At 50.1% G+C, this 288358-nt stretch overlaps 1 long non-coding RNA gene across 2 annotated transcripts; it reads left to right on the forward strand.

The window, feature by feature from the left end:
• The first annotated feature begins 108490 nt into the window (after window positions 1–108490).
• LOC146797339 (uncharacterized) lies at window positions 108491–222618 on the forward strand. 2 transcript variants are annotated; one of them, XR_014968472.1, is made up of 5 exons: window positions 108491–108564; window positions 159921–160011; window positions 193007–193096; window positions 196351–196470; window positions 215940–222618. It is a non-coding gene; the product is annotated as an uncharacterized LOC146797339 (long non-coding RNA). The 2 variants fall into 2 exon arrangements; XR_014968473.1 differs by lacking the exon at window positions 108491–108564 and adding an exon at window positions 158062–158308.
• The last annotated feature ends 65740 nt before the right edge of the window (window positions 222619–288358 follow it).

The following is a 288358-nucleotide window of genomic DNA, read 5'->3' on the forward strand; positions in this document are numbered from 1 at the left end:
CTGTCATGCGGGGAGGGAGCAAGCCCTTCGTGTGGCCTGTCCAACATGCGTCCCCCCCAGCTGAAGGCGGGGAGAGTCACCCATCTTCTTGGGGACTCTCCTCGTCGAGGCGGAAGAAGCGTGACAGGCCATCTGCGTTGGCGTGGTCTTGGCCCGGTCGGTGCTCCACGGTGAAGTCCATTCCCTGCAGGGAGATGGACCAGCGCAATAGTTTTGGGTTCTCCCCCCGCATCTGCATCAGCCACTGCAGGGGTCTATGGTCGGTTTGTACCCGGAAGTGGGTACCGAAGAGATAGGGCCGGAGCTTCTTGAGGGCCCACACCACTGCGAAGGCCTCCCTCTCGATTGTGCTCCAGCGCTGTTCTCGGGCCAGGAGACGTCGGCTGATGAAGGCCACCGGCTGGTCATGACCCTCGGGGTTCACTTGGGAAAGAACCGCCCCGATGCCGTGGTCGGAGGCGTCTGTCTGTACCACGAATTCCCGACTGTAATCGGGGGCCTGGAGCACAGGGGCGGTGCACAGGGCGGCCTTCAGCCTTTCGAAGGCCGCTTGATAATCGGGGGTCCAGTTAATCCGCTTCGGTTGGTTCTTGGACGTGAGACCCGTGAGGGGCCCCACAATGCTGCCGTAGTCCCTCACGAACCGCCGGTAGTAGCCGGTGAGCCCCAAGAAGGCTCGGACTTCGGTCTGGGTGACGGGGGGCTGCCAGGACTGGATGGCAGCAATTTTAAGTTGCAGGGGGGCCACCAGCCCGCTTCCCACCTGGTGCCCCAGGTAGGTCACGGACCCTTGGCCGATTTGGCATTTGCCGGCCTTAATCGTGAGGCCGGCCCGCTGGAGGGCCTGTAGGACCTCCTGGAGGTGGCGGAGGTGGTCGGACCAGTGGCGGCTGTATACAGCGATATCGTCCAGGTAGGCAGCGCTGAACTCTTCGAGCCCCGCCAAGACCTGGTTCACAAGACGTTGAAATGTAGCGGGGGCGTTCTTCATGCCGAAGGGCATGACCTTGAAGTGGTAGTGTCCATCGGGGGTAGAGAAGGCGGACCGTTCCTGAGCCCGGGGTGTGAGACCGATCTGCCAGTAGCCCGCTGTTAGGTCGAAGATACTGAGGTAGCGGGCGGCCCCCAGCCGGTCGATCAATTCATCCGCTCGGGGGATAGGATGAGCGTCGGTTCGGGTGACAGCGTTCAAGCCCCGGTAGTCGACGCAGAATCTCAGTTCAGGTGTGGTGCCGGGGGCAGCGGCTTTGGGGACCAGTACAACCGGGCTGGCCCAGGGACTGTCCGAGGGCTCGATGACCCCGATCGTGAGTATTTTGGCCACTTCCTCTTGTATGCAGGACCGTACCCGATCTGGTACGCGGTAGGCCCGGTGTCGGATAGGGGGACTGTCCCCGGTGTCCACGTCGTGCAAGCACCAAGGGGTGACCCCGGGAGTGAGGGAGAACAGTGAAGCGAACCGCAGCAGGAGGTCCCGGCAGCCCTGGCGTTGCTCTGGGGTGAGGGCATCGGAGAGCCGGACCCCGTCCACGGAACCGTCTTTCTCCTGAGTCTTCAGGAGATCCGGGAGGGGTTCGGAGTCCTCCTCTGCCCCACTGTCCGTAGCCATCAGGAGGCTGAGTTCGGAGCGCACAAAGTGTGGTTTGAGTCTGTTGGTGTGGAGGACCCGAAGGGGGTTCCGGGGGGTCCCCATGTCGATGAGGTAAGTGACGGGGCTTTTGCGCTCGACCACCTTGAAGGGCCCCGTCCACTTATCTTGCAAGGCACATGGTTCGGTGGGGGACATCACCCACACTTGTTGACCAGGTTCGAACTCGACGGAGGAGGCATTGTGATCATACCACCTCTTCATGTCTTCCTGGCTGGCCTCGAGGTTCGCCTTGGCCATCTCCCTGAAGCGCCGGGTCTGATTGCGTAGGGCCAGGAGGTACTTGAAGACGTCTGGAGGGGTCTTTAGGGGGGCCATCTCCCAACCTTCTTTGACTAGGCTGAGGGGCCCTCGCACAGGGTGCCCGTACAGGAGTTCGAAAGGGCTAAAGCCGAGGGACTTCTGGGGAACTTCTCGGTAGGCGAAGAGGAGGCACGGGAGTAGTACATCCCACTGGCGACGGAGGGGCTCTTCCAATCCCCCAATCATCCCCTTGAGAGTGCGGTTGAATTGCTCCACTAGTCCGTTCCCTTGGGGGTGATAGGGGGTCGTGAATCGGTAGGTGACCCCGCACTGTTGCCAGAGGGACTTCATGTATTTTGAGATGAAGTTCGTGCCTCGGTCGCTGACGACTTCTCGGGGGAAGCCCACCCGGGAGAAGATCCCCATTAGGGCCCGGCCAACCACCGGAGCTGTTACAGTTCGTAGAGGCACCGCCTCGGGGTAGCGGGTGGCGTGATCCACCAGTACCAGGATGAACCTATGTCCTTGTGCCGTGCGGGGGTCCCGGGGCCCCACAATGTCTATTCCTACCCTCTCGAACGGGGTGGTGACCACTGGGAAGGGTTGTAGAGGGGCTTTCAGCTTACGGCCACTCTTCCCGCTGGCCTGGCACGTGGGGCAGGACCGGCAGTGGTTCAGGACGTCGTTCCGCATCTTCGGCCAGAAAAAGTGGGTCACTAGGCGACTGTAAGTTTTGTCTTGGCCCAGGTGTCCAGCCAGGGGGACATCGTGGGCCAGGTTGAGCAGGAAGTCTCTGAAGCGGAGAGGTACCACCAGTACTCGACCGGCCCCTAGCTCTGCGATTCTCTGTTCGCTGTATAGCAGGTCGTTCTCCCAGTAGACCCAGTGAGTTCCGGTGGAGTCCCCTGCGCTCTGGGCGCTGGCTTGTTGGCGGAGTCCCTCGAGGGAGGGGCAGGTCTTTTGCTCCTGGCGGAACTGTTCTTGGGTGGGCCCCCCTTCTTGACGCCACTGAGCCAGGCCGGGGAGGTCCTGGGGTTGCGCGTCCCCTTCGGTCGTTGGTCCCGGGGGGTTGGCCTCGTCGTTGTCTTCTACTGGGGCGACCGGGGGCGGAGGTGCCGGCCATTCCGGTTCTTCTGGTCGGGGGACGGCACGGGCGGCCATGGACCGGGTGGTTACGCAGGCCCAGTCCGGGAGGCCCAGCATCCCCAGGTGCTCTCTTCTCTCGACGGTGGCCCACGGGGAACTCTCAAGGTCATTCCCCAGGAGGCAGTCCACGGGGGCATCATCCCGGACCGTCACTTTCAACAGGCCGGAGACCCCTCCCCATTCGAAGGGGACGCAGGCCATTTGACACAGACTTTCGGAATTGTCGGCTGAGCGGACGGGGCAGAGAATGTTCGGCAGGATCTGCTCGGGTTTCACCAGGTGACAGCGGACGGCCGTCACACTGGCGCCTGTGTCACGTAAGGCCTCGGCCCGATGCCCATTAATGGTCACCCACTGACCGTATTTCCTGGTGTTGGCGGGTAGGGGAGCCCGCGGGACTATGTCTTTTCCCCCTAGGCACGCTAGAACCATGGCAGCCGGTTCCCACTCTTGCTGGGCCGGCTCATACTCTTCCTGTTCCTCTGATAGTCGTTCTTCCCCCAGGGCGGCGGCAGCTACCTGGCGGGGCTTGGGCGTTTGGTTCTGCGGGCAGCTCGGGTCATTGGCGTAATGGCCGACTCGCTGGCATCGGTGGCATGTGACATTGGCTCGGAACCCTGGACGCATCGGGGGGTTTCCCCGGCCGGCCGGCCGGGGCGGGGTGCTGGCCACGGGTGTTGCCGGGAGGGTGTCTCTCCCTCGCCCCTGGCCTCCTCCTCCTCCCCGAGGACGGTGCTGGCCTTGGTTGCTTCGGTTCTGCTCGTGTGGTCCTCTCCGGCCCACTCGGGTGCTTTCCCATCGGTCAGCTTCAGCGGCGAGCTGCCGGGGGTCAGTCAATTTACTGTCGAGGAGGTGCTGCCTGAGCTCGACGAAACAGTTGTTCGCCAGGTGTTCCCATACCATAAGGTTAAAGAGTTGTTCGTAGGTCGTTACATGGCTCCCCTTGATCCAACCCTCGAAGGCTCGGCTGAAATAGTTTACGTACTCCACCCAAGTTGTACCCGGGATCCGGGTGCAATCTCTGAACCTCTGGCGGTACATGTCGGGTGTGAGGCCGTAGCGGGTGAGGAGGGCAGCCCTCATGTGGTCGTAGGACGTCATTTGGTGATCTGGGAGCTGCAACAGGGCATCGCGACCTTCGTTGACGAACCTCCCCCATAGTCCGGCTCCCCAATCACTCCGGTCGATCCGGTGGGAGGTCATGGCGATCTCGTAGGCTTTGAACCACTGCTGTATGTCGTCTTCTCGGACATACTCTCGGACAACATCCTTGGGGATGTGGACTTTTTTCTCGGTTGCCCCTGGGGTGTGCGGTCGCTCAGGCACCCCCGGTTCTTTATTCTGTTTCCGAAGTTCTATTTCCGCCAGTTTGCGCTCGTGTTCGAGTGTTATTTTTTTTTCCTCAAGCTCTCTCTGTCTCTGTTTTTCTTCTCGTTCCTCTCGGAGCCGCAGATGCTCTAGATTTAGTTTCTGCTCGGCTAACTTTAGTTCACCGTCCATCTTGAGTCGTGCCATTTCCAACTCGTGTAATCTGGTCCTTTCTCTTTCCTGGATCTCTTCCTGCGAGAGGCCCGTTCCCCGCTCCTCGGGAGCCGTGGCGTTCCCCTCTGGTGCGACACTGTTTTGGTCGGAGGATCCGGCGATCCCAGTTTCTGCCCACGACTCAAGGGCGCGCTTCAAATCATCTTTGGTACTCAGGCCGGTGGTAGCAATGCCTAGTTCCATGCAGAATTGTTTAAGTTCGCGGTGGCTATATTCTTCCAACTTATCCATTTGGAACTTTTCAGTGGAACCGCTATCTTTGGCTGACATCGTGGTTTTTGTCGTGGGGTGAGCTACTCTCTGTACGATTACGCGTTGATTCGGATCGCGCCGCTGGCCACCAATGTTAGACGGACCGGGAGGGTCGGCCGAGGACAAGGGGAGAGGTCTCCGGGGAGAGCCGTCTCCAGCGATCGTACAGACAAATAACTTCCCCCCACAGACAGATACCACACAAGGAGATGAGTTAGCGTTCTTTATAAGCACTTCTTAAGGTACGATGAAAAGGTACAAGGAGGTCTGGACTCAGGGGTCCCCTCGATTCAAGTCTCTCAAGATGGGAAAAGGGGGGTAGCGGGACAGTCTGATTACCAGTCTGGTAGTTGAGATGGTATGGTGGGTAGCTCACAATCCTCGAGCTTGGTGGTCTAGCTGGTACGGGCCGCGGCAGCGCCAGCAGGTCCCGGTGAAGATGGTCGATACACGGTCCGCGGCAGCGCCAGCAGGTCCCAGTGAAGATGGTCGAGGTACGGTCCGCGGCAGCGCCAGCAGGTCCCGGTGAAGGTGGTCGTTACAACGGGCCGCGGCAGCGCCAGCAGGTCCCGACGAGGATGGATGTTGCAGAAGGCCGCGGCAGCGCCAGCAGGCAGGACGATAGTTCACAAGATAGGGCTACGGCAGCGCCAGTAGTCCGTCAAGGCTGAGTTCTCTCGGTGTCTCTCGACTCCAGGATACAACTGCCTTCCTGCTCCGGAGCTGCCCCAGTTATAGGGCAGGCGCCCTTTGATGTCCGGACCCTCGCACTTGGAGGTCGGAGGGTCCGGGATGAAGGTGTCCAGACACCCAGTGGGAGGGTGGAGCCGGTGCCTGGGGGAGCTGGAGGCGATCGTCACCTGGCGGGGGAGAGTCCTTGGCGCTTCGTTCTCCCATTGACCTGCCAAGTGGTCCGCTCACCTCCTGGGTGGATGGTGGTGCCGGGATGTCGGGGCCGGCCAGGCCCAGGGTTAGGGTCGGGGGGAGGCCACGCGGCCTCGCGGCGCAGGGCCCAAGATGGCGGCTTGACCCGGCCGAGGGAGCCGGTGGTGGCTTGGGCCCGTGATACATGGAGGTCCGAGGGCAGGGGTTCCGTCGGGAGACGGGGTGCGGGTGATTCTCGTGGGTCACGCCTGGCGGGCCGGGGCTTGGGCCCTGTCATGCGGGGAGGGAGCAAGCCCTTCGTGTGGCCTGTCCAACACATATTATCAAAATTGCCCTGGTGGCGCAACCGGCGTGTGTGGCCCGTTGGTATTACAGAAGGGGCCACAAATGCTTGAGTGGCCGGTTCTTTACCACACATTACACCAGCACACCTCATGCCGCTGCTATCTCAAGTATCATATGAATGGCATCAAGGGGCATATGAGTCACATGCATGCCATCAAGGGCCATATGAGCCACATGCATGGCATCAAGGGGCAATATGAGTCACATGCATGGCATCAAGGGGGCATATGCGTCATATGTATGGCATCAAGGGGGATATGCATCACATGGATGGCATTAAGGGGGATATGCATTACATGCATGCCATCAAGGAGCATATGCGTCATATGCATGGCATCAAGGGGGCATATGAATCACATGCATGGCATCAAGGGGCATATGCGTCACATGCATGCCAACAAGAGGCATATGCGTCAAAGGCATGCCATCAAGGGGCATATGCGTCATAGGCATGACATCAAGGGGTATATGCGTCATAGTCATGCCATCAATGGGCATATGCATCATATGCATGCCATCAAGGGGCAATATGAGTCACATGCATGGCATCAAGGGGGATATGCATCTTATGCATGGCATCAACGGTCATATGTGGCAAAAGCATGCCATCAAGGGGCATATGCGTCACATGCATGCCATCCAGAGGCATATGCGTCATAGGCATGCCATCAAGGGGCATATGCATCATAGGCATGCCATCAAGGGGCATATGCGTCACATGCATGACATCAAGGGGCATATGCATAACACGCATGGCATCAAGGGGCATATGCGTCATATGCATGCCATCAAGGGGCATATGTGTCACATGCACGCCATCAAGGGACATATGCATCACATGCATGGCATCAAGGGGCAATATGAGTCATATGAATGCCATCAAGGGGCATATGTGTCACATGCATATCATCAAGGGGCAATATGAGTCACATGCATGGCATCAAGGGGGATATGGATCATATGCATGGCATCAAGAGTCATATGCATCACATGCATGCCATCAAGGGGCATATGCCTCACATGCATGGCATCAAGGGGCATATGTCTCATATACATGCCATCAAGAGGCCATGTGCGTCATATGCATGGCATCAAGGGGCATATGCATCACATGCATATCATCAAGGGGAAATATGAGTCACATGCAAGGCATCAACGGGGATATGCATCATATGCATGGCATCAAGGGTCATATGCGTCACATGCATGCCATCAAGGTGCATATGCATCACATGCAAGGCATCAAGGGGCATATGTGTCATATACATGCCATCAAAAGGCTATATGCGTCATATGCATGGCATCAAGAAGACATATGCGTCACATGCAGGCCATCAAGAGGCATATGCATCATAGGCATGCCATCAAGGGGGAATGCATCACATGCATGAATTCAAGGGGCATATGCATCACATCTATGCCATCAAGGGGCATATGCATCACATGCATGCCATCAAGGGGCATATGCATCACGCGCATGACATCAAGGGGCATATGTGCCACATGCATATCATCAAGGGGAAATATGAGTCACATGCATGGCATCAAGGGGGATATGCATCATATGCATGGCATCAAGGGTCATATGTGTCATAGGCATGCCATCAAGGGCCATATGCGTCACATGCATGGCATCAAGGGGCATATGTGTCATATACATGCCATCAAGAGGCCATATGCGTCATATGCATGGCATCAAAAAGGCATATGCGTCACATGCATGGCATCAAGGGTCATATGTGTCATAGGCATGCCATCAAGGGCCATATGCGTCACATGCATGGCATCAAGGGGCATATGTGTCATATACATGTCATCAAGAGGCCATATGCGTCATATGCATGGTATCAAAAAGGCATATGCGTCACATGCATGGCATCAAGGGGCATATGTGTCATATACATGCCATCAAGAGGCCATATGCATCATATGCATGGCATCAAGAAGACATATGCGTAACATGCATGGCATCAAGAAGGCATATGCATGACATGCATGGCATCAAAGTGCATAAGTGTCACATGCATGCCATCAAGGGGCATATGCATCACGCGCATGCCATCAAGGGGCATATGCATCATATGCGTGCCATCAAGGGGCATAGGCACACATGCATGGCATCAAGGGGCAATATGAATCACATGCATGGCATCAAGGGGGATATGCATCTTATGCATGGCATCAAGGGTCATATGTGTCAAATGCATGCCATCAAGAGGCATATGCATCACATGCATGCCATCAAGAGGCATATGCGTCATAGGCATGCCATCAAGGGGCATTCATCAAAGGCATGCCATCAAGGGGCATATGCATCACATGCATGCCATCAAGGGGCATATGCATCACGTGCTTGACATCAAGGGGCATATGCGGCATATGCATGCCATCAAGGGGGATTTGCATCATATGCATGGCATCAAGAGGCATATGCGTCATAGGCATGCCATCAAGGGGCATATGCGTCACATGCATGGCATCAAGGGGCATATGTGTCATATATATGTCATCAAGAGGCCATAGGCATCAAATGCATGGCATCAAAAAGGCATATGCGTCACATGCATGGCATCAAGGGGCATATGTGTCATATACATGCCATCAAGAGGCCATATGCGTCATATGCATGGCATCAAGAAGGCATATACGTCACATGCATGGCATCAAGAAGGCATATGCATCACATGCATGGCATCAAGAAGGAATATGCATCACATGCATGCCATCAAGGGGCATATGCATCACGCGCATGCCATCAAGGGGCATATGCATCATATGTGTGCCATCAAGGGGCATAGGCACTGATGCATGGCATCATGGGGAAATATGAGTCACATGCATGGCATCAAGGGGGATATGCCTCGTATGCATGGCATCAAGGGGCATATGTGTCACATGCATCCTATCAAGAGGCATATGCGTCATTGGCATGCCATCAAGGGGCAGATGCATCATAGGCATGCCATCAAGGGGCATATGCGTCACATGCATGACATCAAGGGTCATATGCATCACATGATTGCGGTCAAGGGGCATATGTGTCACATGCATGGCATCAAGGGGCATATGTGTCATATATACATGCCATCAAGAGGCCATATGCGTCATATGCATGGCCTCAAGAAGGCATATGCATCACATGCATGCCATCAAGAGGCATATGCGTCATAGGCATGCCATCAAGGGGCATATGCATCAAAGGCATGCCATCAAGGGTCATATGCGTCACATGCATGCCATCAAGGTGCATATGCATCACATGCAAGGCATCAAGGGGCATATGTGTCATATACATGCCATCAAGAGGCTATATGCGTCATATGCATGGCATCACGAAGACATATGCGTCACATGCAGGCCATCAAGAGGCATATGCATCATAGGCATGCCATCAAGGGGGAATGCATCACATGCATGGATTCAAGGGGCATATGCGTCACATCTATGCCATCAAGGGGCATATGCATCACATGCATGCCATCAAGGGGCATATGCATCACGTGCATGACATCAAGGGGCATATGTGCCACAGGCATATCATCAAGGGGAAATATGAGTCACATGCATGGCATGAAGGGGGATATGCATCATAGGTATGCCATCAAGGGCCATATGCGTCGCATGCATGGCATCAAGGGGCATATGTGTAATATACATGTCATCAAGAGGCCATATGCGTCATATGCATGGCATCAAAAAGGCATATGCGTCACATGCATGGCATCAAGGGGCATATGTGTCATATACATGCCATCAAGAGGCCATATGCATCATATGCATGGCATCAAGAAGACATATGCGTAAAATGCATGGCATCAAAGCGCATAAGTGTCACATGCATGCCATCAAGGGGCATATGCATCACGCACATGCCATCAAGGGGCATATGCATCATATGCGTGCCATCAAGGGGCATAGGCACACATGCATGGTGTTAGAAAGGGTAGACGGACCGGGAGGGTCGGCCGGGGTCAGGAGGAGAGGTCTCCGGGGAGAGCCGTCTCCAGCGATCGTACAGACAAGTAACTTCCCCCCCACAGACAGATACCACACACGGATAAGGTTCAGTGTTCTTTATAAGCACTTCTTAAGGTACGGTTGAATGGTACAAGGAGGTCTGGACTCAGGGGTCCCCTCGATTCAAGTCTCTCAAAGCAGGGTAAGGGGTAGCGGGACAGTCTGTCTATCAGTCAGGTAGGTCGGATGAGATGGTGACTAGCTCACAATCCTCGAGCTTGGTGGTTTAGTTGGTACGGGCCGCGGCAGCGCCAGCAGGTCCCGGTTGAGATGGTCGGTACACGGTCCACGGCAGCGCCAGCAGGTCCCGGAAAGATGGTCGATGTACGGTCCGCGGCAGCGCCAGCAGGTCCCGGTGAGGATGGTCGATGCAACGGGCCGCGGCAGCGCCAGCAGGTCCCGACGGAGATGGTCGTTACAACGGGCCGCGGCAGCGCCAGCAGGTCCCGACTAGGATGGATGTTGCAGAAGGCCGCGGCAGCGCCAGCAGGCAGGACGATGGTTCACAAGAGCGGGCTACGGCAGCGCCAGTAGTCCGTCAAGGCTGAGTTCTCTCGGTGTCTCTCGACTCCAGGATACAACTGCCTTCCTGCTCCGGAGCTGCCCCAGTTATAGGGCAGGCGCCCTTTGATGTCCGGACCCTCGCACTTGGAGGTCGGAGGGCCCGGGATGAAGGTGTCCAGACACCCAGCAGGGGGTGGAGCCAGCGCCTGGGGGAGCTGGAGGCGATCGGCACCTGGCGGGGGGAAGAGCTCTTGACACTTCGTTCTCCCATTGCCCTGCCAAGTGATCCGCTCACCTCCTGGGTGGAGGGTGGTGCCGGGATGTCGGGGCCGGCCAGGCCCAGGGTTAGGGTCGGGCCGAGGCCACGCGGCCTCGTGGTGCAGGGCCCAAGATGGCGGCTTGAACCGGCCGGGGAAGCCGGAGGTGGTTCGGTCCCGTGATACATGGATGTCCGGGGGCAGGAGTTCCGTTGGGCGACGGGGTGCGGGTAATTCTTGTGGATAACACCTGGCGGGCCGGGGCTCGGGCCCTGTCATGCGGGGAGGGAGCAAGCCCTTCGTGTGGCCTGTCCAACATGCGTCCCCCCCAGCTGAAGGCGGGGAGAGTCACCCATCTTCTTGGGGACTTTCCCCGTCGAGGCGGAAAAAGCGTGACAGGCCATCTGCGTTGGCGTGGTCTTGGCCCGGTCGATGTTCCACGGTGAAGTCCATTCCCTGCAGGGAGATGGACCAGCGCAGTAGTTTTGGGTTCTCCCCCCGCATCTGCATCAGCCACTGCAGGGGTCGATGGTCGGTTTGTACCCGGAAGTGGGTACCGAAGAGATAGGGCCGGAGCTTTTTGAGGGCCCACACCACTGCGAAGGCCTCCCTCTCGATGGTGCTCCAGCGCTGTTCTCGGGCCAGGAGGCGTCTGCTGATGAAGGCCACCGGCTGGTCATGGCCCTCGGGGTTTAACTGAGAAAGGACGGCTCCGATGCCGTGGTCGGAGGCGTCGGTCTGTACCACGAATTCCCGACTGTAATCGGGGGCCTGGAGCACAGGGGCGGTGCACAGGGCGGCCTTCAGCTTCTCGAAGGCCGCTTGACAATCGGGGGTCCAGTTAATCCGCCTCGGCTGGTTCTTGGACGTGAGACCCGTGAGGGGCCCCACGATGCTGCCGTAGTCTTTCACGAACCGCCGGTAGTAGCCAGTGAGCCCCAAGAAGGCTCGGACCTCGGTCTGGGTGGCGGGGGGCTGCCAGGACTGGATGGCAGCAATCTTAAGTTGTAGCGGGGCCACCAGCCCGCTTCCCACTTGGTGCCCAAGGTAGGTCACAGACCCTTGGCCAATTTGGCACTTGCCGGCCTTAATTGTGAGGCCGGCCCGCTGGAGGGCCTGTAGGACCTCTTGGAGGTGACGGAGGTGGTCGGGCCAGTGGCGGCTGTATACAGCGATATCGTCCAGGTAGGCAGCGCTGAACTCTTCGAGCCCCGCCAAGACCTGGTTCACGAGGCGTTGAAACGTGGCGCGGGCATTCTTCATGCCGAAGGGCATGACCTTGAATTGGTAGTGGCCATCGGGGGTAGAGAAGGCTGACCGTTCCTGAGCCCTGGGTGTGAGGCCGATCTGCTAGTAGCCCGCTGTTAGGTCGAAGATACTAAGGTAGCGGGCGGCCCCCAGCCGGTCGATCAGCTCGTCTGCTCGGGGAATCGGATGAGCGTCGGTCCGGGTGACAGCGTTCAAGCCCCGGTAGTCGACGCAGAATCTCAGTTCAGGTGCGGTGCCGGGGGCAGCGGCTTTGGGAACCAATACAACCGGACTGGCCCAGGGACTGTCCGAGGGCTCGATGACCCCGATTGTGAGCATCTTGGCCACTTCCTCCTGTATGCAGGCCCGTACCCGATCTGGTACGCGGTAGGCCCGGTGTCGGACAGGGGGACTGTCCCCGGTGTCCACGTCGTGCAAACACCAAGGGGTGACCCCGGGGGTGAGGGAGAACAGGGTAGCGAACTGCAGCAGGAGGTTCCGGCAGCCCTGGCGTTGCTCCGAAGTGAGGGCGTCAGAGAGCCGGACCCCGTCCACGGAGCCGTCATTCTCCTGAGTCTTCAGAAGATCCGGGAGGGGTTCGGAGTCTTCCTCTGCCCCACTGTCCGTAGCCATCAGGAGGCTGAGTTCTGAGCGCACAAAGTGTGGTTTGAGTCGGTTGGTGTGGAGGACCCGGAGGGGGTTCCGGGAGGTCCCCAGGTCGATGAGATAAGTGACGGGGCTTTTGCGCTCGACCACTTTGAAGGGCCCCGTCCACTTATCTTGCAAGGCACATGGTTCGGTGGGGGACATCACCCATACTTGTTGTCCAGGCTCGAACTCAACGGAGGAGGCATTGTGATCATACCACCTCTTCATGTCCTCCTGGCTGGCCTCGAGGTTCGCCTTGGCCATCTCTCTGAAGCGCCGGGTCTGGTTGCGTAGGGCCAGGATGTATTTGAAGACGTCTGGAGGGGTCTTTAGGGGGGCCATCTCCCAACCTTCTTTTACGAGGCTGAGGGGCCCTCGCACAGGGTGCCCGTACAGGAGTTCGAAAGGGCTAAAACCGAGGGACTTCTGGGGAACTTCTCGGTAGGCGAAGAGGAGGCACGGGAGTAGTACATCCCACTGGCGACGGAGGGGCTCTTCCAATCCCCCAATCATCCCTTTGAGAGTGCGGTTAAAACGCTCCACTAGTCCGTTCCCTTGGGGGTGATAGGGGGTCGTGAATCTGTAGGTGACCCCGCATTGTTGCCAGAGGGACTTCATGTATTTGGATATAAAGTTCGTGCCTCGGTCGCTGACGACTTCTCGGGGGAAGCCTACCCGGGAGAAGATCCCCATTAGGGCCCGGCCAACCACCGGAGCTGTCACGGTCCGTAGGGGCACCGCCTCGGGGTAGCGGGTGGCATGGTCCACCAGTACTAAGATGAACCTGTGTCCTTGTGCCGTGCGGGGGTCCAGAGGCCCCACAATGTCTATCCCCACCCTCTCGAACGGGGTGGTGACTACAGGGAAGGGTTGCAGAGGGGCTTTCAGCTTCCGGCCACTCTTCCCGCTGGCTTGGCATGTGGGGCAAGATCGGCAGTGGTTCAGGACGTCGTTCCTCATTTTCGGCCAGAAAAAGTGGGTCACTAGGCGGCTGTACGTTTTGTCCTGGCCCAGGTGTCCAGCCAGGGGGACATCGTGGGCCAGGTTGAGCAGAAAGTCTCTGAAGCGGAGAGGTACCACCAGTACTCGACCGGCCCCCAGCTCGGCAATTCTTTGCTCGCTGTATAGCAGGTCGTTATCCCAGTAGACCCAGTGAGTTCCGGTGGAGTCCCCTGCGTTCTGGGCGCTGGCTTGTTGGCGGAGTCCCTCGAGGGAGGGACAGGTCTGTTGTTCCTGGCGGAACTGTTCTTGCGTGGGCCCCCCTTCTTGACGCCACTGAGCCAGGTCAGGGAGGTCCTGGGGTTGCGCGTCCCCTTCGGTCGTCGGGTCGGGGAGGCTGGCCTCGTCGTTGTCTTCTACTGGGGCGACCGGGGGCGGAGGTGCTGGCTATTCTGGTTCTTCTGATCGAGGGACGGCACGGGCGGCCATGGACCGGGTGGTTATGCAAGCCCAGTCCGGGAGGCCCAGCATCCCCAGGTGCTCTCTTCTCTCAACGGTGGCCCACGGGGAACTCTCGAGGTCATTCCCCAGGAGGCAGTCCACGGGGGCATCGTCCCGGACCGTCACCTTCAACAGGCCGGAGACCCCTCCCCATTCGAATGGGACGCAGGCCATTTGACACATACTTTCAGAGTTGTCGGCCGAGCGGACGGGGCAGAGAATGTTCGGCAGGATCTGCTCGGGTTTCACCAGGTGACAGCGGACGGCCGTCACACTGGCGCCTGTGTCGCGCAAGGCCTCGGCTCGCTGTCCATTAATGGTCACCCACTGACCGTATTTCCTGGTGTTAGCGGGTAGGGGAGCCCGCGGGACCATGTCTCTTCCCCCTAAGCACGCCAGGACCATGGCGGCCGGTTCCCACTCTTGCTGGGCCGGCTCATACTCTTCTGGTTCTTCTGATGAACGCTCTTCCCCCAGGGCGGCGGCAGCTACCTGGCGGGGCTTGGGTGTTTGGTTCTGCGGGCAGCTCGGGTCATTGGCGTAGTGGCCGACTCGCTGGCATCGGTGGCACGTGACGTTGGCTCGGACCCCAGGACGCCACGGGGGGTTGCCCCGGCCGGCCGGAGGCGGGGTGCTGGTCACGGGTGTTGCTGGCAAGGCGTCTCTCCCTCGCCCCTGGCCCCCTCCTCCTCCCCGAGGACGGTGCTGGCCTTGGTTGCTTCTGTTCTGTTCGTGTGGCCCCCTCCGGCCCACTCGGGTGCTTTCCCATCGGTCAGCTTCGGCGGCGAGCTGCCGGGGGTCAGTCAGCTTACTGTCGAGGAGGTGCTGCCTGAGCTCGACGAAACAGTTGTTCGACAGGTGCTCCCATACCATAAGGTTAAAGAGTTGTTCGTAGGTGGTGACATGGCTCCCCTTTATCCAACCCTCGAAGGCACGGCTGAAATAGTTCACGTATTCTACCCAAGTTGTACCTGGGATCCGGGTGCAATCTCTGAACCTCTGGCGGTACATCTCGGGTGTGAGGCCGTAGCGGGTGAGGAGGGCAGCCTTCATGTGGTCGTAGGACGACATTTGGTGATCTGGGAGCTGCAGCAGGGCATCGCGACCCTCGTTGATAAACCTCCCCCAGAGTCCGGCTCCCCAATCACTCCGGTCGATCCGGTGGGAGGTCATGGCGATCTCGTAGGCTTTAAACCACTGTTGTATGTCGTCTTCTCGGACATACTCGCGGACAACATCCTTGGGGATGTGGACTTTTTTCTCGATTGGCCCCGGGGTGTGTGGTCGCTCAGGCACCCCCAGTTCTTTATTCTGTTTCCGAAGTTCTATTTCCGCGAGTTGGCGCTCGTGCTCGGGCGTTATTTTTTTCTCCTCCAGCTCTCTCTGTCTCTGCTTCTCTTCTCGTTCATCTCGGAGCCGCATATGCTCGAGGTTGAGTTTCTGTTCAGCTAACTTGAGTTCCCCATCCATCTTGAGTCGTGCCATTTCCAACTCGTGCAATCTGGTTCTTTCTCTTTCTCGGATCTCCTCCTGCGAGAGGCCCGTTCCCCGCTCCTCGGGAGCCGTGGCGTTCCCCTCTGGTGTGATGCTGCTTTGGTCGGAGGGTCCGGCGACCCCAGTTTCTGTCCACGACTCTAGGGCGTGCTTTAGATCATCCTTGGTACTCAGGCCGGTGGTAGCAATGCCAAGTTCTATGCAGAATTGTCTCAGTTCGCGGTGGTTGTATTCTTCTAATTTATCCATTTGGAATTTCTCGATGGAGCTGCTATCTTTGGCTGACATCGTGTTTTTGTCGTGGGGTCAAAAAGGCATATGCGTCACATGCATGGCATCAAGGGGCATATGTGTCATATACATGCCATCAAGAGGCCATATGCATCATATGCATGGCATCAAGAAGACATATGCGTAAAATGCATGGCATCAAAGCGCATAAGTGTCACATGCATGCCATCAAGGGGCATATGCATCACGCACATGCCATCAAGGGGCATATGCATCATATGCGTGCCATCAAGGGGCATAGGCACACATGCATGGTGTTAGAAAGGGTAGACGGACCGGGAGGGTCGGCCGGGGTCAGGAGGAGAGGTCTCCGGGGAGAGCCGTCTCCAGCGATCGTACAGACAAGTAACTTCCACCCCACAGACAGATACCACACACGGATAAGGTTCAGTGTTCTTTATAAGCACTTCTTAAGGTACGGTTGAATGGTACAAGGAGGTCTGGACTCAGGGGTCCCCTCGATTCAAGTCTCTCAAAGCAGGGTAAGGGGTAGCGGGACAGTCTGTCTATCAGTCAGGTAGGTCGGATGAGATGGTGACTAGCTCACAATCCTCGAGCTTGGTGGTTTAGTTGGTACGGGCCGCGGCAGCGCCAGCAGGTCCCGGTTGAGATGGTCGGTACACGGTCCGCGGCAGCGCCAGCAGGTCCCGGAAAGATGGTCGATGTACGGTCCGCGGCAGCGCCAGCAGGTCCCGGTGAGGATGGTCGATGCAACGGGCCGCGGCAGCGCCAGCAGGTCCCGACGGAGATGGTCGTTACAACGGGCCGCGGCAGCGCCAGCAGGTCCCGACTAGGATGGATGTTGCAGAAGGCCGCGGCAGCGCCAGCAGGCAGGACGATGGTTCACAAGAGCGGGCTACGGCAGCGCCAGTAGTCCGTCAAGGCTGAGTTCTCTCGGTGTCTCTCGACTCCAGGATACAACTGCCTTCCTGCTCCGGAGCTGCCCCAGTTATAGGGCAGGCGCCCTTTGATGTCCGGACCCTCGCACTTGGAGGTCGGAGGGCCCGGGATGAAGGTGTCCAGACACCCAGCAGGGGGTGGAGCCAGCGCCTGGGGGAGCTGGAGGCGATCGGCACCTGGCGGGGGGAAGAGCTCTTGACACTTCGTTCTCCCATTGCCCTGTCAATTGATCCGCTCACCTCCTGGGTGGAGGGTGGTGCCGGGATGTCGGGGCCGGCCAGGCCCAGGGTTAGGGTCGGGCCGAGGCCACGCGGCCTCGTGGTGCAGGGCCCAAGATGGCGGCTTGAACCGGCCGGGGAAGCCGGAGGTGGTTCGGTCCCGTGATACATGGATGTCCGGGGGCAGGAGTTCCGTTGGGCGACGGGGTGCGGGTGATTCTTGTGGATAACACCTGGCGGGCCGGGGCTCGGGCCCTGTCATGCGGGGAGGGAGCAAGCCCTTCGTGTGGCCTGTCCAACACATGGCATCAAGGGGCAATATGAGTCACATGCATGGCATCAAGGGGGATATGCATCTTATGCATGGCATCAAGGGTCATATGTGTCAAATGCATGCCATCAAGAGGCATATGCATCACATGCATGCCATCAAGAGGCATATGCGTCATAGGCATGCCATCAAGGGGCATGCATCAAAGGCATGCCATCAAGGGGCATATGCATCACATGCATGCCATCAAGGGGCATATGCATCACGTGCTTGACATCAAGGGGCATATGCGGCATATGCATGCCATCAAGGGGAATTTGCATCATATGCATGGCATCAAGAGGCATATGCGTCATAGGCATGCCATCAAGGGGCATATGCGTCACATGCATGGCATCAAGGGGCATATGTGTCATATATATGTCATCAAGAGGCCATATGCATCAAATGCATGGCATCAAAAAGGCATATGCGTCACATGCATGGCATCAAGGGGCATATGTGTCATATACATGCCATCAAGAGGCCATATGCGTCATATGCATGGCATCAAGAAGGCATATACGTCACATGCATGGCATCAAGAAGGCATATGCATCACATGCATGGCATCAAGAAGGAATATGCATCACATGCATGCCATCAAGGGGCATATGCATCACGCGCATGCCATCAAGGGGCATATGCATCATATGTGTGCCATCAAGGGGCATAGGCACTGATGCATGGCATCATGGGGAAATATGAGTCACATGCATGGCATGAAGGGGGATATGCATCATAGGTATGCCATCAAGGGCCATATGCGTCACATGCATGGCATCAAGGGGCATATGTGTAATATACATGTCATCAAGAGGCCATATGCGTCATATGCATGGCATCAAAAAGGCATATGCGTCACATGCATGGCATCAAGGGGCATATGTGTCATATACATGCCATCAAGAGGCCATATGCGTCATATGCATGGCATCAAGAAGACATATGCGTAAAATGCATGGCATCAAAGTGCATAAGTGTCACATGCATGCCATCAAGGGGCATATGCATCACGCGCATGCCATCAAGGGGCATATGCATCATATGCGTGCCATCAAGGGGCATAGGCGCACATGCATGGCATCAAGGGGCAATATGAGTCACATGCATGGCATCAAGGGGGATATGCATCTTATGCATGGCATCAAGGGTCATATGTGTCAAATGCATGCCATCAAGGGCCATATGCATCATATGCATGCCATCAAGAGGCATATGCATCATAGGCATGCCATCAAGGGGCATATGCATCATAGGCATGCCATCAAGAAGCATATGCTTCACATGCATGAGATCAAGGGGCATATGCATCACACGCATGGCATCAAGGGGCATATGCGTCATATGCATGCCATCAAGGGGCATATGCAACACATGCATGCCATCAAGGGACATATGCGTCACATGCATATCATCTACGGGAAATATGAGTCACATGCATGGCATTGTTGGACAGGCCTCACAGACGGCTTGCTCCCTCCCCGCTCGACAGGGCCCGAACTCCGGCCCACCTGGCATATCCCCACGACAAGCACCTGTACTCCGTCTCCCGACGGACCCTCTGCCCTCGGACCCCTACTCATCACGGGGTCCAGCCCCACCGGCTTCCCCGGCCGGGTCAAGCCGCCATCGGGGGCCCTGCACCACGCGGCCGCATGGCCTCCCCTCGACCCTAACCCCGGGCCTGGCCGGCCCCGACATCCCGGCACCACCATCCACCCAGGAGGTGAGCGGACCACTTGGCAAGTCAATGGGAGAACGAACTGTCAAGGGCTCTCCCCCGCCAGGTGCCGATCGCCCCCAGCTCCCCCAGGCACTGGCTCCACCCCCTGCTGGGTGTCTGGACACCTTCATCCCGGACCCTCCGACCTCCAAGTGCGAGGGTCCGGACATCAAAGGGCACCAGCCCTATAACTGAGGCAGCTCCGGAGCAGGAAGGCAGTTGTATCCTGGAGTCGAGAGACACCGAGTGAACTCAACCTTGACGGTCTACTGGCGCTGCCGTAGCCCGCTCTTGTGAACCATCGTCCTGCCTGCTGGCGCTGCCGCGGCCTTCTGCAACAGTCATCTTCCTGGGACCTGCTGGCGCTGCCGCGGCCCGTTGTAACGACCATCCTCACCGGGACCTGCTGGCGCTGCCGCGGACCGTATATCTCCCGGGGACCTGCTGGCGCTGCCGCGGCCCGTTGTAACGACCATCCTCACCGGGACCTGCTGGCGCTGCCGCGGACCGTATATCTTCCGGGGACCTGCTGGCGCTGCCGCGGCCCGTTGTATCGACCATCCACACCGGGACCTGCTGGCGCTGCCGCGGCCCGTACCACCTAACCACCAAGCTCGAGGATTGTGAGCTCATCATCATCTCATCAGAACTACCTGATTGGTAAATAGACTGCCCCGCTACCCCCTTCCCTACCTTGCGAGACTCTAATCGAGGGGACCCCTGAGTCCAGACCTCCTTGTACCATTCAACCGTACCTTAAATAAGTGCTTATAAAGAACGCTGAACCTTATCCGTGTGTGATATCTGTCTGTGGGGGGGGGAAGTTACTTGTCTGTACGATCGCTGGAGACGGCTCTCCCCGGAGACCTCTCCTCCTGACCCCGGCCGACCCTCCCGGTCCGTCTACCTTTTCTAACATTGGTGGCCAGCGGCGCGATCCGAATCAACGCGTAATCGTACAGAGAGTAGCTCACCCCACGACAAAACACGATGTCGACCAAAGATAGCAGCTCCACCGAGAAGTTCCAAATGGAGAAATTAGAAGAATACAACCACCGCGAACTGAGACAATTTTGCATAGAACTTGGCATTGCTACCACCGGCCTGAGTACCAAGGATGATCTAAAGCGCGCTCTTGAGTCATGGACAGAAACTGGGGTCGCAGGACCCTCCGACCAAAGCAGCGTCACACCAGACCAAAACAGCATCACACCAGAGGGGAACGCCACGGCTCCCGAGGAACGGGGAACGGGCCTCTCGCAGGAGGAGATACGAGAAAGAGACAGAGTCAGATTACACGAATTAGAGATGGCACGACTCAAGATGGATGGGGAACTCAAGTTAGCTGAACAGAAACTCAACCTCGAGCATATGCGGCTTCGAGAGGAACGAGAAGAAAAGCAGAGACAGAGAGAGCTGGAAGAGAAAAAAATAACGCTCGAGCACGAGCGCCGACTGGCGGAAATAGAACTGCGCAAACAGAATAAGGAACTGGGGGTGCCTGAGCGACCACACACCCCGGGCCAATTGAGAAAAAAGTTCACATCCCCAAGGATGTGGTCCGCGAGTATGTCCGAGAAGACGACATACAACAGTGGTTTAAAGCCTATGAGATCGCAATGACCTCCCACCGGATCGACCGGAGTGATTGGGGAGCCGGACTTTGGGGGAGATTTATCAACGAGGGTCGCGATGCCCTACTACAGCTCCCCGATCACCAAATGTCGTCCTACGACCACATGAAGGCTGCCCTCCTCACCCGCTACGGCCTCACGCCCGAGATGTACCGCCAGAGGTTCCGAGACTGCACCCGGATCCCAGGTACAACTTGGGTAGAATACGTGAACTATTTCAGCCGGGCCTTCGAGGGTTGGATCAAGGGAAGTCAGGTCACCACCTACGAACAACTCTTCAACCTTATGGTATGGGAGCACCTGTCAAACAACTGTTTCGTCGAGCTCAGGCAGCACCTACTCGACAGTAAGCTGACTGACCCCCGGCAGCTCGCCGCCGAAGCTGACCGATGGGAAAGCACCCGAGTGGGCCGGAGAGGCCCACACGAGCAGAATCGAAGCAACCAAAGCCAGCACCGTCCTCGGGGTGGAGGAGGAGGCCAGGGGCGAGGGAGAGACGCCTTGCCGGCAACCCCCGTGGCCAGCACCCAGCCTCCGGCCGGCCGGAGCAACCCCCCGTTGCGTCCTGGGTTCCGGGCCAACGTCACGTGCCACCGATGCCAGCGAGTCGGCCACTACGCCAATGACCCGAGCTGCCCGCAGAACCAAACACCCAAGCCCCGCCAGGTAGCTGCCGCTGCCCTCGGGGAAGAGCAATCATCGGAGGGACCCGAAGAGTATGAGCCGGCCCAGCAAGGGTGGGAACCGGCCGCCATGGTCCTGGCATGCTTAGGGGGAAGAGACATGGTTCCGCGGGCTCCCCTACCCGCCAACACCAGAAAATACGGTCAGTGGGTCACCATTAATGGACAGAGAGCCGAGGCCTTGCGTGACACCGGCGCCAGCGTGACGGCCGTCCGCTGTCACCTGGTAAAGCCCGAGCAGATCCTGCCGAACATTCTCTGCCCCGTCCGCTCGGCGGATAACTCTGAGAGCATGTGTAAGATGGCCTGCGTCCCGTTTGAATGGGGAGGGGTCTCCGGCCTACTGAAGGTGACGGTCCGGGACGATGCCCCCGTGGACTGCCTCCTGGGGAATGACCTCGAGAGTTCCCCGTGGGCCACCGTCGAGAAAAGAGAGCACTTGGGGATGCTGGGCCTCCCGGACTGGGCCTGCGTAACCACCCGATCCATGGCCGCCCGTGCCGCCCCCCGATCAGAAGAAACCGAATGGCCAGCACCTCCGCCCCCGGTTGCCCCCGTAGAGGACAACGGCGAGTCCGACCTCCCGGACCCGACTACCGAAGAAGACGCGCAACACCAGGACCTCCCGGATCTGGCTCAGTGGCGGCAAGAAGGGGGGCCCACCCAAGAACAGTTCCGCCAGGAACAAAAGACCTGTCCCTCCCTCGAGGGACTCCGCCAACAAGCCAGCACCCAAAACGCCGGGGACACCACCGGAACCCACTGGGTCTACTGGGATAACGACCTGCTCTACAGCGAGCAAAGAATCGCCGAGCTGGGGGCCGGTCGAGTTCTGGTGGTACCGCTCCGCTTCCGAGACTTTCTGCTCAACCTGGCCCACGACGTCCCCCTGGCTGGACACCTGGGCCAGGACAAAACGTACAGTCGCCTGGTGACCCACTTTTTCTGGCCGAAAATGAGGAATGACGTCCTGAACCACTGCCGATCTTGCCCCACGTGCCAAGCCAGCGGGAAGAGTGGTCGGAAGCTGAAAGCCCCTCTGCAACCCTTCCCTGTGGTCACCACCCCGTTCGAGAGGGTGGGGATAGACATTGTGGGACCTCTGGACCCCCGCACGGCGCAAGGACACAGGTTCATCTTGGTACTAGTGGACCATGCCACCCGCTACCCCGAGGCGGTGCCCCTACGGACAGTGACCGCTCCGGTGGTTGGCCGGGCCCTGATGGGGATCTTCTCCCGGGTAGGCTTTCCCCGAGAAGTCGTCAGCGACCGAGGTACGAATTTCATATCCAAATACATGAAGTCCCTCTGGCAACAATGCGGGGTCACCTACAGATTCACGACCCCCTATCACCCCCAAGGGAACGGACTAGTGGAGCGTTTTAACCGCACTCTCAAAGGGATGATTGGGGGATTGGAAGAGCCTCTCCGTCGCCAGTGGGATGTACTGCTCCCGTGCCTCCTCTTCGCCTACCGAGAAGTTCCCCAGAAGTCCCTCGGTTTTAGCCCCTTTGAACTCCTCTACGGGCACCCTGTGCGAGGGCCCCTCAGCCTAGTCAAGGAAGGTTGGGAGATGGCCCCCCTCACGACCCCTCCAGACGTCTTCAAATACATCCTGGCCTTACGAAACCAGACCCGGCGCTTCAGGGAGATGGCCAAGGCGAACCTCGAGGCCAGCCAGGAGGACATGAAGAGGTGGTATGATCACAATGCCTCCTCCGTTGAATTCGAGCCTGGGCAGCAAGTATGGGTGATGTCCCCCACCGAACCATGTGCCTTGCAGGATAAGTGGACGGGGCCCTTCAAAGTGGTCGAGCGCAAAAGCCCCGTCACTTACCTCATCGACATGGGGTCTTCCCGGAACCCCCTTCGGGTCCTCCACACCAACCGGCTCAAACCACACTTTGTGCGATCCGAACTAAGCCTCTTGATGGCTACAGACAGTGGCACGGAAGAAGACTCCGAGCCCCTCCCGGATCTCCTGAAGACTCAGGAGAAGGACGGCTCCGTGGACGGGGTCCGGCTCTCTGACGCCCTCACTTCGGAGCAACGCCAGGACTGCCGGGACCTCCTGCTGCAGTTCGCTGCCCTGTTCTCCCTCACCCCCGGGGTCACCCCCTGGTGTCTGCACGACGTAGACACCAGGGACAGTCCCCCTGTCCGGCACCGGGCCTACCGCGTACCAGATCGGGTACGGGCCTGCATACAGGAGGAAGTGGCCAAGATGCTCACGATCGGGGTCATCAAGCCCTCGGACAGTCCCTGGGCCAGTCCGGTCGTATTAGTTCCCAAGGCCGCTGCCCTCGGCTCCGTCCCTGAACTGAGATTCTGCGTCGACTACCGGGGCTTGAACGCTGTCACCCGGACCGACGCTCATCCCATCCCCCGAGCAGACGAGCTGATCGACCGGCTGGGTGCCGCCCGCTACCTTAGTATCTTCGACCTAACGGCGGGCTACTGGCAGATCGGCCTCACACCCAGGGCCCAGGAACGGTCAGCCTTCTCTACCCCCGATGGCCACTATCAATTTAAGGTCATGCCCTTTGGCATGAAGAATGCCCCCGCCACGTTCCAACGCCTTGTGAACCAGGTCTTGGCGGGACTTGAAGAATTCAGCGCTGCCTACCTGGACGATATCGCTGTATACAGCCGCCACTGGTCCGACCACCTCCGTCACCTCCAGGAGGTCCTACACGCCCTCCAGCGGGCCGGCCTCACCATTAAGGCCGGCAAGTGCCAGATTGGCCAAGGGTCTGTGACCTACCTTGGGCACCAAGTGGGGAGCGGGCTGGTGGCCCCACTACAACTTAAGATTGCTGCCATCCAGTCCTGGCAGCCCCCCGTTACCCAGACCGAAGTCCGAGCCTTCCTGGGGCTCACCGGCTACTACCGGCGGTTCGTGAAGGACTACGGCAGCATCGTGGGGCCCCTCACGGGTCTCACATCCAAGAACCAACCGAAGCGGGTCAACTGGACTCCTGATTGTCAAGCGGCCTTCGAGGAGCTGAAGGCCGCCCTGTGCACCGCCCCGGTGCTCCAGGCCCCCGATTACAGTCGGGAATTTGTGGTGCAGGCCGACGCCTCCGACCACGGCATCGGAGCCGTCCTCTCTCAGTTGAACCCCGAAGGTCATGACCAGCCGGTGGCCTTCATCAGTCGACGTCTCCTGGCCCGAGAACAGCGTTGGAGCACCATCGAGAGGGAGGCATTTGCAGTAGTGTGGGCCCTCAAAAAGCTCCGACCCTATCTCTTCGGTACCCCCTTCCGGGTACAAACCGACCATCGACCCCTGCAATGGCTGATGCAGATGCGGGGGGAAAACCCAAAACTCTTGCGCTGGTCCATTTCCCTGCAGGGAATGGACTTCACCGTGGAGCACCGACCAGGCCAAGACCACGCCAACGCGGATGGCCTGTCCCGCTTTTTCCGCCTCGACGAAGAGAGTCCCCAAGGAGATGGGTGACTCTCCCCGCCTTCAGCTGGGGGGGACGCATGTTGGACAGGCCTCACAGACGGCTTGCTCCCTCCCCGCTCGACAGGGCCCGAACTCCGGCCCACCTGGCATATCCCCACGACAAGCACCTGTACTCCGTCTCCCGACGGACCCTCTGCCCTCGGACCCCTACTCATCACGGGGTCCAGCCCCACCGGCTTCCCCGGCCGGGTCAAGCCGCCATCGGGGGCCCTGCACCACGCGGCCGCATGGCCTCCCCTCGACCCTAACCCCGGGCCTGGCCGGCCCCGACATCCCGGCACCACCATCCACCCAGGAGGTGAGCGGACCACTTGGCAAGTCAATGGGAGAACGAACTGTCAAGGGCTCTCCCCCGCCAGGTGCCGATCGCCCCCAGCTCCCCCAGGCACTGGCTCCACCCCCTGCTGGGTGTCTGGACACCTTCATCCCGGACCCTCCGACCTCCAAGTGCGAGGGTCCGGACATCAAAGGGCACCAGCCCTATAACTGAGGCAGCTCCGGAGCAGGAAGGCAGTTGTATCCTGGAGTCGAGAGACACCGAGTGAACTCAACCTTGACGGTCTACTGGCGCTGCCGTAGCCCGCTCTTGTGAACCATCGTCCTGCCTGCTGGCGCTGCCGCGGCCTTCTGCAACAGTCATCTTCCTGGGACCTGCTGGCGCTGCCGCGGCCCGTTGTAACGACCCTCCTCACCGGGACCTGCTGGCGCTGCCGCGGACCGTATATCTCCCGGGGACCTGCTGGCGCTGCCGCGGCCCGTTGTAACGACCATCCTCACCGGGACCTGCTGGCGCTGCCGCGGACCGTATATCTTCCGGGGACCTGCTGGCGCTGCCGCGGCCCGTTGTATCGACCATCCACACCGGGACCTGCTGGCGCTGCCGCGGCCCGTACCACCTAACCACCAAGCTCGAGGATTGTGAGCTCATCATCATCTCATCAGAACTACCTGATTGGTAAATAGACTGCCCCGCTACCCCCTTCCCTACCTTGCGAGACTCTAATCGAGGGGACCCCTGAGTCCAGACCTCCTTGTACCATTCAACCGTACCTTAAATAAGTGCTTATAAAGAACGCTGAACCTTATCCGTGTGTGATATCTGTCTGTGGGGGGGGGAAGTTACTTGTCTGTACGATCGCTGGAGACGGCTCTCCCCGGAGACCTCTCCTCCTGACCCCGGCCGACCCTCCCGGTCCGTCTACCTTTTCTAACAGGCATCAAGGGGGATATGCATCATATGCATGGCATCAAGGGTCATATGTGTCATAGGCATGCCATCAAGGGCCATATGTGTCACATGCATGGCATCAAGGGGCATATGTGTCATATACATGCCATCAAGAGGCCATATGCGTCATATGCATGGCATCAAAAAGGCATATGCGTCACATGCATGGCATCAAGGGTCATATGTGTCATAGGCATGCCATCAAGGGCCATATGCATCACATGCATGGCATCAAGGGGCATATGTGTCATATACATGTCATCAAGAGGCCATATGTGTCATATGCATAGCATCAAGAAGGCATATGCATAACATGCATGGCATCAAGAAGGCATATGCATGACATGCATGGCATCAAAGCGCATATGCGTCACATGCATGCCATCAAAGGCATATGCATCACGCGCATGCCATCAAGGGGCGTATGCATCATATGCATGCCATCAAGGGGCATAGGCGCACATGCATGGCATCAAGGGGCAAAATGAGTCACATGCATGGCATCAAGGGGGATATGCATCTTATACATGGCATCAAGGGTCATATGTGTCAAATACATGCCATTAAGGGGCATATGCGTCATATGCATGCCATCAAGGGGCATATGCATCACATGCATGAGATCAAGAGGCATATGCATCACGTGCATGGCATCAAGGGGCATATGCGCCATATGCGTGCCATCAAGGGGCATATGCGTCATATGCATGCCATCAAGGGGCATATGCATCGCATGCATGGCATCAAGTGGCAATATGAGTCATATGCATGCCATCAAGGGGCATATGCGTCACATGCATATTATCAAGGGACAATATGAGTCACATGCATGGCATCAAGGGGGATATGGCTCATATGCATGGCATCAAGGGGAATATGTGGCATAGGTATGGGATCAAGGGGCATATGCATCACATGCATGCCATCAAGGGGCATATGCCTCACATGCATGGCATCAAGGGACATATGTGTCATATAAATGCCATCAAGAGGCCATATGCGTCATATGCATGGCATCACAAAGGCATATGCATCACATGCATGGCATCAAAGGGCATATGTGTCATATACATGCCATCAAGGGGCATATGTGTCATATACATGCCATCAAGAGGCCATATGCGTCATATGCATGGCATCAAGAAGACATATGCGTAACATGCATGGCATCAAAGCGCATAAGTGTCACATGCATGCCATCAAGGGGCATATGCATCACGCGCATGCCATCAAGCGGCATATGCATCATATGCGTGCCATCAAGGGGCATAGGCGCACATGCATGGCATGAAGGGGCAATATGAGTCACATGCATGGCATCAAGGGGGATATGCATCTTATGCATGGCATCAAGGGTTATATGTGTCAAATGCATGCCATCAAGGGGCATATGCATCATATGCATGCCATCAAGAGGCATATGCATCATAGGCATGCCATCAAGGGGCATATACATCATAGGCATGCCATCAAGGGGCATATGCTTCACATGCATGAGATCAAGGGGTATATGCATCACACGCATGGCATCAAGGGGCATATGCGTCATATGCATGCCATCAAGGGGCATATGCAACACATGCATGCCATCAAGGGACATATGCATCCATGCATATCATCTACGGGAAATATGAGTCACATGCATGGCATCAAGGGGGATATGCATCATATGCATGGCATCAAGGGTCATATGTGTCATAGGCATGCCATCAAGGGCCATATTCGTCACATGCATGGCATCAAGGGGCATATGTGTCATATACATGCCATCAAGAGGCCATATGCGTCATATGCATGGCATCAAAAAGGCATATGCGTAACATGCATGGCATCAAGAAGGCATATGCATGACATGCATGGCATCAAAGCGCATATGCGTCACATGCATGCCATCAAGGGGCATATGCATCATGTGCATGCCATCAAGGGGCGTATGCATCATATGCATGCCATCAAGGGGCATAGGCGCACATGCATGGCATCAAGGGGCAAAATGAGTCACATGCATGGCATCAAGGGGGATATGCATCTTATACATGGCATCAAGGGTCATATGTGTCAAATCCATGCCATCAAGGGGCATATGCGTCATATGCATGCCATCAAGAGGCATATGCATCATAGGCATGCCATCAAGGGGCATATGCATCATAGGCATACCATCAAGGGGCATATGCATCACATGCATGAGATCAAGGGGCATATGCATTACACGCATGGCATCAAGGGGCATATGCACCATAAGCGTGCCATCAAGGGGCATATGCGTCATATGCATGCCATCAAGGGGCATATGCATCGCATGCATGGCATCAAGGGGCAATATGAGTCATATGCATGCCATCAAGGGGCATAGGCGTCACATGCATATTAGCAAGGGGCAATATGAGTCACATGCATGGCATCAAGGGGGATATGGCTCATATGCATGGCATCAAGGGGAATATGTGTCATAGGAATGGCATCAAGGGGCATATGCATCACATGCATGCCATCAAGGGGCATATGCCTCACATGCATGGCATCAAGGGGCATATGTGTCATATATACATGTCATCAAGAGGCCATATGCGTCATATGCATGGCCTCAAGAAGGCATATGCATCACATGCATGCCATCAAGAGGCATATGCGTCATAGGCATGCCATCAAGGGGCATATGCATCAAAGGCATGCCATCAAGGGTCATATGCGTCACATGCATGCCATCAAGGTGCATATGCATCACATGCAAGGCATCAAGGGGCATATGTGTCATATACATGCCATCAAGAGGCTATATGCGTCATATGCATGGCATCACGAAGACATATGCGTCACATGCAGGCCATCAAGAGGCATATGCATCATAGGCATGCCATCAAGGGGGAATGCATGGATTCAAGGGGCATATGCGTCACATCTATGCCATCAAGGGGCATATGCATCACATGCATGCCATCAAGGGGCATATGCATCACGTGCATGACATCAAGGGGCATATGTGCCACAGGCATTTCATCAAGGGGAAATATGAGTCACATGCATGGCATGAAGGGGGATATGCATCATAGGTATGCCATCAAGGGCCATATGCATCACATGCATGGCATCAAGGGGCATATGTGTAATATACATGTCATCAAGAGGCCATATGCGTCATATGCATGGCATCAAAAAGGCATATGCGTCACATGCATGGCATCAAGGGGCATATGTGTCATATACATGCCATCAAGAGGCCATATGCGTCATATGCATGGCATCAAGAAGACATATGCGTAAAATGCATGGCATCAAAGCGCATAAGTGTCACATGCATGCCATCAAGGGGCATATGCATCACGCGCATGCCATCAAGGGGCATATGCATCATATGCATGCCATCAAGGGGCATAGGCACACATGCATGGCATCAAGGGGCAATATGAGTCACATGCATGGCATCAAGGGGGATATGCATCTTATGCATGGCATCAAGGGTCATATGTGTCAAATGCATGCCATCAAGAGGCATATGCATCACATGCATGCCATCAAGAGGCATATGCGTCATAGGCATGCCATCAAGGGGCATGCATCAAAGGCAGGCCATCAAGGGGCATATGCATCACATGCATGCCATCAAGGGGCATATGCATCACGTGCTTGACATCAAGGGGCATATGCGGCATATGCATGCCATCAAGGGGGATTTGCATCATATGCATGGCATCAAGAGGCATATGCGTCATAGGCATGCCATCAAGGGGCATATGCGTCACATGCATGGCATCAAGGGGCATATGTGTCATATATATGTCATCAAGAGGCCATATGCATCAAATGCATGGCATCAAAAAGGCATATGCGTCACATGCATGGCATCAAGGGGCATATGTGTCATATACATGCCATCAAGAGGCCATATGCGTCATATGCATGGCATCAAGAAGGCATATATGTCACATGCATGGCATCAAGAAGGCATATGCATCACATGCATGGCATCAAGAAGGAATATGCATCACATGCATGCCATCAAGGGGCATATGCATCACGCGCATGCCATCAAGGGGCATATGCATCATATGTGTGCCATCAAGGGGCATAGGCACACATGCATGGCATCATGGGGCAATATGAGTCACATGCATGGCATCAAGGGGGATATTCCTCGTATGCATGGCATCAAGGGGCATATGTGTCACATGCATCCTATCAAGAGGCATATGCGTCATTGGCATGCCATCAAGGGGCAGATGCATCATAGGCATGCCATCAAGGGGCATATGCGTCACATGCATGACATCAAGGGTCATATGCGTCACATGATTGCCATCAAGGGGCATATGTGTCACATGCATGGCATCAAGGGGCATATGTGTCATATATACATGCCATCAAGAGGCCATATGTGTCATATGCATGGCCTCAAGAAGGCATATGCATCACATGCATCCCATCAAGAGGCATATGCGTCATAGGCATGCCATCAAGGGGCATATGCATCAAAGGCATGCCATCAAGGGTCATATGCGTCACATGCATGCCATCAAGGTGCATATGCATCACATGCAAGGCATCAAGGGGCATATGTGTCATATACATGCCATCAAGAGGCTATATGTGTCATATGCATGGCATCACGAAGACATATGCGTCACATGCAGGCCATCAAGAGGCATATGCATCATAGGCATGCCATCAAGGGGGAATGCATCACATGCATGGATTCAAGGGGCATATGCGTCACATCTATGCCATCAAGGGGCATATGCATCACATGCATGCCATCAAGGGGCATATGCATCACGTGCATGACATCAAGGGGCATATGTGCCACAGGCATATCATCAAGGGGAAATATGAGTCACATGCATGGCATGAAGGGGGATATGCATCATAGGTATGCCATCAAGGGCCATATGCGTCACATGCATGGCATCAAGGGGCATATGTGTAATATACATGTCATCAAGAGGCCATATGCGTCATATGCATGGCATCAAAAAGGCATATGCGTCACATGCATGGCATCAAGGGGCATATGTGTCATATACATGCCATCAAGAGGCCATATGCGTCATATGCATGGCATCAAGAAGACATATGCGTAAAATGCATGGCATCAAAGCGCATAAGTGTCACATGCATGCCATCAAGGGGCATATGCATCACGCGCATGCCATCAAGGGGCATATGCATCATATGCATGCCATCAAGGGGCATAGGCACACATGCATGGCATCAAGGGGCAATATGAGTCACATGCATGGCATCAAGGGGGATATGCATCTTATGCATGGCATCAAGGGTCATATGTGTCAAATGCATGCCATCAAGAGGCATATGCATCACATGCATGCCATCAAGAGGCATATGCGTCATAGGCATGCCATCAAGGGGCATGCATCAAAGGCATGCCATCAAGGGGCATATGCATCACATGCATGCCATCAAGGGGCATATGCATCATGTGCTTGACATCAAGGGGCATATGCGGCATATGCATGCCATCAAGGGGGATTTGCATCATATGCATGGCATCAAGAGGCATATGCGTCATAGGCATGCCATCAAGGGGCATATGCGTCACATGCATGGCATCAAGGGGCATATGTGTCATATATATGTCATCAAGAGGCCATATGCATCAAATGCATGGCATCAAAAAGGCATATGCGTCACATGCATGGCATCAAGGGGCATATGTGTCATATACATGCCATCAAGAGGCCATATGCGTCATATGCATGGCATCAAGAAGGCATATATGTCACATGCATGGCATCAAGAAGGCATATGCATCACATGCATGGCATCAAGAAGGAATATGCATCACATGCATGCCATCAAGGGGCATATGCATCACGCGCATGCCATCAAGGGGCATATGCATCATATGTGTGCCATCAAGGGGCATAGGCACACATGCATGGCATCATGGGGCAATATGAGTCACATGCATGGCATCAAGGGGGATATGCCTCGTATGCATGGCATCAAGGGGCATATGTGTCACATGCATCCTATCAAGAGGCATATGCGTCATTGGCATGCCATCAAGGGGCAGATGCATCATAGGCATGCCATCAAGGGGCATATGCATCACATGCATGCCATCAAGGGGCATATGTGTCACATGCATGGCATCAAGGGGCATATGCGTCACATGCATGCCATCCAGAGGCATATGCGTCATAGGCATGCCATCAAGGGGCATATGCATCATAGGCATGCCATCAAGAAGCATATGCTTCACATGCATGAGATCAAGGGGCATATGCATCACACGCATGGCATCAAGGGGCATATGCGTCATATGCATGCCATCAAGGGGCATATGCAACACATGCATGCCATCAAGGGACATATGCGTCACATGCATATCATCTACGGGAAATATGAGTCACATGCATGGCATCAAGGGGGATATGCATCATATGCATGGCATCAAGGGTCATATGTGTCATAGGCATGCCATCAAGGGCCATATGTGTCACATGCATGGCACCAAGGGGCATATGTGTCATATACATGCCATCAAGAGGCCATATGCGTCATATGCATGGCATCAAAAAGGCATATGCGTCACATGCATGGCATCAAGGGTCATATGTGTCATAGGCATGCCATCAAGGGCCATATGCATCACATGCATGGCATCAAGGGGCATATGTGTCATATACATGTCATCAAGAGGCCATATGTGTCATATGCATAGCATCAAGAAGGCATATGCATAACATGCATGGCATCAAGAAGGCATATGCATGACATGCATGGCATCAAAGCGCATATGCGTCACATGCATGCCATCAAGGGGCATATGCATCACGCGCATGCCATCAAGGGGCGTATGCATCATATGCATGCCATCAAGGGGCATAGGCGCACATGCATGGCATCAAGGGGCAAAATGAGTCACATGCATGGCATCAAGGGGGATATGCATCTTATACATGGCATCAAGGGTCATATGTGTCAAATCCATGCCATTAAGGGGCATATGCGTTGTTAGACCTGGCACCTTGGCGTGAGTCTCCCTTCCTCTTTTTGTCGCAGTGCCTCATGTGTTTTTATGGTGTTGGCCGCTCAGCGCGCTGTGCCACTGCCAACCAGTGTCGCGGTGCGAGTGCTCCCTATGTAAATTGTATATGTTGGTTGGATTCCATGATTGGATTGTTTGGTTTACTATCAGACCCCAGTAAAGTGCGCCAGGGGCGCCAGGGCATGTAAATACGAACACCGCTGGTGGGCTTGCAGCACGGGTTGTGCCACCCACAGAAGCGGCCGGTAAAATACGTCTAAGGTCTGCCATCGCAGAACCTGCGTGCAGTCTGGTACTGACACGCCGACCGACAAGTGCCCACACTTGCCAGTCCCTAAAACCTTCCCTTAGCTGCATGTTAGTCACCCCTCTGGTAGGCCCACGGGCAGGGTGCATTGTACGCCTAAGGTAGGACAAGCCTGGATGCGTGGCATGTCCTAGTAGTGAATTACCGCCATCTTGTTGTTCACTACTGCAAGGCTACCCTGTTCTCATAGGCCAGTATGGGCGGCCTGGATTATTACACCCTATGATCCTAACCGACCCCGGGAACATGGTAGAAGATCGAGTTTAGTATGCCTGAACTCGGAATAATAAGGTACATCTTTTCGCAAGGTTTATTTTAATATTCCGGGTTTGCAAATGCCGCTTTTAGAAAGTCAGCCTTTGCTTGCCTAAACATTTCAGCCGCCTCTGCGTGATGTGTATCTGATGTCTGGCTGGTGTGAGTGACAGGGCTGGGGGAACCCAGATGGGCAGGGCTAGGTAGCCTGGTATGAATAGGACGATCGACAGGTAGATGGGTGGGAGGAGTGCTTCTAGGTTCTGAATAGGACAGTGCTCCGCTACCTCGATGCCGGCTCCACCCCCTGTGGAGCGTCTGATGACTCTGCCCTGCACTCTGAAAGAAGAAGCCTGCATCACGTAAACAAAGTGCTCAGAAACCGGACTGAACTAGGCAAGGGCCCCCCTGGCCTGGGAGAACAAAAGATTTGTGGTATAAATGGAGGAGCCCTGCTCCTAAGAAACTAGATCCGCTTTTGACCAAGAAGAGTCTCTGCCTGAGGAGGAGGCACCGGGAAAGCTGTAGGAGGAAGACTGTCCCTATCCTGGGGGATTGGCCTGCAGTGGTGACCTTGCTGCCAAAGGAGAGAAGAGAAACTGTTGCTGAAGACTTTTACTTTACTTTTACTTTCAAGACTTGTGCTTTTCCAAAACGATCTCCAAGGGCTTGGAACTGAGCTTGCCCCCTGAACTGAGCCCCAGGACCATTGGGCTCTACCTGATCTTCACTCGCCTGCTGCTGGACTGTGGTGTCCTTTCCCTCGCCGGAGCTGTGACCCTCGTGCCCCAGTCCCTCCTTGAGCCGTGACCAGGACTGCTTAGCCGCCCCCGCCTTGGGAAGAGCCTCGCTCGATCGGAGCCGCTCCCCCTACGCTGTGCTGGGCTGCCCCGTCACCTCGCTCGTTGGAGGCTCGCTGTGCACCTTCACCCTCCCGCCAGAATCGGCGTTTGTGAGCATCTCCAAGCCTCGGACGGCCCGGACGCATCTGCGTGCCCGGCTGCCCCGCTTTGTTCACCCGCCACCTGCAACACCCCGCTCTTGTCGTGAGCCTGAAGATCAGACCCCCATCGTGAAGTGTGGGAGCCCCGGACGCCGCCTCGCTCTTCTGTCGAAGAGCCGCTGAAATCCCGCACCCGCCTTTGCGTCAAGAAACAAGGTACTGTACTTACGAACTCGACCGCGAGCTCGCATCGGATCCAGGGTCCGCAACGTTCTTATTTCCCTGTCATCTGCTGTGTGCTCCCTGGGCGCTGCCTCAGCACGAAGTGCGCTGAGGCCTACAGTACCTTGTGCCCGCCTAAAGAACTTTCCGTAAAACCAAGAGAACTTGACCGTATTTCCAAGAATTGTGGCCCCATCAGTTCAACGTTACTGGGCCTTGTATTTAACTCTGCTGAAACTACATAAAAGCGTATTTTTATATACTTCCGGATTGGTGTCCGTTTGTGGTGCATGCAAGGGATTTACTGTATGTGTAATTGCATTTGCTTAACCGTGTACGCCTGAGACTTAGCCTAGACTGCTCGCGCCACGCACCTAGAGGGTGAGCAGGGGTTATTCTGGGGAGTCATCCTTCGCCCTGACAAGAAGTAAAGGGTCCCTGCTTGTTGTGGGTTCACACCTGCGTCAACCAGAGCCCCCTTATTTCTAACATTGGTGGCAGCGGTGAGGATTTACGGATTTGCATTTGTGGTTTGCGTATAGTGAATCACTGATCACCACGTAGTGAGAGCAGACCAGTAACACAGCCACAAGGCTAGCATTTGTTTTTTTTTTGCCAAGAGTCTCCGTTGTTAGAGCCATGCCTGGTTCACTTTCAGCCGGAAGGGCGGCTTCCATAATCTCTGGATTTGAAGACGTAGATTGGGAAGAAGACGCGCTTCTGAATCGTACCAATGAAGACTTGAAAGGTCTTTGCTCCAAGTTCAGGATTGCCCAGACTGGATTGAAAAACAAGACCCAATTTGTGAAGGCGCTGAGGGCCTGGTATGAGTCAAAGGCACCAGAGAATCAGGTGGAAGTGGTTCCACCAGAAAGTGTCCATGAGTTTGGCAGGTGCCTGTCGCCAGAAGAGTTGGCAGACAGGGCCGCAACCCGGGCACACGAGGTGGAAATGGCAAAACTTCATGGGCAGATGGATATGGAAAAACAAAGATTAGCCATGGAAGAAAAGAAACTACAATTAGAGCATGACATGAAGCTGAGGGAGCTGGAGCTGAAAGCAAAAAGTTTGGAGCTTAATCCCTCTGGTGGCAGCACACCGCCAGTACCGGCGGAACCAAGAGTTTATATTCCCAAGGATGTAGTGAAGGAGTTCTTCAGGAATGACGACATCGGGCAGTGGTTCAGAGCCTACGAGGTAGCCATGTCTTCCCACCGGGTCCCTGAGAAAGATTGGGGAGCGGGGTTGTGGGGAAGGTTCCTGAGTGAAGGGCGGGACACACTGTTAGATTTACCTGTTGATGTTCGTAATTCTTATGCCCATATGAAGGAAGCATTGATGGCTAGGTATGGGTTGACCCCTGAGTTATATAGACAGAGGTTCAGGGGTTGCACTAAGATTCCCAATAGTACGTATGTGGAGTATGTGACTTTCTTTTGCAGAGCGCTGGATGGTTGGGTATAGGGTAGTCAGGTAAATGATTATCAAGGGCTTCTTGATTTAATGGCATGGGAGCACTTGTCCAGTAATTGTTTTCCTGAGCTACGCCAGCACCTGATCGATAGTAAGCTGACTAACCCGAGGAAGCTTGCTGAGGAGGCGGACCGCTGGGTCAGTACCAGGGTCCACAAGGGTACCGTGGGAGATTCCGCCAAAGGTGGGCAGGGTCCCCAGCAGAAGAGTGGGGGGGACAGGGGTAAACAGAAGCAGTTCCAAAAAGGGCCCCAAAATAGTCCCCAAGGGAACCAAGGGAAGGGTTCTCAGCCTCCCCCACCCCAGAAACCGACCGGGGCCCCGACAGGTCCTCCTGTTCCAAAGGGGCCCGTAAGATGTTACAGGTGTAACAATTTGGGGCATTTTGCCTCTGATGTAAAGTGTCCCTTGTTTGGTAAACCAGCATCCACTGGTGCTCCACCCCGGCAGGTGACTAGTGTAGCCTTGGGGGAGGAGAGGGATGTCCAAGGTGGGTGGGGTCCCGCAGAGATGTCCCTGGTCTCGCTAGGAGACCGTGACGTGGTCCCTCCAACCCAGCTGCCTGAGAACACTAAGAAGTACAGGCAGTGGGTGACCATAAATGGCCATAGAGTGGAAGCTCTTAGAGATACAGGAGCCAGTGTGACGGCTGTCAGGTGTCACCTGGTGTCTCAGGAGCAGGTGGTCCCCAATGCATTCTATCCCGTTGTTGCCGCTGACAACACAGAGAGACACTGCAAGGTGGCTCAGGTTCCCTTTGAGTGGGGGGGGGTCTCTGGTACTCTTCAGGTAGCTGTGAGGCCCGCCATGCCTGTAGACTGTTTGTTAGGGAACGATTTGGAGAGCTCACCTTGGGCTAAGGTGGAGCGGAGTGCTCACCTGGAGATGTTGGGTATGCCGGATTGGGCGTGTGTCACCACACGGTCCATAGCAGCCAGTAGAGGTACTCAAGAGGTCCTGGAGCCTGAGAGGGAGGCCCAGGAACCGGCCTCAGAGAGAAGGAGCAAGGGGCACGGGAAGCCGGCCCCTGAAGTTCCCACGGTCCAGGAGGAAGCAGACCTTGAGGGGGATGCCCTGGAGCCTACAGGGGAGCAGATAGCTGAACTGGGAGACCTGCCGGAGCTGACCCATTGGCAGCAGGAAGGGGGTCCCACCAGGGAGGACTTTTGCAAGGCACAGAAGGAGTGCCCTTCTCTCGTGGGTATGCGGCAGCAGGCTGCAGACCAGGCCGCAGGTGATCAGTCAGGATCACATTTCGTTTACTGGGAGAACGACCTCCTATATACCGAGCCTAAGGTTGCTGAGCCTGGGTCAGCCCGTGCGCTGGTGGTACCCCAGGACTTCAGAGCCTTCCTACTGGGGCTGGCTCACGATGTGCCATTGGCAGGGCATTTGGGGCAGGACAAGACCTTTGAAAGGCTTGTCACCCACTTTTATTGGCCTCAAATGCGCAGGAGTTCAGATACTCACTGCAGGACATGCCAGACTTGCCAGGCAAGTGGAAAGAGTGGAAGGAAGCAGAAGGCTCCACTCCAACCATTCCCTGTGGTCGGTACCCCATTCCAGCGAGTGGGGATTGACGTTGTAGGGCCACTGGACCCCAGGACAGCGATGGGCAATAGGTTCATCCTGGTCCTGGTGGACCATGCCACCCGGTACCCGGAATCCATTCCTCTAAGGACAGTGACGGCCCCCGTGGTGGGACGGGCACTGATGGGAATTTTCTCCCGAGTGGGATTCCCTCTAGAAGTGGTGTCTGACCGAGGTACCAATTTCATGTCCAAATACATGAAATCTCTTTGGCAAGAGTGTGGGGTAACCTACAAGTTCACCACCCCTTACCACCCCCAAGGAAACGGGTTGGTTGAGAGATTCAACCGAACCCTCAAAGGCATGATAATGGGCCTAGAAGGAGCCATGAGGCGTAAGTGGGACGTCCTCTTACCATGCCTTCTCTTCGCTTATCGTGAGGTGCCACAGAAGTCTCTGGGGTTCAGTCCCTTTGAGCTTCTGTATGGTCACCCAGTCAGAGGACCTCTAAGTTTGGTCAAAGAAGGCTGGGAGCAATCTCCCAGGAAACCTCCCCAGAATGTATATAGTTACATGCTGGCCTTCAGGAATCAGACTAGGCGATTCAGGCAACTTGCTGAGGCAAATCTGGAAGCCAGCCAGGAGGAGATGAAGCGGTGGTACGACCAGAATGCCACTCTGGTAGAGCTTCAGCCTGGACAGAAAGTATGGGTCTTGGCCCCCGTGGAGCCGTGTGCGCTCCAGGATAAGTGGACCGGTCCCTTTGAGGTGGTGGAGCGCAAGAGTCCTGTTACCTACGTGGTGGACCTGAAGTCTCCTAGGAACCCCTTAAGGGTCCTACATGTCAACCGCCTCAAGCCCCACTTGGAGAGGTCCCAAGTGGGCATGCTCTTGGCAACAGATGCTGGAATGGAAGAGGAGACAGAACCTCTTCCTGACCTCCTGTCAGCCAAGGAGCAAGATGGGTCAGTGGATGGTGTCATCCTCTCTTCCACCCTGACCCCTGAGCAACAGAATGATTGTCGCCAGTTGCTGGGACAGTTTTCTGACCTGTTTTCCCTGGTCCCTGGTGTCACTGATTGGTGCGTCCATGATGTGGACACTGGGGATAGCCCACCTGTGCGGCACAAGGCCTACAGGGTGACTGACAGGGTGAGGACATGCATCAAGGAGGAGGTCTCCAAGATGTTTGCACTCGGGGTAATTGAGTCTTCTAGCAGTCCTTGGGCCAGCCCCGTGGTCTTGGTCCCAAAGGCTGCAGCGCCGGGAGCCACACCCGAACTCCGGTTCTGTGTGGACTACAGAGGACTCAATTCGGTCACTAGGACCGACGCACACCCCATCCCCAGAGCTGATGAGCTCATCGATCGGCTAGGGGCTGCCAACTACCTCAGCACGTTTGATCTAACGTCTGGGTATTGGCAGATCGCCTTGACCGAGGGGGCCAAAGAGAGGTCAGCATTTTCCACCCCAGATGGGCACTACCAGTTCCGGGTTATGCCATTTGGGATGAAGAATGCCCCTGCCACCTTCCAGAGATTGGTCAACCAGGTGTTGGCTGGGCTGGATTCGTTCAGTGCAGCCTACCTGGATGACATCGCCGTGTTCAGCTCCACTTGGGAGGAACACTTGCGTCACCTCTGGGAAGTGTTGATGGCGCTGCGCAAGGCAGGCCTCACGATCAAGGCGAGTAAGTGCCAGATCGGGCAGGGTTCCGTGGTGTACTTGGGACACCAAGTTGGGAGTGGCCAGGTGGCACCCCTTCAGCCCAAGATAGAAACCATCCTGAATTGGGAGGCGCCCAAAACCCAGACGGAGGTGAGAGCCTTCCTAGGTCTCACCGGGTACTACAGGAGGTTTGTCAAGGGGTATGGCAACATGGTTGCCCCCTTGACAGCGCTGACTTCGAAGAAGCAGCCCAGGAAAGTGATCTGGACTGACACCTGTCAGAAAGCTTTTGAGGCCTTGAAGACTGCTATGTGCACGGCGCCCGTGCTCTTGGCTCCCAACTTCTCCAAAGAGTTTATCGTTCAGACAGACGCTTCAGAGCATGGTGTGGGGGCTGTTCTTTCACAGATTAATGAGGAGGGCCTAGATCAACCCGTAGCCTTTCTTAGCAGGAGGTTACTTCCACGGGAACAGAGGTGGAGTGCTATTGAGCGTGAGGCATTTGCTGTGGTCTGGGTGCTGAAGAAGCTAAGACCCTACTTGTTTGGGTCTCACTTCCGGGTTCAGACGGACCACAGGCCCCTCAGATGGTTGATGCATATGAGGGGTGAGAATCCAAAGCTGTTGAGGTGGTCCATTTCCCTACAGGGTATGGATTTCACGGTGGAACATCGCCCTGGTACAGATCACGCCAATGCTGACGGTCTGTCCAGATTTTTCCGCCTTAGTGATGAGGAACTCCCTGGGGTAGGGTAGTTCTCCCCACTTTTCAGCTGGAGGGGACACGTGTTAGACCTGGCACCTTGGCGTGAGTCTCCCTTCCTCTTTTTGTCGCTGTGCCTCATGTGTTTTTATGGTGTTGGCCGCTCAGCGCGCTGTGCCACTGCCAACCAGTGTCGCGGTGCGAGTGCTCCCTATGTAAATTGTATATGTTGGTTGGATTCCATGATTGGATTGTTTGGTTTACTATCAGACCCCAGTAAAGTGCGCCAGGGGCGCCAGGGCATGTAAATACGAACACCGCTGGTGGGCTTGCAGCACGGGTTGTGCCACCCACAGAAGCGGCCGGTAAAATACGTCTAAGGTCTGCCATCGCAGAACCTGCGTGCAGTCTGGTACTGACACGCCGACCGACAAGTGCCCACACTTGCCAGTCCCTAAAACCTTCCCTTAGCTGCATGTTAGTCACCCCTCTGGTAGGCCCACGGGCAGGGTGCATTGTACGCCTAAGGTAGGACAAGCCTGGATGCGTGGCATGTCCTAGTAGTGAATTACCGCCATCTTGTTGTTCACTACTGCAAGGCTACCCTGTTCTCATAGGCCAGTATGGGCGGCCTGGATTATTACACCCTATGATCCTAACCGACCCCGGGAACATGGTAGAAGATCGAGTTTAGTATGCCTGAACTCGGAATAATAAGGTACATCTTTTCGCAAGGTTTATTTTAATATTCCGGGTTTGCAAATGCCGCTTTTAGAAAGTCGGCCTTTGCTTGCCTAAACATTTCAGCCGCCTCTGCGTGATGTGTATCTGATGTCTGGCTGGTGTGAGTGACAGGGCTGGGGGAACCCAGATGGGCAGGGCTAGGTAGCCTGGTATGAATAGGACGATCGACAGGTAGATGGGTGGGAGGAGTGCTTCTAGGTTCTGAATAGGACAGTGCTCCGCTACCTCGATGCCGGCTCCACCCCCTGTGGAGCGTCTGATGACTCTGCCCTGCACTCTGAAAGAAGAAGCCTGCATCACGTAAACAAAGTGCTCAGAAACCGGACTGAACTAGGCAAGGGCCCCCCTGGCCTGGGAGAACAAAAGATTTGTGGTATAAATGGAGGAGCCCTGCTCCTAAGAAACTAGATCCGCTTTTGACCAAGAAGAGTCTCTGCCTGAGGAGGAGGCACCGGGAAAGCTGTAGGAGGAAGACTGTCCCTATCCTGGGGGATTGGCCTGCAGTGGTGACCTTGCTGCCAAAGGAGAGAAGAGAAACTGTTGCTGAAGACTTTTACTTTACTTTTACTTTCAAGACTTGTGCTTTTCCAAAACGATCTCCAAGGGCTTGGAACTGAGCTTGCCCCCTGAACTGAGCCCCAGGACCATTGGGCTCTACCTGATCTTCACTCGCCTGCTGCTGGACTGTGGTGTCCTTTCCCTCGCCGGAGCTGTGACCCTCGTGCCCCAGTCCCTCCTTGAGCCGTGACCAGGACTGCTTAGCCGCCCCCGCCTTGGGAAGAGCCTCGCTTGATCGGAGCCGCTCCCCCTACGCTGTGCTGGGCTGCCCCGTCACCTCGCTCGTTGGAGGCTCGCTGTGCACCTTCACCCTCCCGCCGGAATCGGCGTTTGTGAGCATCTCCAAGCCTCGGACGGCCCGGACGCATCTGCGTGCCCGGCTGCCCCGCTTTGTTCACCCGCCACCTGCAACACCCCGCTCTTGTCGTGAGCCTGAAGATCAGACCCCCATCGTGAAGTGTGGGAGCCCCGGACGCCGCCTCGCTCTTCTGTCGAAGAGCCGCTGAAATCCCGCACCCGCCTTTGCGTCAAGAAACAAGGTACTGTACTTACGAACTCGACCGCGAGCTCGCATCGGATCCAGGGTCCGCAACGTTCTTATTTCCCTGTCATCTGCTGTGTGCTCCCTGGGCGCTGCCTCAGCACGAAGTGCGCTGAGGCCTACAGTACCTTGTGCCCGCCTAAAGAACTTTCCGTAAAACCAAGAGAACTTGACCGTATTTCCAAGAATTGTGGCCCCATCAGTTCAACGTTACTGGGCCTTGTATTTAACTCTGCTGAAACTACATAAAAGCGTATTTTTATATACTTCCGGATTGGTGTCCGTTTGTGGTGCATGCAAGGGATTTACTGTATGTGTAATTGCATTTGCTTAACCGTGTACGCCTGAGACTTAGCCTAGACTGCTCGCGCCACGCACCTAGAGGGTGAGCAGGGGTTATTCTGGGGAGTCATCTTTCGCCCTGACAAGAAGTAAAGGGTCCCTGCTTGTTGTGGGTTCACACCTGCGTCAACCAGAGCCCCCTCATTTCTAACATGCGTCATATGCATGCCATCAAGGGGCATATGCATCACATGCATGAGATCAAGAGACATATGCATCACGTGCATGGCATCAAGGGGCATATGCGCCATATGCGTGCCATCAAGGGGCATATGCGTCATATGCATGCCATCAAGGGGCATATGCATCGCATGCATGGCATCAAGTGGCAATATGAGTCATATGCATGCCATCAAGGGGCATATGCGTCACATGCATATTATCAAGGGACAATATGAGTCACATGCATGGCATCAAGGGGGATATGGCTCATATGCATGGCATCAAGGGGAATATGTGGCATAGGTATGGCATCAAGGGGCATATGCATCACATGCATGCCATCAAGGGGCATATGCCTCACATGCATGGCATCAAGGGACATATGTGTCATATAAATGCCATCAAGAGGCCATATGCGTCATATGCATGGCATCACAAAGGCATATGCATCACATGCATGGCATCAAAGGGCATATGTGTCATATACATGCCATCAAGGGGCATATGTGTCATATACATGCCATCAAGAGGCCATATGCGTCATATGCATGGCATCAAGAAGACATATGCGTAACATGCATGGCATCAAAGCGCATAAGTGTCACATGCATGCCATCAAGGGGCATATGCATCACGCGCATGCCATCAAGCGGCATATGCATCATATGCGTGCCATCAAGGGGCATAGGCGCACATGCATGGCATGAAGGGGCAATATGAGTCACATGCATGGCATCAAGGGGGATATGCATCTTATGCATGGCATCAAGGGTCATATGTGTCAAATGCATGCCATCAAGGGGCATATGCATCATATGCATGCCATCAAGAGGCATATGCATCATAGGCATGCCATCAAGGGGCATATACATCATAGGCATGCCATCAAGGGGCATATGCTTCACATGCATGAGATCAAGGGGTATATGCATCACACGCATGGCATCAAGGGGCATATGCGTCATATGCATGCCATCAAGGGGTGTTGGACAGGCCACACAGAGGGCTGGCTCCCCCCCCGCACGACAGGGCCCGAGCTCCGGCCCACCCAGCATACCCCCGTGACAAGCCCCTGTACTCCGTCTCCCGACGGACCCTCTGCCCTCGGACCCCTACTCATCACGGGGTCCAGCCCCACCGGCTTCCCCGGCCAGGTCAAGCCGCCATCTTGGGCCCTGCACCACGCGGCCGCGTGGCCTCACCTCGACCCTAACCCCGGGCCTGGCCGGCCCCGACATCCCGGCACCACCATCCACCCAGGAGGTGAGCGGACCACTTGGCAGGTCAATGGGAGAACGAAGCGTCAAGAGCTCTTCCCCCGCCAGGTGCCGATCGCCTCCAGCAGCCCCCAGGCGCTGGCTCCACCCCCTGCTGGGTGTCTGGACACCTTCATCCCGGACCCTCCGACCTCCAAGTGCGAGGGTCCGGACATCAAAGGGCACCAGCCCTATAACTAAGACAGCTCCGGAGCAGGAAGGTAGTTGTATCCTGGAGTCGAGAGACACCGAGTGAACTCAACCCTGACGGTCTACTGGCGCTGCCGTAGCCCGCTCTTGTGAACCATCGTCCTGCCTGCTGGCGCTGCCGCGGCCTTCTGCAACCTTCATCTTCCTGGGACCTGCTGGCGCTGCCGCGGCCCGTTGTACCGACCATCCTTACCGGGACCTGCTGGCGCTGCCGCGGCCCTCTGCAACCTTCATCTTCCTGGGACCTGCTGGCGCTGCCGCGGCCCGTTGTAACGACCATCCTCCCCGGGACCTGCTGGCGCTGCCGCGGCCCTCTGCAGCCTTCATCTTCCTGGGACCTGCTGGCGCTGCCGCGGCCCGTTGTATCGACCATCCGCACCGGGACCTGCTGGCGCTGCCGCGGCCCATACCACCTAACCACCAAGCTCGAGGATTGTGAGCTCATCACCATCTCATCCGAATTACCTGATTGGTAAATAGACTGTCCCGCTACCCCCTTCCCTACCTTACGAGACTCTAATCGAGGGGACCCCTGAGTCCAGACCTCCTTGTACCCTTTTACCGTACCTTAAATAAGTGTCGATAAAGATCACTGAACCTTATCCGTATGTGATATCTGTCTGTGGGGGGGAAGTTACTTGTCTGTACGATCGCTGGAGACGGCTCTCCCCGGAGACCTCTCCTCCTGACCCCGGCCGACCCTCCCGGTCCGTCTACCTTTTCTAACATTGGTGGCCAGCGGCGCGATCCGAATCAACGCGTAATCGTACAGAGAGAAGCTCACCCCACGACAAAGCACGATGTCGACCAAAGATAGCAACTCCACCGAGAAGTTCCAAATGGAGAAACTAGAGGAGTACAACCACCGCGAACTGAGACAATTTTGCATAGAACTTGGCATTGCTACCACTGGCCTGAGTACCAAGGATGACCTAAAGCACGCCCTTGAGTCGTGGACAGAAACGGGGGTCGCAAGACCCTCCGACCAAAACAGCGTCACACCAGAGGGGAACGCCACGACTCCCGAGGAACGGGGAGCGGGCCGATCACCGGAGGAGATACGAGAAAGAGACAGAGTCAGACTGCACGAATTAGAGATGGCACGACTCAAGATGGATGGGGAGCTCAAGTTAGCTGAACAGAAACTCAACCTCGAGCAGATGCGGATTCGAGAGGAGCGAGAAGAAAAACAGAGACAGAGAGAGCTGGAAGAGAAAAAGATAACGCTCGAGCACGAGCGCCAATTGGCAGAGATAGAACTGCGCAAACAGCATAAGGACTTGGGGGTGCCTGAAAGACCACACACCCCGGGACCAACTGAGAAAAAAGTTCACATCCCCAAGGATGTGGTCCGCGAGTATGTCCGAGAAGACGACATACAACAATGGTTTAAGGCCTATGAGTTCGCAATGACCTCCCACCGGATCGACCGGAGTGATTGGGGAGCCGGACTTTGGGGGAGATTTATCAACGAGGGTCGCGATGCCCTGCTGCAGCTCCCCGATCACCAAATGTCGTCCTACGACCACATGAAGGCTGCCCTCCTCACCCGCTACGGCCTCACGCCCGAGATGTACCGCCAGAGGTTCAGGGATTGCACCCGGATCCCAGGTACCACTTGGGTGGAATACGTGAACTATTTCAGCCGGGCCTTCGAGGGTTGGATCAAGGGAAGTCAGGTCACCACCTACGAACAGCTCTTCAACCTCATGGTATGGGAACACCTGTCAAACAACTGCTTCGTCGAGCTCCGGCAGCATCTACTCGACAGTAAGCTGACTGACCCCCGGCAGCTCGCCGCCGAAGCTGACCGGTGGGAGAGCACCCGAGTGGGCCGGAAAGGGCCACACGACCAGAACAGAAGCAACCAAGGCCAGCACCGTCCTCGGGGAGGAGGAGGAGGCCAGGGGCGGGGGAGAGACGCCTTGCCAGCAACAACCGTGGCCAGCACCCCGCCGCCGACCGGCCGGGGCAACCCCCCGTTGCGGCCTGGGTACCGAGCCAACGTCACGTGCCACAGATGCCAGCGACTAGGCCACTACGCCAACGATCCGAACTGCCCGCTGAACCAAACGCCCAAACCCCGCCAGGTAGCGGCCGCTGCCCTGGGGGAGGAGCAGTCGTTGGAGGGTCCCGAGGAGTGTGAGCCGGACCAGCAAGGGTGGGAACCGGCCGCCATGGTCCTGGCATGCTTAGGGGGAAGAGACATGGTTCCGCGGGCTCCCCTACCCGCCAACACCAGGAAATACGGTCAGTGGGTGACCATTAATGGACAGAGAGCTGAGGCCTTGCGCGACACCGGCGCCAGCGTGACGGCCGTCCGCTGTCACCTGGTGAAGCCCGAGCAGATCTTGCCGAACATTCTCTGCCCCGTCCGCTCGGCAGATAACTCTGAAAGCATGTGCAAGATGGCCTGCGTCCCGTTTGAATGGGGAGGGGTCTCCGGCCTACTGAAAGTGACGGTCCGGGACGATGCCCCCGTGGACTGCCTCCTGGGGAATGACCTCGAGAGTTCCCCGTGGGCCACCGTCGAGAGAAGAGAGCACTTGGGGATGCTGGGCCTCCCGGACTGGGCCTGCATAACCACCCGATCCATGGCCGGCCGGGCCGCCCCCCGATCAGAAGAAACCGAATGGCCGGCACCTCCGCCCCCGGTTGCCCCCGTAGAGGACAACGGCGAGGCCGACCTCCCAGACCCGGCCCCCGAAGAAAACGCGCAACCCCAGGACCTTCCGGATCTGGCTCAGTGGCGGCAAGAAGGGGGGCCCACCCAAGAACAGTTCCGCCAGGAGCAAAAGACCTGTCCCTCCCTCGAGGGGCTTCGCCAACAAGCCAGCACCCAAGCCGCCGGGGACACCCCCGGAACCCACTGGGTCTACTGGGATAACGACCTGCTCTACAGCGAGCAAAGAATCGCCGAGCTGGGGGCCAGTCGAGTTCTGGTGGTACCGCTCCGCTTCCGAGACTTTCTACTCAACCTAGCCCACGATGTCCCCCTGGCTGGGCACCTGGGCCAAGATAAAACGTACAGTCGACTGGTGACCCACTTTTTCTGGCCAAAAATGAGGAATGACGTCCTGAACCACTGCCGATCGTGCCCCACATGCCAAGCAAGCGGGAAGAGTGGCCGGAAGCTTAAGGCTCCTCTACAACCCTTCCCGGTGGTCACCACCCCGTTCGAGAGGGTGGGGATAGACATTGTGGGGCCGCTGGACCCTCGCACGGCACAAGGACACAGGTTCATCTTGGTACTAGTGGACCATGCCACCCGCTATCCCGAGGCGGTGCCCCTACGGACCGTGACCGCTCCAGTGGTTGGCCGGGCCCTGATGGGGATCTTCTCCCGGGTAGGCTTCCCCCGAGAAGTCGTCAGCGACCGAGGTACGAACTTCATATCGAAGTACATGAAGTCCCTCTGGCAACAATGCGGGGTCACATACAGATTCACGACCCCCTATCACCCCCAAGGAAACGGACTAGTGGAGCGGTTCAACCGCACTCTCAAAGGGATGATTGGGGGATTGGAAGAGCCTCTCCGTCGCCAGTGGGATGTACTGCTCCCGTGCCTCCTCTTCGCCTACCGAGAAGTACCCCAGAAGTCCCTCGGCTTTAGCCCCTTTGAACTCCTATACGGACACCCTGTGCGAGGGCCCCTCAGCCTCGTGAAGGAGGGCTGGGAGTTGGCCCCCCTAACGACCCCTCCAGACGTCTTCAAATACCTCCTGGCCCTACGAAACCAGACCCGGCGCTTCAGGGAGATGGCCAAGGCGAACCTCGAGGCCAGTCAGGAGGACATGAAAAGGTGGTATGATCACAATGCCTCCTCCGTTGAGTTCGCTGCCCTGTTCTCACTCACCCCCGGGGTCACCCCTTGGTGTTTGCACGACGTAGACACCGGGGACAGTCCCCCTGTCCGGCACCGGGCCTACCGCGTACCAGATCGGGTACGGACCTGCATACAGGAGGAAGTGGCCAAGATGCTCACGATCGGGGTCATCGAGCCCTCGGACAGTCCCTGGGCCAGTCCGGTTGTATTAGTTCCCAAGGCCGCTGCCCCCGGCACCGCCCCTGAACTGAGATTCTGCGTCGACTACCGGGGCTTGAACGCTGTCACCCGGACCGACGCTCATCCCATCCCCCGAGCAGACGAGCTGATCGACCGGCTGGGGGCCGCCCGCTACCTTAGTATCTTCGACCTGACGGCGGGCTACTGGCAGATCGGCCTCACACCCAGGGCTCAGGAACGGTCAGCCTTCTCCACCCCCGATGGCCACTATCAATTTAAGGTCATGCCCTTTGGCATGAAGAATGCCCCCGCCACCTTCCAACGTCTTGTGAACCAGGTCTTGGCAGGGCTCGAAGAATTCAGCGCTGCCTACCTGGACGATATCGCTGTATACAGCCGCCACTGGTCCGACCACCTCCGTCACCTCCAAGAGGTCCTCCAAGCCCTCCAGCGGGCCGGCCTCACCATTAAAGCCGGCAAGTGCCAAATTGGCCAAGGGTCTGTGACCTACCTGGGGCACCAAGTGGGAAGCGGGCTGGTGGCCCCACTACAACTTAAGATTGCTGCCATCCAGTCCTGGCAGCCCCCCGTCACCCAGACCGAGGTCCGAGCCTTCTTAGGGCTCACCGGCTACTACCGGCGGTTCGTGAAGGACTACGGCAGCATCGTGGGGCCCCTCACGGGACTCACATCCAAGAATCAACCGAAGCGGGTCCACTGGACTCCTGATTGTCAAGCGGCCTTCGAAGAGCTGAAGGCCGCCCTGTGCACCGCCCCGGTGCTCCAGGCCCCCGATTACAGTCGGGAATTTGTAGTACAGACCGACGCCTCCGACCACGGCATCGGGGCCGTCCTCTCTCAGCTGAACCCCGAAGGTCATGACCAGCCGGTGGCCTTCATCAGTCGACGTCTCCTGGCCCGAGAACAGCGTTGGAGCACAATCGAGAGGGAGGCATTTGCAGTAGTGTGGGCCCTCAAAAAGCTCCGGCCCTATCTCTTCGGTACCCACTTCCGGGTACAAACCGACCATCGACCCCTGCAATGGCTGATGCAGATGCGGGGGGAGAACCCAAAACTCTTGCGCTGGTCCATTTCCCTGCAGAGAATGGACTTCACTGTGGAGCACCGGCCAGGCCAAGACCACGCCAACGCGGACGGCCTGTCCCGCTTTTTCCGCCTCGACGAAGAGAGTCCCCAAGGAGATGGGTGACTCTCCCCGCCTTCAGCTGGGGGGGACGCATGTTGGACAGGCCACACAGAGGGCTGGCTCCCCCCCCGCACGACAGGGCCCGAGCTCCGGCCCACCCAGCATACCCCCGTGACAAGCCCCTGTACTCCGTCTCCCGACGGACCCTCTGCCCTCGGACCCCTACTCATCACGGGGTCCAGCCCCACCGGCTTCCCCGGCCAGGTCAAGCCGCCATCTTGGGCCCTGCACCACGCGGCCGCGTGGCCTCACCTCGACCCTAACCCCGGGCCTGGCCGGCCCCGACATCCCGGCACCACCATCCACCCAGGAGGTGAGCGGACCACTTGGCAGGTCAATGGGAGAACGAAGCGTCAAGAGCTCTTCCCCCGCCAGGTGCCGATCGCCTCCAGCAGCCCCCAGGCGCTGGCTCCACCCCCTGCTGGGTGTCTGGACACCTTCATCCCGGACCCTCCGACCTCCAAGTGCGAGGGTCCGGACATCAAAGGGCACCAGCCCTATAACTAAGACAGCTCCGGAGCAGGAAGGTAGTTGTATCCTGGAGTCGAGAGACACCGAGTGAACTCAACCCTGACGGTCTACTGGCGCTGCCGTAGCCCGCTCTTGTGAACCATCGTCCTGCCTGCTGGCGCTGCCGCGGCCTTCTGCAACCTTCATCTTCCTGGGACCTGCTGGCGCTGCCGCGGCCCGTTGTACCGACCATCCTTACCGGGACCTGCTGGCGCTGCCGCGGCCCTCTGCAACCTTCATCTTCCTGGGACCTGCTGGCGCTGCCGCGGCCCGTTGTAACGACCATCCTCCCCGGGACCTGCTGGCGCTGCCGCGGCCCTCTGCAGCCTTCATCTTCCTGGGACCTGCTGGCGCTGCCGCGGCCCGTTGTATCGACCATCCGCACCGGGACCTGCTGGCGCTGCCGCGGCCCATACCACCTAACCACCAAGCTCGAGGATTGTGAGCTCATCACCATCTCATCCGAATTACCTGATTGGTAAATAGACTGTCCCGCTACCCCCTTCCCTACCTTACGAGACTCTAATCGAGGGGACCCCTGAGTCCAGACCTCCTTGTACCCTTTTACCGTACCTTAAATAAGTGTCGATAAAGATCACTGAACCTTATCCGTATGTGATATCTGTCTGTGGGGGGGAAGTTACTTGTCTGTACGATCGCTGGAGACGGCTCTCCCCGGAGACCTCTCCTCCTGACCCCGGCCGACCCTCCCGGTCCGTCTACCTTTTCTAACAAGGGGCATATGCAACACATGCATGCCATCAAGGGACATATGCATCCATGCATATCATCTACGGGAAATATGAGTCACATGCATGGCATCAAGGGGGATATGCATCATATGCATGGCATCAAGGGTCATATGTGTCATAGGCATGCCATCAAGGGCCATATTCGTCACATGCATGGCATCAAGGGGCATATGTGTCATATACATGCCATCAAGAGGCCATATGCGTCATATGCATGGCATCAAAAAGGCATATGCGTAACACGCATGGCATCAAGAAGGCATATGCATGACATGCATGGCATCAAAGCGCATATGCGTCACATGCATGCCATTAAGGGGCATATGCATCATGTGCATGCCATCAAGGGGCGTATGCATCATATGCATGCCATCAAGGGGCATAGGCGCACATGCATGGCATCAAGGGGCAAAATGAGTCACATGCATGGCATCAAGGGGGATATGCATCTTATACATGGCATCAAGGGTCATATGTGTCAAATCCATGCCATCAAGGGGCATATGCGTCATATGCATGCCATCAAGAGGCATATGCATCATAGGCATGCCATCAAGGGGCATATGCATCATAGGCATACCATCAAGGGGCATATGCATCACATGCATGAGATCAAGGGGCATATGCATTACGCGCATGGCATCAAGGGGCATATGCACCATAAGCGTGCCATCAAGGGGCATATGCGTCATCTGCATGCCATCAAGGGGCATATGCATCGCATGCATGGCATCAAGGGGCAATATGAGTCATATGCATGCCATCAAGGGGCATATGCGTCACATGCATATTAGCAAGGGGCAATATGAGTCACATGCATGGCATCAAGGGGGATATGGCTCATATGCATGGCATCAAGGGGAATATGTGTCATAGGCATGGCATCAAGGGGCATATGCATCACATGCATGCCATCAAGGGGCATATGCCTCACATGCATGGCATCAAGGGGCATATGTGTCATATATACATGCCATCAAGAGGCCATATGCGTCATATGCATGGCCTCAAGAAGGCATATGCATCACATGCATGCCATCAAGAGGCATATGCGTCATAGGCATGCCATCAAGGGGCATATGCATCAAAGGCATGCCATCAAGGGTCATATGCGTCACATGCATGCCATCAAGGTGCATATGCATCACATGCAAGGCCTCAAGGGGCATATGTGTCATATACATGCCATCAAGAGGCTATATGCGTCATATGCATGGCATCACGAAGACATATGCGTCACATGCAGGCCATCAAGAGGCATATGCATCATAGGCATGCCATCAAGGGGGAATGCATCACATGCATGGATTCAAGGGGCATATGCGTCACATCTATGCCATCAAGGGGCATATGCATCACATGCATGCCATCAAGGGGCATATGCATCACGTGCATGACATCAAGGGGCATATGTGCCACAGGCATATCATCAAGGGGAAATATGAGTCACATGCATGGCATGAAGGGGGATATGCATCATAGGTATGCCATCAAGGGCCATATGCGTCACATGCATGGCATCAAGGGGCATATGTGTAATATACATGTCATCAAGAGGCCATATGCGTCATATGCATGGCATCAAAAAGGCATATGCGTCACATGCATGGCATCAAGGGGCATATGTGTCATATGCATGCCATTAGAGGCCATATGCGTCATATGCATGGCATCAAGAAGACATATGCGTAAAATGCATGGCATCAAAGCGCATAAGTGTCACATGCATGCCATCAAGGGGCATATGCATCACGCGCATGCCATCAAGGGGCATATGCATCATATGCATGCCATCAAGGGGCATAGGCACACATGCATGGCATCAAGGGGCAATATGAGTCACATGCATGGCATCAAGGGGGATATGCATCTTATGCATGGCATCAAGGGTCATATGTGTCAAATGCATGCCATCAAGAGGCATATGCATCACATGCATGCCATCAAGAGGCATATGCGTCATAGGCATGCCATCAAGGGGCATGCATCAAAGGCATGCCATCAAGGGGCATATGCATCACATGCATGCCATCAAGGGGCATATGCATCACGTGCTTGACATCAAGGGGCATATGCGGCATATGCATGCCATCAAGGGGGATTTGCATCATATGCATGGCATCAAGAGGCATATGCGTCATAGGCATGCCATCAAGGGGCATATGCGTCACATGCATGGCATCAAGGGGCATATGTGTCATATATATGTCATCAAGAGGCCATATGCATCAAATGCATGGCATCAAAAAGGCATATGCGTCACATGCATGGCATCAAGGGGCATATGTGTCATATACATGCCATCAAGAGGCCATATGCGTCATATGCATGGCATCAAGAAGGCATATACGTCACATGCATGGCATCAAGAAGGCATATGCATCACATGCATGGCATCAAGAAGGAATATGCATCACATGCATGCCATCAAGGGGCATATGCATCACGCGCATGCCATCAAGGGGCATATGCATCATATGTGTGCCATCAAGGGGCATAGGCACACATGCATGGTATCATGGGGCAATATGAGTCACATGCATGGCATCAAGGGGGATATGCCTCGTATGCATGGCATCAAGGGGCATATGTGTCACATGCATCCTATCAAGAGGCATATGCGTCATTGGCATGCCATCAAGGGGCAGATGCATCATAGGCATGCCATCAAGGGGCATATGCGTCACATGCATGACATCAAGGGTCATATGCGTCACATGATTGCCATCAAGGGGCATATGTGTCACATGCATGGCATCAAGGGGCATATGTGTCATATATACATGCCATCAAGAGGCCATATGCGTCATATGCATGGCCTCAAGAAGGCATATGCATCACATGCATGCCATCAAGAGGCATATGCGTCATAGGCATGCCATCAAGGGGCATATGCATCAAAGGCATGCCATCAAGGGTCATATGCGTCACATGCATGCCATCAAGGTGCATATGCATCACATGCAAGGCATCAAGGGGCATATGTGTCATATACATGCCATCAAGAGGCTATATGCGTCATATGCATGGCATCACGAAGACATATGCGTCACATGCAGGCCATCAAGAGGCATATGCATCATAGGCATGCCATCAAGGGGGAATGCATCACATGCATGGATTCAAGGGGCATATGCGTCACATCTATGCCATCAAGGGGCATATGCATCACATGCATGCCATCAAGGGGCATATGCATCACGTGCATGACATCAAGGGGCATATGTGCCACAGGCATATCAGCAAGGGGAAATATGAGTCACATGCATGGCATGAAGGGGGATATGCATCATAGGTATGCCATCAAGGGCCATATGCGTCACATGCATGGCATCAAGGGGCATATGTGTAATATACATGTCATCAAGAGGCCATATGCGTCATATGCATGGCATCAAAAAGGCATATGCGTCACATGCATGGCATCAAGGGGCATATGTGTCATATACATGCCATCAAGAGGCCATATGTGTCATATGCATGGCATCAAGAAGACATATGCGTAAAATGCATGGCATCAAAGCGCATAAGTGTCACATGCATGCCATCAAGGGGCATATGCATCACGCGCATGCCATCAAGGGGCATATGCATCATATGCGTGCCATCAAGGGGCATAGGCGCACATGCATGGCATCAAGGGGCAATATGAGTCACATGCATGGCATCAAGGGGGATATGCATCTTATGCATGGCATCAAGGGTCATATGTGTCAAATGCATGCCATCAAGGGGCATATGCATCATATGCATGCCATCAAGAGGCATATGCATCATAGGCATGCCATCAAGGGGCATATGCATCATAGGCATGCCATCAAGAAGCATATGCTTCACATGCATGAGATCAAGGGGCATATGCATCACACGCATGGCATCAAGGGGCATATGCGTCATATGCATGCCATCAAGGGGCATATGCAACACATGCATGCCATCAAGGGACATATGCGTCACATGCATATCATCTACGGGAAATATGAGTCACATGCATGGCATCAAGGGGGATATGCATCATATGCATGGCATCAAGGGTCATATGTGTCATAGGCATGCCATCAAGGGCCATATGTGTCACATGCATGGCATCAAGGGGCATATGTGTCATATACATGCCATCAAGAGGCCATATGCGTCATATGCATGGCATCAAAAAGGCATATGCGTCACATGCATGGCATCAAGGGTCATATGTGTCATAGGCATGCCATCAAGGGCCATATGCATCACATGCATGGCATCAAGGGGCATATGTGTCATATACATGTCATCAAGAGGCCATATGTGTCATATGCATAGCATCAAGAAGGCATATGCATAACATGCATGGCATCAAGAAGGCATATGCATGACATGCATGGCATCAAAGCGCATATGTGTCACATGCATGCCATCAAGGGGCATATGCATCACGCGCATGCCATCAAGGGGCGTATGCATCATATGCATGCCATCAAGGGGCATAGGTGCACATGCATGGCATCAAGGGGCAAAATGAGTCACATGCATGGCATCAAGGGGGATATGCATCTTATACATGGCATCAAGGGTCATATGTGTCAAATCCATGCCATCAAGGGGCATATGCGTCATATGCATGCCATCAAGGGGCATATGCATCACATGCATGAGATCAAGAGGCATATGCATCACGTGCATGGCATCAAGGGGCATATGCGCCATATGCGTGCCATCAAGGGGCATATGCGTCATATGCATGCCATCAAGGGGCATATGCATCGCATGCATGGCATCAAGTGGCAATATGAGTCATATGCATGCCATCAAGGGGCATATGCGTCACATGTATATTATCAAGGGACAATATGAGTCACATGCATGGCATCAAGGGGGATATGGCTCATATGCATGGCATCAAGGGGAATATGTGGCATAGGTATGGCATCAAGGGGCATATGCATCACATGCATGCCATCAAGGGGCATATGCCTCACATGCATGGCATCAAGGGACATATGTGTCATATAAATGCCATCAAGAGGCCATATGCGTCATATGCATGGCATCACAAAGGCATATGCATCACATGCATGGCATCAAAGGGCATATGTGTCATATACATGCCATCAAGGGGCATATGTGTCATATACATGCCATCAAGAGGCCATATGCGTCATATGCATGGCATCAAGAAGACATATGCGTAACATGCATGGCATCAAAGCGCATAAGTGTCACATGCATGCCATCAAGGGGCATATGCATCACGTGCATGCCATCAAGCGGCATATGCATCATATGCGTGCCATCAAGGGGCATAGGCGCACATGCATGGCATGAAGGGGCAATATGAGTCACATGCATGGCATCAAGGGGGATATGCATCTTATGCATGGCATCAAGGGTCATATGTGTCAAATGCATGCCATCAAGGGGCATATGCATCATATGCATGCCATCAAGAGGCATATGCATCATAGGCATGCCATCAAGGGGCATATACATCATAGGCATGCCATCAAGGGGCATATGCTTCACATGCATGAGATCAAGGGGCATATGCATCACACGCATGGCATCAAGGGGCATATGCATCATATGCATGCCATCAAGGGGCATATGCAACACATGCATGCCATCAAGGGACATATGCATCCATGCATATCATCTACGGGAAATATGAGTCACATGCATGGCATCAAGGGGGATATGCATCATATGCATGGCATCAAGGGTCATATGTGTCATAGGCATGCCATCAAGGGCCATATTCATCACATGCATGGCATCAAGGGGCATATGTGTCATATACATGCCATCAAGAGGCCATATGCGTCATATGCATGGCATCAAAAAGGCATATGCGTAACATGCATGGCATCAAGAAGGCATATGCATGACATGCATGGCATCAAAGCGCATATGCGTCACATGCATGCCATCAAGGGGCATATGCATCATGTGCATGCCATCAAGGGGCGTATGCATCATATGCATGCCATCAAGGGGCATAGGCGCACATGCATGGCATCAAGGGGCAAAATGAGTCACATGCATGGCATCAAGGGGGATATGCATCTTATACATGGCATCAAGGGTCATATGTGTCAAATCCATGCCATCAAGGGGCATATGCGTCATATGCATGCCATCAAGAGGCATATGCATCATAGGCATGCCATCAAGGGGCATATGCATCATAGGCATACCATCAAGGGGCATATGCATCACATGCATGAGATCAAGGGGCATATGCATTACGCGCATGGCATCAAGGGGCATATGCACCATAAGCATGCCATCAAGGGGCATATGCGTCATATGCATGCCATCAAGGGGCATATGCATCGCATGCATGGCATCAAGGGGCAATATGAGTCATATGCATGCCATCAAGGGGCATATGCGTCACATGCATATTAGCAAGGGGCAATATGAGTCACATGCATGGCATCAAGGGGGATATGGCTCATATGCATGGCATCAAGGGGAATATGTGTCATAGGCATGGCATCAAGGGGCATATGCATCACATGCATGCCATCAAGGGGCATATGCCTCACATGCATGGCATCAAGGGGCATATGTGTCATATAAATGCCATCAAGAGGCCATATGCGTCATATGCATGGCATCAAGGGGCATATTCGTCACATGCATATCATCAAGCGGAAATATGAGTCACATGCATGGCATCAAGGGAGATATGCATCATATGCATGGCATCAAGGGTCATATGCATCACATGCTTGCCATCAAGGGGCATATGCGTCATGTGCATGGCATCAAGAAGGAATATGCATCACATGCATGCCATCAAGGGGCATATGCATCACGCGCATGCCATCAAGGGGCATATGCATCATATGTGTGCCCTCAAGGGGCATAGGCACACATGCATGGCATCATGGGGCAATATGAGTCACATGCATGGCATCAAGGGGGATATGCCTCGTATGCATGGCATCAAGGGGCATATGCATCACATGCATGCTATCAAGAGGCATATGCGTCATTGGCATGCCATCAGGGGGCAGATGCATCATAGGCATGCCATCAAGGGGCATATGCATCACATGCATGACATCAAGGGTCATATGCGTCACATGCTTGCCATCAAGGGGCATATGCGTCACATGCATGGCATCAAGGGGCATATGTGTCATATATACATGCCATCAAGAGGCCATATGCGTCATATGCATGGCATCAGGAAGGCATATGCATCACATGCATGCCATCAAGAGGCATATGTGTCATAGACATGCCATCAAGGGGCATATGCATCACATGCATGCCATCAAGGGGCATATGCATCACACGCTTGACATCAAGGCTCATATACGGCATATGCATGCCATCAAGGGGGATTTGCATCATATGCATGGCATCAAGGGGCATGTACGTCTTAGGCATGCTATCAAGGGGCATATGCGTCACATGCATGGCATCAAGGGGCATATGTGTCATATACATGTCATCAAGAGGCCATATGCATCATATGCATGGCATCAAAAAGGCATATGCGTCACTTGCATGGCATCAAGGGGCATATGTGTCATATACATGCCATCAAGAGGCCATATGCGTCACATGCATGGCATCAAGAAGGCATATGCGTCACATGCATGGCATCAAGAAGTAATATGCATCACATGCATGGCATCAAAGCGTATATGCGTCACCTGCATGCCATCAAGGGGCATATGCATCACGCGCATGCCATCAAGGGGCATCATATGTGTGCCATCAAGGGGCATAGGCGCACATGCATGGTATCATGGGGCAATATGAGTCACATGCATGGCATCAAGGGGGATATGCATCTTATGCATGGTATCAAGAGGCATATGCGTCACATGCATGCTATCAATAGGCATATGCGTTATTGGCATGCCATCAAGGGTCAGATGCATCATAGGCATGCCATCAAGGAGCATATGCGTCACAGGCATGACATCAAGGGGCATATGAATCATGCGCATGGCATCAAGGGTCATATGCGTCATATTCGTGCCATCAAGGATCAAATGCATCACATGCATGCCATCAAGAGGCAGATTGTTAGAAAGAGTAGACGGACCGGGAGGGTCGGCCGGGGTCAGGGGGAGAGGTCTCCGGGGAGAGCCGTCTCCAGCGATCGTACAGACAAGTAACTTCCCCCCCCACAGACAGATACCACACACGGATAAGGTTCAGTGTTCTTTATAAGCACTTCTTAAGGTACGGTTGAATGGTACAAGGAGGTCTGGACTCAGGGGTCCCCTCGATTCAAGTCTCTCTAAGCAGGGTAAGGGGTAGCGGGACAGTCTGTTTACCAGTCAGGTAGTTCGGATGAGATGATGACTAGCTCACAATCCTCGAGCTTGGTGGTTTAGTTGGTACGGGCCGCGGCAGCGCCAGCAGGTCCCGGTCGAGATGGTCGGTACACGGTCCGCGGCAACGCCAGCAGGTCCCGGAAAGATGGTCGATGTACGGTCCGCGGCAGCGCCAGCAGGTCCCGGTGAGGATGGTCGTTACAACGGGCCGCGGCAGCGCCAGCAGGTCCCGACGAGGATGGATGTTGCAGAAGGCCGCGGCAGCGCCAGCAGGCAGGACGATGGTTCACAAGAGCGGGCTACGGCAGCGCCAGTAGTCCGTCAAGGCTGAGTTCTCTCGGTGTCTCTCGACTCCAGGATACAACTGCCTTCCTGCTCCGGAGTTGCCCCAGTTATAGGGCAGGCGCCCTTTGATGTCCGGACCCTCGCACTTGGAGGTTGGAGGGCCCGGGATGAAGGTGTCCAGACACCCAGCAGGGGGTGGAGCCAGCCCCTGGGGGAGCTGGGGGCGATCGGCACCTGGCGGGGGGAAGAGCTCTTGACACTTCGTTCTCCCATTGACCTGCCAAGTGGTCCGCTCACCCCCTGGGTGGATGGTGGTGCCGGGATGTCGGGGCCGGCCAGGCCCGGGGTTAGGGTCGGGGCGAGGCCACGCGGCCTCGTGGTGCAGGGCCCAAGATGGCGGCTTGCACCGGCCGGGGGAGCCGGTGGGGCTGGGCCCCGTGATGAGTAGAGGTCCGAGGGCAGAAGATCCGTCGGGAGACGGGGTACAGGTGCTTTTCGTGGGTTATGCCTGGTGGGCCGGAGCTCAGGCCCTGTCGTGCGGGGAGGGAGCAAGCCCTTCGTGGGGCCTGTCCAACATGCGTCCCCCCCAGCTGAAGGCGGGGAGAGTCACCCATCTCCTTGGGGACTCTCTTCGTCGAGGCGGAAAAAGCGGGACAGGCCATCCGCGTTGGCGTGGTCTTGGCCTGGTCGGTGCTCCACCGTGAAGTCCATTCCCTGCAGGGAAATGGACCAGCGCAAGAGTTTTGGGTTCTCCCCCCGCATCTGCATCAGCCACTGCAGGGGTCGATGGTCGGTTTGTACCCGGAAGTGGGTACCGAAGAGATAGGGCCGGAGCTTTTTGAGGGCCCACACCACTGCGAAGGCCTCCCTCTCGATGGTGCTCCAGCGCTGTTCTCGGGCCAGGAGACGTCGACTGATGAAGGCCACCGGCTGGTCATGAGCTTCGGGGTTTAACTGAGAAAGGACGGCTCCGATGCCGTGGTCGGAGGCGTCGGTCTGTACCACGAATTCCCGACTGTAATCGGGGGCCTGGAGCACAGGGGCGGTGCACAGGGCGGCCTTCAGCTTCTCGAAGGCCGCTTGACACTCGGGGGTCCAGTTAATCCGCTTCGGTTGGTTCTTGGATGTGAGACCCGTGAGGGGCCCCACGATGCTGCCGTAGTCCTTCACGAACCGCCGGTAGTAGCCGGTGAGCCCCAAGAAGGCTCGGACCTCGGTCTGGGTGACGGGGGGCTGCCAGGACTGGATGGCAGCAATCTTAAGTTGTAGCGGGGCCACCAGCCCGCTTCCCACTTGGTGCCCAAGGTAGGTCACAGACCCTTGGCCAATTTGGCACTTGCCGGCCTTAATTGTGAGGCCGGCCCGCTGGAGGGCCTGTAGGACCTCTTGGAGGTGACGGAGGTGGTCGGGCCAGTGGCGGCTGTATACAGCGATATCGTCCAGGTAGGCAGCGCTGAACTCTTCGAGCCCCGCCAAGACCTGGTTCACGAGGCGTTGAAACGTGGCGGGGGCATTCTTCATGCCGAAGGGCATGACCTTGAATTGGTAGTGGCCATCGGGGGTAGAGAAGGCTGACCGTTCCTGAGCCCTGGGTGTGAGGCCGATCTGCCAGTAGCCCGCTGTTAGGTCGAAGATACTAAGGTAGCGGGCGGCCCCCAGCCGGTCGATCAGCTCGTCTGCTCGGGGGATCGGATGAGCGTCGGTCCGGGTGACAGCGTTCAAGCCCCGGTAGTCGACGCAGAATCTCAGTTCAGGTGCGGTGCCGGGGGCAGCGGCTTTGGGAACCAATACAACCGGACTGGCCCAGGGACTGTCCGAGGGCTCGATGACCCCGATTGTGAGCATCTTGGCCACTTCCTCCTGTATGCAGGCCCGTACCCGATCTGGTACGCGGTAGGCCCGGTGTCGGACAGGGGGACTGTCCCCGGTGTCCACGTCGTGCAAACACCAAGGGGTGACCCCGGGGGTGAGGGAGAACAGGGTAGCGAACTGCAGCAGGAGGTTCCGGCAGCCCTGGCGTTGCTCCGAAGTGAGGGCGTCAGAGAGCCGGACCCCGTCCACGGAGCCGTCATTCTTCTGAGTCTTCAGAAGATCCGGGAGGGGTTCGGAGTCTTCCTCTGCCCCACTGTCCGTAGCCATCAGGAGGCTGAGTTCTGAGCGCACAAAGTGTGGTTTGAGTCGGTTGGTGTGGAGGACCCGAAGGGGGTTCTGGGAGGTCCCCAGGTCGATGAGGTAAGTGACGGGGCTTTTGCGCTCGACCACTTTGAAGGGCCCCGTCCACTTATCTTGCAAGGCACATGGTTCGGTGGGGGACATCACCCATACTTGTTGTCCAGGCTCGAACTCAACGGAGGAGGCATTGTGATCATACCACCTCTTCATGTCCTCCTGGCTGGCCTCGAGGTTCGCTTTGGCCATCTCACTGAAGCGCCGGGTCTGATTGCGTAGGGCCAGGATGTATTTGAAGACGTCTGGAGGGGTCTTTAGGGGGGCCATCTCCCAACCTTCTTTTACTAGGCTGAGGGGCCCTCGCACAGGGTGCCCGTACAGGAGTTCGAAAGGGCTAAAACCGAGGGACTTCTGGGGAACTTCTCGGTAGGCGAAGAGGAGGCACGGGAGTAGTACATCCCACTGGCGACGGAGGGGCTCTTCCAATCCCCCAATCATCCCCTTGAGAGTGCGGTTAAAACGCTCCACTAGTCCGTTCCCTTGGGGGTGATAGGGGGTCGTGAATCTGTAGGTGACCCCGCATTGTTGCCAGAGGGACGTCATGTATTTGGATATAAAGTTCGTGCCTCGGTCGCTGACGACTTCTCGGGGGAAGCCTACCCGGGAGAAGATCCCCATTAGGGCCCGGCCAACCACCGGAGCTGTCACGGTCCGTAGGGGCACCGCCTCGGGGTAGCGGGTGGCATGGTCCACCAGTACTAAGATGAACCTGTGTCCTTGTGCCGTGCGGGGGTCCAGAGGCCCCACAATGTCTATCCCCACCCTCTCGAACGGGGTGGTGACCACAGGGAAGGGTTGCAGAGGGGCTTTCAGCTTCCGACCACTCTTCCCGCTGGCTTGGCATGTGGGGCAAGATCGGCAGTGGTTCAGGACGTCGTTCCTCATTTTCGGCCAGAAAAAGTGAGTCACTAGGCGGCTGTACGTTTTGTCCTGGCCCAGGTGTCCAGCCAGGGGGACATCGTGGGCCAGGTTGAGCAGAAAGTCTCTGAAGCGGAGAGGCACCACCAGTACTCGACCGGCCCCCAGCTCGACGATTCTTTGCTCGCTGTATAGCAGGTCGTTATCCCAGTAGACCCAGTGAGTTCCGGTGGAGTCCCCTGCGTTCTGGGCGCTGGCTTGTTGGCGGAGTCCCTCGAGGGAGGGACAGGTCTTTTGTTCCTGGCGGAACTGTTCTTGGGTGGGCCCCCCTTCTTGACGCCACTGAGCCAGGTCAGGAAGGTCCTGGGGTTGCGCGTCCCCTTCGGTCGTCGGGTCTGGGAGGCTGGCCTCGTCGCTGTCTTCTACTGGGGCGACCGGGGGCGGAGGTGCTGGCCATTCCGGTTCTTCTGATCGGGGGACGGCACGGGCGGCCATGGACCGGGTGGTTATGCAGGCCCAGTCCGGGAGGCCCAGCATCCCCAGGTGCTCTCTTCTCTCAACGGTGGCCCACGGGGAACTCTCGAGGTCATTCCCCAGGAGGCAGTCCACGGGGGCATCGTCCCGGACCGTCACCTTCAACAGGCCGGAGACCCCTCCCCATTCGAATGGGACGCAGGCCATTTGACACATACTCTCAGAGTTGTCTGCTGAGCGGACGGGGCAGAGAATGTTCGGCAGGATCTGCTCGGGCTTCACCAGGTGACAGCGGACGGCCGTCACACTGGCGCCTGTGTCACGCAAGGCCTCGGCTCGCTGTCCATTAATGGTCACCCACTGACCGTATTTCCTGGTGTTAGCGGGTAGGGGAGCCCGCGGGACCATGTCTCTTCCCCCTAAGCACGCCAGGACCATGGCGGCCGGTTCCCACTGTTGCTGGGCCGGCTCATACTCTTCTGGTTCCTCCGATAATCGCTCTTCCCCCAGGGCGGCGGCAGCTACCTGGCGGGGCTTGGGTGTTTGGTTCTGCGGGCAGCTCGGGTCATTGGCGTAGTGGCCGACTCGCTGGCATCGGTGGCACGTGACGTTGGCTCGGAACCCAGGACGCCACGGGGGGTTGCCCCGGCCGGCCGGAGGCGGGGTGCTGGCCACGGGTGTTGCTGGCAAGGCGTCTCTCCCTCGCCCCTGGCCCCTCCTCCTCCCCGAGGACGGTGCTGGCCTTGGTTGCTTCTGTTCTGTTCGTGTGGCCCCCTCCGGCCCACTCGGGTGCTTTCCCATCGGTCAGCTTCGGCGGCGAGCTGCCGGGGGTCAGTCAGCTTACTGTCGAGGAGGTGCTGCCTGAGCTCGACGAAACAGTTGTTCGACAGGTGCTCCCATACCATAAGGTTAAAGAGTTGTTCGTAGGTGGTGACATGGCTCCCCTTGATCCAACCCTCGAAGGCACGGCTGAAATAGTTCACGTATTCTACCCAAGTTGTACCTGGGATCCGGGTGCAATCTCTGAACCTCTGGCGGTACATCTCGGGTGTGAGGCCGTAGCGGGTGAGGAGGGCAGCCTTCATGTGGTCGTAGGACGACATTTGGTGATCTGGGAGCTGCAGTAGGGCATCGCGACCCTCGTTGATAAACCTCCCCCAAAGTCCGGCTCCCCAATCACTCCGGTCGATCCGGTGGGAGGTCATGGCGATCTCGTAGGCTTTAAACCACTGTTGTATGTCGTCTTCTCGGACATACTCGCGGACAACATCCTTGGGGATGTGGACTTTTTTCTCGATTGGCCCCGGGGTGTGTGGTCGCTCAGGCACCCCCAGTTCTTTATTCTGTTTCCGAAGTTCTATCTCCGCTAGTTGGCGCTCGTGCTCGAGCGTTATTTTTTTCTCCTCCAGCTCTCTCTGTCTCTGCTTCTCTTCTCGTTCTTCTCGGAGCCGCATATGCTCGAGGTTGAGTTTCTGTTCAGCTAACTTGAGTTCCCCATCCATCTTGAGTCGTGCCATTTCCAACTCGTGCAATCTGGTTCTTTCTCTTTCTCGGATCTCCTCCTGCGAGAGGCCCGTTCCCCGCTCCTCGGGAGCCGTGGCGTTCCCCTCTGGTGTGATGCTGCTTTGGTCGGAGGGTCCGGCGACCCCAGTTTCTGTCCACGACTCTAGGGCGTGCTTTAGATCATCCTTGGTACTCAGGCCGGTGGTAGCAATGCCAAGTTCTATGCAGAATTGTCTCCGTTCGCGGTGGTTGTATTCTTCTAACTTATCCATTTGGAATTTCTCGGTGGAGCTGCTATCTTTGGCTGACATCGTGTTTTTGTCGTGGGGTGAGCTACTCTCTGTACGATTACGCGTTGATTCGGATCGCGCCGCTGGCCACCAATGTTAGAAAGAGTAGACGGACCGGGAGGGTCGGCCGGGGTCAGGGGGAGAGGTCTCCGGGGAGAGCCGTCTCCAGCGATCGTACAGACAAGTAACTTCCCCCCCCACAGACAGATACCACACACGGATAAGGTTCAGTGTTCTTTATAAGCACTTCTTAAGGTACGGTTGAATGGTACAAGGAGGTCTGGACTCAGGGGTCCCCTCGATTCAAGTCTCTCTAAGCAGGGTAAGGGGTAGCGGGACAGTCTGTTTACCAGTCAGGTAGTTCGGATGAGATGATGACTAGCTCACAATCCTCGAGCTTGGTGGTTTAGTTGGTACGGGCCGCGGCAGCGCCAGCAGGTCCCGGTCGAGATGGTCGGTACACGGTCCGCGGCAACGCCAGCAGGTCCCGGAAAGATGGTCGATGTACGGTCCGCGGCAGCGCCAGCAGGTCCCGGTGAGGATGGTCGTTACAACGGGCTGCGGCAGCGCCAGCAGGTCCCGACGAGGATGGATGTTGCAGAAGGCCGCGGCAGCGCCAGCAGGCAGGACGATGGTTCACAAGAGCGGGCTACGGCAGCGCCAGTAGTCCGTCAAGGCTGAGTTCTCTCGGTGTCTCTCGACTCCAGGATACAACTGCCTTCCTGCTCCGGAGTTGCCCCAGTTATAGGGCAGGCGCCCTTTGATGTCCGGACCCTCGCACTTGGAGGTTGGAGGGCCCGGGATGAAGGTGTCCAGACACCCAGCAGGGGGTGGAGCCAGCCCCTGGGGGAGCTGGGGGCGATCGGCACCTGGCGGGGGGAAGAGCTCTTGACACTTCGTTCTCCCATTGACCTGCCAAGTGGTCCGCTCACCCCCTGGGTGGATGGTGGTGCCGGGATGTCGGGGCCGGCCAGGCCCGGGGTTAGGGTCGGGGCGAGGCCACGCGGCCTCGTGGTGCAGGGCCAAAGATGGCGGCTTGCACCAGCCGGGGGAGCCGGTGGGGCTGGGCCCCGTGATGAGTAGAGGTCCGAGGGCAGAAGATCCGTCGGGAGACGGGGTACAGGTGCTTTTCGTGGGTTATGCCTGGTGGGCCGGAGCTCAGGCCCTGTCGTGCGGGGAGGGAGCAAGCCCTTCGTGGGGCCTGTCCAACATGCGTCCCCCCCAGCTGAAGGCGGGGAAAGTCACCCATCTCCTTGGGGACTCTCTTCGTCGAGGCGGAAAAAGCGGGACAGGCCATCCGCGTTGGCGTGGTCTTGGCCTGGTCGGTGCTCCACCGTGAAGTCCATTCCCTGCAGGGAAATGGACCAGCGCAAGAGTTTTGGGTTCTCCCCCCGCATCTGCATCAGCCACTGCAGGGGTCGATGGTCGGTTTGTACCCGGAAGTGGGTACCGAAGAGATAGGGCCGGAGCTTTTTGAGGGCCCACACCACTGCGAAGGCCTCCCTCTCGATGGTGCTCCAGCGCTGTTCTCGGGCCAGGAGACGTCGACTGATGAAGGCCACCGGCTGGTCATGACCTTCGGGGTTTAACTGAGAAAGGACGGCTCCGATGCCGTGGTCGGAGGCGTCGGTCTGTACCACGAATTCCCGACTGTAATCGGGGGCCTGGAGCACAGGGGCGGTGCACAGGGCGGCCTTCAGCTTCTCGAAGGCCGCTTGACACTCGGGGGTCCAGTTAATCCGCTTCGGTTGGTTCTTGGACGTGAGACCCGTGAGGGGCGCCACGATGCTGCCGTAGTCCTTCACGAACCGCCGGTAGTAGCCGGTGAGCCCCAAGAAGGCTCGGACCTCGGTCTGGGTGACGGGGGGCTGCCAGGACTGGATGGCAGCAATCTTAAGTTGTAGCGGGGCCACCAGCCCGCTTCCCACTTGGTGCCCAAGGTAGGTCACAGACCCTTGGCCAATTTGGCACTTGCCGGCCTTAATTGTGAGGCCGGCCCGCTGGAGGGCCTGTAGGACCTCTTGGAGGTGACGGAGGTGGTCGGGCCAGTGGCGGCTGTATACAGCGATATCGTCCAGGTAGGCAGCGCTGAACTCTTCGAGCCCCGCCAAGACCTGGTTCACGAGGCGTTGAAACGTGGCGGGGGCATTCTTCATGCCGAAGGGCATGACCTTGAATTGGTAGTGGCCATCGGGGGTAGAGAAGGCTGACCGTTCCTGAGCCCTGGGTGTGAGGCCGATCTGCCAGTAGCCCGCTGTTAGGTCGAAGATACTAAGGTAGCGGGCGGCCCCCAGCCGGTCGATCAGCTCGTCTGCTCGGGGGATCGGATGAGCGTCGGTCCGGGTGACAGCGTTCAAGCCCCGGTAGTCGACGCAGAATCTCAGTTCAGGTGCGGTGCCGGGGGCAGCGGCTTTGGGAACCAATACAACCGGACTGGCCCAGGGACTGTCCGAGGGCTCGATGACCCCGATTGTGAGCATCTTGGCCACTTCCTCCTGTATGCAGGCCCGTACCCGATCTGGTACGCGGTAGGCCCGGTGTCGGACAGGGGGACTGTCCCCGGTGTCCACGTCGTGCAAACACCAAGGGGTGACCCCGGGGGTGAGGGAGAACAGGGTAGCGAACTGCAGCAGGAGGTTCCGGCAGCCCTGGCGTTGCTCCGAAGTGAGGGCGTCAGAGAGCCGGACCCCGTCCACGGAGCCGTCATTCTTCTGAGTCTTCAGAAGATCCGGGAGGGGTTCGGAGTCTTCCTCTGCCCCACTGTCCGTAGCCATCAGGAGGCTGAGTTCTGAGCGCACAAAGTGTGGTTTGAGTCGGTTGGTGTGGAGGACCCGAAGGGGGTTCCGGGAGGTCCCCAGGTCGATGAGGGAAGTGACGGGGCTTTTGCGCTCGACCACTTTGAAGGGCCCCGTCCACTTATCTTGCAAGGCACATGGTTCGGTGGGGGACATCACCCATACTTGTTGTCCAGGCTCGAACTCAACGGAGGAGGCATTGTGATCATACCACCTCTTCATGTCCTCCTGGCTGGCCTCGAGGTTCGCTTTGGCCATCTCACTGAAGCGCCGGGTCTGATTGCGTAGGGCCAGGATGTATTTGAAGACGTCTGGAGGGGTCTTTAGGGGGGCCATCTCCCAACCTTCTTTTACTAGGCTGAGGGGCCCTCGCACAGGGTGCCCGTACAGGAGTTCGAAAGGGCTAAAACCGAGGGACTTCTGGGGAACTTCTCGGTAGGCGAAGAGGAGGCACGGGAGTAGTACATCCCACTGGCGACGGAGGGGCTCTTCCAATCCCCCAATCATCCCCTTGAGAGTGCGGTTAAAACGCTCCACTAGTCCGTTCCCTTGGGGGTGATAGGGGGTCGTGAATCTGTAGGTGACCCCGCATTGTTGCCAGAGGGACGTCATGTATTTGGATATAAAGTTCGTGCCTCGGTCGCTGACGACTTCTCGGGGGAAGCCTACCCGGGAGAAGATCCCCATTAGGGCCCGGCCAACCACCGGAGCTGTCACGGTCCGTAGGGGCACCGCCTCGGGGTAGCGGGTGGCATGGTCCACCAGTACTAAGATGAACCTGTGTCCTTGTGCCGTGCGGGGGTCCAGAGGCCCCACAATGTCTATCCCCACCCTCTCGAACGGGGTGGTGACCACAGGGAAGGGTTGCAGAGGGGCTTTCAGCTTCCGACCACTCTTCCCGCTGGCTTGGCATGTGGGGCAAGATCGGCAGTGGTTCAGGACGTCGTTCCTCATTTTCGGCCAGAAAAAGTGAGTCACTAGGCGGCTGTACGTTTTGTCCTGGCCCAGGTGTCCAGCCAGGGGACATCGTGGGCCAGGTTGAGCAGAAAGTCTCTGAAGCGGAGAGGCACCACCAGTACTCGACCGGCCCCCAGCTCGGCGATTCTTTGCTCGCTGTATAGCAGGTCGTTATCCCAGTAGACCCAGTGAGTTCCGGTGGAGTCCCCTGCGTTCTGGGCGCTGGCTTGTTGGCGGAGTCCCTCGAGGGAGGGACAGGTCTTTTGTTCCTGGCGGAACTGTTCTTGGGTGGGCCCCCCTTCTTGACGCCACTGAGCCAGGTCAGGAAGGCCCTGGGGTTGCGCGTCCCCTTCGGTCGTCGGGTCTGGGAGGCTGGCCTCGTCGCTGTCTTCTACTGGGGCGACCGGGGGCGGAGGTGCTGGCCATTCCGGTTCTTCTGATCGGGGGACGGCACGGGCGGCCATGGACCGGGTGGTTATGCAGGCCCAGTCCGGGAGGCCCAGCATCCCCAGGTGCTCTCTTCTCTCAACGGTGGCCCACGGGGAACTCTCGAGGTCATTCCCCAGGAGGCAGTCCACGGGGGCATCGTCCCGGACCGTCACCTTCAACAGGCCGGAGACCCCTCCCCATTCGAATGGGACGCAGGCCATTTGACACATACTCTCAGAGTTGTCTGCTGAGCGGACGGGGCAGAGAATGTTCGGCAGGATCTGCTCGGGCTTCACCAGGTGACAGCGGACGGCCGTCACACTGGCGCCTGTGTCACGCAAGGCCTCGGCTCGCTGTCCATTAATGGTCACCCACTGACCGTATTTCCTGGTGTTAGCGGGTAGGGGAGCCCGCGGGACCATGTCTCTTCCCCCTAAGCACGCCAGGACCATGGCGGCCGGTTCCCACTCTTGCTGGGCCGGCTCATACTCTTCTGGTTCCTCCGATAATCGCTCTTCCCCCAGGGCGGCGGCAGCTACCTGGCGGGGCTTGGGTGTTTGGTTCTGCGGGCAGCTCGGGTCATTGGCGTAGTGGCCGACTCGCTGGCATCGGTGGCACGTGACGTTGGCTCGGAACCCAGGACGCCACGGGGGGTTGCCCCGGCCGGCCGGAGGCGGGGTGCTGGCCACGGGTGTTGCTGGCAAGGCGTCTCTCCCTCGCCCCTGGCCCCCTCCTCCTCCCCGAGGACGGTGCTGGCCTTGGTTGCTTCTGTTCTGTTCGTGTGGCCCCCTCCGGCCCACTCGGGTGCTTTCCCATCGGTCAGCTTCGGCGGCGAGCTGCCGGGGGTCAGTCAGCTTACTGTCGAGGAGGTGCTGCCTGAGCTCGACGAAACAGTTGTTCGACAGGTGCTCCCATACCATAAGGTTAAAGAGTTGTTCGTAGGTGGTGACATGGCTCCCCTTGATCCAACCCTCGAAGGCACGGCTGAAATAGTTCACGTATTCTACCCAAGTTGTACCTGGGATCCGGGTGCAATCTCTGAACCTCTGGCGGTACATCTCGGGTGTGAGGCCATAGCGGGTGAGGAGGGCAGCCTTCATGTGGTCGTAGGACGACATTTGGTGATCTGGGAGCTGCAGTAGGGCATCGCGACCCTCGTTGATAAACCTCCCCCAAAGTCCGGCTCCCCAATCACTCCGGTCGATCCGGTGGGAGGTCATGGCAATCTCGTAGGCTTTAAACCACTGTTGTATGTCGTCTTCTCGGACATACTCGCGGACAACATCCTTGGGGATGTGGACTTTTTTCTCGATTGGCCCCGGGGTGTGTGGTCGCTCAGGCACCCCCAGTTCTTTATTCTGTTTCCGAAGTTCTATCTCCGCTAGTTGGCGCTCGTGCTCGAGCGTTATTTTTTTCTCCTCCAGCTCTCTCTGTCTCTGCTTCTCTTCTCGTTCTTCTCGGAGCCGCATATGCTCGAGGTTGAGTTTCTGTTCAGCTAACTTGAGTTCCCCATCCATCTTGAGTCGTGCCATTTCCAACTCGTGCAATCTGGTTCTTTCTCTTTCTCGGATCTCCTCCTGCGAGAGGCCCGTTCCCCGCTCCTCGGGAGCCGTGGCGTTCCCCTCTGGTGTGATGCTGCTTTGGTCGGAGGGTCCGGCGACCCCAGTTTCTGTCCACGACTCTAGGGCGTGCTTTAGATCATCCTTGGTACTCAGGCCGGTGGTAGCAATGCCAAGTTCTATGCAGAATTGTCTCAGTTCGCGGTGGTTGTATTCTTCTAACTTATCCATTTGGAATTTCTCGGTGGAGCTGCTATCTTTGGCTGACATCGTGTTTTTGTCGTGGGGTGAGCTACTCTCTGTACGATTACGCATTGATTCGGATCGTGCCGCTGGCCACCAATGTTAGAAAGAGTAGACGGACCGGGAGGGTCGGCCGGGGTCAGGGGGAGAGGTCTCCGGGGAGAGCCGTCTCCAGCGATCGTACAGACAAGTAACTTCCCCCCCCACAGACAGATACCACACACGGATAAGGTTCAGTGTTCTTTATAAGCACTTCTTAAGGTACGGTTGAATGGTACAAGGAGGTCTGGACTCAGGGGTCCCCTCGATTCAAGTCTCTCTAAGCAGGGTAAGGGGTAGCGGGACAGTCTGTTTACCAGTCAGGTAGTTCGGATGAGATGATGACTAGCTCACAATCCTCGAGCTTGGTGGTTTAGTTGGTACGGGCTGCGGCAGCGCCAGCAGGTCCCGGTCGAGATGGTCGGTACACGGTCCGCGGCAACGCCAGCAGGTCCCGGAAAGATGGTCGATGTACGGTCCGCGGCAGCGCCAGCAGGTCCCGGTGAGGATGGTCGTTACAACGGGCCGCGGCAGCGCCAGCAGGTCCCGACGAGGATGGATGTTGCAGAAGGCCGCGGCAGCGCCAGCAGGCAGGACGATGGTTCACAAGAGCGGGCTACGGCAGCGCCAGTAGTCCGTCAAGGCTGAGTTCTCTCGGTGTCTCTCGACTCCAGGATACAACTGCCTTCCTGCTCCGGAGTTGCCCCAGTTATAGGGCAGGCGCCCTTTGATGTCCGGACCCTCGCACTTGGAGGTTGGAGGGCCCGGGATGAAGGTGTCCAGACACCCAGCAGGGGGTGGAGCCAGCCCCTGGGGGAGCTGGGGGCGATCGGCACCGGGCGGGGGGAAGAGCTCTTGACACTTCGTTCTCCCATTGACCTGCCAAGTGGTCCGCTCACCCCCTGGGTGGATGGTGGTGCCGGGATGTCGGGGCCGGCCAGGCCCGGGGTTAGGGTCGGGGCGAGGCCACGCGGCCTCGTGGTGCAGGGCCCAAGATGGTGGCTTGCACCGGCCGGGGGAGCCGGTGGGGCTGGGCCCCGTGATGAGTAGAGGTCCGAGGGCAGAAGATCCGTCGGGAGACGGGGTACAGGTGCTTTTCGTGGGTTATGCCTGGTGGGCCGGAGCTCAGGCCCTGTCGTGCGGGGAGGGAGCAAGCCCTTCGTGGGGCCTGTCCAACACAGATGCATCAAATGCATAGCATCAAGGGGCAATATGAGTCATATGCATGCCATCAAGGTGCATATGCATCACATGCATATCATCAAGGGGCAATATGAGTCACATGCATGGCATCAAGGGGATATGGATCATATGCATGTCATCAAGGGCCATATGCGTCACATGCATGTCATCAAGGGGCATATGCCTTACATGCATGGCATCAAGGGGCATATGTGTCATATACATGTCATCAAGCGGCCATATGCGTCACATGCATGGCATCAAGGGGCATATGCATCACATGCATATCATCAAGGGGAAATATGAGTCACATGCATGGCATCAAGGGGGATATGCATCATATGCATGGCATCAAGGGTCATATGCGTCATATGCATGGCATCAAGAAGGAATTTGCATCACATGCATGGCATCAAGGGGGATATGCATCATATGCATGGCATAAAGGGTCATATGCATCACATGCGTGCCATCAAGAGGCGTATGCATCATAGGCATGCCATCAAGGGGCATATGCGTCAAAGGCATGCCATCAAGGGGCATATGCATCACATGCATGCCATCAAGGGCCATATGTATCACTTGCATGACATCAAGGAGCATATGCGGCATATGCATGCCATCCAGGGGGATTTGCAGCATATGCATGGCATCAAGGGTCATATGCGTCATAGGCATGCCATCAAGGGCCATATGCATCACATGCATGGCATCAAGCGGCATATGTGTCATATACATGTCATCAAGAGGCCATATGCATCATATGCATGGCATCAAAAAGGCATATGCGTCATATTCATGGGACCAAGGGGCATATGTGTCATATACATGCCATCAAGAGGCCATATGCATCATATGCATGGCATCAAGAAGGCATATGCGACACATGCATGGCATCAAGAAGGCATAAGCATCACATGCATGGCAACAAAGTGCATATGCGTTATATGCATGCCATCAAGGGGCATATGCGTCATAGGCATGCCATCAAGGGACATATGCGTCATTTGAATGGCATCAAGGGGCATATGCATCACATGGATGGCATTAAGTGGCATATGCATAATATGCATGCGATCAAGGGTCATATGTGTCATAGGCATGCCATCAAGGGCCATATGCGTCACATGCATGCCATCAAGGGGCATATGTGTCATATGCATGCCATCAAGGGGCATATGCATCACATGCATAGCATCAGGGGCAATATGAGTCACATGCATGGCATCAAGGGGCATATGTGTCACATGCATGGCATCAAGAGGCCATATGCGTCATATGCATGGCATCAAGAAGGAATATGCATCACATGCATGGCATCAAGGGGTATATGCATCATATGCATGGCATCAAGGGTCATATGCGTCATAGGCATGCCATCAAGGGGCAGATGCTTCACATGCATGGCATCAAGGGGCATATGTGTCATATACATGCCCTGAAGAGGCCATATGCGTCATATGCATGGCATTAAGAAGGCATATGCGTCACATGCACGGCATCAAGGAGCATATGCGTCATAGGCATGCCATCAAGTGGCATATGCATCATATGCATGGCATCAAGGGGTATATGCATAATATGGATGCGATCAAGGGGCACATGCGTCATAGGCATGTAACACATGCATGGCATCAGACATGGCCATATGCAAATCAGTCTGACCCTGTGCCTCATGGGAACAGTCCAGCCCGAACTGCCAAGCCATGCCTTCCCTGGACCGTAAACAAGCTTCCTAGGACCGGTTTCTGGCATTTCAGCCGTCTTCAGCCAGGCTTGCTTGAATCCAGTGGCAAAGTGAGCAAGGGACTCACGTCTGAGCATACCCTGCCAACTTATGGCGAACAAAGCGGTACAAAAGGGGGTGGTGATGGACGGAGCATCAGAACCAATCAAACGCTCACACCCAGTCAACAGATCTGGGTTTGATCCATCACCGTTCTTTAGCCCACTCTGCCACCCCAGTTCAGACATGGCCATATGCAAATCAGTCTGACCCTGTGCCTCATGGGAACAGTCCAGCCCGAACTGCCAAGCCATGCCTTCCCTGGACCGGAAACAAGCTTCCTAGGACCGGTTTCTGGCATTTCAGCCGTCTTCAGCCAGGCTTGCTTGAATCCAGTGGCAAAGTGAGCAAGGGACTCACGTCTGAGCATACCCTGCCAACTTATGGCGAACAAAGCGGTACAAAAGGGGGTGGTGATGGACGGAGCATCAGAACCAATCAAACGCTCACACCCAGTCAACAGATCTGGGTTTGATCCATCACCGTTCTTTAGCCCACTCTGCCACCCCAGTTCAGACATGGCCATATGCAAATCAGTCTGACCCTGTGCCCTCAAAGCACAGCGCCTATGCCGTGCTCAGTGGCGTCCGTCTGCACGATGAATTCCTTCATTAGCATTTCAATGATTGCACTCTGTGAATGAATTAGGAAAAACTCCAATGAGTCTCAGCATGGAAAACTGTCCTCAATTCAAAACATGTGGCCCCACATATTGTCGGCACAATCAATATCGCACCGGCCGTGGCCCCCTGGAATTCGCGGGGTAGTGCTCTCCTCGCGCTGAGCTTCTGCGTTTTACATCAAGCTCAGAGTTGCCCACTCGTAGGAAGCACTCAGACCGCTGTTGGAGATAACACTCTTTTTATCGATATGGGCAGTGTCCATGCAGATCGACCCTCTGCCTGACGCGTTTTGGATATTATATATTATATATACATATATATTAGACAGTGTAGTTATAGTTCAGCAGCTCTTTCCATTGATATATACAAAAAAGGTATGGATGAAATGCATACCCACCTCAGGGTGACACACTAAAGTATACAAAAGTGATGGATGGAATGCTTGAATTAATCTCAACCACTGGTAATTACATGGGGCCGCATTCCATTGTTATTTTGCACGCAATACCACCTCAATTTGGACCCCGCCTTATGCAAATCAGTCTTGACCCTGCTCCAATGGGAATAGTCCAACCCAAACTTCCAAGCCAGGTCCTCCGTGAACTGGAACATGAGCAACTCAGCCAGGCATAACTTGATTCCAGTAAGAAAGTGTGCACGGGACCCAAATCTGGGCATACCATCCCACTTTGGCTGACATACTAAAGTATACAAAAACGTGGGTGTACCGTTTCCACTGGAGTAGATTCAAGACTATTGTTAACCCAGTGTTTGACCAAGAAGTGACATCATGTACTGATCCCGACCCAGAAGTCATGTCCCCCTTGAACTCCTCCTAAGATCTATGCAAGCAGCGCAGCCCTGCCACGTTTCCCAGACCCATCCGTGATGTGTTGCTCTAGTCCAGGTTTTATATTTGAATTCCGTAACTTACAATCTTGTTTACTCCATTATAACATATACTACAAGTCCCAGAATTCAAAGGAACATGCTTTGGCATAGCCAAAAGTTCTCACCTTTGGAACCTTATAAGTATTTAGGCAGAGCTATTGGCTTTGCCAAAGTCTTTAAGCTATGTTGTCAAGCATTGTGGCTGCTGTGCAGTATGTTGAAAAGCTATAATAATAAAGTGTTATAAGCATTTTTGTTACCATGTATATAACCAAGAAGACATTATGAACTGACCGCACCATTAAACAAACATTGAAAATGCAATAGGTCTCATCCTCGTTTAAGTTAAAGCGATTCTGTTTGTAATTAGGTGGCTTTTTAGCTTTGCTTTTATTAGTGTTTGTCAAACTTTCATGTACATAACATGCCTATGTATGCATATATGTATATGTATGCATGCATTTATATTTGTATTTATAAAGATATGCAGATGTATATATATGTTTATATATGTATGTGTATATATATACACATACATATATATAAATGCATATGCATATACATATGCATATATATATATATATAGATATGTGCATATGTGTGTGCGTAGAGTGAGGTAGAGAGAGGTAGAGCGGTAGAGAGGTAGAGAGGTAGAGGTGTAGAGGTAGAGAGGTAGAGAGTTAGAGAGGTAGAGAGTAGTAGAGAGAGAGGTAGAGAGTAGAAAGTGAGTAGTAGAGAGTAGAGAGTGAGTAGTAGAGAGTAGTAGAGAGAGAGTAGTAGAGAGTAGTAGAGAGTAGAGAGTAGTATAGAGGGAGTAGTAGAGAGTAGAGAGTAGTAGAGAGTGAGTAGTAGAGAGAGTAGTAGAAAGTAGTAGAGTGAGTGGTAGAGAGTAGTAGAGCGAGAGTAGTAGAGAGTGAGTAGTAGAGAGAGAGTAGTAGAGAGTGAGTAGTAGAGAGTAGTAGAGAATGAGTAGTAGAGTGAGTAGTAGAGAGAGAGTAGTAGAGAGTGAGTAGTAGAGAGTAGTAGAGAGTAAGTAATAGAGAGTAGTAGAGAGTGAGTAGTAGAGAGTGAGCAGTAGAGAGTGAGTAGTAGAGAGTACTAGAGAGAGAGTAGTAAAGAGTGAGTAGTAGAGAGTGAGTAGTAGAGAGTAGTAGAGACTGAGTAGTAGAGAGTGAGTAGTAGAGAGTAGTAGAGAGTGAGTAGTAGAGAGTGAGTAGTAGAGAGTAGTAGAGAGTGAGTAGTAGAGAGAGTAGTAGAGAGTAGTAGAGAGAGAGTAGTAGAGAGTAGTAGAGAGTGAGTAGTAGAGAGAGAGTAGTAGAGAGTGAGTATTAGAGAGTGAGTAGTAAAGTGAGTAGTAGAGAGTAGTGGAGTGAGTAGTAGAGAGTGAGTAGTAGAGAGTGAGTAGTAGAGAGTAGTGGAGTGAGTAGTAGAGAGAGAGTAGTAGAGATAGAGTAGTTGAGAGAGTAGTAGAGAGTAGAAAGTAGAAAGTCATAGAGAGTGAGTAGAGTAGAAAGTAGTAGAGAGAGAGTAGTAGAGAGTGAGTAGTAGAGAGTGAGTAGTAGAGAGTGAGTAGTAGAGAGTAGTAGAGAGAGAGTAGTAGAGAGTGAGGAGTAGAGAGTAGTAGAGAGTGAGGAGTAGAGAGTAGTAGAGAGTAGTGAGTAGTAGAGAGTGAGTAGTAGTGAGTGAGTAGTAGAGAGTAGTAGCAAGTAGTAGAGAGTGAGTAGTAGAGAGTGAGTAGTAGAGAGTAGAGCGGTAGAGAGGTAGAGGTGTAGAGGTAGAGAGGTAGAGAGTTAGAGAGGTAGAGAGTAGTAGAGAGAGAGGTAGAGAGTAGAAAGTGAGTAGTAGAGAGTAGAGAGTAGAGAGTGAGTAGTAGAGAGTGAGTAGTAGAGAGTAGTAGAGAGAGAGTAGTAGAGAGTAGTAGAGAGTAGAGAGTATTATAGAGGGAGTAGTAGAGAGTAGAGAGTAGTAGAGAGTGAGTAGTAGAGAGAGTAGTAGAAAGTAGTAGAGTGAGTGGTAGAGAGTAGTAGAGCGAGAGTAGTAGAGAGTGAGTAGTAGAGAGAGAGTAGTAGAGAGTGAGTAGTAGAGAGTAGTAGAGAATGAGTAGTAGAGTGAGTAGTAGAGAGAGAGTAGTAGAGAGTGAGTAGTAGAGAGTAGTAGAGAGTAAGTAATAGAGAGTAGTAGAGAGTGAGTAGTAGAGAGTGAGCAGTAGAGAGTGAGTAGTAGAGAGTACTAGAGAGAGAGTAGTAAAGAGTGAGTAGTAGAGAGTGAGTAGTAGAGAGTAGTAGAGACTGAGTAGTAGAGAGTGAGTAGTAGAGAGTAGTAGAGAGTGAGTAGTAGAGAGTGAGTAGTAGAGAGTAGTAGAGAGTGAGTAGTAGAGAGAGTAGTAGAGAGTAGTAGAGAGAGAGTAGTAGAGAGTAGTAGAGAGTGAGTAGTAGAGAGAGAGTAGTAGAGAGTGAGTATTAGAGAGTGAGTAGTAAAGTGAGTAGTAGAGAGTAGTGGAGTGAGTAGTAGAGAGTGAGTAGTAGAGAGTGAGTAGTAGAGAGTAGTGGAGTGAGTAGTAGAGAGAGAGTAGTAGAGATAGAGTAGTTGAGAGAGTAGTAGAGAGTAGAAAGTAGAAAGTCATAGAGAGTGAGTAGAGTAGAAAGTAGTAGAGAGAGAGTAGTAGAGAGTGAGTAGTAGAGAGTGATTAGTAGAGAGTGAGTAGTAGAGAGTAGTAGAGAGAGAGTAGTAGAGAGTGAGGAGTAGAGAGTAGTAGAGAGTGAGGAGTAGAGAGTAGTGAGTAGTAGAGAGTGAGTAGTAGTGAGTGAGTAGTAGAGAGTAGTAGCGAGTAGTAGAGAGTGAGTAGTAGAGAGTGAGTAGTAGAGAGTAGAGCGGTAGAGAGGTAGAGAGGTAGAGGTGTAGAGGTAGAGAGGTAGAGAGTTAGAGAGGTAGAGAGTAGTAGAGAGAGAGGTAGAGAGTAGAAAGTGAGTAGTAGAGAGTAGAGAGTAGAGAGTGAGTAGTAGAGAGTGAGTAGTAGAGAGTAGTAGAGAGAGAGTAGTAGAGAGTAGTAGAGAGTAGAGAGTAGTATAGAGGGAGTAGTAGAGAGTAGAGAGTAGTAGAGAGTGAGTAGTAGAGAGAGTAGTAGAAAGTAGTAGAGTGAGTGGTAGAGAGTAGTAGAGCGAGAGTAGTAGAGAGTGAGTAGTAGAGAGAGAGTAGTAGAGAGTAGTAGAGAATGAGTAGTAGAGTGAGTAGTAGAGAGAGAGTAGTAGAGAGTGAGTAGTAGAGAGTAGTAGAGAGTAAATAATAGAGAGTAGTAGAGAGTGAGTAGTAGAGAGTGAGAAGTAGAGAGTGAGTAGTAGAGAGTACTAGAGAGAGAGTAATAAAGAGTGAGTAGTAGAGAGTGAGTAGTAGAGAGTAGTAGAGACTGAGTAGTAGAGAGTGAGTAGTAGAGAGTAGTAGAGAGTGAGTAGTAGAGAGAGTAGTAGAGAGTAGTAGAGAGAGAGTAGTAGAGAGTAGTAGAGAGTGAGTAGTAGAGAGAGAGTAGTAGAGAGTGAGTATTAGAGAGTGAGTAGTAAAGTGAGTAGTAGAGAGTAGTGGAGTGAGTAGTAGAGAGTGAGTAGTAGAGAGTGAGTAGTAGAGAGTAGTGGAGTGAGTAGTAGAGAGAGAGTAGTAGAGATAGAGTAGTTGAGAGAGTAGTAGAGAGTGAGTAGTAGAGAGTAGAAAGTAGAAAGTCATAGAGAGTGAGTAAAGTAGAAAGTAGTAGAGAGAGAGTAGTAGAGAGTGAGTAGTAGAGAGTAGTAGAGAGTGAGTAGTAGAGAGTAGTAGAGAGAGAGTAGTAGAGAGTGAGGAGTATAGAGTAGTAGAGAGTGAGGAGTAGAGAGTAGTAGAGAGTAGTGAGTAGTAGAGAGTGAGTAGTAGTGAGTGAGTAGTAGAGAGTAGTAGCGAATAGTAGAGAGTGAGTAGTAGAGAGTGAGTAGTAGAGAGTAGAGAGTAGTAGAGAGTAGAGAGTAGTAGAGAGTGAGTAGTGGAGAGTAGTAGAGAGTAGAGAATAGTAGAGAGTGAGTAGAGAGTGAGTAGTAGAGAGTAGAGAGTAGTAGAGAGTGAATAGTAGTAGAGAGTAGTAGGCTCTGAAGATGAAACCACACCTCTGTCTCCGAGGGACATCTGTGTCACTGCCCCAGGGCAGCAGCTCTAAAAGAGCAGAAGTGAAAGCACAGCGAGGCCAACAAAGGGAGGGGCAGGGCTGCTTAATGGATCGGGGAGGAGATGGGGGGGCTATTCTTTCACTGCGCATAACTGTGCCTTGGCTGGGGTTTACGTCGAATGACGCGGCTCGGGGGTAAACACAAACAAGCCCCACAACAGTACCTTTATGTGCACCAGCGCCATGTACATTTGTAGCCACATCATTGACTGAGTGCATTTGATTGATTGAAGTAGTGAAATGTAACCTACTTCTAAAAGTAACCAAAAGTGTAGGTGCTCTCCAATTCCCATATTACAACCACCTGCCAGTGTTATTATCTGAAAAGTAAAGCGGTGCTGAGTGGTCACTCCTCGGCGACATAAAGTACAAACTACAGTGGTGAAGAGCTGTGTCCGTCACTTTGGCCTTTATCCCCACAGTGCTCTCTCAGATGAGTGTGCAAGTTAATGTGGTCAATTATACTAAACGTTGAATGCAATAAATTAACCATCTGAGCATTAAACTAGTTCTACAAGAAGAAGGATTTGCCTTGTGCGAATAGCTAAGAAACATGACATCAGTACTAGTAGCATTGTAATGAGGTCAAGAGAACCAGCAGCAGATGAGAAGCAGGGTAGGCCAACGGTGAACAGCGAAAGAGCCCCATCTGCACCGGCCTCCAAAAATCCAACAACACTAACTGATGACCACAGAATCCACGGAACCCAGCACAATCCAAAGGTAACAATAGTCTCTATATACAGCAAAGCACAATAACACATCAAGACTAACAATAAGAAAAACTGAGGACCGATAAAAGCAAAACCCAGCACATAACAAGCATTCCAAGCAGTTTATAGCGCAGTGAATTCAAATTATTATACATTAAATGTACACAGAAAGAAAATACACAGTAATCAGGCAAGTAATCATCTGTAGAAACACATTTAAAAGAGCATTAGTAAACAGCAACAAGGCCCGGGTTAAATACACAGCAACAACATCGAAAAGGAGATGCAATAATAACATGTCTGCTTGCCTAACAGATAAATGTTACAAAACTAACTTCTCCGTGCACTGAAAACAATTCCCAAGGACTCATCTATAGTTTGGAGGGGTCTGAAAATCCTTTTGTTTCTGAAAGAAAATTTAAATGCGGAGTAGGAGCACCCGGAAGAATTTCCTCCCCCACATGGATAGTCGCAAAATTCAGCCGATCATTGTACTCCGAATTAAGACTGTCCTCCTGAACTGGGAGGATGTCTAGTTCCCTCCAAACTCTAAATGAAGCCCATTGAGATGTGAGTAGTGCTCAAGCAACTGAGGCCAACAAAGGTAGTGCTCAAGCACAGCGAGGCCAACAAAGGGAGGGGCATGGCTGCTTAATGGATCGGGGAGGAGAGGGGGGGCTATTCTTTCACTGCACACAACTGTGCCTTGGCTGGGGTTTACATCGAATGACACGGCTCAGGAGTAAACACAAACAAGCCCCACAACGGTACCTTTAAGTGCACTAGTGCAATGTACATTTGTAGCCACATCATTGACACGGCAACCAACTCTCGGTCTGGTCAGCAACAGGAAATGCCTCAGAGAGCACAGAACGTTAAATTTAAAAAATGCATACCACACGTTAATAAAATAACCGTTTGTGGGACTGATGTGGAGGGAAGGGGGATAGATGACATTACAGCGTGACAGGAACTGAAAGGAAAAGAGGCAAAATCGCAAGAAGGGGGAAATGGGGCGAGAGATTGGTATTCTGGTAGACGGCAACATTTAAGCAACGTGTCTCTGAGATAGACAGACGGAAGGGGAAACAAATAGTGCTTCCCCAGTAATTAAAGGCAAAAGTGTAACGCCGTGGGTAAAAGATCCAATCCTGGTGGGCATGCCTAAAAGGAGACAGGGTGGCAACAAGGAAGGATTGACATGCCTTCAGTGCAATCATTGCACTGCCTTAGGCATAATTTGTAACGCCAAACGACGCACACGAATGAAAGCTGAAGGCGGAGCAGAGACAAGGCTTCTGTAATCGTATCAATTCCAAGAAGCCTCGTATGACGAGAGCAGCGCATGCGCTGCTTACGTCAGGCCGAGACCTAAAAAGAATGAACATAAGAAATGTCTTCTAGTTTTTTGGTCCTTGCAATGCTGGCAACTTCTTCCTGGCTGTTCTAATGCTTGTTTGTTATAGCTTTTTTTGTCATGGGGGGCTCATAAACGATGGGAGGGTGGAAGTTGGGAAATTGTACCTAAATTACAACACGAGCAGTGGACGGACACTTGGGGAGAATCAACAGATGGCAGATTCAGAGGGTAGACTGAGGTGGTGCTGAGAAATGCTGAGGTGTTGCTCTGGCAATGCTGCGCTGATGCTGAGGTGGTGCTGTGCTGATGCTGAATTGATGCTGCATTGGGGCTGAATTGCTGATGAGGTAAGGCTGCGCTGGTGGTGGTGCACTGATGTGGACTTGGTGCTGTGCTGATGCTCAGATGGTGCTGTGCTGAATTTGAGGTGGTACTGCAAAGATGATGAGTTGGTGCTGCACTGGTGGTGGTGCACTGATGAAGAGGTGGTGCTGTGCTGATGTTGAGTGATACTGAGGTGGTGATGAGTGATGCTGAGGAGGTGGTGAGTGATGCTGAGCCGGTGCTGAGTCATGCTGAGATGGTGGTGCTGCACTTGTGCTTGGGTAGTGCTGAGATGGTGCTGAGCTGAGGTGATGCTGTACTGATGCTGAGGTGGTGCTACGCTGATGCTGAAGTGGTGCTGCGTTGGTGCTGAATTGCTGCTTAGGTGGGCATGTGCTTGTGCTGAGGTGGGGCTGCGCTGGTGGTGGTGCACTGATGTGGAGGTGATGCTGTGCTCATGCTGAGATCATGTTGTGCTGATGCTGATGTGGTGCTGTGGTGATACTCAGGTGGTGCTGTGCTGGTGGTGGTGCACTGATGTGGAGGTGATGCTGTGCTCATGCTGAGATCATGCTGTGCTGATGCTGATGTGGTGCTGTGGTGATACTCAGGTGGTGCTGTGCTGGTGGTGGTGCACTGATGTGGGGGTGGTGCTGTGCTCATGCTGAGATCATGCTGTGCTGATGCTGATGTGGTGCTACTCAGGTGGTGCTGCGCTGATGCTGAGGTGGTGCTGGTGCTGAGGTAGTGCTGTGCTGGTGCTGAGGTAGTGCTATGCTAATGCTGAGTTGGAGCTGCGCTGATGCGCAGTTGGTGCTACACTGGTGGTGGTGCACTGATGAGGAGGTGGTTCTCTGCTGGTGCTGAGATCATGCTGTGCTGATGCTGATGTGGTGATGTGGTGATACTCAGGTGGTGCTGCGCTGATGCTGAGGTGGTGCTGCACTGATGCTGAAGTGGAGCTGCACTGATTCTGCACTGGTGCTAAGGTGGTGCTGAGTGACACTGAGGTGGTGCACTTATGTGGTGCTGTCCTCATGCTGAGCTGGTGCTGTGCTAATGCTGAGGTGGTGCTGTGGTTGAGTTTCACTGATGCTGAGGTGCTACTCTGATGCTGAGGTGGTGCTGCACTGGTGCTGCACTGGTGCTAAGGTTGTGCTGGAAGATACTGAGGTGGTGCTGAGGTGGTGGTGTGCTTGTGGGAAGGTGGTGCGAAGGTAGCACTGAGTGATACTTAGGTGGTGCTGAGTGAAGCTGAGATGGTGCTGAATGATGCTTTGATGGTGAAAAGCTGGTGCTGTGCTGGTGCTCAGGTGGTGCTGAGTGATGCTGAGTTGGTGCTCCGCTGGTGCTGGAGTGATGCGGCATTGGTGCAGAGGTTGTACTGTGCTAATGCTGAGGTGGTGATGCATTGATGCTGAGGTGGAGCTGCACTGATGCTGCACTGGTGCTAAGGTAGTGCTGAGTGACACTGAGGTGGTGCAGAGGTGGTGCTGCACTGGTGCTAAGGTTGTGCTGAAAGATACTGAGGTGGTGCTGAGGTGGTGGTGTGCTTGTGCGAGGGTGGTGCAAAGGTAGTGCTGAGTGATACTTAGGTGGTGCTGAGTGAAGCTGAGATGGTGCTGAGTGATGCTTTGATGGTGCAAAGTTGGTGCTGTGCTGGTGCTTAGGTGGTGCTGAGTTGGTGCTCCACTGGTGCTGCAGTGATGCTGCACTGGTGCAGAGGTGGTACTGTGCTGATACTGAAGTGGTGCTGCGATGGTGCTAAGTTTCTGCTGAGGTGGTGTTGCGCTGGTACAGAGGTGGTGTTGTGCTGATGCTGAAGTGGCACCGAGTGATGCTCAGTAATGCTGTGGTGGAGCTGCACTGATGCTGTACTTAGGTGGTGTTGAACTGCTGCTTAGGTTGTGCTGAGTGATAATGAGGTGGTGGTGTGCTTGTGTGAAGGAGGTGTTCTGGTGGTGCTGAGTAATACAGAGGTGGTGCTGAGTGAGGCGGAGGTGGTGATAAGTGATGCTTTGGTGGTGCTGTGCTGGTCCTCAGGTGGTGCTGAGTGATGGTGAGTTGGTGCTGCGCTGGTGCTGAGGTGATGCTCCACTGGTGCTGAGGTAGTGCTGCGCTAATGCTGAATTGGTGCTGTGTTGATGCTGAGTTGCTGTGCTGGTGCTGTGCTGGTGCTGAGGTGGTGCTGCACTGATGCTGTGGTGGGGCTGCACTGGTGGTGGTGCACTGATGCAGAGGTGGTCATGTGCTGATGCTGAGGTGGTGCTGTGGTGGTGTTAGTGATGCTGAGGAGATGCGCTGTTGTTGAGGTGGTGCTGAGTGAGGCTGTGGTGGCACTGAGTAATGCTGTGCTGGTGCTGACTCATGCTGAGGTGTTGGTGCTGGGCTGGTGCTCAGGTGGTGCTGGAATGATGCTCAGGTGGTGCTGAGTATTGCTGAGTTGGTGCTGTTCTGAGTTGAGGCTGCACTGATGTTAAGGTGGGGCTGCGCTGGTGCCGAGATGGGGCTGTGCTGGTGGTGGTGCACTGATGCAGGGGGGTGCTGTGCTGATGCTGAAATGGTGCTGTGCTGATATCGAGGTTGTGCTGTGCTGTGCTAATGTAGTGCTGTGTTGGCGCTGAGGTGGTTCTATGCTGGTGCTGAGTTGGTGCTGCACTGTTGGTGGTGCACTGATGAGGAGGTGGTGCTGTGCTGATGCGGTGCTGTGGTGGTGCTTAGGTGATGCTAAGGTCATGCTGAGTGGTTCTGAGTCATGCTGGAGGGGTGCAGAGTCATGCTGATGTGGTAGTGCTGCACTTGTGCTCAGGTGGTGCTGAGCTGGTTCTAGGTGTTCATGAGTGATGCTGAGTTGGTGCTGAGCTGAGATGATGCTGCACTGGTGCTGAGGTTGTACTGCGCTAATGTCTAAGTGTTGCTGCGTTGGTACTGACTTGCTACTCAGTTGGTGCTCTGCTGAGGTGGTGCTGTGCTGGTGCTGAGGTGGTGCTGCATTGATGCTGTGGTGGGGCTGCACTGGTGCTGAGCTAATGATGCACCAGTGGTGCACTGATGCTGAGGTTGTGCTGTGGTGTTGTTGAGTGATGCTGTGGTAGTGCTGAGTGATGCTGTGCAGGTGCTCAGGTTCTGGTGAGTAATGGTGAGTTGGTTCTGCACTGGTGCTAAGGAGATGCGACGCTGATGCTGAAGTGGTGCTATGTTGGTGCTGAGTTGCTGCTAAAGTGGTGCTGCACTGATGCTGTGGTGGGACTGCGCTTGTCTTTATTTCGTGGTGCACTGTTGGTGGTGCACTGATGAGGAGGTGGTGCTGTGCTGATGCGGTGCTGTGGTGGTGCTTAGGTGATGCTAAGGTCATGCTGAGTGGTTCTGAGTCATGCTGGAGGGGTGCAGAGTCATGCTGATGTGGTAGTGCTGCACTTGTGCTCAGGTGGTGCTGAGCTGGTTCTAGGTGTTCATGAGTGATGCTGAGTTGGTGCTGTGCTGAGATGATGCTGCACTGGTGCTGAGGTTGTGGTGTACTTGTGCGAGGGTGGTGCAAAGGTAGTGCTGAGTGATACTTAGGTGGTGCTGAGTGAAGCTGAGATGGTGCTGAGTGATGCTTTGATGGTGCAAAGGTGGTGCTGTGCTGGTGTTTAGGTGGTGCTGAGTTGGTGCTGAAGTGGTGCTGCGATGGTGCTAAGTTGCTGCTGAGGTGGTGTTGCGGTGGTACAGAGGTGGTGCTGCGCTGATGCTGAAGTGGCGCCGAGTGATGCTCAGTAATGCTGTGGTGGAGCTGCACTGATGCTGTACTGGTGCTTAGGTGGTGTTGAACTGCTGCTTAGGTTGTGCTGAGTGATAATGAGGTGGTGGTGTGCTTGTGTGAAGGAGGTGTTCTGGTGGTGCTGAGTAATACAGAGGTTGTGCTGAGTGATGCTGAGGTGGTGATAAGTGATGCTTTGGTGGTGCTGTGCCGGTGCTCAGGTGGTGCTGATTGATGGTGAGTTGGTGCTGCGCTGGTGCTGAGGTGATGCTCCATTGGTGCCGAGGTAGTGCTGTGCTAATGCTGAATTGGTGCTGTGTTGGGGCTGAGTTGCTGCGCTGGTGCTGTGCTGGTGCTGAGGTGGTGCTGCACTGATGCTGTGGTGGGGCTGCACTGGTGGTGGTGCACTGATGCAGAGGTGGTCATGTGCTGATGCTGAGGTGGTGCTGTGGTGGTGTTAGTGATGCTGAGGAGATGCGCTGTTGTTGAGGTGGTGCTGAGTGAGGCTGTGGTGGCACTGAGTAATGCTGTGCTGGTGCTGACTCATGCTGAGGTGTTGGTGCTGGGCTGGTGCTCAGGTGGTGCTGGAATGATGCTCAGTGGTGCTGAGTATTGCTGAGTTGGTGCTGTTCTGAGTTGAGGCTGCACTGATGTTAAGGTGGGACTGCTCTGGTGCCGAGATGGGGCTGTGCTGGTGGTGGTGCACTGATGCGGGGTAGTGCTCTGCTGATGCTGAAATGGTGCTGTGCTGATATCAAGGTTGTGCTGTGATGGTGCTAATGTAGTGCTGTGTTGGCGCTGAGGTGGTTCTATGCTGGTGCTTAGTTGGTGCTGCACTGTTGGTGGTGCACTGATGAGGAGGTGGTGCTGTGCTGATGCGGTTCTGTGGTGGTGCTTAGGTGATGCTAAGGTCATGCTGAGAGGTTCTGAGTCCTGCTGGAGGGGTGCAGAGTCATGCTGATGTGTTAGTGCTGCACTTGTGCTCAGGTGGTGCTGAGCTGCTTCTAGGTGTTCATGAGTGATGCTGAGTTGGTGCTGTGCTGAGATGATGCTGCACTGGTGCTGAGGTTGTGCTGCGCTAATGTCTAAGTGGTGCTGCGTTGGTACTGACTTGCTACTCAGTTGGTGCTCTGCTGAGGTGGTGCTGTGCTGGTGCTGAGGTGGTGCTGCATTGATGCTGTGGTGGGGCTGCACTGGTGCTGAGCTAATGATGCACCGGTGGTGCACTGATGCTGAGGTTGTGCTGTGGTGGTGTTGAGTGATGCTGTGGTAGTGCTGAGTGATGCTGTGCAGGTGCTCAGGTTCTGGTGAGTAATGGTGAGTTGGTTCTGCACGGGAGATGCGACGCTGATGCTGAAGTGGTGCAATGTTGGTGCTGAGTTGCTGCTAAAGTGGTGCTGCACTGATGCTGTGGTGGGGCTGCGCTTGTCTTTATTTCGTGCTGCACTGGTGGTGGTGCACTGATGTGGAGGTGGTGCTGTGCTGATGCTGAGGTGGTGCTGTGATGGTGTTGAGTGATGCTGAGGAGATGCTGCACTGGTGCTGAGGTTTTGCTGCATTGGTGCTGCCTTGCTACTGAATTTATGGTGTGCTGGTGCTGAGGTGGTGCTGCACTGATGGTGTGGTAGGGCTGCGCTGGTGCTGAGCTGGTGACGTGCTGGTGGTGGTGCACTGATGCAGAAGGGGTGCTGTGCTGATGCTGAAGTGATGTGGTGGTGTTGAGTGATGCTGAAGAGATGCTGCGCTGGTGCTGAGGTGGTGCTGAGTGATGCTGTGGTGGTGCTGTGCTAGTGCGGAGGGGGTGCTGCGCTGATACTGAAGTGGTGCTATGTTGGTGCTGAGTTGCTGCTAAGGTGGTGCTGCGCTGATGCTGTGGTGGGGCTGCGTTGGTGTTTTTGGTGTTGCATTGGTGGTGGTGCACTGATGGGGAGGTGGTGCTGTGCTGATACTCAGGTGGTGCTGTAATGGTGTTGAGCGATGCTGAAGAGGTGCTGCACTGGTGCTGAGGTTGTGCTGCATTGGTGCTGACTTGCTCCTGAATTGGTGCTGCGCTGGCACTGAGGTGGTGCTGCACTGGTGCTCGGCTGATGCTGAGGTGGTGATGAGCTGATGCTGTGGTGCGGCTGCGCTGGTGCTGATCTGGTGATGTGCTGGTGGTGGTGCACTGATGCAAATGTGATGCTGTGCTGATAATGAGGTGGTGCTGAGGGATGCTGTCCTAGTGCTGAGTGATGCTAAGTCATGCTGAGTTGGTGGTGCTGTGATTGTGATGATGTGCTGACAGGCTGAAGCTCAGGTTTTGCTGAGTCATGCTGAGTTGGTGCTGTGCTGAGATGATGCTGCACTGGTGCTGAGGTTGTGCTGCGCTAATGTCTAAGTGGTGCTGCGTTGGTACTGACTTGCTACTCAGTTGGTGCTCTGCTGAGGTGGTGCTGTGCTGGTGCTGAGGTGGTGCTGCATTGATGCTGTGGTGGGGCTGCACTGGTGCTGAGCTAATGATGCACCGGTGGTGCACTGATGCTGAGGTTGTGCTGTGGTGTTGTTTAGTGATGCTGTGGTAGTGATGAGTGATGCTGTGCAGGTGCTCAGGTTCTGGTGAGTAATGGTGAGTTGGTTCTGCACTGGTGCTAAGGAGATGCGAAGCTGATGCTGAAGTGGTGCAATGTTGGTGCTGAGTTGCTGCTAAAGTGGTGCTGCACTGATGCTGTGGTGGGGCTGCGCTTGTCTTTATTTCGTGGTGCACTGTTGGTGGTGCACTGATTAAGAGGTGGTGCTGTGCTGATGCGGTGCTGTGGTGGTGCTTAGGTGATGCTAAGGTCATGCTGAGTGGTTCTGAGTCATGCTGGAGGGGTGCAGAGTCATGCTGATGTGGTAGTGCTGCACTTGTGCTCAGGTGGTGCTGAGCTGGTTCTAGGTGTTCATGAGTGATGCTGAGTTGGTGCTGAGCTGAGATGATGCTGCACTGGTGCTGAGGTTGTGCTGCGCTAATGTCTAAGTGGTGCTGCGTTGGTACTGACTTGCTACTCAGTTGGTGCTCTGCTGAGGTGGTGCTGTGCTGGTGCTGAGGTGGTGCTGCATTGATGCTGTGGTGGGGCTGCACTGGTGCTGAGCTAATGATGCACCGGTGGTGCACTGATGCTGAGGTTGTGCTGTGGTGTTGTTTAGTGATGCTGTGGTAGTGCTGAGTGATGCTGTGCAGGTGCTCAGGTTCTGGTGAGTAATGGGGAGTTGGTTCTGCACTGGTGCTAAGGAGATGCGAAGCTGATGCTGAAGTGGTGCAATGTTGGTGCTGAGTTACTGCTAAAGTGGTGCTGCACTGATGCTGTGGTGGGGCTGCGCTTGTCTTTATTTCGTGGTGCACTGTTGGTGGTGCACTGATGAGGAGGTGGTGCTGTGCTGATGCGGTGCTGTGGTGGTGCTTAGGTGATGCTAAGGTCATGCTGAGTGGTTCTGAGTCATGCTGGAGGGGTGCAGAGTCATGCTGATGTGGTAGTGCTGCACTTGTGCTCAGGTGGTGCTGAGCTGGTTCTAGGTGTTCATGAGTGATGCTGAGTTGGTGCTGTGCTGAGATGATGCTGCACTGGTGCTGAGGTTGTGGTGTGCTTGTGCGAGGGTGGTGCAAAGGTAGTGCTGAGTGATACTTAGGTGGTGCTGAGTGAAGCTGAGATGGTGCTGAGTGATGCTTTGATGGTGCAAAGGTGGTGCTGTGCTGGTGTTTAGGTGGTGCTGAGTTGGTGCTGAAGTGGTGCTGCGATGGTGCTAAGTTGCTGCTGAGCTGGTGTTGCGCTGGTACAGAGGTGGTGCTGCGCTGATGCTGAAGTGGCGCCGAGTGATGCTCAGTAATGCTGTGGTGGAGCTGCACTGATGCTGTACTGGTGCTTAGGTGGTGTTGAACTGCTGCTTAGGTTGTGCTGAGTGATAATGAGGTGGTGGTGTGCTTGTGTGAAGGAGGTGTTCTGGTGGTGCTGAGTAATACAGAGGTTGTGCTGAGTGATGCTGAGGTGGTGATAAGTGATGCTTTGGTGGTGCTGTGCCGGTGCTCAGGTGGTGCTGATTGATGGTGAGTTGGTGCTGCGCTGGTGCTGAGGTGATGCTCCATTGGTGCCGAGGTAGTGCTGTGCTAATGCTGAATTGGTGCTGTGTTGGGACTGAGTTGCTGCGCTGGTGCTGTGCTGGTGCTGAGGTGGTGCTGCACTGATGCTGTGGTGGGGCTGCACTGGTGTGGTGCACTGATGTAGAGGTGGTCATGTGCTGATGCTGAGGTGGTGCTGTGGTGGTGTTAGTGATGCTGAGGAGATGTGCTGTTGTTTGAGGTGGTGCTGAGTGAGGCTGTGGTGGCACTGAGTAATGCGGTGCTGACTCATGCTGAGGTGTTGGTGCTGGGCTGGTGCTCAGGTGGTGCTGGAATGATGCTCAGTGGTGCTGAGTATTGCTGAGTTGGTGCTGTTCTGAGTTGAGGCTGCACTGATGTTAAGGTGGGACTGCGCTGGTGCCGAGATGGGGCTGTGCTGGTGGTGGTGCACTGATGCGGGGTAGTGCTCTGCTGATGCTGAAATGGTGCTGTGCTGATATCAAGGTTGTGCTGTGATGGTGCTAATGTAGTGCTGTGTTGGCGCTGAGGTGGTTCTATGCTGGTGCTGAGTTGGTGCTGCACTGTTGGTGGTGCACTGATGAGGAGGTGGTGCTGTGCTGATGCGGTGCTGTGGTGGTGCTTAGGTGATGCTAAGGTCATGCTGAGTGGTTCTGAGTCCTGCTGGAGGGGTGCAGAGTCATGCTGATGTGGTAGTGCTGCACTTGTGCTCAGGTGGTGCTGAGCTGCTTCTAGGTGTTCATGAGTGATGCTGAGTTGGTGCTGTGCTGAGATGATACTGCACTGGTGCTGAGGTTGTGCTGCGCTAATGTCTAAGTGGTGCTGCGTTGGTACTGACTTGCTACTCAGTTGGTGCTCTGCTGAGGTGGTGCTGTGCTGGTGCTGAGGTGGTGCTGCATTGATGCTGTGGTGGGGCTGCACTGGTGCTGAGCTAATGATGCACCGGTGGTGCACTGATGCTGAGGTTGTGCTGTGGTGGTGTTGAGTGATGCTGTGGTAGTGCTGAGTGATGCTGTGCAGGTGCTCAGGTTCTGGTGAGTAATGTTGAGTTGGTTCTGCACTGGAGATGCGACGCTGATGCTGAAGTGGTGCAATGTTGGTGCTGAGTTGCTGCTAAAGTGGTGCTGCACTGATGCTGTGGTGGGGCTGCGCTTGCCTTTATTTCGTGCTGCACTGGTGGTGGTGCACTGATGTGGAGGTGGTGCTGTGCTGATGCTGAGGTGGTGCTGTGATGGTGTTGAGTGATGCTGAGGAGATGCTGCACTGGTGCTGAGGTTTTGCTGCATTGGTGCTGCCTTGCTACTGAATTTATGGTGTGCTGGTGCTGAGGTGGTGCTGCACTGATGGTGTGGTAGGGCTGCGCTGGTGCTGAGCTGGTGACGTGCTGGTGGTGGTGCACTGATGCAGAAGGGGTGCTGTGCTGATGCTGAAGTGATGTGGTGGTGTTGAGTGATGCTGAAGAGATGCTGCGCTGGTGCTGAGGTAGTGCTGAGTGATGCTGTGGTGGTGCTGTGCTAGTGCGGAGGGGGTGCTGCGCTGATACTGAAGTGGTGCTATGTTGGTGCTGAGTTGCTGCTAAGGTGGTGCTGCGCTGATGCTGTGGTGGGGCTGCGTTGGTGTTTTTGGTGTTGCATTGGTGGTGGTGCACTGATGGGGAGGTGGTGCTGTGCTGATACTCAGGTGGTGCTGTAATGGTGTTGAGCGATGCTGAAGAGGTGCTGCACTGGTGCTGAGGTTGTGCTGCATTGGTGCTGACTTGCTCCTGAATTGGTGCTGCGCTGGCACTGAGGTGGTGCTGCACTGGTGCTCGGCTGATGCTGAGGTGGTGATGAGCTGATGCTGTGGTGTGGCTGCGCTGGTGCTGATCTGGTGATGTGCTGGTGGTGGTGCACTGATGCAAATGTGATGCTGTGCTGATAATGAGGTGGTGCTGAGGGATGCTGTCCTAGTGCTGAGTGATGCTAAGTCATGCTGAGTTGGTGGTGCTGTGATTGTGATGATGTGCTGACAGGCTGAAGCTCAGGTTTTGCTGAGTCATGCTGAGTTGGTGCTGTGCTGAGATGATGCTGCACTGGTGCTGAGGTTGTGCTGCGCTAATGTCTAAGTGGTGCTGCGTTGGTACTGACTTGCTACTCAGTTGGTGCTCTGCTGAGGTGGTGCTGTGCTGGTGCTGAGGTAGTGCTGCATTGATGCTGTGGTGGGGCTGCACTGGTGCTGAGCTAATGATGCACCGGTGGTGCACTGATGCTGAGGTTGTGCTGTGGTGTTGTTTAGTGATGCTGTGGTAGTGCTGAGTGATGCTGTGCAGGTGCTCAGGTTCTGGTGAGTAATGGTGAGTTGGTTCTGCACTGGTGCTAAGGAGATGCGAAGCTGATGCTGAAGTGGTGCAATGTTGGTGCTGAGTTGCTGCTAAAGTGGTGCTGCACTGATGCTGTGGTGGGGCTGCGCTTGTCTTTATTTCATGGTGCACTGTTGGTGGTGCACTGATGAGGAGGTGGTGCTGTGCTGATGCGGTGCTGTGGTGGTGCTTAGGTGATGCTAAGGTCATGCTGAGTGGTTCTGAGTCATGCTGGAGGGGTGCAGAGTCATGCTGATGTGGTAGTGCTGCACTTGTGCTCAGGTGGTGCTGAGCTGGTTCTAGGTGTTCATGAGTGATGCTGAGTTGGTGCTGAGCTGAGATGATGCTGCACTGGTGCTGAGGTTGTGCTGCGCTAATGTCTAAGTGGTGCTGCGTTGGTACTGACTTGCTACTCAGTTGGTGCTCTGCTGAGGTGGTGCTGTGCTGGTGCTGAGGTGGTGCTGCATTGATGCTGTGGTGGGGCTGCACTGGTGCTGAGCTAATGATGCACCGGTGGTGCACTGATGCTGAGGTTGTGCTGTGGTGGTGTTGAGTGATGCTGTGGTAGTGCTGAGTAATGCTGTGCAGGTGCTCAGGTTCTGGTGAGTAATGTTGAGTTGGTTCTGCACTGGAGATGCGACGCTGATGCTGAAGTGGTGCAATGTTGGTGCTGAGTTGCTGCTAAAGTGGTGCTGCACTGATGCTGTGGTGGGGCTGCGCTTGTCTTTATTTCGTGCTGCACTGGTGGTGGTGCACTGATGTGGAGGTGGTGCTGTGCTGATGCTGAGGTGGTGCTGTGATGGTGTTGAGTGATGCTGAGGAGATGCTGCACTGGTGCTGAGGTTTTGCTGCATTGGTGCTGCCTTGCTACTGAATTTATGGTGTGCTGGTGCTGAGGTGGTGCTGCACTGATGGTGTGGTAGGGCTGCGCTGGTGCTGAGCTGGTGACGTGCTGGTGGTGGTGCACTGATGCAGAAGGGGTGCTGTGCTGATGCTGAAGTGATGTGGTGGTGTTGAGTGATGCTGAAGAGATGCTGCGCTGGTGCTGAGGTAGTGCTGAGTGATGCTGTGGTGGTGCTGTGCTAGTGCGGAGGGGGTGCTGCGCTGATACTGAAGTGGTGCTATGTTGGTGCTGAGTTGCTGCTAAGGTGGTGCTGCGCTGATGCTGTGGTGGGGCTGCGTTGGTGTTTTTGGTGTTGCATTGGTGGTGGTGCACTGATGGGGAGGTGGTGCTGTGCTGATACTCAGGTGGTGCTGTAATGGTGTTGAGCGATGCTGAAGAGGTGCTGCACTGGTGCTGAGGTTGTGCTGCATTGGTGCTGACTTGCTCCTGAATTGGTGCTGCGCTGGCACTGAGGTGGTGCTGCACTGGTGCTCGGCTGATGCTGCGCTGGTGCTGATCTGGTGATGTGCTGGTGGTGGTGCACTGATGCAAATGTGATGCTGTGCTGATAATGAGGTGGTGCTGAGGGATGCTGCCCTAGTGCTGACTGATGCTAAGTCATGCTGAGTTGGTGGTGCTGTGATTGTGATGATGTGCTGACAGGCTGAAGCTCAGGTTTTGCTGAGTCATGCTGAGTTGGTGCTGTGCTGAGATGATGCTGCACTGGTGCTGAGGTTGTGCTGCGCTAATGTCTAAGTGGTGCTGCGTTGGTACTGACTTGCTACTCAGTTGGTGCTCTGCTGAGGTGGTGCTGTGCTGGTGCTGAGGTGGTGCTGCATTGATGCTGTGGTGGGGCTGCACTGGTGCTGAGCTAATGATGCACCGGTGGTGCACTGATGCTGAGGTTGTGCTGTGGTGTTGTTTAGTGATGCTGTGGTAGTGCTGAGTGATGCTGTGCAGGTGCTCAGGTTCTGGTGAGTAATGGTGAGTTGGTTCTGCACTGGTGCTAAGGAGATGCGAAGCTGATGCTGAAGTGGTGCAATGTTGGTGCTGAGTTGCTGCTAAAGTGGTGCTGCACTGATGCTGTGGTGGGGCTGCGCTTGTGTTTTTGGTGTTGCATTGGTGGTGGTGCACTGATGGGGAGGTGGTGCTGTGCTGATACTCAGGTGGTGCTGTAATGGTGTTGAGCGATGCTGAAGAGGTGCTGCACTGGTGCTCAGGTGGTGCTGAGCTGGTTCTAGGTGTTCATGAGTGATGCTGAGTTGGTGCTGAGCTGAGATGATGCTGCACTGGTGCTGAGGTTGTGCTGCGCTAATGTCTAAGTGGTGCTGCGTTGGTACTGACTTGCTACTCAGTTGGTGCTCTGCTGAGGTGGTGCTGTGCTGGTGCTGAGGTGGTGCTGCATTGATGCTGTGGTGGGGCTGCACTGGTGCTGAGCTAATGATGCACCGGTGGTGCACTGATGCTGAGGTTGTGCTGTGGTGGTGTTGAGTGATGCTGTGGTAGTGCTGAGTAATGCTGTGCAGGTGCTCAGGTTCTGGTGAGTAATGTTGAGTTGGTTCTGCACTGGAGATGCGACGCTGATGCTGAAGTGGTGCAATGTTGGTGCTGAGTTGCTGCTAAAGTGGTGCTGCACTGATGCTGTGGTGGGGCTGCGCTTGTCTTTATTTCGTGCTGCACTGGTGGTGGTGCACTGATGTGGAGGTGGTGCTGTGCTGATGCTGAGGTGGTGCTGTGATGGTGTTGAGTGATGCTGAGGAGATGCTGCACTGGTGCTGAGGTTTTGCTGCATTGGTGCTGCCTTGCTACTGAATTTATGGTGTGCTGGTGCTGAGGTGGTGCTGCACTGATGGTGTGGTAGGGCTGCGCTGGTGCTGAGCTGGTGACGTGCTGGTGGTGGTGCACTGATGCAGAAGGGGTGCTGTGCTGATGCTGAAGTGATGTGGTGGTGTTGAGTGATGCTGAAGAGATGCTGCGCTGGTGCTGAGGTAGTGCTGAGTGATGCTGTGGTGGTGCTGTGCTAGTGCGGAGGGGGTGCTGCGCTGATACTGAAGTGGTGCTATGTTGGTGCTGAGTTGCTGCTAAGGTGGTGCTGCGCTGATGCTGTGGTGGGGCTGCGTTGGTGTTTTTGGTGTTGCATTGGTGGTGGTGCACTGATGGGGAGGTGGTGCTGTGCTGATACTCAGGTGGTGCTGTAATGGTGTTGAGCGATGCTGAAGAGGTGCTGCACTGGTGCTGAGGTTGTGCTGCATTGGTGCTGACTTGCTCCTGAATTGGTGCTGCGCTGGCACTGAGGTGGTGCTGCACTGGTGCTCGGCTGATGCTGCGCTGGTGCTGATCTGGTGATGTGCTGGTGGTGGTGCACTGATGCAAATGTGATGCTGTGCTGATAATGAGGTGGTGCTGAGGGATGCTGCCCTAGTGCTGACTGATGCTAAGTCATGCTGAGTTGGTGGTGCTGTGATTGTGATGATGTGCTGACAGGCTGAAGCTCAGGTTTTGCTGAGTCATGCTGAGTTGGTGCTGTGCTGAGATGATGCTGCACTGGTGCTGAGGTTGTGCTGCGCTAATGTCTAAGTGGTGCTGCGTTGGTACTGACTTGCTACTCAGTTGGTGCTCTGCTGAGGTGGTGCTGTGCTGGTGCTGAGGTGGTGCTGCATTGATGCTGTGGTGGGGCTGCACTGGTGCTGAGCTAATGATGCACCGGTGGTGCACTGATGCTGAGGTTGTGCTGTGGTGTTGTTTAGTGATGCTGTGGTAGTGCTGAGTGATGCTGTGCAGGTGCTCAGGTTCTGGTGAGTAATGGTGAGTTGGTTCTGCACTGGTGCTAAGGAGATGCGAAGCTGATGCTGAAGTGGTGCAATGTTGGTGCTGAGTTGCTGCTAAAGTGGTGCTGCACTGATGCTGTGGTGGGGCTGCGCTTGTGTTTTTGGTGTTGCATTGGTGGTGGTGCACTGATGGGGAGGTGGTGCTGTGCTGATACTCAGGTGGTGCTGTAATGGTGTTGAGCGATGCTGAAGAGGTGCTGCACTGGTGCTGAGGTTGTGCTGCATTGGTGCTGACTTGCTCCTGAATTGGTGCTGCGCTGGCACTGAGGTGGTGCTGCACTGGTGCTCGGCTGATGCTGAGGTGGTGATGAGCTAATGCTGTGGTGCGGCTGCGCTGGTGCTGATCTGGTGATGTGCTGGTGGTGGTGCACTGATGCAAATGTGATGCTGTGCTGATAATGAGGTGGTGCTGAGGGATGCTGTCCTAGTGCTGAGTGATGCTAAGTCATGCTGAGTTGGTGGTGCTGTGATTGTGATGATGTGCTGACAGGCTGAAGCTCAGGTTTTGCTGAGTCATGCTGAGTTGGTGCTGTGCTAAGATGATGCTGCACTGGTGCTGAGGTTGTGCTGCGCTAATGTCTAAGTGGTGCTGCGTTGGTACTGACTTGCTACTCAGTTGGTGCTCTGCTGAGGTGGTGCTGTGCTGGTGCTGAGGTGGTGCTGCATTGATGCTGTGGTGGGGCTGCACTGGTGCTGAGCTAATGATGCACCGGTGGTGCACTGATGCTGAGGTTGTGCTGTGGTGTTGTTTAGTGATGCTGTGGTAGTGCTGAGTGATGCTGTGCAGGTGCTCAGGTTCTGGTGAGTAATGGTGAGTTGGTTCTGCACTGGTGCTAAGGAGATGCGAAGCTGATGCTGAAGTGGTGCAATGTTGGTGCTGAGTTGCTGCTAAAGTGGTGCTGCACTGATGCTGTGGTGGGGCTGCGCTTGTCTTTATTTTGTGGTGCACTGTTGGTGGTGCACTGATGAGGAGGTGGTGCTGTGCTGATGCGGTGCTGTGGTGGTGCTTAGGTGATGCTAAGGTCATGCTGAGTGGTTCTGAGTCATGCTGGAGGGGTGCAGAGTCATGCTGATGTGGTAGTGCTGCACTTGTGCTCAGGTGGTGCTGAGCTGGTTCTAGGTGTTCATGAGTGATGCTGAGTTGGTGCTGAGCTGAGATGATGCTGCACTGGTGCTGAGGTTGTGCTGCGCTAATGTCTAAGTGGTGCTGCGTTGGTACTGACTTGCTACTCAGTTGGTGCTCTGCTGAGGTGGTGCTGTGCTGGTGCTGAGGTGGTGCTGCATTGATGCTGTGGTGGGGCTGCACTGGTGCTGAGCTAATGATGCACCGGTGGTGCACTGATGCTGAGGTTGTGCTGTGGTGGTGTTGAGTGATGCTGTGGTAGTGCTGAGTGATGCTGTGCAGGTGCTCAGGTTCTGGTGAGTAATGGTGAGTTGGTTCTGCACTGGAGATGAGACGCTGATGCTGAAGTGGTGCAATGTTGGTGCTGAGTTGCTGCTAAAGTGGTGCTGCACTGATGCTGTGGTGGGGCTGCGCTTGCCTTTATTTCGTGCTGCACTGGTGGTGGTGCACTGATGTGGAGGTGGTGCTGTGCTGATGCTGAGGTGGTGCTGTGATGGTGTTGAGTAATGCTGAGGAGATGCTGCAGTGGTGCTGAGGTTTTGCTGCATTGGTGCTGCCTTGCTACTGAATTTATGGTGTGCTGGTGCTGAGGTGGTGCTGCACTGATGGTGTGGTAGGGCTGCGCTGGTGCTGAGCTGGTGACGTGCTGGTGGTGGTGCACTGATGCAGAAGGGGTGCTGTGCTGATGCTGAAGTGATGTGGTGGTGTTGAGTGATGCTGAAGAGATGCTGCGCAGGTGCTGAGGTGGTGCTGAGTGATGCTGTGGTGGTGCTGTGCTAGTGCGGAGGGGGTGCTGCGCTGATACTGAAGTGGTGCTATGTTGGTGCTGAGTTGCTGCTAAGGTGGTGCTGCGCTGATGCTGTGGTGGGGCTGCGTTGGTGTTTTTGGTGTTGCATTGGTGGTGGTGCACTGATGGGGAGGTGGTGCTGTGCTGATACTCAGGTGGTGCTGTAATGGTGTTGAGCGATGCTGAAGAGGTGCTGCACTGGTGCTGAGGTTGTGCTGCATTGGTGCTGACTTGCTCCTGAATTGGTGCTGCGCTGGCACTGAGGTGGTGCTGCACTGGTGCTCGGCTGATGCTGAGGTGGTGACGAGCTGATGCTGTGGTGGGGCTGCGCTGGTGCTGATCTGGTGATGTGCTGGTGGTGGTGCACTGATGCAAATGTGATGCTGTGCTGATAATGAGGTGGTGCTGAGGGATGCTGTCCTAGTGCTGAGTGATGCTAAGTCATGCTGAGTTGGTGGTGCTGTGATTGTGATGATGTGCTGACAGGCTGAAGCTCAGGTTTTGCTGAGTTGGTGCTGTCCTGGGGTGATGCTGTGCTGATGCTGAGATGGTGCTGTTGAGTGATGCTGAGGACATGCTGCACTGGTGCTGAGGTGGTGGTGCTGTGGGATACTGTCCAGGTACTATCCAGATGCTATGTCATGCTGAGGTGGTGGTGCTGTGCTGGTGATTAGGTGCTGCTGGACTGATGCTCAGGTTTTGCTGACTGATGTTGAGTTTGTACTGTCCTGAGGTGGTGCTGCAATGATGCTGAAGTGATGCTGTATTGGTGCCGAATTGTTGCTGAGGTGGGGCTGTATGGGGGCTGAGGTGGGGCTGTGCTCGTTGTGGTGTACTGATGCTGACGTAATGGTGTGATAATGCTGAGATGCTGCTGTGCTGATGTTGAGGTGGTTGTGCGCTGGCGCTGAGATGGTGCTGTTGAGTGATGCTGAGGAGATGCTGCACTGGTGCTGAGGTGGTGGTGCTGTGGGATGCTGTCCTGGTACTGAGTGATGCTAAGTCATGCTGAGGTGGTGGTGCTGTGCTGGTGATGAGGTGCTGCTGGACTGATGCTCAGGTTTTGCTGACTGATGTTGAGTTTGTGCTGTCCTGAGGTGGTGCTGCAATGATGCTGAAGTGATGCTGTATTGGTGCCGAATTGTTGCTGAGGTGGGGCTGTATGGGGGCTGAGGTGGGGCTGTGCTTGTTGTGGTGTATTGATGCAGACGTAATGGTGTGATGATGCTGAGATGCTGCTGTGCTGATGTTGAGGTGGTGGTGCGCTGGCGCTGAGATGGTGCTGCGCTGATGATGAAGTGGTGCTGAGTTGCTGCTGAGGTGGAGCTGCGCTGGTGCTGACATAGGGCTGCACTGGTGGTGGTGCACTGATGCAGAGGTGGTGCTGTGCTGCTGCTGAGGTGGTGCTGTGGCAGTTCTCAAGTGATGCTGAGTGATACTGAGGTGGTGCTGAGTGATACTGAGGTGGTGCTGAGTGATGCTGAGGTAGTGTGGAGTGATTCTGAGGTGGTGTTGAGTCATGCTAAGGTAAAGCTGAGTCATGCTGAGGTGGTTGTGATGAGCTGATGCTCAGGTGGTGCTGAGTAATGCTGAATTGGTGCTTTGCTGAGATGATGCTGAGGTGGTTCTACGCTGATGCTGAAGTGGTGCTGATTTGCTGCTGAGGTTGAGTTCTGCTGGTACTGAGGTAGGGCTGCTCTGCTCCTGAGGTTGGGGCTGCACTGGTGGTGGTGCACTGATGCGGTGGAGGTACTGTCATGATGCTTAGATGGTGCTGTGCTGATGCTAAGTTGGTACTGTGGTGGTGATGTGCTAATGCTGAGGTGGTGCTGTGCTGATGCTGAGATGGTAATGCACTGATGCTGAGGTGGTTCTCAGCTGATGCTGAAGTGGTGCTATGTTGGTGAGGGTGCACTGATGCAGAGGTGGTGCTGTGCTGATTCTGAAATGGTGCTGTGCTGATGTTGAGGTGGTGATGCTGCGCTGGTGCAGAGGTGGTGCTGTGCTGGTGATGAGGTGGTGCTGCGCTGATTCTGAAATGGTGCACTGCTGGTGCTAAGGTGGTGCTGTGGTGGTGATCAGGTGGTGCTCTGCTGATGCTGAAGTGGTGCTGTGCTGATGCTGAGATGGTAATGCACTGATGCTGAGGTGGTTCTCAGCTGATGCTGAAGTGGTGCTATGTTGGTGAGGGTGCACTGATGCAGAGGTGGTGCTGTGCTGATTCTGAAATGGTGCTGTGCTGATGTTGAGGTGGTGATGCTGCGCTGGTGCAGAGGTGGTGCTGTGCTGGTGATTAGGTGGTGCTGCGCTGATTCTGAAATGGTGCACTGCTGATGCTAAGGTGGTTCTCTGGTGGTGATCAGGTGGTGCTGTGCTGATGCTGAAGTGGTGCTGTGCTGATGCTGAGATGGTGCTGGGCTGATGCTGAGATGGTTCTCTGCTGATGCTGAGGTAAGGCTCCGCTGGTGATGGTGCACTGATACAGAGGTGGTGCTATGCTGATGCTGATGTGGTGCTGTGCTGATGTTGAGGTGGTGCTGCGCTCATGAGGTGGTAGTGATGCGCTGATGCTGAGATTGGGCTGTGCTGATGCTGTGGTGGTGCTGTGATGGTGTTCAGTTGCTGCTGTGCTAATGCTGTGGTGGTGCTGAGGTGGTGCTGCACTAGTGCTGAGTGATGTTTTGGTGTTGCTCAGGTGATGCTGTGCTGTGCTCAGGTGCTGATGAGTGATGTTGATTTGGTGCTGTGCTGGTGCTGATGTGATGTTGCACAAATGCTGAATTGGTGCTGTGTAGGTGCTGAATTGCTGCTGAGGTGGTGCTGCACTGGTGCAATTGTGGGGCTGCCCTGGTGCTTATTTGGTGCTGCGCTGGTGGTGCACTTATGTCGAGGTGGTACTGCGCTGATGCTGAGGTGGTGCTGAGGTTGTGTTGCACTGTCTTCTTGCAGGATGTATTGTTAAGTAAGCTCACGTTACATTCTGCATTTGGAAAGCAAGAGGAGGCATCCCTTGATAATGAGTTTATTTTACCAACCATTGAAACCTAAAAGAAAGCATCAAAAGTTGAAAGCGCGCAACTTAAAGCTGCTTCCATTTTCATAAAACAAAGCAAAACAGCATGTTTACCGCTTTAATCGTATCCAAATAATCATGCTGCTGAAGGCAAAATGTAAATAGGTTGATCCTTCTGTATAATATTTAAGGTTAGGGCATTTGAGCAAATGAAACCAAAAGTGTTATAGGATGAAAAACAAGATAGCCTCTGGCTAAAAAAGAGCTTGTGAAAGCTAAGACAGTGGAATACAAGATAAGAACATGATTTGCAGCCCTTTGCTGAGATCGTTCGGAAAGCCAAAACAAGCCCAGGCAAAAGAAAAAGTAGTGCGCCGAAACTTACATATGGCCGATAGTGAAGTGATCCATGTAACAAGGCCAGTCTCCAGGGCGTGACCAAAACAGCAAACGAGGGACAAATGTACACTATTCACCAATGAAAACAAAGGAATTTCGAAAGGCACATGAAGGAACAAATCAAACTGATGGGTGTGCTGAAAGCCCAAACAGTAGACACAGCAGGTTCCGAGAGAAAACGCATGCACTGCCTAGGCGAGACCTAAAAAACTGGACTGGAGCAGCCCCTCACGCATGGACCTCAGAAACTTGGTGGCTATGGAGGCATTTTCATTTTCAGCACTGGAAAATTGTTATGAAGTATCTCAACATACTTAGTGCCGTTGGCTAAATGGTGAGTGCATGCCAAGGAAAGGGAAAGTAGGGACCTTAGACTGGGTGGGACTGTGACTCCCCCACCAGCCCCTCACCACACCACTGCTTCCTTAACGTAAGTGGCTACAAAGAGGGGAGACACTCCCCAGAAGAAGCTGTTGGGTCAGGTAAGGCTGACCCCGCTGAGGGTCCCTTATGGCTCTCAGTAGGCAGCAGCATAAGGCAAGATTGGTGACATCACAGCTGGGTTAGACTGGGGTGCAGGGGCCCATATAAGGTCAGGAGGCCATGACCTCAACCTATTCAACTGTGCTTCAGCCCATACCCAGGGTGATCACCTCCATCCAGGTTATTATAAATAATTTTTCTAGTGTTGGAGTGAGATAGTCGGATATTTGCAAACCAGTCGTGTCCAACCTAGTCATATTGATACAAGTGTGGAGAACTTTGTTGATGAGTAATTCCTGAAAAAGACTGTGAATGCTCACTACTGGATAATACTGGGGAGTGAGCGTATTGTCATTTAATGATCCCTCACCATGGGTGGGGGTCGAAGGATCGCCCCACTGTGTAAAGCAGGAGCCTTTAGCCTGGAATGCACTACAGAGCTTTAGACCCTCTCTACCTGGTGCGTGGCTAGGAGCAGGTCTGGGACTTGTGGCCCCTATGTGGGTGCCTCCAGGCCCCTATGGCAGACTTGCCGGAGTTTTCCCCTGTGTGTGTCCATATGGGTGGAATGGAAATGCAGTGCCTAGTGCTGTGAGACAGACACCCTCTGATTTGTTACTATTGTAAATATTTTTCATGTCATTTTATGATGTTTCCTCTTAACAATAATTTTCTATCCTTGATGTTGAACAGATTGTTGTAGGACATTTGCCTTTCTACATGTCCAGGCTATTTTAACAGCTTTAGGTAGCTTTGAATTATTGTCATACTTTCAGACTTGTTATGGTTAGTAATCGTGTTGGTATTGGCATTGGCCGAATTGGCAAGGGCAAAGGGTGGTGTACGCTGCAGTGGCCATCTGAGGAGGGCCCTAGCAGGTATTATTATTATTTTTTACCAATAAAGAACTGGGTAACATCCCTACAGGGACAATACCCAAAAAGCTATTTTCACTGTGCACGCCTAGTTTTCCTCTGTTGAAAACCAGAGTACAGATTAAAATTTTAAGACTGTATCTCAGGAAAGGAACCTGCACGAAAAAAATGAAAACTATATTATGATTAGTTATTATGAATCCAGTTCAATTGTGAAGTTGATTTTTAATCAATATTAAGGAAAATTAACTTTTAGAGAGTTATATTTTCTCTCCCTGCAGTTCCTGTAAGTTAATTTGGTTTAGCTCTCCAGCTTCTCCCAGCCAGTGCTCAGCCTTGAATAGATGTGAATGGGGTGTGAAATGCTTTCCAGACGCAAACAATATGCTGAGCTGAATATGCAAAGATGACTCCTCTGAACTCCATAAAATATTCAGAGTGGGGGCTGTGGGCATCCTGTAACACCACACTGTCAAATCCTGCTTGACAGGTCTGTAGTGCCACATGTAGCACTCGGGGCACACTTGAAAGGGAGAGAACAAAATGCCAGGAAATTTCTTATAGGTCCCCTGTATGGTTGCTGAAGGACTCTGCTTTTGTCCTAGCAGATTTGTTTCCAGTGGCAGCTAGCTGCAATAAAAAATGGGGGAGGCGCGGAGGTGCTGCTCACCATGAATGCGGAGTTTGAGCACGACAGCTGCGGCACTTCTCCTTTCCATGAGCAGGAAAAGGAAGGACTTTCTTCCTGCTTGAGGAACGGAATTCCATCCAATCCTGGAGCTGCTTTAATGCTGCGAAAGCAGCTCCAGGATTGGTGGGAGAAAGCTCACCCAGCACTTATTTTGAGGCTAGGGGCCTGTGCCAGAAATGGATTGCTGGGTCTACAGTGAGCATGTCGAGCTGGGTGTGGCAAGACGGACAGCCAATCCGACATGGGCACTGGAGACCAGTGCTGACATCCTGTATTTGCAGGAATCTGCTCCACCCCCACTCTTGCATTGTAGACAGCACAAACTAGTGCGGTGGCAAATAAATAAATTGGCATTGAAATGCCATTTTATTTATTTGTGTTTGTCTGCTGCGCTCGCAGCAGGTGGGGCGACGCTCTTCTGCCCCTGAGGAGGAGCCGCCCCTTCTTGTGTCTCTGGGTTTGTTGTGGGTAATGTGACTGCTACAAACTGTAATTTAGTGTTGGATGTGGGAGGACACTGGTGATTTCCCTATGACACTCCCACACACAGACACACACCCCTCCACTTGGAGTCCAAATTTAGTGTGTTTGAAAACTTTCACCATCTTGAAAATGCCTGGTCACATGGCATTGTGGGCCCGATTGTAGTAAGACAAACAGGAACTACTGAAAAAGTGGGTAGGGTTGGCCCCTGGAACTTTTATGTCATTGGTTCGATGTGCCTAGGAGTCCCCCCCACACCCATTAGCAGGTGTCATACATAAATGTGGTGGCTCCAGGCACCCACTTGAGAACACTTTCTGGACCTGCGGAAGATCCGAAGAGGACTGTATGTGGCCCGAGACGAGCCCGGAAGGACAGGACCTGCTCTCTCTTGTACCCAAGACAAAGAAGTGGATTCTAAGTGTCATTCGGCTGACCTCCTGTGTGGCTAGAGGGAGACAACGAGCTGCAAGAGACCTTTTCCTGGAGGTACCCAGCTGACCAGGTGCCACTGGACCTGCACTGGACCCTGCCTGCTGTTGGCCTCTGCCTGACACCATGTGCGTCTCTAAGTGCCTCCCCCGAGGTCCTGCTGGACGTTAGAAGTGCACTCCTGTGGTTGAGTGGGGCTTAAAAGACTAAAGCCGGAGGTAAAATCTTCGACCAGTATGAACCTGGTTGGTGTATCCAACATGCATGCCATTGCGTTCAGTCTGAAAGCTTGCCCAAGTTCTGCTCCACCGGGACCATTAGCTACCATTGGTGATTTGTGCTTTTCAGCAACATTTTCCCTTAACTGCTTAAAAATTCATATCTCCGATTCCCTGATTGGATTTTTGTCATTTTATTACATTTCACTCCTTTTTTTCTTATTTGGGTTGGGATTTTGATTGCTTGGCATTCTGACTTTATCACTGTTTCAGTGTGGCACAAATACTTCACACGTTGCCAGAAGGGAAGCCAGTCTGCTCTGTGCCAAGCTACCAGTGGATTGCGGTCAGGTTAATTTGGCGACTTTGGGGTTGCACCCTGGCAAAGGTTGATTATACCTTGAAGTGGGCAAACGCCCACCACAAATAATTATCCCGTTTCTTACAATAATCATGTCAGTGATGTAAAAATTAATACAACTTGAGATACGCTAGTGAATGGTTCGCTGTTTTTGCCATTGGTTCGTTTGGGCTGGTGGAGAAAAATGAACTGGTCGAACCCAGCTTGAGACAGGACTAGCTGCATCTGTTGTACGTGACGTGGGGCCACTCGGCACATGTGCTTATAGGGCCCTGGTCGCGTTCTTTGCCCTGCCTCCCCTTCACTCCCAGTCCCTGCAGAGTCTCTGGTTTTACCTCTGCTTTCTCCAGTGCTTTAAATGGAAATATAAAAGTGCAGGTACTCACTGTTTAGAGTACATGTGTGCTCCTGAGAAGTACCGGTACTCTCCCATTAAAGCTGAGAAGTGTAGATACTCACTGTTCAGAGTACCTGTGTGCTCCTGGGAAGTACCGGTACTCTCCCATTAAATGTATTGCAGCAGTGCTGAAAAGTGCAGGTACTCTGCCTTTCACATTAAAGAAGTGTGGGTACTCAGTAGTAAGAGTACCTTTGCGCTCCTGAGAAGTGTTGGTACTCTCCCATTAAATGTATTGCAGCAGTGCTGAAAAGTGCAGGTACTCTGCCTTTCACATTAAAGAAGTGCGATTACTCAGTAGTAAGAGTACCTTTGCGCTCCTGAGAAGTGCCGGTACTCTCCCATTAAATGTATTGCAGCAGTGCTGAAAAGTGCAGGTACTCTGCCTTTCACATTAAAGAAGTGCGATTACTCAGTAGTTAGAGTACCTGTGTGCTCCTGAGAAGTACCGGTACTCTCCCGTTAAAAGTATTGCAGCAGTGCTGAGAAGTGCAGGTACTCTGCCTTTCACATTGAACAAGTGTAGGTACTCAGTAGTTAGAGTACCTATGTGCTCCTGGGAAGTACCGGTACTCTCCCATTAAATGTATTGCAGCAGTGCTGAGAAGTGCAGGTACTCTGCCTTTCACATTAAAGAAGTGCGATTACTCAGTAGTAAGAGTACCTTTGCGCTCCTGAGAAGTGCCGGTACTCTCCCATTAAATGTATTGCAGCAGTGCTGAAAAGTGCAGGTACTCTCCTTTTTAAATTAAAGAAGTGCAGGTACTCGCTGTTTAGAGTACCTGAGTGCTCCTGGGAAGTGCCGGTACTCTCCCATTAAATGTATTGCAGCAGTGCTGAGAAGTGCAGGTACTCGTCCTTTCACATTAAAGAAGTGCGGGTACTCAGTAGTTAGAGTACCTGTGTGCTCCTGGGAAGTACCGGTACTCTCCCGTTAAAAGTATTGCAGCAGTGCTGAGAAGTGCAGGTACTCTTCCTTTCACATTTAACAAGTGTGGGTACTCAGTAGTTAGAGTACCTGTGTACTCCTGGGAAGTACCGGTACTCTCCTTTTAAAGGTATTGCAGAAGTGCTGAGAAGTGCAGGTACTCTCCCTTTCTCATTAAAGAAGTGTGGGCACTCACTGTTTAGAGTACCTGTGTGCTCCTGAGAAGTGCTGGTACTCTCTTATTAATTGTATTGCAGCAGTGCTGAGAAGTGCAGGTGCTCACCCTTTCACATTAAAGAAGTGCGATTGCTCAGTAGTAAGAGTACCTTTGCGCTCCTGAGAAGTGTTGGTACTCTCCCATTAAATGTATTGCAGGCGTGCTGAAAAGTGCAGGTACTCTCCCTTTCAAATTAAAGAAGTGCAGGTACTCACTGTTTAGAGTGCTCCTGGGAAGTGCCGGTACTCTCCCATTAAATGTATTGCAGCAGTGCTGAAAAGTGCAGGTACTCTCCCTTTCACATTAAAGAAGTGCGGGTACTCAGTAGTAAGAGTACCTTTGCGCTCCTGAGAAGTGTTGGTACACTCCAATTAAATGTATTGCAGCAGTGCTGAGAAGTGCAGGTACTCTCCCTTTCAAATTAAAGAAGTGCAGGTACTCACTGTTTAGAGTACCTGTTTGCCCCTGAGAAGTGCTGGTACTCTCTTATTAATTGTATTGCAGCAGTGCTGAGATGAAGTGCAGGTGCTCGCCCTTTCACATTAAAGAAGTGTGGGTACTCAGTAGTTAGAGTACCTGTGTGCTCCTGGGAAGTGCAGGTGCTCGCCCTTTCACATTAAAGAAGTGCGGGTACTCAGTAGTTAGAGTACGTGTGTGCTCCTGGGAAGTGCCGGTACTCTGCCTTTCACATTAAAGAAGTGCGATTACTCAGTAGTAAGAGTACCTTTGCGCTCCTGAGAAGTGCCGGTACTCTCCCATTAAATGTATTGCAGCAGTGCTGAAAAGTGCAGGTACTCTGCCTTTCACATTAAAGAAGTGCGATTACTCAGTAGTTAGAGTACCTGTGTGCTCCTGAGAAGTACCGGTACTCTCCCGTTAAAAGTATTGCAGCAGTGCTGAGAAGTGCAGGTACTCTGCCTTTCACATTGAACAAGTGTAGGTACTCAGTAGTTAGAGTACCTATGTGCTCCTGGGAAGTACCGGTACTCTCCCATTAAATGTATTGCAGCAGTGCTGAGAAGTGCAGGTACTCTGCCTTTCACATTAAAGAAGTGCGATTACTCAGTAGTAAGAGTACCTTTGCGCTCCTGAGAAGTGCCGGTACTCTCCCATTAAATGTATTGCAGCAGTGCTGAAAAGTGCAGGTACTCTCCTTTTTAAATTAAAGAAGTGCAGGTACTCGCTGTTTAGAGTACCTGAGTGCTCCTGGGAAGTGCCGGTACTCTCCCATTAAATGTATTGCAGCAGTGCTGAGAAGTGCAGGTACTCGTCCTTTCACATTAAAGAAGTGCGGGTACTCAGTAGTTAGAGTACCTGTGTGCTCCTGGGAAGTACCGGTACTCTCCCGTTAAAAGTATTGCAGCAGTGCTGAGAAGTGCAGGTACTCTTCCTTTCACATTTAACAAGTGTGGGTACTCAGTAGTTAGAGTACCTGTGTACTCCTGGGAAGTACCGGTACTCTCCTTTTAAAGGTATTGCAGAAGTGCTGAGAAGTGCAGGTACTCTCCCTTTCTCATTAAAGAAGTGTGGGCACTCACTGTTTAGAGTACCTGTGTGCTCCTGAGAAGTGCTGGTACTCTCTTATTAATTGTATTGCAGCAGTGCTGAGAAGTGCAGGTGCTCACCCTTTCACATTAAAGAAGTGCGATTGCTCAGTAGTAAGAGTACCTTTGCGCTCCTGAGAAGTGTTGGTACTCTCCCATTAAATGTATTGCAGGCGTGCTGAAAAGTGCAGGTACTCTCCCTTTCAAATTAAAGAAGTGCAGGTACTCACTGTTTAGAGTGCTCCTGGGAAGTGCCGGTACTCTCCCATTAAATGTATTGCAGCAGTGCTGAAAAGTGCAGGTACTCTCCCTTTCACATTAAAGAAGTGCGGGTACTCAGTAGTAAGAGTACCTTTGCGCTCCTGAGAAGTGTTGGTACACTCCAATTAAATGTATTGCAGCAGTGCTGAGAAGTGCAGGTACTCTCCCTTTCAAATTAAAGAAGTGCAGGTACTCACTGTTTAGAGTACCTGTTTGCCCCTGAGAAGTGCTGGTACTCTCTTATTAATTGTATTGCAGCAGTGCTGAGAAGTGCAGGTGCTCGCCCTTTCACATTAAAGAAGTGCGGGTACTCAGTAGTTAGAGTACGTGTGTGCTCCTGGGAAGTGCCGGTACTCTGCCTTTCACATTAAAAAAGTACAGGTAATGAGTACCGGACAGTCCCTCGCCCATTTAAAGCACTGGCTTTCTCGGTACTTTTACACCCCCATGTGTCCTGGCTTTGGTGCACGTGTTTAGTGTTTGCAGAGTTTTTTGTCTCCACCACGTCTGCCCTTCACACGAGGCGCTCTAACTCAGCTCTCAATCCCCAGAAACCACAAAAGACGGGTGTCCTGGGCGGTTCGCGCCATGCCCGAGGCCCCACCGCCTCAGCACACCTGCCCTAACGTCCCAAGCCACGAGGAGACGATGGAGTCAGGTGAACAAAAATGAAAAAAACACTTTAAAAAAGTGAGCAAACACAAACCAGGATTCGCGTCGTCGACTCGAGTCAGATGAGAAGTGAAAATAACTGTGGCAGCCAAAAAAACAGAAGAGGAAGCTTGTGAGTTTTGGTCACATCTGCCTCTGATTGGTGAATGGGAGTTTTTTTTTTTACATGTGGGAGGTGGGTGCCGGGTTGGTTTTGTGAGCGTTAAATAGCAGAAGGCGCTTGGCAGGCGGAGAGAGGCAGGTGGAGCGGCGAGAGGAGCGGGAGGTAAGTCACAGCGTTCACTCTCTCCTCCTGTGCCCTCTTGGTACTGTCCGGGCCGAGAGCAAAGTTTGGGAGGTGTGTGGGGCACGTGGGCACGTTTATGTACTCAGGGCCACGTGCGGCACGCACTCCACCATGAGATTTACGAGGCAGCGTGTACGGTCACGACCTCACATGGCTCGGGGGTAAACCGCGGAGCCCTCTTGGGCGACTTTTTGAAGCCCGTAGCGCAGGTGTGGGGCTTTCTGGGAGTTGTAGTTTCACTTCAATCGAATTGCAGTGGGTTCTGAAAGGAAAACCCAGGATTCGGGAAAGGTTGCCCGCCTGTCTCCACAGAGTCAGGGCACCATGTTTCCAGGACTCGGATTTTGAAGCCACTGCATTCCAGGAAATGTAGTCCTTTTTTTTCCCCCATCAGTTCAACTAGCCCACATGTTACCTATGATTTGCAAGGGTAAAGTTCACGACCGGAAACGTGTGTTGACAACAGAGAGGAAGGTGGCAACCCTCCGACACGCTGCCTTAGAACTATATGGCTGGACCACTGGAATTATGTGGCAATGGAGGCCCAAATGATGTGGCGGGGTTGACTGGCCTATGCAGAAATAAAAGGCAAATTCTGCGGAGGGATGCGGCGCATTGTGTGGCAGTATAATTTCCCTATTTTGTTATGATGACACAGATTAAAGCTGTTTGAGGGAAGGTTTCGCTTCATCAACGTTCCTACAAGAAAAGGATTACTGGGGCGAGTCCTGTCCGATGTGTCCAGCGTCTGTAAAGGAGGGGGGGGGGGGGGTAATTCGTTTCTTTCTATCCGCGCCAGTGCTTTTGGCTTTTTCCTTCCGACAAAACATGTCGCGTCAGTTTAACTCCTTAATATACAGGGGAAGGCAGCTAAAAAGGGAGCAAGTTAGCTTTTTTGCAAAGGGCATTCGTGCGCGCGTGTGTGTGTGTGTTTTATTTATTTAATTCAGTTTGAGATATAAACTTTTTATCAAATCTGCAAATGACGTAATAGCGTATTATTTCTTAAATCCGTAATTATGCTGAAAACACTGTGACTGGAGAATTCCATAGTCCAGTGACCCTGGCTACAGATAAACATTAACGTGAGTAGCAAGTACACCCACCCTGCACCCAGAGGTGTCCCGCTGTGGCAAGCACAGACCACCCTGCACCCAGAGGTGTCCCGCTGTGGCAAGCACAGACCACCCTGCACCCAGAGGTGTCCCGCTGTGGCAAGCACAGACCGCCCTGCACCCAGAGGTGTCCCGCTGTGGCAAGCACAGACCACCCTGCACCCAGAGGTGTCCCGCTGTAGCAAGCACACACCACCCTATACCCAGAGGTGTCCCGCTGTGGCAAGCACAGACCGCCCTGCACCCAGAGGTGTCCCGCTGTGGCAAGCACAGACCGCCCTGCACCCAGAGGTGTCCCGCTGTGGCAAGCACAGACCACCCTGCACCCAGAGGTGTCCCGCTGTGGCAAGCACAGACCACCCTGCACCCAGAGGTGTCCCGCTGTGGCAAGCACAGACCACCCTGCACCCAGAGGTGTCCCGCTGTGGCAAGCACAGACCACCCTGCACCCAGAGGTGTCCCGCTGTGGCAAGCACAGACCACCCTGCACCCAGAGGTGTCCCGCTGTAGCAAGCACAGACCACCCTGCACCCAGAGGTGTCCCGCTGTGGCAAGCACAGACCACCCTGCACCCAGAGGTGTCCCGCTGTGGCAAGCACAGACCACCCTGCACCCAGAGGTGTCCCGCTGTAGCAAGCACAGACCACCTTGCACCCAGAGGTGTCCCGCTGTAGCAAGCACAGACCACCCTGCACCCAGAGGTGTCCCGCTGTAGCAAGCACAGACCACCCTGCGCCCAGAGGTGTCCTGCTGTAGCAAGCACAGACCACCCTGCACCCAGATGTCCCGTTGTATGAGGCACACACCACCCTGCGCCCAGGGGTGTCCGGCTGTCACACAGTATGTAGGGACTGGTCCTAACTTGTGTTTGTAATTTTTCCACCTGTACTTTCAACTACTTACAACCGCAGACTTGTAACGGAGAGGTTGTCTGATCGTGCCATCTGTGCTTTCTTTTATAAATCATGGCTATTTGGCTATCAGATGCGCTGGTGGAATTGGATTGTACTATGAGCTCCCAGAATGCAGCACGGATTTGTTAAATGAACGCCCGGGGCTGGAAACACGGTGTTCTGTGGACTTTGGACAACCGTAATGACGAGGTCTGTGGTGGACGGAGTGAAGGGGGAGGGGTGGATTAGAGAGTTCAGTTTGGAAAGGAGAACACGTTCTTCTAATGCGTTACTTGCTCTGGGCAGGGGAGGCCTCGAGGTCTCTGTATGTGCATTTTATTTCTCTCTCTTCCTCTGGCTGACATTTTGGGTCGCCCCACCTCAGCTATGATTGGTTAACTCAAACTAAATGTATTGCCTGTAGATTCGAGGTATTTCCGTCTTGTATTCCAAATTATAAACGAAAGATTACAAGTCCCAAAATGTAAAGACAAGAGGAGCAACTCGCACCTGCCACGAAACCAACCCAAGCTTTGTGCATCGTTGGATGTATTTTTTTTTTTTGCAAAGGGAAGTTTTGCAACCCGGAGATGACTGCACCACGTGCTGCGAGGGCTTCCATCTCCTAAAGGTTCCGCAGCGCTCGCGGGTTGTTGCTTGTCCCTGAGGGTGGTTTGCACGTTTGCTTTTTTCCCCCTGTGCATTCTGGTACTTGTAGTGTTCTGTTTTTCTTTTGATGAAAAGTAATGACGGAGTGTCACAGAATGGAGTAATGCAACAGGAGAGTGGGGGGGTGCTCGTGCCTGTCAAGGGATCGACTCGAGACCTCGAAGTGTGAATGTGATGGAGGGGGGTGCACCCTCGTAGATATTAATGGACAGTGGCCCGTCTGGTATCTGCACCTGTTGAATAGCACCGGTACGGGAGACCACTGCAAGTATCCAAGGCCTCGTGAGAAGCCCCGGTTGTAGTGTGGGAGGCCTGCATTGGGGCCCCTTAGCCAGTCACGCCTCTTTGGTCAACAGATTGTTGCATTCTGGGACTTTTAGGTTTGCATATTATAATGAGCCTATTTTTGCAAAGTGTTGTTGACGTAACAACCAAGATTAGGCAAAGGTGTGACAAGTGGCATGGGGGGGGGGGGTTACTTGTTAGGTGTGGCAAGTGAGGCTAACGCCCCACTGCTGATCACCCTGCATGACCCCACCACTAATGTACTGGCACTAGCATACCATTGCATCACTGCTGAGAATGGTGGTGTGTGTGTGTGTGTATGTATGTACATGTATGTGTGTATATATATATATCAATGCTGCATGCTTGTAAAGGACCCACTCTTAAGACTTTGTATGTTAGAAAGTCCACCTTAAAAATACGGCAGGACCCCTAAAGAGTGTCCTCCCTGAGACCCGGGCAGCAGCTGACCTCTGACCTCTCTGCCCTTCAGGGATTGCTTATAGAGGTGGCGGCTGTAACCTAGACTTGTGCTACCTGAACCCAGTCATGTCTAGGAAGTAACAGCTTCACCTTGCCTGCGCGGGTCTAGCGCATAGTCTGTCATTAGAAGGGCCTCGTAGCGCCGGCTACCTAGAGCGCCTTTCCACCCAGATCGGAGGGTTCCGGTGCCTCTGAGCTGGGTGGAAAGGCGCTCTAGGTAGGTGATGTGTTTTCGGATTTGTCTGTGTGCTCGTCCTGCTGTGGTTTTGTTGATGTGAGGACATGGCTGGATCTCAGATGTGGTGGTGGTGATGAGTGGGTGGTGGTAGTTGGGGAGTTTACCACTTCTCGCAAGCCTGCGTCTTAGCTCAGCAACATCCTTCGCCGTTAGAGGTGGTGTGAGGCTGGCGTTGCTGGCTGTGTGGCGTGTTTTAGCTGTTTTGGACATGTTTTGGCGTTCTTTGTGTCTGTGCAGTGCATGTGTGTTAAGTTGTGTTTATTGTGGCTTGGTGGTTGTGCGATGCCACGCTGGGCAGGCGGAAATGCTGGTGCATTCAAGTTGTTTTTCCATTGCGCTGCGGTGTGTTCCTGGGGCTGGTGCGAATGTGTGTGCAGGCTCGGGTGTGTTTGTGTCTGCTGCGAGTGTGCGTGCACGCTCCGGGGTGTTTTTGTCTGGTGTGTTCCCGCGACTGTTACGAATGTGTGTGCAAACTCTGGTGTGTTCCTGTGACCTCCGTCTCCATGAATTCCCTTGCTACCACCCTCCAACAGTGCCTCTGACATAAATGTCATTTCTTATAGCGCTACTCACAGTACAATTACACTAATGTTATCGGTATGGTACACTTTTTTTACAGCTGGCACATTAACCTTCTGATCTATTTTGTGATGAGTCAAAATTACCACTAGACAAAAACTCCGATCTCTTTCCAGAAGGAACATTAATCGCCAGAATTATCTTTACATTTTTATTGCTGCCTGAAAACTGCTGGACACACAACGAACTTTGCAACAGGTGCTTTAAAACCATAAGTTATTTTTAAACACAGCACCCCCTAACACCAGGTCAGCGCCAGGTGTGGCTGTATCGGTTGCCCTGGGTGGCATAATTCATGGGGCTGCTCCTTTGCCAGCGCCATCTTGGTACTTGGCGGGCTCGTGCTGGGGTCACCTTCTTTTTCGTCTTTGCGCCGTGGTGAAAGAGTCGCTAAGTGAGCTGTTGTGTTAGGATAGGTAACATAAAAATCCTTTTTACGTCCATTTTTTTTAGTCTATCTCTTTACCAGGGCCACTGGAATTATGCGGCAGGAGAGGGCCAAAATTATGCTGCAGGGCTGAGTATATTATGCGGCAAGAAAAAGCTAATTATGCAGCATAATGAGGCACAGTTTGTAATGGTATTACTTCTTTGTTTCATTTTTTTAACTTGGTAAGACTGTCTGGACATTGTTTGTGCCTCATTAGTACCAGTTTAACATCCAAATGTATCAATAAGCCACGGAAAGGTGTGCAGTCCAGCTGTGCAAAGGGCCTTCCACTCCACAGCAACACATAATCACATTTTTAGTAACTTTTCATCCGTTTGAGCTGGAAACATTTGTTTTTGCTCAAATCTGTTGATTATGAGGCAGATGATGGATTTATGTGGCAGTAGAGGCAAATCTATAATTATGCAAAACTCACCCCAGCCGCACAATCGCATAGTTCCAGTGGCACTGCTTATAAGAAGTTAAAAATAAAGGACTTAGGAGGAGCTCAGTAGTTACTATGATGTGTTCCTCACTGTCCTATCCGGGTCTACATGTTTCAGCCCTGAATTGGTGCACATTGCATCCTGTGGCCTTCTTCAGGACCAAAAGACCCTGGCCATCCCTAAAGCAATCTAGATATCCTGATTTATTGTGATAGTTAAGAAAAAAAAAAACACCTTTATTAGTTACTGTCGGGTATCCCTACCGTCTGAATTCCGTAATTTACTCTCCGGGAGGCTGCTGAACTGGACACAAACCGAGTGCAAGGTTTTGCCAGCGCTTTGTTCGCTGCCGGGCCGGCAACCCGATCTGTGCGGACCAGGCTCCGCGTGATCCTCCCACACCCAAATTCTGTGCACAAAACCCCGTCTTAGCGCTTAGAAGCAGCCACAGAGCCAGGTAATAACTTAATATTTCCTCCTTTCCCTCCTCCTATCCAGCTCTCCTCTTATCAAGTGCCGCTCTGTCCACATCTGCGCCTTGACCAATCTCAGAGGTGCAATAAAAGCAGGCAACCTCCTGTCCTTTCTTCCCTCTCCCCGCCCCCCGTGTGCTCGTTTACCCCTTGACATATTCTTTCCATCTTAGCGCTTTGAAGCAGCTTTCGAGTAGTGCAAAGCACTAGCAGGCACCCTGCATCCTTAGTCGAACAAAGGGGCGGAGCCAGGAGCACAAACGGTTATTGTGAAATGGAGTTTCTCTCAACAGCCATTGGCTACAACTTCCTGCTCGGTGCACACGTGGTTGTCCTGCACGTTTCCTCTTTTGTGAATCCCATGTGTGCGTGGGCGGGAGGGGGCTTCCAGAGTTCAGGGCCCCGCCCACGTGGGTGCACCTACACTTGCTGCTTTTCAGCCAAGATGGTCACAATTCACACCTTCTGCCTTAGAGTCTTTTGGGCAGGTGTCGAACTGTTTAGTTATTTACTCAGTGCATTTTATTGTTGAGAAATAATACTTTGAAATAGTCTGAGGAAGCACTTTAGCTTAAAATAAATTGTGTTCAAAATCAAATTTTCGAACAAAAATGTTGCGACATACAGGGTACGTTTCCGAGCATATGTCTAAAACCATTGTGATTCGGCCATTGTTCCTGGACAAAAGAGAACCATCCGGGCACCGCCGCTAGTTATTGCTGGTAACCATAGCCTACCTTTTCTTATTTATTTTACTTAGCAGAAAGTTTTCACAGCGCTTCTAATTAATGCTCTGAATATTTTGTCGGCCTTAATACCTTATTTTAATGTTGGCTAGCGGCGCATTACAGCCTCTTGAAGTGGGTAGCTGTGGATTCTGGTGGCGCCGCCCGCAGGGGGTGCCTCGCAGCTCCCTGACTTAGCTACCGTTGGCACAGAAGCACATCCTTGTCTCTCGGGGCCCGGGCTCCGAGGCTGGCGTTTGATCTGTGACTGGGAATCGGTCGCCCGGCTGCTTTGGCGGCGGCCGCTGCCTCCTACGTGGCACCGCGGGCTGAGAGCAGGTAACCCGCACTGTACCCGGCACCTGTGCCCGGTGCGTTGGCAGGGGGCGTGCGGCAGTAGGTTCTGGGTGGGGGTTGGGCATGGCGTTGCCATGTGCGCGTGTGTGAGTTAGGCGTCTCGACTCGAGGCCCTAGCGCCATGCTGCTAGAGTCGTGAAGGCCAAGGGCTGGAATTGCAGAGTAGGCCTGGGCCGTTAGCTCCTCGACCACGAGACGTTGTGGGAATGTGCGCTATAAAATTGTAGCAACTTGGGGGCATATTAACAAGCCAGGCGATAAAATTATCGCCGCGTTAGCGGCAGAAAACTGCTGCTAAAGCGGCGATAATGAGCTTGATAATATGCTCTATGGAATTCCAATAGATACCCATGTTAGATGTGAAGGACGTCTAACCTGAGCTTCAGTTGGAATTCCATAGAGCATATTATCAAGCTCATTATCGCCGCTTTAGCAGCAGTTTTCTGCCGCTAACGCGGCGATAATTTTATCGCCTGGCTTGTTAATATGCCCCCAAGTTGCTACAATTTTATAGCGCACATTCCCACAACGTCTCGTGGTCGAGGAGCTAACGGCCCAGGCCTACTCTGCAAATGAGCTTGATAATATGCTCTATGGAATTCCAACTGAAGCTCAGGTTAGACGTCCTTCACATCTAACATGGGTATCTATTGGAATTCCATAGAGCATATTATCAAGCTCATTATCGCCGCTTTAGCAGCAGTTTTCTGCCGCTAACGCGGCGATAATTTTATCGCCTGGCTTGTTAATATGCCACCTAGTAACGATGCAGATTTAATGCGTGACACAGGCGTGGCTGCAATTGCTGTGTCACGCATGGGTTTGCGTGGCCCAGCAGCAAAGCGTAATTGTATGTCCCTGGGAGGAGGATGTGTCCCAGGTGCAGTGCCTTAACGCGGCACCGAAGCGCTATTGGAAGTCTGGTGTCTGCCCTGGAGGTTGAGAGGCGTGACAGTCCTGCCACCGCGAGTGGGCCCACTGGTCAACAGGAGGACTTCTGTCTTCTGGGCCTCAGAGGCGTGACAACACTGTGGTATGATGGTGGACTTGTGAAACACGCGTGTTGGTGTAGGCGACACACCTGCGTTCGCAGACCTCTGTTAGGAGGAGGCCACGCCCTTGCCTTCCCTCGGGTTGAGGCTGGCGTGTGTGGCACACCACAGGAGGAGAGGCTGGCCACCGGTCACCCGGATCTCATAGCCATACTGCTTGTTCAGGGCTGTGCCTCAAATATTTGAATAAGGGTCACTAGAGGTGAGCCCCGTCTTCAGTCTCTTTTATGCGTCATGACCCAGTGCTGTGGTGTTAGGGTCGTGGCGCTACAGACAAGGGGGCCATGTGTTCCGCCGTGAGTTTAAGGGGGGCAGGGGGTGTCATGTCGAGCACGGAGGACACGGTTGTGTGTCACAATGAGCTTGTGTGGGAGCTGCAGGGACACGCCCACACCATGATGGCATGGGTGGGGCGCACGGCTGCCACACTGTTGGTGGCACTAGAGGCCAGCAGGGGTTCAAGCACACGGACTGGCGCCCATGGTGCAGGGTTGAGGCGTGACATGACTGCACCAGCACAATGTAATTATTCACCTCACATGGGTAGTAAAGGCCGGCTCCAGGCAGGGTACGTCTTTGGCTGTAGTTCTAGGGGAGGAGTCACGCATTTGTTTCTACCTGCCTGAAGGGTCAAGGCGTGACGCTCACTACCCCCAGAGGATGAAAAACCAATGCCGGGGCTTTGTGCCCACTTATTGCACTTCCTTGTTAGAACCCCCCCAGCTGCTTGGTGAGGGGAGGACCTCGAGTTCAGTTTCACCACTTTGGGGCTGCGAAGGACCCCCACCCTCCAGCGCATATGATCAACGCGTAACCCTCCATAATCTAAGGGGTGCATCCCAGCCCGTGAAACTGATTGTGTTAAAGTTGCACCACCCCTTGCCTTCCGTGCCCATCAGTAGTTTTGTAGGGACCCCGGGCAGGTTTTTTCCATGCCTCTTTCGGGTGTGTGGGTGCCAGGCGACGCCTCGTGGGTAGGTACCGCGCAGTTCGGGCTGGACTGTTCCCATTGGGCACAGTGTCAAGACTGATTTGCATATGGCTGGGTCCAAACTGGAATGGCATGGTGAGCAAAAAAAGATGGATTTAGGCCCAGATCTCTGTACTGGGGTGAATGTATGACACTGTTCTGCATTCTGTCCATCAATAGTTCTTTTTGCATTTGTCACCCCGAGTGGGACGGGTATGCTCAGACGTGAGTCCCGTGCTCTCCATGCCATTGGAGTCAAGCTATCCTGGTTGAAGAGGGCTGAAACCCCGAAACCGGTCGTAGGATGCTCGTTTCCAGTTTAGGGAGGACCTGGCTTGGCAGTTCAGGCTGGACTGTTCCCAGTGCTTTAAATGGGCCGGTACTCACTGGTACTGAGTACCGGCACTTTTGAATTTTTTTGCCGTCAGTTCCGGCACTTCTCTGTAGCCAGGGAGAGTACCGGTACCCAGCCGCGGCCGGTAGTAGGAGTAACTGCAGGGCGGTGACGTGGGGAGGGGGAGGGGCAGGGTGGGGGGTAGTACCCCGATCCACTGCACGGCAGTCTCGGTTTCTCTGCTCCAGTGCAGCGCAGAGGCCGCTCTGCCTCCGAGGAGCTTGTCATTAACTTGGCCGAAGTATCCTTTTACAGAGTTGCTGGTGAAGATTCCAGCAGCGCCCAGTTCATTGCCCCCAAACTGCAGGTGAGAGGGTTTGTGTCACGCTGTGATTAACAGGGCAGGGTCTCTAGACAGACCCCACACTGTCAATCAGGTGCGCAGCGACCATTCGGGAGAAAGTGCCATAACGACTTTCATTTTGTGTTATGAGTTAATCTGTGTTTTTTGATATAAACACATTTCTCATGTGTTTTAATATGTGCTGCAACTGGTACAGAAGTCTCTATGTATGATGTTATTTTGCCCTTAGCCCCGCCCCTGCCCCGCCCACTTGCCACACTTCTATTTTAATGAGTACCTGCACTTATTTGTCCCCATTTAAAGCACTGACTGTTCCCATTGGGCACAGGGTCGAGACTGATTTGCATATGGCTGGGTCCAAACTGGAATGGCATGGTGAGCAAAAAAACGATGGATTTAGGCCCAGATCTCTGTACTGGGGTGAACGTATGACATTGTTCTGCATTCTGTCCATCAACTGTTGTTTTTGCAATCCCAGCAGAAGGCGCGAAGCAGAAATGCCACTCCCGACGGATGGGGTTCGTGAGGGCCCCCGAGGCCTCAGAGCTATAGGTCCATAAAGACCATGCTCCCCCCCCCGTCTAGTCCGGGAAAAGTTCTGAGTTTGAGTGAGTGAAACAGCAGGATTATGGAAACGTAAAAAGGACTTATTATTTTTAAGTAGTATGGGTGACCCCAAGACCCTTACAGTTTACCTGGTAAGCCATGAGACCTCGGGAGGCCATGCTCTTCTCTGCCCCCTCCCCTCCTTATGTCCTGGACCGCGGGTTTGCAGCCAACCTCCCTGCAGGGTAGGGCGGCTCGCCAAGGTAGAGGCTTCGCCCATATACCGGAGGGCAGGACCCGCTCTGGGGTCGGTGTGTTCCCAGGGGCGTAGCTTGGGCAGTAAGATTGGGAGGTGGGTGGGGTGAGCTTCAGGATTTCCAACAATCACGCTGGCACATAATGTTAAAATACAGTAGACTTGGAGGAATGTGGATTGGTAGGGGGCACTAAGTGAGTGAAAAAACTAGATCTTGTAAACTAGCCAACATTTTTAAAGACTTGTAAAAAGAGTGTGTTAGCGTCTTAGTCTGTGTGTATGTCAAAACTCCTGGTGAAATCCGACAGACCCCTAACCATACCCGACTGAAAGCACCTGCGCCCAACTATTTATCAGAAAATACATTTATAAGGGGTGAAACACCCGGCTCCCCCCACAAAGCTACACCCTTGTGTGTTCTCATCTGCTGGGGCACGTGAATCTGGGCGCCTAGCCTGGGTGCCATCCACTAAAGCGGCTCAACGTGACCACAGCATTGCCGAGGAGAGCATCCCTGGCCTTTCATAGCCAGGCTGCGGAAACGTGGCATGTGCCCATGGACTGGGCTTGAAGCCCTCCTCCCAGAATCACCCTCTGCCCCTAAATACCCCACAGCCATCTATTTCAGAAAGTTGGGTCCTGTGCACGCCCGGGCGGCCAGTGTAGAGGCCTTCTGCCTGAACTCTTCCCTGACCAGACCCCGGGCACATGGGGGGGGGGGGGTCTGGACACTCTGGCCCTGCATCTCGAAGAACCCCCAGAGTCTTAGGGTTTGGTTTGGGGTAGATGTTATGTAGGGGGTAGGGGCAGGCACCCAGCCGCACCACAGCTGGTGTTGGGCTGTGACCTTCCTCAGATAGAAATAGTGTCCCTTTGTCACATTTTGAAATTCTGGAAGAGCCACGAGGTGGTAGTATGATGCAAGGGTGTGCAAAAACTATTTGTGTTATCTTTGTTTTTCCAATGGCAACCATCCCTATTTTTATTTCTTTAAAATACCTTAAAAATAGCTTGGATGGCTCTTAAAATAGTTCTGAAGTGATTTCTTGTATTTGTTTCAGATTCATACTTCCAGTGGTGGAGAGGGTAGACATACTGTCTTTTGTTTAATGTTACCTCTTGCTCCTTCACATACTCACTTTTTCTTAACAGCTGTGTAGTAACTAGCTTGGGTGCAACCATGCTTGGGTGCAATGCAACCATACTTGGGTGCAACCATACTTGGGTGCAACCATACTTGGGTGCAAAAGATTGCAGTGCAAGCAGAACCAGCCATAGATTGGCCGTGTAGCTGTACCTGAAACATAGGAGACTGCAGCAGCCACGGAAACTCTCACCCCCGCCACCCCCCACTCAACCTTTCATCTCGCCACACCAACTGGCTGTGGTGGTCCAACTTTTAAAAAGGACAAATTTACCACAGTATTTCTGGAACATCTCATTAAAGTAGAAAGACTAATGTGTCCTAGGATAAACACATTAGTGAATTGTTAGATGACGGGTGTTTTATCTTTTTTAGGTCTTGCCTATCAAAAGCCTCTCGCACCAAAGCGAAGACTTACAGTGGGCTTGGGCTCCACTCATGCTTGCCATTGGCTGGGATTATTGTCTTCTCATTTGCCTTCTTCTTATTCAATAGCTTGCCTTCCGCTTCTTGTGTTTGTCTCTCACCTGGAGCATAGCATCTTTACCATCCATTTGATTGGATAGACTTTTTTTATTCTTTTGCTGTTCACATTCAGAGAACTACTTTATTTTTTCATTCAGCCCTCTATGATAGTGCATGTGTTTTGCAGTGTGCTGCTCCCTCCCCCAGACCCCCCCCCGTGCGCTTTGTGTCTCCTTATCCCCCACCCAAGCTCTCATTTTCTTTAGCCATCCTACATTATTTTCATTTTTTGTCCTCCTGCACGCCCAGCCTAAAGGGCCTGTGTGACTTTTTAATATGTTATGTTTATTTACTGCATTATTTTTCGAGGGCCTGGGAGTTGCCTTTTGCTGCCGATCTGTCTCACAGTGTGAAAGGTGTTTGCACAACTAAAATTCTATTTAATGTATTTATTTATTTTTAATTGCTCTTAATGGCACCTGCCATCTTGGAGCAGTAAATAATGTAAAGGAAAAAAAGGGCCAGCGCATTCATGGAGATGCACCTGTCTAGGTAAGGTATGGCGCCCTCCCACCCGTGATGCCACACTGCATCCGCTAAAACCATGGCAAAGCCAGTGCGCCCAGAAGTCAATACCTATTGGCTTTAACAATGCTTGTTTGAAGGAAACGACCTCCGCTGAACCAACGAAAACTTGCCTACGCTCATAGAGCATCGTGCTGTCTGCATATGCTTCTAGGCACTTGAAATAGAAATGTCAGATGTTTTGTGTATCGCACTCAAATTGGAGCGGTTGTCTGTTTACGATCGACCCCCAGTATAGGCAGGGTGAAGTAGAGGGGTTGGCACACGTTGATTTGTCCAAGATCACACAGAGTGATGAACTAAGGGATGGTGAATAACACATCTGGTCGCCTACGTCTTTAGCTGACAGTTTACCCACTAAGCCTCCTGTCCTCTAGGGAGTAAATAAACGATTGCACAAGAGGTGGCCAAGGGCACAAAGGCTAATTGTATGGGCCACCGGGGAATGCGACACCAGCTTCTTGCCAACAATGGGGCCAATTACACCGCTCGTTCCTGCCAGGGCCCTGCCAAGTCTTTGTAGGAGGACAGGAGAGCGCTTTTCTCTTCCAACCGCAGCCCTGAAGGATCCGCTGTGCCGCTGTTGTACAGGTGATGGGCGGAGCAGGTATGTAAGGGATATGTTCGTGTTTTTTAATAGGATTTCTGCACGACAGGTGAGGCGGCTGACTGACGGATCTGGTGGTTTTGACATCCATGGGGAGTGAATCTGAAGGGTCCATGGATCTGGGCAGGTCTGACAATCATCATGCCAAGGCTGATAAGGTTGGGGAACAACCAGTCGCATGTTCAGTATGTAGAGGTGTAGGGTGGGCAGGAATGGGTCTCGCCTGGCTAAGGTTGCGTAACATGAGGAATAAGGAATGGTCTCCTAGATGGACCCACCCCACCACTTCCCACTGGCCACCGCGCTCCACCATCCCTGCAGGTCACTAGCCACTTTCGGTTCAACAATGCTATGGTCTTAAACTTTCCCAGACCAGGACCAGCTGGATGCCCATATCCGTGGCAGTTGCCTCTGACCAAAGAGATTGGGCCAAGCAGTGCTTAATTTGTGCTGGTGTTTGCAGGTGGTGGGCACCAGCATTCATTTTTGCGCACTGGAACTTATTTTTCATCATCCGACTGCAGCCCAAGCCAGAGAGGGAGGCAGAAAAGGGTGAAGGAAAAGGGAGAGATTTTTTTTGTGAGAATTAAAGCTAGCAGGAATGAAAAAAAAAACCTGTAAGAGCAACTGTGCCAGAACAATTTTCTGACTAGGTGTCCTGGCCATTAACGTGTCAAACAGTCATGGGAGGCTGGTTGCAATCGGTCTAACCACTGGCACTGAACTTTAGTTGCTCTTTTTGTCTCCTCTTCAAGTTTTTCTTAAATTCTTTCTAGGTTGTTTTGATCTCCCGAGTGTAGATACATGGGGCTCACACGCTGTGCATCAGCGCAGCCCATATCCAAACATCGCTGCCTTTTCTGGTAAGGAGCCCTCAGCAAGGTAAACCTCTTGATCTTCTGAAATTGATTCAAGCATGGCTTTCACCTGACCCCGTGGCATGTAGGGAGTCCCTGCTTTACAACCAAGAGCAGGATTTGGGGAAGGCCCATAGTTCTACCTTGATATTAAACTAGTCTCAATACACTTTGTGCTCCTGGCCTAAAAACAGTGACCTATGAGGATCACATCCTATTACTGACCTCAAACCCCTAACATTGGTTCTTGACAAATTAAAGGATGAGCGACTTCCACCGATCTCAAACCAACCCTGTTAAAAGAGAATTTATCCTACTGCGTCCTAGAGAATTCCCACTTGTCTCCAGACTCCAGAGAGTTGGTTAACTTGCCACCAGTGGCGGTTTCAATCCCTCGCATCCCCCGGAACAAGATTCTGGACTTTGTACACTCGGCTATTCGTGCGAAAACCCATCACATACGATGCGTAGCAATACCCTTTCCTGTGCAGAGTGGAGTCCATGTTATCGATGCTGGTACCAGTAAGGACCATCAGCCGTGCCTCCACTCGCCTACTTGTGGGAGCTAATAATTCGGGCCAAATCACATCTATAGTGCGGCTCGCTACACTGACTACTGGATTTCCACATCTGCTCTAGCATCGTCCCCATTATCACCAAAACGTTCAAGTGGACCAGGAAGTCAAACCATTCTAGGAGTCTTTAGATGCAGCAGACACAATTGCATAACTAGGTCAAATTCCACACAAACCCTTACCCTCTTTTCATGTGCAGGACCCAAGACATAGCATGATAGACTGCTTGACTTCCATGTTTCCCTTCTCTACTTGTCTTTACGGAAAGACTAAACCTTCTCATGCACAGAACACAAGGATCTGGGGTCAGAGGCCGGCGGGAGTCCGCCCTCAACAGGGGCCGGCGGGAGTCCGCCCTCAACAGGGGCCGGCGGGAGTCCGCCCTCCACAGGGGCCGGCGGGAGTCCGCCCTCCACAGGGGCCGGCGGGAGTCCGCCCTCCACAGGGGCCGGCGGGAGTCCGCCCTCCACAGGGGCCGGCGGGAGTCCGCCCTCCACAGGGGCCGGCGGGAGTCCGCCCTCCACAGGGGCCGGCGGGAGTCCGCCCTCCACAGGGGCCGGCGGGAGTCCGCCCTCCACAGGGGCCGGCGGGAGTCCGCCCTCCACAGGGGCCGGCGGGAGTCCGCCCTCCACAGGGGCCGGCGGGAGTCCGCCCTCCACAGGGGCCGGCGGGAGTCCGCCCTCCACAGGGGCCGGCGGGAGTCCGCCCTCCACAGGGGCCGGCGGGAGTCCGCCCTCCACAGGGGCCGGCGGGAGTCCGCCCTCCGCAGGGGCCGGCGGGAGTCTGCCCTCCGCAGGGGCCGGCGGGAGTCTGCCCTCCGCAGGGGCCGGCGGGAGTCTGCCCTCCGCAGGGGCCGGCGGGAGTCTGCCCTCCACAGGGGCCGGCGGGAGTCTGCCCTCCACAGGGGCCGGCGGGAGTCTGCCCTCCACAGGGGCCGGCGGGAGTCCGCCCTCCACAGGGGCCGGCGGGAGTCCGCCCTCCACAGGGGCCGGCGGGAGTCCGCCCTCCACAGGGGCCGGCGGGAGTCCGCCCTCCACAGGGGCCGGCGGGAGTCCGCCCTCCACAGGGGCCGGCGGGAGTCCGCCCTCCACAGGGGCCGGCGGGAGTCCGCCCTCCACAGGGGCCGGCGGACGTCCGCCCTCCACAGGGGCCGGCGGATGTCCGCCCTCCACAGGGGCCGGCGGATGTCCACCCTCCACAGAACCATCTGTTTTATGAAACGCATAGCCTCCCTTTTCTTATTTGCCCTAATCTGACTCTAACAAATGTTGACCTGCATCTCCCAGTCCTAAAATCCAGACCTTCTTTCCTAGACCAGAGTTCAAGGGTTCATCTTTCCACCTCCTTCCCAAGATATAGTTTCTTCTTTTGCCTACTCCGTTGATCTTGTTGTTGTTTACTCTTCCTGTCTGTAAAACATTTGGTTCCAGCTTGCTCATGACTCTTTATAAAAGTTTGTAAAAAAGCAAAAAAAGCAACAACAAAAAAAAGCGTATTTACGTTAACTGTGGATTGGCAAAGGAAAAAAAATGTAAGGTAAGGCAGTACTCTTAAGTAGACAGATAAACCTAGTTGATTCCATCTTAAGAGATGGACAGTCCTATACCATCAGGTCAAGAGCCTTTCACCCACATAAAGTCACGTATGACTTCACATAAGATGCCAGAAGGGACCGCCTTCTGTCTCGAACCCAGGCACAGGTATCACTCTGAACCCGCGCCTCGCGAGGGACATCTGCTTTTGAGTGGAATATGGGGAGGTTTTCATTTGACTCTTCGGTGCTTCTAGACACAGACTTTAAACAGCACCGGGTTTTTGATGAAATGTGATTCGTTAACTCAATGATGGATGAGCAGAATGATGGTAGTTACCCACTTCAGCCTCCTGCTGGTCATATACAGTGAAACTACAGGGCGTGGAAAGTCCCACCTGTAATACACTTTTAGGACGTGAATGAGGCTGACTTTGGTACTGTGTTTACATCTCTGGTCTTTCTTCCTATCCGGTTTGTTCCTTGACCTAAAATGTCAGTGTTGACTAAGCACGCTACAGTGTGTTGTTGATTTTATATAATTTTGTGATACTACTACGTGACGTACACATTGTGTACCTTACATGTCAGTGTACGGGATTTGGTTACATTTATTTTGCATCCATTTTCCAAACTCAGCATTTATGTGCAGGATACAAGCGTAGGATTAAAATCACCGACTTTGTGTTTCTTTCCTGGAAAAAAAAAATCATTTTGCCTTGTGCGGCATCCCTTCTCCATGGGCACACACGTGCCCATCCTGCTTCTGGCACGAACAACCTCTTGGGTGAGTTGTGTGCTCCGCAAATGCACATAACACAACACGCAACTTTTAAACTCCTGCAGGGTTGTTGTACGTGCTAAAGATGCTCTTTAAGGGATGCCGTTTAGGTACTCTACTGTGAGTAGGAATGGACTCTTCAAACTCTTGTGAGTACTCGAAGAGTTGCTACTTTGTGCATGTTGCGCAAATTGTCATTGCATTTCTTTGGCCGCAACTGTCCTTCAGTTGCTACACCCATCTCTTCAAACTCCATTCAGTGATGTTACGTGTGTATTCTCCACATGTATTATGAAAACTAGGCGGCAGGTGGAGGCGCTTTAAAAAAAGTAGCTATCCCTATGGAGTGCTAAATGTTCCTCTGAAGTTTTACACCCAGTAGTAAATAATATGGAAACATCATTGTTGATCCTTACGGAATCAAGCAGATCCCAGGACTGACCTTTATGAACCAATCAGATTCCAGGAACGTTAACTGGCATATATTTAATGTTGAGGGTGGCGCCCGTTTCTTCTCATGTCCTGGGAAATTGACCTCCACTTGCAGTGAATTGAGCTTTTCTCAACCTATTGTTGTAGATTTACCTGCTAAACTGGGATTTAAACTGAGTCATTTAGCATTGTATCTGGATAGAATGACCGATTCATAAACAACAATGTGGCATGAAATCCTATCTACGACGCCGATTATCATCGAAACCATGTACGAAAATCTGGGATTAGGTTCCAGTGATTAGATGCTGGAGAGCGATGGTATAGTGGCATGGATGGAAGGAGGGCTGAGGAAGAGGTAGGTCTAAATTTGGATTGTAGCTGATTCGGGGGGTGTTCAGGTCGCAATTCATCTTTTAAAGCTGGAGTCTCACCGATGCGTTTCGGTCAGAAACCTCTGCAGTTCCCTAGTCCTGGATCCTTTCAAGTACTGTTTCCGCATTCTGAAGATCTAAGGAGAGCAAACCAGTGAGAACAGGTTTGCCATTTTATCATAATTTCTAACCCCTAGAAGACCGGTCCAACCTGAGCAAGGAGCTCTCTGCAGAGGATAGTTTCAGCACTCTATCTTCTAAACTCTGTCCGATGGGGATGTACCGGGGGATGGTGAACACCGATTGGTTTGTAGTGGAATCATGGGGATCGTGTCGGGCAGCAGATCCAAGCCGACCCGCTCTGTGCTGTAGGTTGTCTCTATTACAAACACTCTGCCTTACTTCAAGACTGACAGATGGTGTGTTTATTTTTTTATTTTTTATTTTTTTTATATATAAAATATTTTTATACTCTTCTGTTTTCTCAGAATTCTTCTGGCATCTTATGCGCCTGCTCTTCGTGGTATCTTAACTAAAACACTCCTTAGAATCTGTGGGTGCCTGGAGCGGGGTTAATAAGAGACTTCTCCCTTACATGTGCCACCATTCCAATCCCATGATGCATGAAAATGGGAACCAGGCACATCTTAAGGATTTTGGGGGCTGTGGGCCAAACGTATTTTGAGGGCCCCTGTTCAGAAGAGCATTGAATATATGATTGGATGTCACAAAACTCACGTGGCTTCAGAGGAGCCACATCATAATGCGTAAGGTCCAGTGATTGGATGTTACAAGACCCCCTGTTCTTCACCCATGTGGCTCATAGGAGCCAATACGTAACACCTAGCACGTGCCTGGTGCTCGCGATGGCACGCTGAAACATTGACTGCAAAGATACTGTCAACACTTGCACCGTTCATCAGCCTCTTCCGACAGTAGTTTTGACTCTCACCTGGAGCCGCTGTCTACTGCTAGCTCCAAGATAAGACCGGGTTGGAATTGGAGCATTACATTAACCCAGTTCTACAATATGAGAAGTGTTTGGTTGGATGTAGAAACCTAAAACTGATCCACGTTTTGTGGACAGACTTGGGTCAGTGGATCAAAGACTTTTCTTGAAATGTGGTTTGTTGCATATTGTGGAAGTACTTCCTGCCAGGCACAGCTGGTTCAGAGCATACCAGTGGCAGCTGCCAGCTGGGAAAAGTAGTGGGGCAGCATGGGGACAATGATAAATAGATTAAAATGAAAACGTACCAGCTGCCTCGCTGATTTTCTGCTGCTGATCAGACTCCCCTGCACCAATCCTGACGCTGCTCTCATGCTGGTATTTCTATTACCCAGCATGAGAGAAGTGCTCGGATTGGGCGGAGTGGACTGGTTTTACGCTCCCAGAGGGTCTGGGAGCCTGTGCCTGCTGCTCTCCATGCAACAGCCTGAAGCTATCGAAGTGTGCATGACGGTTTGGCCGTCCTAAGACAGCGAGCTAAACCATCATGCGCACTTGTTATCTGAAAAGTGTCCAGAGCACCACCACAAACAGAAGTAAGAGGTCCGTCACTTCAACGGGTCCATTCAAGTAGAATTAACTGCGATGCGCAAAAGGCAGGCACAGAGAAGCTGATTCCATTCTTTTATTCCGTATATAACCACAAAGACAGCCGACACGTGTTTCGTCACACTAGGCAACTTTTTCAAGGCTTTGGAGTACGACGCACTGTTCATCCAAAAGAGACTTATAAGAACGAATAAATTGTGGCCCCCGGAGCCCCGAGGACTATGAAGGTGAGGATCTCAGTCAAAGTTGTACGGTGCAAAGTCAGTCAATGCGCAAGAAAAATGAATCTAAAAGTTTGTCAGGACCTTGATGCGTCCGAAAGAAAAGTGAGCTCAATCTGACGAGCACTATCCGTCCTGGGTCACGAGTTTGCAATGTAGTAGACTACATTGTAAACATGCGATCCAAAATAATAAAACTTCTTTTATTATCATTTTAATTTACATGTTTTCATCTGCTGGCTGAGACAGTGGGGCGACGCTCCTCCGCCATAATGGAAAAGCCGCCACCGGCGCATACAGTCACTTCTACATTTGCTCCTCTTGGGTTGGTTTAGTGAATGTGAGTCTTTTTAAAGGCGATACCCCTGATCTTGGGGAACTCTGGAGTTTGGCATGTGGTGCCGGATCAGGTTAAATGTTTTAGGGTACACAGTCAGGAAAACTCTTGGTGGAGTAGTAGTGTTAAATTCTACTGAATATAAGGCTGTCCTGTTCAGATACACCCACTGCTTCATTTGGAAAAGAATACGGGCTGAGGCTCAAACATGATTCCTCCCCCCCCCCCCCCCCCACTCCCCCGCCCCTTCAGAAGCTGAATCCTAAGGCTGCATAGTCTTGATTCCACCTCAGGCCTCTTTCCTTCACCACCAGGCACTCTGACTCTTTCTGTCACTCTTACAGGTTCTTTTTCACCCCTTCTTTCTTCCTTTGTCACTTTTTTCCTATTTTTTTACTCCTCCTTCTATCCTCTTCTTTTTTTTTTTTTTTTTTTTTTTTTTCTGGGTCAAAGTCTGATGATGATGAAAAATTAGCTCTGGTCCCCAAAAATGAGTACTGCTGGTGCCCAAGTGCTTCAAATTAGCATTGGCTAAAACTGTAATCTGACGCATCTGGTTGGCTGTTTGGGCCTCCGTAATTGAGCAAATGTGCTAATCTAGGATTATTGAGCAAGGCAGTAATTGTGGTTATCGGCCCTCAGCTGCGGTTCGGGGACATAAGTAGGCCGAGGGGTAAAAACTACTGTCGCTGACCAGCTTCGAGACCAGTAATGGTCCAGTCTGTGTGAGATTTATTTGAGGGCCTAAACTGGTAGTTAACGACCTCTACTCTGGGTAACTTGATCGCCTTTCCAGCTTTTTCTTTCTTGTGGTTTGACTTTTACGTCTTGCCTGGCGTTTGCAGCGCACATGCGCTGCTAACACCATGCGAGGGCCTTTTGGAATCCATACGGATTCCAGATGTGCACGCGGAGGGACAGAAGATGTACACGCGTGTGCTCTTGGCCCTGCCCACCAGGACTGGATCGTTTACTCGCGGTGTGACACAAGCACTTTTTTCTTCCCTCCGTTGTGCACTGTTATGTCAAACAAATAATTACGCTTCACGCACCCGTTAACACAGAATCATAACAAACACAGCTCCACCCGAGAAAGCGTCTGCGATTTAGGCTTGTTATTTAAGGACTGCCAACTCCTGCCTTTATAGTCTGTCACGCGGTGCTCGCAGAGACTGACATTCCATACTCCTCGAACCCATCACCCTCTCCCTCGAATCCGATGCACTCTTTTAGCATTATTTCTCCCCACTCCGACTCCTCTTAAGTTTCACAACCCTTCTCTCCAAGCCTGGAACACTCTGCTACAGCCAAGGGTTCTCTTACTCCCTGATGCCTTCTGTTCTAGAGGTCAAAACTTTCGCCTCGAGCCTCACCTCCCAACTGGAAAGTGACACTCTCCCCTTAAGCCTGACACTCGTGTCTCTTGCAGTCTGAAATTCTATGCCCGACACTCTCCTCCTGTATAGCCCGGCAATCTCCCCTCCTGCAGTTTACCACTCAATTTCTATAGTTTGACACATTCTCAGAGTATGTATCTGTAGCACACGCTCCCTAGAACCTGGCAGCTGCCCTTTTACACTGGCACTTCCTTCCAGCCTAGTACTGTCTTGTCACAGGGCCTAGAGTGCGACGCTACCCCTTAGAGCCCGAGACTCTCGCCACAATACTTGACACTCTGTACTTGAACCCTGACCCCTTCGGGTATAGCTTGACACTGTCTCTCAGGACCTGACACGTTCATAGCGCCCAATACTCATTCCTCCAAGCTCTCCATTTCCCTCATTCTCAGCGCCCGACGCTCTACCCAGGGCACTGCAGTCTCCATCAAGCTTTGCTGCTGCCCACATTACCTTGTGCCCCCGATCTATTCATTGGTCATTGTATGTCCCCTCCGATTGCCCCCTGTGTCCGCTCACCTCCCCCTGCCACCCTCATCTCACCCTGCACTATGTCAAGCAAGCAGCAGCCATACAGGGGGCCCGAAGTGAGCTTCTGCGTCAAGTACGCCCTCATCGCCATCATCTTCTGGGGGAGTGTCCCCTGTGCGGTGTTGTAATGTGTATTGGGCGTTTTTATTTTATTTTATTGCCATTTTTTTATAGCGCGGACATGGCCCGAAGGCATCAGAGCGCTTTACAACAGTAGCATAATACAAGGGCACAGCAAGTTACAGTTACAAGAATTATGTTCAGACATATTGCATCGGTAGCTGCGACAAGATGTTTACTTTATGCAAAGTAGTTGTGTCCTTTGTGTGTAGGGGGCGGGAGGATTGGGGCAATGAGTCTGTTTTTGAGAGACATTGTTTTTGTGTGCATATCCGCCATATGACCTCTTGTCACGTGCTCCATCTTTCCCTTTATAGGACTCGCGGCTAACGGTGTTTTGCATGCCGGGACTTGCAGTTTTATATTTAGGACAGACGTAAAAGGGGCGTCAGCATGTTAAGTGGATTATATCATCAGCACTTGGAGGTGTCTCACACTACAATGGGCCGGCCACCTGTGTGCTGTCTGTTTTCACGCAAGAGAGAGGATGTGTGTGTGTGCGCGAGGAGGAGGGGGGGGCGGCACCATGTGGTGTCTCTCTGGGAGCAATGTGCCTGTGGCGATGGCGTGCAAAGGACTGCGCGCTGCAGGAGGGGCAACCAGAGGCGTGAATCTGATGTGTAGACGAGGGGTGTATGGTGTGTGTGAGGCGAGAGCTTGTACTATGCAGAGGAACAACGTTTTTGTGTGTGGGTGAGCATGCGCGCTGAGCTGCAGAGTGGCCCCATGATAACTTGTGCTAGTTCTGGATATTTAGACAATTGCATGTTGTATTCCTGGAGTTGTAGTTCCTTTTTCAATATTTTAAGTACGTGTTCTAAGATCCAAACATACAGAGTGCTGCGGGATTTAAAAAATGCAAAAATAACAATTGTTGGACAGACTGCAGAACAATGTCATACATTCACCCCAGTACAGAGATCTGGGCCTAAATCCATCGTTTTTTGGTCTCGCCTTGCTATCGCGTAAGCGATCGCAAGCAAGACTATTGTGGGTTTTAAAAGTGCTCCCAAAAAGCGGATTGCACGGCTAGCACACGCACAATCACGCGCATCGTGCCGCCATGCAATCTGCTTTTTGCGAGCACTTCAAAGGGTCCGCTCCCCCGCCCCCAAGCGCGCGCGCCACGCTCCGCAGGGCTTGTCTTGTTTTGCATGCCATCTTCTCTCCTTCCCAGCGTATTAACCAAGCATCTGACAACGCTGTTTTTAACAAATCATTCCCCCCCCCTTGTTTTAACCCACCAGGTCCTCCTTCCTGATCGCTGTTGATTTATATCCCTCCCCCCCCCCCCCCCCCCACTTCAGCCACTTCCCGCACTATCACTCGAATCCCCGAAGGTATCGGAGTGCTTTATAAAAGCACCATTTACATTACAAAGACACTTTCAGTTTGAGTTTTTTTTTCTATTACACACACAGGCATTAAGTGATTTGCCCAGGATCATAGGATGTTGAGCCAACGCAGAGACTCGAACCCGCTTCCTTAGGTCGAAGGAGGAGGCACGAATGAGAACCATCCTAAAATGAAAGGGTCGGTCAGCTTTCTTTTAATACATTTTCCATGTGTATAATGTCCATTCTCGTCCCACATGCATGACGCTCACCACGCCTGCAAACACTACTCCACCCATTAATCATGTCTACTTGTCACTCAGGCCTGCAATAAAGCTTCCACTTTGAGATTGGTTGACAACGCTTTGCCAAGTACTTGCAATCTTTTACCAGCCCACTCCATGGTTAGTACTCTTATCGGGGTTACAGACCATAAACCAATCACCTGGAATGCGCTCCCCCCGCCCCCGCCAAGCGCGCGCGCCACGCTCCGCCGGGCCTGTCTTGTTTTGCATGCCATGCCAAAATAAAAAACCTCACCAAATATTGGTCATAACGTGCTGGCAATATTAGACTTTCGAAAGCATGGAAGGTCTATTGCTGCGCGAAATTTCTCAAAGGGACCCACCGCAGCACTCGAGGATACACAACTTGCCGTCAGCCAGCTTTGCCTTTGACATGCATTGGTTGTGTTAACTCACCCTCCCAGCCCCCGCCATTGTTTTTAACAACTCCTCCTGCTTTTAAACCACCACCACCTCCTCCTCCCGCTCTCTGCTGATTAACCCACCCCACTTCTTCAGCCACCTTCTGCACCCTCATTTGTGTCCCCAAATGTATTGGAGTGCTTCCTGCAAGCTATTTACTTCACGCACAAAAATCTGGGGTTTCCACAATTCACAGCTACATTACAGTATTAAGACACTAATTCCACTGCTGCGCCGGATAGTGCCCCGTCACCAGGCACCTTAATTCCACATGAAAACATAGGGCAAAATGCAAAGTACTGTGGTGGGGGAGGGAGGGGAGCGCGCACAAGCCCAAAGACGTGCAAGCCCGCTCCATTCATCAGCTTTTGGATGTGTTAAAATCCACAGTAGTTTAATACACCATAACATAACAAAACATAGCCTAGCCTAACATAAAATAACAGCATAACCTAACAGAACATAGCCTAACATAACAAAACATACCATTACATAACATAATAAAACATAGCCTAGCGTTGCATACCATAACTTAACAAAACATAACATAACAAAACATAGCCTAGCCTAACATAACATAACAAATCATAACATAGCATAGCAAAACATAACATAGTATAGCATAACATTACATAGTATAGCATCACAAAACAAAGCATAGCATCACAAAACATAGCATAGCATCACAAAGCATAGCATAGCATAACAAAACAAAGCATAGCATAGCAAAACACAACAAAGCATAGCATAGCATAACAAAACATAGTATAGCATAACAAAAAATAGCATAACAAAACTCAACAACACATAGCATAACAAAACATAGCCTAACAAAGCATAGCATAGCATAGCAAAACAAAGCATAGCATAGCATAGCATAACAAAATAAAACATAGCATAGCATAAGAAAACACAAAACATAGCATAACAAAACATAGTATAGCATAACAAAACATAGCATAGCATAGCAAAACAAAACATAGCATAGCATAACAAAACAAAACAAAACATAGCATAACAAAACATAGCATAGCATACACAAAACATAGCATAGCATAACAAAACATAGCATTGCATAGCATAACATAACATAAGAAAACATAGCATTAAGTTTGATAAACTCATAGTAGCGGGCTAGCTAGCTTTAACGGCCAGTGAGTGTAAGCAACTCCGTCAACCCAGAAGCAGTCACTCGGTCACCTTTGCTCTTGTATTGCAGTGGCTTCGTTTATTAAACAGTGCCCATATTTATACTGTTAGCACTTTACTTGTGCAAATTTCAGGGCTCACAAAACTTTGATGAATCGAAATTCACAACTGAGGCTGTTAAGTTCGTGCTATATAAAACCCTAAGGATAAATAAAAAACATTGCCATTTACAATGTGAATAGCTCCTGACCTCTCCACAGCCCGAAGGCGTCCGTCCCTCCCCTGAATTCTTCACTTGGGAAGCCCAGCTCTGCAGGCTTGCTCTAAGCTATGCTCCTCCTTTTATCAGTGCCCCCCCTGTAAAGGAAGAGTTGCCTGATCAGCATTTACTCTTTTCAGTTGTCCCCTCCCCCCCCCCCCCCCACCCCCACCCGTGCTTCCTGCAGCAGCCCGTCCTTATCTCATGCAGATACCCAGATGCTGAGGCCTCCACTCCGCCTGACCTCAAGGCGCTGCCCTGGCCTCTTCCATCGAACCCCCAGGACTCCGCATTTTAGCATGCGCGAGCCAGACTGGCGATATGAGCTTCATGCCTTGTTTTATTACATTGGTAAAATATGTCCTGTGTATCAAACTCTATCTGATACAAATAACCGGAAACCGATTTCTTTTCATAAAATGTACGAAAATTCTGTATTTAGGATGCCGAGATGTGCTGCAGTTTGTTAAAAACTTTTATGTGACTTTTTGTTCATTTTTTTTTTTCGATCTCAAAAATAACCGAGTCTCTCTCCTTCCCCTCTCCTCCTTGTCCCACCATCGTGATCATCCTTTTTATTTTATTTACGCGTCTTTATAGAGCGCGCACTTTACCCAGAGGTGTCGAAGCGCTTTCCAATACAGTAAAGTACATTAGGACAGACATTCCAGGTAACGTGGTAGAGGTGACGAAAAGTGTAACTAATACAGTTACGGAGAGCGGTGGTAACATATTTACAAAGTATAAACTCACTGAAAAGGGCACCTTGCTAAATTGGAGCAATTAGGGTTTGCAGGGGTGGCTCCGCCGCAAAGGAGGAGGGATGTCGCCCCACTGCTCTTTGACCTGGAAAAATAAAATTATAATATAGTTATCATTTTATGTTTTGCAGGTTTGGGGCGGGGTTGGGGCGGGGCTGGAGGCACAGGGGGAGGGGTGGTTTGTACACTCCAAGCAAGCATGACTGCTTGGCCGGCCGCCCTGACCCGCCCAGTCATGCACGCTTTGCATGTTCCCCACCAGGCTGCATTACACAGCTTGGTATGTAACATGCCCAGGCCCCCAGTCCTCAACTGAGCACCGATCCACGACGCTCAGACCAACCACAAGGCTGCATTGCAGCAGTGTTGTGATTGGCTATGGGAGCCTGGGTGCTTACTGGTTCCGGATAAGCGGAAGAGAGATGCAGATGAGGTAAGTGGTATTTAATTTTTTTAAATTTTATTATTTTGGCCCTGCCACCTCCCCACGCCTCCACCCTCATTTCCTGGCAGCTGCTCCTGTTCAAAAGTACATATTCAACAGTTTAAGCAGAAGGTTGAACTATTTCTCCAGTGAGGAACATGAAACAGTCAATGTCAAAGAATTATTGATAACAGTGTCTTTGGAAGAGAAGATTTTTAAGGTCCTTTTTGAAGATGCGGAAAGAGGTGATGGGGCAAAGATATGGAGGAAGTGAGTTTCAAATTCTGGTCGCATTTCCTGAGCGAGATTGCAGCCTCAGTCTTTCCCTTATGAAAGTCAGAGGTTCGAGCAGTAGGTTTTCAGCATTACAAGAGGGTCTGGATCCACCCAAAACTTTGAGTTTGTTAGCTAGATAGCAGGGGGTGGACGCTTGAAAGGCTTTATGGGTGATACAAGCAGTCTTTTCTTCATCAGGGAGCCAGAGATGTGCTATCCGCATAGGCGTGATATGGCTGTTTCTTTTGACCCCATAGATGAAGCGCGCTGCCGAATGAAGGATGGATTTTTCAGGAGAAAAATGTGGATCTTGGGAGACCTGCGAGGAAGGAGTTACAATAGTCCAGTTTGGAAAGTACCAAAGATTGAATAATGCATTTCAGGTCTTGTTTGGGAATGAAATGTCGGATCCCCGGAGAAGGCGTAGTTGGTAGCGTGCATTTTTGGCCATGGTGTTGATTTAGGAATCGATGTTAAGTCTCTTGTCCAGGATGACTCCTAGGGATTGAGCACTGTCAACTATGGTAGGCTTGTAGTTAAGAATGTTCAGATTATCCATCCACGATTGTACAGGCGGTGGGAAGGTTGTTTGAGGTAAGAAGGAACTCCGTTTTCGAAGAATTTAGTTTTAGGTGGTGAGATGCCATCCATTCTTGGATAGAATTGAGGGTGGTGGCGAGTGGTGAAATGTCATTTGCGGAGGACACCTTGAGGTAGAGTTTGGTGTCGTCGGCATAGAGGTGATACCGGATCCCTGGCTTTTGTAGTAGCTCTCCTAGAGGCTCCATGTAGAGATTGTATAAAGCCTTCATGGACACCATGATCCACAGTCTTTGAAGTCGAGAGACCGTTTTCAATTTTGATCATCTGAGACTTGCCCGTGAGGTATGATTCAAACTATTTTAGAATTACCCCTCAATCCATTTTCAGTTCTTCTGTCTATATCCATCTTCCTCGTTTACCCTCCCTGAGTCCCTCTTGTTCTCATCCCACCTCTTCATTTCCAAGGATACTCTCCTTCAGTCTTTCTCCATTCTTTTCTCCAGCTTCTTCGTCCCCACTCTTCCAAGTTTGTTCTTTGCTATCAATCTTTGCCTCTTCTCCTCCCTAGCTATCTTATTCTCTGTCCTCTTTCCGTGCCTCCTTGTTAGGTCTGCCCTTGAGAGCTTTCTAGATGTCTTGCCAGATTGTTTCTTACAAGTAATTTATATGTAATATACATACATATGGGATTTTTTGCCAGGGCTTTCATCCATTGGTCTGGTAAATTGCCAATCACAACTTGCTTCCACCCACCACAGCATAAAGCATGGGTAAGGCGCCAGCCACTCGCGCCCTTTTGTGAAAGTGCACAGTGTGGCCATCCTCAGTGAAAATAGTGCACTTCAGTGCCAGGGCATCCTTTATATTCAGCTTTTTTTATTCTAAAATATGATGTTTTTTTTCTTTTGTGAGGGTTTGGTAGCTCTCTTCACACTATTAAGTGTTATTTTTGTCTTAAAGTGAGCGGCACACTACACATATTTTATCATTTTGTGGTTCCAAACTGGCTTTCGGCCAACTTGGAATAGTAAGCTAATATTAAAGTATGCCAAACTCAGTCCCAGTATGACCATGTGTGCACAGGAATGCTTTTTGTTCTAATCTGTGGTAAAAATTACAAGATGGCCAACCACCATCTCTGGCACACCCATAGCCAGGACCCATCAGACTGCAGACTAAAGTATTTTTTTTTAAAACCAAGAACCAGTAGCCCTTTTCTATTGATGAGCAACATTTCCACATCCATCAGGAGCTCTCCTACACGGGTCCAATTTAGGAAAGAGTTGAAGACCCGCCTCTAAAGAACACTACATCACAATGAAATTAAGGATTTTATTATTGCTTTTTTTTTTGGTATACATCTTTTTAAAATTTAGTTTTATGCAATATCAACAAAACACCATAAGAGAACACATCACCCCCCGACCACGGTACATATATCTATTTATTCTCAAAATAAATCAAGTTCTGTTCGTCACAGTAGTATAGCCTCTTATAAGCATCCGGCACTCCACCAGTCTGGCCCATAACCCCCTCTAGTGTTTGCATCATGAACTCTACCTCAGGCGCTAGGTGTCGCCCCAGGAGATGCCTCTTTAATCAAACCCAGAGACTCAGCCGCCCCACGTTTTCTCGTACTTCCGTTCACAGCCCCTACCATGTAAGACTTCCTTTTTAGTAGTCCATGCCATCCAGCCAATCTTGATACTGAGGAACGGTCGCCGATCCCCATATCCTGGTTAGATCCCATTTTGCCAACATGTATCCCATTTCGCCACCATGCATCCTAGGGTGACTAACAGTTTGTGGTATTGCGTATCAGTCTGCCCCCATACACCCAGCAGTGCCCGTCCAAGCTGAAGCACTAGTGGTATTACCGTTGCACCTTCCAATGTTTCCCTTACTGCTTCCCAGAAGTTCCCAACTTTAGGGCAGCTCCAGAGCATTTGATAGAAAGTGCCCTCCTGGCCACACCGCCGAGACAGTTGGCGTTCGCCACTCGGCCCAGTCTGAAAAGCTACGTACACGTGTAGTAAACTCTATGTAATATTTTAAGTTGGATAAGGCGGAGAGACGCCGGAATGGCCACCTCTGCCGGAAACATGAGTGCCTCTCGCCAGTCATCGTCATCAAGGTCCCCACAATCCTGTAACCATTTATTGTGCAAGCCAGACAGGGGGGGGGGGGGGGGGTATGTTTTCAGTTAAGATCCCATATGTTAGGAAAATCAATTTTCCCTTACTGACCCATGCAACAATCTCCTCTCGAACAGACAGTCATCCCGCGTCTCTACATCAGTGGGGATGCTGTGCTGAAGACCAGTTCTCAATTGGGCGTATTTCAACCACTGTGTGGCAGGCATTCAGTATTCCGTTTGCAAATGAGCGAAAGGGACCACCCCATTCGCGTTCCAGACCGCCACCAGGGTTGAAACGCCAATGTTGTCTCAACCTCGAAAGCCCTTCAAGGCTGTCACTCTTGGGGAGCCTGGACCCCTCCTACAATGGTGTTCTCTGGGTCAGTCGAGTGCCCCATCCCAATTCTTTAGTTGCCTTCCTCCAGGTCCAAAACACCAGTTTGGTAGCCAGACACAGTGTCGAGTTCAGTTTACCCCGTACAGCCAGTGTAGATGGCTTCTATTTCCTAGAGCCGGTCGATCAACCCTGAACGCCGGGTCTCCCCAGTGAGCATATACCCATTCATTAACGACACAAACCAGCGCAGCCTCATAGTACTTACGAATATTGAACAAAGCTATCCCCCTTCATATGTAGACCACTTAAGGGTACCTAGGGTCTGTCTATTCTGCCCACCCGCCCATAACCGGGTGCGCACCAACGAATTAACTCGTACAGAAAAGGCATCGGGAGTCTGTATAGGGAGCCTTGAAGAATATTGAGGAAAACGGGGAGGGCCAGCTTTTTAAACCTTGCTACCCCCGCCACCCAACAGGGACATTGGCAATGATTGCCAGTGTCTTACATCCTGGTCAAAGCGTGCCAGCAAGGGGCCAAGATTTGCATCATAATACAGGTCTTGCCCTGGTGATCCATATCCCCAAATATTTAAATGTAATCGTCTCGCCTCTAAATGGTAGGGTCAGTGGCTGGCCCCAATCCCAGCTGCCTATTGGAACGAATAAGGATTTGTCTCAGTTTATGGCAAACCCAGAGACCTCACCGAAGACCTCAAAGACTTCCTTCAACCTCAGAACAGTCGCAGGCCAGATATAACAAAATGTCGTCTACATTCAGGGAGATGTTTTCCTCTCTACCAGACCCACCTGGGCCAGCCCCAGATCTGCACATCCACCCGTATCCATTCCGTCAGACCCTCTATCTCCAGGGCTAACCGCATCGGCAGCATAGGGCTGCCCTCTCTCATGCCCCTATACAACCGAAACTCCCAGGAGGTGCCACCATTAACCTTCACCCTTGCACCAGGCCTATCCTGAACAAGCCGGACCCATCTCCGGTATTTGGGGCCAAACCCCATTTTTCCAGGACTCTGAAAAGAAATGGCCGCTCCACGGAGTCGAAGGCCTTACTGGCATCCAGCGAGACAGTAGCACAGTCAATGGAAGAAGAGGCCACCAAAAGCAAATGATTGGGAAGTCTGCGGAGATTCCGCACAGTCGAGCAACCAGGAGTAAAGACCCGTTCTGATCCAAGCGCACCAGTGGTGCTCTCGCATTTTTGCAAATCGCTTTATTAAGCAGTGCCTCGAATTGCTGATGGTGGGTAATGTACATATGTAAAGTCCAGCTGTACATACAAAGAGATGTGTAAGGTGAAATTAAAAGGGAGACTCTGGAAGCTGTGTTAAGCAATAACATACCACTTAAAAGCACCTGCTGCAGAGTTCCTTGTGGGCCAGCTTTCCGGCAGCAATAAAAATGTCAAGATATCTCTTGTGATTGATGTTTCTGCAAGAGTGAGATCCCAGTTAGCGCAGAGGGTGAATGTGCCAGCTGCATAGAACAGATCGGTATTTTATGTGGACACCTGAGTGGATTAGTAAAGCCAACCCCTAGCAGTGCTGTTAATGAATCATATGTGAGAGAGGGGCTATGGAGAGATGAGGGACGCTTTTGCCGGCTGGTAGTGAGGGAATCTGAGGAGGAGGTCATGAGGGGGGAGGTGGGGGCACCAACAAAGGTTGTCACACCGGCGCCATCAGCGCTAAAACCAGCCCTGTCTAGCCATAAAGTCCACAAACCGAGAGTGATTCATTGATGACGGAGTAAAAGGAAGAGCCAATAGTCGACTAGTTAGTTGTCCAGTGATGAGGTGTGGCCTATGTTTATTGTGGTTGGTTTTTCCACCAATAGGAAGTGTTCTTACAGATAAGAGGCTGCTCCCCTTTCAATGGCTGGGAGAGACTCTAAAAAGGATTGGTGCGGAGAGAACAGGGGTAGGAAAGAAAACCCATGAATTTTCCTAATGAAGGTGCAAGAGAGGTGCGCTGCACTGCCCTGCCCGCATGCCATAACCATTCTATTTAGACTACATACAATGACTGAGTGTAGGCCAGCAGAAAGGAAGTTAGCTGAAAGTTTGATGGTAACAAAAATAATCTAATTGTGTCTAAAAAAAAATAGCAGTTGAAGTATTTGGTGTTTATAGGTTGTCCCAAGCTGGGTTCCAAATCAAAAAGGCAAATAATAGTGACCACACCGTCATCCGCTCCACACAACACGCATGCACAGACGTCACCCAAAGATTACACTGACACTTTCATTGTGGGTGAAGAACTGCTGCAGGTTTATTTCATACAACATCAGTATGACGATAAGTGGGTTATCTTACGGGCGATCCAGGGCAAGCAGCCCCTCGCTGCTCCGCCCGCCTGGCGAGCCAGCACGCACGGTGGGTCGATGCCCGGCAGTGCGGCACATATTTTCAGATCATCCTTTGGATCACGTGATCTGTCTACTTACTCCCGCCCCTTTTGACGGGGGCGGAGCGTGTTGTGGCACACCCCCGGTTGGTCAGGCCCCCCAACCGCCCGAAGGACTAACTGGGCGCCGTCGCGGTCTTCCCAGAACCTCCTTCGGCTCCCGGACCTTGGCTCGGGCATCCTTACTGTGCCGGACAGGGGTACCCTTACTGTACCGCCTGTCGCAGAGGTACCCTTACTGTACCCTTCTGCCTCCAGATCGCCCTGTAACTCCGCCACAGCTCTGGGGAGGCTCCCGTCGCTGCCAGAGCCCCCCCTTCCTCCCTTCGCTGTTATAGGTGCCCTGCCCTTGCGAGCTAGCTTTAGTGGGCTAAATTATGGAGCTTGTTCTGAAACCCGCAAATAACGGCAAGAATTTGCAACTGAGAACCGGGCTTCCCCAGATCCAGCCAAACCAGTCTTAGCCCATGCAGGCCCGGAGCCGGCATGCCCCCTCAGGCAAGTGCCCCCATTCTATCAAAACTCCCCGTGGATTTTGACTGAAGTGACCCGAAACTTAAAAATAGGCGTTGGTCCACTGTTACCTTTGCATGGCTGAAGAACGATACCTATGACAAGTCACTGCTGCCAGGAAGTGCCCGCAGGTGGAGGAAGGAGTTGACAAACCCACTCTACTTCCTCTTACCTCAGTTATCTGAGTCTAGCAATAGTCGGAGTATGACCATCACCTTCCGACAGTCAGCACCCTAAGTGAAGCCTAGCCATCCCAAAGTTCTGCCCGCATACCAGCGAGCAGACAGGACAGCGTGACCCAGGAGGGAACCAAAGCATAACTGCCTCACTATGTTAATACTGGGAATGCCAGTGGTACTCCTGCTATTTTGCAGCCCAAATATGCCTCCTAGGAGTTGGCCCCAAACATATGGACCCAATCGCCCCCGTCGGACTTGCTGCTACTGCAAGATTTGCATGAGTTCTAGGCAGGGCAAAATATCTAAAAAGCTGACTGCTGGTATGGACGCCTTCTAAAAGGTGAGAATTTGCTTCTGAAGGATACATATCTTTCAGCTAGAGGACCAAACTTTGTGAATGTTTCAAACTCCCTTGTCTACAAGGCAAGACTGAGCGAAGAAGGGCAATACCTAAATCTGTATCTCTGGACTGGAAAATATGGCATGGTTAACAAGGCAATGCTGGGAATGGCGTTTAAGGACATGAAAACCTTTTTTTTTTTTTTTTTTTTTTTTTTTTTAGTTGGGCCAAATTTGGGTCCTTTCTGGCATATAAGTGTGTTTCCAACAGCTACAGCACGATAAAGCAGGGTGAAGGTAACGGGTGGGGTAACTACCTTCCCTACGTTTATAAACACAGCTGACATCACGGGTATCTAATGTTGGGATGGGCAGTTAGAAGCTGTGAACATCAGAAAGTAAGGGGGGGCAGCAGCCTCCATCTTTGTACTCTCACCCAGCACACGGAAAACGTATGCTCGCTGTCCCTGGCTGCTTCATGTCACTGTCTCTTGAACGGTTAATGCCACAACCTTAGCTCGTGCCAGCATTATTGGCAATGATTGTTGAGACAATCTCACCTTACCGCAGCCTGCTAATACAAATAAATGAACATCGATAAAACTGCAAACTCTGCCGTATTTACCTTTTCGGCCATTAACTCCCTACTTTTGCTTCCTTTCCCATTGTATTACTATCCCATTGTTTACTTAAAATTGACCATTCTCTCAGCAACATCTCCTTGTATTAGCCCTTCTACAGCCAATAATGGGCAGGCATTCTGGTGATCTATCTTAACTAACCAGGTAATACAGCTTTTATTGAATATTTTACCAAATTAGGTGACATTAAATTAGGTGATGGAGTCTTATTCCAGCCTTATCGTTCAACAGTTAACGACAAGTAACCTTATCTCACCTTTAACCATAACTATTAGTCCAAAATAGTCGTAAAACTTGTCGACTTCTATTTAATTAATTTCAAATAGTGAAATTTATTCATCGTTTATTCCAACAGTATGGCTTGCTGTCGCCTTGTGAAACAGCCCGTGTGGATCCACAAGTTCTGTTTTCGAATCTCTCAGTTTATGCATAAACACATTATGTTCCGCCCCTAAAAGAATATGAAATCCAGACCAACATTTGTTATGTTATGCTAAATTTGTAGGGCACACGTACCAGATTGGTTTCCTGGCGCCACTCTGAAACCTGTTAGGGTGGTATGTTACTCATCTACCTGTCTAACTAGCCATGTTTTAGGAGTGTGCGGGAAGTCATGAGGTCTGTGCATGCCTAATCTCTTGAGGTAGGGGGTTCCCATATCCGGGACCTAGTGTGATAAACCTTGTCCCACCAAAGTGTTTCCATTTAGAGGATCCCTGGGGAACACCACATGTAGTTATAATCTTGGGGGTTGTGACGTGGCCATGGTGAACCTTTCACGTCAACACATTCATATCGTAGAATGAATAAGAGAGGGCAGTATTGACTTTTTTTTTTTTTTTTTGATTCCCAACAAAATTACTTTCGAGATGTTCACCATAACCACTTGATGTGCCATTGGCTTGACTATTTGGCAATGTCCTTTTCGAAGGGGTGCAGCTCAGATATCATTCACCCAACATAGGGCATCTAAGAGCGACACCAAATATTTACAGCTCCTTGTGTTTACTAAAATGGACCTGCACTTTCATGTCATCTGGCCCTGGTGCCTATCAAACAACTGTGACAGCCTCTGTCACCTTCATGCAATAAATAAACGAACTTCAAAAGGTCGCGGAAGAGGCAAGCCAGGCTGAGTCTCGGTAGACCATCTCACTCTGGGCTTTCCCTGGCCTCCCTGTGGAACAGGGAGAATAACCTTAAAGATGTTAAGTATGATAGACAAACCCAGGCCTGCCGCATGTCTCAAACAGCTCAGGCTGCTGACTTTCCTGTATAGACTAAGCTGCCACTACGACTGTGAGTTGCAGAAAACATCCCACCAGCTGTTTCCGAATAGCAAGGCCAAAGATGAAAGGCAGCAGCATCTCTTGACTTGAGCGTGAAACTCACAATAATAACTACCTTCAAGATGTTATGTATGACACGCAAACCCAGGCCTTCAGCTTGTCTCAAAAACGGCTCAGGCTGCTGACTTTTCTTTATAGACTAAGCTGCCACTATGATTGTGATTTGAAAGAAACCTTACACCAGCTGCTTTCGAATGGCCAGGCAAAGATGAAAGACAGCAGCATCTCTTGACTCAAGCGTGGTACTCACAATATTAACATCGGTAGATCAATTTCTGTGCTACACCTTTCCACAAGCTGACCCTTGCATTATGGTTGAGACTGGGTGTTAGGCTGAACCTTGGACATATTTGTACTCCTGCTACCAAGATAACACATATATATATATACCCTCCCTTATCCTGTTTTGACAACGCAAAGATGACGCCCTACCTGTGTACATAAGAAAAGCTGATGTATTACCAGTGGCGCAGGAATCTCATGTAGGTATTATACTGGTTGCTGCGCGTTGCATAAAGAGGGTTGCCCATAAAAGTCTCTAAAAAGTATCATCATCATGACTTGAAGTTGTATAGAAGCCACTAGCCCTCAACGACACTGCATAAGGACATAAGAAATGTGTTTTTTTTTTTTTCTTCTTTTCATTCCTATTAAATGCGTGCCTACGCACGATGATGCCGGGCCGATACCAAAGGCCATTGGCACTGGTGCACCACAATGCAAGCTTGCCTGTCACAAGAAAACCTTCCCCAACTTGGACATACACACAACCGCTTCTAGCGTCCTGCAATATCAGCTATTCCGAATCTGGCTAACGAAAACTACCATTGGCAAAAAGCTAAAACTAGTAAAACTAGACCCATTGTGCTCCCCAATGCTTTTCATGCCTAAATTGCAACAGCAGACGTTAGAAATCGGCCGCCATTCGCTGTATAATTATGCGAGAGCCCCACCACATTGTCTGAATATTCCTGGCCGCCCCACAAGGAAGAATTGCACAGGAGATGCACATTGGAAATGCTCTAGGACGAAGGAATGCTAGCTGCCTGCAGCCCTAGCTAGCCATATGTTTCTCAAAACGCTTACCATAAACCGTAATGAGTACAGACTCATCATAGATCCCCCAAACCTTTCCCAGGGAACTGAAGAAAAATGAACACCTTTGCGCAGGGCAAGAAGTTTCCATAACCACACTCTCAGATGCGTCGAATTAGTTATATAGCGCCACTCCTACCAGTGTAGGGTGTCCGAGAACTTTGCATCTCACACAAAAATTCCGCCGAGCCAATCAATTATATGCATGTGAATCAGTGTATAGGAAATGTTACCTGACCCAAAGGACTCAAAGTGTGGGAGACTCATGTTATCCCTACTGGCAGGCAGTATAGTTTAAGGCTGCCTGGTGTGGAGAAGCACAAGCTCAGTCGATTTCTAGCCCAATTAACCCTCTTTGCAACATTAATCAATGTTCTAATACTGTATGTTTAGCGGTGTGTATGCAGCTCTAGGATGAACGTTCGTAGCTCACTGTTGACTATTAGGGCTTTCAGATATACATTGCAAGTAACAAAAGGATGCCTCTTTTGAACACAGTAACCTGCTGACCTATTTACATCATACGCACTCTGCAATCTGCTTGGCACACGTTCTTTGCAGCAGGCATATTACCCTCTGCACTAACTACACCGAAGTACAGCGACACGCGGCGAAAGCAGGTATTATCGGCGCTTAACGGCCGAAATTGTTGCATATTTATATAGCGCAAACTCGACCCGAAGGCAGCGGAGCGCTTCACACGAGCACATTATTTACACTACACCAGCAGGCACGGAGAGACCAAGCGACCCGCCCCAGAATCACAGGAAGCGGAAGCGACCCCGAGACTCGAACTCCGGCACTCGGGCCCAAAGTCGGCAGGCTAGCCAGAGCGCCACATCCCCTCCCTGATTCATCCACGGGTCTGATCGCCATATATAGAGCGCGACTCTGGCGAACCGCCCCGGCGTGCACCAACCTACCATTGACTCCTGGCCATCAATGGAAATTTAGCAATAATCCATGTAAAAGTGATACCACATCTTGCTTAAAGTACATCAGAGCAATGCCACGTGCCTTTTACTGTTCAATCCTTTGAAGAGAACAAGGAAAAGCTCTGATGCTGGACTTCCGCTGGACCCACGATTGCCAGGTCTGTCGTCCCTCTGCCCCTGACCGGTTCAAAGGGTGCGGCTGAAGCTCGAAATGTGTAATTAGTTCAGATCTAAATTCAAACAGGGCTCAGAACCAGTGAGGATTCGCATGTGAAACACGCCGTGGCTGATATTATTTTAAATGCTCCAGACCCTTTTTTCTTTCCTAAAGGCTGACTGGGTTATAAAATATTGCAATTAAGAGTCTGGCTTGTGGTAAATACATAGAGAATGACCACATTTGTTTTTCTTATGAGGTTTACATTGTAGAATGCTGGCGGGTGATCAAGTCATTCATGGAACATATTTTATGTTTCTTGGTTAATCCGCTGCTGTCTCTTAGAACTTGTTTTTAAGATGGCATTTGCTGCAATATTCTTTTACCTTTTTTTTGTTTTTTGTTTTTGTTTTGAGATATTAATTGTAGCACTGTTACTTAACTTGATGGATCTCCCTTTACTGTGCTTGCAAGGATGAACGGCGACTGTGCATTTGCTAGCATTCGTACCAGTGACTTGAAAATGTCATGCCGATCCCTGTAGTAGAGTAGGCGGTTGGCTCGCTGAGCCATACCACTGGCTACGGATTAGGCGGCATCAAACGATGGGGCACGTGCTGGGAGCAGATTCTTCTTGCAAATGGAGCAGAGTTGCCTTAAAAAACGTGTCTGTTCTCCAGTACGTAAGAAAGAAGTGCGTCGTTATCATAAACGCTCTTTCTTGATAAACTACGCGCTGCGATTGGAAACGTCCTGGCAGATAAGGTACTGCATCCTTTGCGGCCGCCACAGATAACCAATCGCCATTCAGCAGGATGAACCTGATACAAGTGTGGGCTCCCATCTTATCTCAGGGTAGAAGTGTGAGAAATCCTTGCAGCAGCACTTTAAAGTAGGCTGAATATAACATTGTGTACAATTGTTCAAGCTTCTCACAGCAAAAGGCCAGAACACCTGCCAAATGTAGCAGTGAGTTTGCACAATTTGATGGCCAGATACAAGGGTGCAGCAATTGGGGTTGGAGGTTTATGTATTTTTATTTTTAAGCGCACGACCCCCTTTTGATATATCTGTTTTATAGGCCTAGTCTCGTCCTATTGGTAGTACTGAGATTGGCAGCATCGTGACAGTAAATCTGTACGTTTCATGACCAGATGGGTGAAGAAAGAGCATGGATTCTACAACTGCACATTTTTGCGAGGGGGCTGACCGATATGGTCAAATGTACAGAAATGAACGACCGATCCCGATGGAGGACTTGTGAAGCGGCGTTATGCGCTTCCTAGTTCTTGGGGCATGGGTAGCAAATCCTCTAAAGATGCCCTGGGTTTGGCTGGGATGTACAGAACTAGTTCACCTGTGATAAAGTGATGCCAGCTGCTTTTGAAGTTTGAACATGTTTGATTCAATGTATGGGTGGCCAAGCAGGGCACGTCTGACACTTCTGACCAGCCTTTGGTCCTTTCTAATGCAACTGACTGTCATGAAAGGAACCCTTGTCCCCAAGATGGCAAAGTGAGGCAAATGTTTGGTCCCGGCCTACAGGTTTGCATCCAGCAGGGTCAACTTGACTGTCCATCCTTCCGAGGGCAGTAAATGGAGTACCATTAAATTTGGCACTAGTTCTTGGAAATAGAAATAACTTGATTTTTAGACCCTAGTGCTTCTGACTGATCTTGTGGCGATCCACTCCAGCCGTGTTGGCTCCGGCGTTCACAAAGGTGGAGCCCTGGCTCACGCAGTTGGATCTGCAATAGATGTGTGGACATTCAGACAGGGGAGGAGGCAAGCTGTCCAACAAGAGACCCCATCATAGAGAAGCCCTTGAAGGCTGGTTGACTCTTCCAGATGGGAGGACTCTTTCCTAGAAGGTTTACACGTACTTCTCACCCAGAGCTAAGGCTGTTGCTGAGGAGATTGGAACTGCAGCTTTGGTGTCCATCGGGGATCCTGACCAGGTTCTTCTGCATCACCGTTAGCCGAGCAAGAATGAGTTTCAAGTGAATTTGATTAAGCTCAGGTCTAACCACGCAAGCATCCATTAAGTGGGATACGTATATGGAAGGCTTTCGTGTACACTGGCCTCTTGTAAAAGAGCCTCATTCGCCAGTTGAAAAGTTGGTGAGCTGAAGGAAACGCCCAGTATAGAAGCAATGGGTGCATTTTAATTGGAAGAAATCAAATTAACCAAATGTATGTGACTCTTTGCGTAAGGTTCCATATTAGATGCTTTCATGGAGGATTGATGTAGGTTCTTCTCCAGGATTGCGTTTTATTTCAGCATTCTATGGAGGTGCAATTGTCTAAGGCGACCTTCGGGGCAGTTTGTCCAGGAGAGGTTTGCCTCCATACTCTGGCTGCCTTTAGAACTGAACCTTGCGTTGCAGTAAAGAAGCATGTGGAGTATGTGGGCCCAGGAGGACACGAGGTGCATTCGTTCCTGAATCAGAGAAACCAGGTTATCTGTTTGTAGAGAAATGTTTGGGGGTAATGCCAATGTGAGTTATAGTCACTCATGCAGTGTGACCGAACGTAAGGATCCATTCCAGGATTGGACCATGGTCCGGGCAGACCGTGTCGTAGGACTGGACTGGAGGGAGCGGAACCTCTAACGAATGCGTAAAATGACTCAAATGATGCACTCCAGGATGGTCCCTATAGAAATGAGAACCTGACCAGCTGTGTACCAGGACCGCCCTGTGAGATGCACACCATTTGAGGCCGGCTTTAAATCCATTAGAGGTCTTGAACATTGAATGAAATATAAGCCAAAAATGAGTGTGGCTCCCATGAATTTGGAGCTGCAGGTCAGTGATTCTTAATGGCTCAGAAAGGAGAATTTCCTCTTTTTTTTAATTTTTTTATTTTTTTTTACAACCCCATTTTATTGTTTCATAATTATATAAGAATATAACCACCACCACATCTGGTGGCTTATGATGGACATTAAAGAAGAAATGGCAATCCACGCTTACCACACTCGAGCAAGTCTCCACATGAAACGTATAGGGGGCCTAACTCGAAGTCCTCCCACCATTTGCCCCAGATGCAGATCTTGGCAAGCTTTTTAGGGCATCCTTTGGCCTTGTGGACGAGAATTGTTTTTACTTCAGGGCATTATTAAGGTTGCCGCTTGTTATCCAGACAGCATGTGTTTAGTCCCGGGCTTCTGTTAGCAATAATTTGTGTGAGGTGTGTCCGTTCAGTTGCTTCCACAGAATGTCCACAAATCACAAAACACATGAGATATTCAACTGAAAGCCAAGAACTGGGAAAATGGTGCGCCAATGGCATGGATCTTGGTGGCCACTCTAGGTACATGGAGAGTGCGGTCTCCCACGTGATCAGTTTTGGGAGATTCCACCCAGGAATCCTGTAAACATCTCTATAGAAGACCACATGGAGCATTCTCCTAGATTAAAATGATATACTGGTAATACAGAAAGATTATAAATCCTACATTGCGGCGACCAAGTGTGTTGTCCATGTGCATCTTTAAATCCAGTCCCCAAAAGAACACATGGCTTGTGCGAAAAATAGCCCGCCGCCAGTATTTGTGTAGCTCAAGGTGGAGTTTATTTTAGTCCCCCCTCCTCCTCAAAAACATAGGTCACAGTTGTCTCCTGGCACTGCAGGCTTTTGAGATAGGTGGTCATAACATCTACACAAGTTATCCTTGATTTTATTCCAGCACCTGCGGTAGCCTGTGCGGAACAGGATTCCCGTGATATTGAGGTGTGCGATTATTTTAATGCTTGCATTCCTTCAGGGAGTTTCTAAGTTGTGCCGCTCAAATTAAGGTATTTTCTGTGGTATTGCTTGATGCACCGAGATAATGCCGGCTGAGCTGGTCAAGTACTAATGCAAGTGAACTGCAGTATAAGCTTCCGCTTTGAAGGCTGGACAGTCCAAGTGTTGACTGGACAGCCCCAGAGAAGTGGCTTTTCGCGGTCCACTCAAGGCGTTGGCGGCCATCTTTAATGGTCCCTGCATCCGCACCACCAGTGGTGATGGCGCATTGTTCTACAGCTGGGTCTCCACTGAGAGAAATCACAGCGTAGACCAGTCGGTGGTGAGGCATCAAGTAGCCTGACCATGACAAAGCCAATGGGCTAGGCCTTGTACATCTAAAAAAGTGTTTGTGGAATGAGCACAAATTTCCTTTTTTTGTGAGGTTACAATGATGAGAGAGAGAGAGAGAGAGATGAGAATATATCTAAGAGCATAGAACTTGCTAATATGTCAGTAAATTGTTTCTTATTTTAATGGATGGGTTAAGTCGCCCTAAATAGAATCTGCCAGTCTTGCTGCAGTAGAGGAAGTGGGGGGGGGGGCGCCTTTATGGGACGCCCCCTGATTATCTGCTGGAGTATATATTTCATTATGTCTCCCACCGAGAGTGCTTCCTTAAAGCTATCCATCACATGTGCGTACAGCGAATGCCTACAGTAGTTTATTAATAGGTTATGAAACAACCGGCTTCCACCCTCACCTTCGCCTCTCCACTAACCACACTCAACAGCTGCGACAGGCCTTCACTTCCTTTTCTTTCAAAGCTCGCTTTCAAAACAAGGAACTCTTTTTCTTGCAGAGGGGCGGTGTGTAGTGCGCGGTGACACATCTTGGGGATGAAAAGTGCCTTTGAAAAGCAACTTCCTTTATCGAAGTCCTGCTGTTGCATAGGCAGGGCCGGACTGGGAACCCAAAGCAGCCCTGGCAATTTCTTCAGACCAGCATCTGGGGAAGCACAGCCTGGCCCCTGGAGGCTTTTGTTATTGGGGGCCGATATTGCAGCACGGCTGTAAAATCAGCTACCAGTAACACAAGCATTGGCATAGCCAATAGGTCTCGCCTTTGGGACCTTATAAGTATTTAATTATGCAGCACAATATCCTTGGTGCAACATCAACAGTTGCATGGCTAAACACATAAGGTCCCAAAGGTGAGACCTATTGGCTATGCCAATGCTTGTTTATGCAAGGTGGCATGGGGACTGTGTCACTGCTTAAAAGCTTCCGAGAAGCAGCTGTGTTTGCATGAGTAGGCGGGAGGGGTGAGGGTTTGGAACGCTGCAAACAGGAGCCCTATGCAGTTTCATTGTGCTCACCGTCACACAGGGGGCAGGGTTTGGGGCTTGATGTCGAGAGAAGAACCTGCAGAAAAAGCAACATCGTTGGGGGCAGAACAAAAAATAGTGTCATCGCTTGGACACCGAACCCTGGAGTGTGCAAGAGCTCTCCTAACTCGACTAATATTGTATGTAAATATGCGATCTAAGAAAAAATATAATGTTGCTAAATCTAACATATTTGAGTTCAGTACGATAAAATCCATAATGCAATTTTTTCTCTTCGTGTTATTTTATCATGTCTTTTCAACTCACGGCATATACTACAGACTATCTCCTCTTTTGAGTTACCTAAGAAAAGCAAACCCATTGCAGGAAAAAAAAGAAAAAATTAACTCTAAATTCTGTCTGACGACAGCCCTACTTAAAGTGATGTCTTAAAAAATGAATACTTTTGTATGAGTAAAAAAGAAAAAAGTGGGGCTGTTCAAATGTTTGAATCGGGCATAAAAGCGTGGAAGGCCAAGATTCTCAAAAAGAGCCTACTGAAAGCGGCTTTTAAACATGAAGAACAACAAGCACGAAAGTGAAAGCTCATTGAGGCACGCAAGGCTTAATGAGCCTGGACAGAAACCCACATGGCGGCTGTGCGCATGCACGCTCGCGTGAACGCAAGCGCTGGGCCACCAAAAGCCTGTGGTAGCACTTTGAAAGCCCACACACTTTTAAATTTCTCGCAGCGCATGCGCTGGCTCAGCGAGGCTTAAAAAGCAGCCCCCACTGCTGCTAAACCGACCCCCACCCTTCCAGTCTCACAGGGATGCCCGGTATGGCTATTCTGGTCCTGTACATAGGTAAGACATGAGGTCTTTTTTTTTTGTGATGTGGATTTTTGAATGCCAAACTTAGAGATTCTAACATCTTTAATTGAAAGTAAGTCTGTAGAAGGGATACTCCAAGTAGGCCTGTGGCTCGCCTACTGCCCTCCTGACTTTTACATGCAGCCCTCTGGGGAACAGCTGCAAATTAATTTTATATTAAGGGCGGCCGGCACGGCTCGCGGTTGGGGTGGTGGGGGTTGCTCGCGGGCAGCTTTAAAAAAGTAATAAAACGATAAAACGTACCTTGCAGCCACCGTGTCCCGTGTCTTCTCTCCTGCTTCCCGGTGTCCGACTCCAGGTTGGACCAGGAAGCAGGCAGCCAGGCGCCCACTCCTAAGGCAATCACAATGCTCCAATGGAGCGTTGTGATTGGTCTGAGTGCCGTGACATGGCACTCAGCCAGGGGCTCTAGGGGTTGGCAAGTTCTCCAGCTCCATTTTTTTTTTTTTGCATAGTTTTTTTTTTTTTTATTAAACATTTTTTATTTTCGTACCAACATCACAACACAATACCCCAACAACCTCCGCCCTCCACCGGGGAGTGTTACATTTGACATTGCCACCAATTGTACAAACGAAAAGTCACCCCTCCCGCGCGGGGCTCCCCCTCCCTCTCGCAACCCATGTCAGTGTGCTCCTCTCTGCCTGCCCTCCTCCTGATGCGCCCCCCCCCCCGTTTCAATGAATCATGTATGGGTGCTCAAACCGTTCTGTAGCAACTCGGGCTTTCCCCCATGTCTAGCCGTGCCTCATACGTCCATTTCTCCCCACGGCTCTCCTCCTACTCCCCACTCACCGCTTCCTCCTGCCGAGCGGACGCGCTCCCCTCTTCTCCCGCGTCAGACATCAGCCCCTGAAGTTCCACCACCAGCACCTCCCATGCCCGGGCCGTCGCTAGTGCCTTTTCGTCATCCCTCCTGAGAGCTAATTGCAACCGGAGTGTGCCCTCTGCGCCCGCCCATTTCGCAAACGCCGTCCTCCACCTCAAAAAGCTAGGCCCCACCCGTGATTTCCAATGCATGGTCAGTTCCCTCTTGGCCATAATCCACCCTAAGTCATAGAACTTACTGGTAACCTTCGTGCGGCGGGTGTGGGGAAACCAAAGCAACAGGCAGGCCCCCATTTCCGGGGCAATAGAGCGGTCTGTCACCTGATTCAGGCAGTCCATGACATCTTCCCAGTAGTCGCCCAACTACGCGCATGACCAAAACATATGTCGAAAGTCGGCCCCATCTCCCCCACAACGCGGGCACTGAGAGTGTGCACCCCCAAAATATTGCAATATCTTAACCGGCGTCAGATAAGCCCTGTGCAGCGTAAAAACTGAACCAGCTAAAACCGGGCATTACGCGTTCCCTTCCAGGCCCGCCACACTAGCATGGACCATGTCGACTCGGGGATGGGCTTCCCGAGATCCGCTTCCCACCTATCCCTCAACGTGTCTAGGGGTTGCAGGTCTGCCGTCGACAGCCTGCGATACAGGCAGGTAATGGCCTTGGACGTCCCCGCCGCCATCACTATGTATTGGCAGCCCGCGGCAATCGGCGGCTCCGAGAGCCCCGTGTTCCAATGCCTCTGGAGGCCCGCCACAAGGGCTGCATGAAGTAGATAGTCTCCCCGCGGGAGCCCATAAGTGTCCTGGAAGGGCAACAGCACCCCCTCTCTGAATAAATCACCCACTACATGTAAGCCCAGCTCCTCCCAAACGGCTAGTCCCGACCAATCGCCTCCGTGCGGGAGCGCCGTGCACATACCCAGGGGGATCTCCGGGGCATAAGGGTGAGCCACGGCGGCCCTCTTCTCCAGCTCCATGCAGGCTGTAATGCAGCCTGCATGGAGAACAGGGGGTGTGCATGTCTGTTTGGTTGGCCTTCTCGGGCCGCCCTAAACAGTCCTTGCGCACAGGAGTGTCTACCACTCCTCCCCTGCATCTCCGCCCCGTCCCTCACGCACTACCGCAGCAGGAGGAAAAATAAAATAACATTTCTTATTATAATTTTATTTTTTCCTTTCTTTGCTGCTGCTGGCAGTGGGGCGACGCTCCTCCGCCTTAGCGGACGAACCGCCACTCTTTTTTTATTTCCCTATACTAATTCCCCACCAATCGTGTCGGAGTTCCAGTGTGGCGTGCTTCTGGCTGAAAAGCGCTTCAACACTTCATTAGAGGTAGCAAGCGCAATATAAATGTAAACCCTTCCCTCTATCACTCCACTATCCTTTTTCAATCCAAATAAGAAACTCGCATGTCCACCCCTGAATTCATTTCAGATCTCCCTGTACTAATTCACCACTAATCCTCTTTGGTTTGCACAGTAGCGTGCTACTCGTCAAAAAAGCGCTTCATCGCCTCGTCAGTTGTGGAAAGTGGTATATAAATGCAATTACAATTACTAGGCTATGAACGTTCACAAAGATAGGTTATCGTGTAAATAAATGCGTGCCCATTTAACTAAGTAAATGAAATGAAGCAAAGCAGGTGTCCTGCACCACTTATCTATCAGAACACCTTGATTGAAAAAAATATATATATATATATTAACTTTTACGACCCTGTGCAAATAAACGTAAAAATATCATCAATTCTGTGAAGAATAAAACGAGTATTCATTGACGTGCAGAATGGTTTCACTTTCCTACCTCAAGATTGTCACAGCATTGAGGCATTTTTAAGTGGTAGTATTGGAAAATGAATTTGGAAACATTTATTCATTAATTTTGCAGTAAATTCTGCATGAACCCCATTTTCAAAATGTGGGAATTAATGTATCGTGATGTATGTCATTTGCAGAAAATTAAGGGCACAAACCAAAACTCTACTGCAAAGTTCATGAAGCCTGAAAGTGTTTCCTATGACCAGAATCCATGCATGACCACATGGCACTAGCTTTTTTTTTTTTTTTTTTTTAAATACCTGCAGTGTATCAACTGTTTTAGCAAAGCTTCTCTTGAAAATTCTGAAATTTACAAATTGTAGATTACGCTGCTGATAATATGGATACATTTTTTAATTTTGAGGGATTCACAAATATTGCATTGAGCATCTAAATCTACGTAATCATACAATTGTGTGTAATGCTCTGTATTGACTATATTGCAGGCAGTCTGTGGGCACATACCTTGCAGAAATGTGCATTTGAACTGTTATTTTTAAAGCATTTTCCCCACTATGGATAACCATTATTCCTACCCCCATGGAGTATGAGAGGCTGTCTCCCATTCCCACCTTAAAAAGCCGGATACTCCTGTGTTGCAAGAGTAGGTTTTTCGGGTACTTACTGCCTTGTCCATGGCCATACCCATTCAACGCAACCCCCCTTTCCCACACCCAGCCCTATATGTTTGACAGCAGGATATTCATCATTCTGGCAGGTTTTTCACTCTCATAATATGCTGCACTTTGAAAAATTTGGTAAACCTGATCCCAAAAATCAGAATGTAGATTTATATTGTTCTTGTTTTGTTTATTTGAAGTTATTTAATTTAAAATGACCAGAAAGTGGTCTAGTTTCATGAAACCGGGGGATAGGAGAGAAAGACAAGGAAATGTTGCCAATGTTTTTAGCCATGTTGTACACCAGCGTAGTTTTGCACAGCATGGCTAAATGTTACTGGCGTAGAGGAGAGTGGCATGGAGTGGGGTGTTGTAGCGTAGATTGGCAAAGAGTGGAGTAGGGTGTCATGGGCTGGAGTGTCGTAGAGTAGAGTGACATGGAGTAGAGTGGCATGGAGTGAAGTGGCGTAGAGTGGATTGGCGTATGCATGGTGTTCGCACTGCCTTAACAGACAACATACTTTCAATTGGAATGACCCTTGAACACACAGTTTTACTGATAGAACTAAACAGCACGCAAACGATAGCATGTGGAAATAGCATCATGTAGTGTACTGATTTGTTTCGATCTTTTTAAAATATCTTTTCATGACACTTCCGAATTACAAAAAAAGTGCTTCATTTGTAATTTCCTAATTATGATCTGATATAGTCTGAAATATTTGCACAGCTCATCTGCACATTTAAATGATGTTGTGTGCTAGAAAAAAAACTTTTCTTTTTTGGTACCTGGCAAGAATGTCACACAAACCCTCTTCCTTTTAAGTCCGAGAAAGAAAAGTAAATGCCAAACTCCCTCGGATGACAGAGCCTGACGTTTGACCTCTGTCTTTGAAAGCACAGCAAATGTGACGAGATAAGAACAAAGTTTAAAGGCCCGTCTACAGAAAGGAGGGCTCGTGGAAGAACAGATGGAATGATGGGTACCAAGCTTTGCTCCACAGGTGGGACAAAGGCCTGCTGGATCGCCTAAAACAAATGAAGCCAGCGAAGGGATAATGTGAGTTACAAACCACAAAGCCGATGGTAAGCAATGGGTGGCATGCGTCACCCAGGGATGCTTTCAGAATGCCCACAAGAAGTCTTTTCGCAACCAGACAGCTGTGCTGTCTGGTAGGCTTCGATTTAAAAAGGGAGGTGACTTGAAGGTAGAAGGGAAAGATTAGAGGAAATAGGAAGAGAAATTCTTAAGTACATTGCAAAGACTGCAAGAGGTTCTATAGGGGTGAGGAGATAAAGGAGGCGTCCTATCTTCAGTAACTCTGGTTAACTAGAACAAATACTTTTCAGTGCAGTCTGGAAGCTCTTCAAGTTGGTGGTGACACTGTCAGATTGGGAGACCTGGTTGCATAAATCCGACCCTTCTCTTGTCAGTCATTCACCGACCCGTATCCTACACATCCGTCTGCTGGAAGACCACTTCGACTCTCTGGAGTAACTGCGGTTTCTTCCAGTGTCTCCACAAAGGGTTTCAAAAGGTACTTGGGCTTTGTGTTGAGTGGATGAGGACTCCCAGAGCAGGCAATGGGTGTCCAGTGTGACTTGTGGTTCGATGGCTTGGAGCTGTAGAGTCTGTGCCTGGCAGCTCTGTTTAGGACCGATTGTAACCAGGACAGGAACTTCTGGTGGGCATTTAGGTGCTCCATGGAGCCGTAACACAGTCGAGAGAGAACAATCCCCAAAATATGAAGAATTCTTTGAGTGATACCTAGAATGGAACCGGTTTTGGATTGCATCGGAGGAAGTAGCTTTTCTTCGATACTGGTATGATTTATCGAATAAAAGCGATCAGAATTCCAAGATTGAATGCTGACAGGAGGTTCAAGATCCTGTGGCCAGTTGAAGTGATCTATGTAGGATTATTCCTACCAAAAGTCACAACCTCAGTTTATTGTTTGCGTTAAGACTGGAGAAGATGGCTAACAACCAAGGCAAGGCTGCTTTGTTGCCTGTGCAATCTTGGCGTTTGTTTATCAGACCTTGTGCCATCGGCATACGTCTAGCAGCTTAAGCCGCATGAAGCTATCGAGTCTGCAAGTGGACGCCCATGTTGAGGCGGAGTGGCAAGGATGGCAAACCTTGAGGCTCACCTAGTATTTCTTCTCTAATATGGACCCTGTGATCTTGATATGTTTCTTCCCGTTGGGAAGAAAAGACTGAATACGATTTAGAGCAGGAGCGTGGATGGCCACGTCTTCGCCCCGGCGAGTCATTAGCAGATAGTGGTCTAAGGTGTCGAAGGCTCGGGGTCGGTCTAGCAGTGTAGACCCAGCTGTGTGCCCTTCAGCCTGGATGCTCCTCAGCTCCTGGATGCCCAGGGATGTTGTTTTTGGACAACATTAGGATCCAAAGCCTGGACTCTACATGTTGGCACGTGTAGGCTACACTTGGGTGCACAAATCCTTCGAGAATGTGGGCTCTGCAGTTCTAAGTATGTTAATTGTCCATCAGCCGGCAACCCTTCCTTCTAGTTTGGGGCGGAAACTTGGCATGATTGTTCTTGGAGATACGAGTGGTTATCTAAGTCACGTGACGGAAGTTAGCAGGAGTGCATGAACGATAAAGCCAGAGCATGTGAGGGGTTTATGCATTTTTTTTATTTTTTATTATAACCCTCGTCTGTTTGGAGCTTTTCCTAATTTGTGCGCGCTCACTGTGCAAGTGGACGCTTTGCCCAAGATCAGACTCGCTCATTCTAAACATGGTTTTATGTTAACAGGTTGTACTTTCATCATCGGGCTGATTAAAAAAAATAAAAAATAAAAACTGTTGGACAATAGAAATTTAAAGGTTGGTGTTTTCACACTGCTCTCATCCTGAAAAAAATCTGAAATTCTCAACCTTGAGTCCTTCATAAGGAAATTATTTGTAAAACTATTTTTCATTAACTTATTCTAAGACGCTCACTAGCCAATGGATGCTTCCCAAGTGAGAGGAGTGACCAGAGCTGGATGAAAGACCTTCTGCACCGAACCCTTGTCGGGAGAGGCGGGTCTTCAGCTGTTTTTGAATAGACCTGACGGGCGTCCAATGACAGAGGAAGAGTTCCTGAGGGAGGAGTCTTGATGACTTTGAGACACGCCCACATACCAGTTGCATCTCGGCTGGAAGACTGGAGCTGGGGCCAGGAGGCCGATCATAGCTGCGCGGTCAGGTGATGAGTTGTAAATGGTTATGAAAGGTCATCTGGATTCCCGCCATCCAAAGCCTGAACTGCCAGGCGGAGGGTTTTCAAATTCTGTCCTATACACGGTCATGCTGCTTGGGACCTGTAGCAGTAAGGGGTGTTGTAGCATTTAAACGGTCCTATTCACAAAGGCGTTTTGGAGTCAGTAAAGCCCTACTCCTGCAGTAAGTAGGACTCTCTTCCATACTGCTGCATGCCTTTTGTAGATTGCCCCCCAAACATCTAAAATGGGGGCACTTGTGGAAAATTCATACAGAATCCGTGCAAATGGAAAGGAATGCTCTCTTGCACTTTTCTTAGTAAAGAATTGGACGTTTTGGGGCCAATTTACAAAATAATGTACGTACGCCTGTAGTGCTACATCCTGTACTCACAAATGCTGCAGCGAAACAGCCCTGTGTGTCTGTGCAATGGGAGGGGTTTGTGTTACTATCATGCCTTGGTATGTTGTGTTACAGGATGTTGGACCAGAGCTGGGCTTACCTTGGCCCCTTCTGTGCAGAAATATTACTGAAGTGCAAACCTAGCTATGAAGCCTTGTGGTGCTAGTGGGGGCCTAGAGTGTACTGAGTCATGTGTCATTCAATGGGGGGGGGGGTGGGGGGGGGGGACAGGTCCTGACCCACAAGGTCAGAATCATCTGTACGTTATGCCTTACCCTGAAGTGGTGCAAAGGAGGGTGGACGCGTCCTACAACCTACCTAGTTCATGCGAGTGGCCACCTTGTCCAACACCCCAGTTCCGCTATCTATATCCGTGTGACCCTTCATGTTTTTTTTCTTCCCCTCCCCCCCCCCCCCATTTCCATATCCTCTTCATTCTGCCTAAGTCACTTCCAGTAAGACTACCTCTTTCTGTTCCAAAATGTCTCATCTTCTTGCCTTGCGACCCCATGTTCCCAGTCCCCCAGCTCCCAAGATTGTTCCCCATTCACTGCTGACCCAAAATGTCCTGTGGGAGTAGCTTCCCGCTGACATTTTGAGCCCAGTGCTGGATAGCAGAGTGGGTTCGCAGGCCCTGGCCCTGTAGGTGAGCGCCTGGCTTGAGTGCACTGGCTTCAGACCGCTACCTTGAGCCCCAGGGCCAAAGAATGCGCCCTGTAAGTGATCATGTGTGGCGGAGACTGCGTAGAACAGAACCAGGGGTGGGGCAGCCACCATTTTGGGGTGGGGGGGGGGAAGTATGAAGACCCCCCCCATGAGAATGTGATCATTGGTTGCTCCTGCCTTCTGGGGGTTCAGGGACCAATGTGAAGGCTGTTCCTGCGACTGTGTGGTCACTGCCATACTGTGCAGAGGAAGCCATGTTCTCCCTAAAGGGGGAAAAAGTGCTCGCCTTCCGCCTTGCCCTGGCTTTGAACCAGTCATGCCACGGGGGAGGGGGGGTGGGGGATTAGTGGGGTCAAGTACTGGAAGAAGAGGCCTCAGGTGGCTGTTTGTAACAGGAATTTTAGCCCCTGAAGTTGAAGGTTTCACCTTTGGACACTGATGCAAGAATATCTATGTGTAATGCTACATTCACTCATCCGCAAATTAGTTCTATTTTTGGTAATTTTTTATTTTTTTGGACCCCGATGCAGGTCGGTGTGACGCTGCCCCTGGGTGCTTCGTGGGTGGAGAAGGAGGTTGTACAGATGAGCAGGGCCGGTTCATGTCCTACAGGCACGACAGGTGAGTCCACGTCGATCCAAGCCTTTTGGGGTTCGTATACTTGGGAACTCCTAGCAGTAGGGGTGCCCAATAGAGGCCCGTCTACTACAGAATAGCAGGGGTAGAGCTCGGTCCGGGGCGCCTGGCTGTGAGTATTCTGTAGCCCTCTGTGTGGTACGGAACGCACATACTCGTTGGGGTATCATTTTATTTTCCCTGCTTTGGCCTCCATTTTGTAGAAAGTCTGGGTTTGTAGACACGACCTTGTAAACTTCAATTCTGGAAACTGCTGCGGTTTGCGATCTAATGGCAGCGAAATCTGCGAATAACTTTATACTCGGTTTGTTATTGCATGCGCAACCGGGCCGAAGCAAACCTGCTCCCCAGTGAACCTACCAGTAGCGGGGGCTAAATATCTAAACCGCGTGACCTGTTCTTTAACTTCCAAACTCGCTTCCGTGCCCTGGACTTTGTGCTGTTTGTGGGCATCGGGCCAAAGGCAGCCTTCTAGGCATGGGGCATCTTGGCACACAGTCCAAGTTCTTGCACAACCACCCCTCCGCTGCGCGTCACCATGAACTGCCCCTAAGCGGGGTGGTTGAGGACTTCGGGGTGGGCCACCGTGCCCCTGTGGGGGCAGCACGTTTTATGTATTTATATTATGTTGAATTTCTGATAAAACACAGACCTGGGTCCGGAGAACAGCGTGGCACCTTCTAGAGAACATTTTTACTTCAGCAGGGATGGACCAAACTTGGGGTGCTCGCCAAGAACAACATCAAGTGGAGGGAGGGGGTTGGGGACTGGTTGAGGCATCATGCCAGAAACAGACCAGTAGGAAGGACACGAGGAGCCCTGTTTCAACACTTTTCTTGAGTAAATAAACTTTAATATTAGAAAAGACCTAAACCTAGATGAGAGAGTGGCAGAATCTTCCGTGTCGAACCCCTGTGGGGTCCTGTGGCCACACCTGTAGGGTATTCTGGAATCACATGCTTGTTCACCTCCTGATGACCTCACTAGAAGAACGGTCACACATCCTTTCATCCACCCCATGAAGGAAGATCTCCAAATTGGAGAAGGCAGGTAGTGTGTAGAAAGTTTTTTAGTTTTTTTGTTGGAAAATGGGCGAGTACCAGCAGTCCCATTTAACTGAGCTAGCGAGGTGTGGGGGACCCAAGTCCTGGTTGGATCTGAACACGCATGACCGCGCTTCCAGGGAAGCATATTGAAGGCTCCCCACCATAAACACGGATGCATTCGGGGTAAAAGTACCAGCATGGCCCCAGGTTCAGGGTGAGGAGATGGCTGTGGCACGCGAGGGGCCAGGGACTGAGGGATGGATGGGGCCCATGAGGGGCCAGGGACTGAGGGATGGATGGAGCCAGGGAATGAGGGGGATGGCTGTGGCACGCGAGGGGCCAGGGACTGAGGGGTGGGTGGGGGCCCATGAGAGGCCAGGGAATGAGGGATGGCTGTGGCACGCGAGGGGCCAGGGACTGAGGGGTGGGTGGGGGCCCATGAGGGATGGCTGTGGCACTTGAGGGGCCAGGGAATGAGGGGTGGGTGGGGGCCGGGGAATGAGGGGTGGGTGGGGGCCGGGGAATGAGGGATGGCTGTGGCGCATGAGGGGTCGGGGACTGAGGGGTGGGTGGGGCCCAAGAGAGGCCAGGGAATGAGGGATGGATGGGGCCCCATGAGGGATGGATGGGACCCCATGAGGGATGGATGGGGCCCCATGAGGGATGGATGGGGCCCCATGAGGGATGGATGGGGCCCATGAGGGGTCAGGACTGAGGGATGGATGGGGCCCCATGAGGGATGGATGGGACCCCATGAGGGATGGATGGGGCCCCATGAGGGATGGATGGGGCCCCATGAGGGGTGGATAGGGCCCATGAGGGGTCAGGACTGAGGGATGGGTGGGGCTGTAGTGCAGCACATTTTCAGCCTGGCGCCAGCAGCGAGTGGGAAGGACGATAACGCACGTTACTCTGAAAAGAAGTCACTATCCTGTTAAAGTCCTGGGTAAATGGTTCAGCATTCTTTGGGGTTTCTTGTGAGGGAAAAGGTTCAGGGGTTCCCTCTGGGCCATAGATGGCAAAGCAGAAGTGAATTGTCAAATTCCTTCGGTCTTAGATGTTCACCTGCTGCTTTCAGACCAGATCCATAATGCGTTCACAACGAGACCTCCTACAACATTGGTTCAACAAGGTTATTTAGTGAAATCGAGGGAGAAATAATGAAATGCAACCACCGAAATGCGATTTAGGCTTTGAAAAGGACCCTCACCCACTCGATTAGCGGCATGCTTCATCATCGGGTCTCATCCTGGTCCCTAAACACCATGGTGGGCTCAACTATGGTCCCGGGAGCTCTTCGAAATGGAGATTTTTAGCCAGTGTGAATTGCAATTTTAAAATGCCTAATGGATGCTGAGGTATCCCTTTAAAAGTGAACATCCGAGGTATGAATACAACAAAAGCTGGGGGTCTGTGTGGTATAACGGCTGTACAACAATTCTAGTGTCGACATGTTTCAGCCTTTACTTCTTGGCCACTGGGGGTCCTAGACTTTCATCTGGCGAGAAGCACTAGCCCCAGAAATGCTATTGGTGTATTATTGCCTCTCTGTCATCATTCTCTGTTGTGTCTGGACACACATCATACAATGTAAACCTGCATTGGGTCCACTCGCCCTCAATTCTCTGCATGGATGATCGTTACTATTGTGAGAACTTCTGTGCGACCTACGAGGAGGGGAGAACATGCCATCAAGGGTGCCATGTCCACTTCGGACACCTCTGTCTCCTGTTGTCTGTCCCAGATCCACAATGCACCAATGTGCTCGGGAGAGGTCATGTTGTAGGAAGAGTGGCAGGTTATTGGCTTCTTCCTAACTAAGGGGATTAGGGGCATTCCTCCTAGAGGAAATCTACGTCGAAACCCGTTAGTACTCCAGGCGGCTGCTGAGGCGCAACAAAGAGCACACTCTACCCCTCCTTGCATCATCTGACACCTCTTTTACTATACCGTTCCCCCCCAAACCAACCTTTCTAAACTCTTCCCTCTGACTCTTCCCATCCAAAAACCCTTTTTACTCATCCAAAAGCCTCCTCCTACTGCTTTGACCCATAAAATAAATTAAAAAAATAAAAAGTCTAAATCCTTCACTCTTCTATTTCTCCACTATCCTTTTTAATCAAAATAGCAGACTAACATGTTCACTTCTCAAATTCCATATTCCACGATACTAATTCACCACTAATCCTTTAAATAAATAATAAAGTGTTTCAACACCCCACCCGGGTTACAAGCGCTATATAAATGCAAACCTCTTTCCCTCTTCTATCCCGCCACCTACCCTTCTCAATCCAAATAACTGACTAAGCTATCCACCACTCAAATTAATTTCATGTTTCACCATACTAATTCAACACTAATCCTTATGGGTTCCAGAGTAGCGTGCTACTCGTGAAAAAAGTGCTTTGAAACCCCATCGGGGTAGCAAGCGCTATATAAATACAAACCTCTTTCCCTCTTCTATCCCGCCACCTACCCTTCTCTATCCAATTAACTGAATAAGCTATCCACCACTTAAAATGTACTTGCATGTTTCACTAAACTAATTCAACACTAATCCTCTATTGGTCCCGGAGTAGCGTGCTACTTGCCGAAAAAGCGCTTCAACGCCTCGTCAGGGGTAGTAAGCGTTATACAAATGCAAATACAATACAATACACATCTCCTGGATGGACCATCTGATGCTCGGATGGGGGGTATTGGGGGAGAGAGACCCTGGCGGCCGAGCTCTAAATACACTCAGTCCTCGGAGTGACAAACAGCAGGGCTGGGCAAGCTTCCTGGCATCATTCTGGCATTTTAGAGCACACACTAAGTTGCTGTGATGTATTAAAACAAGATGTAATTTGAAGGCCATTGTTCAGGACATTGAGGCCTCCACCCAAAGGCATCATAAAGGGATGTTGTGCAAATAGGACATTTCAGGTGAGCTTGGCCCAGCAGCCTAGTCCAAATGGATGCAACATTTTAAAGCAGAGTGCCATAGCTGGGGGTTGCGCAAACGGTGCGTTCTGAGAGCAGGGTATGGATTAAGGCGCATTGTACAGCGCATTCGTGGTGCTCCCTCAATGACATTTCAATAACGTTACGGGGGAGGGGCTGGGGAAGAGTCCTCGTTGCTTTTGTCTTCTATTCAGTGAGTTCTGCACACAGGCCCCAGGGCCTTGCCACCCTTCCTGGATCCATAACCTTCTCAGGCACACCTTCGCCTGCACACAGCAGAACAATCGCTTGGACAGAAGCCGCACACGTGTTCTCTTGCTTCCACGTTCCAGTGATTGCCTCTGGTAGGAAGTTGTAGGCAGTTCTTGCTTTGTGTATTGTGACATTTTTATGTTTTTGTACAGTGCTTCCAATCTCCCGACTGCAGCCTCATAGCGCTTTGGATTGAGGGAACTAATGAGAGGGAATTGCTGAGTAGGGGTGGGCAGAACTCACAAAGTTTCACTCCCTGCAGTTACATGAAAACTCTGCGAGATTCCACGTAGTTCCGCAAACGGGCACAATCTGCATGTCCTGCTGACTTTTAGCACCTGGAGCTTTTTCCGCTCTGCGAAAGAGCGCGAATGGGACCACGCGGTGTGCCAGAGGATGCCGCTTCTTTGCTGCCTCTCACATAGATTTTCTACTCAAGCTGCAGCTTCCTCACTGCAAACGGTCGCGACCGCTTGCGTTGAATCTCTCTGGGTGCCGAAGCACCCGAAACTTGCGCTAGGGGATGCCAATCCTCGCTAGCCAATTTCAGGTTGGCGAGCCGCGCGCGATGAAAAAACACTCTGCCACGCAGCTGTTGGAGTAGTTTTGCCAGAACTCCACGTTACAAGCATAACGCGGAGTGGGCAAAACTCTGCCGGCAGAGTGGAATTTATCGCCTACCCCTCGTGGTGAGCTACATCATGGAGGCTGAGAACCAGTCGCTCATCCTCGCCAAGGTGCAGGTCTTGGTGACGACTCCCCATAAAATATGTTTCTGGTTTCCTTCATCGGAGACGCAAAATACGGCATAGCTGCACCGGAAGCCGCATCCATGAAGGCAATCGGGTGAACTCAGCAAAGTGAGCTCCTCACTTCCACATGGGTAAATATCCCCATAGACCCATAGAAAGTACTTGCTCTGGAACCGGAACCCCTGCTCCCTTCCCTTCTGAATGGGGCGGTGGGGGTCACATCTGTCTGCTCCTTGAGGTTTGGACAACTTTTTGCTTTTCTGCCTCGAGTTCAGAGGGTCTTCGTAAGAAATGGTTAAACCCACAGTTTAAAACTGCAGGGGTGACCAGTTCCAAGCAGCTCTGGCGCTTGTGAACTCCACTTCCGGTCCATATTCTTGGAGGGTGTGGTTTCGAAGTTTCTTTCTTTCGATTGGAGGAGACTCGGCCGTTTGCTGTAAAATAAATAAAAACAAAAGTGGACAGATTCTTAAATATCGGCAACAAATGGTATTTACTGAATTATAATTTGTAATTTATCAATACCGGATGTATAACACTATTTGCAAATGAGTAATTTAGACATAGACAGTTTTTAGCTAGAAGTTCGGATGAGCTAATAGAATTTCAAGATAATATGTTTGAAATCGAACACCGTGCTTTAGAGGTCGGCTGTCTAAATATATTATTGATCTTCTAATCCAATTTGTGATTTTACCAGTTTTATGGCCATTTTAACAAATGGATCTATGCAATAACGAAACTGCACCCTCGAACCGAAGGAACAAATTGAAGATAGTTCCTTTCACACAAGTGAAGGACAAGAAACAGGGGAGTGTCTGAACCCTACTCTCCTCTGTAAACCAAGCCTTCGAAGGAACGCTTGGTACAAAGGATGGGAAGCCATGCGCTTCTTGAAGAAAAAATGCCAGAAGGCCGCCTTCCCTCTGGAGAGATTACAAAAAGGTCCTTCTCTGTATTATATCTGTTTCTGTGCACAGCAGAGGACACATGATTAATTGTAACCATAAAGGAAGGAGACCTTTTTGTGCATTTTCTCCAAAAAGCCTGCGGTAAAACTAAGCAAGTCCGTTAACACTATCAACATAGAAGCCGTTAAAGTTGACTATGCCCAGATGTATACACTGTGGCCAGCACACTTCAACTGAAGTGCAAGTTACTTGTTTCTTCTCCTTATTCGGGGAGACCCAGTCCAGTGCTGGTCATCAATTGCACGCACGCGTTCCCCTCCGCACGCATTTGTAGTGGCCGTTGCCTTTTCGTTCACAGTGAGTGTCTGCTTTTGATATTGTAGTTGTAGGAGGCAAGTTCATAGCCTTCCTCATACTTGCCACTACCCGGCCTCTACAGCGATGCACTGGGAGCGTAACGTGGCAGCTGGCATACCACGGCTTATGGCGGATGTGCTGTTTTACATGTAGTGACACTTCAGCAGCACTGGGGGGAGCAGCGCACCTGGAACCTAGAGCCAGTGACGGCTCGCTTTGTGCCTCACCCAAGCTAGATATCCTCGGCAGCAAACCAACGTAAGACAACCGAGGCAAGACTCCACCACACAGCTTAGCCCTATTAAACCTCCACCAGTAGGAGGTGGTCTTATTGCTTGGAGTACAGCCCACAGAGGTTCTCGCATGCTGCCCTAGAAGCAGTGTATCAGCAGATAACCTTAGCAGTTATGTTGCTTTTAAGACCATACTCTTATCTGCTATCACTCGCCTCTCACCCCAGGTTGGCTGAGCCCAATTTTTGGGTCAAGCCAATCAGAGCCCCTCGCCCACCAACTACTCCTATATGCAGTTCATTCAATACCATACAATACACCTTTAAATGCATGACCAAATATACAAATGTTACGAAGTCTTGGATCTATACAAAAAGTTTAACCGATGTGGAGAAGCGAGTATGCCTTGAAACAGTATCTTCCTGGGCAAGCTTCTGTCCTACCCATCAGACATTGCCCCTTTAAGGGATACTATGTCAGAACACATAAACCTAGTAACCTTTGACATTGGGTGCCATGTAAGCAAGACAAAATGGGGTGTAAGAGCATGGGTGCAGAATTTTGATCTTCAGCTATCTTCATTCTGCACCAATTAATTTCCTGGATGAACTCATTCTTTGCTTGTAGTGTGAGTGGAGCAACAGTGGGTAATTGCTGCAGACTTCTCACTGACACACTCTGCCTTCAAACCTGTAGAGCGCCTGACTCCACTGCTTGGTGTGATCATCAGACATTGAACTCTTTAAAACCTTTCTAAACATAGTTGTATTTGTCAGATAAAGCATTATTCTTGTGTGTATAGTAGCGGCTACAAAGCAGTTCATATGAATAAGGAGATTTTAGAAGCTGGAAAAGAGAGAGGTCAAAGTCTTAAAATGTTTTTGATAGGGGTACAAAATGCCCGGATGTGTTAAATTCCAAGGCATGTGTTTCTTTCCTCCAAGTGCTTCTGTGGTACAGACCAGCGATGTCCGCTTCCTCTTGATGTAAAGCTCCACCCTCTCTGTGATGAGGAAGTGGAGTCACCGGAGGGAAGGGTGCACATTCATATGAGGAACAATGAAAGTATAAGGGCTTAGTGGGTGCTTATATGTGCTAGTGCAGTATTATCGCATTCGAGGAGTTCTGATACCATGCTAAACCATGAGGCCACGGGCATCCGTAAACACCACGGGAAACGATGGAGGCCATACTCGCATGTCATCGCTTTTATTCTTCTATTATGTTAAAAAAAAAAAACACGGTGCAATATTTATGAATTGCAGTTTTAAAAACACAACTAGTTATTAATGCCGGCACGTATATATATATGAATTTGTGAGTATAAGAGGTTCAGTTAGTAATAAATGTAATAACAAAAAAAATCTCTAACCAACTTCAGTTTAAAGGATTTCATAGTTCCAATCTATAAACATGGAAAGCCGCCTGTTGCATAGAGATACACAACCACGCTCTATGAAGTGCTCGTGACCTCTCGCTTGATGACACTACAGATTACATCATGGATGACATCACTGCTGGCCAGAGGTGACATTTCGGATATTGGGCCCGTACACAGTGACCAAAGGCTGCTGCAGTTACACTCCACAGCGATGCTTATTCTGTCAGAAGGCTGCAGTACCACTTTCAACATACAGATGTCCTCGCGATGCATAACTCTAGAAAAGAGGCAGTGTTTCCTCTGCTGGCAAGCCTACGTGGAAAAGAGTAGGCTGGTGGTTTCTGTGATGAACTTAATTATGTAAATGGTGGTGATGCGTGATGTCACCAGTAATGTCATTGTCCCTTCTGATAGTAAAAGATGCTACAGCCCCATTCCCTAAACTTATATGTCCTCATAGACCTTGTTTGTAGCTGGAACGCTGCACAATGACTAAACAGATGTTCAAATGATGGCCATACATTGAATGAAGGCTGCATTCCGTCGGTATCCTTCGCTGAACCCTACAGGGGCGGAGCTGGTGATTAAAATCTCCGCAGTTACAACTCAACTTTTCATTTTTCCAAAGTAGATTTTTAAAAAAATTAACACCTGTGAGTTTTAACATTAGTAAGATTAGTTATTTTACAGTGCTTGGATGTCCAATGCAGGGCCACTGAAATTATGCGGCCGGTGAGGGCTAAATCTTGTGTTAGGAATGAGCAAATTATGCTGCAGGAAACGGCAAATTATGCGGCATAATGCAACACATGTTTTTTAATAGTATTTCATTATTTTGTACTTTTTACACTTGTTAACAATGTCTGGGCATCGGGTGCACCCCCATTAGTACCAGTTTAATATCCAAATATCGCAATTAGCAACAGACCAGTTAACCTTTGCATAAGGCCTTCCACTGTGCGACAACATGGCGCTGTTTATCGTAACTTTTGAACAGTTTGAGCTAGAAACAAATTTTTTTTTATTGTTCAACTCTACAGATTATGCAGCAGATGATGGATTATGTGGTAAATTTGGCAAATCTGTAATTATGCGAAAATAGCCGCGGCCTCACAATCTCATATTCCCAGTGGCACTGCATAACTAACTGCTTTAAAAACGTTCTAATTTGTTTAATCTCCTGCCCAGCTGGGTGGGCACGCACTGTGGGTAAATTCACCCTCCCACTCACCTTCTCCTGCTCGAGTGTGCCATTTTATTCTTCCTTTCATACTTCTCTGGTGCCCTGGCATCAGAAGTCGCTAAGCTGGAATTCCCCTTGGCGCTGAGGTTTGACTTCAACCGCAAACAAAGCCTGTTTCTGCCGTTAACAGCTTCACTTCCGCCTCTGCTCTTCCGCCTGTTTAAACCATCTTAACCACCACCCCATTCTATGTTCATCTTTAAAAAAAACATTCGAGGATTAATGCACCCGCAAATACTTCAACTATCGTCTCAATTCTTTTTTTCTTTTCTTTTTAATTGGTTTTGTTCTTAAGTAAATTGAGTGACATTTGGGGGTTGTCACGAAGAAGAGATAAAACGCAGATGAGCCAGCAGAGGGATTTAAATCTGTGGGCTCGGTCACTGCTGGGTCTGGCTCAGCGCCTGCAAACGAACATCTCTTGCTGTCTTTGAAGACTGTTGTTACTACTTGTGCCAGGACAGAGGATGTGGGAGGAGATGCCCCTGTCAGTGGAAGAGAACAATCCTGGAACTGAGCAAGCTTACCGACTTTAAAAAAAAAAAATTCCCCTCTTCTTATTTGCTTCCTTTGTATGTGACCAGGACTGGTGCTACATTAAGGCCATCACGAGTAGCTGTCTTACAGCACTCCCAGAAAAAAACCACAGGAGGGCAGCAGATGGCCACAAATGGCCTCTAAAAACCTTGTTAGAGTGATGGGACTGCCCGAAAGGCACTTGAGTTCCAAAGATCCTTCCATTGGGCTGCCTGTCGTGTAGCGGCTTGACATGGGTGTGTAGAGAATGTGTCGGAGCGTTCTCTGTACTTTCAAGGACTCTGGCAGAGTTTGTCAATATCCAGAGTTTTTCTGCCTGCCCTTGGAGCACATCTACTACAATTGACCACACATCAGGGTATAGCTATCATTAGTGTAGCAGGTGCAGTGGCACTAGGACCCAGGAGTGTGAAAGGTTCTCTGCAGCCCAATTCTGACTGCCTGTTATTACACATGGAGAAGGCGGGGCCATGTCGTGTGCTTACAGCTCCACTGTTCTTATGCAGTGCCTTGTGCTTTCACCACCACATTCCGGTGAGTACCTGCTCCCACTTAGGAAATTACTTGGTACCCCCCCAGTCCAATGATGCCCAAATTCTCATCAGCCTGGAGAATGACTTGGGTAATCCTCCAAAGATTACCAAGTGTCTCAAACGCATACATCAATGCGGATTAAACGTTATTTTCTCTGTCTGAAGGAGACTAAAATTGAAGTCCTAGGTACGATCAATGCGCCTGTCGGCTTTGGAGCCCCTTCAAATATGTCTAAGGAAATAAGAGACAAACCTAGGGGCTATCCTAGAACCAGCTGAATTGGGGGCTCGGGTAGGACTCCCAACACAAGAAATGTTTACAGACTAAGACCTGAGGTAGAACCAGGAATGCACTTCACCTTCACAGGTATCTGCTGCTCTCTTCAGTGGAAACATAATCTTTAGTTGAAATTTCGAAGTTGTATTCCAATTTGCATATGAACTAACTCACAGTGACGGCTGCTGCCGGCCAGTGGTGGTGGTGGGGCGGGGGAGGAGTCGGCGGGTTAAAAGATCACTTACCTGCCGGCTGGCTGGCGCTTCTCCTCCGTCCTCTCCTTCTGTGAACCGGAAGCACTCCCTAGCCAATCATGACGCTGCTGTCGCCAGCATGACAGCAGCGTCGTGATTGGTCAGAGCCTGTGCATGTTCTCCACCCAGGCTGCGCAATGCAGTCGGGTGGAGAGCATGCTAAGTGTGCATGACTGTTTGGACGGCCGGCCAAACCCTCAAGCGACTTAGGTGCACTCACCACTGCTCCCCCTGCTGGCTGTGATGACAGCCAAGCTCCGCCCTAAAACTGGCTTCTGCAGGGAAAAATACAATGATGTTATCATCGTGTTATTATCATTTTAATTTTTTTCCACTGCTGAAAAGCAGTGGGGTGGCGCTCCTCCACCTTAGCGGAGGAGCCACCCCTGCCAGCTCATTAAAATGGGCGGTAAGATGAGACCGCTTGGCAAACGGCTAGATGCAATGAATGAATTCATACTTCATAACTTTGTTCTGTTTCTTTGCCCATGAGTAGAATTCATATAAAATACTTATTTGCTCAAAGAGTCAGGAGAGATCCCTCTTTCTGTATCTTTCTCAGTTCCATTTCCTGACTGTAAACTCCAAACTCAAACTGCATTTAAGACACCAACCATTGCATATGGGTGAAGAGTACAATTCATTTTGAGTACATTTATCCTGAAACTTTTCAGCTCTATAGCGCAAAGAAGTACTGAAGATAGGCACTGTTAAATATTATTACCCTTCTCTATATTGGCAATTATGGTTTGTCTCTTGGTTGGTCTCGAATTCAAGAGATTTGTATGACCTTTGCCAATAAAACAATAATGTTTCCATTATCTGCCGAGGAGCTCCGGAGTTAACTAGTACCCCCCTCCCAGAGTGCCTGGGTTAACTAGGACTCCCGCTCCCCCCCAGGGGTGTGTGGGTTAACTAGGATCCCCCAGGAGTGCCCGGGTTCATCAGTATCCCTCACCCCCCAGGAGTGCCTGGGTTCATCAGTATCCCCCCCAGGAGTGCCTGGGTTCATCAGTATTCCCCCCCCACCCCCCGGAAGTGCCTGGGGTCATCGGTATCCCTCACCCCCCCAGGAGTGCCTGGGTTCATCAGAATTCCTCACCCCCCCAGGAGTGCCTGGGTTCATCAGAATTCCTCACCCCCCCAGGAGTGCCTGGGTTCATCAGTATTCCCCCCCCACCCCCCGGAAGTGCCTGGGGTCATCGGTATCCCTCACCCCCCCCGGAAGTGCCTGGGGTCATCGGTATCCCTCACCCCCCAGGAGTGCCTGGGTTCATCAGAATTCCTCACCCCCCCAGGAGTGCCTGGGTTTATCAGAATCCCTCACCCCCCCAGGAGTGCTTGGTTTCATCAGGATCCTTCACCCCCCCCGGAAGGGCCTGTGTTAACCAGGATCCCCCACCCCCATTAGGAGTGCCTTCCCCGAGGAGTGGGCCTGGGTTCACCAGGATCCCCCGAGGAGTGGGCCTGGGTTCACCAGGATCCCCCGAGGAGTGGGCCTGGGTTCACCAGGATCCCCCGAGGAGTGGGCCTGGGTTCACCAGGATTCCCCGAGGAGAGCGCGGGTTAATCCGATCAGACTCCTACATGTACTTCCTTCTCTCAAAACTGTTTGGAAGGTTCTTCTCTTCACCTGGTTAATTATTACAGACTTGCAGTACAGCCAAGCACTTAAGCTTTTTCAGACTATGGGCACTCCCTATATTTGGTCTTCTCAAACACTTGATCAAAAAATCTTCAATTTATACAAAAAGTGGCAGAAAGGCAAGTTTTGGGCTTTAATATTTTCCTCTTTACTGGATACCATCTGGGCGGACGCCGTGGTCCTGTCCATGGAGAATCGCATTATTGTCAAGGATGCCACGCATCGGTCACTGTGCGATCCGAACCACATTGGCACGTTCCCTCGCTAGCGCCCTTCAAGATCTTGGGTCTGCTGGGCTTCATGCGCTAGACGGGCCTTTGAAAGGGATCTCTACAAACTGGGGTCACTTGTATTCCTGTCTGGCAGATCACACTGGACTGTTCCTAAAGAAGTGGGACCGAGACGTATTTGTTTATGGTTGGTCTCGGTCTAGAGTAGCATGGTGGGCAAATATTTTTTCAAGAATTCCCCCTGCCACGGTTTTGTTTTAACTGCTAAGCCCTTTGCACTCTGGTGTTATTTCTTATGACCATCTAGCTTTCAGAAAACAGTTAAAAACGTGACTGTTGGTTTGTCGTTTCTCTAGTGTGTGCAGGTTGTATGACCCCTCTTCCACCCATGCCAGTGCAGGCTATGGAGTCCCTCTTCCACCCATGCCAGTGCAGGCCATGGGGTCCCTCTTCCACCCATGCCAGTGCAGGCCGTGGCGTCCCTCTTCCACCCATGCCAGTGCAGGCCGTGGGGTCCCTCTTCCACCCATGCCAGTGCAGGCCGTGTGGTCCCTCTTCCACCCATGCCTTTGCTGGTCCTGGGGTCCCTCTTCCACCCATGCCAGTGCAGGCTGTGGGGTCCCTCTTCCACCCATGCCAGTGCAGGCCGTGGGGTCCCTCTTCCACCCATGCCAGTGCAGGCCATGGGGTCCCTCTTCCACCCATGCCAGTGCAGGCCGTGGCGTCCCTCTTCCACCCATGCCAGTGCAGGCCGTGGCGTCCCTCTTCCACCCATGCCAGTGCAGGCCTTGGGGTCCCTCTTCCACCCATGCCAGTGCAGGCCGTGGGGTCCCTCTTCCACCCATGCCAGTGCAGGCCGTGGGGTCCCTCTTCCACCCATGCCTTTGCTGGTCCTGGGGTCCCTCTTCCACCCATGCCTGTGCTGGCCCTGGGGTCCCTCTTCCACCCATGCCTGTGCTGGCCCTGGGGTCCCTCTTCCACCCATGCCTGTGCCGTCCAAGTGGTCCCCTCTTCTACCCATGCAAGTGCTGTTCGTGGGGTCCCTCTTCCAACCATGCCCGTGCTGTTCGTGTGGTCCCTCTTCCACCCATGCCGGCCGTGTGGTCCCTCTTCCACCCATGCCGGCCGTGTGGTCCCTCTTCCACCCATGCCGGCCGTGTGGTCCCTCTTCCACCCATGCCGGCCGTGTGGTCCCTCTTCCACCCATGCCGGCCGTGTGGTCCCTCTTCCACCCATGCCGGTCGTGTGGTCCCTCTTCCACCCATGCCCGTGCCGGCCGTGTGGTCCCTCTTCCACCCATGCCCGTGCCGGCCGTGTGGTCCCTCTCCCGCCCGTGCCGGCCGTGTGGACCCTCTCCCACCCATGCCAGTGCTGGTCGTGTGGTCCCTCTTCCAACCATGCCCATGCTGTTCATGTGGTCCCTCTTCCACCCATGCCAGTGCTGGCCCCTCTTCCACCCATGCCAGTGCCGGTCATGTGGTCCCTCTTCCACCCATGTGAGTGCTGGCCGGGTGGTCCCTCTTCCACCCATGCCAGAGCCGGCCATGTAGTCCCTCTTCCACCCATGCCTGTGCTGGCCATGTAGCCCTTCTTCCACCCATGCCAGTGCTGGTCGTGTGGCCCCTCTTCCTCCCATGCCAGTGCTGGTCGTGTGGCCCCTCTTCCACCCATGCCAGTGCTGGTCGTGTAGTCCCTCTTCCACCCATGCCAGTGCTGGTCGTGTAGTCCCTCTTCCACCCATGCCAGTGCTTTTCATGTGATCCCTCTTCTTCCCATGCCTGTGCTGGTTGTGTGGCCCCTCTTCCTCCCATGCCAGTGCTGGTCGTGTGGCCCCTCTTCCACCCATGCCAGTGCTGGTCGTGTGGCCCCTCTTCCACCCATGCCAGTGCTGGTCGTGTAGTCCCTCTTCCACCCATGCCAGTGCTGGTCGTGTAGTCCCTCTTCCACCCATGCCAGTGCTTTTCATGTGATCCCTCTTCCACCCATGCCAGTGCTGGTCGTGTAGTCCCTCTTCCACCCATGCCAGTGCTGGTCGTGTAGTCCCTCTTCCACCCATGCCAGTGCTTTTCATGTGATCCCTCTTCCTCCCATGCCTGTGCTGGTTGTGTGGCCCCTCTTCCTCCCATGCCAGTGCTGGTCATGTGGCCCCTCTTCCACCCATGCCAGTGCTGGTCGTGTGGCCCCTCTTCCACCCATGCCAGTGCTGGTCGTGTAGTCCCTCTTCCACCCATGCCAGTGCTGGTCGTGTAGTCCCTCTTCCACCCATGCCAGTGCTTTTCTTGTGATCCCTCTTCCACCCATGCCAGTGCTGGTCGTGTAGTCCCTCTTCCACCCATGCCAGTGCTGGTCGTGTAGTCCCTCTTCCACCCATGCCAGTGCTTTTCATGTGATCCCTCTTCCACCCATGCCAGTGCTGGCAGGGTAGTCCCTCTTCCAACCATGCCAGAGCTGGCAGGGTAGTCCATCTTCCACCCATGCCAGTGCTGGTCGTGTGATCTTTCACTGGGCAGTGGTAGGACACCCTTTGGGATAATAAAGTCCTTTACTAATTTCAACAAAACCAATAATTGAATCGGTTGAATGTTAAAATATTTGTAAAAATATAAAACAGACCCTTGCGGTGAGACGATCAGATGTTCTAGAGGAGAACTGAGGAAATTGGCATCTCAAGAAGAAGAGACTGAAACCAATCTGGATTAAGAGGAGAAAGAGTGGAGAGCGAGCAATCGAGGGTGAATGAAAATCTAGGAGCACAAAGTTGAAAGAGTGAGGAAAAATGACAACATCTCCTGCTCCACTGGTCCATTCTTGTATCGAGATGATCCCGTGGGTGGGGTGCAGCTCAGTAACCACAAATATGACCAGGTCCAAAGGGATCCAGTGATGCACGTTAGAGGTGTGAGGAGCCTGCGGTCCAGGTGGAAACCGCCTTCTTTGAGCCAGGTTCGGTCATTGGAGCCTCCCTGCTGCCTTCAAGGCACATTATCAATGTTTGCCTGGCACACTTCTGCCATGTGTGGCCTGCAGCACTGCCTGTATTCTGGGTACCCCTCCTGGGATTCCTCGTAGACTGGAGTCTTGGTGGTGTTGGGTCAATCAGCAATGATCGATCTGTTCAGAGTTTTGATAATTGATTGATATTGGTTTCCCTGCTTTGAATAAAATGTCTGGTCTTGCAAGGGCACCTTATGAACTTCTTCGAGTGGGACTCTGTGCCACAGGACATTTTTCTGTTGAACTGTTTCATATCTTTACTCCATTAGATAAACCCCGCCTCTCTCAATGTCCAATAAGAGACGCAAATGAGTTGCGCATTGATCCCCTTGAGGGAGAGCGGGCACCCCACGAGATGACCAATCCGCAGCAGTAGATCTCCTCTATGTGAGATCCTCTTCTCTGGATCACTCTACTTGTCCATCCTGGGGCAACAGAAGTCTACCTGTCCTTGGGACAAAATCCAAGAGCCTCATCTTTTGAGTTGCGTTGTAGATGTTCCGCTGCTGTCTCACAGAACAGGGACATGAACGGACTGTGTTTATTGGTAAAATGATTCGACCTCTATGTGCGCTTTGTCTGGATGAACTCACAAGGTGGACTGCTGTCCTGTGGGTTTTATTGTAGAAACCTAAAACTTGCCCAGGATGAGAACCACCAGATCCAAGCAGCCTGCTGCCTTCTTGCGTTGTCATCGATCCTTGAGTAGCGCAGTTTGTACGGCTTGTGGCATTGTCCTTTCGCACATCCTGGGCTTGTCACCGGCCAGATCCCAGGAGCCAGGTTTCCTTGGGTGACGATGGGTCTCTTCAGTGTGGTTCATGGGGGATGGTTCCTTCTGGCTTGAAGGTAGACCCCAGTGTGCACCTCTTGAGTCTGAGATGTCAGGTGTTCTTATGTGCGATCAGTGACCTGTCAATCAGTTAAACCTTTTTCAGTCATACTAAAATAGATCACAAAAGCACAATACAATCAAACAATACAAGTTCCTCTAAGTGAGCTGTCGTTCTATGGTTGCGGCCGGGTATCGGGTGGGGTGTGTTTTTTAGGGGTGTCTGACAAACCCAAAAATCCACCTTGTGTGAGCCTGTGATTGTGGAATGGTTTCTGTGGTTGTGTGTGGAGAGTATTGAGTTATTGTGGGGTCAGAGTTTGACTGTCTGCTGTGTCCTGATGTAAGTAGAAGAACAGATGTGAGTCGTGCTCTCTACTGGTGCAGACGTCACTTCTCCCATCTATGTGGCTTTGTCCCTGTGTCGTGTCTGTGCCACACAGACCCTAAACAGTCTCTAACGTCACCCTTGCTTGCTCAGCACTGTTGCCCCTCTTTGTCAGTTCACGTATATTTTAACTAAGTTGTTTTTGTCAAAACTGTTCCTGCGGGACGTGGTACCTACTTTGTGTCCAACGAGTTTTCATCCACTGTAGTGTAGGTTTGTTCTGCTTTTATCCCATGCTGGTGTGGTTACCTCCATCACACCTCCTTCCACACCTTTAGTTTATAAATGGATCGATTTTGATGGTCTCTCCTGGTGGTACTCGTGATTTCAACCATCCCTGACTTTAGCTGCAGGACCATCTCCAGTGACTGTGTTCTCCTGGAAGATGCCCCGGGGCTGGGCACACACTCCTGCCTCTCATCAGTGCTGGAATGAGTAAACCAAGTCCTTTCTGTGTGTTTGTTCTTGGTCAACACGTGGGGTTTCAGTCGTTCTTCCTGTGTGTGGTTTGTGTCACAATGTGCTCCAGTACCTGCCAAAAGAGAGATTTAAGTGCATATTAAAAGCTGGAGGCAGCTATGGGCGTATGACCCCCCAGGCATCGGTGACCTTGCCTCTGATCTTCTCAGTCTGGTATCCGTCCATGCCTTCCAGTCAGGCCCCTCTAAAAAGAACTTTAAACTGAACTGTAGCGCTGAAAAGATGTCAGTGGAATGTTCTAAGGCTGGAACCCCGGTTGAGAGAACTGAGGTTCAAGTTTTGGAAGTGACATAAAGTCACATTCTGCATTTTTAGGTCTCGGCTAGCGAAGGCTGCGCTTGCGCAGTCTCGCTCGCGAGATTTAATGACTTGGAGAAGAGGGGCTTGAACCCGCCCCTCTTCTCCATTGGCTGGCCTCTTGAATGCTGGCCAGCCATTGGAGAAGAGGTTTGTCACTCCGAACAGGCCCCGTCCTTTTCGGATTCGGGGGCGGTTTTTTTCGCTGCTTTTCGCTGGGCGTGTTTTTCTCACCTCCAGCCAATGGCAAGAGGAGAGAAAGAAAAACACGCCCCTGAATCCGAAAACGCCGCTGCGTTTCTCCGAGGCATTTCTGCTTCACCTCGGAGAAAGGCGGCGGTGTTAATGGCGTCCTCTCCCCCTGCTGTCGGCTCCCGTGTTCGGCTGCTGATATACTTATATACTGACATGAATGTGAACTTTTGCTGCATCAGCGTGCACTGGCATGCATTAAAAATACTGATCCGAATAAATGCCTGGCATTGCTAGCCCCATCCCTGATCCCACCCCCACTCCACCCCATGTCCACTGCGTAATTTGGTGCTGCAGCTGCACTTATTTTTCCTATTTAAATCACTAAGCAAGCTCTATAAATTCAATCACAATACAATATATAGATAATACAAATAATGCATAATACAAAGACTGGTATATATTTTAGAATAATATAATCTCTTATCCAGAAATGATGATGCAAGTAATGTTTATATAGCAAATACCTCATCCATGAAAAATAAGTGTACTTTTGAAGGTTTTGTATTCAAATTGATAAAGCTTGATTTTTATTACACAGGCTCGATTTCACATCAATAACTTTAAATACCCTTACAAATCTTAATTTTATAGTAAGGTTTCTTTCGGAGTCATGAAAAAGTTGTAGTTTCAAGATGGCAGCCATATCAGTGCGCAACCTAGCGAACTACAGATTAGTGAGCGATCCACCAGTCTTCTCTTTCTTTTGTGTTTCCATGGGCGGGACTTCCTCCAGGCAGGGCTATTCACTCACGCGCACTCGTCCTTTCCTCCTGTTCATGTTGTGGACAGTGCCAGACGTCGTTAAGGTGAGACACCGTAGTATTGAAGCAGTAAGTGCCTTGTCTGATTTCAGAACACCGTGCTTAAGAGAGTAGGAGCACATCACTCTTGTCATGGACGGAGTAAGCAAAGGAGTTGGGAGCGACGCTAGCATGGCTTAAAACGACACGTCAGCAAACAGTGGTCTGGAGCAAGGGGGTCTTGTTTTGATGTTACAAAGGTACTTAGTGGCGGTGAGACAGTTTCCCGGGATACTTGGTGACTGTGGTAGAGCACACAGACAGATGAATGGGAGAGGAAGTATGTTGGTCTAGGTAATGCATGGGTGGAGGGTTTAGGATGCAGTGACTGTAGAGGCTTCACACTCTTGTGGCTTGTGGTGATCAGAAACGAGGTGGCTGATGTGCACGTAATTTTATGTGTGGAGTCCTTACACAGTGCGCTCACCGATGGGGTTGTGTTAGGCGCTAGGTACACGTCATCAAGGGCTTTGGGGCTGATCAGGCTATCACCAACTTCGGACATATTACATCTCTTTATGTTCATTGTTTTCGTGAGAAACAGTGCGGTACAAAACTAATGTAGGTGCACATGGAAGAAGACCGAGTAGTAAACCCAACATCTCTTTACATTTGTTTTGGATGTGCATTTCGACGACACTCAATAGCTCTCCAAAGTGATGCATTTTACATCCACAAAATGCTAAATCATTTCCCATTTGGCTGGCATTGGGTGACAGTCTGATCGGCGACACTTGCACTGGTCTCCTTCGGCCCTTCCCGCCTCCTCCATTACCATACACTCCTTGGCCCCTCCCGGCCATCACCTACCCCCCCTGCCCAATGGCTCCCGGGCGCCCCGCTGAAACTGTGACCCACCCAACCGGCCTCTGAAGGACGAAAGGCTTCGGGATAAATACCACGCAACTCCTGCCTACCCCCAGGTCTTCCCCCTGTTGCTCCTGAGCACCACCACGACCGACCCCCGGCTAAAGGCCGCATGGGTCCCCTATGCAACGGGCGAAGCCGGGGTGCAGCAGCAATCTGCAGCTCAGCTATCACCAAGTGCAACCACCCCCCGCCCTCTCCAGCATTGCTCCCTGTACCGCGACCCTCATCCCTCCCCAGAGAGCGCTTCACCCTCGCCCTCCCGGCTCTTATGCACCACAGTGGCCCTGCAGCTGTCCGCACCTTTATGCCACCCTGCTAAACGGCCCCCCTCCCACCCTCATCTCACACCATGTAGCTGTGTGTGTGTGTGTGTGTGTGTGTGTGTGTGTGTGTGTGTGTGTGTGTGTGTGTGTGTGTGTGTGTGTGTGTGGGGGGGTGTATCTCTGTGTGTGTGGGGGTGGCTCTGTGTGTGTGGGTGGCTCTGTGTGTGTGGGGGAGGGTCTGTGTGTGGGGGGGGTGTGTGTGTGTGTGGATGGCTCTGTGTGGGTAGCTTTTTTTGTAGGTGGCTCTATGCGTGGTGGGTCTGTCTATGTGTGGGTAACTCTGTGTGTGTGTAGGTGGCTCTGTGGGTGGCTTTATGGGTGGCTCTATTTGTGTGTGGGTTGTTCTATGTGAGCGGCTCTGTGTGGGTGGCTCTGTGTGTGTGGGTGGCTTTGGGTGTGTGGCTCTGTGTGTGGGTGCAAATGCAATAGGTCTCGCATTTGAGAGTGATTAAGCTATTGACATTGTAAATAACAATGCCGTTTCTTTAAATGTTTTAAAAACAAAAACATAAACAAAAATAATGTAATGAGCAATGCCAATAGCTTTAACTTTAACAATGCCGAGACCATTGCATTGTAAATGCTTGTTAAAGGTGGAGATGGCGCTCGGCTTCCAATGCCCAAGGGCCCTCGGTAGCACCCGGTGTCCGTCCATCTGCTTTTCCCAGTGCTTCACGGCGCTACTAAACAGCTGCCCACATGTTACAGGGATCTCTGTTCTGGTTGGTGAACAATCCAGACTGAATTTGGCTCCATGGCACATGGTGTTCATTTTAGGCACTCATTTTAGGCACTTTATACTTTTGAAGCCGATGCTTCTGTGGTCTGTAACCAGTCTCGGTTTTTTATTTGTAACTTTTCGTTTAATTTATGGATGCGGATAATGTCATGTATATGCAAAGCTTTTTATTAATTATGCACAATAAACGTTACTTTACATGAGGTTAACTCCATCATTGGGGGGGGGAGGGCCTGAAGTGTGACGTTATTGGCAATTTATACGGCAAAGCACCAGTATTGCAACTAAATGAGAACTGTGACCCTATTTGAACTTACTTTTTTTTTAATCTTTAAAATACGGCTTCGGGTTAGTTGCAGACCAGGGTAAGGCAGCTGTAAAACTCTGACATGGTGGTCTCCCATCTCATGAGCTCTCTTCCGATCTTTGTCGCAAATATTTGAACTACTGAGCTGGAGGGTCCCACGACTGCTGGGCAGTGCAAGTGAACTACTGAGGTGGAGGGTGCTGCGACTGCTGTGCAGTGCAAGTGAACTACTGAGGTGGAGGGTCCTGCGACTGCTGGGCATTGCAAGTGAACTACTGAGGTGGAGGGTCCTGCGACTGCTGGGCAGTGCAAGTGAACTACTGAGGTGGAGGGTCCCACGACTGCTGGGCATTGCAAGTGAACTACTGAGGTGGAGGGTCCTGCGACTGCTGGGCAGTGCAAGTGAACTACTGAGGTGGAGGGTCCTGCGACTGCTGGGCAGTGCAAGTGAACTACTGAGGTGGAGGGTCCTGCGACTGCTGGGCAGTGCAAGTGAACTACTGAGGTGGAGGGTGCTGCGACTGCTGGGCAGTGCAAGTGAACTACTGAGGTGGAGGGTCCTGCGACTGCCGAGTGTGGACAAGTGAAATGCTGAGATGGAGGGTCTATTACTGCTGAGCAGGTACAAGTGAATTACTGAGATGGAGGGTCTCGCAACTGCTGTGTGGACAAGTGAACTACTGAGATGGAGGGTCCATGACTGCTGGGCAGGTGAAAGTGAACTAGTGAGATGGAGGATCCATGACTGCTGGGCAGGAGCAAGTGAACTACTGAGATTGAGGATCCATGACTGCTGGGCAGGAGCAAGTGAACTACTGAGATTGAGGGTCCATGACTGCTGGGCAGGTACAAGTGAACTACTGAGATTGAGGATCCATGACTGCTGGGCAGGAGCAAGTGAACTACTGAGATTGAGGGCCCATGACTGCTGGGCAGGTACAAGTGAACTACTGAGATAGCGGGTCCCAGGACTGCTAATCAGGTAAAAGTGGGCTTCTGAGGTGTAGGTTCCCATGACTGCTCTGCAGGTACGACTGAACTACTGAGAAGGGGGCTCCCATTACTGCTGAGCATGCACGAGTGAAATAGTGAGCCGTCTGAGTGAACTACTGAGGTTTACTTCTAGTGACTGCTGAGGTGTATGGTCTCATGGCTGCTAAACAGACACAAGTGAACTACGGAGGTGTTAGAGAACCCTGACTGGTGAGCGGGTGAATAAGTGAGGTGTAGGGGGGTCCTGCGGCTGCTGTGTGGGCACAAGTCACAGATATGCCATTCTGTTAAATTAAGCTAAGGTCCATAGTGACCCACAATGTACTTTTGCTAAATAGTGGATCTCCATTTGCAGTTACCTTTGGACCCACTCAGCTTTTTTCGAGTTAGTTTCTGTTCTGTGTTTTGGACTACACTTTCTTGGGTTTAAAGTACCCTTTATTTATTTATTTATTTATTTATTTATTTATTTATTTATTGTCCTGTTCAGATAAGTAGGTGTTAAGTGAAGGGGTTCTTTCACACCTTTGTTGAGAATGGTCTTCTCTGACCTCTGCCAGGCAGGTCTTGGGTCCCAGCATGCCTGAAGCTGTGAAGATTGTGGCTTCTACAGTGTTTTGAATTGTATGCTGGCCACAGCTTCCAGGATTTTACTGGGCTTTGAGAGGTTGATGGAGTTGGTGCATGTTCTCTTAGGGAAGTGGGCCATGTTTGTCAGGAGCTCTACCATGTTGGGGGTGGCGTTGAGTACCCCCGTCACATCTGGTGGAAGGGTAGCTCATGATACTATGGTTGCTGCCACATAAGGTTCGCAGGGAGGTCTGAAGCCTGGATCCTGCTGAAGTTTTACTCCTCGGTTTGATGAACAAGATACCGACTGATTTTCGTAATTTTGCTCCATGATGAGAGGCGGTGTTCAGTGTTGAGTTGTAGTCATGGAGTGATCATACAAGATCATCTTTCCAATCATTTGTAGTAACTTTTAAATAATGTGCTCATTTGGTCCGTCATTGCACCAGCTTGTGTTAGAAATTTGTATGGATTTTATCCTTTCCCGTCTTGGTCTCTTTCCATCGGTGCTCTTGGTCTGGGCCGGTCTGCTTCAGATTGGACAACTTGAGGTTGACATACGTCTCTGCTGCCTTCTGTATGTATATTTTGTGTGTGTGTGTGTGTGTGTGTGTGTGTATATACATATGTGTGTATGTGAATATATATATTCACTGAGGAAAAAACAAAGGCTACAGGGACGGTCTACTTGGGCTCAGATTGTACACGCACAAAACAATAGAAATTCAGCAGTTCTGGTTGGCTGAGCGAACTATAACTTACGCCCCTGCAATGTACTGCTTATGACGTCACATATTCCATCATGCATGACCTGGTCTCTGCATCACAGGGGTGCAGACACATGGAAGTCTCTGTAGCTATAACAGTGCGAATAGGACACTTTACCCCACACGCTTTTAAACGCGTACCATTACCCTGCTTTTTTTGCTCAGCAAAATCTTTTACAAGCAGAGCTTTACAACGCAATCTATTTCAATGCATTCCCCATTACAACGCAATTTACTATGCTAACCCCACCGGGGCGTTGTAATGGGGAATGCATTGTAATAGATTGCGTTGTAAAGCCCTGCGTTGTAAAAGATTTTGCAGAGTAAAAAATGCAGGGTAATGGCATGCATTGTAAAGGATGTTTACCTAACGGAGCATGTTCTTTGCATGATGACCGACTGGCCTCTGGTGGATTGTGTGTCCGTCAGGTTCATGGCGGATAAGGCGTCTTCTGCTGCTTTAGGCAGATGAGATGCCCAGATGAAGTTGGCTTTAGAGATGCCCTGAAGCAAGCGCTGGGTGATTTCCTTTAGGGCTTTTGGGAGTGCTCAGTTGGTGCCTTTTCGAAGTGGACATGTTTGTGCAATATTGAAGGTCATGATAGAAGGGTCTATCTAGGTAGGTTTAGACCTCCATGGATGCTCAGTGTTGAGTGGGCATATGTGTCTTATTGAAGTCTATGTTGAAAGGGTCTATCTAGGTAGGTTTAGACCTCCATGGATGCTCAGTGTTGAGTGGGCATATGTGTCTTATTGAAGTCTATGTTGAAAGGGTCTATCTAGGTAGGTTTAGACCTCCATGGATGCTCAGTGATGAGTGGGCATGTGTGTCTTATTGAAGGCTATGATAGAAGGGTCGATCTATGTAGGACTAGACATCTATAGGTGGTTGGTGATGGATGGACGTCTTGAAGGTTATGGGGAGCTGTCCTGGTGTATTTGGAATTCCATGGATTGAAGGGAGAGACATGTCTATAATGCTGAGAGACCTGAGCGAGGGTTCTGTCCTCCTGCACTTGGAGCTCCATTGGTGGGTGGAGATGGGCAGACTGTTGTATGCAATATTGAGGGGTGGTCATGCATTTGATAGTGAAGGCGCGGGGGGGTCTGTCTACGTAAGCTCAAATCTCCATGGGTGAGTGGGGTGACGAGCCTACTTTATACAATATTGAAGGTTTTGAGGGAAGAGTCTCAAACTATCTTGCCGGTGGGAAGGGGTGGTCAAGTCTTTGATTGTGAAGGTTATAAGGGGTCTGTCCTGGTGGACTTGGAGCTCCCTGGATGGATGAGGAGGGGTGGAGGTCTGATTGTGAAGGTTCTGACTGTGGAGTCTGTCGAGGTGGACTTGGGACTCCATGGATTGGTGAGGAGGGGTGGAGGTCCGATTGTGAAGGTTCTGACTGAGGGGGGTCTGTGGTGGTCTGTGGTGGACTTGGGGCTATGGAGCTATGGGGTGAGGAGGGGTGGAGGTCTGATTGTGAAGGTTGCGAGGGGTCGGTCCCGGGGGACTTGGGGCTCCATGGTTGTGTGAGGAGGGGTGGAGGTCTGATTCTGAAGGTTGCGAGGGGTCAGTCCCGGGGGACTTGGGGCTCCATGGTTGTGTGAGGAGGGGTGGAGGTCTGATTCTGAAGGTTGCGAGGGGTCGGTCCCGGGGGACTTGGGGCTCCATGGTTGTGTGAGGAGGGGTGGAGGTCTGATTCTGAAGGTTGCGAGGGGTCGGTCCCGGGGGACTTGGGGCTCCATGGTTGTGTGAGGAGGGGTGGAGGTCTGATTCTGAAGGTTGCGAGGGGTCGGTCCCGGGGGACTTGGGGCTCCATGGTTGTGTGAGGAGGGGTGGAGGTCTGATTGTGAAGGTTGCGAGGGGTCGGTCCCGGGGGACTTGGGGCTCCATGGTTGTGTGAGGAGGGGTGGAGGTCTGATTGTGAAGGTTGCGAGGGGTCGGTCCCGGGGGACTTGGGGCTCCATGGTTGTGTGAGGAGGGGTGGAGGTCTGATTCTGAAGGTTGCGAGGGGTCGGTCCCGGGGGACTTGGGGCTCCATGGTTGTGTGAGGAGGGGTGGAGGTCTGATTCTGAAGGTTGCGAGGGGTCAGTCCCGGGGGACTTGGGGCTCCATGGTTGTGTGAGGAGGGGTGGAGGTCTGATTCTGAAGGTTGCGAGGGGTCGGTCCCGGGGGACTTGGGGCTCCATGGTTGTGTGAGGAGGGGTGGAGGTCTGATTGTGAAGGTTGCGAGGGGTCGGTCCCAGGGGACTAGGGGCTCCATGGTTGTGTGAGGAGGGGTGGAGGTCTGATTCTGAAGGTTGCGAGGGGTCGGTACTGAGGGACTTGGGGCTCCATGGTTGTGTGAGGAGGGGTGGAGGTCTGATTGTGAAGGTTGCGAGGGGTCGGTACTGAGGGACTTGCTGCTCCTTGGCCGGTGATAGGGTCTGAGGGTGCCTGGTTTATTGATGGTTCTGACAGAGGGATCGTCCACGTGGCTCAAACTTCCATTCTGAAAGCTTGGTGCTGAAAGCCGGGCCGACGTGGGTCCCAATTCCAGGGGTGAAGGAATCTATTAGTTTTGTAATTTATTGGTCATGCTGGCGAAGTCTGGTAAGATAGCTTGGTGGGGTCAGCGCCAGCTGCCGAGATCTGTGTGTAACCTGCAGGGAACAGGTGTGATTGTGCGCCAAAATGGGTATAAAGGGATTTTTCCCCCCTTGGCTGTCAAGTGTGCCGAACAGGTATTTTCCGCATTAATTTTGTGCGTGTCAATTTCAAAATCTTGCGTCCACTTTCGGGGTGATAATTTGCTGTACAAAGTTTGTAACAATTATTGTTTTACATAATATACTAAAATAAGGATGTGAAAATCTGAGCCTTTTGTTGCCAACACTTTGCGCACAGCTCTGCAGCAGCGTCATTAACACCCTGAGCTATCTTAAAGACACAGGTGTGCAAAGAATTGATATCTATCTAAGGACAGCAGACTTCATTCAATCATGTTAGATCTATGTGAAGAGTTGAGTGATCGTAGCGCCTCGTGCAGTGCTTTGAAGCTGCAAGACGAGAATCGGGCGTTATTTAGAAAGTTCTTACACCACTAATGTGTCTCAGGGCGCCTACATTTACCTGCACGTTCACATGTCGGAGCGCAGTAAGATCAGCACGAGGGATATGTTGCCTCGGGTGACACCATTCCCCCCCCCCCCCCCCGGACAAAGAAAGGGGGGGGGGGATGCCTTAACCGCCTCCCCTTGTGCATGGCTCTTCGTCCGGGTCGAGTTTCGTATAGCTCCGGCTTATTTGTGCCACGGTTTGTGCCAGCTCACTGAACCCGTTGAGGAGGCGCCCGGTCCTGGCAGCTAAGCCTGGCACAAAGGCGGACCTGTGCCCGAGGCCTAGAATCACACACAGGTGAGGGCTTTGTTTGGAGGGCTGAGTGAGTCCCTGTGGGAAGAGAGGCCAGGCTTCTCTCGGCTAAGGCGGGTGCCTCTCCAGCACCCCACACTGATGGCTCCTGCCAGGTGTGCCAAGCTGGTAAACTCTTCTTTCGATGGGCACCACCCCGCCTGCCCTGCACTAGCTGGCCGTGGAGCACCTGTTTCAATGCGGTGGGAATTCCAGCTGCACACATACGTGTTTTTTTTTCTGGGTCTCTATGGCTCAATAGTTAAGAAGACCACACGTCCTTGTTTTTTGGCTCAAAGTTCAATGGGCTTATGTTTCGACTGGGTCTTTTTTTAATTTATTTTTAGCGTTTTATATAGTGCGAACTTGACCCGAGAAATCGGGTATCAGAGCGCTTTACATGAGCACCAGTTTCGTTACAAATGGACACATTCATTTTTGTTAGGCACGGGGAGATTAAGTGATTTGCCCAGAATCACAGGATGTTGAGGGTCGCTGCCGAGACTCGAACCTGGTTTCCCAGCTCGGAGGTCGACCGTAAGGCTACATCCTCTCCCCGGGTCCAGTAGGGTCTAGTTGTAACTAGTCACTTGGTTTCCCTCAACATGTCCACTGGGGTGGAAAATTCCGTTTAACCGGTTATACATGGTGTTTTGTTCCTTTTCCCTCCCATGATTTGTGATGAACTGATGACTGTTTCAGCAGAGAGTTCTAGAACTGGATGTTCATTCATTCTGAGAGTAGCTGCTTCTTGGCGCAAAGGTAGGCACTGTGAGAATCTGGCACCGCTGTGTGGGGCTTGAGGTTCCAGTGCTCCCAGTTCAGCCCCGTTAGGGAAATACTGCAAATAATGTGTATATATTATAAGGTACGAACCTAGCTGGCGAGCAAGATAGTGTTGAACGGGGCCATGGTTCCTAGGGCGATCCAATCATTGGGGAAAGCGCAGACTGTCAGGTCAGGGGGCACTGCCTCTTGGAGAGGCGTATCTTCAGTTTATTCTGAACTGTAGGAGTAATGTGTACAAGGTCGCTTTATTGTCATCAATAGTTGCTGGACTAGTCGCCTCATGAAATTAGCCTAAACAATAACTTGTGTTTTATTTAGCGCTTCAAGCTACACTTCTACAACTTTGAAGTGCTGTAGATAACAGATGTTACTATTCTAGTAATTGGTTAACCGACCTCTGAAAGATGGAAGGCTGAGTTTGCCTTACAGGGATTCGAACTTGTCCCTCAGATCTTACGATGGCAAGAGCCATTGTTAATGCCAAGAGCTATCTGGCCAACATTCTGCCCTCTTTTAGTGTCATTTGTGGTACCATAGTGACGGATACGTGTCCAAGGGTGAAATTGGTGTTAGCTGTAGTTCCCTTTCCTCCTCCAACAAGCTATCACAGTACTCTCTCCCAGGGCTGCCAAGCTATTTCTCTGTACCGAGAGGAGAAACAGGTCTTCCTGCCTCCTAGTGGCCATTCCGGGAATTATTGAAGTCCCCATAAACCCCTGATGTCACCTAGACCCTCTTTACAATTTCTGAGGCCTTATTATCAGACCAACATTCCATCTCTGAAGTGCACTGCAGTCTAGTCTTGTCAGAAATTGGGGCGAGGTTTGGGGTGCGAACTTAATGCCAGGCCCTCTGGGTGTTTCTTCCGCTTTAAGCAGGTGTGATATGCAGCATGGTGAACGGCCTTCACCCCGCATCCGTAACCCCGCATACTGTCACAACGCGGTCGTAACAACGACCGCATTGTGACAACACATACTATTACCCCGCAAGTCATTACAAAAACTTGCGGAGGGGGGAGAAGGTGTTGGATTTAAAATCCAACACCTTCCCTACAGTCCGCACAGACTGGAGTTGGAATAGTAAATTTTACTATTCCAACATCCAGCGCCCCCCTCCGCAAGTCATTGTAACGACTTGCGGGGTAATGGTATGCGTTGTCTCAACGCGGTCGTTGTTACGACCGTGTTGCGACAGCATGCGGGGTAATAGTATGCGGGGTGAAGAGACATATTCATGCAGCACTAGTTTCTAAGTATTGAAAAACATGTGATTCAGGGAAAGAAAAAAATTACTTTAGGGAAAGAGCAAAACATTGCATCTGGCGCCATCTAGTGGTTCGGCAACAAGCTGAATGATTACCCAATGACGACGCACAGTTGAAAATCTATAATTAAGTCTTGCAGAGAGTGGGGGTCCTGGAAACTGCAGGTCCTTAATGCAGTTCCAATAATTCACTGAACTGATAATCAGTCACCTGAAAGGCTCTCATGCCTTCACGCCAGCCTGGCATCTTACACTCATGCCTGTTAGTAATAGGCGCGTGTACACAGCGGCGGTCAGTGCCGATAAGCGCAGTGAGGCAGGGGGATGTAAACAGACTGCGGAATAGGATTTATTTATCTAATTTTCCCTATTCCATCGACTGTCAACTGCCCCGCCTGTTCCGCCCCACCGCCCTTACCTGCACTGACCGCAGCTGCATGTACATCACTCTGGCATCAGTGGTATGAAGAGGTACAACATCTCTTGTAGGTAAGCAGCCCGTGCCTGACCCTTCTTAGATCCCCTCACATTGCCTGTACCGTCCTCTGCTGCTGCTTAGCCAGGTGTGCACTGTAGCATATAGACATTAAAAGCACTAGGAACCTTATGGTTCTGGGGTGGATTCTGAACAGGAACTACGTAATAGGCAGGGAGGTGTTAGGGTGTGATTAACAAAAAGTAAGATGGAATGTGCAGTGTGTGAGTGTATGCTGAAGAATAAAGAAGTGTTTGACTGCAGGTCCCGTGTGGCATAATTCATCTGCATGCTCCAGGGATGGGGAAGACACTACATCTGGCGACAAGGGTGGGATACCTGCCACAAAGAAAACAAGACTACTCTCCCTGAGAGTTTGCAATGGTATGGCAAGCTGCTCGTATGTGCCACATGTGCCTCAAATCGATACAAACCAGTCCTGGACTGGTATATGTGGACTCAAAGCCCTGCTCCAGCCCATATACGGCCAAAGAAGAAAGTGAAGGCCCTGCAGAGGAGCACATTCAAAATGCCCGCCAAAACTGCAGGTGAAGCAATCAAAGGAGACGCTGCGCTACACCCGAATACGATGCAATTACTCAAACAAAGCAGAAAGATGATGACCGCGACAAGCAGGTGCGAGAAACCGAGAGTTTACTCACTGTCACAAGTGAAGCATTATACGACTTCGGATCAGGCATGATGGGCTGCTGGGTACAGCAAAAGCTATCTGAACAGGACATGCTCTCAATGGCAGAAAAGGAGTGCAAAATGCAATGCAGCCTTGTTCCTGAAGCCACCACCGCTCTTCGACACTTCTAAGAAGCAGAACATTGGTGCCGGGTGGGCTGCATGGATCGAAACATTCAAAGTCTTCATAGATGCAATAGAAGTAGATGAAAATAAGATTATCAAATACTTGAAAAATCTTGCAAGCGATGGAGTGGAAGTGCTAAAGAAAGTTTCACAGACTGATGCAAAATCATACCAGAAGGTAAAATAAGTGTTGGAGGCCAAGTTCAACCAAAGCCGAATGTCGACTACAAAAGTTATATCTTCAACCAGCAAATGACAACAGGTTAGTGAAACAATAGACAAATTTGTTGAAATACTTAACGCAATAAACATTGCAAGTTCTGGATTTCAGACTAAGAAGCCATGTGCCTGTCATTGATGGCTACCTTTCAGATTTTTTTAGAAGGCGCATGTTGAGAGAAACACACAGCATGGAAAAAATGCTTATGGCTGCGAGAGTAGAAGAACAAACAGTCTGACAAGCTGCTGACATGGAATCAGGAACAGCTCACAGTGGATCATCCCTGGCAGTGAAAAGCAAGCATAAGCAAAAACAAGATTATTGTAAGTTGACTTCTTTAAAGAAATCAAAATGATGCTTCCGATGTGGATTTTCATTTTCCCATGAAAGTGAATGTTCAGCCATTTGGCAGGTCTGCAAAGGATGTGGAAAAAAGAATAATTTCATAACTGTGTGCAAAGCTAAAGAAAAATCAAGTGTCGAAATGGAAAAAAAAATATGGACGCGAGAGCTTTCCAGAAACGCTCACCATGCCCACAAAACCAAAAGGCAACATCAGCTACAACAAATTGAAACCAGGCAAAATAGACTGTCGTCAAGCTCCTCGTATCAAGGCTCTTCCTAGTATCTATCGCGTACCAGCGATGAAGATGGGTTTGCACTGATGTCTACCAAAGGACAGCGTGCTCATGTGGGGTTGGTTGCCTGTAAAGAAGATCACAGTTCAAAAAGCAAAAAACGTCATTTGAATATTGTCCCAAAATCACATTGAAAGTGAACGATCACTCAAAAACGTTTATCATAGACCGTGGTGCATCGATTAATATGTCCATGAAAGTTAACCAGCTTATCCCCTGTGCCTCGCCTAACTCCATCAGGTACAAAGGTATACACCTAAGCTGCTTCTGAGCCACTGCAAAGCCAAGGGTCATTCACGGCGACAATGCAACACAAACACATTGGTGCAAGCCACCATTCATGTTCTACAATGGACTTTCTCGAGTGCCTGTTTGTTCTGTTTTACCACCGCTGCTGACATGTAGTTAATATCCCTCTACTACAAGCTCTGTGCTCCGTGAGATTTATGAGCCGATTCTCATTGTTTCATGGCCTGGGAAAACTCAAGAAAATGAAAGTACAGCTTCATATCCAGGAAGACATTCGCCCTGTTGATCAGCAACACCGTAGAGTTGCTTTCCATTTACAAGAAGCTGTATGAAAAGAGTCGGAAGCGCTTTTAAAGCATGACCTAATTAAACATTCCAAAGGCCCCACACCATGGGTTTCGCCCATAGTAGTAGTAGTACCAAAAAACGGACAGTAATGGAGCAGTGCGCATATAGTGGACATGATCATGCAATTGAACGGAGCCCAAGTGTTTTCCCGTCTCAACCTGAATAAAGGATACCATCCACTGGAACTGGAGGAGAACTGCAGGTGCATTACTACTTTTTCAACTCATGTTGGTTTGTTCAGATATAAGAAAATGAGTTTTGGGGTATCCTCTCCTGTTGAGATTTTTCAGGATGTTGTTCGCAGAGTTATCAAACCTATTACACATGGTTTCAATTACAGTGATGACCTTTTGGGTTTTAGGAGAACACAAGAAGAACACGATAAAGCACTTAACTAAGTGTGCCAGTTACTTGTTGATGTCGGTCTCACTTTGAATGCTGCAAAGTGCAAGTTCCACAAACCAAAGTCCAGTTTATTGTGCACATGTTCTCTGATTGAGGACTAACTCCAGATCCATACTAGGTGCAAACACGATCATCCATCCCGCCTCCCCCACAATTTTTTTTTACCATGCTACGATCCTTTCTAGGAATAGCCAGTTATTGCTTAAGATACATTTGCAACTTTGCTACAATGCGCGCCCCATTAAGAGACTTGACATAGCAAAATGTACCGTTTCAATGGTCTCCAGAATGCTACAGACTAACACGATCTCTGTAAGGACCGGTACAGGTAGTGTGTTTAGGAACTTTCGAGCGAGTGTATCATAAACCTAAAAGTGCAGTTAGGCTTGCTTCGGTGCACTTTATGACCTACCCTTCTATCGAAGCGTGTGTGGAGCTAGACTAGTAATCACACACTTCATTACAGTCAATGGTTGCTGTGTGTTTGTTTAATTTTTGTAAAATATGAGGCTAGTGACAAAGCTAAAGCTGCCTCGAGACAAAACCTAAAATGAATAGTTTTAAATCCAGACAGTTAAGATTGTTAAAAATGAAGCTGTAACAGTTCCATCTGTCTGCTTGGGAGTGGCCATTTTGAACATAATTTGTCCAGTTCTCCAATAGATGCTCGTCACCTGCCTGCTGTCTCGTCTGGGGCTTTAAAGTTGGAGTCCCAATGCTACCGTCTCGCCTGGGGCTTTAAAGTTGGAGTCCCCATGCTGCCAGGGGGGATGGGAGTCTGTCTGTTTTTTTTGTTTGTGTTTTTATTTGGGGGGGAGGGGGGCTTTCCATGCAGTGCAGGTCTTCTGGGTCACTCCGTGTTGCTTTGGGTGCCGTTTTCTAGCAGTCTGATTTCATTTTTAAAAAAATCCAGTGCATTTTGGGATCTGTAGCACTTCAAGAGCGATATCGAGACAAAAGTGTTGCCATGTAATGGTTTATTAAATAAATCAAACGTGCACTTGAACCTGGTGACAAGATGCCACCCAATAGGCTGGTCTGCTGCAACTACTTTCAGTTGTCCAGTATGCGTGAACCACTTTCGTCATTCTAAGGGAAGCTGGATGTCAAAAGGTAATCTGGTGCTGATGCAGACTCTCTTGTTTTGTAAACAGTCCTTTCTCTTTTAATCTTTAAGGTGCTGAATGACCAACTAGAGCAAGTATGAAGTGTTTAGTGTTGACGCTGAGGCTTGTTCGCGTCCCATCGTTCACTCCGAGCAGCAGAGGTGAGTACTCATTCATGGATGGATACTGAGGTATGGTCTTGACCGCTGGCCCAATGTTGTATATGCCTTTAACTGCCAGCTAAAGCTCTGTAGACCGCACTGAAGGGGTGTCCAAGTGTGCCCAAGAGGGGACGGATCCATGCCAGATTTTCATGATCTCCATATAAGCTTACTAGACCGTGAACCAATCAAATGTTATGTTCTTGTAGAGTGCATGTCCTCTGAGCCTCTTGGCATGCTAAATCAAAAACAGAACTACACAACAGACAGAAGAGGGCACACCTACGGGCAACCAAAGACAGATTATTATTTAAAAGCCAGGATTTAAGTGTTCTTTAGATCATCCAAGTCTTGGCTCCGCGTGGAAAGGAAGGGCCTAGAGTTGCACATTTCAGGAGCGCCAACAAAGAGCTCAGCTGCTATAAGTTCTGGACTTGACTTTTGGTACCACCACCAGATGATGGGTTAAGAGGCCGCAGCACCCAATGAGGAGTGGAGCAGTCGAGTGGATCAACCAGAAATGTAGAGCGGTTTGAATTTAGCACGTTGTGTAGTATAAAGATTTACAATCGGAGCGTAAATGGCAGCCGGAGAAGGGAGCTGAACATGGGCAACGCGAGTTCTGTTCTTAGCAGCCAGTGGCCAGCCAGGGCGTAGCTTTGCCAATAAGATTGGGGGGGAGGGGCCTGAGTTTCAGATTTTCCAACAATCACACTGGGACGTCTTTATAAAACACATTATATGAGAAGTAGGACATGGGTGGGGGGGGATTAAGAGGCATTGGAAAGAGAGGAGGGCGGATTATATAGGAGGGCACTTAAAAGGCAACATTTTTCAAACTAATCAACATGTTTTAAGGCCTTCAAAACAGAACAGACGTGTGTGTTTTTTTGTCAGTGTGGGCATGTAAAAATCCCAGGTGAAATCCGACTGACACTTCATCATACCCGAATGAAAGCCCATTGTGCCCAACTATTTACTACAAGATACGTCATTTAGGGTGGTGTAACACCCCAAACTCCCCCCCCCCCACCCCATTCAAGCTATGCCCCTATGGCCACCCTGGTTGCTGCATGTCCCACAAGCTGGAGTTAAGAGGTGTGGCGCAAGCTGCTAGGTAGGTATTCAGCATAATCCAAGGCAGACTGAATCTAGGCAACGATGAGCGGGACTTGATGTGAATACAGAAAAAACGGTCCTCGCAACCTTGGTCACCTGCGTGTCCAGGGATGAACTTTCACTCGAATACCCTAGGTCTTGCACCTGCGTGTCCAGGGATGAACATTAACTACGATACCCGGGTTCTTTATCACCTATGTATCCAGGGATGAGTTATCAACATGGCTACCCTGCGTCTTGATCTCATGAACACCGTCTATGATTATCCTGGCATGGCTCCGGCCCTTGGTCGCCTGTTGGAAACCCCTAATGTTGTGTTCTGAAGCTCTAGCAGGGGACGGACCTCTCTGAACTGTCGGACTTGGAACCCTTGTTCCAGCACGTGCCGGGAAACTGACTAGACCGGGTTGACATCTGTAATTGACGCGCACCACTTGGTCTTTCAGGAATTGCAATGTCCAAAAGAAATTCTTAGTTTATGCTTTTTAATTTTGTATCCCTGGGAATCCTAATGATCAAATTAAACATCTAGTTCATTCTCCATTTTTAAATGTTTTTAATTGGTTTATCTATTTCGTAGGCCCCAAAGGCTGAAGCAAAAACTGCAGGCGCTTTGTCCAGAACCCATTCCACTCCTCAGGAGTGCACCAACCGTATCTGGACCTCCTAGGGCTCCACCTACCTGGGTTCCAGGGTACTGCACATGGTTTTGGATGGAGGGGCACTCTTGAGTGCTGACCCAGGTTACTTACCGGCAGTGCCGGACTGAGCGTAGCGGGCAACGGGCGTTTCCCCGGTGGGCTGCAAGAGTGGGGGCCGGTTTTGGGCCCCTGCTGGGCTGTTTTTGTTACAGGGAGCCAGCAAAATCGACCACTGTAACAAAATCGGCTGTAACCGGCCCTAGTAAACCGCTCAGCCGCACCCCCAGGGGGGGACCGAGCAGTTTGCCAGGGCCAGTTACGGTTCCCAGTCCGGCCCTGCTTACCGGTAGTCTTAATTACTCCGAGTCCTGGTCTTTCTGGATGCAGTCCGGAGTCCTGCTCTCCCACCCGGGCATGGTGGTTGACGGTTTCCTGTTTTCTTGTGTCTTTTGGCATGGTATGTTCCAGGAAGTGCTACGTTTGTTCCTCCCTTTTGTGGTGGCTCATGGGTAACGGGGCCATCATAGGGAAAGTTTTTGGGTTTCAGCTAGGGAATTGGTTCTGCCAGAGAGAAGTATTATGAGTAGGGTCTGCATCCAGGAAGACGGTCGAGGAGGCAATGCCCTGCAGACGTGAGCCCTGCTCTCCAGACCTCTGCTGCCAACCGAGGCCCCCCGTTTGGTCTCTGCGACCAGACCTCCCTCTTCTTTTCAGGGGTCCTTCGCAGCCATGCCAGCACTTTTAGGCATAATTCGTTGTTTTCATGTTTGTTTGGTAAACCACTAACCCTGTCCTGTGACTGTCTTACAGGCTCAACACCCACCAGGCACTGGATTGGTCAACCCCTATCCTACATCCCCTCCAGACTGCACCAGAGCGGCCAACGGAATCCCAAAAGCAGCTGGCTTCGAAGCGCTTCAGCTGCGATTGGATTCCGTTAACTGTTCTCCTGCACGGGCGTCACTCTTCAGGTCTGGGGCTCCTTCATTCACAGCCCCAGCGGTACCCTGTATCTCTTGCCACCTCTCCCCTACTCCCTCTTCTCTTGATCCTCCTCCCCCATCACCTCCTGGTTGTTCTCAGTTTCTCCTCTTTATATACTGATCTATCCGCCATTCTTTCTGTGTTCCCACCTCCTCCTTTTCTTGCTGTTTTCGCCCTTTCTCTCCCAGTTTCTTCAGCTGTTTTTCCCTCCACTTGCGGTTTCGCTTTCACTCCCCATTTCCCCTTCTCTGCCTCTGTTGCCCCTTCTCCCTGTTTTCCCCCCTTCTCTGTCTGCTTGGCTTTCTCTTGGTATTTTCGCCCTTCTCCCTATTTTCTCCCATTTTGTTACTGTCCCCTCCTTCTTTCCTATTCTTTCATCCACTGTTCCCTCTGTCTCTCTCTTATTCTTTCCTTCTCCCCGTGTCACTTTCTCCCCTTTTCTCCCACCTCCCCCCCCCCTTTTCTTTCCCTCTATTCTCTCTGCACATTGAGCATTTCTTTTTCCGACAGCACAGCGTTGAAGTAAACCTTCTGTGTGGATGTATCCATGGTTAAAATATGCTGGCAGTAGACATGGTGTCTGCACCACAGGACATATAAGCATCATCCGAAGATCTATAAAATACATTGGTATGTAACAAAAACTGGTGTGTCATTTCAATACAAACTGGTCATGCATGTATATTTTTATACCGACGATTTAGTGTCTACAATTTGAAATGTGTTGAAAACCAGAGGTTCTCCAGTGAACTCTTTTGACCTCGTTTAGTCTACTTTTTCACCCCCACTCCCGACCCCCATCCACTCTTCACCACTATTTCAGGTTCCTTTCTTTATTAATCAAAGTCTCCATGTGTTCTGGATATAACTGTGCCGTTGTTGACTTCCTTTTTGATTGCACACAAAGAGTATATGAATCATGTATTAAACCTATTCCTAATCCAGAATAGAACAAAGCTCAAGGGACCAAGCCAGGATCATCTCTGCTAGTTTACACCAGTCTTTATAGTTGGGGCACTCAAGTCAGTGTTCTTATAAGTACTTAAACAAGGCCACTGGAATATGTGATTCAAGGATGTGGCACTTTCCCGCATAATTATGGATTTACCACAATTGCCTCAAATCAACCATATGCTGCCTCGTTTGCAGATTTAAACAACAACATTTATTTTCATAGCTCCAATGTATCAAAAGTTACTAAAAGAAAGGCATTAAATGGGGGTGCGGCAGAGCAAGACATTCTTTACAGCGGTTAGTCGCTGATCGCTATTTTCAGCTGTTAAACTGATGCTAACTAGATAAAGCTTTTGCCCAAATAGTATTAGTATGTCTTAAAATAACAACATTGTGAAATGATACTGCCCAGAGGTTCCTTCATTAAAACATACAATGTACCTTTTCTTTCTACGTAATTTTAGTCAGGAGTTTAGTAGTGCTGTTTCATTTTCCTCCGTTTCCACATAATACCCGTGGCCAGAGTTGAAATGTTTGCTCATTTTGCAGTAGTGTCACTCAAAAGTGTTATCCACAGGACCTGAGGAAATCACAACTATACGAACTGAAAGCGAGGCCGCCCTTTAATTCCAGGCGAGTTAAACTGCAGGGCCTCTGAGCATCCTAGGACTCGCATGGTCCCAGCTTGGGTGCACTCTGGCCTGGATGACTCGCCTGTTCTCCCAGACTCTGGGAGGGATGGGAGCCTCGAACTCTGGGCCCCCTAGGACTCGCATGATCTCTGCTTTTGTTCCCTCTGGCCTGGATGACTCGCCTGTTCTCCCAGGCTCTGTGAGGGGTGGGAGCCTCGAACTCTGGGTCCCTAGGACTCGCATGGGCCCAGCTTGTGTGCCCTCTGGCCTGGATGACTCTCCTGTTCTCGGAGGCTCTGTGAGGGGTGGGAGCCTCGAACTCTGGGCCCCTAGGACTTGCATGGTCCCAGCTTGTGTGCCCTCAGGCCTGGATGACTCGCCTGTTCTCCCAGGCTAGGTGAGGGGGGAGCCTCGAACTCTGGGCCCCTAGGACTTGCATGGGCCCAGCTTGTGTGTCCTCTAGCCTGGATGACTCGCCTGTTCTCGGAGGCTCTGTGAGGGATGGGAGCCTCGAACTCTGGGCCCCTAGGACTCGCATGGTCTCTGCTTGTGTGCCCCCTGGCTTGGATGACTCTCCTGTTCTCGGAGGCTCTGTGAGGGGTGGGAGCCTCGAACTCTGGGCCCCTAGGACTCGCATGGTCCCAGCTTGTGTGCCCTCTAGCCTGGATGACTCGCCTGTTCTCCCAGGCTCTGTGAGGGGTGGGAGCCTTGAACTCTGGGCCCCTAGGACTTCCATGGTCCCAGCTTGTGTGCACTCTGGCCTGGATGACTCACCTGTTCTCCCAGGCTCGGTGAGGGGGGGAGCCTCGAACTCTGGACCCGTAGAGGGTTTGTTCTCCCAAACCTGGATCCAGTGTGCACCCACCCTTAGTGTGACCGAGGCAATTGCAAATGTAAATTCTTTACAGATGAGAAACTCTCACCTTACACTTACCTCTTAGAATGTGTTTATTGGTTTGAGTGGATGGCGTTAATTAATTAAAAAATTATTTTTGGTCTCGCCACCTATTGGTACAAATATTGTGAGGTCATAAGCGTTGCATATTGCGTGTGAGTTTTTGTTTGCATGACTGATGTGCTAGTAATGAATTGCGGTCATAATGAGCTTTTGAATATCAGTGGCTTTCAGGTAAAATTCATAACCATGACTGCACTGTAGCTGTTTGAGTAATTATATAATGATTTTTTACAATTCATTACTTATTCAATACGCCTTTTTGTTTTCACCTCAATTCATTGTTTAAATCCTTATCTGTCAATCCACGTGCATGTAATGTTAGTAGAAATTGCCAATTCTTATCTCAAGTTTATTTATAAATATTATCTATTTTTCAGTGAAGACGATTTTTTCATTTGAAACTCTTCCCAACATGTTCCCAATATGTTCCATTCTTTGTATCTTTCAAATGTATCTGTTCATTTCCGACATTTCATTTGTTTGCCCTTACGCACTGACCTCTTTTCTTGTGGTCAGCCAAACGTTTCATAACAGGTTTCGACTTTCTAGTGTTGATTTTCAAGGCTTAACTTGGGTTTCCTGTTTCAGAAAGGCGTCGTTTTAGGGAAACCCCCTAAACTCCACTCTGTTTATCTGAAGCAACTTTGAAGCTTGTCTCTCCATCAAGTTTCTAGAAGGTGTAACCAGTTGTGTACATTTTGTTGTAAAGTCTCCGTGCACTCTTTCTCTAGGTGGGGTGTCCCAGGAGTACCGCAGACTAGAGCGATGCTGTGATCCTCGTAGTATCTTGATGAAGCTGGACAGAAATGACCCTTCACAGACCATGGTCAGTCAGTCCGTTGTCCCTCTTCAAACTGGTTCTTCAGAAAGAGCTATTCTCTGCCGCAGAGAGTTGCGTCGCTCTGTGTGTTTTTAGGTCTAGCCTGGACAGCGCGTACGCTGCTCTGGGAGGAATGGAATAAAAGCTTCGCCCATCTTTTCAATTGGCTCCTGTTAGTCCTTTCAAAATTATTGCTTTTCATTCGTGGATCGGCTTAGTAGTCCCTCCTTGGAACCGCCTTGTCTGCATTTGTTACCTCCTTTGAGGACTGGACTTTTTACTTGTGGTCTTACGCGGTCTGCTTTATCTAGTCGGTGAGCACTATTTTCTTTTATGGTCTTCCCCCTATTTCACCCAGGACGTCGCCGCCCGCATTTACATTGTTATTAGTACAGCCGCGGCCTCCCAGCGCCATGCTACGCTTTAACACCAGCACAGCACCCCTTGCGGCTGCGCGCCTGTCTTTATGCCTGGCTCACCATATTTGTGTACAGCTCTTACAGCTTGTCTAGGTACAAACTAAAGGCAGGATTGACTGGGTTAGAGGTGAGGGAGACGTAATCCAGGGACTGGTGACAACGATGGACCGTAGTTTGGATGAGAAGATACACTTGTGTTGGTACAGAGGCACGAGGAAGAAACTGCCCCACAAGTGAAGTCCCACATAAACACAGAGCATAACAGGCAGCTGACCACGTGTCGTCAGGGTGACATTCAGCCAGCACTGGTTTTTCAGGCCGCATTTCTAAGCAGGTACAAAAGGGGGTGGTGATGGACGGAGCATCAGAACCAATCAAACACTCACACCCAGTCAACAGATCTGGGTTTGATCCATCACCATTCTTTAGCCCACTCTGCCACCCCAGTTCAGACATGGCCATATGCAAATCAGTCTGACCCTGTGCCTCATGGGAACAGTCCAGCCCGAACTGCCAAGCCATGCCTTCCCTGGACCGGAAACAAGCTTCCTAGGACCGGTTTCTGGCATTTCAGCAGTCTTCAGCCAGGCTTGCTTGAATCCAGTGGCAAAGTGAGCAAGGGACTCACGTCTGAGCATACCCTGCCAACTTATGGCGAGTAAAGAGGTACAAAAGGGGGTGGTGATGGACGGAGCATCAGAACCAATCAAACACTCACACCCAGTCAACAGATCTGGGTTTGATCCATCACCATTCTTTAGCCCACTCTGCCACCCCAGTTTAGACATGGCCATATGCAAATCAGTCTGACCCTGTGCCTCATGGGAACAGTCCAGCCCGAACTGCCAAGCCATGCCTTCCCTGGACCGGAAACAAGCTTCCTAGGACCGGTTTCTGGCATTTCAGCCGTCTTCAGCCAGGCTTGCTTGAATCCAGTGGCAAAGTGAGCAAGGGACTCACGTCTGAGCATACCCTGCCAACTTATGGCGAACAAAGCGGTACAAAAGGGGGTGGTGATGGACGGAGCATCAGAACCAATCAAACACTCACACCCAGTCAACAGATCTGGGTTTGATCCATCACCGTTCTTTAGCCCACTCTGCCACCCCAGTTCAGACATGGCCATATGCAAATCAGTCTGACCCTGTGCCTCATGGGAACAGTCCAGCCCGAACTGCCAAGCCATGCCTTCCCTGGACCGGAAACAAGCTTCCTAGGACCGGTTTCTGGCATTTCAGCCGTCTTCAGCCAGGCTTGCTTGAATCCAGTGGCAAAGTGAGCAAGGGACTCACGTCTGAGCATACCCTGCCAACTTATGGCGAACAAAGCGGTACAAAAGGGGGTGGTGATGGACGGAGCATCAGAACCAATCAAACACTCACACCCAGTCAACAGATCTGGGTTTGATCCATCACCGTTCTTTAGCCCACTCTGCCACCCCAGTTCAGACATGGCCATATGCAAATCAGTCTGACCCTGTGCCTCATGGGAACAGTCCAGCCCGAACTGCCAAGCCATGCCTTCCCTGGACCGGAAACAAGCTTCCTAGGACCGGTTTCTGGCATTTCAGCCGTCTTCAGCCAGGCTTGCTTGAATCCAGTGGCAAAGTGAGCAAGGGACTCACGTCTGAGCATACCCTGCCAACTTATGGCGAACAAAGCGGTACAAAAGGGGGTGGTGATGGACGGAGCATCAGAACCAATCAAACACTCACACCCAGTCAACAGATCTGGGTTTGATCCATCACCGTTCTTTAGCCCACTCTGCCACCCCAGTTCAGACATGGCCATATGCAAATCAGTCTGACCCTGTGCCTCATGGGAACAGTCCAGCCCGAACTGCCAAGCCATGCCTTCCCTGGACCGGAAACAAGCTTCCTAGGACCGGTTTCTGGCATTTCAGCCGTCTTCAGCCAGGCTTGCTTGAATCCAGTGGCAAAGTGAGCAAGGGACTCACGTCTGAGCATACCCTGCCAACTTATGGCGAACAAAGCGGTACAAAAGGGGGTGGTGAACCACCCCCTTTTGTACCGCTTTGTTCGCCATAAGTTGGCAGGGTATGCTCAGACGTGAGTCCCTTGCTCACTTTGCCACTGGATTCAAGCAAGCCTGGCTGAAGACGGCTGAAATGCCAGAAACCGGTCCTAGGAAGCTTGTTTCCGGTCCAGGGAAGGCATGGCTTGGCAGTCCGGGCTGGCAGTTCGGGCTGGACTGTTCCCATGAGGCACAGGGTCAGACTGATTTGCATATGGCCATGTCTGAACTGGGGTGGCAGAGTGGGCTAAAGAACGGTGATGGATCAAACCCAGATCTGTTGACTGGGTGTGAGTGTTTGATTGGTTCTGATGCTCCGTCCATCACCACCCCCTTTTGTACCGCTTTGTTCGCCATAAGTTGGCAGGGTATGCTCAGACGTGAGTCCCTTGCTCACTTTGCCACTGGATTCAAGCAAGCCTGGCTGAAGACGGCTGAAATGCCAGAAACCGGTCCTAGGAAGCTTGTTTCCGGTCCAGGGAAGGCATGGCTTGGCAGTTCGGGCTGGACTGTTCCCATGAGGCACAGGGTCAGACTGATTTGCATATGGCCATGTCTGAACTGGGGTGGCAGAGTGGGCTAAAGAACGGTGATGGATCAAACCCAGATCTGTTGACTGGGTGTGAGTGTTTGATTGGTTCTGATGCTCCGTCCATCACCACCCCCTTTTGTACCGCATTTCTAAGCATGCTGGGCCTTGTAGTGTAAAATACCCTGAGAAAGTGCCTCAAAAGGTAGAATCCAGCTTCATAGGTTTGGCGTGGACACACACGAGCTCTTCATTTGTCACCTTGCGTCTCGTCGCCAGGACATCATGTTTCCAACCACTTAATCTCATTTGACAGCCCAGTGGTTTCTGGGGATTGTAGTCTGAGTTTGCTTGCATTGGCACTGTTAGTCTTACAGACAAAAGAAGCGTTCCTAGATCCACGCGTGAGTAGCTCGCCGAGTATATTTTGTTTCTTTGCATTCCAACCTTTATAGCTGTGATTTAATCGTGATAGAGCTGCACTTTCCAGAAGGGAAAGAAAACAAGCATTTGCAATGCAGTAGATCTCGCATTTATGAGATTTTGGCTATTGGCATTGTAAATGACAATGCCTTTTATTTATGTCTAAAAAAAAACCTGCAATAATAAAATGCATTGTCATTTACAATACCAATATGTCAAAGTTTCGAAAATGCAAGACCTAGTGAATCGAAAATGCTTGATTTGCTGTGGTGGGGCCTTAGTGGACTAATGCGCCCACAGTACAGGCCTGTGCTGGACCTCATGGTCACAGGTTTAAATCCTGGCGGGTTCGCTCAGCCTTTCATACTTCCGAGGTCAATAAAATGGGTATCATTGAGTTGGGTGACAATAAACACCGGTTATTCAGTGCCAAGATACCCTTCTGGGTGAACTTATGCTTTTCAAATACATGTTACCTGTAGTGGGAGCTCCCTCTGCAGAAGTAGTGCAGTATGGCACAGCACTGCTTCCTAGGGGCAGCAGGCCCTGCTATTGTCAGTCGGCCTGAGGCATTTAATAATGAAACTGGCACACAGGTAGGTCCCTTTAATCTAGACGTTGGCACAGGGCACTTTCGCCCGACCCCCTCATACAAGACTGGTGGTCCTTTGGGAGTCCTCTTCCTGGGTTATTAACATTGCTTCCTAGAGGCCTATCGCCTCCTACAAATACAGATGGAAAGCGTCATTTCCGTTTTGTGATCCTGACCAATCACAGTGCTGAGCAGGTCAGGCCTTGAAGTCAGTAACGGCAGCTACCACACTGGGCAGGGGGTGGAGAGGTGGGGGGGAGACTAATTAAACAAGCAATGGCATAGCCAATAGGTCTCGCCTTTGGGACCTTATAAGTGTTTAGCCATGCAACAGTTGCATAACTAAATACTTATAAGGTCCCAAAAGCGAGACCTATTGGCTATACCAAGCGGCCGTGCGGCCGCGAAAGTGATCACGATCAAACATTAAAGCGGCCGTGCAGCCGCAAAAGTACAAGTAATCGCGGTCAAGCGCACATGCACTGTAGCTCTAGGCTGGCCTGGTAGCACTTTTTGGAGCCCTCTCAATAAGTCTCGCCAGACCAGCGCATGTGCTGGGTCAGGCGAGACCTAAAAAGGACCTGCTTTTTACGGCCGGCCGCCGCCTCTCCCTCATCTTCCGTCCTCTTCATCTTCCTGTGCAAGCCAACAGCAGGAAGCACCCGGGCACACAGGCTCCCCTGATCTAATCAATGTAAAATGAAGGATTTCTCTTGGGTATTAAATCACAAAATGTCAGACTTCACTACATTCAACCATCCATAAACCATTCAAATGTACTAAATCCACTTGGCATTTTGGACCCGTAAATCAATCATAAACTCACCAAAAACTTTTTTTTTAAATATCACAAAAATTCATTTATTAAAACCCTAATAAAGTTTAAAGATCATAATTTGAACAAAAAAGACAGTTTGAAAATTGTGTATCACAAATACATATATATGACAAAACAAAAGAATTATATCAATATGTACAAGAGACAAAAAGCAAGTAAAAATAAAAATCATCAAGACGATTGAATCAATTGAGTCTATCAATTCTAGTGTGGGTAGGCTCAAATGTTCTTCGAATTTAACAATGCAGGGGAAGGGCGTTGACACATTTCGGTGGGTTCTGTTTTCTAAATCGAATACCCCAATTCTATTCTGTATACAGTGCCTTCATTATAATTAAAATAATGTATTCTCCATACCCATAAGTATCACTACTGAACGTACATTTCATAAAAACACAGTATCTTTATGTAATTTATAACTGTTTAAAGGGCCAAAATTTCTGTTCATCAACACATTCATACTCCTGGAAATTCGGTATTCCCCATTCACTCTACATTCATTCTTTTCTCTTTTTTTCACTCAATCTTCCTATCTTTAGGAGATCTATAATGTGTTTGACCCTAATCATGCTAGAATTGATAGACTCCAACAAAATTGATTCAATTGAATAACCCAGTCTTGATGATTTTTGTTTCACTTATTTTTTTTCTCTCGTACATATTGAGATAATTGTTTTGTCATGTATATGTATTTGTGATACACAATTGTCAAACTGTTTTTTTGTTCAAATTATGGTTTTTAAACTTTATGGATTTAATAAATGAATTTTTGTGATATTTAAAAAAAAAAAAAGTTTTGTGTGTTTATGATTGATTTACGGGTCCCAAATGCCGAGTGGATTTAGTACATTTGAATGGTTTATGGTTTCTGTATGGTTGAATGTAGGCAAGTCTGACTTTTTGTGATTTATTACCCACGAGAGATCCTTCATTTTACATGGATTGTATTTGGTACCCCTTCATATGGTGAGTGGGGCCCCTCCCTTTTTGTTTTTGATTAATGTGTACATTCCCTAATCTGATCACAGCGCTGCAATGTAGAGTTGTGATTGGTCTGAGCGCTGTGGGAGCCGGTGCATGTCCCTCACCTGGCTGTGTAATGCAACCTGGTAGGAACACGCAAAGTGCCCGAGGGGGCCGGCCAAACAGTTCATGTGCACCTGGTGCCCGAAGGGGGGGGGGGGGGGGGCAGTGTACACCTGGTGCCCGAGGGGGGGAACCTAGTGTGCACCTGGCGCCCAAGGAGGGGGGGGAACCCCAGTGTGCACCTGGCGCCAGAGATGGGGATCCTTGTGTGCGCCTGGCGCCAGAGGGAGGGGCCAGTGTGCGCCTGGCGCCAGAGGGAGGGAGGCACCAGTGTGCGCCTGGCGCCCAAGGGGGGGGAGGGCCCCAGTGTGCGCCTGTCGCCAGACGGGGGAGTGCCCTAGTGTGCACCTGGTGCCCGATGGAGGAAGGCCCCAGTGTGCACCTGGCGCCAGATTTGGGGGGGGGGAGTGCCCTAGTGTGCGCTTGGTGCCCGAGGAGGGGAGGGCCCCAGTGTGCACCTGGCGCCAGAGGGGGGGGACCATAGTGTGCGCCTGGCGCCCAGGGTGGGGGGGGGGAGGGTCCCAGTATGTACCTGGTGCCAGACGGTGGGAAACCCTAGTGTAAGCCTGGGGCCCGAGGGGGGCAGGGGGAGGGCCCCAGTGTGCGCCTGGCACCAGACAGGGGGAGGGCCCCAGTGTGCGCCTGCCACCCAGGGATGGGACCACAGTGTGTGCCTGGCGCCAGAGGGGGGAACCCCAGTGTGTGCCTGGCGCTAGAGGGGTGGACCCCAGTGTGCGCCTGGCACCCTAGGAGGGGACCCTCGTGTGCGACTGGTGCCAGAGGGAGGGGTCAGTGTGCAACTGTCACCAGAGGGGGCAGGGACCCAGTGTGCGCCTGGCACCCGAGCGGGGGGACCCCAGTGTGCATCTGGCACCCGAGGGGGGGATCCCCAGTGTGCGCCTGGCACCCGAGGGGGTGGGGACCCCAGTGTGCGCCTGGCACCAGACAGGGGGGAGACCCCAGTGTGCGCCTTGCGCCAGAGGGGGGAGGCCCTAGTGTGCGCCTGGCGCCAGAGGGGTAGGGCCCCAGTGTGCGCCTGGCGCCAGAGGAGGGGAGATCCTAGTGTGCGCCTGGCGCCCGAGGAGGGGGGAGGGCCCCAGTGTGCGCCTCTTGCCAGACGAGGAGAGTGCACTAGTGTGCGCCTGACGCCGGAGGGGGGAAGAGGACCCCAGTGTGCGCCTGGTGCCAGATGAGGGGGGGAGTGCCCTGGTGTGCGCCTGGTGCTCGAGTGGGTGGAGGGCCCCAGTGTGTGCCTGGCGCCAGAGGGGGGAAACCCTAGTGGGCGCCTGGTGCCCGAGGGGGGAGGGGGCCCCAGTGTACACGTGGCGCCAGAGGAGGGGAGACCCTAGTGTGCGCCTGGCGCCAGGGGAGAGGGGCCCCAGTGTATACCTGGCGCCAGAGGAGGGGAGACCCTAGTGTGTGCCTGGGGCCCGAGGGGGGGGGTGGGGGGGAGGGTCCCAGTGTGCGCCTGGCGCCAGACGGGGGGGGGGTCCCAGTGTGCGCCTGGCACCAGACGGGGGGGCGGGGGGAGTGCCCTAGTGTGCACCTGGCCACCGAGGGGGAGGAGACCCCAGGGTGCGCCTGGCGCCAGAGGGGGGAGGGCCCCAGTCTGCGCCTGGCGCCCGGGGATGGACCACAGTGTGCGCCTGGCGCCCAAGGGGGGGACCCCAGTGTGCACCTGGTGCTCGAGCTGGTGCCTGAGGGGGACCCGCTGTGTGTGCCTGGCGCCCGAGGGTGGAACTGGGGTGCTTAAACACCTTGTAAAACCCTACATTTTCCCCTGGAGTAAGGCCAGTAACCTTCCAAGACTTGGAAGGGGACTGCCCAGTGCCCTGAAAACCCTAGTTTTGTGACGCTGCACAGATGACCTCTCGTGCACGCCCACTTGTTCTCCATGGCCTGTCACTCATACAGCCTGTTGACTGTCCTTGGGAGCCGTGGGCTAAGCAGACTACCCCAGAATCCTATCCCCTAGGGACTAGCGTGACCACCTGGCAAGAAGGCAAACTCTGGACCTTGACAGTAGAAATTCAGGCAAAGGGTCAAAATTCAGAGCAAAAGGTCATTTCTACAGACCCATGTGAGGAGGCTTCACGATTATAAAATAGACCGCAGACCGAAGTACAAGCCAAAATAGGTTTATGTTCTGTAGTTGTAGTACACAGTGGGAGGACTGAGCAAACATTCACAGATAGCTGGACGTATTTAACTATGAAAAGATTAGCAAACCTACACTCCCCCAAGCATGATGAGACAGCTGGCCTCGAAGGATCCTGCCAGAAGCAGCCCTGTGCGAGTGGACGGAGAATTAGAGCTCACAGACGGTTGCACTCCTAGAGAGTGAATCTGAGTGAGAAATGATGGTGAAAAAGAGAAACGAAGGATATAAACAGAGATGGAGGGATGGTGTTCGAACAGTGAGAGAAGGGGAAAGCAACGCTCGGCCAGCTGAGAGAGCGAGAGGAAGAACAGATGGTGAAAAAGAGAAAAGACTATGAAGGGGCAGAGAAATGCCGGGAAAGAGAGATGCAGAAATATGCTGAGGGTGACAGAGAGGAGGCTGAAAGGAGGAAAAAAGGTCGAAGGGCATATAAAAGCCAAAGTTTACGTAACCGAGAGAAAGCATGTGGAGGAGAGAGGCATAGTGCCAATATCGGCAACCGTTATCATATAATACATCAGTACATAATCATAATAAAACACACGACACTGAATGTAAGTGGAGAAATATTGCTGCAGGTTTATTAGCATAATAAATATGCAAACACGGTGGGTTATCTTACGGGCGATCCCAGGGCAGGCCAGCCCCATGGCGCCTGCCCGTCTGATAAGCCTAGGGTCACCATGGCAGCGCCAATTGGTGACCACCAAATGTTGGGAGGGTCCACCCCTCCCATCCGTGAACCTCCAGTCCACATGCTTCACCACGCCCCCCCGTGATGGGTGGGCGGAGCATACATGGCAGCCCCCGGTTGCTCAGACCCACAACCGCCTGTCGGTAGCGGGGCGCCGTAGGTCTTCCAGTGGACACGCTAAAAGATCCCTGGGTATCCTGGCTTAGCACCACACGGTGCTGCTGCATGCTATACCCCTTGGTATGTGCAGACCCTGGATCGCCCTGTAACTCCTCCTGCAACACAAAAGTGAAAGTTGTTAGAAAAACCTTCCCCCCCCTTCTTGTCCCTCCTGATGCCGGGTAAGCGGATGGGCGGGTAAGGCAAAACGAACGGACAAGAGGGCGAGGAGGGGGCGGGGACCGAATATGTACCCCCCCTCAAGGCTCCTCCCCGCCGGAAGCAGCTACCTGACTGGGGTCTCCCTAGGTCAAGCCCAGGGACAAGACCTCCCACCCCTGTGCCTTCCTGTGGCACTAAGGCGGCCGCCCTCAAGGGGGCGGGCCGCTGCGCAACCCCCACCCCGGGCAGCCTTACATAGTGCCAATATCGGCAACCGTTATCATATAATACATCAGTACATAATCATAATAAAACACACGACACTGAATGTAAGTGGAGAAATATTGCTGCAGGTTTATTAGCATAATAAATATGCAAACACGGTGGTTTATCTTACGGGCGATCCCAGGGCAGGCCAGCCCCATGGCGCCTGCCCGTCTGATAAGCCTAGGGTCACCATGGCAGCGCCAATTGGTGACCACCAAATGTTGGGAGGGTCCACCCCTCCCATCCGTGAACCTCCAGTCCACATGCTTCACCACGCCCCCCCGTGATGGGTGGGCGGAGCATACATGGCAGCCCCCGGTTGCTCAGACCCACAACCGCCTGTCGGTAGCGGGGCGCCGTAGGTCTTCCAGTGGACACGCTAAAAGATCCCTGGGTATCCTGGCTTAGCACCACACGGTGCTGCTGCATGCTATACCCCTTGGTATGTGCAGACCCTGGATCGCCCTGTAACTCCTCCACAGCCTTGGGAGTGGCCACCGTCACTACCAGGGCCCCCCACCAAGGTAGACCTATTTCCTTACAACCTGCTGCAGCCAAAGCTTCCCCTAGGCCCAGTAGGTCCAGTCTATTCGCAACCCGCAGCTGCCAAGTCTTCACCAAGGTCAAGTAAAATTAAATTCATGCCTAGGGTGGAGAGGTGCACCCCATCACCCTCCAGACACCCTGTTGATTTGGCGTGTAAAAGGCCATGCCTGACGAAGCCAAAGCCTCTTAGCTCAGTGAACTTGCACATGGCGCTATTAACTTTTCTCCTTGACACCTCAATGGCTTCTCCTGAGCGGGCTCCTTGCCAAGGTAGCCTATTACTAACAGCCTGCTGCAGCCAAAGCTTCCCCTAGGTCCAGTAGGAAAAGAACCGTGCCTAAACTAGGGAGGTGCACCCCATCTCCCTCCCGGCACCCTGTGGACTTGGCGTGTATAAGACCATGCCTGATGAAGCCAAGACCTCTTTGCTCTGCGCAACTGCGCATGGCTCCTGGTAGGCCATCATACCTACAGCATACTGATACCGGGCTTCTCCCAGGTCCAGTCAAAACAAGTCTACGCCCAACCGGGCCGGCGGCCAGCCGGAAGCAGCTACCTGACTGGGGTCTCCCTAGGTCAAGCCCAGGGACAAGACCTCCCACCCCTGTGCCTTCCTGTGGCACTAAGGCGGCCGCCCTCAAGGGGGCGGGCCGCTGCGCAACCCCCACCCCGGGCAGCCTTACAGAGACCATAGCAAGGTGGGAGAGAGGATGGAACAGATAGAGAAGAGGGGAGTGTTGGGGGTGCAGGGGGAGGGAGTGTGTGGCGTTACAGCCAGAGCTGCTGACTTTGAGAGTTCACCCGTCTCGAGCAGGAGTAAACCCCTAGCCACGGTCGGAATGGGTAGAAAACGCCTCACAAAATGGAAGGGGGCATAATAGAGCTGCTCACTTTGGAACTGGGGAACCAGGTTCAAGTCTCGGCATCTGCTCAACATCCTGTGATTCTGGGCAGATCACTTAATCTCCCAGTGCCTACAATAATGAATGTGTGCTTGTGTAATGGACGCGTGAAGCAGAGCGTAGATTGGGGGCGGGCTCTCGTCTGAGGGCATGCAGCCAACGGGTTGAGAAGCGTCACATGAACTGTGGCTTCTAATGCAGAGGATCGCACGCGAGGACAGTGTGTACTTTGTGTGAGAAATGCATTTACCGAAGGGGGCGTGGCCATGAGGTGTCCTCCAAAAGGAGGATGTTTGTAGGCCCCAGAGAGACTTGGCAGGCCCGCGGAGGCTCCCTGGTGTTAGCCAAACTTCTGTGGGGTTTGCCGAGCATCTTACAATGACAGTTTTATTAATGTAGTGCTCCATGTAGAAATGCTGAACAGATGTAGCCTAAGAGCCAGACCTGCCGGTTTTAGAACTGGGAAACCAGGTTCGAGTACCGGTTTTGGCTCAACATCCTGTGATCCTGGGCAAATCACTTAATTTCCACGTGCCTTAAAAAGACATGACTTTGTGTAATGTAATGGTGCTCGGGTAAAGAGCTTTGATGCTCTCGGGCCAATATACCACATCTCTGCTATTTCCCAGTGCTGTAAACAAAAGGGGTTGTGACTGCCCAGTGCGATGGCGCTCAGTTTACAAACTTCGGAAAAGTGAGTCGTGATTCAAACTTCTGACTACAGTTCACCACGTGCCTCAGTCGCGAGCGTTTGAATCCCCGAGACGTCCCGCGGCAAATCGAAAATATTAAAAACAAATGACCCGAATTTAAACTGAAATGTCCTAAAGCAGCCAACGTTTCCCTGAAATGTAGGAAAACTGAAAGAATGGCTTTAATAAGTAGTGTCGAGGAGCTAGTAACCCCAGGTACCGCCACAGGGTTGAGTGAGTATTTTCAAGTCTGTAGTGAGGGAAGGCTCTGAAGCTAACGGTACCTGCCAAGGCATTTAAAAAGCGACTTGTAATTGTATTTTCATAGCGCCGATTACCCCAGACGAGACGTCGAAGCGCTTGTGGGTAGTAAAGTGCCCTATTGAAAGGATGTGTTGTGGTAGTTCACCCTACCCACTGCCTTCACCCATGATGAGTGCCAAAGTAGCCCTGACCTCTGCCAGATTTTCAGAGCAGACGCATTTGCAAATCTAGAATCTAAGTGCAAATCAGTTGCCGAGATATATATGTGTGTGTACGATAGAGCGACCAGTGTGTACGATAGAGCGACCAGTGTGTACGATAGAGCGACCAGTGTGTATGATAGAGCGACCAGTGTGTACGATAGAGCGACCAGTGTGTACGATAGAGTGACCAGTGTGTACGATAGAGCGACCAGTGTTTACGGTAGAGCGACCAGTGTGTACGGTAGAGTGACCAGTGTGTACGGTAGAGTGACCAGTGTGTACGGTAGAGTGACCAGTGTGTACGGTAGAGTGGCCAGTGTGTACGGTAGAGTGACCAGTGTGTACGATAGAGTGGCCAGTGTGTACGATAGAGTGGCCAGTGTGTACGATAGAGTGACCAGTGTGTACGATAGAGTGGCCAGTGTGTACGGTAGAGTGACCAGTGTGTACGATAGAGTGGCCAGTGTGTACGGTAGAGTGACCAGTGTGTACGGTAGAGTGGCCAGTGTGTACGGTAGAGTGACCAGTGTGTACGATAGAGTGGCCAGTGTGTACGGTAGAGTGGCCAGTGTGTATGGTAGAGTGACCAGTGTGTACGGTAGAGTGGCCAGTGTGTACGGTAGAGTGGCCAGTGTGTACGATAGAGTGGCCAGTGTGTACGATAGAGTGGCCAGTGTGTACGGTAGAGTGACCAGTGTGTACGGTAGAGTGACCAGTGTGTACGGTAGAGTGACCAGTGTTTACGGTAGAGTGACCAGTGTTTACGGTAGAGTGACCAGTGTGTACGGTAGAGTGACCAGTGTGTACGGTAGAGTGACCAGTGTGTACGGTAGAGTGGCCAGTGTGTACGATAGAGTGGCCAGTGTGTACGATAGAGTGGCCAGTGTGTACGATAGAGTGGCCAGTGTGTACGGTAGAGTGGCCAGTGTGTACGATAGAGTGGCCAGTGTGTACGGTAGAGTGACCAGTGTGTACGGTAGAGTGGCCAGTGTGTACGGTAGAGTGACCAGTGTGTACGATAGAGTGGCCAGTGTGTACGGTAGAGTGACCAGTGTGTACGATAGAGTGGCCAGTGTGTACGGTAGAGTGACCAGTGTGTACGGTAGAGTGGCCAGTGTGTACGGTAGAGTGGCCAGTGTGTACGGTAGAGTGACCAGTGTGTACGATAGAGTGGCCAGTGTGTACGATAGAGTGACCAGTGTGTACGATAGAGTGACCAGTGTTTACGGTAGAGTGACCAGTGTGTACGGTAGAGTGACCAGTGTGTACGGTAGAGTGACCAGTGTGTACGGTAGAGTGGCCAGTGTGTACGGTAGAGTGACCAGTGTGTACGGTAGAGTGGCCAGTGTGTACGGTAGAGTGGCCAGTGTGTACGGTAGAGTGGCCAGTGTGTACGATAGAGTGGCCAGTGTGTACGATAGAGTGGCCAGTGTGTACGATAGAGTGACCAGTGTGTACGATAGAGTGACCAGTGTGTACGATAGAGTGGCCAGTGTGTACGGTAGAGTGACCAGTGTGTACGATAGAGTGGCCAGTGTGTACGATAGAGTGACCAGTGCCTTTTTCTCAATTCTGCAGTAATAGCGGGTAATCAGGGCTGTTGACGTCACTGTCAACCACAGTTGTTTTCCAGGAAATCCCAACGTGAGAAAAACCAGCATTGGCATAGCCACTAGGTCTCGCCTTTGGGACCTTATAAGTGTTTAGCCATGCAGCACCACCTCCCACCTTTCCCATTGTAGCTTGGAGTTTAGGGTAAGTCTGTACCTTTAGCTTCTTCATTTCATGTCTTTTGGAGGGTATGTTTATCCAAGCCTGTGTCCTCCATCAGCCTTAAAGTTTTGTTTCAGTGAACAAAAATGAGATAAAACAAGGAGCAACACATTTGTTTAAAGACAATAGATGCCTTTATAATTGGTAGATGGCGGCAGACAACTGAGCAGACGCTTGAGAGGCGCAGCGCGGCTCACTGCAGAGATCACTGGTGTCCTGTGGTCGCCCACCTCCAATGAGGAGCAGGTGATCTGCAGCAAAGAATACATTTACCCAATAACTGTAAAGGAAAATATACGGATTGATAAATGCATTTTAAATTATGGTGTTTTATGAAGACTGCTTACTGACATTAAAGGAACTTTTTTTTTTTTTTAAACCTCCCCCTAATATGTTGGGTCTTAAGTGTGAAGCAGCGGAGCAATGTGCAATGTTGTCGTCCCCCCGGCCCCTCCCCCGCGCAGAATGGGATGAGGACACCCTGAGCTTCCCATATATTACAAATATTCATTGGCCTGCCCTGGGCTTCATCGGGCCCAGAAGGGTTAGGTGCCCTCCTCCAGTCTGGGAGGAATAACTAAAAGGCAAGAACTTCCCAAAACCATTTCCTGATTTGGACTTGTAAAACACCAGTCTCCACACTCTGTCACCAACCCTGGCGTGAAGAGGAAAAATAGCCTTCCAGCCAGTATGATAGATTTTACCACCCAAGGCCTGGTGTCCCACACCAGTGGCGACTGAGAAACTCTTTTGTGGCCGAGGGTTGTACTCACTGAGCACCACATTCGGGGGATGTGCCGCCCCTGCCCACAGATGAAGGCCAACCAGCATTGGCTAAAAACAAAAGTAGAGTGGGAAGCTTGGCAGTGAGGGGGCAGATATGAACCTGCAAGCCCTGCATTACATGCTACCCAGGTATCACCCAGAAGTGACCCTGGGAACAGGCAGGAATCAAGGGAGGGAAACTGGGGGTCATCCCAAGAAACCGATCAGACCGGTTTCCCGCCTGTGGGCTATTGGCCCCCTTTGGCATTGACTGTATATCACGACATGTGGTGCCTTTTCAAGAACCTAGCTAAGTATCCGACTGCTAGTTTTCTCCTGCACCGTGATTAATGTCCAAGTACCTGTATTTTATTATTTCACCCCCTGAATTTCATATGTACAGTAGTTTCGTGCTACAGATAGTCTTTTTTTTCTTAAAAGTAAAGGCATTGCCTGAGCCAGGCCATTGATTTATTGACTTATCACATGTTTCGTTACATTCTAAGTTTCACACCCTACTCCATCTCGCGGAGTAAGCTGTGGACTGTGGTCAAGACAGCATATGGCGTTTAAGCCTGATGTCTGCATATCTAACCCCAGTTACCGGCAGTGATGAGAGAAACAGTAATGGGTGTCTTTTCACCCGGTGGTGCTGTTGTGGTGCCAGCACCCAGCCACCTTTGGTGCCAATCGACCTCCCTTAAATAAAAGTGCAGAACTTATTTCAAAACACAAGTGCTTCGAGATGGTAAAAGTGCATGTTTATGTAGTCTATAACCGCTTATCGAACTGTGATCTGTGCCATATTATGATACTGGTGCAGGCCATTCAGGGTGCCAAAAGCTGGCTGGGCTGCTGCTAAGACAGGTGCCCTCCATATAAAGCCCAGCCCACCAAACTGTACAAGCAAGGCTCGTATGTATGAATAGTGCATGCTGCGGCCTGGAGGGAGGCTCTGAGGTGAGGTCGCTGATATTGTAACCAAGTGCAGACTCGTGGGAGAGGAGAGCTGACTTCGGATCCCAGCGTCCACGCTACACCAAACTGTGCAATCTTACGCAAACCGGTTTATTACCCAGTGCCTGCCTTTCCTTATCTGCCAACATTTGTGAGCGACAAAGCATTGATTCTGCTCACAGTGTACAGCATAAACGATACTCTTAAAAGGCGGCTCTTGCAGCATTGTCGTCCTTGTTACATTTAGTCTCTCCATACTCCGCAAGCCCCCTGGGCAGAGTGCTTTGGTGCCCATTCAATACAGTGCCTCTCTACTGTGATTGGCACGGAGGAAGGGAGAGCGGGATGGGTGTTGGTGTCTGGGGAAGTGTGGGAGAGAGCTGCTTACAACATAAACAAGCATTGTCCACGCGGCTGTAAAAGTAACACAGCAGCGCAAGTGGAAGTGATCGCGATCAAGCGCGGCGAGCGATGCGCTTAATGAGCATGACGAGGAAAGCCATATGGCGCCTCTGCTCGTAAGCGCGCGCACATGCACGCAAGCTGTAGGCCGGCCATGGTAGCATTTTTTGAAGCCCTTACTAAAAGTCTCGCCAGACCAGCGCATGCGCTGGGTCAGGCGAGACCTAAAAAGCAGGGAGGTTCCATTATCTCTTCCACGCCTACCAATGCTTGTTTGGGATGACTCTTCCTTGGGGTTGTTGGAATTGCCTTTTCTTGAGCTTTGGGCATTCCACGGGCTAGAGCGGCTCCCTAGAGTTTCCTAAAAGGAAGAAAGAAGTGCCTTAGTGGAAAGAGCTAAGCGCCCATCCCTTAGGACTTGGACTAGTGTCCCTGTGCACTGTCGGTGAACCCGGCTAACTAGGGCATGAAAGAGCTGAAACTGGATCGTAAAATCAAAGCCTTTCCGAACAGGAACTCCCAAAATACGTTTGGCCCAGGGCCCCCAAAATCCTTAAGATGTCCCTGGCTGCATCGGTCCGTGCGGGAAGAGTATCTAGAGGCCCCTAATGATCCCAGAGACGGGTTTACGGATCACGGTAAGGGACAATCCGCTAGTGCATGGGGACCGAATACCTTTGGGATATTCTGGGATTCAGTAGTCACTCCTTCACATACTAGTAATCCTGAAAATCCTGCTAGCACACCTGACCGTCGAACGCCTACATTTGACATCCTTAATACAAAATGGAATGAATGCAAATTACAGAACTGGTGAGTGCAACATTAATTGATGTCAATTTAATAATTATTGTTTTATCATTTTTAGTTAATCGGGTTCACATCTTACCTGAAATCCCCTGTGGAGTCCATCCAGGGTCTTTACTTCGAGAGAAGTATGAAAATCCCTCCACGGAGACGCACGACGGCTCCTAAACTGCAGTTGGGGCCCTCCATGTCCATTAAAATGCAACAGGTAATTACTTCTGAAACCACGGAGTCCTGGATACTTCATCGCTTTCTACCTTAGTTGAAGTTATCCCCACCTTGATATATAAATGTCATCATTGGTCAGGAGCCCAAGCAGGGTGTGCAAACAAGAATCCAGATCTCTTGTGGTCCACTGGTGGCCGGATGCGGCCATGTGCAGGCCTAGGTAGAAGGCCGACTGGTCTGTGGAAGTCACTATGGTCAGTTGTCACCAATAACCTTAGAGCTGGCTCTCATGAACACAATGTACTACTGTTAAGGTATTTTTAAGAATAATAAGCATTTGTGATGTTTGTCTGGCTGGTTTTCACCAATTTACTTTACTATAAGACACTACCTGAACATTGTCAAGCAGGACCTCAGAAGCTACTCAAGACCTTTGGAGAGAACTTGCTCCAGAATGACACGATCACTCCCGTTGAGCAGGAAGGCTTGACGCCATCGGGAATGTCGTGTCGATCCGAAGCTCTCTCGTCAGCTCCTGAGGAAGACTACCTCCCTATGACGGCATACCGAAACATGAAGATTTTTTAAATCATTTTTATCTCTACATATGTCAAACTGTTTTTCTAGATTACTTTGGCTTTTTTTGTTAGTACATATGAACTTTCATATTATAGCATTGTTTGTCATAATACAGGTGTAATTGCTGTGTCCCGATCTGTCTACTTCTCGAAGTTATTCTTTTACTGCAGAATAAGAAGAAGTTCTCTGGTAAACTATGTCAATGGGAACTATTTACAATTCTTTAATTGGTGATTACTTTGTCCAGATTTGTTTGTAACAACAGTTGTTTTTTTTTTAAAAGCAGCATTAATTGTGGGATCCATGCATTCTTCCGAAATACCCTGCACACTATGCAGAAAACTGGACTCTTTGCTAAATGAGAGACATAGAAAGCATTGGTGAAATATACTTCAGTGGGGTCACAATATCAAATGTGTAGAAGCTGTGCCTTTTTATACAGCAGTGTAAGTAGAAAGACTGAAAATATTTAGAAAGAACATTAAGTTTGCCGTGACCATGTCTACCCTTCAACGCTGGACATGAAAGTTCTCAAATGGTTAAGAGATGCAGATCAGGGCTCCAATTCAGATGGTAATCTTTTCAACAGGTCTTCTGTTAGTCATGTCCATGTCTTCCTTGGATTAGTGAACTAATATCCCAACACTGCAATGCATAATGTGCATATTAAATATGCCGTAGACGAGCTAGCGGGAGTATGGCAATTGTGTACTGGGAAACAACTAAAAGATCCTGTAATGTTGAATTAATAAACTTTACACCCTAGACCCTCTGATTTAGTTGTGGATATCGATTAGAGAGATATTGTGTCCCGGGGTGGCTACTCAACTTATTGACTCCCAGATGGCTGATCAGTGTCATTTTATTGTCGTAGTTCAGCACACTACTTGTGAAATCCCTTCTCCAAGCGGGAAACATCCCAGGTCCATGGAAAGCTTTAAAATCCCACTCTCTTTCAGTTCCCATCTTCCTCTCTAGCTTCAAAAGGATGTAATAAAAAAAAAAACTGTACTGACCAATAAGATTTTAGACCTAGATGAAACAGAAGAAAGATAATGACTCTAACAGAGCTATAGCATATAATGAAGGCACCTTGTTTTCAGTTTATACAGTTTTTCTCTCTCTTACACAGACCGAACAAAATGTATTTTCTTATCTCCATTTGTTTTTAAATGTGGATAAAAACTGAAATTTGGTTCTTTGTACAGTGATTCTAAATGCTGCCAGCTATGACTGCCTTGTCAATAGCTGTGTGAATTGACAGGTTAGGGGGCTGAAAAAGAAAGGCATTTTAGTAACGGGCTTAAATCGCAGTAAATATGCTCAAAGTTAATACTAAAATGTGCAAGTTTTCATATAAGTGTATCGATTTATCATCTGCGGGTGTGCATATCAGTGAAACCTGTCAGACATTCAAGTAAGAGTGTACATTATTGGTTGCATAGATGTGGAAATACACTAGTTTCAGTTCAATTTTTTCACAGAACCCAAAATAAATATAGAAAAATACAGATAAAGTTAGCCAAAAATAAATATGGATGAATACAGATGGAAATGTAAAAAAAATAATGCCATAAAACGGGAAGGCGTACATATAACCAAAACAACAAAAGACAATGTCAATAATGAATGAGCGGGTACATAATCGATATAGAAGAAAGACGGTGTACGTTTTGCAATGAACTGTGTAATCTACTTAGAAGAATGAGGAATATAAGCTATAGAGAAAACAAATCAACTGGAAGACATACAAGGAGAGTAATGAAAGCTTTAAGGTGCATATTTTAAATAGTAGGATAATAATGAATGAGATGGAATATAACCAGTAGACGGACCATGACAATCCGTAAGGAGGAGAGCATACAACTGAAATCAAAGAAGGAAGAAAATAACTAAATTGACTGAGTCTTCTCATAATAACCAATACAGAAAAATACTTTAATGAAAGCAAGTAGGTGCACCAAGAGATCAGATTTAGTCCTTTGTAATTCTTCAAGAAAATTCTTCATTCAAAAGTTTGTGCACATGCAAAGAACAACCAGCCAACGCATTTTGTTCCCAAGATATATTCATGGAAGTTCGTCAGGGCTCTATAATGAAAAGTGCTAGTGTGCCGTAAGGATACATCTTAAATCTGTTGTCGCCTTGTGATAAAGGGAATTTCCAGGTGTACAGTTTGACACATTGCTACGTATTGCTAGAATTCCCTTTGTCAAAAGGCAACAACCGATTTAAGATGTATCCTTATGGCGCACTAGCACTTTTCATTATAGAGCCCTGACGAAGTTCCATGAATATATCTTGGGAACGAAACGTGTTGGCTGGTTGTTCTTTGAATGTGCACGAACTTTTGAATAAAGAACTTTCTTCAAGAATTACAATGGACTAAATCTACTTTCTTAGTGCACCTCCTTGCTTTCATCAAAATTTCAAATCAGTGTTCAGTGGCACTAAAGGGCGACAAGTGCCGGATGATTTGTGCACAATTTTCAACACAAATTTGGTGTAACAAAGTGAGATGCAATCCAACTAGTCCGTTGCTCTGTTCAATTTTGGTTTTAGAAAAATACTTTAATAGGGGGATAAACAATTGAAAGGGAAGGACAGTAACAAAAAAAATTAGAAAAAATAAACAGTAAGGGAATAAAAGACTCGTGATCTTACCTTATCCTTGAAAGTCAGCTCCTATGTTTTCATTCTTGGGTGACATCTACGTAACTGGGTGTGTAACATGAGATCTTTGTCCCATTGGCTACTTGGCCATGTTCAGATGTTGTGGAAAGACCCTGCGATGTGTCTGGCTTTAAGACTCATTGCTATGGCGGACCTTGGACGTGACACAGAAGATTAGTTGAAATGTGTATCCCTTCCCCAGCAACAGCACACTGGTGCCAGTAGCTGGTAATATGGCTGAATAAAAATCAATGCCTGGACCCAATGTACCCACCTCTACCCCGATATTTGCCAGGTATATTTCCCCTCACCACCATGTACAGAACCAGCGTCACGGTGGTAGAGAACTAAGCCAACATTATATAATCTACAACAATTTAAGTGCTTCCTTCAAGGGATTTTTGAATAATCACCCACATCAATTAATTCTGCATGTTCCACTTAATTAAAAAAAAAAAACTTTTAAAAACCCGGAGCCGCCATCTACAGCTTGTGATGTTGAAGAAAAAAAAAATGAAATGTTCTGATTGGGCTACACATCACACAAGTGCACAGATCTCATCGACCAGATGAGTGTATGAGACCAGGTGATCCTGCAACAACTGGCCAAAAATAAATATTCACCGGAAAATGCCCGTCACACAGTTCTGCAGTGCCACTCGGGATTGGATGTGGCCAGAGATTCCCCCTTGCTGCTTCCTATGGGGGTGGGGTGGGGGGGGGGGGGTACCATGTGTGCCAACACTTAGAAACTATTAAGAAAACTGCAACCGCAACCCGATTTATCAAAAAACGAAAAATAATGCACAGCAGCGGATGTCGCCATGCGTTCAGTGTCTCAAGGTACTGACATGCTTTTTAAACAGTTTACAGATTTGCACCAATCAGGTGGAAGCCGTCCTAGCACGTCACTGGATGGACACATGTTCGTAGTGTTGTGCGTTTCTATGAAGATTAGCTTGACTTCTGTGCATGTCTGTGCCACATTCTATCTATGTTTCTCAAATATGGACTTAAGTTTGGAAATGGTGTGACACAACTTTTTGGAAGTTTTGAACTGTTGCAATGCACCTGGTTTTGAGAAATGTCACCTGATTCCAGAGTTGGACTGGGGTCAAAAATTGGCCCGGGCACCCTAAAAAAAAAAAAGTGGCCCACATCTGTGGATTGCATCCTTTTTCAAAACCTGGTTCAGTGTTTTAAGTGTTATAAAAAGGGGGGGTTTCTATAAAAGAGGCATATTTTCTTAACTTCTCTAAGATAAAAAAAATATGCAAATGTTGCCAGGACTTTTTGTTCACAGATTAGTGCACATTGGTGAACCACCCCTGAATAGAGGTGAGCTCACTTCTGCTCAGGCCCTCTGCCCCTCCTCAATCTGCATACATTAATGGGGTGTCCCGGCGAGAGACTTGGAATGACTCCTCGGATCCTTTGGTAAAAGGGAGGTAATAGAGGTCCATCTGCCTCCGGAAAGCCCGCTCAGGCCCCCACTGGGCCGGCGGCAGCATCGGAACTGCATAGACACCGCCCATATCAGCCACCCACAGGTGCAACACAGACACCTGCCCATTGCCCGAATGCCTGCCTTACCAATCCGACCCTGCCTGGTTCAGAGGGACCTTTTTATTTTACTAAAGTTATATGTTTAACATACTTATAGAGGCTTTCAGCCAGCCATCTGCATCCATTTGTCTGTTTTTGTGTCTGTCACATATTTCCTCTGCTTGTTACAGCATGGGGGATTCGGTCAGCCTGCGTCAGTAACTGGCTACCTTTACTGTGAGTGACGGCATTCCTCATTTGCATAAGAAGCACATCCGCAAACAAAGTAGTTCCCTTCAGTGCCAGGGGCTACCTTACCAATTTGTGCTTTTTGAGATCAAAAATATTTTTCCTTTTAGATATTTTTTAGATTGATGGGGGCCAGCATCTTCCCCAACAATAACGTTTTGCAAAAGTTATGACAAAATAAAATTGTCATTGAGAAAGTCAAAGGGCTGGAAGCCAAGACCAGGCTTAGCGGCTTATCCCAATGCTTGTTTATAAAGGCTACTCCAACCGTTTGCTGTGGTAAATCTCTGACCTTTTCTGGAAACAGATACATTTAACTTTTTACTAATACATAAATCTAAATACATTTACACTGAAACGTAGGTTTAAGGTTATTTGGGACAAATACACAAAGGTGGTTTTGTGCGTCTGACCAGGAGTGTCTGCCTGCATTGTAGCTGCCTGCAGCCTAATGAAACTGCACCTAATTCACTGTACAACGTATTAATGGGAACATACTAACAACAACTGTAACAAAAGAATGCTTCTAAATTAGCACTTTGTGGTTTGTCATACATTTAAACTGTATGGTTTGTACTTTCAGAAGTTCAAAATGTGGCAGGTGATGCCTGCTGTGTGTTTGTCATTCTCAGGTCCTTGATAACTCAGATTGTGAAGTGCAAAGTACTTTTTGCATAATTGGGAATACAATTCAATGATCCTGACTACACACTGGGGGAAATATTATTAAGTATTTACCACACCCTTGCCTGAGGTAGGGTAGTTTCTGGGTGTGGTAAATCCCCTCTATTCCAAGTTTTCACTTTAGAAATGAGGTATGACCTGGTGAAATGGTATTTAATTCACCTCGTTCCTCAACTTTTAGATTTTTTCCCAGGCCTTTTCCTCCCCAATAAATCTTGTTGCAATCTATTAAGGGAAAACTGTAAGGGGGGAAATATCCCACTAGTCCTAAGTCTGATGACTGTAGAAAGTACTGTTTGAACAGGGATCAGAAGTTTGCCCTAAACTTTAATCGGGACCAAAGAAGGCCATGTATCCATGAGCTGTAATAACTGACACAAGATGGGACAGAACTGAAATGATCCTTTACACAAGAATGTAAGATAAGGTTAGAAATGTACATCCTTACAGGTTATCCTTTTTACCGGCTCATTGCGCCACTGAGCTATCTTACCCATCATTGGTTTCCAAGGCAGCAAGAGGTCTCCTCTCCACTGAAGACAGTCAGGAGTTGGTCTGGCGTGATCCCACAATCTCAGATCAGCTTGTGGCTGTGTATAGTGCTGAGAATGTTGCACAATCGCGTGCTTTTATCAGGTCACAACTGAGCTGTACCGCCAACGTTTTATCAAACGAAGATTGTTTACTTATGTACTCGTGTCAGAAGTGTTTTTACTGAGTTTTATAAACGTCCATTTTAATAAAACCTCGTAAGGTCTGAACACCAGAAAAACAACAAATCTGGTAACTGTTTAATGTATGTTAAAGTGTTTGCTCAAATTAAAAATAAACCTTTTGATTACAATGTCTAAGCCTTTGATTCTATGACGTAGCACCATGGTACTGCTTGATTGCGATTGGCGTTGGTGCAGCACAAAAGTGTTCATTCCTCAGTGAAAATGTGCAAACCCGCTGCACACGTCGCATTCACTTGAAGGTGCGGCGTACATTGGGGTGTTGGCTGGTGAGAATGGGCTTTCTCACCATCTCCCACAGAGCGATGAAGGGCACAGGTCTCTGTTGACCATAACTTCCAGAAGGAGCTGGCCTGGGCAGCTGCCCTCTGATACCCAAAAAAGAAAAGAACGTATTGGCAAAGCGAGAACTAGGTTTGTCAATATTGTGTTTAGCCATGCGGTACAACATTGTGAGTGCTGTGCGGCATGGCTGAATGTTGACAATAAAATGATAGTCAGTGTTGGCTGTGTCATTATGCTTTAAAAAATGTTTTTTTACTACTGGTGGGAGGGACGATGGGGGCGCAACACAATATGGAGGGGGGGGGGGCAACCATGAGTGTTTAGGGAAAAAAGTGACATGACGCAGTCAGCGGTGTCCGTCACTAGCTCTTTTGTTTTGGTTAGTTATGGCAGGTGGAGGTAAGGGCAACATGGACAACGGGAGGATGGAGGCGAGTGGCAGTGGTGCAACAAATGAAGGGAGGGAGACTAAGCGCAAGCCAACGAACTGATGGAGGTTGGGAGCGAACCGACATGGACAACGGATGGAGGAGGGGCCAGCCAACTCTGACAACGGATGGACGGAGGGAAGCTGGGGACAAGCTAACAATGCCCATGGAGGAAGGAGTGAAGGATGAGGGCAAGCGAACATTATCAACAAACAGAGGGAGGGAGATTCAGGGCAAGCCAACGAACAGAGGGAGGTTGGGAACAAGCCGACATGGACAACGGATGGAGGAGGGGCCAGCCAACTCTGACAACGAATGAACGGATGGATGGATGGAGGGAGGCTGAGGACAAGCTAACAATGGCCACGGAGGAAGGAGTGAAGGATGAGGGCAAGCGAACACTGACCACAAACTTACATGGAAAAGGGATGGGGGCAAGCCAACACGCAACACAAGTAACAAAGGGAGGGAAGGCAGTGGCAAGCCAAAACGGACAACATATGGAGGAGCGGAAGGGGGGGCAAGCCAGCCAACCCTGACAACCAATAAACGGACGGATGGAGGGAGGCTGAGGGCAAGCCAACAATGGCCATGGAGGGAGGAGTAAAGGGTGAGGCCAAGAGACCAATGACAACAAACGGAGGGAGGGAGACTAAGGGCAAGCCAATGAACAGAGGGAGGTTGGGAGCAAGCCGACATGGACAACAGATGGAGGAGGGGCCAGCCAACTCTGACAACGGATGGACGGAGGGAAGCTGGGGGCAAGCTAACAATGGCCACGGAGGGAGGAGTGAAGGATGAGGGCAAGCGAACATGGACAACAAACGGAGGGAGGGAGACTAAGGGCAAGTCAATGAACATAGGGAGGTTGGGAGCAAGCCGACATGGACAGCGGATGGAGGAGGGGAAGGGGGGTGCAAGCCAGTCAAATCTGACAACCAATGAACGGACGGGGGATGCTGGGGGCAAGCCAACAATCGCCATGGAGGGAGGAGTGAAGGATGAGGGCAAGCGAACACAGACAACAAACGGAGGGAGGTTAGGGTCAAGCCAGCATGGTAAAGGGATGGGAGCAAACCAAGCAAAGCAGGGATGGAGGGTGGCTGCAAGCCACACGGACAATGGAAGGAAGGAGGTGGTTGGACAAGCAGACAGACATTGGAGGAACATGGAGGAGGAAGTGCATGAGGGAGCCAGCTGAAAAACACACCTTAGTAGAGTGCGAGAATCCAAAGTAGCATGTAGCACCTAAAAACATGGGCAATTGAAGGGCACAAGTAATGCATCCATTGTCCATGCGTTGAACACACATACAGAGAGGAAAGAAAACTACGGCAGCTGATGAGAGTTGCAATTAACCTAACCAGTGGTAAGCAATGAGTGGGCTCTAAGCCCACTGATAGAAAACCAAAGGTCTTGAATAGGCCACACATGGGCTGTCTGGGCTAGACCTAAAAAGTGACTCTAATGACCTCCACTTCAGCCCCTGACAGACCAAGGAGTGAAGCCTAGCAAAGAATCACTTGAACACTACCTCATAGGTCCGCAAGCCCACGGTGTGATTCCGTGCACCAGGGAACACGCCAGTGGTGACAATGCTACACACCAAGTGATGAAATGTTAAAGCTGCAGAACACCTCTCTGTTGTCAAAAACTACAAAGCAGAAATAAAACCATATCAAAACCAGGGTGAGCGACCAGAGACTGGAAACCGAGACTGGCTGACACAGATCAACCCACAGACCCCTCAAGAACAGAACCTCCTGGAAGGTAACCTCCCCACATCCTGTGAGCAATAGGAAGTGTCTGTCAGTGGTGAGCACATCAGGAGAAACCCTTGCATCCTCTGGTTCATGTCAAGCCACAGCCAGCGCGTCTTGAAGGACAGACCCTAATGACTGGTACATGTTAATAGGATAAGGAAAAACATGGGGTCCCCTTCACAAAGCTAAGTGACAAATGAGCAAAAAGCGTTCATGAATCCAATTCAACTTGGTTATTGACACAACAGGGCTTTACACCTGTAAGTGGAATTACTCCTGCATAAAATTACACCCACATGATCAGCACATCCCTTACAATGGCATTGGGGATTCTAAAGGTGCAGAACACCTACAACGGGGGTCGAACTCCTACAAATTTGTTCTTTGGATATTTGGAAACCTTGTCTAGGAATATTCCTACACTGAAAAAGGTCAGAGATTTACTCCTGTCAAGGTGGCAAAGTAGGAAACACCCTAAGAAATTAGTAGGGGCTTAGGAAAAAAAATGTCTTCCTGGTGGAGAAAACGAATAAGTAAGTGAAATGCGCTCATGCATAACACCTTCTCTGAGCCATGCAACTACTGCATGTTTGCACATGTGAGTACTGGGGGTTAGTATTTAATAGAAAGGGCTGTTTTTTCAATTGAAAAAAAAAACCTCACCTAATGACAGTAGTAGGCATTAGTAATCTGGGGAGACTGCAGTTAAATGAGTGTTGTAAAGTTACTAAGATTGTTTAGAGACGTGAGTTAATATTCACATACATCAATTAAATGGTTAGGTTGCAGATTAACATTTTATTTACTTTAAGGGTTAGTAATATGGTCAAGTTAAGTATGAAAAGTTGATTTAATGTACATAATTTAAGGGTTAGTATTAGGTTCAGCGAGTATTGTTTAATTTAAATTCAGGGAATAGGTTGGGCTTGGCACAAGGTTTACCTTAGGAATGGTATTGATGTAAGAAACTGGAGTATAAGTTGAGTGAGGTAAGTATCCACCTCAAGTAATAATCACATTCCTGGTCTGCGTGAACTACTAAATCAACCTTTGCTCAACCCCCTGTTAGCTATGCCACAGAGCAGACAGGTTTAACTTAGATGCACTGTGTGGAAGAGGAGTGGCATAGCGGCCAGGGTGCCTGACACCGGACTACGGGGTTCACGGTTCGATCCCCGGGGCCGGCAGCAGGTTAGCCCAGCACCATGTGACTCTGGGCAATAGCTCGCTTAATCTTCCTGAGGGCCCCCAGCGCTGGGACACCACTTCGGAGGTAGCTGTGCACTTTACAAATACTGGTATTTCATTTAATTTCATTTTCACTTATGCAATACGAAAACAGTAATAAAGTCAAAATGCAAAATAAATTAGAAAAATAGAGAAAATTAGTAAGCAAAATATCAAAAATTCAATCAAGGGATCCAGAGAGATACATTTTGTAAGTTTTAAGCTGGACTAGCGCCATGAAGCACTAAGTGGGAAGGATAGTCAATTGTCACAGCAGATCGGGACCTAGATGCAATTTGACGATGACCGTGGTGAAGAATGGGTCGGATACACCAGCCAAGTTCATCCAGGTCAACGATTTCACGTTCTAACTTAGTCCTATAAGTCACAATCCACTACAGGAGTACATTTCTGAAGCCACCCAGGGTGTCAGACGAGGACAAAAGCGAGGTCCAGTCACGGTCCAGTTGCGACTGGTCAGCTGAGCAGTTGTAGGAAGGACTTCTTGTAGCTTGTATGTCTGTAGCTTGAACAGGGCGTCAGCCTTATGACCTTGGAGTGCACTTCTTTGTCCTGGGTGCAAGAGTGAGCTGGTCCAGTCCCTCAAGGCTCTTCTTAGGTCACAGACAGCAGGTCAGTCTAGTTCAGTTCTTCCTCAGGTCCAGGAGTGTTCTGAAGTGTGTGCCTTCAGATGTCACATTTATGCCTGTTACAAACTAGTAGGTGGGAATGACTCGTGGGCACATCCTAACCAGTGGGGTATAAGTTCCTAGGACTAACCCTACCCACTTTGGGCATTTTCAAGAGGACAAAACTCCTCAGAACACTAAACCTAGGCACTGAGGGTGTGAATGGGGAGTGCACTCCTGGTAATCCTATTGTCCTCCTACAATTAACACCAAAATTCAGTTTGAAGCAGTCCCTGTATTCACAATAAACCCAGGGACAGACGCTAAATGGAATCAAAACGAGGTTGTCCAGCAACCAGACAGTTGATACACTATAATTGAGTAGCATCCTGTTTCCCTTACTTTCAAGTGTGCCCCAATGTTATATGGTAAACCCAGAGACAGAAGACTGGTGGGGCAAAGCATGTCTTTCAGCAACCAGACCGTGGATGCACAAGAATTATCTTGGCATCCTGTTCTCTGCCTTTCAAGTGTGCTCCAATGTTTTATATATAAATTCAGCTTATTTGTCAAGCAGACTCTGACCCTCAAGCACTGTGTTGTCAAAAATGATTCTCACTGTCCCCACCCCGCATATTCTGGGAGGTTCCAAGGAGTCACCTCTGCCCATTTAGGTTAGCTTATTATTTGCTCGTGGAAGGCATTTCACACTTTCTTCACACCTATTCAAATGAAAATTAGTGGCTGGGTGAAGTTTAAGATCCAATGCCAATTAGACTCCAAGACCTTCAGGTTGGGAAAAGGTAACTTACTAAAAGCAATTTTCCTAAATATTTCTTAAAAATCCAAATTCATCATTGAACTGTATTTTTAATAACTATTGAAAATAGTTGTTTAATTATTTTTCTAGCTAGTCCCATTCCCAAGATATAGTATTAGGATTTTTAAACTTTATCTGGTTTTCTAAATAAGACAGTTTAGGCCTGCCACACTAAATATAGCCTTTGGGCACTTGTCACTGTAAGGACATGTTAACATTACATTTCTGCGTGCCCTTCTTTTAAATGCCATGCAACCTGCCTTTTGGACTATGAGGCCTATGGAGGGGAGACTTATTAGTAGTTAAAAGGGGGGTTTTGATCTGTGAAAAGAGTTTAAACACTGCAGTGTGACCTGGCAAAATAAAATAAACTGCCACAGGCTTGTTACGCTAGTTTAGGTCTTTACACTGTCACTGCGGTGGATGGCACAATAGGTGCTGCAATCCGTGCGTGATATTTAATTTACAGTCTTTGGGTACTTTTTACACCAGAGACTTGTAGGTAAATTAAATGTACCAGTTAGGAATATCTCATTTCAACCATGTTTAAAGGGGTAGCACATGCCCTTTACCACTGGTTAGCAGGGTTAAAGTGCACAGTGAAAATGTAGGGTCCAGCATAAAGCAGAAAATATGGTGTCACCATACAGAAAAGGCAGATTTCCTACGTAGGTCACCCCAGCCATGAGCCTAGGTACCCTTCTCAATCCCTTGATTAGCTTCCCTGCTAAGGCAATAGAATGAAGATAATTTGCTGCCTCTGCAGGGGCACTTGTGTGTTCTATGCCCCTGTCTGTGTAATTTAGTTGTCTGCCTGGCACAGGTCTCCTTTCCTTTGTCTCTATGACAATGCAGGCAGCACCTCCATTTTAGAAGTGGCCTCACCAGGGTCGGTTTTGGGGTGCTCTCCGAGTAGATAACCCCTGTTTCACTGGTTCTCTCACTGTGGATTCGGCAGCATGTGACGAAATGAAAGAAAGAAACGTACTTGATTGCCGCCTCCGCCGTCCGCTTCATCCCGCTCTTCCTGCTTCTGGGACAGGCTCCCAGACTGCACTGCGACCAATCATGACGCTGCATGAAAGCATCGTCAGGAATGGCCTGATCGCCTCTGCCGTCCGCTCCTTCGCGCTCTTCCTGCTTCTGGGACAGGCTCCCAGACTGCACTGCGACCAATCATGATGCTGCATGAAAGCAGCGTCCGGATTGGCCTAAGCGTTACAACTTTGGGCTCCCAGGCAGACTGAGAGTCTGTGCCTGCTTTCTCCAGCCCCAACAACACCGCTGGGGCTGGAGAGAGCTTCACTGCGCATGAGTTGTTTGGCCGACCTGAAATGGCATGATGTGTATGTGTAAAGTAAGGTCCGTGTTTACTAAACTGTTGTACAAAGCAGCGCAACATTCACATCAACTGCTCTGCGCCAGCCTGAAAACACAGCACAAAGGCCTATCTACTGTCACTAGTGGGCTGCTGCCATCCTCAGCCATGGCTTCCCAGCAAGGCTGGCATGCATGACGCACCACGGCCTTGCACCACGGTTCCAGGGTGAGCTGGCACTGCCTGGCATAGGAGCTTTAGTGGAGACATCACCTCCCAGTACAAATTCCTATGCCTAGACAAACTCCGAAGTTTTCTCCGCTTTGCATTGCAGCATATATTAGGTTTTGAGAAATGTATGCACCTGCTTCATGTAGGTTTTTGAAGGAAAGCCCAGTCTAGATATCTGAGGCCCTGATTAAAAGGGGGCTGGCATTTTCTTGCCCCTACATTAACCCTTGTTTGTGTATGAGGCCGGAGCAGGGGTCGTGTAAATATTGTTGTTGTTGTATAAGCTTTATTTCGACAACTCATGTCATAAAAGCTATAAAAAACACCAATTATAATAAAAGAAGAAGTATAAAAATAGACCGTTCATGCAGCAGCTTGTTACAATAACATTCAAACAAATTAGTCATCATGATTCACGGCTGCAGCGAAAGTGCAATATCAAATTCAGCAGATCAGGGGTGAAAGACAATTGGCGCAACATTACAATAATAACACGATCTTAAAACCGTGTGGGGGGGAAGGACCAGCGTCACGGTATTTTCACACTTGGGACCTCTTTGGTCGGACCTAATACGCAATGCCCAGTACTCCTTTTAATTGCTTTTTCAACCCTCTCAGGACAGATTTGCAGAGTGATTATATACAATAACGTGCATGTGCGTAGCAATTGAATGAGGCCTGAATTACCATCCTATGAGCCCTTGGGCAGCTGTGTATGAGAGTCTTCCTGCTTCATACTGCGATGTTCCTATCCGAGCCTTCCTCCTTATAATCCACGCGTGACTTAAAAACTTGACATGTAAATATTAAAAGGAGTAGAGCTCAAGGCAGAGCCATGATGGACTCCAAACTCTCTCGGCTTCGGGTCAGAAGCAAACAGAGGCATCCAGACCGATTCGCCTCTTTCGGCCAGAAAAGAGCTAATCTAGGCCAAAGCGGAGCCACTGACTCTCGTATTTTCCAAGCATTGGAGAAGGATAGGATGAGATACTGTGTCAAAGGCTGCAGATAACTCCAGTAATATCAACACAATCTGTTTCCCTTGATCCACAGCCGCTTCGATGGAATCTGTCAACTCCACTAGAGCCGACTCTCTTCTGAAGCGAGGACGGAAGCCTGACTGGGACTGGTGCAGAGACTGGCCTTGTTCTAAATATTTGGATAGGTGACCATTGATAAACTTCTCCAACATATTTGACAAAGATGGTAACAGTGAAATCGGCCTGGTATTGCTCAGTATAGATCTATCCGCTGAAGACTTTTTAGGTCTCGCCTGATCCAGCGCATGCGCTGGTCTGGCGAGACTTATTGAGAGGGCTCCAAAAAGTGCTACCAGGCCAGCCTAGAGCTACAGTGCATGTGCGTGGGCGCGTGCGCCGCGCTTTACCGCAATTACTTTCATTTTCACGGCCGCTTTGATGTTTGATCGTGATCACTTTCGCGGCCGCAGGGCCTCTTGCCATAGCCAATAGGTCTCGCTTTTGGGACCTTGTAAGTATTTAGTTATGCAACTGTTGCATGGCTAAACACTTATAAGGTCCCAAAGGTGAGACCTATTGGCTATGCCAATGCTTGTTTAATAAGGGCCCTAGTCTGGCCTGTTTACAGCAGGTAGATTCAGTAACCGATTGTATTGAGCTGTTAAAAAGATGGTTTAAAAAGGGGTTTATGACATCCAGGCTAACGGTCAAAACTCGGGGGGGGGGGGGGTGGGGGTGGACATGGATCATCTGGTGAGCCAGATTTACACTCTCTGATAGCCTGTTCTGATTCAATCAGAGAAATAGTCGCAAACTCCCAAAGACAGCTCGTCAAGGTCTTAGCTGGAGGTTTTAATATCCCACAGCTTGAATATTCTCCAGGTTACAATCAGTGGAAGTTTTCTTCAGTTCTTCAACAAAACCAGTGGTCTTGCCCTCCAAGAAAAAAGACAGCTTCTCACATATCATGGTAGACACATCTGAAGACCGTGAAAGGGCATCCAGGTGGGTAAAATGCTTTACTATCTTGAAAGAATCTAGGTTTATTGTCGGAGCTTGCAATTTGATCTGCAAACAAGACCGCTTGCACTTCCTTGTTCGTACAGTAATAGGTGTTCCGAGCTTTTTTATAGTGTTCCTTGTCTTCAGGCTGATAGGACCTTCTCCAGGCCCTTTCTACTGGTTTACAATGTTAACGCGCATCTCTTAATTCACCGCTAAACCAAGGGGTGGATGAAAGTCCTCTGGTAGAGTTACCTGACTTCCGCACTCTAATTGGGGCTAAGGCATTTGCCACATTTAATAGCCAAGAGTTAACTGCCATGGCGTTGGCCTCAGTCTGCTAATACTTGGCAAGGAGCCAACAAGGAAAGACTCCATGTCGGTATTAATAATATTGGACCAATTTCTATATAAGACTGGAAGTTTGGTCCTTCTCCCCAAAGAACAATACTCAACACACCAGGTAAAATAGATCATAAGGTGGTCAGACCAATACAAAATGTTGAGGTCTGTCAGATCAACCTTACAATTAGAAAAAATAGGATCTAGAATATGACCGGCAGAGTGGGTCGTTTGTTTAATGAATTGCTTCAAATTCCAGGAGGACATCTTTTCCATTAATAAATATCCTGCCTCGAGGGTCAGTAGCCCTGTCAAGCTGTATATTCAGGTCACTCAGGACTCTAAAATTGGAACATTGGGAAAGGTATTTAGACAAGATCTCATCCAGAGAGTTGAGGAACTCGCCTGCATATCCTGGGGTTTGATAAATCAAAGCTCCAGGAAGTTTTGGGCTGAAACTGAGAGACAGAAGTCAAGGGCTTTTGACCCATGAAGCTCAGTGAACTCAAAGGAAACACACTTGAAACCCTTTTTAAAAACAACAGCCACATCCTTAAACCTTCTACCTACTCTATAGCCCCCTGGTATCGCAAGCAATACGTCGGGTGCCGAGTAATCCATCATCCAGGTCTCTGTAAGACGTAAGATGTCGAGCTCTTCCTCTTTAGGGAAATCACGTACATTAAGGGCCTTATTACGAGTTTGGTGGTCTGTGAACTGCCGTAGCCGCGGTCATGGTCTGAACTCGGCGTGCTCGGCAGTCCGACTGCCGTATTATGAGATGTGCGGACTGTATTTGGAAAGCCATGGCTGAACTTCCGACACTGCCAGCACACCACAGACCACCGCCTTCCGTATTATGAGTTGGCTTTTCCATGAGCTTACCACGGCAGTGAGAACGCCAGCTTCAATTCAGCGGAAAGGAAGGATTTGGGGTGTGTACTCATGCCTTTTCTGCGATTTTGGTCAGGAGTTCGATGTGGATCCCTCTCTACAAGGTCCCCCCTTTACAGCAGCATCTTCACCTCAAGGATTACGACCCTGTTTGTGGTCATGTACAGGTGAGTCCTTTTTGCACCCTATACCCATTGCCTGGACTGCCCACATTTGGGCCCGACTCCAGCAAGAGGGAGGTGGTCATTTTCCCCATGTTTCATGCATATGTGTGCATCTGGCACATATGCAGTTGAAATGCTCACACAGGCATCGATGCATAAGGAAAAGTAATCACCACCGCTGCAAAATCTCCGCAGCCACCCCGATGCTGGTAATCACTTTTATTAGGGTTGAACAAGCAGTTCTATAAAAAACAAAAATGAGGATGGGCCCTAAAAGAAATTAAGTGTAACAGCATCAACAAGCAAATATACAGGGAAAATCAATTGGGTTTTCTAAAGAACCCTCCCCCACCAACCTAGTTGGTGGCATGCTTCATCATCGGGTTCCCACCTAAGGTGCCCAGTGCATCCTAGGTGTGCTTCAACACCTGATTACAGCGGATGGGTATTTCAGTGACAAAAGAGTAGAAAGTGACAAGTTAAAATTGTCTTGAGGATCCCCCTTCAAGCCTGGAGAGAAATTTTAATAGTGTGGTCCTGGGGCAAGGTTAGAAAATGAATGTGGATATTTGTAAGACAAAGTTGATCTTAGATATGCTGGCAATGGCATACATGTTTCAGCCTTAATAGAGTGATTAACAGGCTTTCTTCAGGACCAGAAGTAGTCAGAGGCGAAAAGAAAAAGGCCTCTTGTAATGTGAGTACACAAGCTAAGGTGTACTTTCCTTAAGGGGGTGAACCGGTTACTTACGGGTTTCACCACGTACGGTGTATCTGTAATAAAGAGTTACATAACAATAGATAATTATCGTGACTTTTATGTAGTAATCACATTTTTAAATAATCCCTTTGAAGAGTCAGGGCTACATTTTCAGTCCAGATCCTCGCAATGCGTGGGTATATGCTTACTTTGATGTAGTCTTGACTCCCAGCACAATAGCCATTTACTTAGGGTGCATGAATGAGGTGCATTCTGGTCAACCTAATTCAAACATGAATAGACACAAGGGTAACAAGCATTTGCAATGCAATAGGTCTCGCATTTGCGAGAGTTTGTGCTATTGACATTGTAAATGACACTGCCTTTTATTTATGTGTTTTGAAAACCTGCAAGTGGTGCGTAATCACGCACTTTGCAGGTTTTCTTAACGCATACATAAAAGGCATTGTCATTTACAATGCCATATTGCATTGTAAATGCTTTGGGCACGTTCACGCTACATAAAACTGCTATAAATATAAATAAATACTATAACATTGCTGTGCCCCTTACCGTGGCTGCAGGGTATGCAGTGCTGTGAGCATGGTAGCAGTGCTGTGCTGTGCCCATGCCTGCAGGGTGTGCAGTGCCCCTTACGATAGCTGCAGGGCATGCAGTGCCATCCCACGTGTTCCTAATCTGCTGCTCTGCCGGCCTCTGGTTCATGGGGATCTTCAAAGAGAACCTGCTCTTCCAGTCCAGGTCTCATTAGCCACCAGTGAAGGGGGGTTGGGCAGGGGCGGTGTTAAATACCCCTGTCTGCGGGGGGGGGGGGGGGCTTGTGTTTACTGCCGGAGAGGAGGCGCAGGGATAGAGGAGAAGCTGGAGACAGGGGCCACTGGAGCACACGTACCGAGATTACAACTTCAGTGCAGTGGGTTTAAGGCACCATTGTTTGCGGAGCTGTGCATTTCCACATGTGGTTTTATACTGGAATGGAAGTCACTTGTGCAGCGCACTGATGTCCTAAGAGTGCTTTGGCGCTAGACACATATATATTTCATTTATTGTTACCTGCCAGAACTTTTTTTACTGTTTATCACAAAAGCAGAAGGGGCCTGATAGAGGGAGAAAAAAAATTAAGACGTGACTGCTGAAAAGCGAAAGTAAATACCAACGTTGTAAATACAGCACGAGGGACTTGGTAAAGACAGGTTAAAAAGCAAATGTTAGGGCATGTATTGTTGCGGTAGGGTGGTGTATCACAAAAGCACACCAGTGAAGGGGGGCTGGACAGGGGCGGGTATTAAATATCCCGGTCTGCTGGGGCTTGAGTTTACTGCCGGAGAGGAGGCGCAGGGCCAGGGGAGCGACTGGAGACAGGGGCCACCGGAGCACAGGTTATCGAGATTACAACTTCAGTGCAGTGGCTTTAAGGCACCATTGTTTGCGAAGCTGTGCATGGTTTCCCTTTGAACCATTTCTCTGGAAGGCTTAACACTTGGAGCAATATGGAATGCCTTCAGCAGTCTACGATGTCCAAGCAAAAAAGATATATAAGCCCCCATGCCCCATGTATTCCCACAGTCCCCTTGTACAGCGCTCTGTTGCTAGCAAGTGGAGTCTGTGCTTTAGAAATATCAAAATATGCACACATAGGATACGCAGATATAAAATGTGCACTGGTTTCATGAAACACTCACAATAGAAAACACCTGGCAGCACAACAAGGATCCAGAGTCACAAAAGTTAGAAAGAAGGTTATAAACACGATTCCTTCAAGCTATTGTTATTCATCTGACACCTCGGCACATGCACACTCCACACATGGCTCAAGTGTCCGAAGAGTTGCGTTGTAACGGCTGCTGTTGTAAGAGGTAATTGCCATTGTGCTGCTCTGTTAAGGCCCACAGCATTCATTGGACTGGTGCGTGCTGGGTGGGTGTTTACTCTGCCATTTTGTGTGGAGTGATATATTGATTGTGAACAGTAGGGTGCGTGAGCTCGGTGAGGTTCAAGTATACACTGCAACTGCAGTGAGTCGCAAGAGTGCAGTGCTGTTTAATGTGTTCCACTACAAGTTATGAGAACTCTATAACTATTATTTAGACCTCCCCTTCCGTAATATCCTGAATGTATATACCCCATGGCATTGTCAGGCATATTATTGCTTCCAAACATCATTCGAATTTTTTGACTGGAATACGCGAGTAAAGTAATGCAGCACTCTCCCGGTTTTCTTTCTTTGTGGACACCAATGAAAAAAATTAACCTGTTTCGAAATCAGAATGTGCATCCACGAAATATATTTGACAATCACATCTCGGCACACAAGCAGAACCGTTTTAAAAGGCCTCGGTTTTTGACATATAAATGAACATAAAAGGCCTCGGTTGTGGACATATAAATTAACCTAAAAAAAATCGCAATAAGTCTAATGCAACTCATTAAACATGCCAGCATCTTTCAAATGTGTCAGTCTGTTAAAAAAATGATAAATGTGTTACCCGGTGTATGAAAGAGTGTTCGGGAGTAGGGAGAGTTCAGGAAAGAGGGAGTAGAAGTTGAAAGCGAATGGGCGGGGTCTGACAGTGAGAAGAAGGGAAGTGAGTTCCATGATAAAAGCTAAAGGAGGGGGTGCTCGGTGTCGGAAGGCCGTCTACGCCCACATCCCACAATGTCACAGTCAAACCTCTCGTGCAAGCATCTCCTATAAAGTGATAAAATTACAAGAGTGCCAAGAACTCTAGACTGAGATATAGGGAGCTAATTCGTTTCTTAGCGGTTTCTGGGCATATGGAAGACTGCACACGGCAGCCCACCGGAAACCATAAGCGCTCAGGAACAAGTACAGGCTATGCCAAGCGGAAGTGATCGCGTTTGCGATCAAACATCAAAGCGGCAAAAGTGAAAGTAATCGAGCAGAGCATCAAAGGGCTGGGTGAGAAGGGAGGGGGGAATGCAATGAGCAGAGGAGCAGCTGTGCACGTGCATGTGATCGTGCACTCAAGGTTTAGGCCAGCCAAAATACTGTGGGTAGCACTTTGAAAATCCCACATATAAAATGTCTCTTCGAGCCTTTGGCTCGCGAGACCTAAAAACATAAGGCGAAGATTATTCTCTCACCGGTGTCATTGCTATACAAAAGAAACTCTATCCAGATTGCTTGGAGGGTTGATTGCAGAATTTGCACTGCATGGGAGTTTTTCAACCTTTCCTGATTGCATGAAAGGTATGCCTGAAGCAAATCCACTAATAAGGTGTATTTCACCGCACACTGCACCCACTTGAGCTTAAGTCACATTTATCCCTGCTTATCTCTCATTGATATCATTACAAGCAGTACTATAGTCAAGTTTAATACAGAGTCCTGACTGGATGTAATGTGTGCACCTCACTCTCCTGATTTCTGGTCCTTTCCAGTAGTTTTTATATCTCCTTAGAGTTTCTCGTTGCTCAAATGGGCGTCATTTCTGATATTTCTGTTTTCCTCGTATTCATTGCTTGATTTTGCTCGCGAGAAAGTGTCACTGATAGTCGTTGTAATTCATAATTACACTGAAAGAATGAAAATGTCACACATAGCAATCAGAACCTTGGCAGCTATAATGTCTTTCTTCTATCACAAATAATGAATGTACTACTTTTTAGATATTCGTTCACTTATGGCCTCAAACATTCGCTGCTTTACAATGATAGACAAAGCAGGAGAAAGACATGTCTGGGTGAGTGTATATATGAATACAAACATTGCACACAAATAGTTATGTGCACACATAACACATACCCATGTGTGTACCATGCCTCCACTGGCTGACTGTCAGAAGGAGAATTCAGTTTAAGGCACTGACTATTGCCTTCAGAGCCACCAGAAATCGGGGCCCAGGTTATTTGAAACTGAGACTCCAGCACGATCACCTTGACAAGGCTCTTAGATCTAATCCTCAGAATCTGCTCAGGATTCCTCACTATTCAAAGACGAGGTTAGGCGGACATGCTTTCTCAGTGAGAACTGCTTCCCTCTGGAACTCTGTGCCTCTCCATCTTCTCAAGTTGGAGTCAGAGCTGGCTTTTAGGAAAGCACTGAAAACGTGGCTTTTTAGCCTCCCGTAGTCCTCCACCCCTCTTCCTCGCTGCCTAGTCGGCCTAGCACCGTTGGAGGTAGCCGTGCGCTTAATAAATGACCTATTATTATTATTATTACCACAGTTGTGACCGGAATAGAGGCCAGTTGCAATTAAAGTGAGGCGGTATTACGGCACTGAGATGTCACTTACTGCAGCGCTGCATGAGCTTATTAGGGCCCCACTAATCATTTGAGGGCTGTTGACGGTGCAATGACTCTGTGTTCCTTTGCTGAGCTTTTCACAGGGGGGGGAGGGGGGAGGGGGGGGGGTGTGTGTGTGTGTGTGTGTTTTTTTTTTTGTTGTTTTTGCTGGGGGGGTCAAAAACTGGCTAAAATTATCACAATACTCTGTAAGCAATTTGCAGTTTTTTTCACCTTCAGGCAATTGCATATAAAATACTTCACACATCTTACCTGGAACGTAAATGCAGATTAAACAAATTGGTGGGAAATGTGCATTTTTAAACCTCAATCGGTTAATGTGACCACTGCAGATGTCTGTTTCTGAGACCAGAGAGTCACAGGATGGAATCCTGGTTGGCGTAGTGTGGAATAGTGACTTCTATGTTTATACTATTCGAAGTCCCAGCCTGTAACAGAAAGCATTTTGAACATGTAAGTCATTATTTCAAATTGTATTACACACAGAATAAGATAGGCTGCCATAAAATGAATTAGTGTTTAAGGTAAAACAAGTGCTTTAGAAGAATACTTTTCAGTAATAGGTAATTAGACTGTACCTAATGCAAACATTTTTGTAAGTCTAATAAAAAGTCACTTTCCAAAAGTCAACACTCATACATTACCTCCCAAAAAGAATAAATCTTTGTCACCATGAAGCTTCAAGTGCCTCCATAAATTAAAGCCTATGCTAGCTCCCAAGCAACCTTTACATTTGGTGACTAACCAATTTCACACATTTAAATTTCTTTCAAGTAGAAGGTACTCTTGTAAGGAGGCCTGTCTCCTCCTTAGCTCTCTGTCCCTCAGTTGCTTCACTTAAGACCCGCCCACCCCTTTAACGTTTACTCAGAGGTACCGCAAGGTCCCCATGAACCACTCAGGGAAGGTTGTTTTTGACAAAAAGTATGAAAACTGTTTCTATAAAAAGTTTAAAAAGGAGGGACACATTGGTCCTCTTGTACGCCACCTATTTCAACCTCCTGTTTACATGCAGATGTCCTTTCAGGAGAGTCAAGGGGCTGGCAGGGAGGAGGCCAGCAGGGTCTTATCCTGATCGTCCAGACTTGTAGCTTCACAGTGATGGCCAAGGAGAAGGAGGAAAGGAGTGAGATCCATGAGCCCTATGGAGGAGCTAATGTTTTTGTTTACAAATTAGCAGAGACCGTTTCCTGCATTTGCTCTTTTATAAGTCTCACATTGGGGCCTGATTTAGATCTCGTTGGACGGGTTACTCCGTCTCAACAGTGACGGAGTAGACCGTCCGCCGAGATCTAATTCAGGCCCTCAGTGTGGATTATTTATGAGCTACAGAAAAAGGATCCCTGGAGTGAGTTCATATGCCCTGGTGCATGCGCTCAGCCCCGCTCCTCCCGCTACCCTAAGTCTTGCAATGAAATTCAAGAAAGGGGCTCGTCTTCAATATAGTTTGCTTAGGGGAGTGCAGAATAAAAAAGTTTGAAGACCTCAGCTCTAAAGTGTTGTAATAATCCATAAGGAACAGACTTTCTTGCTGGTTCACCCCCACTTATTACCCCTATTTTGACTACTAGGTACTGGTATAATGGTTCTGAAATGCCCCGAGTCCAACTAAAATGACCCGCTCTGACCCTTAAAATGATGCATGAATTATTGGCTTGTCCCCAATTGGCACAGCCCAACATACTTGTATGTCGCTAGTATATGCTACCAAGGGTACCTAGGGCCTGTAAGTTAAGATCTCTCACATAGACTGCTGCACTAGATGTGCCCCCACGAGCGTGACCATATAAAATATGGCTCTCAGTCTGCCACTGCAGACTGGAAGGGCATTTGAAAACTGCTAACTCCACGTTGCCGTTTAAAGTAATGGCAAAACCCAAACTTCCCTAATATACATGTCACCCCTAAGGTAGGCCTAATGAGCCCTAAGGCAGTTTGTTGTATGTTTACAAGTGGAACTGGTACTTTTACATGCACCAGCAGTAAAAACCCTAAATTGTTGTTTTTACTGTGAAAAGACTAAAAGCCCCATTGGCAAGTACAGAGTTATAGGCGGACACCTCAGCCCTGCTAATGTCTGAATGGTACTACTAAAGTTGGTACTGAAAGGTGTCAAAAGAATCAGTGCATTAAATCTGATTAAATGGTTAAATTAAATTTAATGTCAGTGGGAGGGGCAAAGTGCAACTTTAGAAGTTTCCACTTTGGTTTCCCAAAGTCTTCAGTGCCTGTTTACTGTTGTACACGTGGTCTGTCCTGCAGACAGCTGTTTGCCCTCCTGTGGAGACATGCTAACTACTTCCAGGAAAGGAGACAATAGAAGCCTGCAGTCGAGAGAGGTGTTATCTCTCTCCTCCAGGAAGCCAAACAGGTGCTGGCCCTAAAAGCAAGCTTTAAAGGAGAAGCTGCCTTTTATAGGGCAAATGAGTACCACTTGGGAGAGAGGCTGCTCCATTGTCTAGGTGGACCAGCTGGCACTAGGGACAGGAAAGGAGAAACCAGTTTCCAAACCAGTTTTCCAGGGGTGTGTAGGCCCCTTGGTAGCCACAACTCTGGGTTAGGCTAGCACTGAGAAAGGAGTTCAGCCATGCATGTTGGGCGTGGACAATATGGTGTATCCTGGGATAGCCAGATGCCACACTTCCCATAAAGTGGTCATCACGAGGGAGGGAACCTGGTAGCGCATTGGTTACTGACGACATCTACCCTGAAGGCACTTTCTGAGCATAAATAGGGCACCCCTGGTACCCAGAATTCAGATCTTGACTGGACTGGAAGAAGGACTGAAGGATTGCCCTGGTGCACCGAGGAACCGGCAAAGAGAAACTGCACTGACGTGGACTGCACCCGCTGAGCCTGGTGGCTAGCAAAGAAGAGGGACGGTGCCTGCTTTGTCCTGCTTGTGGAGAAGTTGTCTCTGGAGCCCAGATGAAGCAAAGAGACTTCAAGGATCAGTTGGCTGACCGCCTGTTCACAGCACAGGGCCATAACAGCTGAGAAAGCCTGCTAAAGCAAGGTAGTAGCCAAGATTCTTCAAACTGACACAGCCGTGAAATACCAGAGACCAAGGCCCGATGCTCAAAGTTGCATCCGAGTTCTCTGAGCCTGGGAGAGTCATCAGAGTGCAGCGTGGTCACCCAGAAGATGAGTTATTGCCCAGCGAAGGGTTTGGCTGTGACCACAAAATCAGGCGGCTGATAGCCCAGTAGCGACTGGGCTTCTATCAGGACCGCAAGCAATTTGAGGGGTGTCGACCCTTTGACCAGGACTGCCTCACCCCCTTTGTGGACCCAGGAGTAGCCGCAGGAAGACCCATGTCGACCGCATCGCATCCACAGAATCCTTGAGCACCTTCAGCATACTGTATCCCTTGTAACAGGACCACTTCCATTGGAACGTACAGCAAAGGATAAAAGTGTCTGCAACTGACTGGAGACGTCTTCATCTGCTGAGGTAACTGTTTCTGAGGGCCTTACTGGTCCCCCTGTTGGAGTTGTGGTCACCCAAAGTAACTCTAACCAACCACAGTATAACTAGCCAATGTTTTTGCTCAAAACGTTTCTCTCAAATTCAGTGAATTTGCCAGTGCTTGTTTGCCATTGAGTAAAACTTGCATATTTAAGGTAATTGTAAAATCTTTGTCTCCGGAACCCCCTGCTGGATCTTTTTTTGTTGTGGTGTCTAAAAATGCATACAAATACAATCTATTTGCACAAGTTGGTGTTGGACTTCTTGAGTGCCTCGATTTCTTTTCCAATTGTTTTTGGTGCTGTATAAATGCTTTACACTTGTCCCTTTGTTTAAGCCAGTTCACTGACAAAATATCGGAGCCACAAATATCATGGGACATAAATATTGTGTCAAAAATATCGAGCACAAAAATATTGTTATCCTACACTCAAAATGTAAATAACAAAAATATCGAAAAAATATCACAATACACTAATATTGAACACAAAAATATCGTTAAACCTAGTAAAGATTAAGTATATTAAAACTAAACAGTAATATAACGTAAATTAAATATATTTCAATCATTGTAAATTATAAATACATTTTATGCTTATTAGAAAAACTCATATATGTGAACGTTTATCTAAACAAATATATTTAAAAACTTTTATTTAAATAATTATAATTTGTCACAATCTACACTATTTTTGTGAACTTTAAAAAAATAACATTTAAATATATATGTATGTACATATACACAATAAATTACTAACTGTAACAAATAAACTGGAAAAAAACATACCAATTTAATTACACATTAAAAAGTGAACAAAATAAAAACGAAATTTTACTAAAAATATATTATATATTGCAAACATTAATAAGTAAAATAATGTTAAATACACAGAAACATCATTAAAATATAAATATAAACAAAACTATAAAATTATACGTATATTACATATACTATTCCCACTCCAATCTCTGCAACAGTAGGAAAATCGTTGTACTCCGGAGGGGTACAAATTACTATTCCCACTCCAGTTACTGCGACCGTAGGGAAAATGCTGGACATGGAGGGGTAAATGTACTATTCTTACTCCAGTCTGTACAACAGTATAAAAAGTGTTGGATTGAGGAGGGGTACAATTTACTATTATCACTCCAGTCACAGCAACAGTGGGAAAAGTGTTTTGGAGTGGAAAAATGTACGCTTCCCACTCCAGTCGGTGCAACAGTAGGGTAAGTGTTGGATTGCGGAGAGGTAAATGTTACTATTCCCACTCACGTCTGTGCAACAGTAGGAAAAGGTTTGGACTCAGGAGATGTAAAATGTACCATTCTCACTCCAGTCAGTGCAATAGTTGAGAAAGCGTTGGATAGTGGAGGGGTAACCATTATTATTCTCACTACAGTCAGTGCAACAGTAGAGAGAAAGTAGTTCACTTCAACCAAAATATTTTTTCAACTGCATTAAAGAGCAACAAATATAATTATTTCAATTTAAAATATGTATATGTTTTAAATAAAAAAAAATTACATCTTTGATTACAATGTTTAATAACATTTTAAATTAAAACAAATAATAATAATAGAATTAAAATACCACACTATATTTTCACAATTATAACAACCAACAAATGTAATGTTATTTGCAATTAAAAAGCATTACACAATGAACACATAACTTTTTACCCTATACCTCTACAAATTAAGTAGCACACACCTAAAATATATCTTAAAATTATAATGATTACACATTTTACATAATTAATTATCAATTAAACAATTAATAATTAACTAATAATAAAATGCTTATATTTAACCCCTTTAGTACACGCGTCGGCCAATGGCAGGAACGGCCATTCTCCGACAGCAGGGAGGGCCATCTAAAATTCTCCGCTGCAATGCTCCGTAGGTTGCTTTTCTTCTTTAAAACCCTGGGGGAAACACAGAATTGCTACCACATCTCTCCCCACACCCTCCCTCTCATATGTGAAGTCAGTGTGCCGTGATGCATGCTGTCATCACAGTTTTCCCCTACTGGAGCAGAGAAAGCAGCAGGTAAGGTTGCGCTCGACTCCGGTGGGGAAAACCGGCCAAACAAGACCCTCCCCAGCTTTCAGGGAGGCCTCAATTGAAAGGGGATAGTCTCTCCTTTCAAACGAGGCCACCCCGAAAGGGTGTCATGGTATTGGCTCGCGGCCGCCATGCGATCCACGGGCAGGAAACCCCACTAGACACCAGGGATGTCATCTGGGGGGTCGGCCCTCTTGGAAATAGGCCACTCCCCAGGGGTGTTTATTTTTCCACGGGGTTGGGGGAGGGGAATCTCAGAGGCTGAGACAGCAGATACTGATGACAGTCGTGCTGTCCCTTCGCAAGTACAGTCTGTGCAGCGGGACAACAGTAGCAGGTTAGACCAACCCAGAGAGCAGGCACGTGCGGCGGCAAGCATAGACGGAGTGCTCTCTTGGTAGCCTCACAATATAGTTCAGCCCCAAATTCCACCTTTCACTGGCGACTATGGATATAAAGTCAATACAGCAAATGTTTTGCCAATTGACTTCGTCCATCTCTTTTTGGATGTTGACTTCCTTGAAGAAATTGTGCAGCAAACAAATTTGTGTGCCAAACAATATCTGAGGGAAAATGGAGGCACTCTCTGGCCTCATTCTAGGGCACACAAGTGGACTCTCACTTCATTAGAGGAGTGGAATATATTTTTGTAATGCATAACCCGACCTTGGTGTCCTACTGGTCTACTCGCACGGTTTGGGTAACCCCCATCTTCGCACCATACATGAGCTGAAAAAGGCTTTTGCTATAGCAGCACATGCTGCATTTCAATGATAATCCTTTTGTATTGCCCCGACACCATCCAGACCATGACAGGTTGGTAAAAATTTGGCCTCCCATGGAACATATATCTGCCAGGTTTCCAGAGGTTTATACTTATTACAGCGGTTTATACTCCTGAAAGAAATACAGCCATCAATGAGTCCTTGATCCTGTACAAAGGGCGGCTGATGTTCAGGCGGTACATTCTGAGCAAACGAACGCACTATGGCATCAAACTGTACATGCTGTGTGTGAGCTCAACTTGCTATATGTACAGCTTGAGAGTGTATACAGGGAAGGACTCCACTATAAACCCTGTAGGTTGCCCTCCCACGTTAGAGGTCACAAGAAAGATTGTATGGGAGCTTGTCCAGCCACTTCTTCACAAAGGTTATAACCTTTATCTGGACAGCTTCTATACGGGACTAAAGCTGTTCAGTGAGCTCTACAAATCTGGTACTGTGGCCTGCGGTACAATTCATTGTCACCGTAAAGGATTCCAGCAGGAACTTGTTTGCAAGAAGGTCTAGAAATTCCGGAGCACTGCGTTGTATTCCAACGAACTGCTCACAGACATGTTCTCGGATAGGCGTGATGTGTACATGCTCGCTACTAATCACGATGAGAGCACTTCCCCGTCACGGTTTGGGGTCAGATGGCCGAAGTCCACAAGCCCACCTGTATACTTGATTACAACAAGCACATGGCCGAGTGGACAAGAACGATCAGGTTCTTCAGCCATACAATGCGAGTCATAAAACCTGCACTTGGTATAAGAAACTGTTCACCCACTTGGTCCAGATGGCAACATACAATGCGTATGTTGTTTATCATCAGACAACCACAGAAGACTCAACTCTTTCCTTGACTTTTAGTTGTCTGTGACTCAAAGTCTCACTGCTACAGAAGCAGCAGACTCCACTTCATGTGTTCTGGAGGACGTGGCAAGGCTGCAGGAGCGACACTCTGCTAATAAAATTCCTGCAATAGCCAAAAAGGAGCGACCATGTCGTTGTTGTAAAGTGTACTGAAGCAGGGAAAGAGGCAAGAGAGTTGTTTTTACTGTCCCCAGTGCCCATTTCAGTCAGCATTGTGTTTCCTACTTGTTTTATGCTTTATCCAATACAATACAATCAAGCTTTATTCGACATATAGTCATAAAAGCACATTACAAAAATATATTCAGTAAGTACACATAAAAAATGTCGTACATAGATTTTTTTTATTTTTTTTTTATTCAAGCAATGCTGGAATATAGAGATAATAAGACATAAAGTAATACAAAACAGTAAATACAAAAGTACATTAGTACATAGATTATAAAGCAATCCTGTTTGGGAAAAATTAAACATAGGTTGCATATAAACTTCCAATAGAGCAAAACCGTATCATAAAAAATCTCCATACTTACAAATGATAAAACTTGTACAAAATTCTTGTTCGTAGGAACCCAGTAAGATCAACTTCATCTTTGGTAGTTTTAGGCCTGAGCTAAAGAAAAGCTGGATGAATTTGGGTGAGAGGGAGACATTTACAATACTGGTTCAATTTACTGACTAATCACAGTTCACATAAGCATTTCACACATGTATTGATTTCAGCTTTATTGCCCACATCCACCCAAGATGTTTTGCAACTGCTATTGAGATAGTAGATGAAGTACTAGTGCGTATAATCCTTTCAGCTTCCGCACTCCCTCTAGTACCTAGCAGTTTACATATTGGACTCAGCCAAACCCGGCGAGGGCAGGACAGGAAAAAAGCATATGTGCGAATGATTCTTTGTGGGCCGCACAAGCAGGACACTTATTACCCCTTGAGGTGGACCACCTAGAAGTGAAAGATCTTAGGGGCAACGAACCTGCCCTCAGCTGAAAATACAATTTCATCCCCAGTGGTTTGGTTATGATGTCCCAATATGATTCAAGGCTTGGAATATGTTTAAATTCCAAAAAGATTCCTGTCAAGGAGGCTGAATCACTATTTCTCAGAGTGTTATACGTAACCATCTCCTAATACATTTCTTTTAGGAACTTTATCATCCTAAAGCAAAGTACTGGGAAATCGACATGATGTGTAGCTGCCATTAGGTAAACCTTTCAATGGCTGTGAATGGATATCTATTGTCGCTAGGCAAACAGACGCAGAAATTTAGTTCCTGTACTTCAGAAAATCATGAACTTCTCGACACCTTTATCTACTCTCAGAACGTGGTAGGTGTTCCGTTCGCTAATTGATAAGTGCATTATAATCCCCACACTGCACAGACAGGTGGACAGAGCATAAGCCACGATGTCACGGAGTACCCTGATTGGCAACATGTTAAAGACTTGACTGGATTTTGAAGCACTTGTTATGGGACTTATGTATGCTACGCAAGGACCACCCTGATTGCCACCGAGAACCAGAGTAAGTATAATAAGTCAAGCAAATATCCAAAGGGACGTATTCACCAACATTTCTACTTGCTTTGAAAGTGTGCAAACTCAATTAGTAACTTGTATCATAACCATGTTATTGAAAAGGGTACAGGACTCAATATCGTGTATGATCATCATTTTCACATCTTTATTACAAGATGTTAAAACAATCATCATACAAAATATTGTGCCCTGCACCCTTTTTCAATAACATTCGGTATGATACAAGTTACTAATTGAATTTTCACGCTGTGAAAGTAAAAGTGTTGGTGAATAAGTCCCACAGGACATTTGTTTGGCTTATTACTTTAGGGAACCTGGGCAATATTCTCCAGAATGTTTGCCTTATTTTCAAAGGTAGACATGCTCGCTCAGTTTGAGGAACTGGACATGGGGCATACTCGGACAACCCCAACTTGCATCCACAAACTGGAAGGATGGTGGATTTAACACATTAAGTGTGTTGATGGCACATGACGGACACAGTTTCTCGAGCTGCAAGTAGCTAAAGACGGAAGGCATTAGTATAGGTTTACTTGACAAGTATACATGGTTAGTCAGGATTCTGAAGACAGAGGCACAATCGGTTAAGAAAAGTTGACGGTAGATGTGTTTTCCCGGGAATACTGCATAGATAGAAGTTAGATAGTAAAGGTCGTATAGATACACGTCATGACTTCATCTTCACCTATGGATTCAAACCCATTGGTGCTACACTCGCATTGGATTAATATAGTATGTGAGGGTCAATACTTGACCTGCCTGCCATGTTCGTTCTCCCTCAAAACTTAGTAGATGTTCAGATTTCTGTATGATAAGTGCATTACAGTCACAGCGCTGCACATAACCAGTACCTAATCTTTTGGTATAGGTTAAGTAGATGAGGCATAAGCTATGTTGTCACAATCTACCGTTCTTCATAGGTGATGTTCTCTTTAGGAAACTGGAAAATTCCCAGGATGTTTGCCTTATTTTCAAATCTATGTATGCTCGCTCAGTTCAATGAATTGGCCTTCGGCATTCTTGTACACCCCCCAACTTGCATTCACAAGCTGGAAGGAGTTGGATTTAGCACAGTAAGTGCGCTAAAGGTGCATGAAACACATGTCTACCTGAGCCTCATGTGGCTGTCATGGGAGCCATTAGTATAGGTTCACTAGGCATTCACTCGGTAATGTTCAGACAGAAGGAGGCGGATACTTGACAGGTGGTAAAATGTATTGAAACTCTTTATGTACTGTGGCGTATGAATGTGATAGGCCCTTGCATGGCAGCAGTATTTTGATGTGATTGCAAGTGATCTATTTGATTGGGCCTGTGGCCGGAGATATGAAAGTCTGGTGTGTGGTGCGTGAATGGCACGTGAAAGGATCATAAAGCGGTTGGTGCCGTGAAGTGGCTTTATGGCACACCTTGGTTTAAATATTTACATACTTTGATAAGTATTTGTGCTTTGAAGCCAGCATTTCTGGAGGTGCCAAAAATCAACCAGTGTAAGTGGTGGATTAACTTTAATAAATTAGTACCAAATTTATATTTGTGGCGGTAAGATGGCCTTTAGTGAGAACTATTTTTTTTCTTTTGTCATTATGGGTAGCTATGGGTTTTGTGCCCTAGCTCAACCCTCATCTAGGCAGACCTGCACATTTTTAAAAAGTAGATAAAGAGGGGAATACAGGGGTGCATGGCATGCATGGCTCTCACTAGGTTTTTTTTCACCCAGAAGCTCCTGCAAACCTCAAATTTAGCTTATAAATAACATTTTCCCAGTGGTTAATTGGAGCCGTGGTTTCTGGTGCTCTGCACCTGCACTTAATTGTCATCAACGGAACTGTGGCAGTCTGCCACAAGGTGGCGCTGTCTGAGAAGACCACAACAACAGTCAATTATTAATTCAGCAAACATTAAAAATTACCATTACCTGTCGCCCAAGCCATTCTTCTAGCTTTGGGGGCATGGAAAGTCTGAATTGTCACACTTGTAGGAGTGTGATGGTTAGTAGTTGTGTTCAAAGTTTCAAAAGACCTTTATTCGAATTTGTTAAAATTCATAAAAGTACCGACACATCAAAGAACATATACATACACATAATACAAAACAGTTAAATAATTTACATTTCATAGTAACAAAGCAATTCATACAGAGGATAGACAGTAAATTCCATTAACTTATAAGGTTTTAGCAGTAGTATTTTTTGACTGAATCTGATTACAAGGACTTTCCATAGTCTTGCGTGCACGTATGGCTAGTCTTAGAAAAGTGCTAGTGCGAAATGTCAGTTCATCATTGTCCAGGGTGAGCAGCAGCATGTAGGATTCCTGAAGTGTAAGAGGTCTGAGCTTTCTAAAATATGGGGTTAAAAGCCATTTGGTATATCTCACATAATATTTACAGAAAAACAGAAAGTGCAAATCATCTTGAGTACTTGTACCGTCACAGGGGCAGGGGGTAAGGACAGTATGGTGTTGATACCCCAGAGGAAAAGAAAACAGAAATTTAACAGTTCCTGCCCTTAGACGAAACAGTAGAGATCGTTCCCAATTTGACATAGGCAGTGATAGGTAGGGTGGCATGATTTGCATACAGAGACCATTACCAATGTATTTTTTGACCCCTGATTTCTGTAGTTCAATTCCAAGCCGTTCATTACGATAAAGTGCATAGAGTACCTTTTGAACCTCATGTTTGTCCTTTGGTTCAATAGCCGTTGGCTCAGTAAACAAAATACCTCTTCCTATTTCATTAAATATTTTAAAAACTTCTTTAAACCAGGGGATCTGTATGCCATTATCACTATTGAGGCAGTCCCTAATGATGTTTTGCGTAAGGGCAGCAGCCTCATTCCTCCAGATTCTGATCCAGAAGAGTGCTGGTCTTGCTTTAATAAAGTCGTTTATGAATGGGAGGTTAAGTTCGTTATGACAGATGAAATTGGAAGAGGAAATTGGTGCTCCCAGCAGTTTCCTGCAAAAACGGTTTTCCTCTCTTTGAATACCAATGCTGCTGGCCGATCCCCAAACTTCGGCTCCATACGTAGCAACAGGGGAACACTGTAATTTAAAAATTTGAACAATAGCTTTAGTGGCGCCGATTTTCTTAGGGCGTGGGAGACTCAGGACGGAGTTGTTGGCTTTCGAGAACTTGCTCGTGGCGTGGGCCACATGCCCACTCCAGGAGCCGTTCGCAGCGAAAACCAACCCCAGATAAGGGAACTTATGGACAGATTCGAGTTTATCTGTTCCAATTTGAATAGTGCCGAGTTTCCTTTTGCCCGGCCCACAAGGCATAATAAAAGACTTTTTAAAATTAACTTTTAAATCCAGTCCCTCCATAAAATTTACAAAACTATGTACAAGCAGACGTAAGGCGTTTGGTGTACGTGCCAAAAGGACAGCGTCGTCTGCATATAAAAGTACGGGCAAGGGATTTCCTAAAATGATTGGGACATCGGGGGTAGCTTTCTTTAAACAGTTGGACAGGCCATTAATATAAATAATAAACAGCAGGGGTGCTAAAACGCACCCCTGTCTCACCCCCCTCCCTATCTTAATGGCTCCCGATACCTCTCCGCCCATACCAATACGTACCCGAGCTTTCAAGTCAGTATGGAGATAGGCTAAGAATCTAACAAGAGTGGCATCGAGACCATTTGACAGGAGAGTTAACCATAGCTTGGATCTATTCACAAGATCGAATGCGGATGAAAGATCCATAAAAGCTAGGTAAACGGGGGATGAGCGAGCAATGCAGTATTTATCTATTATCAATTTTAAATTTAGGCATTGCTCGACTGTTCCTACCCCACTCCTAAACCCCATCTGGCAGGGGTCTAAAAAGTCAGAATCAGACACCCATACCAGTACCCTATTATAAATTATTAGTCCTAGTATTTTTAAAGTATTGTCCAGGAGGGAGATGGGACGATAATTTACTGGGTCAGATCTGTCTCCCTTTTTGTAAATGGGGACAATAATACTAGTAGCCCAGGTGGCAGGCATGGCTACATGTGGAAGACTATTAAAAATATTTAAAAGTATTGGTGTCCAAAGATCAACGTTAAATTTAAGGATATCTATAGGGAGGCCGTCTGGCCCGGGCGCCTTGTTGCCTAGGCTCTCTTTGATAGCTTTCCTGACTTCTAAGTCCGAAATCTCTAAGCCTGCTGTTTGGTTCAGGTTAGGGAGAGGTTGCTCATCAGAGGGGGCAGCATAAATATTAGAAAAATGGGTCTCCCAGGCTGTACTGGTTATGTTGCAACTAATTTTAGTAAGCTCTTTGCCCATTTCCCTCGTTCTCCTAACTGCCGTCCAAAATGGGCCGCTGCCACCCAGATTGGCGCAGATAACCAGCTTATCCCAGTGATCGGAGAGCAAATTTGCCTTCCTTTTCGATGTTTTATCTTTATAGTTTTTCCTGGCGGCTCGAACAGCGTCCTTACACCTGGGATTGGCAGAGAGGGCCTTTCTTAACTCTCTATTGGCCACGGAGCAGGATGTATCAAACCACCGTGGCTCTTTATGGTCAGTAGAGAGTGGGACTGACAGGAGAGTTTTTATATTGGTGCATAAAGCTTCAAAATCAGTAATCAGTTCTTCATTATTTGTACTGGGGGAGGAGAGACATTTCAATAGATCCGGATATGCCTCCTGAATCGTATCTATAATGGCCCCACAATCAATTCCTCTCCATTTAAGGCGAAGGCCATCAATTGAGGGTGTGATATCCCTAGCTCCATTTAAATTCATAAAAATCGGACTGGGTGCGAGGTTAAAAATAGCAAACAAAGGATTATGATCGCTGAAGGACGTTTGCACCACAGAAGATTTGATTAAACAGTCCGTTAACACAGGTGATGTAAAAATGTAATCGATAATTGAACCGTTATCCCTGCCCTTAAACGTAGGGGCATAGGGAAAATTCATATCATACCCTACACTCATTACATCAACAAGATTAAAATCCGAGAGTATGCTAATCAGTTCCAAACCCCTGCGGTCATTACAGTGATCAAAGTTAGTGGATCCATAGTTATCTATAAGTTTCACATTAAAATCTCCCCCGATCAGAATACTAGTCTTAATATCTACTGACATGGAACAATCAATTATATTTAAAACCTTAGATAAAGCAACAAAATTTTTGTTCGGTACACCATTAAAATCATTATTGTAAAAATTAATTAAATAAATTGTGGTCTTTGATTTCAATTTATATTCCAGAATTTGAATGTTGGAATTAGCAAGGTTATCTGACTTCAAAACATTAATTGTACCGCCTGCCAAAATTCTAATCCCCGTAAAGAGTCCACCCACCGCTCGGCCAAAACTAGGTTTTAGAGATGTCAGGCTGAAACAGTGGTAGCCTTCGATATACAGGTTATCAACAGCCCAAGTCTCTTGGAACATGAGTATGTCTATGTCCTTAATTAGTTCGGTCCAGGCAGGGTCAGAGAGCTTGGATTCTAAACCTGCGACATTCCAGCTTAGGATTGATAGGCCGTGTTTGAACCCCTGGTTGATAAATGTGCACCTAGTATTCCCATTATCATAGATAGTTGATTCGTTTGAAATGGCCGGAGTGCTATCCGACAATATGATTTCTGGAACTACTGTTTTAGCATGGAGTGATGCAAGTGAATTTATGATTATGGCATCCTCTTGGTTACAAGTTTTTGCATTCTTGCATGATTCATTATTAAGGGGTATGCTCAGTCAATCCTGTTCGTCTAATGATGATAGATAGTCGAACCGATTGAAAGTTGGGATATTGTACATTGGCCTGACTTGTGTCGTCTGTGCAAACTGGAATGGGTTAGGGATTGGGTAAGACCTATCCCTGTGATTGCTCTGACGCATAGTTGGGGCTTGAAAATGTTGTGGATGGTTGGGGGTAAGAATTGGCATTAGAGGTTGTGGATGCCAATTGGGGTTGTTGGAAAAGGCGGCATTTAGGTTCTGGTTTTGGGCAAAAAAGGGTGATTTGACCCTTGCACCAAAATTCATCTCTTGGTATGAGTTAATGGGGAAATTGTTGGGAGGGTTAACCGTGGCTTGTTCTGGAGGTATCAGGTGTCGATAAAAATATCCTAAGGGAAGGAGCGTGGTGTTAAATTCCCATGGCGATGGTAAAGGGGCGTTGGCTAGTGTTTTCTCTGCCCAATGTGGTTTTCTAAAACTAATAATGACACAGTCGCCCTCAAATTTTTTCCTAAGGGGTCCAATCCAACCCACCCGCTGTGTGTTAATAATCTCCCTTGCACCATCAATCGGGTAATTGCAGTTAGTAATTAGCCAGTGCAGGGTTTTATTTTTGAGTGATATGGGATTTTCATCCTGATCCTCTCTTAGTTTAGTAACATTTACTAACACTAATACATATGCACCGCATTCCGGAGGAAGATTGATGCGGGCCGGAACTTGTCTGGGCGGTTTTGGGATGGGTTGGGTCAAGATAGGATTGCTTGTAGAAATTGAAGGGTGACCTGTGGTGCTCGCAGTTGAGAGTGTGGTATTCGCCGTGGTATTGGTGCCAGGATCCTTTCTTTTATCTGTGGATTTGCTATTAGTGTGTGGTGTTGCTGTTTTTTGTTTAGTAATTGGGCCATTGGCCAGCGCAACAGGTACAACTTTATCTGCATTATTTGGGGCGGCTGGGGGTACTTGTAAGATAGTTGTTTTGGGGCCTACTATATTGGTGGGGTTACTATTTTTTGTACTGGTTGCAGGACCTCCCTTTAGGAAAATCTTAAGAGGGTTGCTCAATTCATCTAGCTGTTTTTCTAATCGAGCAAGCCTATTTTCGATTGGGGATAGATAAATGCTTAATAAATCCCCCAGTCTTTCCAACAGGGGGTCATATGCCTTGTCTATATTTCCGTTAGTGTTCGTTGTTCTGCCCTGCTGAACAGTTTCACTATCATCCCTCTGGGGTATTACCGTAACCTTAGTCGCGTTATGATTATTGTCAGGGACAAAGTTGGTATTTTTCCCAGGTTTCCTTTGTGCCCGGCCATATTTCCTGATCGTAGTTACCCGGGGCTTGGGTACGTGTAACTTCAGTTTTTGAACTGCCCCCTCACGCCTACCTCTAGCATGCCTGGTGTTATCAGCAGATTGTACTTTGGGAGAGGGGTTAATTAGTAAGTCAGGCGTTTTTTCCAGGTCTGTGCTAGTGTCGGTATCTGTGTCTAACAGGGGAATTGAGGCTGAGAGGTTAACCTCGCTAGGAATGGTGTGTATATCAGCACAAACATCAAGTAGGGGTCTGATGTTATTAGGCATAATTTGTGCAGGTGTAGTGGCGGTAGCAATGAGGCCAAGCGAAGAACGTTTGGCATGCGCCAAGTCTTGTGATACCCTGCGTTCTAGTAGGTTTATGCCCTGGTTGATGGCATCATTGGCCTTAGAAATAAAAAGGTCAATGGGGCCAGTCACAGCGGCAGCAGTTTTGCTGCGGGTGCCTCTTGGGGCCATGCTGACAAATAATAACCCCTGTTCTGCGATTTGGGTTGTTACGCAGGACTACAGATACAAGTATCAATGACACATAGCAACATTATAGTTATAAGGCAGATAGTCCCGGAAATGATAGCAGTACCCACAGTTCCCAAATGAGGAATGGCCAGTGAACCAATGAACAGTACCTTCAAGTTGTAACGAATAGGTGAATAAAAGGAGGTGGCCCCGTCCCGTCCTCCTCGTGCCTCTGAGGGCCTCAGAGGGCCCGCCCTTGTCCCGGGCTTCTCCCGGCGCTGCCCGCGCGCGTCCCGCGTCGCGCACAGTGTTGGGAGTTTATTATTAGGAGGAGGAGGGGCTAACTGGCCACAGGTGCTCCTGGCTCACCGATTAGCGCTGGGCTGCTGGGAGTGGTAGTCCGTGTTCTTCCAGGTACACGGAGGGTGGCGGGGAACAGGTTGGCTTTTCTTCCCGTTTTCGACCCCCAGAAGTACGCCCTCAGTCCACGGGCAGCACAGGTTCCCCACTGCAGGCAGGACAAGAAAGGAAAAGCGCCGGCAAGAAAGCCTCACGCAGCGGCACCCGCGCCAGCGGGTGCGGCAAGTTGTGATATACTGCGAGGCTAACTGGCCACAGGTGCTCCTGGCTCACCGATTAGCGCTGGGCTGCTGGGAGTGGTAGTCCGTGTTCTTCCAGGTACACGGAGGGTGGCGGGGAACAGGTTGGCTTTTCTTCCCGTTTTCGACCCCCAGAAGTACGCCCTCAGTCCACGGGCAGCACAGGTTCCCCACTGCAGGCAGGACAAGAAAGGAAAAGCGCCGGCAAGAAAGCCTCACGCAGCGGCACCCGCGCCAGCGGGTGCGGCAAGTTGTGATATACTGCGAGGCTAACTGGCCACAGGTGCTCCTGGCTCACCGATTAGCGCTGGGCTGCTGGGAGTGGTAGTCCGTGTTCTTCCAGGTACACGGAGGGTGGCGGGGAACAGGTTGGCTTTTCTTCCCGTTTTCGACCCCCAGAAGTACGCCCTCAGTCCACGGGCAGCACAGGTTCCCCACTGCAGGCAGGACAAGAAAGGAAAAGCGCCGGCAAGAAAGCCTCACGCAGCGGCACCCGCGCCAGCGGGTGCGGCAAGTTGTGATATACTGCGAGGCTAACTGGCCACAGGTGCTCCTGGCTCACCGATTAGCGCTGGGCTGCTGGGAGTGGTAGTCCGTGTTCTTCCAGGTACCCGGAGGGTGGCGGGGAACAGGTTGGCTTTTCTTCCCGTTTTCGACCCCCAGAAGTACGCCCTCAGTCCACGGGCAGCACAGGTTCCCCACTGCAGGCAGGACAAGAAAGGAAAAGCGCCGGCAAGAAAGCCTCACGCAGCGGCACCCGCGCCAGCGGGTGCGGCAAGTTGTGATATACTGCGAGGCTAACTGGCCACAGGTGCTCCTGGCTCACCGATTAGCGCTGGGCTGCTGGGAGTGGTAGTCCGTGTTCTTCCAGGTACACGGAGGGTGGCGGGGAACAGGTTGGCTTTTCTTCCCGTTTTCGACCCCCAGAAGTACGCCCTCAGTCCACGGGCAGCACAGGTTCCCCACTGCAGGCAGGACAAGAAAGGAAAAGCGCCGGCAAGAAAGCCTCACGCAGCGGCACCCTAGTAGTTGTGTTGTTACTACCATTGGCAGCATGGCAGGGGCAATGTGTCGTGCAAGCTGCAGTGGCCTCCTGGGAAAAGCCCTGGCACTCGCTCTTTTACAAATTAAGCACCACATTTTCCTCACGTTTCTACGTATGATCACTGCTCCTGCACAAATTTCCTAGCATCCAGTGTTCCCCTCAGGCTCCTGAGTAAAATGATACCTCACTTGTGGGGGTCCCCAAAGCGGAGTCAGGCCAAAAACGTATAAGAAAACTGCCCTCTTGAACCTGCTTTGGTTCCCCCCTCAATCTGTAAACGTTTTTGGCCCTTCCCTATCGCAGGCCCTTGGCCCACCCACACAAGTGAGGTATCATTTTACTCAAGAGACCAAGGGGAATGCCGGGTGGCAGATAATGTGTGCAGGCGTAGTGATCCCACACAGAAATGTGAGGAAAATTAGATTTTTGTAGCTAAATGTGAGGATTGCTGGGGGTTCTGGCTGAGAAATGGCAAACCACACCTCCCTGTACTCCCCTGGGTGTCTACTTTTCAGAAATGTCTGGGCTTGGTAGGTTTCCCTAAATGGCCGCAGAGCTCAGGGCCAAAAACACACTTAACCCCCTTGCAAAAATAGGTCGTTTCGCAATAGATACTTTTGATGTTTGCACAATACGTTTTGGGCCCTTCCCTGTCGCGGACACTTAGCCCACCCACACAAGAGAGGTACCATTTTTATCGGGAGAACTGGGGGAACCTGGGTGGATGGAAGTTCGTTGCTCCCCGCAGATCCCAGAACTTTTCATCACAGAAATGTGAGGAAAATGTGATTTTGTAGCTAAATTTGAGGTCTGAAGGGGATTCTGGGTAAGAAAACGTTGAGGGATCCATGCAAACCACACTTGCCTGGACTCCCCCAAGTGTAGAGTTTTCACAAATGTCTGGGTTTGGTAGGTTTCCCTAGATAGCTGCCAAGCCCGGGAACAAAAACACAGGTAACCCCCATGCAAAAACAGGTAGTTTTGCAATAGATCATTTTGATGTCTCCAGAATAAGTTTTAGGCCCTTCCCTGTCATGGGCACTTGACCCACCCACACAAGTGACGTACCATTTTTATTGGGAGACTCTTGGGAATTCCGAGTGGTTTGAAGTTTGTGGCTCCCCACAGATTCCAGAACTCTCCATCACAGAAATGTGAGGAAAATATGGTTTTTTAGTCAAAACTTGAGGTTTGCATAGGATTCTGGGAAAGAAAACGTGTTGAGAGCCACAGAAGTCAGCCCACCCTGGATATCCCTAGCTGTCTAGGTTTCAAAAATGTACAGGTTTGCTATGTTTCCCTGTGTGAGTTAGGGTCCAAAATCTAGAGCTACCCACATTTTTCGGTGGAAAAATGCAAAGCGTCCATGTTGCGTTTTGGGCCGTTTCCTGTTGCAGTCACTAGGCCTACCCACAGAAGTGAGATACCATTTTTCTCGGGAGACTTGGGGAAATGCTGAGTGGATGGAAGTGTGCGGTTCCCCACAGATTCCAGAACTTTCCATCACAGAACTGTTAGGATAATGTGTTTTCTGGTCAACATTTGAGGTTTGCAAGGGATTCTGGGTAAAAAACATCAGTGAGAGCCACGCAGGTCCGCCCACCCTGAATACCCATAGCTGTCTAGTTTAAAAAAATGTAAAGGTTGAACTAGTGTCCAAAATCTAAAGCTACCCACATTGGAAGCAAATGGTCTGTTTTCGGTGAAAAAATGCGAAGCGTCCATGTTGCGTTTATGGCCGTTTCCTGTAGCGGACACTAGCCCTACTCACAGAAGTGAGGTACCATTTTTATAGGAAGACTTGGAGGAACATAGGCTAGTAAAACACTTGTTATTACCAATTGTTTTGTGCTGCATTTGTGCCTTCAAAATGTAAGCCAGTGTATTAAACACGACATTTAGAAAAATACCCTCTATATCCTACGCTAGCACGCAGGGCCGGCCGCTCCATTAGGGCGGTGAGGTGCCGCCCGCCCCTGACACCAGCAGAAAATAAAACAATAATAAAACAGGTTTTAAAACTGTTTTGTTATCGTTTAATTTTAATCCTCTGGACCCGCCCCCAGGACTCTAACGAGTCCTGGGGGTGGGTCCAGGGGATGACTGCTGGTGGGGGAGTGGTGAGCACTCCCTTCACTGCTCATGAGGTGTTTGGCCGGCCGTCTCAGGCCGACCAAACACCTCCTGCACAGTGAAGCTTTCTCCAGTCCCAGCTGCGTTGCTGGGGCTGGAGAGAGCAGGCACAGGCTCCCTGGCTGCCTGGGAGCGTAAGTTGCCACGCTACGGCCAATCCTAAAGCTGCTGTCCTGTGAGAGCAGCTTCAGGATTGGCCGCAGGGAACTGGGAGCCTGTGTACAGGACCAGAAGGAGGACGAGGCGATTCCAGGGAGAAACGGCGGCCGTTAGGTACGTTTATTTTTGTTTTTATTTTTTATTTTTCTGCCCCCAAACCCTCCCCACCTCCCTCCACTTTGGCAGTGGGCAGGCCGCTACTGCTACTACGGGTACCCACAAATTCAGAGATGTACATATAACACTGCTCCTAAAATCCATATCCTGTGCCCATTTCAGAAACACATAGGTTTCTCACATACTCATTTTTCACTCTGCCTATTTCCCTATGTGAATTGGTTGATACTCCGTACTCAATGCAAAACCAATGCACAGTGCAGCTCAGTTTTTGGCTCTTGGTACCTTAGGTTCTTGGAAAGGTTACAAATCTTACATATTCCTGCAACTAGAAGGGTCTAGCAGATGTAATGGTATATTGCTTAAGTAAATCGGCAGTTGTGGCAAAAAGTTACAGATGAAAACATTGTCAGAAATACCCATTTTTTCCTAGTCATTATCAGTATTTCTTTATTTCAACAGTTATTTTCCTTGGTAAGCCTTGAGGGATCTACACATATGACCCCTTGCGGAATTCAGAATGATGTCTACTTTTCATAAATCTATAGCTTTTCTGCATCATCCATCGGTTTCGTACTGGTTTCCACCACAAACTAGAAGTAGGTTGAGAGCACAAAAAAATAGGGAATATAGGCTACCGCTTAGAAAAATGCCAAAACTGTGGTACATAATTAGGCTTTCTGATTAATGCTCTGCATGTTCCTGAAACTGGGAAGATGGCAACTTTAATACAGTAAACTGTTTGTGGATGCCATTTTTAGGATAAAAATCTGACACCTATTTAGAGCACCTTTTTCCATATTTTTCCTAATTTCTCGGTCCCCTCCAAGGGAATCCACAAACCCTGGGTACCTCTAGAATCCCAAGGATGTTGGTTAAAAAGGACGCACATTTGGTGTGATACCTATGTGGAAAGAAAGTTATGGAGCCCCAAGCACAAACTACCCCAAATAGCCAAAAAAGGGTTCAGCACTGAGGGGGGAAAAGACCCGGCAATCAAGGGGTTAATTAACTTCCCATCCGTTATCCCTACAGATCTAACAACACATACCTAATGTATATTTGAAAATAAAGCTTAATTACACAATTTACATAATTAATGATCAATTAAACGATTAATAACAATTAACTAACAATAAATTAATTATAGTTAATTAACGTTCCACCCTTTGCCTCTACCCACACCTCATGTATTACTTAAAAATGTCTTAATTACACAAGTTACATAATTTGTGATCAATTAAATGGTTATCAATTAACATTAGTAATTAATTTCCTTCACACCCTTTGACCCCTACAAAAACCACAACATACAACAAAATCATTAATACACAATTATATTAATTTCACAATTTACATAAATAATTATCAATGAAATAAGTATTAATAATTAAAAATGTATTATTAAATAATTATAATTAAATTACTTCCCACCATATACCCCTACAAACCCCACAACCGGCATCTAAAACATAACATAACTAAAACAATTAATTACATGATAAACATAATTAGTTATCAATTAAATAAGTAATTTTAATTAATAACTAATTATTAATTATAATTAATTTACTTCCCACCCTGTACCCCTATAGACCCCACAACCTGCTACGGCACTAAAAATCCAAATAAACTATTACATTTAATTTAAAAACAACAAAAAATTAACACGTTATATTAAAAAACATTAACAATAATTATACAAACAATTTATAACATATACAATTAAAATATATACTAAAATACATGAAAATAATTACAAATATATTTTTGTAAATGATATTCACAACATAGATATTTTTAACATCGATATTACTTACCTTAAAATCGATATTCTTGTCAACAATATTTTTGCACATGATATTTGTGCATCATAAAATTTGAAACCTAATATTTCTGCTCTTCGATATTTTTTTCTATATGTTTTGCCTGAATAACATGTAAGCCTTGCTGCTCAGAGCCGCAGCTACCCAGGGTTGAGTTAGAAGTTTTGGAAAATAAAACCTACTGGTCCTAAAAGGGTTCTTAAGTGTATTACACGGCAAGGCCACAGAACCACACTGTATAATCCCCCCATTTTCTCACATATAGCATTAGTACCTCTTCAGAAATTAATGTAATGTAAAGCCTCTACCTATGGAGCCAATAAATGGCCGATTTACAAAAAAAAAATTATTCGCAAACGGCTGGATTTGCAGAACTGGGCTGTTTGTGAACCAAAAAAGGCATTTTTCAATGTACAAAGGCCAATTTGCAATTCGTGAACCTATTACCAAATCACAAATTGGGTTTGCGATTTGGTATTAGAAAAGTGCCTTTTTAGGGCGTCTATTCCTATTATCCGAATCACAGTGGTGTATTTGAATGTTTTACAACCAAAATGCTGTCACAGAACATTCACATTTTACCACCTACTTCCAGTAGTTGGTAACCCATTTGCAAATGGTAAGGGTCCCCCAAGGGACCCCTTCCCCTTTGTGAATGTTTGGAAAAACATTTTTTAAGAGCAGGCTCTGGTCCCACTGACCACTGCAAAAAAGAAAAGAAAATTCTTTGTTTTTCTTTTTTAAACAAATCCTGTTTTCCTTTACGGAAAACAGGCTGCATTTAAAAAATTGCTGTATTCAAAACAGGCATGATGGTCTGCTGATCCCAACAGGCCACCATCCCTGTAAATTTTGCATGACCCTATGGGTCGCAAACCGAGACCTACCTCATGAATATTCATGAGGTAGGTCTATTTGTGACCCACAGGGAATCGCAAAATGTGTTAAACACAGATGTGTACATTGGTGTTTGCGATGACCAAATAGCGAATTGCAAAAATTAACGATTTGGTAATCACAAACACTTACCTTAGTTCATCTGGTGCATAATTCAAAAACTGCACAGTAAAATGTGTCCACTCATATTTTGAGGTGAATCTGGGTCTGGACGCTCAGTGGACAAATGCCCCCACAGCAGAGACCTGTGTATATCCCTACGTTTGCAGGTTCAACCCTCGATGGACTCACTCAGTGGTTCATCTTTCTTAAGTCAATAACATTATATTTGTAGGATCTTAAAAGACTCTTGGGATGTATTTCATCCGGTTTGCTTGCTTGGTGAATGCAGGGCTGATGTGAAGTTTTCCAGATTGTGTGTTCCCCAGTTCTGCCCAGTTTCAGTCCATCAGCGAGCATTTAATAGCAAAAAACGCACAAAATGGTGACTCTTGATTTATGCAGATGATGTTTTAATTTTGACTCTGGAAACTTGTGATGTGTGGCCCTGACTTTTTCGTTTGTAAGCCCCCCCAACCCCCGTGTTTTTTTAATCCTTCAGTTGTCAGGGCTGTTTGCCTCCACTGTGAGCTCCTTCTGAGTCAACAAAGACTGGCGCTCACTTCTGTTCAGTGCCAACCAGTGTTTGTTCTGGCAGAAGGAACCCGGATCCTGACCGGCTCACCTGGAGCCACCTGCTTTAGAGCATGACTGGGCGCACATTAAGGCGATCATAGGCAGCCGCCTTAGGGCGCCGCCAGGCTGTGGGTGCGAGATGCAGCGAGAGGCATCAAAGACCAGGCTGTTGCTGGGGGAAAAGAGCGCCAAAATGGAAAATGACATTTTACATGGGCTCCAAAAACCCTTGCATCAGAGCTGCTTTTAAGCACAGGTGCAGTCCAATCTCCTGTACCATATAATACTTTTAGGCACTGTATTGCAGCATTTATATAGCGCTTACTACCCGTATGTGGGGCCCTGAAGCGCTTGCCTACATGAGTAGCATGCTACACGTGTCGGGCGTGTGGTTGGAAGGGTGTTGTTTTTGTTTTGATCCTATGTGGGAAGTGTTTCCATGTCCTGCATGGTGACTACAAGGTGCGGTTATCGTGTTATGGGACGCAGCGCACAGCAGTGTGGTGGATAATGAGGTGAAAGACACAGACATGCAGTGTTATGGTGTTCAGTACGCTGGTAGCGTTGAACAGCTCTGCAGTTCTGTTTATGGCATTTCTTATGCTATAGTCTGCTTACCTGGTTACTGCCCTGGTTGTCCAGTCTGAGATTTTGTATACAGTTGTGGTTGGAGGTAGAGAGAAGAGGAGCGATCTCCTGGGGTGGGCATTTTTATTATCATCCCATATCTGACTGTCTATGTGAGATGCAAAAGAGCGTCCGTAGTGTATAGATGTTTGGGACCTGCAGTGAATCCAGGTTTATCACCACCCGGTTCTGTATCAGCCACGCTTGATACATCTGCTGCTCAGCACCAGTGTGCCCGGCTCGGTATCAGCCACACGTGATACATCTGCTGCTCAGCACCAGTGTGCCCGGCTCGGTTTCAGCCGCACATGATATATCTGCTGCTCAGCACCAGTGTGCCCCGCTCAGTATCAGCCGCACATGATACATCTGCTGCTCAGCACCAGTGTGCCCAGCTCAGTATCTGCCGCACGTGATACATCTGCTGCTCAGCACCAGTGTGCCCCGCTCTGTATCAGCCACGCATGATACATCTGCTGCTCAGCACCAGTGTGCCCGCTCCGTATCAGTCACGCGTGATACATCTGCTGCTCAGCACCAATGTGCCCGGCTCGGTATCAGCCGCATGTGATACATCTGCTGCTCAGCACCAGTGTGCCCCGCTCTGTATCAGCCACGCGTGATACATCTGCTGCTCAGCACCAGTGTGCCCGGCATCAGCCACACGTGATACATCTTCTGCTCTGCACCAGTGTGCCCCGTTCGGTATCAGCCACGCGTGATACATCTGCTGCTCAGCACCAGTGTGCCCCGCTCTGTATCAGCCACGCGTGATACATCTGCTGCTCAGCACCAATGTGCCCGGCTCGGTATCAGCCACGCGTGATATATCTGCTGCTCAGCACCAGTGTGCCCCGCTCTGTATCAGCCGCGTGTGATACATCTGCTGCTCAGCACCAATGTGCCTGCTCGGTATCAGCCGCGCGTGATACATCTGCTGCTCTGCACCAGTGTGCCCCGCTCGGTATCAGCCACACGTGATACATCTGCTGCTCTGCACCAATGTGCCCGCTCTGTATCAGCCACGCGTGATACATCTGCTGCTCTGCACCAATGTGCCCCGCTCTGTATCAGCCACGTGTTATACATCTGCTGCTCAGCACCAGTGTGCCCCGCTCTGTATCAGCCACGCGTGATACATCTGCTGCTCAGCACCAGTGTGCCCCGCTCGGTATCAGTCACGCGTGATACATCTGCTGCTCAGCACCAGTGTGCCCGCTCTGTATCAGCCGCGCGTGATGCATCTGCTGCTCAGCACCAGTGTGCGCCGCTCTGTATCAGCCACGCGTGATGCATCTGGTGCTCAGCACCAGTGTGCCCCGCTCTGTATCAGCCATGCGTGATGCATCTGCTGCTCTGCACCAGTGTGCCCCGCTCTGTATCAGCCACGCGTGATACATCTGCTGCTCTGCACCAGTGTGCCCGGCTCGGTGTCAGCCGCACGTGATACATCGGCTGCTCAGCACCAGTGTGCCCCGCTCTCTAACAGCCGCACGTGATACATCTGCTGCTCAGCACCAGTGTGCCCCGCTCTGTATCAGCCGCACGTGATACATCTGCTGCTCTGCACCAGTGTGCCCCGCTCTGTATCAGCCACGCGTGATACATCTGCTGCTCTGCACCAATGTGCCCCGCTCTGTATCAGCCACGTGTGATACATCTGCTGCTCAGCACCAGTGTGCCCCGCTCGGTATCAGCCATGCGTGATACATCTGCTGCTCAGCACCAGTGTGCCCGCTCTGTATCAGCCGCGCGTGATGCATCTGCTGCTCAGCACCAGTGTGCACCGCTCTGTATCAGCCACACGTGATGCATCTGGTGCTCAGCACCAGTGTGCCCCGCTCTGTATCAGCCATGCGTGATGCATCTGCTGCTCTGCACCAGTGTGCCCCGCTCTGTATCAGCCACGCGTGATACATCTGCTGCTCTGCACCAGTGTGCCCGGCTCGGTGTCAGCCGCACGTGATACATCGGCTGCTCAGCACCAGTGTGCCCCGCTCTCTAACAGCCGCACGTGATACATCTGCTGCTCAGCACCAGTGTGCCCCGCTCTGTATCAGCCGCACGTGATACATCTGCTGCTCTGCACCAGTGTGCCCCGCTCTGTATCAGCCACGCGTGATACATCTGCTGCTCAGCACCAGTGTGCCCCGCTCTGTATCAGCCGCACGTGATACATCTGCTGCTCAGCACCAGTGTGCCCCGCACTGTATCAGCCGCACTTGATACATCTGCTGCTCAGCACCAATGTGCCCGGCTTGGAAGCTGTGCCCTGAGGCAGGGTTACCCAGCCCCTGCTTCAGCCTGACGCACTCAGAGCACTGCATTGGAGGGCTAGTGAACAGAAGACACACGGTCCAGTGGTTATATTGTTAGCTGGAGAACCTGGTCACTAGAATTCTGGCTTCTCTGTTTAAGCGCACTGTGTGATCCTAGGCACAGCACTTGAGGCGAGATGTATGTAGCTTTTTTTGAGGTTGACAGCTACCCAATATACCGAATCTGGCTGTTTGCGACTGCAAAACTGCCTGTTCCTTATGTACAAAGGCCCAATTTGTGATTTGGTAACATATTACCGAATTGGAAATTGGGTTTGAGATTCGGTATTAGGGAGGGGTGTGTTTAGGAGCTTCCCTTCCTAATATCAAATCGTAATAGTATGTGTGAATGTTTTGCAACCGAAATGCAGTTGCAAAACATTCACATATTACCGTCTACCTTATGTAGGTGATAACCCATTTGCAAATTGAAGGGACCCCTTCCCTGTTGTGAATGTTTGTAAAACCGTTTTTTAAGAGCAGGCTGTGGTCCCACGGACCACTGCCTACTCTTAACAAATGAAAACATTTTTTTCATTTTTCTTTTTGAAACGCATCCCGTTTACCTTTAAGGAAAATGGGCCACATAAAAAAAAAAACTTGCTTTATTTAAAAGCAATCAGACATGGTGGACTCCTGACCCCAGCAAGCCACCATCCCTATGATTTTTGTGATTCCCAATGGGTCAGAAACCGAGACTTACCTCATGAATATTAATAAGGTAGGTCTATTTGCAAACCACTGGGAATCGCTAAATGTGTGAAACACACATGTGTACATAGCTGTTTGTGATGACCAAATAGCGAATTAAAAAAATACAATATTAGGTAATCGTAAACCCAAAGCTACGTACATCTGGCCCTTTATTTCTTTTGCTTCAGCACAGTTATCTGAAAACCCAGTAGCGTTTATAAATGGTATACGCCTCAGCATGAGGTGCTAAGCAGGAGCGGCCCGTGCAGCTAAGAGCGGTGGGGCGCGAGGTGGGGGGGTCGACAGATGATGACAAGGTAAAATAACATTTTTTAAAAAGCAAAACACTTACCCTGTGCTCACCACATCACCAAGTTGGCTATGGTAAGTGGTTTTCTTGTTTACATTTTTTATTTTACTTCTTCATCGTCTGTCGACTTCACCCCACCTATCCCCTGTACAGCACCCACCCTGCCCCACCGCCCCACAGCTCTTACCTGCATGGGCCGCTCCTGGTGCTATGTACACAAATGCATGTGCAACATTGTGCAAAGATGAGTTTTTTGCTCCATAAAATTGTAATTGTGATGTATGAGATTTTGTTGAAATTAGAAAGGGTTGTCGTGACTTAAATTCGGGTTTGCATGGCACCATTTCTAACCTTTCAAAGTATGGCAACTGCTGTGCTGCATTAACTGTGCATCTCAAAGCGAGTGCTCTAACATGTAAAGTTGAGTGTCTTTACTGATGTTGCTTTGTTAGGTTTTGCCTGCAGGCATCTATTACCTGCTTTTTGTTAAAGACCTATTGTGAACAATAGCAATAATTGCAGTGAGCTTTGGATCAGTCGATTGCTTACGATTGGTTGACTTTCTTTACAATCTCATTTGCTTACATCTTGTGCAATGGGTTGCCTTTCTCTTTTTGTGTTTATTCCTCTGCAGAAGTTTAGCTCTTGATCATCCTTTTCAGTGGACAACTTGTATTCTTCCGCCGCTCCAGGTTAGGGAACTATTGTTTTCATTTGCTTTCAGCAGTCCATTGTGGTGCATGTGTTTCCTTTCTCTTTCAGCTGTGCTGCTTACCCCATTAAGTCTGCCCACCTACATTGTCTGTATTGAGCCCTGATTGCTTTCCCCTTTCCCCTCCATTCCACAACAGTTTTTTCAAAGTATATTTCACCCCCCCACTTGCTCCAGGTTTGAGCCCTATGCTGCTTCTCCACTTGGCTTATACTTACCCCCACCTCGCACCCCCTCCACCGTCTGAAGTTTGCTGAGGGATAGCCCCTATCTTTAAAAAATATGCTTTGCAGCACTTTCCATAGTGTTTTCAATTCACTGTTCCAAGAGGAGCTTCCAAAATGGCCACAGCGTCAGACTGTGTGCGTGCACGTGTGTTGTGATGCATTCACCAGTATAGGTCCCCATTCTGCTGTAGCACCATAACGTATAAGTGAGCATGCATGATGACAAACGCATGTCGATCCATCATCGCAAAGTAGTCATCTACCGCTCGCCTCCCTCTTGCCCACGCCAAAGGATCACAGAACGAGAAGGGAGAACAAGGGGAACTGAGTGAGTCTGTAGTTCTAACCCTGTCATCCACTTGGAATGGAAAAGGAATGGAAAAACATTTGTAGAGCGCATGGCTACCCGGAAGCATCCCAGCGCTTATAGCCGACAGCAGGAGAACCAGAGGGGCTAAGGAAAGAGCAAAGTCTTTATTTGTTTCTGGAAAGCCATGTGGTCAGGGATTAAGCGTAGGTGGAGAGGCAAGGCGTTCCACCACCACCTTATGCCTCATGGGCTAAAGCGACTCAGAGGAAAAGGTGGGGTCTGGGATGTTTTGCCTGTAAGACCCTTACAGTCTTACATTTTCCATATGGTTGCAATGTCTAACAACTTTCTCTTCACAGAGTCACAAGCTGAAGTGGCAGCTGACCCCAAAGCTTCATGGAAACACAAGTGCCGCCATCTCGCGGGCGTGAGCTTGAACTGAATGGTTTATTCGAGGCCCACTCCTGTCAACTTAGCAGTGCATGGGGTTACAGAATGTGTGCACAGTTCTACACAATAATTAATGTAGCTTCTTAATACATGAATAAACTGTGAAGAATTATGAAGATGTCATTCCAAATGCACCTGCGTGGAAATAATTCTTGTTACACGTATAAATGTTTAAACGTAAGTCTACGCAGACACATTCTATCTTATTAAGCTCACAGTGGGACATATTTTAAACATTAACTTCTCCTGTCACATTAATATGTAAATATTACATAGACCTTTACTAGTCACATTCTATACACATAAATCTTCACGTGAAGTACTTTAAATATGCAAAACTCAATTTCCTTAGTAACATTAATCACACCGAGTATATTAGAGTGCTGACTACGCATAATTATGATGCACTCCTACGATATCTCAGAATGGGATCAAAATGACACTTCTCCAGAGATTAACCACGAGGCACCACCAGTCAGAGTCGGACTGACCTACAGCCCAATGAGGCACTACCCAAAGGGCCGGCCTCACAGGTCAGTGTGTGAGAGGGTTTTTTTTGCTATTTGTGGACCAGTTTTATGGTCTGGTGGGCCAGTATTTACTGTTTATTTCCCTGATATAAAATTAAACATCGCCTGCAGTAAGCTCGAATCCATGCAGCCTTCCATATCTAACAAAACACTCATACAGCATGTCTCCACAAGTTTAAAACTGCCCCAATTTGCAATCATGGCCCACATTTTTTATCAATCTAATTCACTAATGTAGGCCGCTTTTACTTTAGTGCCCGGGACTATATTCAGTCCAATCCGACACAGCGACCAGCCTTTTATGTTCAACTTAGCAGTATTTCTTTGAGTTTCCCCAGTGATTTGCAACTGAAAGAAAACAAGACCGTGATAAGTTGAGATTTTAGAGTCTCCTTTTTAGGTCTCGCCTGACCCAGCGCATGTGCTGGTCTGGCGAGACTTATTGAGAGGGCTCCAAAAAGTGCTACCAGGCCAGCCTAGAGCTACAGTGCATGTGCGCGGGCGCGCGCGCCGCACTTTACCGCAATTACTTTCACTTTCGCGGCTGCACGGCCGCTTTGATGTTTGATCGTGATCGCGATCAATTTCACTTTCGCGGCCGCACGGCCGCTATGCATAGCCATAGGTCTCGCTTTTGGGACCTTATAAGTATTTAATTATGCAACTGTTGCATGTCTAAACACTTATAAGGTCCCAAAGGCGAGACCTATTGGCTAGGCCAATGCTTGTTGTTATTGTTGTTACGTTCACAGGTTTTTCACTAGGACGTTCATCTGAGTAATTCATCTTCCTCAGATTTTGATGTGTGTAATGAAAAATGCACTCTTTATAGTCCACAAGCTTCTGTGGCAATAAGTATTTATGGAGACTGATTTTGAGTGTAAGATCTGTACTGTAATTGCATTTATATAGCACCTACTACCTATGAGTAGGCGTTGAAGGGCTTTATTGCAAGAAGCACGCTGCTCCCCAACTCAAGGTTTGCAATTAAACCAGTAGTTACTGTAACTGGGACCACTCTTGTGCCCTCAAGGTGATCACTCCACGCATTTACTCCAGTTTCATTGTGATTGATTAAATTATTAGGAGTTAGGTGAGATCATTAGTGGGGGCTATGTTAGTTCATACAAGTAGTTGCTGGGGTGAAAAACTAGGCTAGAGGAGAAGTGCTGTTCGGCTGCAGGGATATGGTTTCAAAGAAGGAGCAGTTGTGATGTTTGAAAAGAGGCGAGGGCAATTTGCAGAAATACAATAATAGAGATTAAGACAGACGGGCATGGGTCTCAGAATAGGCTCAGAGAGAGGGGTCGTGCAGAGGATAGAAGACAAGGACAGGTCATTTGAATGAAAACAAGAGGGAACAATTGAAGGGCTGTTGGTACCCTCATCATGCCCAGCCTCCGCCTTCATGCACTTACCATGCGTCCATAGGCCCACTTGTTGCCCCAGACTGGTCTTCTAAGGAACTGACCAGTGAACTGTCCTGCAACCATCGTTAACCCCCACATATACATTTTCAAACAAGAGGACATTCTAAAAGCCTGTGTACCGTATTGCAGTGGTCATTTAAAAACATTGCTCCTGAGCCCCCATTGATAACCAGTGTGCTTGCACAATCAATGCATAGAATGTTAAATGCGTAATGTTGGACTTCTGGCTGGCGCCTCGCACCCATTGCTCTTGCTTTTAAAGGGTAGGGTAGGATGAGCCACATGGTTCAAGACCACTGCAGTATTGGGTAAAAGTAACTGTTTAACTTTTCATTAACCCTCCCCTTTAAGAAATGTCTCACAGATTGCAAACACAAAACCGTGTAAAGGCAAAGGGCTTGATTTAGATCTTGGCAGACGAGTTACGCTGTCACAACAATGATGGACAACATAAATCCCATTATATCCTTGGAGAGTTATATTTTGCAGACGGGATATGTGTCACCACTGTGACAGAGTAACCCATCCACCGAGATCTAAATCGGGCCCAAACTGTCATAGCATGGTTCCAATGTCAACATCTAGGGCTTTGCAGTCCAGACGAGGGTGGCTGAAAGGACTGGATTTGGTGACGACAAAAGATGCCGCCATTCACAATGGGAGTCTGAGCACAGCACTCTCCGAAGGCTATGCATTGAGCAATCCTAGGCAGCAATGGCCTTTCAACAACGCTTCCCTCTTTGATGCTCGGGCAGAGGGGCTGGGAACCGTGTGAGAGAAACCTGCCTTCCAGGTTCATAAAGGAACAACATTTGTAGACGTGATGCAATTGTTTTTTCCTTTAAAAGTGCTCCTCCTTCAAATGTAAGGTTAGCTGGCAGGTGAACAGTATGGTGGCATATGCACCCTTCAAACTCTAAATTAATGTACAAGGCATCTGAATCTGTCAGTTAGCGAGGTACTCGCAATCTCACCTAGCGTTTACTGAGTACATCCTTGGTGTAACCCTCCATAACCACCGAAACATGCCCGCACACACCAAAAAATAACTTCCTTCAACTGTGACAATTGTTTGATATTTTCATCTCTGTGAAAGATAGTCAAGTGGTTGCACCACATGACTTTCACAATCTGTTGTGCCTTAAAAATCAACAAAGTAAATTAAACGAAGGGGTGTGCATGAAGTTCCACACATATTTAAACAATTGCATTTGAGTTCTGTTGTCATACAACTTGACCACATTATCTCCTACTGATTTTGTTAACTTCCGAGGGGCAAATCTTGAAATCAGTAATTGTGTCCTGGGAATAAGGGACATGCCCATGACATGGGCAATTCAAAAATGTGAGCTGGGGCAAACATTCTTTTGTAAAAAAAAAAAAATCTTGAAATCAGTAATTGTGTCCTGGGAATAAGGGACATGCCCATGACATGGGCAATTCAAAAATGTGAGCTGGGGCAAACATTCTTTTGTAAAAAAAAAAAAATCTTTTTATTAATAGCAGCACAAGTTATTAGCACAGTTCAAGAGATATCTGCAATATTTCGACAAAATATCTGGAGTAAAAATATGTCCATCTCTTACATTGTTCACATGTCGTTATGATGCGTAATTGCAAAATTGTCGTGGTCTGTTCTTCAGATCTCCAACAGCGACAGGCCCCGAGTGGATGGGGTGCATAGCCCCCCCGTAGGCATTCCATCCTCCCCACACCGGTTCCCATTTCTTGGGGGCATCCTCTATTCACATAGACTGCCTTCTCCGCTACCATGGCCCAATCCATATCTTTGCACCATTCAGCATGTGTTGGTGTGGGATGTGCTCCCCAGTGTTCAGCGATTTTGCTCTTTGTAATCATCATACCTAGTGTCCACCAATCTTGTTTTTTACGATTAGGGTCTGTCGTCTCCCAGATATCGAGAAGACACCTTTTGGGTTTGTGTGGTACTGGGGTCTCACATACCTGTGTGATTGTGTTCATCATTGTCTTCCAGTAGTTCCTGATCTCGGGACAATCCCATAAGATATGGTAGAATGTGCCTGCTACTCCACGCTGACGCAAACAGAGCGGGGAATCAACTTTTCATATTCTGACTAGTGTTTATCTGGGTAGGTAGGTTCTGTGGAGCACCTTTAGTTGTACTAATCGCAATCTAGAGGGTATTGCCACCCCCCACAGGGTTTCCAGTGCTTCCTGCCAGTCAGTGTCACATAGTTCCCCAATGTCTTTTTGCCATCTCTCTCTGAGGCCCTGCATTGGATCTGGCAAGTTATTGATTAATATTTGATACGTTAGGGAGATTGCCTTACGGTCCATCCTTTCTGTGAGCAGCCTGTCCTCTAATGGTGATGCTTCTGCGTGGGTCGTGTCCTCAGGGATCACTGCCATGAGTGCGTGTCTGATCTGTAAGTAGCAAAATGTTTCCGTTATGACCATGTTGTATTGTTGTTGCAGTTTTTCGAATGGGATAACTTTCCCCTTGTCCCAGAGATTTTCCATTCTTGAGATTCCGATAAGATCCCACTTTTGGAATTCTTTACAGTTAATTAACCTACCCAGCTTCTCAGTCTCCCAAAGTGGGGTAAACTGTGTCAGCTTGTTGTGCCAACCCAGCTTCTTGTGTGCCATGTGCCATAGACGAAATGTTTGTGCTGTAGTCCCTGTGAGGCTTCTATTGTTCACTTTGGCGTATAGTGTTCGCAAAGCACCTCTTCCTGGGACCAATGAGGACATTTAAAATTGATTTGTTCCAATTTCAATTTATCGTGTAACCAGAACATTTCCCAAAGTTTGTGAAGATGTTCATTATTCTGGCTACGGAGCATGTTGGTGGAGCAACATATAACAGGATGTCGTCGACATATCATGATATGTGGTCCTCCCAGTCTGCCGTCCAACAGAGTCCCCGTTTCAGGGGGTCCCCCCTCACCCACGCTGCAAGAAGTTCTAGTACATGAGCGAACAGTATCGCGACAGGGGACATCCCTGTCGTGTCCCTCACCCTAGGGAAAACGTTCTTTGTTAGTCTGGCATTGACCACTACCCGTGCCAAATGTTTCGTGTACAGGAGGCAAACCCAGGACCGGAATTTGGGGCCAAGCCCCATACGCTCTAGGACTCTAAAGAGAAAGGTCCATTCAATGGTGTCGAAGGCCATGCATGCGTCTAAGGAGAGGATGATGTCCTCCTCCTGGCTGGTGTTTCTCCTCCCCAGTACCCCATGTAGAAGTCACAGATTAAGGGTTGTGTTCCTACCTGGCATAAAGCCGGATTGGTCTGGGTGTACCAGTTTGTTGAGGTATGGTGTCAGTCTGTTTGCAAGTGTTTTAGCCAGTATTTTTGTTTCTGCATTAAGCAGGGAAATGGGTTGGTAGGAGGCACACTCTGCCGCTGGCTTGCCTGGTTTGCGGATTATGACTATTGTCGCTAGACGTTGGTGTCTAGGGAGCTCCCCGGCCTCTGTGCTGGCCCTGGTACATCTCTATAAGGTGTGGTGCTAATTGTGTCACTGTCATTTTGTACATTTCGATTGGAATGCCGTTGGGGCCTACGGCCTTCTCTGACTGCATACCACCTATGGCCAAGGTTATATTTTCCTCTGTGAGATCACTCTCGAGCTGCAGTGTCTCTTCTGCAGTGAGAGTGGCAATGGGGATGTCCCTGAGGAGCTCAGCAGTTTCTGCTGCTGTGCCGGTGGTCACTGGGATATAGATCTTAACATAATAGTTTTCGAACTCTTCTACAATAGGTCTTTGATTAAGCTCCCCGAGTCAGCCTGGAGCCTATCTGCCGGCTCGCATCTACCCAGCCATGCGAGCCGTCTTCCTGCTTTGTCCCCCACTTCATAGATCTTGTGTCGGGCAGTTGCCTGTCTAGCTCTGGCATCTTCCACATGTGTTCCTTGTATTCTTGCTTTTTTGTGTTGAATCGATGTGTGTTGGATTCAGAGGGGTCCTGGGAGTGTAGTGCTTCTAAGTCCAGTACTTCTTGTTCTTGGGCGTCAGTTACACTTTAATTTCCTTATTGTGGCCTTATATAAGGGAAATGGCCTGTACCCTGACTACTGGCTTGTGGGCTTCCCAAAGGGTGATTGGGGAAGGGACTGAGTGTTCGTTTTCCGTGAAGTAATGTTGTGTGGCTGTGAGGCGGCCATTACGTATTTGTGGATTTTTAAAATACCCTGGGTATATAGAAAATGTGCGTTGTTGACTTTAGGTTTCTGCGGCGTAGCTGGCCAAAATAGGGGAGTGATTAGAGATGCCCCTTGATAAATGGTGTATATCTATAAACCTAGCGACTCTGTCTGCCAGTGTGAGAATGAAGTCTATTTGTGATAGGTTATTATGTGCCCCAGAATTAAATGTGTATTGTCGAAGCTGTGGATAATGGTCTCGCCAAACCTCGACAAGCCCCATAGCTCCCAGGAAATCAGAAAGCTGTGACGTGTTTCGGGTCGGTTTCTTCGGTGGAAGACGGTCTATTTGGTCATACGGGCCTGTGTTTAAATCCCCTCAGATTATCAGTTCTCCCTTCGAAGGTTTGATTAAGAATGTGCTCAGTGCAGGCAGAGCTGTGTTGTGTAGTGCCGGTGGGATGTAGACCGTGACTATGTTACTTGGCTTTCCCTTCCAGTGACCCGATACCACTGCAAGTCTGCCTTGTTCGTCCGTCCACGTCGGCTGTATAATTAGGGGAAATTGTTTCATGACTAAGATACCTACACCTCTCGATCCGGATGTGAATCCGTAGTATACCACTAGCTTGAAACCCCATCTACCCAAGGCTTTACATGAGGTGCCTACCTGGTGTGTCTCTTGAAGTAGGGCCACATCGGGCGATTGTCGTTTGATGTATTGTAGTACCAGCCCTCTTTTCAATTTATCTTTAACTCTGTTCACATTCCATTAAAGGAGCTGAAGATGTAAGTGACAGTGGTTTTTGCATTGTTTGTGATGTGTATAAGATCTAACTTTCTGAACGCTGTTATAGCCCACTCCCTCAGTGGTGAAGTAATCGTCGGGATGGTGATGCTGTTCTGCCAAATAATGCATTTTGTGTCTTGCTGCTGTATGTGTCGTTCTACTATAACTATAAGTACAACTCCTACAGCGCCCAACCCCCATTTCCTCCCCCCACCCTGCCTCCCTGCATGACGGATTTAAAACTACCCGCCTCCCCAACAATGCAGAGTACCTGTCGTCCCCTCCCCGGTACCTCTTTGAAGGGAGAATTCTGGTTATCCCCCCTTGTCAACTCCCCAACAAAAATACTATTCTTGCAGTTAGAAGTATCTTCAAGGAAGTCTCTTGAAGTCGAACGAGGACCCGTGTCCTTGTGTCTTGTTAAATATTGCCCTCTTCAAGTACCTTGTAGGTTCAGATCCAGTTCTCATCTGGGGGAATCTCCAGTCTCTTGGCACATTACCTTCGTTTTCTTTAAGGGAGTTCATCCGTTCTAGAGCTGATTGGTATCCTAAGGGCTGATGAGAGTTTACGCTGCCGAGTTCGTGGGATTATCTTCGGTGTTTCCTGTGGTGTTTCCTTCAGCTTCTGCATGTGTCGATGTAGGTGGTCATCTGTCCTGATTTTTCTTGCCTCGGCCATGATCGAAGACTTTACGCCATCCCTCAAGCCAGTCCCAGGTCTCTTCTGATGTCATGAAGAACCATATTTTCCCTTCCGCTTCTACTCGTAATTTTGCAGGGAATAGCATTGAATATTTAAGTTCACATCGTTTCAGTTCCTTTTTTACTTCAAGGAACCTATGCCTCTGCTTTTGTACAGCCGCCGTGTAATCTGGAAAGAAAGTCATTGTACTTTGGGCATAGTGTAACGGTGGGGCGGCACAAGCCGTTTGGAGGATTATGTTGCGGTCGCGGAAGTTAAAGATTCGAGCCAGAATTGGTCTCGGGAGGCTCCTGGTTTGGGTCTATGTCCCGGCACCCGGTGAGCACATTAAACTGAGAAATAGGTCGATACTCTTCGGGGTTGCAAATGTTTTTGGACTAGTTCTTCCACAAATAGGCTGGGCCCTCAGCTTTTTCCAGGACCCTAATGATCCTAATGTTGTTACGCCGTGAGCGGCCTTCATAGTCCTCGAGTTTGGCGGTGAGCATCTTACTTGTGTCTTGTAGCTGTCGGATATGGAGCTTGAGGTTATCTGTGTCCTCATGCAGGGCTGCGGTTATTTTCTCCACCTCGGTGACTCTTGCATTCATGTTTTTGAGATCTGCTTGAACCAGTGTGATTTCTATGGATGCTGAGTCTATACGAGTTTCCGAGGAGGAGTGTGCTTTATTAAGCGTGGACATGATGTCTTGGAGCGTGATTTCCTTCTCCTCCATGGGGGTTTGCCCTTCTGGCTGGGCTATTGCTTGGTCTGCAGGGACCGGTTGTCCTTTGGCCCATGAAAATGTATCAAGTTTCGTTAGGTGCGCATTGCGTAGCCAGGACTGTGTGAATACTGCGATTCTTTTATGAATTTTGGTTAGGAGAAATCACCGCTGCCTACCTGTGGGAGGGCGTGGCCCCACACGTCCTTTCGGTTTTCCTGCCTCGTTTTGTCTCTTGCATGCTTTATTCCAATTTGGAATGTAGCGGGGGTCTCTCCTCAGGTGTGTTCCTTTTTCAGCCGCACCAGCCACATCTGCCCCAGAGACGCTCAGAATGTAGCAGCACTATGGAATTGTTGTTGTTGTTGTTAGATTTTTAGGGCCCCTGGGGGTGGCTGCAGCAGGCCGGTCAGGCCGGTCCGAGGAAGGAGTCTTTGTGGGCCCGCTGTCTTAATTAAGGCCCTCACAATCCACCGATGTGCGACTTGCTGATGGGTTAAATTCCCCGCCATCAGCGAACATGGGGGGGGGGGAGCCGTGGCGCTGTCCTGGGCAATGCTTGGTTGGGTAATTTCTGCCTTGCTCAATGGGACCTCTTCTTGCTAATGTATTCCCTCTGCATATGCGTTCTTTGCCGGTCCTTTGCTTGCACTGTTACTTCTTCAATTCCAGCTATTCCGTTCCCCTACTTTTTTATTTTGAAAATGCGTCCCGGGACGCAAGAAATCGCCATCACCTATAACTAAAGCTCGGAGTTCTTGGCGTGTTCCTGGCGTTCGAGGACGGGCGGCAGAGAAGTAACAGTGTCTGCTTCTGCTCTGTAGCTTCAGCTGCCCCCCCCTCCTCCCCCCAACTCTTTCCCTCTTCCCTCTCTTTTTGTCTAGCAGTTCTTCCCTTACTGAAAACCATGACTTCAAGACAGGGTTTTCACTCTCTTTCCTCTCCTTTCTCTTATTTCCTCCCCTGTGAAATGGATCCAAAAAAGAAAAGAATTTTTGCTGGAAATGTGCAGCATCTGGAATAAAAGGTTAAAAATAGGCGCTACTAGAGCTAAATTTCGGGGGGGGGCAAAGAAATTTCGGGGGGGATAATCTTTAAGCAATAGGCGGAGTGGAGCTGCAGGGGGCTCTTAGAAGGGGTGAAACAGCAGCGAGGCCTCATTAACATGCAAATGGTCTTTAACCCCTCCCCTGCTCATGACGGAACCACTCCGTCATGAGCCACGGTCGCCGTGTGCTCATGACGGAGTGGTTCCGTCATGCCGCGGCCGTTGGCGGCCACTCCGCCCACGCGGCGCTAATTCCCCGCCTGTGCAGGCGATTAGCGCCGTGGGCGGAGTCATGACGGAACCACTCCGTCATGAGCACAGCTCAACCGTGGCTCATGACGGAGTGGCTCCGTCATGAGCACAGCGCCACCGTGCTGCCCCCAAACCCCCCCCAGCGCTGCGGCGGAATTCCCGCCGCAGCGAAGGGGTTAAAAGACCTGTGAAGTGCTCAGGTGCAGCTGTGTGTGCGCGCCAATGGGTGTTGCGCGCCTGCTGGTGGCAAACTGACCAGATTGGTTTTATTCACACCCAAACACATTAGCGCCACTTTTACAGAGTTTGCCAGTGAAGCGCTATTTTTGTTTTCTTGTCTTTGTTTTCCCTGGGCTTACAACTAGTGTACAAATCCTGGAGGTACTGCAAAGTGTGGATTGGAAAACACAATGTGTACTACGGCTCTGCGTCCAGGGATGTGGTCTTTTTATCATACTGCTTACGTTTTGTAAGGATATAAGCAATGGGCATTGAAATGGGCCCATTCATGGCCCTGTAGTCATGTCCTTAACTTTTCAGGCAAAAGCACTCACTGATTTCTGAATAGTGAGTGTAAACGCATTAAGGTAACCATGTTGTTCCTGCTTACAATTCACCTGGTTTGCTAAATTATGCATTCCCTTCGAGTATTCGCTTTTTCCAGGATGTTGTCACTTTTTTTTGTAGGCTGCATATTGCTCTGCGTCATTTAAATTGAGCCGCATCCAGGTGTTTATAGCTGGCAACAATTGGGTTGTAGTTGAAGGCAGTGTGAGTTTTTCTGAGTGGAGCAGTATGGTGTTCAGTGGGGGAGAGGATGTGGCACTATGGCCAGAGCTACTGAATTTGTAACTGGGGAACCAGGTTCAGCCTTAATAACCAGTCCACCAGACGACTCTTCTGAGAGAGCACAATCCCATGCTAGACCTTAGAAGGCTTCGCAGGACCTTAGAAGCCCTGGTGTCGTAGCACCAGCAGGTGGACCCTAGCAGTGACAAGTGTGGGTTAACCTTCAAGGTTTGTCCACCACAATCCATATTGAAGTTCACCTCCAGTCTTGCAGACAGGCCTACGAAGTAGCATACCCTAGAGTGACAGTGACTCTGTCACTGAGGTCACAGGACACTTGAGAAGGGCCAGCTCTAGGGCAGTGCAACCGGTGTGACCGCACCGGGTGCTGACTTTGGGTGGAGGCATTATGTTTGCAAGTATATTAAGGTTTTAAAAGTGCTTGCTGCCTCCTTCCTGGCCTCCAGCAATTTTCGGCAACAATAAAAATGTCATGATGACTCTGGTGTTTAATGTTCTTCCTAGAGAGAGATCATTTTGTCTAGTGGAAGTTCTGATTCATGGAAAGGTAGCTTAGAGGGTTAATGTGCCTGCTGCAAAGAACATGTACCATACAGATTGTGAGAAGTTGGCCTGGTATATGCTGTCCACTAGTTATAGTGGGCACCCTGTACCAGTCCAAACAACCCTTATTGATGAAAGGGTTAAAGACAACCTTTATTGAAAGCTATCCTAGTGGTTGCTTTGGAGAGCGGCCTTCAGGCTAAGTTTGAAGGAGTGTAAAGCAGCTTGGTTTACCAGATTATAACCTCTTGAATCACTAAATGAAAGGAGAACCACACAAGGTATATATAAAATATATGTATTTATTTCTAAACACTCACTACTAATCTCTTTATGAGATTAGAGTCCAAGATACACAATAATACAGTTCTAAAACAACAGTAAATCGCACAATATACAATGGGCCCTAGGAGCAGAACAAACCATATATTAAGAAAGTGGTATAAGAACCACGACTTGACTAGACACAGTGCCTAAAGCACGTAGAATCGCTGGGACCCCAAGGAACCACCCACGGGAGCACCGGAGTACTTGAGTTACCTCACCCAGGGAAGCCGGGTGCATAGGTGTCAAATGGTGTCGGGGATAGTCGTTGATTTCAATGGCGATCTACTGCAAAGTGCTGCTGCCGGGAAGGAGAAAAGTGTCCGGTGTGATCGAAGCCTGGATCGAAGATCAGAAGAACCTGAAAGCAGAGGGTACAGAGTCTGGGTCACTTGCCAGTGACCAGGAGCACGACAGACGTATGCCCACCGAAGTTGGGTGATTCAAGTGCGAAGAGGTGAAGCTTGACTCTGCAGCCACGAGGACCAGGAGGCGTCGACGACAACCAGAAGCTGGATTTGAGCTGTCCCACAAAGGATGTCGAGTGCTGGGGTGTCGGTCCTCGTATTGAACACAACAAGCCTTGGCAACAGCAACCCAAGCAGGAAGAGAAAAGATGCTTTGGTGCGGACCAGCAAGGTCCTGGGGACTCCCCAAGCAATGGAGAGTCAGGACACGTCTGGAGCAATCAGGTAAGCCTAATTAGACGTAAAGTTGCCTTCACAGGGACCCACCAGTCGACGGACTAGGGATCGCGAAGGGACCTCGAGAGAAAACACAAAGGGCCAGCTCACGGAACACTCATGGAGTGTAAGCGGGCAATCTTCAGTGCAAATGCTGCTCGGGGTCAGGGCTATAAGTAATCCAAAGCTTAACTGCAGGAGTTGTTGGAAAGCTGATGCTTCTGCAAAGTGACGCGGTGTCCAGGGGTTCGGTGTGCACAGTAGCCACGAGGGATATGGGCCTCAGACTTGCTGTGGGTACTGTTCGACCTCTAAGACCACGGAAACCCACCTCCTGTGTTGCAAAATTCTTCGGAGTCTGGCGGGAGCTTCGGAGCTGCAAACCGGGCAGATCTGTCTTTGGTGCCTGCCTTGCAGGGGAGTAACTCCTTTACTCCAAGGGAGATTCTTTACTTATCTAGTTCAATGTAGATCGTTGTAGTGCCAGGATTCAGTATCAGAGTTTCGTCCAGGTGTAATCTAAAGTCCTGTAGCCAGGGGTTCCTTTCTTATACCCAAGGAAGGGATGGGACAAACTCTAGGGACCCACCTATGGGAGGGTCAGGAAAGAGGGGTGGCTACACCCATTTCCTTTGTCCAGTTTCGCGCCAGAGCAGCTGGTAGCCCCTGCAACCGGTTTGAGCTGGACTATGTACAGGGACACCAAATGTGCCCCCAGTGCTGAACTTCAAAGCACTCTTGGAGTGCACCCACCCAGCCCCAATACACTAAAGCCTTTCTGGGAGGTGGTGACACCTCCCTGTGACAGGAAACCTATTGTCCAGGCCTCCCCTGCCGGAGTTTCATCCAGCAACAGGAGGGCAGACTCGTGTCTGTGGCTGACGGCATCCATTTTGTGATGCCCGTGCTCTGTTAGCTGGTACCGGGTATACCGGTGCTGTCATGTCTCTCGTTCTAGAAGGGTGGGATCATACTCCCACACCAATTACTGGTGTGGGGGTATGATTCCAAAGTGTTTGACACCAAATACAACATGTTTCCGTGCAGCCATTCCAAAGTTAGCATTTACCGTTTGGTTATAATGCACTTAAGAGTGTATGGTTTGGCAGCATCACAAACAACCCCAGAATAAAGGTTCTGAAGGCTGCTGAGGGGCTCTGCTCATGCATGGGCACCCTCTCACATAAAACCCAGCACCCTACCTTCAGGATTGGTAAGGCCTGCCATAGGGGTGACTGATAGGTTTATATGTGCAGTGATATGGAGAGATATTGTGAACCTATATCTCAGTAAGGGGTGCATGCACCACCTTACCCAGGCTGCAGTAGCAGACCTGTGGTGTCATTTTGGAAGGCTTACCAGGGGTGACACAATACATGCTGCAGCCCCTGGTAGGCTTCTGGGGTACCTATGCCCTTGGTACATAGTATACCATATACTAGGGACTTATAAGGGTACCCCAGATTCCAATCTGGAGTGTACCTATAGTACTTGTAATCAATTTAAGGGAGAAATCAGATAGGCTGGGGTCCTGAATAGCAGGATCCCAGGCAGACTAAGTCGAAAACCAGCAAAACACCAGGAAAAAAGTGGGGGCAACCATGTTGTCAGATTCCACCTTCCTATACACATCACAAAGTGCACATAATGTAAATAGGTCAGTGGGCTACTGCTTTTGTCAGAGAGATCCTTTTGTTACTTGCAGTTTATAAGTTAAAATCCTAACATACAACAGTGAGCTACTAACTTTCATCTAAGAGCTGCATACAACCTGCAAGGTATAAATTAGAGCGTTATGTTTCCCCCCCCAGTCTTTGATTATCCTAATGTTGCAAAAAGTGTTCTTTTGGACAGAAATCAATTCTGATTATTAAAGAGAATCCCCAACCATGGTATTACGTTTTAAAATTCTGAGTTTATGTTTCTCCTGACCAATCACTATTAAACTATACCGCCTAGTAGTATGGTTGTCATGTGACTCCTACACCTTGTAGTCCTTAGTCTTATGTAACATTTTCTATACAGTGATTTACACACATATTGATTGTCTCTGAGTAATGTGTGTGATGTAAAGTGCTCTGACACCCTACACTGGTATGAGTGGCGCTGTAAATCAAATTAAATGCATCTGAGAGAGAGTGTGGTTATGGAGACTTGAGGGGCACTGTTAAAGGGTGGTAGTGAGGGAATCCATGGCAGAGGTGGCCATTGGGGGGCAATAACCAACATTAATGCACAGGGCACCACCAGTGCTAAGGCCGACCCTGCCCTTGAGGCCAGTCTGCCTCACCCATTGGCCTTGTTTCAGCAGTAGTAGCTGCAACTCACCAGGGATCGGCAATGCAGGATTTGCACGCACACCAAACTAAGTTTGCAAACTTCACAGTCTCTCTGCTTCATTCACAAGCACTTTTGACATGTGCTGCTTGCTGTGGGGCCACTGGAATTAAATATGCAGCAAAGGAGGACAAGATGTATTCCACAGTGTTGACTAAATTATGCATTTAAAAAAAGGCTGCAGTGTAATGCAGTATATTTTCTGATATTTTATTATTTTGACATGTGTACATATGCTAACAGTCTCTGGAAAGATGTTGCCTTATTAGTACCAGTGTAACATACAAATGCAACAGTAAGAAAGGTGATCAGTCAACCTTTGCAATAAGCCATCCACTCCGCAGCAAAACAAGTCACATTTTCTATGAACTTTTGATACATTTGAGCTATAAACAATTTATTAGTTTAAATGATCAGATCATGCAGCAGATCCTGCATTAGGAGGCAAATATGGCAGAGCCAGAGTTATATAGAAAACATTTGCAAACTAGGATATTCTGCCATTCATGTTTGAACTGCTGTTGTTGAAAAAGGGAATAAGTGCTGATGACAAACTCCATGGCTCGGCGACACATGGCTTGTGCTTCCACATTTTATCGTATTTGGGACATTCTGTGATTAGAAGCATATCCCACTTTGTGAATGTGTTTTACTGTCAATAACTCATTATAACCTTATATAATCATGTGTATCCATTGGTTGATTAAACTGGGCAGTGAAATGCCAAACAAATACTAAAAATTGGGATATTTGCGCATTCTGGCCACATCTCTGGCTCCGCCCACTGAGCCAATCCTTGGGTTATTCCCGCCCTCTGATTCTCCGCCCACAGTTCCCCTACTCTTTTTTCCCCCACTTCGACCACTGCTCCGTTGTGACCCGATGTCCCGGCTTCCCCTCGCAAGTAGGCCGCAGTTTCCCCGATCGCTTCCGACACTTTGTCCGCTTATCCGGCCTTTATTCACAGAGTGTCTTCAGTGGTCGGTTGCTGCCGATTTTGTCGAGCGCCTTTCTTTGTCCCGTACTCCAGTACTTGGGGTCGGGTGGTGGCATCCTAGGCTTTAGCCCGCCCTTCACTAGCGGTCCCGGCTTCAAGCCTTTGCATGGGCCTCGATCTTCCCGGCGGCTCTGGCAAGTTGTTTCAGTCTATTGCGGGGGCTCGACCACCACAGACTGGTCTTGATGGGTTCCGCTGCCTTTACCGCCTCGTTTGGCTGTCTGCAATTGGATTAGTGAGCGGATTTGTTGGGGAGTTGGTCAGGGTATCCCGGTGCTACTAAAGTTGGTGGTGGCCATTTCGCTCGGCAGCCTGCCATGCCCCCCCCCACCAACATTCTTAAAGCCAGCGAGATTCTGCAGAACTCGAAGGCAAAGCTTACTTAACGAGGAAAAGAACAGAACTTGGCGAGTAATTATTACAAAGCACTGGAACAGAGAAGTCAAGAGTCTCGCCACCATTAAGGCTGTACTATCGACAGCTTAACCTGTCTCGCCAGGCTCAGGTTTTCTATGGAAATCACAATAAAAATACATTTATATAGACATTGACTTTTGGTCAGCCCTCTTTACCCATTGGTCTGCTGAAGTGTCATTCACCTTTCCATCCCCCGAACACCGCATACAGCATGGCGCAGATAGGTCTGTATGCTTTAGCCACTGGCTCTCTTCCCTGAGAGTATTCACACTTTGATTCTGTACATGTACCACCAAATAGTCCACTTAATTGCAAAGTGTGCTGGTAAGCCAATATCAGCTTTCATTTAATTGGTTTTTTTCTATTAATTTTTATTTTGAAATCGGTCATATTCTAATTTTTTTGCAAAATACATGCAGATTTAGACAGCGGCTTTTGTATTTTTTTTTTTTTTAAATTAATTTTAAACTTTTAATGCCTATTGCATGAGTTTGCAAAAATAAATAAAATTGTGTTTTAGACTCACCAATGCCAGGCAAAATTGTAAAGGCAGAGGTTTGTGTGTCATTTTGCTGAATCTGCACTAGTGAATATAAGTCTTACTAAAGTCTAAGGATGCGTGATTGACATAAGTCTAGATTTTTCTTTGAGATTTATTGGTTATCTCGCCTTTCCCTGTTACCAGGAGCTCTTTCTAGTTTTTATTGTATCTGCTGTCTTTTTGCAACGAAAGCAGGATTATGTACCTCAGATGAAGGATATTACCAATAGAAGTTTGCCAGTCCTCAATACTAATTTGTTCCTACACAGAATTTCCACCAGAGAGACATTCATTTTTCAAATCTTTTTACCAATTCATACTCTGCCGAGGCTGCCAACGGGCTGACCTGATCTTTACGCCTTCCGTGGTCTTCATTTGAGTGAGCGGTGAACACCATGATGAGGCCAGTGCCAGCTTCATCTTCTCCAAATTCAACTAGGATGTCCCCTGTTTCAGGACCCGCTGACAGGATCCCAGATCCGTGTGGTGTGGCACAGAGGGAGTGACGGGCTCTCTCCAGCCCCTAGATGCAGAGCTGCTTGTAGTGGCAACAGAACCAACCGTAGGGCGCGACGCGGCACAAAGTCTGCAATGGACTCCTCTCATCACACAGTGCTCCAGGACTGAAGACCCCATACATCATGCAGGAAAAGAGCAGGAAGGAAGGCAAATATAATGACCCAAGATCAGCCCACTGATGCGCCATTCCTCCTTTGAACAAGTTGGAGAAACACTTACCTTCAGTCCCTTACACACCAATGGGGTGGGTGATCATAGAGCTGCAATTCAAGGGAAACAGCAACTCTTCTTACACTCATCTCAACTCCTACTGTCCCAGGTTTCAGAACCAGCCATTAGCTCCTGAAGCTCTTACCTCTTGACCTCATTTAGCCGCACAGGAAGGCGAGGTGCTTGCTGGCGCACAGAATCAACGAGAGACTATAAAACAATTAAAAATTTGCGAACATTCGTGACAAGAATTTTCAATTCTATTAAGGACAACGGAGGCTCCGATTATGCTTCTCATTCTTTGCTTTATTACAACAGCAGCCAATAAAAAAACATCTTTTTTTATTCCAAACTACAAATCCCATGAATCCAATGCATCACAGTACCATAGAGACTATCACTACATAAGGCCCAGCTGAGGCAGACACCTCCTCTTTCTTTGCGTGACCGTTAACTGTTAAGTCCAGAACTTGAAACAAATTACTCCTTCTTGAACTGAGATCTTGAACCATTGTCCATGTGAACCAAACATCCGGAAACCAATAGGCGAACTTCGGCTCCAAGGAACGAATCCCTGATGATCAAAAACAGGCGAGCGAGCCTCACATCGCGAAGGGAAAAGCCATTCCCAACGATATCCTGAACAGAGAGCAATTTTCACTTGCCACTGGAATCTGAAACAAAGATAAAATTCCGTAATAACGGTAATCCCCCAAACCATGTTCCAATCTCAAATGGTATAAGAGCTACAAAAAACGGGGGGGAAGAGAGAGAAATAAGGAAGCCAATAAAATGCAACCTAAAACCATCATAAATTGATTTACATATACATTCAAGTAACCATATAAACTCTGGGTGGGATAATCCTCGCCTCCGTTGTCCTTAATAGAATTGAAAATTCTTGTCACGAATGTTCGCAAATTTTTAATTCTATGTCAGGACCGGAGGCTCCGATTATGCTGGTTTAAAGCCTAGCCACCACCACTGATGCAATATCCATTATAGGTTTGTAATAAAACGATTTAAAGGTAGACTCATTTGACCAATCCACAGTATTCATGATGTCGGATAGGGTTACACCTAAGGAAAAAGATTTAGACGCCATTGCGCCACGCACAGAATGTGCACCAAACTGAGACACATCAATGCCTGCTTCATTCATGAGCCAACGCACCCATCTCGCCAAAGTAGCTGAAGACACTGGGTGAAAGGGTTTCTGCAATGCAATCAACAGTTGACCCTGCAGGTCGGAACGGAAACTAGCTGTACTCACCTCGTACGCTTTGACACATTGCACCACACATAAATTGGGATTATCCGGAAAGGCCGGATAAGACACTGAAGTGGAATTGCTTTTGGTCCATCTGGAGATAGAGAAAGTCACCCCTTCTGGGGAGAACCGACGACCCGCGAGATCCAAAGCTCGAATATCAGAAACTCTCTTGCAAGAGACCAAACATTATAACATCGCCAGTTTGGCGGAAAGCTGTTTCCGTGACAGGTGCTCGTTAGGTGGCCAAGAATCCAAAAAGCGAAGCACCACTGTCACGTCCCACAAAAAAGAGTACTTTGGACACGGAGGCCTGACCATCCGGATATCCCAAAGTAGTTTACACACCAGAGGGTGCTCTCCCACTGGCTTGCCCTCCAACGGAGCATGCCCAGCGGAAATAGCGGATCTGAAATTGTTTACTGTCCTATAAGCAAACCCAGATGACGCCAAAGAAGCAAGGAAATTCATGACCATGGAGACATTAGCTGTAGTGGGATTGACGTCCCGTTGAACACACCAGCTACACCACTTGTCCCATGCTGATGAATACCGCTTATGGGTACTATCTGACTACGCCTGCTTGACGAAAGCGGAAGCGTCTGTCGAAAGTCCCGGGACCTGCCATCTGTCCCTGAAACTCGCCACGCTACAAGAGGTAGCTGACCTGAGTCCACTAACGGATGAGGGGCCTTAAGAGGGTCCAGCAACAGGTTCCATCTCTGAGGGAGGAGAATTGGTGCCGCACAAGACATTTCCAGAACTATCGGGAACCAAGCTTGGGCTCTCCACAAAGGTGTAACCAACACCATCTCTGTTCGCTGGCGTATGGCCTGAGCCAGGACCCTGGAAATCATGACAAACGGCGGGAAGGCATAACAAAGGACTGGTGGCCAGGTTTGAAGAAACGCATCCGAGGCCAGCGCCTCCGGATCCGGGCGCCAGCTGTAGAAATCCGGAAGTTGCTTGTTCAGCCGTGACGCGAACAGGTCCAACTGACACGGACCCCATAGGAGGTTCAGCATCCGGAAGACTCGAGGGTGTAACCGCCAATCGCTGTAATCCTGTAGGTACCCGGAATGCCAATCGGCCACCTCGTTCTTCCTGCCCGGGAGGTATTCCGCCACTATTGACAGATTGTACTGAAGACAGTAATGCCAAAAATCGTTGGCAATCTCCACCAGGATGCGAGATCGTGTACCCCCAAGTTTGTTCACGTACCGGACTGCTGATATGTTGTCCATTCTTAGAAGAATGCAGCAGTTCATCTTCTGCAGGGAGAGACTGCGAATTGCGAATGATCCCGCTAACAATTCCAGACAATTGATGTGAAGGGAGAGTTCCTCCAGAGACCAACGACCCCCCCGTCGAGATCGGACCGCAGCGGGCTCCCCAGCCCCAACGACTGGCGTCCGATTCGATCACTACCTCTGGATTGGACCCGAAAATGGCTCTGCAATTCCACGATTCCATGTGGTCGAGCCACCACAACATTTCCCACCTCGCTTCCTCTGAAAGAGGGATCTGATCGGCATAGCTGAGGCCTTTGCGGAGATGTTGAATCTTTAATCGTTGGAGAGCACGGTACTGAAAGGGGCCCGGAAAGATGGCCTGAATCGAGGAGGCCAACAAGCCCACTACCCGGGCTATGGATCTCAAGGACACAGTCCGCTTGTTCACTATCGACCTCAATTCTTTCTTTATCGTTTTGATCTTGGGTGCGGGTAGGAGAAGTTGGCAGATGCGAGAATCCACCTGAAAACCCAGAAATTCTATAGACTGCGGGGGCACCAGAACAGACTTCTGAGAATTCACAATGAAGCCCAGGTTTTGAAGAAGGTGAATGGACCACTCCAGATGCGTCGTCACTAAACGCGGACATTGCGCCATGATAATGACGTCGTCCAGATAGACGATCAGCCTCACTCCGCGTGATTCCATTACCGGACGAAGGAGTTTCGTGAAGCACCATGGTGCTGACGAAAGTCCGAAGGGAAGAACCGCGTACTCGTAACAGACGCCTTGCCACAGAAACTGAAGAAAACTGCGATGAGGAGGGTATATGGGCACGGCCAGGTAGGCGTCCTTCAGGTCCAGCCGGACCATCCAATCGCCTTCCTGCAGCAGATCGCGCAGTAGGTAGACGCCCTCCATTTTGAAATGGCGGTAAACGATCCAGCCATTGAATTCTTTGAGGTTCAGAACCAACCTGTACCCGCCCCCTTTCTTTTCGACCAGGAACACGTTGCTGAGGAAACCGCGAGAATGGGGCTGAGACTCGACAACCGCCCCCTTCTGTAAGAGGGAGTGTATTTCGCCTGTGATAAAACTCTGATCGAGTTGGGAAAAATGGATGGGAGGGGGAGGGAAACGCTGGATGGGGGTGTTGTACATTTCCAATTTGTAACCACCCGTGCCGTTTCCAGGATCCAGGGATCCTGCGAGAGCGTTTGCCAAGTATGCAGGAAATATTGAGTGCGACCCCCCAACTGTACCTCTGAACAAAGGATAAGTCTCACCTGCAGATCCTGAATCCTGGTGTTTTCCCTGGTTGCCACCGAACCTGCCTCTGCGGAAACGGTTTCGCGCTCGTCTGGAGGGGTAGAAGTTAGAGTTCCCTGAATAGTTCTCTTGGTAAGCTCCTCTGTTGTGGTGTTGACCACGTGGGGCGCCTTGGGGATGACCTCGGCCGGACGACCGCCCTCGATTTCGTCCGGCCCTGGCGAAAACCAGTCGGAAGGTACGCCGTAGCGATTTCTGCACCGTATCCAGGCCGCTGAAAGTAGCCACGAATTTGGTGAGCTCCTTCAAAAAGGGTTGCCCGAAAAGGAGACCCTGGACTACTGGACCTGCCTCCGAGGAAGATAACTCCGCCAGTTTAGGGTCTAGCTTGAGGAGGATCGATCTCCTCCTTTCGCTAGTCATAGCGCAGTTGGCATTGCCCAACAAGCATACCGCACGCTGCGCCCAACCAATGAGGTCATCGGGATCCACTGGAGACCCGGACTCTTTTGCCTGGAGACCCATCTCAAGAATGTTTGCCAAAGGCCCTGACAAATCTAGAAGCTTATCCTGGCATGACCGCCAGGCGCGGTCAATGCCCTTTTTTGGGTCCTTAGAGTATACCCGAAGGTAGGTTATCATGGTCGGGTCCACTTCAGGGGTCTCCCCCACACGGGCTGCCAAATCAGGTCTGGGGCACTCAGACTTAAGGCGTGCCCTGACGTCCTTTTCGAAAGGGCGACGGAG

This window comes from Triturus cristatus, chromosome 9, assembly GCF_964204655.1.
Source record: "Triturus cristatus chromosome 9, aTriCri1.1, whole genome shotgun sequence".
Lineage (NCBI taxonomy): Eukaryota > Metazoa > Chordata > Amphibia > Caudata > Salamandridae > Triturus > Triturus cristatus.